The sequence below is a fragment of the Peromyscus eremicus genome, chromosome 3 (assembly GCF_949786415.1).
Source record: "Peromyscus eremicus chromosome 3, PerEre_H2_v1, whole genome shotgun sequence".
NCBI lineage: Eukaryota > Metazoa > Chordata > Mammalia > Rodentia > Cricetidae > Peromyscus > Peromyscus eremicus.
The window spans coordinates 69998379-70248773 of NC_081418.1; the positions used below are offsets into that span (position 1 = coordinate 69998379).

At 44.5% G+C, this 250395-nt stretch overlaps 1 protein-coding gene across 1 annotated transcript; it reads left to right on the top strand.

Moving 5' to 3' along the window:
* The first annotated feature begins 15599 nt into the window (after positions 1-15599).
* Positions 15600-209266, top strand: LOC131906294 (beta-chimaerin-like). The gene is made up of 7 exons (XM_059257045.1): positions 15600-15795; positions 154577-154615; positions 177679-177734; positions 197214-197245; positions 201118-201231; positions 203039-203324; positions 209141-209266. Exons 1-7 carry the CDS (start codon positions 15747-15749, stop codon positions 209264-209266), a joined length of 702 nt encoding a protein of 233 aa, XP_059113028.1. The 5' UTR covers positions 15600-15746.
* Positions 209267-250395: the final 41129 nt, after the last annotated feature.

Sequence of the window (250395 nt, forward strand, 5' to 3'; positions counted from 1 at the left end):
CAGACTGAATGTAAATTGAGACAGTTTTCCCAGAAGGCAATTTAGACATTTTATCAAGGCCTGTCATCATCTTTGTAGCCCCTGTCCTGGGCTCTCCATGCTGTTCTGAGGCCAGAAGTTTGGGTGTGGCCTCCTGTGAACATCATTTGTGTAGACCTGTTCAGGTAAGGCCTGACATTGATTTATTCTGTACACAACAATCAAGCCTATAAATAAGGGTGCATACAGATTTATGTGTAAGGATTTTTTTTATCACAATGTATTTCACAAAAGAAAAACTTAGCATTGTATATTTCATTCAACAGAGGAATAACAAATGATAATTTCATACAATGAAGCTATATCACCATTTAAAAATCATGTTAAGAGATGAATAAGACAAGGAAGTACACAAAAGTGGTTTCATCATTATTTTCAACTTAAAAGAGTAAAAGTTCAGCCAGGTGGTGGTGGCACACGTCTTTAATCCCAACACTGGGGAGGCAGAGCCTGGCGGATCTCTATGAGTTTGAGGCTAGCCTGGTCTACAGAGCGAGATCCAGGACAGGCACCAAAACTACAAAGAGAAACCCTGTCTCAAAAAAAAAAAAAAAAAAAAAGAGTCAAAGTTCACTCGTTAAAAAAGTACCTAATTTGGGAAGATTAAATAGTCAGATAACTTTGATACTATGATAGGGTCCCAATACAGTTTTTTTCCCCATGAATGTTCCTGTTCCAACACAATCTAAACTTTAAAAATCCGAGTGTTCAGCTGCAGATAGCCACAGTGGGGAGAATGACATCATTTGCCAATAGTGATGGCAGTATGGCTGATTTTTTTAAAGTTATCGTTATTGATTTCTAAAATCTAAAATGCCCATAGGAAACTTGAATTACTTTATGAAAAGAACACTTTTAATAATATAAAGACCACCATAAATGCATTTTTCTTACTTATGTCTATTTATTTCAATGCTTTGAATATGAAATTTTTTTAATGGCAACATTCCTTTTGGAAAATGGGAAATGCCATTCATTAATCACCTAGTCTTCTCCCTATTAATAAAGACATGTAAATACATATGCAAATGAACTGAATTTCTATTATGAGGTGGTGACAGGATGCTCCACAATAGAGAATGTAATGACAGAGCTTGAAAAATGAGAGGGCAGAGGAAGGTTAACAGTGGTGTTAGATTTCCAGTCTGAATGCCAGAAAATTCCCACTAAGGTGGTGGGATACTGTCAATCAATAATAAAACAATATCACAAAAAACCTGAAGAAACAAAGCTAGGCCACGGTGTCATGGCAGGATGTAGTGGAAGGGGAATATAGATACAGACTTGAAAATGAAAATGTATAAGGTTGTAACATTCTTTATTCTTTCTCATAAATCTTGTCAGATTATCATGTTCAAGTAGTCAACAAATACAGTCAATAACACCCACTTTTAACCCTAGGGTATTTTTATCCAGTATCATACATCTGGATCAAAACTGAAAACGAGATGAGTTTAGCATTCAGGCATTTTGTCTACACAATTGCGTACACTCACTTGCCTAGAAATACAAATTGAGAAAACTCAGTGTCCCCCAAGACTGGTAACATTCAGTAGACAAAACTTTCATGTCACGAGGGGGTCTGAAGCACTCCGGTTCTTGAATATAACTCTCCCAAGGAGAATTACATTTAAGCTTACAGAAAATTAAATTCACAGGGCAGGGCCGAAGAGGCTATCAGAAAGCATCCCATTGTGTTCATCCTGCTTCTGCCCTACCATGGGGAAAATCGGGGCAGTCTGCTGCCTTTAAATGGCTTGGGAAACCAGAACAAAGATAAGCCGTCGCATTCTATAAACATTTCTGAAATTCTATTATAGGAAAGGTTCCTGGGATAATGAGGAGAGATACAAAAGCTGTGACATGCCATCGCTGCCTCCAGGTTTTTTCAGTGGAGTGAGAGAGCCAGGCAGAAAGACAGCTGCAAAGCATCGCAGGATTTATTAAAATGCTGACCTGATGGTGAACATGGGAAGAGGTTAAGTGACAGTCCCCTAGTAAGGGGCTTCAATCATACTCTAGTAATCCTAGGTAGTGTCGCTCACAACAAGGCTTGGGGACTTGCAGCCTGAGCACCACCCAGTAGCTTGTGGAGAATGCAGGCCCTCATTTATACTCGGACCCCCTGAGTCAGCAGCTGGCGGGGGGGGGGGGCAGCCCAGGAATCAATACTAACAGCTCCCAGGTCATGTTTATAAACTCTAAGTTTGAGAAGAAGCATTGCTCTGAAGCACAGGCACTGGGATATAAGGACATAATCCATTCTGTTGGTCGTGATAAACCTTTAATAACATGCATTTTAAAAATCAATGATTATACATTCTCAATATTGAAAAATTAGAAATGTGGAAGAATACAGAAGGAGAAGAACATTCTCAATGCATTAATATGCTGGCTAGCGATTTCAGAGGCAGACTAGGAGACAGAGGGCAAGAAAATGCATGCAAAGGATATATGTATCTGTGTTGAGGTCTAAATGTGATCTATGCCTATACTCCCCTCAAGTGTGTGTGTGGTGTGTGTGTGTGTGTGTGATAGTTTTTGGTCAGCTTGATGCAAGCTGGGGTTATCTTGGGAGAGGGAACCTCAATCGAGAAAATGCCTCAATCCGATTGGTTTATAGGCAAGTCTGTATGGGTATTTTCTTAATTAACAATCGATGCAGGATGGCCCAGCCTACTGGAGGATGCTGCCACTTCTGAGCAGGTGGTCTTGGGTTTTGTTAAAGGAAAAAAAAAAAGCAAACAGAGTGATCTACGGAAAACAACCTGGTAAGTAGCATTCCTCCCTGGTTTCTGCTTCAGTTCCTGCCTCTAGGTGTGTGCTTGAGTTCCATCCCTCAGTGATACTGAAGTGTAAGACAAATACTACTCCTCAAAATTGCTTTTGGTCATGGTGTTTTATCAGAGCAACGGAAACCAAACTAGGACAAAAGTTGGTACCAGGATCGTGGACCATTGCTGTTACAGGCCTATGCATGTTGTTTGTGGGATCTTGGAGCGTTGGGCTGGGAAAGCCACTGAGTGTTCAGGGCTTAATGAGCTGTTGTGAGAACTTGGAGGCTAATGCTGAGAGCAGTGCAGACAATGGTGGCCTGCCCTGTAAAGTTTCAGAGGGAGTCAAAAAATGTATTGAGGATGACTACCTGAGAATATCAATTAAGAATATGTGGAAATTAAACCATTGTTTTTCTACTACAACTGACACTGGTTAGCTGGAGATGGAGAATGAGTTTTGATTGATAAGAGATCAGTACCGTTGAGGTGAAATCTTCGGTGAAGTATTTCCTCAGCATCAGCACACTGAAACTGCTTTCCATAGTGGGCCAAGGCTCTATCTCAAACTGGAAGTTGAATGTGGTAATGTGTAACAGCTTCACTGGCTTCACTGGTTTGCTGGTTTTGGTGCCATGAAAACTGCAGGACTAAAGGGAAGAGAGAGACTCTCATATTTGGTGCCATGAGAGGCCAGAAGAGGCCACTGATGAAGGTGCAGCCTCAGTCGCAGTGGAGACCCCAGAATATTGGAGGTGCCAGAAACATGTAACAACTGCCAAGGACACCAGGAGGGGTACGGTTGAGCTGGTCTGAGCCTACAAGACAAGCTGGGTGTGCTACAGATGGTAGAGACAGAAAAATGGCACTGCCTGAGCCCTTTGTAGCCCAGAAGCTTGTGAGTGAGTCCAAGGCATTGAACACTGAGCTATTTTCACTGTTGGAGTTTGGTTTTGTTTTCTCTGGTTCTTTTAATGCACTGGTTCTTTTTTCTTGGAGTAAGAAAATATTCAACCTGGTCTTTGTTTGTTTGTTTGTTTGTTTGTTTTAATTTTACAAGAATCCATAAGTTAAGCTACTTTGGATTTTTAAAGGCTGGACTTTTAAAGTACTAGAATTTTTAAATACTGTGGGACTTCAAAGTTACAGTATGTCTTACGTTGTGAATTGCTATTTAACATGAGCTCCTAGGGATAAACAAGAGAGAAAAGATCATGGTTTAACAAGGAGTTATTCATGTGCCAAGTTGATAAGAGGTTAATTGTGCTGGGTAGTTTTTTTTTTTTTTATCAGATTGACACAAATTAGGGGGATCTGGGGAGAGGAAACCTCAATTGATAAAATGCCTCCTACCTGTGGACAAGTCTGTGGGCCTTTTTAAATTATTATTAATGATAGATGTGAGATGACCCAGTTGACTTCTGTGGGCCAGTGCCTTCCCTGGGCAGGTGGTCCTAGGTTGTGTATGAAAGAGGGCTGAGTGAGCCAGTAAGAAGTGCTCTTCCATTGTCTCTGCTTCACTTCCTGATTCTAGGGTTCTTAGTGATGGACTGTGATGTAGAGTTGTAATCCTTTCCTCCGTAAATTTGTTTTGGTCATTATGTTTTATCACAGCAACAGCAACCAAACAGGAAAGAAAGACAGATAAAGAGTAGGGTACATATGTATTATATGTAAGATATCTATGCAGAAAGGGTATGATAGATAGATAGATAGATAGAGATAGATAGATAGATAGATAGATAGATAGATAGATAGAAAGACAGACAGGTATTCATGTGTGTAGGGGGTGAAAGGAGAGATTTACTCTAAGTTATTGGAGATTATGGAGGTGAGGAGGTCCTTCTGTTGTAGACCCCGGTGAGATGAATGTTTGGCTCCAGCTTGAAGGCCAACAGACTACAGTTCCAGGAAGCATTAGTCTGTCCAAATCTGCAGGGGGAAGAGGAGCTGACAGCAACCAGTCTGAAGGTGCTAGGAAGAATTTTCTCTCATTCCTGAAGGAAGGGTAGCATTTTTGTTCTGTTCAGCTTGACCATTAGGGGCCAGACACATTAGGAAGGGTTATTGACTTTACCCAATCTGCTAACTTAAATGTTAGTCTTATCTCAAAACAGACTAATACTTGAGACCAAGGCTGTGGTTGCCCTGGGCCCTGTCAAGTTGACATAAATTAACTATAACACGTGAGTGTTGTGTGACCAAACTTTTCCTGGGGAGACACAACACACATCTGCTCACCCCAATTAGGGATCTCACAACAGAACAGGGTACAGATACCATCAAAGCCCAACTTGGTTTTATTGGGGTTACTTACAAAAGTATGGGTGAGGGGTTACAGGAGCAGAAATGACTGAAAAATAGTGGCCTCACCAGGGCCTGCTCCAGCATGGGTCAGAGATCGCAAACTGGGAAACTTGGAGCACACTGCTCAGCCTACAGGCAGCTCAACAGTTGGAGTCACTTTGGTCTAAAATCTTCCAGGCAACTCAGCCTCTTTCTGCTTCTTCCAGGCAGCTTGGCTTTTCTGAGTCTTTGCAGCTTTTATTGATTACTCCAGGAGGGAAGGAGCTAGTGGATCTGGTCAGTTTCAGGGACTTCCTGAAGCTATTTTTGAGTTGTTTTCCTTCCTGCTTAATCAGCTTCCAAGCCTAGTCCAATGTTTCAGTCTTGGAGGAAACTGTTATACAACAAAGAGTTAAGTACTATAAACATTCTGGTTTACATCACTTGCACCCTTTCCATTTCATCCCTGGGGACTAGCAGGTGACATGGAGGAGGCCAAAATCTTTGGGCCTTTGGAGTCAGCAAACATACTTTCCATCAAAGCTCCACCCTCCCCAACCCTCACCCCTCTACCTCCCACTCCTCCCCCCACTCCCCAACCCCCCCACCCTCGCCACGGTGGCCTGGCTCAGCTGTGATACCACCTCTTTCCATTCAAAGTTTTATTTTCATATATTCAGAACACATCAGAAGTTGAAGGTGTTTTTCCCAAAGCAATTTTTCTAGCTGTGGTGTGAAGCATTTCTCTGGCATAAACATCACCCTTCAACCCCATCTGAGTTGAAAATCCCATTTCTAATCTTCTTTCTGATTGAGAAATGATAGAGTGGATTTGCTGGGAAACATCTGCCTGGATGACAGCTGCCTGACCCAAGGGAGTGGCCCTAAAGTAAGTGCTTATTGTTGATGCTCATTCACCCAGGCATGCATTTTAAAAAATCACAGCATGGACTAAGATCTGAGGAAGAGTTGCCGCTCTGCTGATTGGAAAATTTGTGTTCTAATACCACATTCTATTTTCCTACTCCATGTCTGTGGATGCAGTCATAAGAGAGACCTTGGCAAGAATTTGACACCTTGCCTTTTCTTTTCGGACCAGAGATGGCCAGATCTGGCCGATCACCATGTGCTTCTTTCACAGTATCGTTTGTTTGCTAAGTCCTCTGGTCCTGCCAGCATCTTCAAGCCTTACAGCATAGAGTGGTGAGCTGGGAGCTTTGGCTTCTCTTTTTTTTTTTTTTTTTTTTTTTTGATTTTTGAGACAGTTTCTCTGTGTAGTTTTGGCGCCTGTCCTGGATCTCGCCCTGTAGACCAGGATGGCCTTGAAACTCACAGAGATCCACCTGGCTCTGCCTCCCGAGGTGCTGAGATTAAAGGCGCCACTGCTGCCCAGCTTGGTTTCTCTTTTTAATACTGATCAGTGTGGTCCTCCCATAGAGTCTGCCTTGATGATCCCAGATGTGGTCTTAGCATTGGGATTTTTGAAAGCCCATTGGATGGTTTTGATGAGTCCTGAGTTGCAAACCGTAAACTAAACCAAAGGTCCTTGTTGCCTAACGAGATGTTAATCACCTTACCCCCTTTGATCTTCTTAGAAATGCAGGGTGGAGCCTGCCCAGACTTGATGGATGGAAGTCTGTACAAGAAAGACCCTTAGGAATATTAAGGCTTACATGGTCCTCTCTTATATGATGACCCTCTACCTAGAATTAAATTCAGCTGTGGGGGGTGGGGAATAGGGAAATGTAAGTAAAAATATCTAATTTATTCTATGCCCAAGTCTCCCTCCCATCAAGTGACTAAATTCTACTAAGTGTTCATGGCACCTTGTGGACCAGGAAGTGAATCTCCAATAGGGCAGTTTCCGGTGTCTGCAAATCAGGGTTCCTCACTAGTAAGTGTCCCTCGGATCTTTGAAATCCCTTCATTTTGGTAAATTGCATCTTCATCTCCCCGACTTCATGCCTGTCCCCCTACCTGAGCTCTGTAATATAGAGCATAAATCCCTAGCGCTCAAGGAGCCTAGCCTGCACCTGAGGCTTGTGTTTTAGACAACTCAAAATGACAGTATTGTCCTAGGTTCAGATAAAAAAAGAAATAAATATTTAAAGTACATGAAATATCTTTCAAACCCTTCGTGGCTCACCCCAGTGAAGGCTCAAACAGGAAAATATTTACTCAAGAGCAGAAACTTCAAACAAGCTGGGAAGGGAAGTTCTCTTTGTGTGTTCTGCAGAGGCAGCCAAAGCTGGCTTAAACTGGATAAATGTGACCTTGAGAAATTATTTATATTGTCTCCCTTTTCTCTTTTTTGACCAAGTAAAGTGGGAAGGTATGTATTATCATCCTCTAAGTGAGGGCAGTTGTGCATTTTGATTAAGCCGTCATGGAGCTTTTTGGCCTCGGTTTTTCCTATTGGAAAATGTAGGCAGTGAATCTCATTTTAGCACTGTTACAAGTGTGTGACAATGTGCTGAAGTTCTGAGCAGGCCCCTGGCATACAGTGAATAATAAGTGGGGTTTTATACCACCAGTGATAGGGAACTGAGTTTTTCATAGTGGAGGATGGGTGGGAAAACATCTTACCATTTAGTGGGGTGTTGGGGAGTATGGAGAGAGACGTTGTGGTTTTGAGATTCTGCATATCACTCATAGATACTACCACCCACTGTGGTGGTTTGAAAGAAAATGGCCCCCAAAGGGAGTGTCACTATAAGGAGGTATGGCCTTGTTGGAGCAAGTGTGTCACTGTGGGGTGGGCTTTGAGGTCTCTTTTGCTCAAGCTTCACTCAGTGTGACAGACAGTGGACTTCCGGTTGCCTGCAAGACGTAGGACTCTCAGCTACTGTCTGCCTGCGTGCCACCACCACGCTTCTGCCGTGATGATAATGGGCTGAACCTCTAAAACTATAAGCGAGCCACCCCAATTAAATGTTTTTCCTTTATAAGAGTTACTGTGGTCATGGTGTCTCTTCACAGCAATAAAAACCCTAACTAAGACACCCACTATCTTTTCCAGCAGTTTTTGTCTCTGTCAGGAGCCGCAGTTAAAAAGCACCTGCTGCATGGGTGCCGTTGAGTACAGAGGATGGTGGTCAATCATTTACATAAAAGATGAGGCAGATTATCATCTCCAGTTGGGAATAAGGAGACTGCGAACTGGAAGAGTTAAGTCCCTGTCCAAGGTTATCAGACAAATATAGCTCAATTAGGATCTGAACTCAGATTTATCTCCAAATCTCAGGCCTGGGTTATAGGTCTTACTATCTCCCTACATGGGTGACATTGTGAAGTGGATGAAAATTACTTTTCCCACAAACGATAATCCTCCCAGACTCTTCTGAAAGAGCAAGTGAAGGCCTACCACTCTGGCCTTAAGGCACAAACAATGCCAGAACTCCCTACCAGGCTTCTGTGCATCAGACATAGCTGTTGTTTTATTCAGCTGTCCCGTACTCTGTAAACTGAGGTTCAGAACCAACCCCATTTTAAAGACTGGGAAACCGAGCTTAAGTAACTTGCTCAAATGACAAACTACCACAGGTCTGCCAGACTCCCAGAATACACACTGAGCCTCTCTAGAATCACCTGTTCATGCTTTGTTTTCATATAGTCTAAGACACATGTAGAAGATGTGTTCTTGGCAACAGTACATGGGCCCAGGTAGTCTGCTGGGTTTCTACCAGTATTCACACTCCTTCTTTGGAAACATTATTGTTTCATTGTTGAATCTACTGCTGCCATGGGGCAAGACATGAAAATATTGATTCTGATGTTCTGAGAGTGAGGGCCATGAACACTCATAGGATAACCATCACTTATTGATGAGATGTGTTCTGAGATCTGTGTCACTAGGTGATTCTGTGGCCGAGGGAACATCGCAGCTTGTGCTCTTAATGCTTACTCAATCCAGGTAGTAAGGTTAGTCCCTACGAAATGTCTCTTGATTCCACCACAAGACCCAACAACCACAAGACGTAGAAGGTTGCTGGCTGAATAACAGGGCATCCCATTGACATTAAGCTTTGTATTTTTATGTAAGAACACTCCTGAAATCATGCTAAAACTTACCATATAGCAAATGTACAAAGCAGTAACATGGTCACTGTGGTTGTTGTCAGGAGTAGTGGACAAAATTGCATGTACTGGTCCCACTGGTAGACTTCATCCCAGCAGCATCTTTATGAAAGGTAGCAGGTTGTGATGCATTCTCATAGCAGTTACAGGACCATGATGATAGAGGGTGAGTTGGCTCCATTATAGTCCCTCTGGGATCTCTACCATGTGTGTAGCCTGTGACCAATAGAAATATTGCTATGTGGCATATGTCTTTGTCTATATACTATTTACTTTATCCTCTGGGCCAATAAGCCTAAATTGTGACTGAGAAAATGTCAGTTACCTAGAAAATAGCTTTTGACACTTGATTTTAGAGGTTTTGTTAAAAAATAAAAAAGCCAACTTGCCAGATGAAAGACATTTTTCTTTTCTTTTCTTTTTCTCAAGACAGGGTTTCTCTGTGTAACAGTCCTGGATGTCCTCGAACTGGCTTTGTAGACGAGGCTGGCCTCAGACTCACAGAGATCTGCCTGCCTCTGCCTCTCTGCCTCCCAAGTGCTGGGATTAAAAGTGTACACCACCACCGCCTGGCTTTTTTTCCCTTTTATTATGTGCATTGTTGCTTTGCCTGCATGTATGTCTGTGTAAGGATTCCCGATTCCCTAGAACTGAAATTACTGACAGTTGTGAGCTGCCATGTGGATACTGGGAATTGAACCCAGGTTCTCTGGAAGAACAGCCAGTGCTCTTAACCACTGAGTCATCTCTCCAGCCGAAAGACATTTTTCAACGAGGTGGATGACACCTTTGATTTCTCATAGAGATCACTCCATAGTTTAAACAGATTTCAGTTGATGCACGAGGATCTCAGAAAGCAGTGTCTGGCCTTGTACCATGGGGTCCCAAGGCAAGGATATGGTTTTCCTCATATATTTATTCCATGAGTCTAGTACACACCCTCCACACAGTAAGTGCTTAATAAGCTTTCTGGGTGGATTACATGCAGGAACAAGTAACAGAGAAGGTAACTTTAGAGACAAATTCTGACAGTAAAGGTGAAAATAGCCAGAGGTACTCCTCAGAGGACACACAGACCAAACATTCCGCACTTGGCCCAGAGCAGGCTTGGAGCTTTCTTCACTTGAGTTTCTCTTAGATTTCTCCAGGGACCATGAGGGCAGAAAGTTTTATGATTTTTTTTAAGTGCTGGGGAAACAAAGCCACAATGAGCAGTGTGCCGATGAAGTACTTCTCTGCCTCTCGTGAAAGAGAGGGTAGCCAATGAATACATGTGTGGTTGTGTGTGTCTGTGTGTGTGTTGCTTGCTGGCAAAGTGGTCACACTGGACTCTGGAGGTATCACCTCCACGGCACAGCACCGACTTCCAGGGACATCTGTGCCTGCAGCATGCGGATCTCCACTAGGGGTCTCCAGCAGCTGGCGATTGGCAGAGGCAGTTGGGTTTGCAGGCGGCCTCTCTTTGTCTGCACCCCAGGTGTGGACTCTTTGTTCCCTGGCTGGGATGCTACCTGCCCTGCGAGCCAGCTGGGTGCTCACGGTAGCTTCTGAGGCCACCGAGGGCTGCCAGCATCTGCCGCCAGTTCGCTTCCTGCTGTCTGAGAAGAGCCAGTGTTTTCTAGCAGGGGTAGGTATCTTGTATAGGAAACAGGGCTTGAACTAAAACGGGAAATTGATGTTGATGATGAGGAATTGACGGCAGAGGGACCACTTCTCAGGCCAGAGTAATTTGCCATAAAATATTTAAAGCTGCTTGACGAACAGCTCCACAATTCTCCCGTGCACGCCGACCACTGGATTTATCTTGAAAGTAAGGAATATTTCATTCTGTGTTTAGCGCAGGGAAAGGGAATAACCTTTTTGGAGAAACACACTAAAGGATTGCTGAGGGCAGCTTCACATGCTGGGACATTCACCCTGCGGTATCTTCTGTCTGCCTTCAAACTTCAAAGGAGCGCTAAAATAAAATAACAGATTACAGTAATGTAAGAGCACCCTGTAAACAATAAATTACAGGAGTTGTAACAGTCCCTGCTGATGGAGAGGCAGGGCACAGACTGTAAACATTTACGTCATCAGATGTGGCTCTTTGGCTTTCCCCATCTCAGTTTGCCTTGTTACAGGCTGGGGTGTCTCATAAGCCTTTCTCCTGCCCTTTTGTGGCCCAGAGGTGTTACTCATCACTCAGTGGTCACAGCCATAGGGGCAAAAAAAATCATTCAATTCATTGCTCATGTATTCAGAAGATATCTCTTGATGACCTACTATGGGCACAGCACGGTGAATTACACAAAGGCTGGACAAAACAACATCCGGCTTCCTTTCCTACTCCTTCCAAAAAAGCTTTGAATGACCAGGGGGAGAAAATTGTCCTTACACCCAGCATTACCATTAAGGCAAGGTGGAACTTCCCAGAAGGAGGTGCAGCAGGCTGGGAGCATTCCACAGAAGAGCTGTCTGGGAAGTGAGAAGTTTCTCTGGACAAAGTGCATTCTGGGTGAACTTTCACCACCGCACCATGGGACAGCAGGGAGGACCTGGACAGGGACCAGTGCTGAGAGCTCCAGGGTACACAGGGCACAGTGATAAGAGGTCACAGCTGAGGAGAGGACAGGAAGTAAGGTGAGAAAGGGAAGCAGGAAGTTTTTAAGGTGGGGGGCCTGTTCAGAGGCCTGGGCTCCACACCTGGTAACCTAGGCAGCAGGGGGGGTTGCTTCATGAATTTCTGATTTGGTGGTAAAAATCTATAATAAAATTATAGCTAGGGGCTGTAAGTAAGATAGCTCAGTAGGTAAGGACATTTGTCCCCAAGCCTGAGGACTGGGGTCTGAGTTCAATTCCTGGATCTACATGGTAGAAGGAGAAAACTTGACTCCTGCAACTTGTTCTCATGTGCAAGCATGTAAGTGGACACACACACACACACACATACACACACACACACACACACACGTATACACACACATGCATACACATATAAATACACATGCATGCATATACATATAAACATGCATACACAAATACACACATGCATACACATGTACAGGCATCCATACCAAATCCATATGAATAATGCAGAAGTAGGTGAGTGCTAAGTTAAAGCAACATGGCAATTTTAAATTCTGCGTCAGACCACACTGACAAAGCCTCCTTTTTCTGTGCATCTTTTATCATCTGGAGGGAGATACAGTATCTAAGAAGATTGCACCAGATCACATTAGAATTTAACACATCTCAGATCTTAATGGCATCAATATTCTCATTTCATTGGCAACCAATATTTTGTAATGTCATTCAGAAGTGGATAAAATGCATGAATGAAGATTGTTTCACTGGAGGAAATGTGTCAGAAGGCCCACCAGTGGCTCCTGCACCTACTGACAAAGAGATTGAGCACTTTGCATCGGCACCTGCCTGTGAATTTATGGTATGAAACATCCAGTAGGGAGCCCCAAACCCCTTGGCCTTTGAACTGGAGAAAGCAGATCTTGATCATGAGCAGCTAAGCCTGCTGAGTTTTCTCTGCTGATTAAGCTTCACAGTCCCAAGGAGCCATCAGCTTTCAATGTTAGCCCAGAAACTGGTACTTTATGTTTATCCTTCTGAAGAACAGACTCTGGGCTTACCATCTACCTCCTACCACAAGCGGGGCCTCACTTAAGAATCTCTATCTTCTGCTTTCGTACTGGACAGGGTTACTAGGCAGTGCCTTCACAGTAAAAGCCCCTCCATCCCTTCATCTGTTTGGAGTATAATAACTTGTTCACTGGGTCATACTTTGCTTTCTTAAAAATATTCATTTATTTTATTATTTTACCTATATGAGTGTCTTGTCTGCATGTCTGCATGTGTACCACATGGGTTTCTGGTACCCACAGAGGTCAGAAGAGGGTGTTGGAACACCTAAAACTGGAGTAAAGATGTTTGTGAGCCACCATGTAGGTGCTAGGCTCCGAACCCAGGTCCTCCACAAGAGCAACAGGTGCTCTTAATGCTGAGCCAACTCTCCAGCCCACACACTTTGCTCTTGTTACTAAAGTTCTGTGAAGGCAAATATTATAATCTGCACAAATAGAACCAGACATTCTGTGAGATTTACAATAAAGAATGAAGCCAACACTTAATGCTCCATTTGGGACATAAGATACAGTCCTTGGGCTACAAATGAGGCATTTCCCCAGTAAATAAGCCACCACTGGTTAGCGATCTCCAGGAGAGAAAGCAAACATTGTTCAAACCATTGATTCCATATATCAGGTGAACAACTTACAACCTCTCCTGGAACACAGTCTTTAGGCCTGGTATAATAGGGCTCCAGACCTAGTGTCTTTTTTTTTTAACGCTTAACAACACTCCATATTATCTACCAGTAATAGAAGTGGAGAAACAGCCTGAATCCAAGACATTTGCTGACATCCTAGAACCATAGTTGAAACCCAGATGCTGGCTTTCTCTGAAGCCCAGGTAGCAACGGTCCTGTCGTGTGATGTAGCCATGCCCATCATCTAAAGATCTGGGGGATCTTCATCAACTGCTAGCCCAGTAACTAAATGTTATGTCGTGTCTTGAACTAGGGGCATCCAGGAAGTTCTGTTCTCACAGAGAGGTCAAGGGTATGCTGGGCAGGTGTGTGTCCCTATAGGGCTCCAGATGAAGTCACACCATGGTTGCCGTGCCCACCCAGAGTAGGTGGGAATGGTGCGACTTGGCAGCATCAGGATTCAGTTTACCCAGACAGACCTGTCTTAAGAGTCCTGTAAATGGAGACCATGCAGATGCCACTCAGTGCCACTGAAGAGGCCCTCAGGCTTCAGTCCTTTAGCAAGTTGACTCCTTTTCCTTAAACAAACCAACAAACAAAAACGAGTGGGGACATTTGTTGGGCAGTCACCCTGGGATGGCATCCTGAAGGGGAAATTTAAAATACACTTTAAATCAAGTAGAAAATGTGACATGAGTGCATATTGTTATCACTTAACGTTTATTATTCACTGTACATGAGGCCCTCTGCAGATGTGGAGGCCCCCAGAACCTGGCTGCTGTTTCTGAGTCACTCCTGATAATTTTCAAATGGACTATGTCCTTTTAGTCATGTTTTTGCAAAACCGTGTTGCTCCCAAGGCGAACACTTTCCGTTTTGCTCTGTAATGAGAGTACTTTCATTCCTTTAATGTTTGCTTTTTTCCTTTGATCTAACAATTTCTGTCCAAATTTCACAGTTTTCTGTAGCTTCAGGATTGAAAGAACCGATTACCCTGCTGGGAGCGTGAAAAGGATTTAAAAAAATGTCTGCATGGCATTTCCTCCCAGTGAAATTAATTTAGGTTTAAATACAGGAGGATGGCACACACCTGCTCCAGTCTTTCCCTCACACACCTAGGCAGTTCCTTATCCTGAAAGGACACAGTTGCACCTGCTGAAGAATCTTAGTCTTTTGTGGGGATCCTTTTCAAGGGGCAGAGGACCTCTTTCTTTGTGTAAGTCTGATGCCACCTTTGAAATGTCTCTATTTCTTTGAAGACCAGTCTCAGAAGCCCAATGGACTTTCTGGGCACGGCCCCTGCCAGTGGCTGGGGTACTTAGTGTGGCCAGATTGGCTCCCTAGATGCCTTAGGAGATGCTTCTTTGGCAGGGCAGGGACCTTCGGCTCCTGAGCAACAAAGGATAAATTGGAGGTTGGTGGAAGGGGCACTCCCTAGCCTCAGTGGCATCCTGGCCAGCTTCTGCCCAGCACCTAGTCCTCAGTGACTCCGCCTTCACCTTCTGGATCCCCCACCCCGCGCCCCCCGCTGTGCGGCTGCTCCAGAGCCCAGAGCTTGCTGCGAGTCCCACTACCTTCCTCCTAAGACCCCTCTAGCCCCTTCTAACCCGGGAAGCAGCGCTGTACACTGTTGCTTGGCCCGCCTTGCGTCCCTGGAGGTGTGCCCAGCACCTCGGGGCAAGCTCCCTGTCCGGTCGGTCCCCACCCTGTGGTCCTCAGCCTCCCACTGCTGCTAGGGGCGCAGGAGCTGTCAAGCCGGCGGAGCCGATTCAGCCGGGAGCGCCGGCGTTCCTCTCCTTCCTTTGTGTGCGCGCGCGAGCCGAGTTGGGGCGGAGGGAGAAGGGGGAGGTCGCTGTCTATCTGTCTCCCCCGCCTTTGCCCGGGCCGCTCGAAGTGCGGCGGCGGCGGAGGCGGGATCCCGAGAGCCGGTGCGGGGAGCCGCGGGGCGCCCCAGGTTCCAGTCGCGCGCAGGGAGCGGGCCCGCGGCGGGGAAGGCGGGGACGGTGAGAGCGGCAGTCCCATCCTTCCGCCCCGCCGCCTCGGCCTCGCTGCGCCCCTGCCACCCCGCCGCCCGCAGCGGAGCGCGCCCAGGCGCCGAGAGGGACGGCGAGCACGAATAAATAGCGGCGGCCGCAGCGCGTCATCTGGCGGAGCAGGAAGTGCAGGCAGAGTCCGGAGGCCGGTGCTTCCCGCGCGTCCCCAGGACTTTGCCATGGGCTGGGGGCCGCGCGGGCTGCGAGCGGCCGGCCAAGGGCAGCGGCGACGCCGCCCGCACTGGGACTGAGCGAGCGGAGACGCGCGGCGCCGAGATGGCAGCGTCCAGCAACTCCAGTCTGTCCGGCTCCTCCGTGTCCTCCGGTGAGTTTCAGCGTGCGGTCGCCCATGCACGGATGGAGAGTCTACCTGTGGCCGTCCCGCCTGCTCTAGGAGAGCGGCGCGGGACAAGGACGTCCCGCGGGACACTTGTTAGGGTGGCCCGCATCCTGGTACCCCAGCACCTCCGCTCCTGACCTATGACAGTGCAGCGGTGGGACGCGGTAGCATCCTAGGCGTGCGGACCAGGGGTCTGGGGCTCCCGGAGAGCGAAAGCAGCAAGGCAGCCACGCACTTTCTGCACAGCTGGAGCAGGGACAGGCGGTGTCAGGGAGGTGAGGGCGAAGCGAGCCGCCCGACGTGTCTGCCTTGGTGCCTGCTACCATTGATACCCAGAGCCAAGGCAGAAGGGTGCGAACCCTTGCTCCTTGCAGACTCGGATTTCTTTGTTTGTTTCAGAAATTAGCTCCTTGGAGACACTCGCTTGGGGCATGGGTTTGAGAGAGCAGCCAGGAGAATGTGCCTGCTCTTACTGAAGTGAGATTGTGGAATGGAGGTCGAGCCCAGCCTCTGGGACTCCTGGCATGTTTATAGTGAGTGTGAGAGTGGAGGGTGTGTGTGTGTGTGTGTGTGTGTGTGTGTGTGTGTGTGTGTGAGAGAGAGAGAGAGAGAGAGAGAGAGAGAGAGAGAGAGAGAGAATGAGAATGTGTGTGTGTGTGTGTGGGGGGTGTCTCTAGACACGTTCTTATACTACTCTGTAATTTTACTTTGAGGGCTTCCGATTTTTTCCTGTATTGAATGTGGTTGGGGTGAAAGAAGGGCTTTCAGCTTTTCTATGGTTGATCAGCAGGTCTAATTGAAGAGGGAAAAAAATGATAATGAACGTGAAGGCATAAGAATCAATGGAGGCAGCCCCACTGGTTTCTGAACATGACAGATTTCTAATCAGAATGATGCATTAGGCACAGTTCCACTCCCCTTTTGGTCATTGGAAACTTTAATAAGAAACCCTGAAGGGATGGCTGCTAAGACATTTGGTGTAGTACACGGAATTCTAGGGTCAAGACGGTCTTGAAGTCCTAGTGGGAATGCTCGGTATGTTCATATTGTACGTGCCCTGTTGGGTTCTTTTTATTACTCCACAATTTAAACTCTGAGTGGAGGAGAGATCCAGCACTGGACAGGAAGGCAGGCATGAAAGAAACCACATCTATGGATGTGGAACTAATCAAATCCTGAACACAGGTAGGACTGTGACCAAGGTGCAGTTGTGATGTGACACAAGGTGTTCTCCTGAAAGCTATCCACTATTTTTTGGGGGGAGTAGGGTGGGTGGGTGGGTATCAGGTTTAATTGCAGAGAAATGGCACTTCCTTTAATGATTGCTGACAACCAATAAAAACAGCATTGTTAGGTGTCCCATAGTGTGAGCTGCTGGCGGTAGCGGCCAGTGGGCAGAGCAGTCAGCTCCTATTAAGAACAGCAACAAGTTGACCGCCTGTGGTTTTAATTCTGAGAACTCAGCAAATGCTCCGGCTTATTTTTAGTACCCGCAAACCACTGCTGCTGCGTTTCAATTCATTTTGGTTGACTAACGCTGAATTTAAAATGCCGAGCCCTCGGCTTCCTATTAGCACATGGTTCTCCCTCTCCAAAGACTGCCCACTGGATGAGCTCAGGGGGAGAGGTAGCAAAGGGGCACACTGGGAAAGGACTAAGAGATAGGATCCTTGCAGGATACACGAGAGGCGTGGAGTACAGAGGCTGTGGCCTCTGAAATTTTGCTTCTTGATATAGCTTAAGAGGTCTGATTGAAAAACCCTACCTCAGCCCTGGGAAGACTCTATTGCTCAAAGAAGCCAGGATAAGCTTTAGAGGGTGGTAATCGTTTTGTAGATAGGGGAAGCATGCTTACCCTGGCTTTCTTTCCTGTCTTACGGACTGCTGTTTTTAATCCTGTTGGAAACTGCATGAAATCAGAAATGCAAAGAGTGGACATCAATCTATTTACTACTTCATGCAAATCAGCCTGACCTCTGGGCTTATACACCTTAGTTCACCAATTCAGCAGACACTTTGTCTTGCAAAATATGGAATCATAGTTCTTTTTAAGTACACTTACCATTGTGTGGATAATGAATAATTCAGAGGACACAAGCAATTCACACCTGTGAGAGGTGTTGAGCAGGAAAGAATGGAGCCTGTTTCTCAGAGCAGCTGGGTTCTCTCAGGCAGAGGCCAGAGTCTGAGAAAGTAGGGCACTCTGCGAACCCATTAGTCACCAAGCTGGAGGGCCAACTGTGGGCCAGGCTTGAGCTTCCAGGCTTAGCAAGGGAGATAATTCTAGCTTTCTTTGTAGCTCCAAACATCTGAGGTCATTGTGTTTGAATCCTGGCTCCACTGCTGACCAGTGAGGCATCTTGAGGTGGGTTACTTATTTTTCCTATCCTCAATTTCCTCATTAGGTCAGTATGCTGAGTTTTTGACCCAGGATCTAATGCCTAAGAGTGCTTGATAGAGGCTGAAGGGATGACTCAGTGGTTATGGGCAGTTGCTGTTCTTCTGGAAGACCTGAAAGCTCACAGCAACCTGTAACTCTAGCTCCTGAGGATCTGATGCCCTCTTCTGGACTCCACAGAATACCTACATATGTTGTGTACACACACACACACACACACACACACACACACACACACACACACTCTTTAAGAATAATAATAATAAAAAAGAATGCTTGGTGCAAACAGATTGTCTGCTTTGAGGAATGAAATGAAGGTGCTCAATGGCTCCAACCATAGGTGCTGAAATAAACTCAGATGTTTCTTCCCTCATATGCCAAATTTGACCTTGAGTTTGGGCTCTATCAAAAAAACATTTAGCCGGGCGGTGGTGGCGCACGCCTTTAATCCCAGCACTCGGGAGGCAGAGGCAGGCGGATCTCTGTGAGTTCGAGGCCAGCCTGGGCTACCAAGTGAGTTCCAGGAAAAGGCACAAAGCTACACAGAGAAACCCTGTCTCAAAAAACCAAAAAACCAAAAACAAAAACAAAAAACATTTATTGAGCATATTCCAGGTTTCAGACATAGCTCCAGGCTTGCATTAAAAAGATGACACAAGAATCCTCTTGAGAAGCAGCAGCAGAGATAGCCTGTGTTCTAGAGTGATACAGTACATGCTGCAGAGGACTGTGCAGGGCAAGGGAGTGATTGCTTCAGTCTGGAGTGACCAGTGGAGGTGACACAAGGCTTGGGCATTGACGGATGAGCAGGAGCTTTCCAGAATCCAGGTAGAGAGAAAGGCATTTCAGGAAGATGGAGAACTTGAGTCCAGTCCTGGAGATGGGAAAGTCTGTGACTTTCCTTTGTGTTTCGTGGGGCATTGTCCTTTTCCCTGGTGAGTTGGACACCTCTTGGAGGCTTTGCTGGGATGATCCTGGAGTCCTAGGATGAACTTGGACCTCTGAGCCCTAGAAAGGGAACAGCTGACTTCTGCAGGGTCCCAGTATGGTCTAATCCTGTCTCCAAGGAACGGCTGAGAGGGAATGGAACTTGCTGGTGTTTGCAAGGAGGGAAACTGCAGTGATTTTCTCAGCATAAGCTCAAGGTTCTCCGATTGGAATAATCTCGCTTACTCTTGTTTAACCACAGCAGCCGGCTGGGTGTGTCTTTGTGTCTGTTACCTACTGACACATAATGAATGAAGTTATCAGGTTAACAGTCACTTGAAAATACATGTTCTGAGAACTCTTCAGAATTTTCTTCTGGAGGATTCAGTTATGTGTGAAAGGAATTGGCATGCTTCTGTTTTCATGATGACTACTGATAATTAATTTTCACAATCCCCTAGATTGACAAGAAGGTTTGATGCCTTTTATGATTTTAAACCATCCACAGACACAGAAATCAGTAGCTTTAGGATTTTAATATAGCCTGTGGTACTTGATTATATCCAGAAATAAAGTGGCTGATTTGACAAACAGTTTTCTTAATAATCATGGGTCACATTTGCTTTTATAATTAAAATAAGAACTTTTCACATATTAGTAATGTGATTGCCAAATGGATAATTTCACAATCAAGAAAAAAAAAAAAAGGCAGCCCATGAAATGTATTAAACAAATGAGATATTTTCTAGTAACTGAACAAGTTAGAATATTAAATATTAAAGAGACACCCCCCATAAGAGTTTAACATGTTGAAAACATAAGCACATGATTATTAAAAGGAAGTTGATCATTTTTACAAAAGGAAAGAGGTAAAAATCAGCACAGTGTCCAACCTTAATGGAAATAACATTCTTGCACAGATTGAGGTATTTATTTATTGGATTTTACAGAGCAGTGTTGAAGGCATGGAGGTAGTACTGTTTCTGCTGTCCCTCTGGTGTTGACCATGGAAGCAGTAAGCAGAAATGTTTCTTACTTGTCGTTGGAAGGGAATGCCCACAGACATACACAGTCTTCTATATCCTGCATATATATATATATATATATATATATATATATATATATATATATATATATGCAGGGAAGGCCTGGACTTTGGTATGGCAACCACTAACATATGTGTAGTTAGGAGCTGCATGGATCTAGTGTCCACCAGGGAACTGGGACAGAGGCAGTTATGTGTGGAAGACCTTGCTTTGCTTTCAAATGATAGCTGCTGGGAATTAGAACCATAATCATCTATATTAGCAGGGAATGTTGATTATCTGTTGTATTTTAAACCACATGCATAAAAATCGGAGTTAAAAATCACAATGAAATAATAAAAAGTTGCAAAATGAGAATTAACGCTGAGGGAGAAACCATTCTCTCAGATAAGGCACATCTTCTTTCCTGGCGACATGTTTTCTGTTACATTGCACTTAGTAGCCTTCGCTGCCCACTTGTGGTAACTCAGATGAGCCCAACAGTTCAGTATCTGAGAGATTAATGACAGTCTTCTTAAATATATTTGTTATGTTTTTTTTATCTTAAACCCAAAGGTCACAGTTTGATGGGCTGGTCACCAGCCCTGATCCTACTGGGAGGTAGTGGGACTTTGGGAGACAGGGCCTACTGAGTTGAGGGTATGTCTCTCCCCCCTCTGCCCACCAGGAGATGAACAAATCTCTGCCCATTGTTCCCTGTCATGAAGTTCTGCTCCACAACAGAGCTAAAACCTGACCACAGATGAGGCCTCCAAGACCATGAGCCAAAATCAACCTTGCTGCTTTAGTCTCTCAAGTATTTTGTCACAGCAGTGAAAGGCTGATATGAGGAAGCAGATTTTTGGAATTTGACAGGGGCACTCTGATCTGTGTGTTGTGCTGAGGTGCGAATTCCCCCAGCTAGCCTCGTGAAGTGCGTAGGTGACTGTCCTTTGTTTGATGTTTGAGGCATGGAAACATCAGGCATTTTCCTATTCCAGCCTGCAGATGGTTTAACTGGACAATGTGTACTCTTAGATTCTACAGAAGTGTTGGCCTCTGTGAGGTCCATCTGCTGCTTAGCAGGGTCTCCTGTCCCTACACAGTGGTAACAACAGCAGGACATTTAGTTGGAAAAGATGCACAGTGTTGTGCTGGCATGTTTGTAGAAAGAATTTTCCAGCCAAAGATCAGTATTTCTGCCAAGATATGTATAAAGAAAGAAAAAGTGGTCCTAGCATTAGGTTGGTGAATGATTGATAACATTCATCTATCACTCACTGGTCAGTTGTCTCTGAGGGGTATGTTTGCATTTCCTGGCTTCTAAAATGTTATTTAAGTTTCAGAAAAAGCATTCTGCCTCTTTACTTCCTTCTCTCCTTCTCTTCCTGCCTCTCTTCCTTCCTTCCTTCCTTTTCTTTCTTTGCCCTCGTGCTTGTCATATTTTTGTTTAGAAATATTTTCACAAATCCCACATTTGGTTTACCTTGCTGTCAATGTTGTCTACATCGCTTGGCTTCTTCCTGCCTTTCCTTCCATGGGTTGTGTGGGAGAAAAAGCTGGCCTTCTATATTTCACACGGATTTGAGTCAGAGTGGAGGACACTTGAGCCTCCGTGTATGCCGGTTGATGGAACAGAACGCAATCGTGTGCCTCCAAGTTACTAGCAGGAGTTTATTCAACTTTGCCGTGGCCAGAGGGAGCCAGCCTCTGTTAGGATCGTCCTGGCTCTACAGGCAGTCAGCTCTGCCAGGGATTTCTGCTACTATCCACTAGGGTCTGAAGCTGATGGCTAGGATGGGACCGTTGTCTTGAGATTACTTCTTGCTGGAAGAACTGCCACCAGCTCCATGTACAAATAACCGGCTTTCTTCTTCACAACTAATCCCACAGCATAGTGGGCACTGATGGATGAGTTTAGTCACATGGTGTGACTTAGTTGCAACATTGCCTTGTCTCAACAGGTAGGCCTGTCAGTCACCCAGCCTCACCCCTTTTGCAATATTGTATCAGCACCATAAATTATTAATTTTAAACAAGCAGTGTCTCTAACCTTCCTTTGTCCACTAATAAATACGAGCTCGGCTGAGCAGGTTCAGAGTCCAGCAGAGCTTGGGGGTTGTTCAGCGGAACCTGACCTTTGGTACCTTTGAAAAATCAAGATCCAAAGAACTCAGGACTGTCTGTCCAGTGAAACTCAGCTAGGTCACAGTGTGGCTGACTGTTCCAGAGTCCCAGTTCCCACACACCAACTCTCCATCCTTCCTCTTGACTCAGCCAAAGAGTAGCACCAACCTTAGAGGATTGATTGCAGACTTTTTTCTGTCTGGCTTCATGGAGGGTCTTCTGCTTAGTTATGTGTTACTTCAAAAAAAGAAGACACACAGTGCTTTGTATTTTAAATGGACCTTGCATGTCATGGACACAGCAAGATTTAACTGAGTCTGACGTGCCCCAGGTCTGTATAGCATGCTGCTGTCAACCATAGTGGCCATTAGCCACAGGTGGCTACTTCTATTTACATTTGAAAAAAATTCAGTTCCTCAATATCTGAATGCTCAAAAGCACACATGGCCTGTGGCTACCATATCGGACCACACATATTTCTATCATTGTGGAAAAAAAAGTCCTTTTGGATGACATGGGCATACATAGTTCTAAGACAGGGAACTAAGAAATACAGATGAACAAGCTGAGGACAGAAAATTCCATCACATTTCTATGTTTCTTTGAGTCCCTAGTTTATATTTTCTAGATAATTTTGGTAATTGACTTCTTTTGCTGAACAACCCCCAAGCTCTGCTGAACTCTGAACCTGCTCATCCTAGCTCATGTTTATTAACGGAAAAAGGAGAATTGAATACTGGTTGTTTAAAATTAATAATTTATACTGCTGATATGTTGTAGTTTTTTCCTGACTTTGAGGGGAACTGTGGAGTGATGGCTAAAGGGAAGAGGAACTAAAATGTTTGTGAAACTCCTTTAGTTCCAAGGTTTGATTCGAGTTTCTAAAAAAAAAAAAAAAAGGTGGGGGGAGGTCCTGTTATTTCCTTACTGGTAACTTGATTTCTTTTTTAAATAAATCCACAGTGAGCATTAATTTCAGCCTCCAAGAAAAAAATGCCTATGTGTAGAAAAAGTCTGGGTCTCTCAATTATGTCTCTTCCAAAGAATCATGAAGAAAATGGGAAAATTGTGAATGTGTGGACTGAGGTTACCGACTGCATATCCAAGCCCTGTTATTGGAAGCCTTTTGAGCAGCCTGCCTATCATCAAGCAGCTTTCCTAGAACGGTTCTCCCTGCGCAGCACTTGGACAATGCAAATGAATTGGGTATTTTAACACATCAAGTTAGTTTTTGGACTTTTAAGCTCTTGTAATTTGGGAGAAATGCCTACAAATAAGATACAGGACCATGAGAGTTCCTATGGAAAGGAAGTTTTTCTCCTCAAACTTCTCTTCCCGCCTCCAGGCACAGCAGAAGTGGAGAGGTGGACAGTGTCTTTAAAGGGTCAGTAACTGTCAGAAAGACCAGTGGATTCAGAAACCAACAGCCTGAAGACTGTGGTGTTCATAGCCTGTTCTTCATCGACATGAGTTCAGACCCTAGCTTTGGGGTCGATGATTTACAGAGTCTCTGGGGTGGCAATCTTATGCAATTCTCTTCTCGTTGGAGGACCAGGTCCTTGGTTTCATAGTGCCCATGGGTGACATTTCCAGTGTCATAGTACTGACTGTTTCAAGGAAATGAAACCAAGAGCTTCCTTATGGTTTCAGATAGTGCCATGCTAGCAATGTAAAGTACTTTTCCTTGAAATGCTTTTATGTCTAAAGAATAAACCCAAGAGCCCGTATTGGGATAAGAAGTAAGAAGCAAGAACATGGCTTCAGGAGTCAATCTCTTGCTGCATCTCTCAGCATGCAGGGGTTGCAGATTTACCCATAAGAGTCTCATTCTCAGACCTAGATCTGCTCTGATCAATATGGTGGCCTCATGTGGCTAGGGGTCAATGAATTATGGACAGTCTCTGAATTATTGATGACTAAAAGCATCTTAGGGAGGAAAGGATTTATTTCATTTTACAACTTTCAGGTCACTATCACTGAAGGAAGTCAGGGCAGGAACTTAAGGTGGGAACCTGAAAACAGGAACTGAAGCAGAAGCCATGGAGGAATGCTGCTTCCTGGCTTGCTCAGCCTGCTTTCTTATACAAAGAAGGATCACCTGCCCAGGGTTAGTACCACTGCTAGTGAGCTGGGCCCTCCTACATTAATCATTAACCAAGAAAATGCTTCACAAACTTGCCTTACAAGCCAGTCTTTCTTTTATATTGAAAACATGTTTTATACAATACATTTTTATCATTTTCCCTCCCCCATCCCACCTCCTCCCAACCATCCTACACACTCAACTTTATGTTCTCTCAAAAAAAAAAAAACACCAAGAAACAATAACAACAACAAACCTCCAAAAAATGAAAGTCAAAACAAACAAATAAAAGGCCAGTTCGTGGAAAAGTGCCAGACCAAAGCAGAATAAAACAAAAGAGTCCACAAAAACATCATCCAGTTCATTCTGTGCTGGCGACTACTACTGGGCGTGGGGCCTGCCCTGGAGTGTGATTGATAATCCCAGTGACCCTCCATTGGAGAAAAATGATTTTCCCTCTCCAGTAGTCTCAGTTGCAGACAGCTTCTTGGTTAGGGGTGGGATCCCATGTCTGCTTCCTACTCTCAGTGCTGGGACCCCATCAGGCTTGAACCTGTGCAGGTCCTGTGCATGGTGCCACAGTCTTGTTGTGTCCAGAAAACACTGTTTGGATAGGCCAATCTTATGGAGGTGTTTTCTCAGCTGAGAATTCCTCTTCCCAAATGGCTGTAGCTTGTGTCAAGGTAACATAAAATTGACCAACACAGGTTTAAAGACAGTATAACAGAAACAATTGAAAATTATCTTATTGACCTTTAGAAATTCTGAATATGTGTGGAAAATATTTAAATTAAATAAAATTACTTTAAAATTAAGTTCACTTGATTTTAAAATGTTAGTGTGACTCTTAGTGTATTTAATGTTGCATGTGTGGCTCACAATACCTCTGCAGTAGACAAAACTGGTCTGGGTGGCTCCAGTGAGCAATCTTGCTCTAGCCTTTGCCAAGCACAACCTGCTGATGCACACCTAGTGTTTCTCATGGTATGCTTTCCAGAAAGTGACTCTCTGGCCGTTCAAACAGCTGAACCTGTTTTCTGAGGTTCTGAATTTAGTCCCAGACTTGAATATGTCATTAGTCGTTCTTGAATCTATTCATGGTTTGGAATTGAAGTGCCATATAGAGAACAGGTTGGGACATTACTTAGACTCTTGCATAGAAGGGTTTGCTTTTTGTTTTGTTTTGTTTTAGATTCACTAAAATTCCCCATTTTACATATCTGTATGTTAGATTTGTGTACACCCTTCCTTTCAAAGAAAGTCTTCAGTGCTCAGAAGTTGGAAGAGCACCTGAAGAGACAAGGGGCCCATCTCTCTCTACCTGTGTGCAAAATGTTCCTCTGATAGTCCCTGGGCTGAGGCAACCTGAGGCCAATCTGTATGTGTATACACATGCACACACATACTGCACACACACACACATACACACACACACACACACACACATGCATATATCTGTGTGTCTTTCTATGTCTACACAGAGAGTGGAAGTAGATCAGCTTTCAAACAAAAGTTATTTCTAACCAAATTTATATTGCATATAAGTTAATACCAAAGGAAATGAAAAGTCAAGCCTAGCATTACTTTTAGTAATGAAAAAAATTCACTTGGGATTATGCTAATGATATGTAGATATTAATACACATAATACCAGTGCCTAATATTGATTTAAGTTGCTCATTCAAATTCACTTTATTATAGAAAAATTAGCCACTTTGTTCTCCATGCTTGTCCCTACAGACAGCATTGGGAGCATTAAAGTGTGTTTATTATTTGCTGGTTCTCATATGAAAGAGGGCACTGTAGTGTCTCCCACAGCGTGTGCCCTTTGGCTTGTGAGCTTCGAGTTGGGGCCCCCCTTGGCTTATACCCATTACACTCTCTGCCACCTCCCTCATGATCAGTGTCTAGGGCTGAAGGTACTCTGTGACCAAGGAAGTTCATTTTCTCTGTGACATGACTATGCGCTAGGGTTGAACTTTGACCACCCAAGGGCCCTATGCTGGTTTGCCAAACTAACCTACACACCTCTCTCTCTCACCCCCAGCCCCCCAATATAAAGTCTTCCTCTGAGAAAAAATCAACTGACAAGGGCTTTGCAAACTCTGCTGACATAATTAATGTCAGATTCTGGCTAGGAACAGCCACAGCAGATGCTAGACAGGTAAGCGTGTCCGGCATCATGAGGTTTGAAAGTCACTTGTCCTAAGAGCCTGCTGATGGCTCTTGTTCTATTTAGCCTTGTACTGTGCTGCACTAGCGTAGTGTTTTGTAAAAAGGCACAGCAGCCTTTTGGGGAGGAGATGCCCTGCAGCATCTCCTGTTCATGAATAGCTGAGTGTCAATCTGTCATTCAGAGGTTCCTGGAGACATGTCTGACTCCATCTGGAATTTGAGCTACATTTCTTCCTAGCAATGAATCCAGTCCATTTGAGTGGCTGGCTGTTCTTTCCTCTGCTTCACATCGAACTCTCAGAAACTTGTTTCTATCATCCAGTTGTTGGGGTTTGTAAACAGAGGTGGGTGCATTTGTGCCACACACCTCTGATAAGGCATCACCAGCAGTGGTGAGCTCTGTTAACCTGGGCTGTTGAGTCTATAAAATGGACTGACAAGACTTTGAGGACTGAATCTGTAAATGACTGTGTAGAAGACTTGAAAATTCAGGGGGGGAAAACAATCAAAATCTCTGCTCTCAAGCCATTTACATTCTAGAAGGAGGCTTTGTGAGTGCCCTGCCTGGGTGATAACTCCACTCATGGTCTGCTGTCTGGACACACCTTTTCTTAATACATTGGCCAGCTCTTCCTCAGCAGCCTCGCAACCCCCTGGATTGTAGTAGAACCAAGCCAGCCAGTGCATACCCCCACATTGCCAATGCCATTTAAAATTAGTTTAGACAGTTCTAAGGGCTGCCATTATTTACACTTTCTTACCCAGAGGAGTGGCTCTTTAAGTTAACTACTATGTGCCACGCAGTGCAGATTCTCCTCAAGTTACATGACTTGCATCCAAATAAGCACATTGTAAATGTAAAATATTGTAAGTTGTGAAAGCAGGGGACACATCTAATCTACTGGGGAGCATCGGGGGCTTAGCAGCCCAGCATATTGATTCCATCCTGCGATCACATGGCTGATGAGGGGTTGTGGCTTCTTGCCCACCATTGAAGAAGATCTACCTCACAGGAAAATACCCAAGTTTGATGTGTGGTCTACTGGATGTGCGTTGCTTGTGGACCATCACGCAGGCAAACACGTGTCCCTAGAGAACTGTCTACATATGCAAAAGAATTTTTGCCAGTAGACCTGCATGTTGTGAATCATACAAGACAGTGACCAGGAAGCCACCACGCAACTTAGGAGTGTTCTCTCTCTTCTGTCTTCTCCAGACGTTCCCTCCTTTCTCTGTCTTCTTCCGACCCCTCCTGATTAAGTCCTCGACTCTGAATATTGTTTGTTTTTAAGTGCTAAAGTTGAAGTTTTGAGTGGTACCCACCATACAGGGGACACTCGGTGGCTAGATGTGAGGAAACGTGAATATTTATATGTCAGGCACTCTTGTCAGAGGAGTACCTATGTTGCAGGTGTGTAAAGACTAGCTACCCGTTCACATTGGCTCCTGCTTCGGTGGCTTTCAGAATATTGCTTTTCTTTAAATTCACAGTTTACAAATATAACTCCTAATATACAAAGTAGTTCTTCATATCAATAGACTCCCGACAAAACCAAACTGTCTTTTCTGAACAGGACTTCAGTTCACAAGCTCCCGCAGAAGTGAATAGTGGACACTTAGGAAATGTAAATACAGGTTCAGGAAATGCAAATACAGGGATGCAATTTACATGCTACAAGATGAGCCTGAGAAACGTTGTGGCAAGGGAATGAAGCCGTTCACAGAAGACCCCGGTGTTTGATATCACTGATATGAGACATCCAGGAGAGACAAATCGTAGACTCGGAAGTAGATTCGTTGTTCCTGAGGTTGGGAGGGTTGGAGATGAAAGTGAGCCTCTGCTAACAGGTAGGAGTTGTCTTTTGGGACACTGAAATTATTTAAATTTGACTGTGGTAATAGTTGTGGATATCTATGAATACAGGAGAAGTCATTAAATTTTGCATTTTTTAGCAGATGAATTGTGTGGTATCTGTTAATTGTATCCCATTAAAGCTATTACTTTTTTAAATGCTAAAGTTAATATAATAAATATGAGGGCCAGGCATGGTGGCACGTGCTTTTAATTCCAGTACCTGGGAGTCACAGCCTGGTGCGTCTTTGTGAGTACAAGACCAGCCTAGTCTACAAAGGAGTTCCAGGCCAGCCAGAGAGACACAATGAAAGCGTGCCTCAACAAAACAAAACAACAACAATAAACCCAAACTAAAACAACAGCAACAAAACAAGAAGGCAAAATGTTCACAAGGTAATGAGACCATAGGAAAAAATCCACAGGACAGATCCATTCTGGACAGGATGCTAGTAATCAGGAGGCATTTAAGCCCACCCCGTTGATCACTTACATGTCACACAGTGGGACTCCTTCCTTCCTTCCATCCTTCCTTTCTGCACCTCTCCCATTTCCTCCCTCCCTGTCCCTCCCTCCCTTTCTCTCTCCCTCCCTCCTGTCCTCCCTCCCTTGTGGTCCTGGGATTGGGCTTGGGGCCTCCTATATCCTAGGCATGGACTCTACCACTGAGCAGTATCTCCAGATCTTTTTTTTAACTTTTATTTTGAGATTATGTCTCACTAAGTGGCTCAGACAGACCATGAGCTTGCAATCCTCCTGTCTCACTCTCCTGAACAGCCAAAATTATAAATGACAGGCGAATCCGGGGCCTTATCTCCCCTTTATTTCCACATTCATTTTTATTCTACCAATGGCTCACTCAGCCTCGACTGGACAAATGCCCCCCCCCCACTTCTTCCATTGTCCCCTAACGACAGGGGCATTCCCCCTCCCACGGAAGAATGGGGAGAACAGCAGGTCTTTCCCCAATGTTGGACAAGCAATTAACACGTTTTTCGTCACTAGTTAATTAGATTTTTTTAGCATTCCAAACCCTGGACACAATACCCTCCCAGTAGACTGTGAGTCTTTCAGAGCTGAGTGTCCCCCTGTGCCGTCGGTAGCCTGGTCAGTTATGGTTACTAATACAGCTGTGCATCTGCTGCTGCGCCCTCCGAAGGCTGGCTGTGTAAACATTCCGAAGCATGTCTTCTTGGCTGTGCAGATGTTCCTGAGGACGTCTTCAGCTGCCTCCTTTGTTATTTCTCGTCAAAGGGCCAGCGGCACCCTGTGATCATGTAAGATCACAGTATTACACAAGAAACACTTTCTTGGAAAGACCAAAACCCTGCAGAGGAATAGCTTTCTCGGGTGTTCTGATAGTGTGGACTTTCATCCTGAAAACGTCAAGAAAAATGCGTTTGATCCAATCACATCTGAACTGTGAATCAGCACAAACAGGAGCGTTTCAAGAGCCACACAATGTATACAGCTGGCTCCAGTTAATGAGCATCTTCCAGACACCTGCTGCTCTCCAGCACTGGCTTGCAGAGAAGTTCTCCTCTTTGCCCTTTGTGTGGAGACTGTCAGCTTGACAGAGTGACGGCTCCGGCCTGGAGCCAATGGAGGTGAAGACTAGGGTGGCAGCGACAGCGACCCCGGGACTGGAACATCTTTGTCGGTTCTTTTCTTAATGTCTCAAAGGAGCGTTTTCCTGGTGTCCAGAAGGGAAATGAGAATGGGGTAGAGTGGATCTGGTGTCTGTGTCCTCCCTGGGGTGAAGTCTGGCTCCCCTCTCTGAGTCTCCTAGCACAAGAGCAGTGACAAGTGATGTGCTCTGTGCTGGCCCCTGCAGCTGCTCTGCCTCCTCACCCCATCCGTCCTCCCACTTCCTAATGCCACATGTTGAGTTCTCTCTAACTGAAGAGTCCTGGGACCCACTCCTCACTCACCAGTAAGCTTATCTCAGGAAAACAGCAGCATGTGAGACAGACAAATGCACAGCCCTTCTTCCTGGCCACAATGCAAGAGTCCTGGGGGATAGGGTACTACACCTCCAATATCACACAGTTCTGTGCGCTGTGACCTCTCACCCTGTCTGCTTCTCTCTAATTCTCTCAGATCTTCCTTCCTCACGGATGAGCTTTTTTCTTTAGCTTCACTCTGGTGTCAAGGTGAAAACAGTCTTGGGAATCATCTCTAGATTCTTTTCCCCCACTGGCTCTATGGGAAATTGGAAAACCTTCTCCGTAAGCATTGGTACCTGAAGCAAATGTTCCTTTTCCTCACTGGCTACAGTGTTGGCATATGCTTAGGTGTAAACCCATCATAGGCAAGGAAGTAAGATTCCCATGATGCTCTTTGTCCAGTTGAAACCTTTTTCTGGAATGAGAATGGGCCAGCCTCTTCTGAAGATCCAGACAGAAGAGGGTTCTGTTAAGAAAATGGGAACCAAGATATCTTTGACAGGCATCTCAAAGGATGAAGTTCTAATGACCTCTCAGGGTCAGAGGAGAGAGCAGTTCTAGCCATCTACTCTGTGTGAATGTCACTGCCTGAGAAACTGCTTTGTTCTGGACAGACGTCAGGAGATCTACACCTTTCTCAGAACCACTTTCTCTTGTTAATGCTTTATGGTACATGACTTTGCCCATGGCTCTGGGAAACATAGATGTATTGATGTGAGAAGTGTTCAGACCCTTTACTTCTAATAAAAAAAATGGGACTGTGGGGGTTAAAAGTTTTGATTCTTGACAGACTAGCACCCCTGGGCCTGACATACACTGGAACTGTATTATTAGAACGTCACAGGATAATAGTAGATGAGTCAACTTCTCCCGGTTGCTATGGCAGGGAATTTTTAAGGCTTTCATTTATGAGAAATAGTGATCATTAGCAGCTCTTTGTTTTTTAAAATAGAGATTCTTGCAAAAATTGCCGGGGCTCTCCTGGAAGAGGTGATTGGCATCTAGCTGCAGAAAGGCTTTCAGGTGACTTTTAAAGCAAAGAGACCAGGCAGAGCGCTAGTGGGGAGCCGTCCCTGCTTCTCATTTTTTTAGGGCAGGGCAGGGCGAGTGGAGATCTCTAGGTGGAAAGTCATATGACCTAAGTCTCCACTAGTTTCAGCTCAGCATTTCCTTTTTGTGTGCCCTGGGGCAAATGACAATACCGCTTTGTAACTTTGACGCTCGTCGGTGGAATGATTAGGTCAGGCCAGATCGTCTGAGAAGGTCTTGAAATTTTTATGATTTTCTGACTGCCTATCTCCTCTTGCCAATTTGTGATGCTGTGGTGGCTGCTCAAGGGAGCAATACTGTTTCCGCTTCCAGCTCTGCTGCCCCATGTGCTTTAAACGGCAGTTTCCGTAGGCAGCACCCAGTTGTGAGATAGGAAGGACTGTTGGGTGTGTGTGCTGCATTCACCTTTCAATGTTCAGTACCTCAGAGCTCCATGAGTGTGCTCCAAGACACTGTCATACAAGGCTGTGTGACCCACACCAATAAATGTATTGCACATCACAGTCCGGTGCACATTTACTTGCACAAATGTACAGGTATTCTAGGTGTGAGAGAAACTACTGCTGTGGACCAGAAAGGCAAACGTTCTGGACCTCCTGGAGATGTAAAGACAGAGAGATAGTAAACAGAGGAAATGGCGTAGGATATGCCTGCATCCCTATATAATTATATTATATATAATATATAATTAGAAGGTGGTAACATCCATGGGGGGCAGAAAACAAAAACAGGGGTACATACAGAAGGCAAAAGGCAAGGGCTCTGAATTTTGAAATATGTGGTTGGAGGCGTCTTTTCTGAGAAGGTGACATTTGAAGGTGAGGGAACCATTGTGTAGCTTGTGGCACAAGAGCCATACCAAGCATGGAGCCACAAGCACTGAGGCCCATGGAAGCATGCACCTGAAATGTTGCAGGAATAGAAACAATACCAGTGGTCTGGAGTACAGGGTAATGGGACCAAGCAGGACAGAAACAAAGCATAGCTGGTCCCATTGGGCCTTGCAGGAATTTGGTTTCTACAATGAATGTGACAGTTCTAGAGGGAAGTGCCATACTTGGGCTTAGGCTTTAACAGACTAACACATCATGCAATACACACAAAATACACATGTGTGTATCTACACCCATGAAAATGGTTTTATAGTGCAAAATGTTCTGATTGTATTAGTATTCATTCACTTGAAAGCTAGTTGTTAGCTGCTGGGAAAGGAAGGGTCAGTTTTCCCTAAGAGTGTAGCCGCTTGTAAGTCAACCTACCATCGAGTTGAAGGCCACACACCCAAGAATATTTAGGCAGTCCAAATTGACCTTGATTTGGGGGTAAAGACAAAAAGTCATGGAAGGGAAACTCTGGGAAATGGGGTAGGGATTGGTGATTATGATCAAAACTCATGGTACAGCATTCTTAAGGAACTAATAGAAAAATTAATCCAGGCCTTCCAAGTTGGGGACATAGTCCACAGCAGGGTAGTGGTTAGCACTTTGGAGACATCTTGAATTGGCCTTGAACCCCAACAACATGTAGACCCAGTTTGCTTGCTCAGGATGTGGTATACATGGCATATGGAGACCTCATGATCATATAATCCCAGATTTCAAAGCACTTTTGTTTATATTCAAACTCATTACACTAAATAGCATCATTGTATTAGGTTGCCATTTAAATTTTTATCTTCTCCTACATGTTTGGTGGGCTTTTGTTACTAGTTCATATTTTAAGTAACTTTTTTTTTTTTTTTTTTTTTTTTTTGGTTTTCCGAACTCACAGAGATCCGCCTGGCTCTGCCTCCCGAGTGCTGGGATTAAAGGCGTGCGCCACTACCGCCTGGCTTAAGTAACTTTTTTATTGTGGAGCGTTTTCACATAGTCTAACCTAAAGACAAACACTTAGCTTTAGTGGTGATCACATCCTACCCTGGTTTATTTTGAAACAAAACTCAGGCCTGGCAACATTGCATCTGTAAATATTCAGTTGGTAAGGGCTCCTGCACAGGTGGGAGTGGGGGGTGGGAGGTGAGGAGAGGGGGTAGGGGGGTAAAGGGGGAGGGAGAGGATGCACTATTATTATGATTGTAACTTGTGTGCACACTCACCAAAAGCTTGAACAGTGCTGTCTTTAATTCATCTGTCTGTCATGGGAAACTGGCGACCTTTGTGGAGGGAAGCTGTGGTCATGTTTTCTTCCCTCTGGGTCTAGAGGTAGTGTTTCTCAATGCTTCCTTGAAGAATAAATGCTTTTTCACCTCACCTCCAATTACATTAGTTCACTCCTGTCCGCCTGTGTACTTTCGTTTATGCTCAAATACAGCTTCCTGTCCTATGGCTCTTGAGTAATCGGGAAGGCACTGGTCTTACTCACCTTTATAGTGCCTAGTGGCTTAGCATGTTTCCTGGCCCCCAGATGTCCTCGCATTTTTGTTAAGGCTTTGCTTCCTGTCCTGCGTGGACTTTGGAGGAACCTCTCCCTTGGCCTCCTGGCCTACCACTTCCTTTTGGCCATATGTTGCAACATTAGCTGACGTTTCTAGGAAGCCTCATCTCTCCTAGGATGGGGGAGGCTTTCTCAACTGACATCGCCTGTGACAGGAGCCTCCCACTTCATCTCAGCTTTTACAGAATTCCTCTTTTCTGTTCCACGATCTTCTATGTCCGTCAGTAAGGAGCACTCATATCTGCCCCATTCAGCACAAAGTCCTTGCCGGAGACTGACCTGATAGGCTTAAATTGCTAAAGCCATCGTCACATCTGAGTATGTTTAACAGTTATAAATTCAGAGAGAGAGAGAAATAAATCCTTCTGTGATTGAGTATATGCTCCATGCTAAATTATTATTGACTATCCCTTATTTACTTGATTAAATTTCTCAAACATTTAATCTATAAAATGTATGAGGAAGATGTCAGGGCCTGGATCTTTCTCTCCCCAACTTTTCTTTCCTATTCCTTTTCCCTGGCTCTCTTTCATATATATCGAGAACAGGTTTGGTTCGAGCCTTGCCTGGCTCTAGGGACAAAAAGAAATATGCAGCAGCTAACCTGTAACTCCTTAGAGTGTTTCCAGTTGACTGTCGTTCTCTGAAGGAAGGAACCCTGGGGTTACCAGCTCCCAGCAGAAAGACTATTACAACCATCATAAGCTCTTAAAAATTTTTTTCAATGAGCAAAAGAAAGAATGGATGAAGACATTAACTTTACTGAAAAAGTTCACAGCCCAAAGAGCAAAAGCAGCCCTGCCATACGATACCAAACTCGGGAAATCCTCAGTAGTAGTGACTGCTGATGTTCAGAGTTGGCCCGAGTTTCTGGGGGTCCTGTGTTTTCCACATCCTCTCATTGATGCCAGCAGCTGTTTTACCTAGAGACTCTGACACATGGTGGCACAGTGTGGCCTCAAAACTGAGGATCTACAGGCCGCAAGGAGAAGCTGGCCACTTCCTCCACTTTCCCTAGCAGAGGTACTTATTCTGGTTCGATCGGGTGCTCCCACTTTCTCATTGTCTGGGCTTCTGTAAATGTCACAGTTTGGAGAAGCCTTCCAGATGTCTGGATTAAGGGTCTTGTAAAGCCTGGAACCAGCCTTGTAGTTCCTTACCATAAAGAATGCTTTGTTAAAATCAGCGTGCACCCAAGATTTTTCCTTCCTCTGAGTTGCAACTCAGTGTTTATGTTGTGCCAGGAGACATTTACTTATGATTAAAAATACTTACTGCTGGGCTGGAAAGTTGGCTCAGAGGTTAAGAACACTTGTTGCTCTTGGAGAGGACCCAGAAAGCTCAATTCCCAGCACCCACTTGGTGGCTCACAACCGTCCCAGGGAATCTGACTTATCCTTCCGACCTCAGAGGGCACCAGGCACACGTGTGGTTCACGTATATACATGTAGGCAAAATACTCATACACACAGAATAACAAATAAGCCTAAAAATGCTTGGAAATACTTGTCATGTCATTCCAGGGCAAGGATGTACCTGAGTGTAAAGCTATGTGTTTGGTCTGTGTGTGCATGCATTCATATCTGTGGCATCCAGCAGAGGATTTCATTCCCAGGGGAAATAAAACTTCAAATGACCATAGGCCATGGGGGAAAGTGTTAGGTATTGTCTTTTCTTTTGCTTTTAAATAATCCACTCCTCTTCTTTAAATGATTTACTTTGAATAGGAGTTAGCTGAGAGTGGAAATGGTATTGTTGGACATTTTAATAGTTTATCCACCGTCTTATTATGTAAGCCAACTTTTTTCTTAAATCCTCAGGTGTGGTTATTAACTAAGTCTAAGTAATTCTCTACATGCAATAACTAAATCTCAGAGAGGGAGGTGTTTTGTAGGGTGGAGTTTTCTTCTCCGTCTCTCTAAGACACGTTTTAGCCACTAAAGGAGTCCTTGTAGATTCCCTTAAAATTAAAAAACAAAAAGCCAGAGGAAGAGGAAATTACAATTAATAACCTTAAAATTCCAATTAATCTCTCCAATAGTGATTAATTTCCAGAGACCCGGAGACTCTGTAGAGTATCTGAGTGAAGGAGAGGACAATTAGGGTTGGGGAAATTGGTGGAGGACACAGGGGTGGGTGGAAATCCCACCAGAAACCAGAGCACTGATGAGCTTGGAAACCTGCCAAGAGCCCCCCCCCCCCCCCCCCCCCGGCACATGTCCACTTTTAAACCCACTGGCCATGTCTCCTAAAACTGTCTCCTGTCCCATTGTGGAAATCTTCAGATATGTTATGAAATTGCATTTCTTATTTGCTGCCTCTTCATTTGTTTCTGGCAGTGATTTGTCCCCATCCCGCTCTGGGCCTATAGTATGCCTAGCCTCCCTTCTTCCCTAGCACTGAACATCTCAACAAGCAAGGTTAAGTTCCTGTTGGTTTAAGACAGAAGATGCTTTATATTTCAGAAACCCTAATGTAGTCTAGCACTCATAAAGACTGGCTGATGTATCCAGTTTCCTTCTATAAAGGCAAAATTAATACATTAAAAAATACAAATGGTTAAGAATTGGTTGAACTGAAGGGGAATCACTGTGTTTTATGGAGCTGGCTGTACTCATGAAAATAATCCATCCTGCTGCTTTGAGTCGCAAGCAGTTGAGTACCAGGTTGTGTGTGAAGCCTGAAGTTTTAATTACATAGTAATGAAGTCAGTGTTCAACTTCTGCAGTAGCACGGCTTTGATGTCCTCTGACATAACTGTCCTTATTAGGAGTAAAGGTCTCTGGAGAATGAGGACTAAACATCATGTATAAATAGATGTAGCAGTAAACAGAAGAAATACAAGCAAACTAGCCATTCATGGTCAGCTGTAAACCTTAACTTCCAGAGGATTTGTCCAGCTATACTGACCTAGAAACTGAATAAGCAGTTTGGAAAGTCTGGTTTGTGCATATAATTATTTTTATATCATCTCAGGCTGTGCCTTGCAAAGAGCAAACCACAGTAGTTATCTGACCTGGTGCTTGGCCTTTCTGCCAATACAATAATTGCAGAGGACTCAGCACATTTTTAACTAGCAGTGTGTGCATAGAGCATTCCTTCCCAGATAGCCCTGTCTATCTGGAAACTACTCATGTGCTCTTTAATAGTCCTCCATATAAATGGAAAACAACCCTTAAATTGTGACCTCTGTTAACACCAGTAGACCGGGAAGGCCAAGGAAACACATACCCTTGGCTCTGGTGATGTTTGAAACAGCCCTGGCAGTTGTGATGTATCAGATCTTTTAATTTAAAGTAGAAGCTTAATCTTCCAGATGAAAGGGTCCCAACAATGGTTTTTTATTTGAGTATAAATATTTAGTTGGGAGGTCGATTACAGGATGTGTTTAAGGTCCCAAAGTCCTTTAGGATTACTGTTTTTAACTCTGGCTCTTCCTTTAGACGCTTGGAGCAAATAAGTGATTTCCTTTCGAGTGTGTGCATGCTTCTAAGGGTGTCTAAATAAAAGATGTGGATGTGATAACGTGTTGTCTCAGCACCATCCCCCTGGGCATCAGACTGGAAGGCTAGGGCTTAGGTGAGTGGAGAGGAAGGATCTGAACATGGAGGGGGAGGTCTCTAGGAAAGCAGCTAGGAAGGTAGTTTAGTCAGGGGCAACCTCAATGGCTTAGCATGCTGCTGAGTTGGATTTGTAATCAGAAGCCACTCACTTTGTTTAAAGGATGGATTGCCTGGTAGAGTTCAGATACTAATAAAAGTGAAGTTTCATCTTGCATTTAAAAGACAGGTCAAAGAAAATGGTTTATTGGAATTAATTGTAAACTTTGAAGGACTCTGGATGATTTTAGTTTCATTTGGGATTGTGACATTTCCTCGTCTCATCCCAGGCCCTCACCTTGTAGCTCCTCAGTAACACAGGAGAGCACCTAGCGTACTGAGAAATACCATAGTGAAAACAGTGAGCTTCCGATTCAGTGAGTGACCCTATCTCAACTAAGGTAGAGAATGACAGAAGAAGGCACACAATGGCCTCTGGCCTCTTCATGGGCATGCATACTCACACACTTGTACATATGTATTCAACACACACACACACACACTCCTCACAAAAAAGAAAAGTGTGAATAAAAAATTGAAAATTATGATTAGTTAACTGACCGAATTGACTAATATAGACTAATACACCCAACAACTGTTTCTTTTAAAATGTGCATGAATGGTTTTAAGTGCTTATGGGACATTTAACAAAATTGAATATATTTTGGCCAGAAAGTATGTCTGGGTAAATATCAAAGGATTGGAATCAATATATATCTTCTGACCAGCATAAAATTGAATTAAGGCTAAGTAGTAGAAATATCACTAAGAAATTTCCAAATACTTGGGAAATTTAAAATAACCCACGTTGGAGGCATTTCCATTCAGCAGAAAAGTATTTCAAGATGAGCATCAGGGCTAATGAAAATGCAGCCTTTGCAAACAGTGAGCTGGAACAGCACTTAGAGGGCAATTCACACTTGAAATGTATGCAGTAGCAAAAAAGTAGAAGTTTTCATTGGAATTTCCAACTCAGGAAACCAGAAAATAATCAGCAAATTAAATCCTGAATCATAGTTTGTGAAAACACAATAGCCATGGCCACAGTCCAGAGCTAATAATGATTCGTAGACTCTCCTCTAACACTGAGGCTAATGCTGTTCTGCTGCAGGCCAGGTCATGAGGCAGCTGCACATTAGGGAGCAGGATTGCAAAACCAGACATCAAAGAAGGAGAAAAAGATACACAAATTTAGAATTTGACAAGACCCAGAGAGGTTTCTGGAAAATGTTACTGTGATTGGTAAAGGCTTAGTGCACCAATCAAGGAAAATATAAGAGAAAACACAAGTTAGGGACATCATGGAAAATAAGGGAGTCATTACTACAGGTAATATAGATGTTGAGACAGTACTAAGTGATTATTATTATTTCATATCCATAAACTGGACAACTTAGAGAAAGTGGCTAATTTCTTTAAAAACATCACTTACAAAAATATGCCCAAAGAAAGTATAGATCATAATAATCTATTATCTAGTGTTTACATAAGAAAACAAGTCAATACTTTCTCAGAAATTAAATCCCAAACCCATATTGCTTAGGAATAAATTACTCCAAAATTTTAAGGAAGAAAATTCATTCTGGTCTTACACAAACACTTCTAGAGAACAGTGAAAAGGGAACATTTCTTAACTCATTCTATGAATTAGCTGAAGTTTTTCCTAAGAAAAATTACCACCAAATATATTCCCTGAACCTAAAAGCAAATGTTTAGAGCAAATGGAGTTCAATGATATTAAATTTAGTCATATATTTTTACCAATTGAAAGGATTATAAAAATGATAGTCTCCCCAATGTGATTTATAGCTTTAATGGCAGTTTCATTTCAACCTAAGCCAGTATCTTTTTTTGAAAATTATAAAATTTCTCCAAAATCTAAATGGAAATATGAAGAGCCTTGAATAATGAAGCATTATTAAGAACTTAAAGAGGATTTATACTTCCAGCTATTAAGACTTACTATAAAGCAACCGTCATTATGGTAGTATGTATGGCATTGGCTAAGGGTACATGAATAGGTCAAAGAAAGAGAGTCTAGAAGAAAGTAGTACAGACATGTATATCTAACAAAGTGCCTTGCATAAAGAATATATAGATTCCACAAAAACAATGGGCAAAATACACTCAACTCAATTAAAATTGGGGTGAGAATCAGCAGAATTCTTGAACAGTCCTTTAGAGAATAGAATATCACAGTTGCCAAACAACATACAGAAAGATGCTTGATGTCATTAGTCCTCAAGGAAATGCAGATAATAGCAATGTATGATGTCATTAGTCCTCAAGGAATTGCAGATAATAATGATGTTTGATGTCGTTAGTCTTCAAGGAAATATAGATAATAACAATGTATGATGTCATTAGTCCTCAAGGAAATGCAGATAATAACAATGCATGATGTCATTAGTCTTCAAGGAAATGTAGATAATAACAATGTATGATGTCATTAGTCCTCAAGGAAATGCAGATAATAACAATGCATGATGTCATTAGTCTTCAAGGAAATGTAGATAATAACAATGTATGATGTCATTAGTCCTCAAGGAAATGCAGATAATAACGATGTATGACATCATTAGTCCTCAAAGAAATGCAGATAATAAGTGTATGCTACCTCCTGCTACAATGGCTGAAAGGAAACAGACTGACAGCACTAGGCTCTTCTTCCTCTTGGTGATGCTGGGTGAAGAATTCACCCTATCCTCTCTCTTTTTGGTTGGAGTTCTCTGTGGTCCCAGTCACTCCCCTCCCATTGCTTTAGTCTTGCTTTCTGCCCACAGCCTTCTCAGCCTATCCCAGGCAGCTACAGCCAGTCTCCTTGGGTCTCCATTGAAATTGTTTTCTAATAACTGGTTCTCCCCCCATCCCATTAAGCACAGATTCTATACTAGATCAATTTAACAGGCTACACAATTTTACATACACGAAACCAAGTGGTACATCCTTAAGAATACTTCTGGGACTAGATTCTTTCATTCCATGCTGTTTTTGAAGTTCATTCATCTGTTGTGCCTACCCAAGGCTCCGTGCTGTAGAATATTCCAGCTTCTATGCAATTATCTCTGTTTACCTCTTCATTCTTTGGCTTCTTGGGTTGTTTATAATTTGAGATGATTACTCAAATTGTGCTGCTATTATTATTCTTGTGTGGAATTGCTAGATCGGGGTGTACACATGTTCAACAGAATACTGCCAGAGTTTGATAAAGTAGTTTTATTGAGTTTGTCCATCCTTTCAGCAATATATGAAGGTTTGTCATGTGACATACCTACCCTGTGGTGTCCATGACGTATTTCTTAATGGCTTAAAAGTATGAAAATGTTTTTGTCTTGGCTGTCTTCAAACATGGTGGCAGTAAAATTCAAGCCTTTTTATGTCAATAACTTGGCCTGCTGGCACAGGCCTGTAACCTCGGCTATCCAGGAGGCTTAAAAGGGAGACTGAGAGTGTGGGGCAGCCTCCCTGGGTTACCAGTGAGTTCAAGGCTACCCTAAGTGCCTTAGAGAGACCAAAACACAAAAGAAGGAGGGGTGGCGGAGGGCCGGGAGTTGTAGAAATAGCTCAGTGGTAAATGTGCTTCACGCATTAGGCACTGGGTTCTGTCTCTAGGAACACAGGCAGATGCACGCACGCATGCTTGCAAAATAACAGAAGGAAGTGAGGGAGGAAGAGAAGGAAGGAAGGAAGAAAGAAAAAGAAAGAGAAAGAAAGAAAGAAAGAAAGAAAGAAAGAAAGAAAGAAAGAAAGAAAGAAACAGAGCAAGAAGTTTTTCATCATTGGGGGAAAGTAATTACATTTGGCTAAACTTAAGAACAACAGCATGGCAAGACAGACAGGTTCACATGCTCTTTCATAGTTAAGCCCATTTGAAGGCCACTTACCAAAGCGAAACTATTAGGTGGGATTGTTGCCCACTAACGTAATTTTTCCAATTACAAAACATTATGAAACAATTTATGATTAGTTGACATCACAGTGAACACAGCAAACATAACTGAAATGATATTTGCCTGTGGTCAGAGGCTACTAAAATTGAGCTGAATCTGTAAGTTATGATAGGAAGAACTCAGTGGAGGGTAAATGCGTAGAATATGGAAATCTGAGTTTCACCCCAGCATCTAAAACATGCAGACATAAAACTCGCACATTACAAACAATTTCTACTTTTGTTGAATGCACAAATGGTTTATTTCTAAAGCCCTACATTGTTTAAAAAGAAATCATAGGGCACAAAATAATGTAAGGGCTCATGGGTCGTTTCTCTCTGGCTAACTGCATGACTCTAGTCGGGGGCTTTTGTCTCAGTGGAAAGTATCTGCAAAAATTCGGAAATTATCCCCTCTCTGTTTATAAAAAATGGTATTGTGAAGAACAATTGAAATGACCTGGAACCACTAGCTCATGCAGGAATTAGAGTTCATAAAGTGCTTTCGGTTGTATATTTAGAATGGTCTTAGAGTTGCTAAAGTGCTATTCAGATGTTTTCACATGAGAAAGCACGGGATGATCTTATTGTCATATGCTGTGCTGTGAGCAGAGCCAGTGAGGCGCTTCTAAGTACACTTTCCTCTTCTTGGCTTGAGTAGAAAGGGATGGAGAGAATGATTCATAATGAGCAAAACATGTATCGCCTCCTGGAGATCGAAAATAGAAGGGCAGATTTCCATTCTGGAGAATTTATTTGGGTTTTGGAAATGATTTGAGATGCTGATCCCCTCCATTGGCCATTTCTAGCTTGCTTCAGTTGACACCTCCATTTCAATCACAGCAAGGTTGCAGTGAGTTGCAGGGAATTGCAAAAGCCAGGAATGCCAGCCGGTTTCAAATGCCTTATAGATTAACAGCAGACAAAAGGAGCCTGGTAACTGCCTTCCTGAGTGCCCTCACATGTGTCAAAGATTAGCTAAATTAATCCAGATATTTGTCTAACTCAAGATGGCTGGGGGAACAGGTGGTGTGTGCGTGCATATACTCCAACACCAGGAGGCCGATGCCGGAGGGCCTCCATTTCAAGCCCATCCTGGGCTCCTTGGCAAGACCTTATCTCAAAAGAAATAAATATAAATACATAAGGAGATGTTGCATAAATAATGGCCAAAACATATGTTGCTAAACCTGGATGTGATAAATCAGTGGGGTTGGGGGACGGGGAATGCTAGCTGTCCAGTTGCAAACTTTATTGGGAAGTATTTGGGGCTCATACTTACCTGAGGGTTAGGCAGAGAGAAACAAAATCATACAAAGTGATTAAGTTCCCAGATCAGTCCACTACACTACCTTAAACTACCCCCAACCCTGACTGTCTTGGCAAAACAATTGGGCTCTGTACAACTTCAGTGCTATACTTTTGGACGTCTTCATTTCCTAGCCTAGTTTTCCATGGTGGGTGGAGTGTAGTCCAGTCCAGTAGCAGAGGAAGGCAGGTCAGCCCTGTTGGACATCCAAAGTACAGAGTACAGGCACTGGTCCCTCTTGTGAGCTCTCCCAGATACATAGTGAGACTAATATCGCATCCCTCCCCACCCCCCATCCCCAGTGACTTACTGCCTCACAGGAAGGGGTGGGGCAGTGACTTACTGCCTCACAGGAAGGGGTGGGGCAGTTCTGGTTATTGATAGAGTGTCAGATTCACTGAGCTTGCCTGTTGTTAATACGTTATTCTGAGCCGTGTCCTACAAGCTGTGGGATTAGGTCTTTATTAATAAAACTCTCCAAATGGTGTTTGCCACGTGTCATTCCACTTGAAAAGATAAAGAGGGTGGAATTAAATGAACAAGGAAGATTACTTATCTTATAATTAAGAACATTGTATATAAGGATGAATTTTAAATTTATAGCAGTTTTCTGGGCTGGAGAGGAGCCATATTAAATCACTTTCCTTAAAAAAAGAAAAAAAAAACTCTTTTGAGACATAAATTCTCTGTGAGGGAAAAGCAAAGAACAATAGGCTGTCTTTTCTTGATCAAGTGCCTGTATCATTCCACAGCTTTGAAAATGAAAGGAAATTTAATGTTTTAAAGTTATCTCTCAGAAATCTAGTGTTATGAATGGGGAGAAAAGTGAACTCAAGTATTTGGAATTCGTGGAAACTTCCATGATGTAAGTTTGCTAAGTGAGCCTGGGGATAAACCAGCCCATCAAGGTTGGTGTTGTGAAACTGATGATGAGTCTTTGATTATTTTTTTAGTCAGCTAAAGAGCAGCTCATTGAACGTGATTTTTAAAATAAAAAAATGGGTAATTTCCTGGGAGGAAGGCAATTTCTGTCTGAGACTCTCTTGAACCTCACATAGCTTCGTCTTATTTTTTACAGTGTATAGTGACCTATAACAGGACCTCATGTCTGAGTATTTTAAGGACCTTGTTTACATCCTTATTCTCCTTTTCTTCCTTTTTTTTCAGAATTGTTTTAGGCTATATGGCTCAGATTGGCCACAAGTTCTCGATGTAGCCCAGGCTGGCCTCCAACTCAAATGAGTCAGTTTTTAATTTTCATATTTTTCTGACTAGGAATTGCCTTCCTCACTCCGTAGAGGTGGATGTGATTGATGGCTCAGTTCTCTGGTAAGGCCTAGAGCCTGATGTTTGATATTATATCTCCTTCTCTGGGGAAGTCACTCTTATGGGGCCTGCTTTTCCCTCACTAAGTCCACCTGGGTTTGCAGCTTCTGGGAATGACTTGTGATAGGACCTACCTGCAGGGACAAGGACTGCAAAGGAATGTGACTCCTGTGGAACCATCAGGCATTTGGTCTGGATTTTTCTTGCTGGGTTGTAGCTGGAGTCATCATGGAATCATACATTTGGGACTTGAGATAGACACATCCTCGTGGAAACAGAGCACAGACAGCAAACTGAGTCCTGCTTCTTGTCTGATCCCGAAGCCATTAGTCACTTAAGTTTTACTCATGGTCATTGGGCTACAACAGCTTTTCTTTTCCCCTTTTCATCAAAAATAGTTAGAACCAGGCTTTTGACATGGTTCGCTTGCAACAGAAATAACTCTAAATGACACAAAGACTATCTCTCTTTCTTTGTTTAATACCAACTATTTCACTGATCCAGTTTGCAAACCTTTCATGTACTAGTCCATCATGTATATTGCCATACAAAAGATTTCAAATTAGGCAGAAGGCTTCTGCCCTATGTTACTAAAAAATACATTATCTAGATGTTATTGCTCATAATGCATAGAAAGGATGCCTTAAAACACATACCATATACACGTGCACCACACACATGCACACCATACACCACACACATGCACACCATACACCACACACATGCACAATACACATGTAACACACACACACACACACACACACACCCTTCTGTATCTATGCACCTGCAGAATAAACCAATCATGGAGTTTTAAATATTCAGAAAAAAATTTGCATCTGTCCTTAACATGCACAGACCTTTCCCCATTCTTATTTCCTATGAAACATAGCATAAGAACTATTTGCATAGCATTTACATTGCATTCGCTATCATAAGTAAATTAGGTGATTTAAAGTATCTGAGAAGATACGCACAAATTATATTAAAATAGCATGCCTGTTTGTAAAAGGAACTTGAAAATACAACGACTTCCATATCCACAGGGTGCCCTGGAGCCAGTTGCTCATGGATCCTGCAAGATGACTGCATATGCACATGTACATAGTTATGTGTGTGCATAGGTAATACATGTATTTGTGGGTGTTACATCTTGAAATTGTGTTTCACTCATTCATATTTAAGAAACCAACAGTCTTTTTACTGGATAATGTCAGGAAATCAATACAGGAGGGCAGAGAAGCTGACCGGATCAAAGTCCAAGAGGGTTTGGCTTCAGGCACAGTGATAAAGCGGGGGTTGTTTGTCTGCTCTGACCCAGGTTTCAAGGAGGCCAGTCCACCCACCAGCCCCAGGGCAGGGTGCCAAGCAGTGTGTCTCTGGCACTGCAGCCCCACCTCCTTCCTGGACTCTCGCTTCTCACCCACTCCTCCTCCTGCTCCCACTCTCCTCCGACTTGGCCTCATTCCCCAGCACAGTGACGTGCACACTCCCCTTTTGGCCCATGGACTCCAGGATGGAGTCAATTTCCGGCTTTAACCCCTAGTGCTCCCTGGGATGTGGTTTGCCTGGCTCTGTCCCTCCTCACCTAGTGTGACCATCTGCTGTCCACCAGTTAGCTCCCTGGCCCAGCGTGCTGGAGTGGGGGGAAGATGAAGATGCTTAGGACGAATGTGGTGGCTGGAGAAAAGACCGAGGTGCCATCACCCCACACATCCTTACCTTATCTAAAAATACTTCCTACTGACAGGCAAGATGAGGAAGACAGCAAATGGCATATGCTGCCAAGTACACCAGATTGTAATATTATACATTTGAATTACAAAGTCTGGATATTACAGCCATAAACATATGTAAACATTTTCCTGTTTTGCTAAGAAGAAGAAAAAAAAAACCAGTGATATTATCCAGATGAATTATCATGGTCATTAATTATGTTATCAAACTTTAAATTGACAGAATTCCCCCAACTCCAGTGACATATCCTTCAGCTATGGTAGAGAATGATGGTATTTTTCATTTGGTCTGATTGTTAGCAGGTGCTACTGTTGTGTTCTGTATATTATGATCCTAGAACTGGAAGGAAGCCTTAGATGAGGAATTGGAAACCCTGGCACATAGGCCAAGCCCAACCTGCCACCTTTTGTAAAAACCCCAGCCAGGCCCGTTCATGTGAGCATAGCTGCTTTCTGTTAACACTAGCAGAGTACTAGAACAGTGACATACACCCCCAAAGTCTGAAGCAGTTTCCCAACCCTACAGAAAGTGCTTGTCAGCTTTGCTGGTGAACTCTTACCACTTGTCTGCTTTCTAGAATACTTCTATTTCTGTTGTCTCAGAAAAATGTTTGTCTGTTTAAAAGATATATCTAGGATTGAACATTATATTACCTTACACACACACAGAGAGAGAGAGAGAGAGAGAGAGAGAGAGAGAGAGAGAGAGAGAGAGAGAGAGAGAGTGAGTTTTTTGAGTCAGGGTTTCTCTTAACAGCCCTGGCTCTCCTGGAACTCACAGAGATCCACCTGCCTCTGCCTCCCAAGTGCTGGGATTAAAGGTGTGCGCCACTACACCTGGCTGATCTCTCTCTATTTTTGTAATATAGAATAAACCCAATCTCTCTTCCTTTTAAATTTGAGTTCATTCATGGTCTCAGCTGCTCAATGAAAGCTCTCTGTACATTTAAAACCTACCAAGTGTCTCAGTGTGTGTCCGTTTTCCCCACATGGGAAGAATTTGTCCTTGTTGACTTCTCCGAATCCTGAATTTTAGAAAATGTATAACATTTTATTTTCAAACTTATTATTATTATTATTATTATTATTATTATTATTATTTTGTTTTTTGTTTTTTGTTTTTTGTTTTTCGAGACAGGGTTTCTCTGTGTAGCTTTGCGCCTTTCCTGGATCTCGCTCTGTAGACCAAGCTGGCCTCGAACTCACAAAGATCCACCTGCCTCTGCCTCCCAAGTGCTGGCGTGCGCCACCACTGCCCGGCTATTTTTATTATTTAAAATATATGTATATATGTCTGGGGAGGGGTACATTCACAGAGTGCAGGTGTTCTTGGGGTCCATGAGACAGTCACTGCTCCCCTGGGGCTAGAGTTGAGGCAGGTCTGAGCCACCTAAAGTGTGCTAGGAATGGAACCCAGGTCCTCTGCAAGAGCAGAGGATGCTCTGAACACTAAGTCATCGCTCAGCCCTTTTTAAATATTTTTTTTGTGACTTAACTACAAAGCCTTTTTCATTGCCTATAGTGGCATTTATTTGCTTGATTTTAGCAGTGGATGCTGTAGTTTGTTGATATTGACCAGTGTAAAGTACATGCAGGTGGACAGTCACCAGCTTGCATCTCCAAACATCAAGCTTTGATTCGAGGCCTGTAAATGTTTTTAGTGTACTCATTCTGCAGGGGAGAGTTCTCATTAGGCCCATTTTGCAGATGGGGGACAGCAATGTTGTCTGGTTTATTATTGAAACCAGGAACTGGTAAACCTTTTCTTCCAGCACTGCTCACTGCCAAGTGCACTGTGATGAGCCTGCCAGGAAGGCTGTGATGGCCCAAATAAGACCCATTGTGTGCTGGGCCTGTACTGTGCTCACTCTGGGGAGAAGTGTTCTTCATCGTGTATCTGCTACTTAATTTTAGCTCAGAGTTGATCTCTGTCTCTGTCTCTCTCTCTCTCTCTGTCTCTCTGTCTCTGTCTCTGTCTCTGTCTCTCTCTCTCTCTCTCTCTCTCTCTCACACACACACACACACACACACACACACACGCACACCACTAGTGAGACTTTGGTTCTTGGTGCATTACTTCATTCTTGTCACTGGACACTTCAGCTACAACAACAGGTTATAGGTTCACAAAAGAAGTGAAGGACAGTATGGTTAACTCATTAGAACTCACTACCAGTAGGAGGAAAGGTGTGTGGGTTTGGAGGGGCGTATGTTCAAGGATATCTTCTGTGTATACCGAAGACAGTATTAGCTTTACATTTCCATGTTACTCACGGGCAGCCCATCACTATGGTCTGCACTGTGCTGGTTGTTGCTCCTGATCTCCCAAGTTTCCGAGTCTAACAGGCCATAATTCACTTTGATTTTGGAATCTACACCTCAAGATTGATCTCTTCTTGCTTTTTTCATCATCATTCCTATTAAAATGAATTTTTGAGTCACCAATGAAAATGTTAAGTAAAAGAAACAAAGGAACATACATAAATAGACATTTTGATTCTTGGTAGAGAACAAAGATGGTGCAGCAGCCATGCCGTGTGAATATGAGTGCCGTGCCGCACTCTGGGGTGGATGCTCTCCAGCTTATTTCCCAGCCTGTGCATGCCTCCTTCGGGACTAAATCATACTTCCGGTACTATCACTAGCATGGTGGTTTACGGCCTCCGTGTGTAAGGATGGCATTCTGACATTTTCCTTTCAGTAAAATAGGACGTACCTTGCCTAGTCCATTGTTCTGCTGGTCTGCTCACCTTCATCATACACAGGCATCATTCTACACGGACAGAGCGTCCCACAGAAGCCCTCTTGGTGCCCTCTTGAGGCTACTGCACTTCAGTCTTTATGTTTACTACTAATGATGCTAGAGAAGTCAATAGTCACTTGACGCATACACCACTGGGAACAAAGCACAGATGGTAACACCCCTTGCCCTCACCCCTACCCCAGTGTCTGGATCCTGTGATCCTGCTGATTGTGTGAGGAGCAGAAAGGGCATCTGGACTCTGAGACCCCTGGCTGCAGTTGAGAGAGACCAAGAGACCTCTGGCTGCACTTGAGAGAGGCCAGTGAGGAAATTCATCATCTGATTTGTAAACGGGAATGTAAACTTGGGACGTTTTGGGAGGACGTCATTAGGAGACAATAGATTCAGGAACTTGCTGTCATTGTTATAGTCAGGATTTGAGTGAAACAGGACTTTAAAATAGGAATATCACTTTTCTTACCAGTCTTCCTGTCAATTCTACTGGGAAAAAAATCCTTTTTATTTCCTTAACCTTTTCTCTAGTTTAGTGGCCAGTGGGTACTCTCATCTTATCAGATATCAGATTTCTTTTCATAGCCAAGAAGCCTAACTCCCAGAATCACTGCTCCTTCTGCCTTTAAGAAAAATATTCCCTCCCTCTCTCCCTCCCTCTCTCCCTCCCTCCCTCCCTCCCTCTTTCAGTCTCCCTCTCCCCTTCTCTCTCTTGGAATCACATCCAACAGATGTAATTACCACGTTTAGGAAACAGTCATTCTTACATTTTCTTAAGGTTCATTTCATTCTCATAGCTTCAAAGCTAAAGCTGGTATTTATCTCCACCTCCGAACAGAGGCATCTCTTTTTAGCAGTGATGGGGTCTGATGGAGGCCACCCTTCCCATCTGAGCTGATGGCATATCCTCTCTGTGTGCATTCACATATCTTAAGAGTTGTTGAATGCTCATGAAATGCAGGATGCCATTAAATTTTGTAGGCTTCTTTCAGAACTATTATTTATACTTCCCATGAAAACTTCAGTTATTTTTATGACAGACATTACTTTAAAGGAACAGGGGGGACAATGACTTTTCATTGAATTGTTCTCATGCATCTATAATAGAACCCAGTTTTCTTAACACTTCTTCTTATGACTTAATTTTCTCTAGCCTTTCTTTTAGCTTGAAAGTATACTTTATTTCTACAATTTCTCTACTTTTGTTTATTCAGTTAGTGCATTTCTGGGTATTTATTTTAAAGAAGAAATTAACACAGGTTCAGTGCCCATTTTCCAGGGTTTTGAGTCTCTATGTTTAACCTTATTCTGCCAGCAAAGTAGTCATATGTCCTGCACAGTCTCTGTGCACTGTTCTCTTTTATATAAAATGTCAATAAAATATCATCTTATTCCTAGGGTGAATCCATGGTTAAATGAGTTAGATCATGGGATTTGCTGGGAATTCAGTCTAGACTGTAGAAACTGCTCAACAACCATAGCTATTAGGTGGCTATTACCATTGTCTGCATTGTTGGATTTTGAAGAGTAAGGACTATGTCAAAACAGCTTATCTCCAAAATCCCTATACAATCTCACAACAGAGGTAGGCACTTAAGGAATTTGCTAAGTATTTATAGTAGTCATATAATGGCCCCGAAGATGCCCACATCTAATCTCTGGAGCCTGTGAATATAATGCAATTGGAAGATGGAATGGAGGTTGCTGTCAGTTGACCATGACATGGGGAGACTGACCTACAACTTCTTGGTGAACCCAAGATATCCACAAAAGTCCTTGAAATGTGGACGAGGCAGATAGAAAAGTCTACGGCAGAGAGATTCAAAGTGAAAGGTCATTCATTGCTGACCTTGAAACAGAACCCACACTTAAGGAGTTTGGACAACCCTAGAGGCTGGGGAGGGGAAAATGCTTTCATTTTCATCATTTCTAGAAGGAATGAAGTCCTTCCCAGTATCTTGGGTTTATCCCATAGAGATCCATTTCAAGCTGTGCCCTCCAGAATGGCCACATAATAAATGTGAGTTATATTAAGCAACCAAGCATGTGGTAATTAGTTAGAGCAGCAATAGGAAATTAATAGAGTGACTAGCTGACTGAATTAAAAGATTAATTGTTTGAGATCATGATCTCATAGAAAGATAGGTTTCATTATGTTAACAAATTGTAAGGAGGAGCTACTTCTTAGCACAGTTAGCTCTGTATCTCCCTTCCAGGTTCACTCCTTTACAGTAGCTCACCCTCATCATCATAAAGGTTTTCTAGTATTTAATGAGGCCAACACACCTTACTGAAGCCCTCCATTGACCTCAGGTTTTAACTCTAGATTTGCCTGGGACTTGTCAAAGCTCAGAAAAATTTTCACTTTGAGTATAGGGAGCAACCTCGATTGTCTGAGTAATAGGTGCTCTGAAATAAAAGTGGCCAAAGGCCCTGTGGATGTCCATCAAAGCTACGAGGTAATTTAGAGATTCGAACCCTGTTCAGTCCAGTGAAACTTTAAAGCCTTATTTTCCATGTTTTAGGCTTCCATGGCAATGTCATGTCCCAAGTCATCGTATGACTCTTCTGTCCTCCTGTTGTCAATTGTCAGGGGTGAGGATTCCTCATAACATGGGTAATTTGAAAGCTAAGGTAACGTTAGCAAGACAGTCACCTTTATTGTACCTTATTCCCAGTAAGGCTCCTGGAGCTTCACCAAAACACGGAGAACTAATATTTAATGCAGGAAGAGGTGGGCTATCTAGTGCTGTGATAAAGTCTGGTCCATAGCCAAATACCAGTCCTGGAATGGTAGGGATGAGGGGTACTAATGATGAAGACCTTGAGTTCCTCCTGGTCTTGTGGTACCTAGAGTCTCCCCCTGGTCTTTGTTGAAAAGCAGATGCCCCCTTGAGTCACACATGCAGCAGACACTGGTTATTTCTAGTGTCTGACAGGAAACCGTCAGGCTTGTTTGATATTGCCTGAAGGATAAGCATTTGCTGGAGGAAGAAAGCAGCCCAGACATTCAACAAGAGCCCAAGAGGGAGAAGGAGTTCTGTGAGAAGATAAGAAAGGATGCCAAGAGTGGCATGGGGCTGGTGACTAACACCAGCTGCCATCTTGGCCTTCTCCAGCTCGATCCAGAGTATACCTGTCAAGATCCCTAAAAAGTATACATGACTATGAGTGATCAGTGCAGACTTGCTTAGAAACCCATCCTTATAACTTAATACATATACCAGTGGTGTGGGAGTGCTGGAGTTTTTTTATGGCTCCTTCATGGAGCTCACTGCGGCTGCTTGTGGGTCTGTATCTTTGCTCTTCACCATCACTACATGAGTTGTGATTTTACACAATTTTACTAACTTCCACCTCAGGCACATTCTTACACAGAATTGGCTAATAGACTAGATTTAAAAGCGAGGTGAGAGATATGTGTTTAGTTCTTGATTGGTAATGAATCACCAAAACCCAATGGCTGAACACATCACACATGGGCAATTTTGTAGTTCTGGAAGGTTAGAGTTCTAAAGTGGATCATCATAACTGCAATCCTTTTGGAGGCAGTAGGGAAGGATCTGTTCCTCACATTGTCCAGCTTCTAGAAGCTTCTCATGTTCCTTGGCATCACTATGACCTATGCTTCCCTTTTCTCATCTCCTGTCTTAGATTCTCTTGTCTTCTGCCTGTAAGAACTTGTAATTCCCTTAGACCTGTCCAGACAATTCAGGATAACCTTCCATCTCATGTTCCTTAGTCACACCTGTGTGTCCCCTGTGCCTCCTGGGGTACATATGTAGTGATTCCACGATCAGGATGTGGTCTTCCTTGGAGCCATTATTGTATATATTACAAGGTGCCGGTACCATTCCACACCAGGTAACCACTTTCATCAAGGTCTTAAGCCAAGGCCTCAGTCTCACACTGTTCTGGAGGCAGATAAGTCTTCATCACCCCACGATAGCTTGTTTTCCATTATGATGCGTATAACAGAATATGCTCAATGTGATTAGAATTAGCAATGCCTTATCTCACCCTTGGCTCGGTGGTGAAGGGTGCTGGGAAACAGATTTCTCAGCTCCGGGCCTTGCCTTTGCAGGTCTGTAAATTCCTCATCAGATTCCTGATTGTTTCGGTAACTCATCCTCCCATTGCCTTTTCAAGAGAGCCTCACACTGCATTTTTTTTTCCAGACAAACATGACATGCTTTTCAGTGTGCATCTGTCTAAATCTCTTCTGAACATTTCAACTTTCTGTTCTCATAGTTAAGAGTCATCGTGAAACTTAATCGTTTCCCCAGATGACTTCAAAGGATGGGTGAAAATGATCAAATGGGGAGGAAGTACCTCAGAAACTTTCCTGGGCTCCTTCCCACCCTACAGCTCCTCTCTAGGCCAATGCCAAGAGGAACTCAGGATACAAGGGTGAGCCCTGAGGCAGGAGACATGCTCGGAGCCGGAGGTTGAGCAATCGAGCCAGAGACCACAGGGCCAGCCAAGCAGAGCATCTTAAGCCAGTGGAAGATGCAAAGAGGGGAGGAGCTAGCGGAAGAGAGGTTGAATGACATGCATGGAGTGGGAAAATTCTAGTAACGTCCTCGCTCCACAGTGCTTTTTATATGTGTCTAAGGGGCCAGGGCAAGATCTAACAGATGCCAGTCTGATCGTTCCTGCTACACACCGTCTTGTTACATGGTCATATACACTTACATCACTCCATCGTTTGGATCTCTGCCTCCATTCACTCACACTTGAACATCTACCATAACATGTCTATCATCTTCCAATTTCACGTTTTCAGGCAGCATACTGAATTTTCTTTCTCATGGCAATGATCATAGGGAAACATGATCTTCATATGTGGAAGATACAGAGAAGATGCATTCATCCACATATTTGTTAGTTATCAATGATATGCCAGGTATTCTTCCAGGCACAGAGCAAATGGTAGCTAATGAAGTACAGAAGGGAACATCTTTGAGAAGCCCACACTCAGGCTGGGAGCAACCAACAATAAATGAAAGTAGGTAAAGTTTCAAAAACAAAAACAGGATAAAGGGAGGTTGGAGAGATGGCTCTGCAGTTAAGAGCACTTGGAGTCAGGCTCAATCCCCAGCACCCACATGGTGCTTACAACATCTGTAATTCCAGATCCAGAGGATCTGATACCCACTTCTGACTGCCACAGACACTGCACATACTTGTGCACTTACGTATAGGCAAACACAGAAAATAAATAAATCTTAAGAAATAAAATAAGTAAATTGGAATCTTTAAAATAGGGTAAAGATATATTATGGTTTGAATGTAAAATGTCTTTTGTAGGCCTATGTTTTGATTCCCAGATATGGCACTAACTAAGTCTGTAGAGCCTTTGGGAAGTGAGGCCTGGCTGTCAGACATAGGTCACTAGGAGTGTGCCTTTGAGGCTCTTACCTGGTACCTGCTTCTTGTTGGTTCAGTCTGTGTACACTGAGGCAATTGGCCACCAGCATCTGGTCACATGCCTTCCCAGCCATGATGGAATAAAATTTTTCTGTGATTGTGAGCCAAAGTAAATCTTTCCTCCATTCAGATGTGTGTGTGTCCCATCAATGAGGAAAGCGATGGCTAGAACTGGGGACATAGGACATTGAGCTTGAGGATGATGGATGCAGGCATTCCTGAAATAGGGACTTTTTTTTCATAAAACCTAAGGGAAATGATGGAACTAGTTTGTATATATCAAAGGGAAAGAGGAGCCTAGCTCAGGAGACCCTGAAGTATAAGCACTCCCTAAGTGCTTGAAGATGTCTGGGGTGGGTGAGTATTGGTACAACAGTACACGAAGCTGGCATGTGTGAGCAGAGGATAATTCTGGGGTCAGGGGAGATCTTAGAGGCACCAGCAATGGGTTCTGTCACCAAGTAATGAGAACTCGCTGGAATGTATTAAGCTAATGATGTGACCTGACCTTTTTTTCACAGAAACATCCTGGGGTGGGTGTTGAGAACAGAGGACCTGGCGGAATTAGGGACATCTGCTAGGAGGCTGTGCCAGCAACCCATGAGATAAACATTGGCTCTGACCAGAGAGATGGCAGACTGGCTGGTGAGGAGAGGTTGGGTTTTGAGACCAGTTTGAAAGCAGAGCTAGAGCTGGATTCATTGGCCGTGAGAGTAAGGCAAGGTGGAGTCGAAGGGGCTTCAAAGTTGCTGGAGAGTGATCAGAAGCATCCTTAATTGAGGTCGGAGCTATGGCACAAGGAGCAGATTTGGAGGGCTCCATCAACACCTCATTTTTGAGATGTTCAGTTTGACATACTCATTAGACGTGCCAAGCAGGATCCTGCATACATGGGTCTAGAAATTAGAAGAAAGATCCCGTCTAAGAATCTATATTTACACATACATATGCACACACCAAAAAAGCTATCAACTCTGGCCTCCACTGTAATGTTTCCTAAAAGCATCACTTCTAGGCTTCACTTGGCACTGCCCTGGAACTTTCCAACCTTGGTCTGAGAATCTGTGAGTGTAGCCCAATAGTAGAGCTTGGACTAGCGTGTATGGGTGGCCTGGATTCTACCCTAGCACCGTGAAAGGGGTGAGGGTGGTTTTGACCTCTGAGTCCAGCCAGGGATTCTTCCCTCATTCTGGCCTGTGTCCTTCTGTTTCCATCTCCTCAGACCACAGCTTAGATTCTCTTGCCAGTCCTTGGCTGGAGCTTACGAATCCAACAGCAAAGTCTCAGGGAGGTTCTGCAGTTGAGTGAAGTGGGCACATAGTGAGCTGCAGAACACATTCTATTCCCTCCAAGCACATTTATCCAAAAGGGGCACCCCTCAGTCTTCTCAGAGTCAATCTAGAAAGTGTTTAGTGCTGAATCACCCCATCTTCAAGCAATTGGTAGCTAATCCAAACACTTTTTTTTTTTTTTTAAAGATCATGGGGGCCAAACAAAATAGAGCTGGGCCCGTTTCTCTTCCACAGGCAGCCAGCCTTCCACCACTGATTATGTGTTGGCATGGCAAGCTTGTTGCGCCTGAGGTTTGGCCCCTGGACAACACCTCTTGGATTTTCCATCTTGGTTTCCTCCAGTGCAGATTGAGGGCATGAGCAACTTCCCCATTGAGAGGTTCCTGAAGGACATTGTGCTACGGGCTTGGCTCCCGAAGTCCCTTTCTTTGAAAAGATGAGACTCATACCTCAGGCCCCTAGGAGAGTGGTGTCCTAGGCTCCTTCATCCCCCTCTTCCCATCCCGTCTCACTTCATGGGCAGAGTGAGTATTGATGTCATCTCTTAGATGAGACAGGGAGAGCCAATTGAATCAGCACCTCTTTCATAAACGCCTGCTGGTGAGCAAGATTGCGGAACAGTAGCTGAGCAACAATTTGAGTGTAAAAGCAAGTCTCAGGGAAGGTAGAAGGGCTTTTCCTTATTCATTTTCCTACAATTATGTATTGAGCATCTGCTAGGCACCACTTATTTTACTACAGGCTGTATGTATGGAAAAAGATGAAATGCAGTCCACTCCTCGGAGATTCTCAGCCTTGAAGAGGAGACTGATATGGACAGGAGCAAATGATAGCAGTGTGAAGGGATTTGGGGGGGGGGAAGGAGGGGGTGTCTTTTGATGAACTGGAGATTTAGCTCAGTGATAGAGTGTGTGCTTTGAATGCACAAGGCCCTGGATTGGATCCTCAGCCAACAGAAAGAGCAAAGCCTTTTCTAGTGGTGACAGCTGAGCCGAGGTTTGAAAATGAAGGGATGTTTGCCGTGAGGAAGAGCATGCTGGGAACATGGAGGAGTGGAGGACCTCCTTAGATATTGTAGACGCTTCCCGTGTGAGAGGAGTCCCAGGAAGAAAGGGACCCAGGCAGGAGACTGTCTGAAGGAGCTTGTCCTGGGGAAAGAAAGAGGCCCAATGTCTTCCCAGCTATTACCTGAACTCAGGAGGTATAGGTGGGAAGACCAGAGTTCAAGGCCAGCCTCTGAGCTGCATAACAAGTTCAAGGGACAACATGAGGGACACCAGACTTAGCCTCAGGAAAAAAAAAATTAAAAAGACATAGGATGAATTTACCAATCCTCCAGGCTATGCAGGAAACAGAATCTGAAATTCCCACATTCGGTGCTAATGTTCTTGCCAATATATCCTTTCAATCTCAAATTACATAATTTAAATAAGTCTGAAGTTAATTGCAGTTCATCGTGATTGCAGAGATATTTATAGCACCAAAATACACCTGAGTCAAGCCAGGACCAGTCAGGAGCCATCGGATCTGAACACTGAGTGCCTCTCTTTTTAAAAAGAAAGTGCCTTGTGAAATAGTGCCCTGGATTGTTCTATTGTTAACATGGAGGAGGGAACTTCCTGGGATTTTTTTTTTTCCTTAATTTTTTTTAGTGGTTTCTAAACTGAAAAGGAAACACTGAGTGGCGCTTAATGTTAAGCCTATTGGCTACACCATTATTTTCTTGCCCCACACCCAAGTTCCCCTTCCTTGCCGTCATCCTAAGTGATGTGTTTACTTATTTATGCTCTTCCACTCTCACTTCCCAGCGTGGGACTTCCCCCTCTCCTCTCTGCGGAGTAGAAAGTGTTGGGAAGAGAAGCTGGTATAGAAAGCCATGGTGCTGTGGTCAGCCACCCTTGCTGTCTGGGGACAGAAGTCAGGAGATCAGGAAGGACACAGTGTGTCTCCCAGACAGAGCCACAGAGTGATGCACAAGCTGTTCTGGCAGTGGCTGAATCTTTTCTCTTCCCTGCTGTAAGAATTTCAAAGAATCGCTATGGGTTTGGCTCCCCACGTCCCTTTCTCTGGAAAGATGAGACTCCCATTTCTATAGGAAGACTCCAAGGTGAAGGCACCAGAGCTGTTGACTCCTCTTGGCAGGGACTGTTGAGGTTGGTAAGGGTGGCTCTGGACTGGCTGGGAAAGAATTCTGGGTCTCAGGCTCTGCCACCTGTGACTGCCCACTGTTCGTAAGTACCGAATCTTTGTCTAGACCTCTAAGCCTCTCTCAGTCTGACTTGGCACTATCGTACAGGCCACATTTCCAGATTCCCACATCCTGGGCAGGCCAGGTTACCCACAGGTTCTAGGATGTGCTCCACACGGCCCCACCTTCAGCCAAGTATTCCGAGCGTGCAATGCCTTCTGCGTTCTCCTCTTTTCTGCTTATTAATGTCCTTCCTTCTTTTAGATACAGAGTATCACAGAACTTCTTTTATGGGACCTTTAGGACGTTAGACTTACCACAATTGTTATTCTGTCCCCAGCTAGTTTGTAAAGTCATGGTGGGGAATTTATGTTTCATGCCTCCAATATACTTTTCAGTATATAATCAAGCTAACACAATGCACTAAAAATTACTTTAAAGAGGAAAACAAAAAATGCCAGAACAGTGGGAGAAATATAGTTGCAATGAGGCTGACTTACTTAGGTAAACACATACTTTGTACCTGTTGAATTTGGGCAAAATACAATGTTGTATACTTAAGTGGGGATAAGTAGGCAGGAAATTATCTTCAAGGAGCTTATGGCATGTCAGTAATGATAACAAAAGCAATTGCTGAAAGTTGCATTTATTTTATGTTTATCCTTTACCATATTTTCCCATATACTATATCTTCTTAGAAGAGCTCTTGAGGGCATTATCTCTCCTTACTGATGATAAGGCTTAACACTAAGAGTTTAAGGAACTTGCTTACAGCCACACAACTGGTGTGATGATCCTCGCTTTAGGATTCTGAGGGGCACCCAGAACACCCAGCACAATGAGGCAAGGACTGGCAGCTCACTCAGCTTCCTTCTGTTTTTTCCTATCCACACATTTGCTCGCCCTCCTGGCTGCCTGGCCAGCTCTCCTCACCTCTCTCTCTCAGCTTCTGGAAATACTTCCTGTACTTCAAGCATGAAGTTGTCTCCTTGGAGGCCTTGTTGCTTCCAACTGGGCACCTGATGGAGTGGACCCTTGTACACATACACAACATGAACCTTTTAATGCCAAGGTCAATTCTTCTTCCATTTGGGTGTTTCTCGGGAGAGGTAAAACCATGCAATAAAAAGTGACCAGAGAATTCTGTTTGATTCAACAGATGTTCATGGGGTGCTCGTCAAGGGCCCGTGGTAACAGAAAGTGTAGAACAACTTCACCCTGTTTTATAGAAGAGGCTGTGGTGACGCCCACAGTGAGGTCATCATCTGGGGTTTATGCCATACAGAGAATGACTTCTTATCTGAAACAAGAGATTCCTGGAGGGTTTTGTTTTCTTCTGTTTTGTCCTAGAACTCATCATTGTCCACACAGCTTTGGGGGAGGAGAGCAGGCAGTAGCTTTGAGTGGACAAAATCTCAGAGGAAACTTACTTGTTGGAGTTAGTAGCCAAAATGGGTCTCTGGAGAGGCCTTTTTGCCTTGGTGTTTCCGGAGTGGAGAGTCAAGATCAGACCATGACTGACATTGTTTGTACTCACTGGTTTATTAGTAGGTTGGAGAGTTTGGAGCACGCCAGTGGCCATGGCAGCTGTTTGCTGATGCTGTGGAGTCAATAATAAGTAGGACACAGATGAGGATAAATAGTGGTCCCCGTGTCTGAAGGACCTAAGGGTCCATTCCAGCTTTTGTAGAATACCCTAGCTTAGGCAGACCGTAAACACCAGACATTAGGTCAGGGTCCTGGCAGATTTGGTGTCTGGTGAAAGCTTGTCTTCTCACTCTACCCTCATATGGTAAAAGGGATGAAGGATTTCTCTGGGGTCCTTTTAATGGAGGCATTCATTTCATTTGTGAGGGCTCCACCCTGTGACCTAATCACTTCCCAGGCCATCACTCTGGGGGCAGCAACATAGGACTTGAGCAGGGACAGCAAGCACTCAGTCTCCAGCAGTAAAGTGTCGTGTGTCGTGAGGAAGTTATGTATCAGATGTTGTTAGAGACTAGAGGAAGGGAAGCCCTGGCATGCCAGGAGTGTCCCAGAACGTTGTGTGGAAGTGGTGATATCTTTGCCCCACATGACAGATGAATGATCTTCTGGCAGGCTAAGGGAGAAACAAGCACTCTTGAGGAGAGATCAGTAGGCTCAGAGGTCTGAGCAGACACTAACCTCATCCTTGGTTTAACTGGATTGTGGGGGAGTGCAGGTGAATGGCTCCCTCAGAACCACACATTTCAGACTTTCCTTTTTAAATATTGCCGATACTATTCAATACCACAGCTAGCAAAAGAAGGCAGAATGGGACTTTCTTCCCTCCTGCAAATTGCATATACCCTGCAGAGGCTGCCCCTTCCCTCTTCATCATTTCTAAATGTTGCCTCCCAACCTCCTCCACCAAAGCAAGGGACCACATGTTTTGCCAGCCTTCTACCCATGTCAGACTCCAGGAGGCTCAAGGATGCTGTGGCCCATAGCTGAAGGACCACCCTACACAGAGAGCACCCTGGCTCTGTGCCCGGGCCCAGAAGAGTTGGAGCTTGTCTGATTCACTTCCCTGCAAGATCACCAGCCCCTGGGTTATAGAAAAGAATAGAAACAGATGAAAAAGCTTCGCATGCTCAGTGGTGCATCAAAAGATCTGACCTTCTCTTAGCTAGCTCTGACCTCCATCTTATCACAATCCAAGCCATGGGGACAGGAGCGTGGACACTGTTCTATTGTTTCCTCGCCAGCCTTCCCTTCCCATGGCTTTGCTTTCCACCTAAAAACAAAGCAGAACAAAACAAAAGCCATACAAGGCAAACATCCTCTGTACTCCTTAGCCTCAGGTGGTCAAGGGTTAGAGTTCTCTGTTTTCTAGGGGAGACTTTGTTGTTATAGGAAAGGCATTGTTATATGGGAGCCCTGTGCTCACTGTCTTGGTTAGGCACAGATTAGAGAGCAGATACAGAGTCTGGAAGCTAGCAATGAGGTGGACTGGCAGCTGTGGGTGAGGGTGAGATGGGGCAAGCATTCTGGGGTTGGAGAGAGAGCTTGCCCATAATAGTAAAAAGCAGTCTAATCTTCAGATCTAACTCTCTTGGAGATGGTGAAGGAGGTCTGTCCAGGCTGCTACAGGGCAAGATCAGGGAATCTGGAGAGAAAGATAACAGGCAATGGGCCCAGTCCCTAAAGGTTCCATCAGGAAGAAAGATACTGGCTATTGGACCATAATACTGAGACCTAGACTGGCTAACCTCACAGCCAGACCCGAGTTCATCCTGCTTCCCTACTGACCCAGCCCTTTCGTCTGTCTCCATCTCACTAGCCAGGTCTCTACCAGTATCAGTGGCTTTCATTTCTTCTAATGTTGGGACCTTGGTTTAGGCCCTGCACCTCATGCTGACTTCCTTCATAGACAGGTGACTTCCTATCTGAAGTCTCTCTCCTGGGCTTGCCTTTTTGGACCACTATCAGATAGCCTTCCCTGAAAGATGGTTTCTCTACCACACATCTTCCATGGTTCTCACACTCTTAACCATGTTTTTTTAGGCCTCTAGCATCTCTTGTGCTCTATATCTTTCCTGTAAATTCCTTTCACCAATAGATTCCCACAGCTGGTTCCTTAGAGGATGTATTGGGGAGCTTGTTAAACATTTAATCCTTAGTTCCTCTCTGGGTGGGGGTAAATTGGGAGCCAGACCTTGAATGCATTGAGTTTTAAACTCTGATCATGTGATATAACATATGAATCAGGACTGGAATCCGGGGCTTTGCCATGCTCTTCCAGGTCCTGTTGGGTCCTCTCTCATTACATCTTTCTTTTGTCCAGGCTCCAGATCAGATGTAGTTCCTTCTTCAGGGGAGGATCTAATTCCAGCCCTCAAATGTCTTTGGGGGGAGGGGAATAACTCTGGTGGAGCACTTGCTTAGCATGCTGATGCCCCAAGTTCAATCTCTAGTACTTCAAGAAGGCACAGGTAAAAAAAAAAAAAAAAAAAAAAAAAAAAAAAAAAAAAAAAAAAAAAAAAAAAAAAAAAAAAAAACGAAATTTCTTTAGATAGGACAATAAAAGTATTCCGATGATGTCACATTTAATAATTTATCGGAATGATCTTTATAGTCTTGCCTGTGAAGGAAGGACATGGCTTGTGAATACTTCTGCAGTCCCAACACCTTACTCACTTAACTAAGTTTCACTTGGGCTCAGGATTTTATCACCCACTTGTCTGTTGTAGCTGTTCCCTTCACCACCAGAGAGTCCAGCTGGTCCAGACTGCTGTAACAGCTACAGTGGTAACTCAGTCTGGGGACGACTCCATACCAGGAGTTAGCCATTTAAAACACCTTTGCCGATACATTCTCATTGGAAATATCCTTTTATCTGCATTGCAAAAATGAAATTATATATCCATTACTAAAATGAAGTAGGAGACTTATTGGATCAGAAATGCTTTCTTTTTAATCCTTAAATGAGCACAGGTTTCTCTTTGATAAGTCTGTAAGAGAATTAACATTCCCTCTTATCCTGAAATGTTGAGATAGGAGATTAATCTACTTATGCTTTATCACTGTGTCAGAGGTACCCATCTCGATTAGAGAACACTGGCGGAGAGTTCACCTCAAAACTGTGCAGAGGCAGGAGTCCTGAACTTCTTTACAGTTCATATTCTCCAGTTGTTACTGTGGGGAAGGGTGCCAAAATGGAATAAAAATACTAAAACCCATAAGTATTGGTTATGCGTTTACTATGTAAAATGCTTATACGCACTTGAAATTTAAAGTATTTCCCTCTTATAATATTGCTTTTTAGGATTACAGGGATGATGTGCATCGGTGGCACCTAGCATGCTGAGTACTGAATAAAGGCTAAGTAGTATTTCTAGGGAAACCTGTTTTAAGGGACATATGCACACAACTTTAGAGAGAATGAATGAAGACAATCTAGACTTACCAATAATGAATGGGTAAACAGAGGGTTCATGCTCCCCACACCCTGCTCTAAGATTCAAATGCAGGCGGATCTGTGAATGTTCATTTTCAGTGATGAAAGTGAAGCCAAAATTCCACCTAGTTCTGTATGCATCACAGAAAGAGAATCTGATTACATACCACTCAAGACCATATAAGACTTGATACATGGTGCTTATTTTAAATACTCAAACAACTAAAACCAGGATGAACTATTTAATCAAATAATGAAAAGCTATAGGCTATTGGATAAGCTTTTAAATTTTATATCTACCTGTCACCTTGCGTATTATTAACACGGAAGCAGATCAGACACATCCTCTTAAGCTCTGAACAGTTACAGAAAGGTGGGTGAACAGAGCAGCTGAGGCTGAAGTAAAGGCTTTGCCAGTGCCAAGGTGAAAGACACCCCTCCCCCAGGCTCATGCCCATCCAGAATCTCAGAATGTGATCTTAGTTGGGAAAATGTCTTAGAAGTGTAAGTAGTGAAGATGATATGATGCTGGGTTAGGGTGGGGCCCAGGTCCAGTCTGATTAGTGCCATTCTAAGAAGAGGAAAGGTATGGCCCAACACAGGACAGAAGGCAGAACCGGGGTGTTGCTGCCACTAGCCAGGTGACAGCAATAATAAGTGGGCAACTAATAGAAACAGGATGTGACAGGAATAAAGGTCTCTGTAGAGACTTCAGAGGGAACATGGTGCACCTGATACCTGATGGTAAACTTATAGCTTCCAGAACTTCAAGAGACTAATGTTTCCTTTTTCTGAGGCCACCAACTGTCTGTCATGGCAGCCAAGGAAGCCATTGCAGCAACTGATCAGAGATGAGCTGTCATGTACTGAGCACCATTTCCTAATCTTAATAGTGGGCGTGATCAGCCTACTGCACAAGAGTGCACTCGACTGCATGAGACACTGTAGTCCAAGTGCTGGGAACACACAGAGATGGCTTATGTAGGTAGAAGAAACACTTGTTCGTAAAGGTAACATCCAAAAGTGTAAATGCCATCTGATGAGGAGGCAGTTTTCTGTGATGGAGAAGAAAACACAAAGGCCAGGGAGTGACACATGGCTGCATTACACTCCGTTAGCAGAAGCCAACTCACAGTAGCTTAGTCAAACAAGGATTTGCTGGAGAGATTCCCAGCTGCCTGAGATGTGTCTACAGGCCTGGTGGTAGCCTGTAGCCCCCGGTCCTTCTCTCTTACTTCTCCTCTGTCCTTACTCTCTATGCCTTCATCCTGGTTATCTGAAAGTGGCTGACTTACCTCTACCTCCCCATAGGTTCCTTCCAGTGAAAGAGGAAAGGGGGTACCAGAGAGGCCAACACCAAGAAAGCAAACCTTTCCCAGAATTCCCCAACACATACTCCATGATTCTCTTTAGAAAGATCTGGATCACATGATCAGTGAGTGGCTGGAGAAATGTAGCTTTGAGGTGGGTTTAGGGCTCCTCCACACAAAATAGATATTGTATTTGCAAGGAAGAAAGGCATCATAAGCCTGCCATAAATACTTAGAAGCATCTTCCACGAAAGAGATTTCCAAACTGGTGGTAAATTGGACTAGTGACCCACGTTGCTACCCTCGAGGGATTTACAGCTTGTATTGGAGGCAGATTCTAGACCTAGTTGTGTGGATTTGAATTCCAATTCTAAGCCTTACAGATGTATTCAGTCTGCTAATGGGCAAGTTACTCATCCTTTATCTTAGTTACTTTATTGATAAAATAGGGATGGTAATATCAGTTACTTTGGAAATCACCTGAATTAAATACCTCAAGTGTTAACTATAGTCACTTCTCAGTATCCACAGGGATTTACTTCAGGATACCTTTCCTCTGAATCTGGATGCTCAAATTCCTTATATAAAATTGCATAGTGCTCACATATAGCCAACACACATACATCTTCCATGTACTCCAAATTGCCTCCAGATGACTTGTAAGACCTAGCACAAGTAAATAATTGTCATACCGAATGATTTCAGGAATAATGCCAAGGACAAAATGTTTGTATATCTTTAGTAAAAATGCACATGTTTTTCCAAGAAATTTTTTTTTTTTTTTCTGATATGTGATTGGCTGAGTCCCTGGACATGGAGCCTACAGGCAGCAGGCTGAGTCCTGTTTGGCTCTGATCAGTGCTAAGTGAATGTGGCTGTGTCTTTTCTCCTTTTTGGAAGTTATCTGAAGGCAAGTGTGTGTGACACATTCGTGTGGTAGCTCAGAGCCCTTTAGCAAATCCCAGTTCAGGAAGTGAACCCATGAGACAGAACAGTGCTGGCAGGAACCTAAGACATGTTCAAAATAACAGAGAGTCGCCATTTCTCAAGCAAGACTTCATGTGTTCATGTAAAATAGGGGACAGGGGCACGTTATCCTAGCCTTTCAAGCCTCAAACCCTCTGTCTAGTCTCTCCTGAACTCTGGATCTTTCCAGTTGTTTCCTCTCATCTATAAGGTGCACCAAGGGGGAAATAATGAAGGTAGATGACAAGCATCAGTGTTGATCAGTGTCACTCTCACAGGCAGTAGAAGTCTAAGCAGAAAAGAGTTACATTAGGGGCCTTGAAGAACCAGGACTGTTCAGCAGTGGCTCCCATGATACCACACTCGTGTTCCACATTGGTGTTATTGGAGACTGACCATGGGAACCCCTGTCATGGCCGTGCCAGAGAAATCACACATGCCATCTCTGTAAGAGCCAGTGTTCTCTCACAGTCCTTGACTGACATGCCCTTTAAAAGCTGATGCAGCATGCCTGCTTTTCAGAGCTCAGTTTACTTATCTCTGCAAAGGAGCCTGGGAAATGTAGTTTTAGCCTTCCAGCTTCTGCAGTACAGGCAAATTTGCCTAAAGGACATTCATTCCTGAGGGTGCTTAGCCAGTGAATGGAGCCAGCACAGAAGCCATTCTGAACAACTGTTGAAGTTATTCCCATAAGGCAGCTTGAAGGTCACGGTGAGGTGAGATCACTGGGTGGAGGCACAGGAGGAAGCGGGTTACATACAGCAAGAGCCTACAAGAGCAGACACCCAGGGATGGACAGTGCGGGGAGACAGAAGGAGGGATAGAGGATGGAGAGGGCTAGAAGAAGGGACCCCAGCTGTGCACAGGTAGATTGTGGACAGAGAATATCTGCTTCTGTAGTTTCCTTTTGCTTGGCGGGGGGCCAAGTAGGGTCTTACAGCTCAGTTCCGCCTCATCTGGGGAGGAAAGTTGTCAAAAGAGGGGCTCCTGTGGCTGTTGTTGCAGTGTGCTGCATGCGGTCTCTTCAGCGTTGCCTCCCATCCTGCACTAGGGCTACAGAGCGAGGCAGCGGGGTGGGGGTGGGGGTAGTAATCATGAGACAGGGGAAGGAATGCCTGTCACAGTGAGGAGCCTTCTTCAAACCTCCCAGGCCCACGGAAAAGGCCAAGTAGTCTTCAGAAGAAGAAACTCTTGGATGCCATTTTTCTTTCTCGTCTCTTTCCTCTTGTCTCCCTGTTCAGTGTAAGTCTGTGCCTTATAGACTGGGTGGGACAAAGGAGCCACGAGTTGGAGCAGATCTTGCAGTTGGCTAAGACTGCAAGCTCAGGGGAGTCAAGTTCAGAAGGATCTGCCCACGATCGAACAAGCACCCAGGATTTGTCCCTGTCCCTGCCCTTTCTACATTCTTTTTCTGGAAGCAGCAGTGGAGAATTTGGCGGGTTCACTGACATTTCTTTTTCGCAGGCTGTGCTCATCTTAGCCCTTTGCGCTGGTGTATTTTGGGTAAGGACGCCGTCTCAAATGCGCCCCGTGGCATGCAGAAGCCATTTGCTAGAAACAGATTCCGTTTAATGCCATTAAATGCAGTCAGAACTTGCGGAGCCTCTTACAGGAACTCTCTTCCAAATGTAATCTAATCCAATTTACCCTTCCTTTGGTATTTAGGTTCCCGATAGCCAGAGTAAGAGAGACCTAGATGTTTCTCAGACAGAGCAGTTTGGCTGCAAACAGGTGCCTGTCTCATTCTTGAGTTTTCTTACTTGGCATCTCTATGTGATGATACAGTGAGCTGTCACCTCTGGCTGATAATTGGAGCTATGCAGTGAGGTGCTGTCACGTCATAATCTGGACTTTAATTGCAAGGACGTGTCTCATGTCTGGGATGACTGAATGAGAGGAACCCTGCCTCCCAGCCCCAGAGGTCTTCTTCCTTTATCTGGGAGTCACCAGGTCACGTGATAAGGTGACAGTGCTTCATCCCAGGGGGGCTGCAGCTTGATGACTCATTCTTACTTGTTTTTACTTAACTTTTTGACCGAAAACTATTTTTTAGAAGAGGAACTACATACGACTACTCAAAGGGAAGAAGAAACGCATCTTCTAATTTTTCCACTTGGTAACAATGACAGCATTTTACTTTTCCTTTATGGTTTTGAATGCATGGAGCATAGTATACCCATAGACAACCCACCAAAGTTATGATTTTATCACACACAAAAATGGTAGAAGATGGAGAAGAAATACATGTCTGTACTCTTCCAGAAGCTGAAGGGATTATTTTGAACTCATTTTCACTTTTGATAATGTCTTGTTGTCATATATTCATTTACATGGCACTGCGTTCAGAGGGGCATTTTCATCCTAGTCTGCAGTCTGTTGTGCATCCTACCCTGCAACACCAATTTCTAAAGGTCTTTTAATAAAAAAAAAAAACCCACAGAAAGATAGTGTAGTAAACGTTGAAAGATCAGAGAGACAAAGGAACAAGCCACCTCTTACCTCTAGGACTCCTCAGCTTGAAAAGCTTTCCTCAGCCTAAAGACTTTATTTTAGTTCCTGTCTGCTCATGTCTTGTATACCTTTCTCCACCCAGCCATCACTTCCTGGGATTAAAGGTGTGTGCGCTTCCCAGTACTGGGATTAAAGGCCTGTGTGCTTCCCAGTACTGGGATTAAAGGTGTGTGTGCTTCCCAGTACTGGGATTAAAGGCCTGTGTGCTTCCCAGTACTGGGATTAAAGGCCTGTGTGCTTCCCAGTACTGGGATTAAAGGTGTGTGCCACCACCGCTTGGCTTTGTTTTCTCTCCTAGACTGAGTCAATCTCATGTAGTCCAGGGTGGCTTTGAACTCACAGAGATCCAGACAGATCTCTGCCTCCAGATTGCTAGGAATAAAGGTGTTTGCCAACATTGCCTGGCTTCTATGTTTAATCTAGTGGCTTGTTGTGTCCCTCTGATATTCAGGCAAATTTATTAGGGTACACAATATATCACCACACTACCCCACACTCCTCCACCCCAGCCACCCATTAGTCTCTTTTATTTCCCTGTACAGTTTCTCTTCTACTTTCTCATCATATACACATACATGATTTCATGTATCTGTATAAAATGGAGGATCCCCAAATGAGAGAAAATATATGCTATTTATTTTGCTGAGATTGACATAATTTGTTTGAAATGATAATCTCTGATTGCATCCATTTTCCTGCACATGGCCTGGCTTCATTCTCCTTTATGTTTTAACCCACTGTCTGTGCAGTGGCATCAGGCTGCTCTGGCATGGATGATTTCTTGATGATCATTGGAAGCCTGACCACTTGATCTCCCGAGTAAGAGAACTTGAGCTCTCCAAGCAACAGGCCCAAGGCCTTGGAGGAAGAAGACTCTTGACACCCCTCCCCCAGGTTTCCTGACAAGGTTCTCCAGAAGTCACAGAGCCCCCAATAGAAAGGAGTTTAGCTTCAAAACCCTCCGCTAGAAAAACAAAACTAAGTCAAAACTCATGATGCTTTCTTGGAGTCTAAGCTACAAGCACGGGTCTTCTTTGAGCACCTGGGACAGAGCACGGGTCTCGTTCAGAACCTTTGTCAATGAAGGCAGGAGCTGTCAGCAGATCCTGCCATGAAAAGCCTGCCATGCTTTCCCAGGCTGCTTGGCTGAAACCTGGACCCTTTAGCTATGCTTACTTTGTACTCTTCTTCTTTGACTTGGCTACCAAGAGCAGCCTTACTGAAGACAGGTGCCAGGACTCTCTAAAAGTAGTCCATCCCACACCCACTTCCACTGGTCACCTCCATGTGGCTTGGTCACACATTGGTGTGGTGTGCTAGGTGTCTAAGTCACCACTTCATGGCTTTTGTGTGGTCTCCAGCACAGCGCATATAGGACTGAGCTATATACAAGTCCCAGTCCAGTTCAGTGGTTTGCATTCTTTCATGTCTCAGAGGCAACATTTCTGTCCTCCTGTGCCTCCTACCATTGGTCCTAGCTGTTCTTTATCTGTCACCATCACTTCGTCACTTGCTTACCTCTCTTCCCATAGCCTTGCACCTAAGAGTAGCAAAACTGTAGGACCTGGAGTATTAGAACTGGTGGGACACTTTGGAATACAACCAGGGCATTTTTTTTTTTAACACAGGTAAGTAAGTATAGCTCCAGAAAGGTTAAAGAAATTGCTCTGTCTAAACCAGCTGGCACAGAGTCAGGCCTACTGTCCTTTTCCTTGGGTTCTTGTTACCTGCCTCGTGATGTCCTGCCCCCCATCTCTGTCCTTCAACTTATGTGGACTTTTCTGTACATGTAAGAACTCAAACTTATTTACAGCTCCTATATAATCTCTCTCTTCCTCTCTTTCATCACATATGGATGGTGGCTCTACTATGTGGAATGACTGACTGTACAACTGATTGTCCATACTGTATCTCTTGATATTAAAAGAAATGCTAAGGTGACAGGAAGAAACGATGACTCCCCTGAGGCAAACTAGGGAGTGTGTGTACACTTGTAGCCTGAGTTCTGAAGACAGGGCTTTGCCCATGAAGTTTAAGGTTTCCCACCGTTGGGTTACACTGCATTCGTCAGCTCTGTGTTCAAGAATCAACACAAGATTTTGCTCCAACTTGCTCATCCTTCTTGGCCGGAATACCTGCCTGAGAATCTGGCAGCCTTTCTTGATTACCTAGTTTCTGCCCCACCCCCACCCCCACCCCCCGGGCCTGGTTAAACCCCATTTCTTTCATAAAATCTTCTAAGTTGGTTTCATCACCCAAGATTGTATAGTTGTTTCAAAATCACCCACTTGCTTTCTGTATGACTAATTTGACACAAGTAATAAAATGAGGTGGTTTTTTTTTTTTTTAATAGTCATGAGAATAGTCACACAGAAGGAAAACATTACCATGAGCAAAGCTTCCAGACTGGAAACCAGAACTCTACCTTACTGATGAGTGTATAAACTTACACAACCACCAAAAAGAGTTAATTTGGCATTCTTTAGCAGAGCACAATGCAATTCTACTTCAGTCTTTCTGTCCATACTCAGGAGAGATAACATGTTATGAGGGTATTGCTGAGTCATCACTCTAATTCCAAAAGGTTGGAGACAACAGGGCTCCAGTTCTGGGAAACTCATTGAATGGATGGACTCTGATATAACACAATGGAGTCCTATGCAGTGATTAAAAAAAAAGATAAGGAAAAAAATCTATGTATGAATATGGAGAGATACATAGGACAGAGAGAAAGCAGAGGTTCAGCACTATGTGTGTTGTGTGTTACATTGTGTGTAAAAAAGGCTAGCAAAGAGTGTGTATTCATCATATATTCACTGTATATTCCTGTATAAACACCAGAGGCATACAAAGCATATTTGTGCACTCCTAACACACTTGTACTATTTTCAGAAGGAAACAGTATTAATCAGCAGGTGAGACTTCCAGAGCTGGGTGTGGTGTTATGTACTTCTCATCACAGAGCTTTGGAAGTAGAGCCAGGAGGACCAGAAGTTCAAGGTCTTCCTCCACTGTATAGCCAGTTTGAGGGTAACCTGGGCTACCTGAGACTTTTTTATTTTTTTAAAGGCGAAATTTCTATTTACTATATGTATTAGGGTTCCTTAGAAGATGTGTGTGTGTGTGTGTGTGTGTGTGTGTGTGTGTGTGTGTGTGTGTATGCATATGCATATGGATGACAAAGGGTACAGACCCATCAGGAATGAAGGTATGGGTCACTCCAGGAAAAGAGCCAAGACCTGCCGAGGTGCTTCCTGAGGGTGTATACACACACACACACACACACACACACACACACACACACACACACAGAGTATGTTAAAGGGGGTCTACAGGCTCTGGTTCAGTTAGTCCAACAGTGGACATCTACCAGTGGAAGGTCAACGAACTCAGTGGTTATTCAGTCCATGAAGCTGAGTGTCTCAGCTAGAACCCTGAAGAAGTAGGCTCCAATGCCAGTGAAGGAATGGACTTGCTGGACAGAGTAAGAGCAAAAAGGCAAAGAGAACAAGTGTCCTTCTTCCATGTCCTTCGTATAGGCTGCCCACAGAAGGTGTGGCCCGGACTAAAGGTGTATCTTCCCACTGCGAAAGATCTGGATTAAAGGTGGGTCTTCCCACTTCAAATGATTTAATTAAGAAAAAAAGTCTTCACAAGTGTGCCCAGCATCTTGGGTTTTAGTTAATTCCAGATATAGTCAAGTTGACGGCCGGAATAGCCATCACAGGTCCACCCCTTGTCAATTTCACACACAATTATATCTCCTTATATCATGCTTAATTTCCAAATAAAAACAAAAACCAAGTCATAATTATGCCTAACATGTTATAACTATACCTTGTACAACTGCAAACACACTATACATTTTAGAATAGGTGTCAATGTCCTTAGAGGGACATTCTTTTAGTGTCTCAAACTTAAATACGATAACCACTTACATTCTCCTAACTGATGTTATAGTACATGATAAAGAAATCAAGGAACGAAAACACAGATATCTGCACAAGCACAGTCTTAACAAAATATGACCAAAACATTCATGTTGCTTATAATTATGGATTCTGCAACTGGTCAGATGGCCTTGGCTAGTATTTATAACTACCCTCCTCTATCGCCCATTCTGTATTTCCTCTACCCTCAGCAAGTACCTCAGCAGGTTTTGGCTTTTTTCCTGGAGGAGTGACCCATACCCTCATTCCTGATGGGTCTGTGCCCTTTGTAATCCATCCTCGATTGGGTTATTGTAGTTTCCCATTAACTTTAATCACAGGACATGGTAGCACTAAGGGATGCCCTGAAGGATCTCTTGCACTCCAGAAATAATCTTTACCTCCATTGTGGAGAAGCAATCAATTTTCCCCTTGGTAATCTGAGTCAATCACCCCACCTAATACTGTTATCCCTTTCTTAGCCTGTTGACTTAAGGGCATCAGAAGCCCAAAGTGGCCAGAGGGAAGTCTGAGGTTCCAGTTCAATGGCATATTTGTTGTGGATCATGGCAGGAGCACTCCTTACTCTGGAACCAAAACTTCTAGGTCAGCAGAACTTAAGTTCTCAGGAACAAGAAGCAAAAATTTTCCTAGTGAGTGACTAGGGGCGATAGTGAGTGGGACTATTCCCTTTTCCACCCCTTGATTCCTGGACTTGTAGATCTTGGCTATGGGAGAAAAATGTACCATATGTTGGACATTAATTCAAAGCATATACTGTCTTCTGGAGACCCCTGAATTCTGAAGATTTACATATGGCGTGGTGACTCTAGTTAATGATCCTGTGTTATGCACTTGGGATTTGGGAGCAGTAGATCTAAGTGGCCTCCCTGCCTGCCATATGCAAATGGTAACTGGTGATAGGTGTGATGTGTATTAACTGATTTGTTGTGGCAGTCACTTCACAGTGTATATATGAATCAAATCACTCCACTGTACACCTGGAAGGCACACAGTTTTATTTATCAATTATATCTCAGGAAAGCTAAGTAAAAAACAAATACAACTGAAATATAGATAGAAACTAATGAAAAATGACTACTTGCAGGAGGCAGGAATAGAAAGAAGGCTTTTCTGAGTATATTTTTCTCTTTCTGTTTAGTTTGGGACTTGAGTCATGCAAATGAATTATCTATGTAAAAATAAAAGAGATAGTTCAGAACTCTCGAGCATTCTTTCATCTGTGAAATAGAAGGTGGTGTGATAACTTTGCATTCCCTCCTTGAGCTGTGCTCTGGGATGTTCTTTGGACCAGTGAGTGAGGCAGGTTGGATATGGGAGGAGAAGCCTGGAGAATGGGTGACCTTGAGTGGAGGCAGTGCTAGTCTCCCAACTTCCAGCCATGGACGGGCCTCTGCCAACCAGGATTCCTTTCTGAAGCTGAACCATCAGATAGCTTCCTGATTCGGGGTTCCTTCTGCTGCCTTGCAACTTTAAGAGTTTGGGCTTTGATTTGTGAACTACAGCCTGATTTTCCAGCCTGTTAATTCTGGGTATCCTTCTTGTTTTCCTTGGTCATGTGTCTGATAGTTTCTCCTAATAGCAGAACAAAAGTTCCTTTGTTCACCCTGTGACATTGTGCTTCCCTCTGACAAATATAATTCACAGTGAGTTTTATCTAGAAATAATCTCCTGTTAAAACACTACTTTGTAGTTGTGTTCTCCTGTTAAAACACTACTTTGCAATTGTGTTCTGTGGCCTCCTAACACACCTTGGCTTTTGCTGGCTAGTATGGTTTTCTGTCTGAAGTATGCCTGAGATGGCTTATGTGTTGAAGGTGGGCACTGAGTTCATCATTGGTTCATCATTGGGTCAATCCACTGATTAGTCATGTAGAGTGAGCCATTATGCTGTAGCCTTTCTAGTTGGAGGAAGGTTACTAACAGTGTCTCTTTGAAGAGCCTATCTTGCCCTGGCTCCTCCTCTTCCTCTCCTCTCCCCCTCTTTTCCTCTTGACTGGCCTAAGGGTAAGCAGCTCTGCTCTGCTCCGTTCTCTCCTCCACAAACAACACTTCTGTCTTACCACAGTCCCACAACAATGGGGTCTGAGCAAACATGAACCTCTTTAATCTTGATACCAATCACCCTTTCTTCCTTTAATCATGTATCTCAAATATTTGCCACAGCAACAAAATTCCAGTGAATACATGGAGGAGGAGATGTTAGGACCTGGTGCTTAATGAAGATGTCAGGAATCCATTCATACTCTGTAGTGGTGAAGACTCCCTGCCCTGAGCCCCAAAGGCACTCTTTTGTCAGCCACTGTGGTTGTCCTTCATCCAGTGCTTTCTGGAACTCTCTATCCAGCTGGCTGGCTGTTTACCTTTCCTTGTGTTTTGTATGCTGCCTCATGCTATTCTTCAGTCAACTCTTTTACAGAATGGGGAAGAAAACTGAGACTCAAGACTATGGAAAGTACTAAATAACAGGCCTAGGATGTGGTGATCACAAGGGGGTCTCTGTTTCTTTTTTTCTTTTTCTTTTCTTCTTTTCTTTTTGTTTCTTAAATTGTTTTAAAACTTATTAGGAGATGTTTTGGTTCTCACTTTCTCTCCTGGAAAGCCATGATTTCCTCCCAGTGAGGCTCTGCCTCCGGGTATCACCTCTTACAGACTTCCTGTTTACCACCTGGAGCTCAAACTCCCATTAAGCCACAAGCCTCTCTCCTCTAGTTCACACATATTTTCCTGTGGACCTGTTTACATATATAGTAATCATTTCCTCTTGGAAAAAAAAAATTCCTCAGGACTTAGAAGTTTCTCTTGTCCTTGTGTCCTGGTGAAGTCCTTTGTTTTAACCAGAACTGCAGTTCACTTACTTACTTTAAACCACAAAAATGTTTAGCAGGATACATGTTATAGTTACCCTGAATAAATGGCACTTTTGGCTATACATACGGTTTACCCAGTGACGACCTTTCTAGAGGAAACTGATTTGCAGGTTTGTCATGATTCTTCAGGATTTTGCCCTCCCAGATGGACCTGTTAGGAATCACAGGCACCACCTTTTCAGATGAGATCCTGCAAGAAAGGAATTGAAAGACCTGATGGTGACTGACTTTGTGTAGTTCGTGAATACACTTCTGTGGGAAATCAAATAAAACTGGCCACGTTAGTTCTCTAAGTGCATAGTGTGGCTTGGACAGCATCATGTGCAAGCTCCAAAGTGCTCTACTCAAGAGCCTGTCAGTGTTCTTGAAAGGTGACCTGAACTATAGGCTGGCAATCTTGATTACATATGTCAGGAGTCTAAGAAAATTATCTCATAAAATATTGGATGAAAAGGGCAATGCTGTAAAATATATTATCATACACAATAGTGATTATGAGCTTATATTAGTGAATAATACACTATTTCCTCTTAGGCCCTAAAAGTTTTTATAGCCATTATTCTCATTGAGAAAAATGACACTTGCTTTGTTTTTAGAAGTAATCTCCAGTTAAAACACTACTTTTCAATTGTGTTCTACTTTCCTTCTTACATACTGTGGCTAGTGCTGAGTATTATGGTTTTCCATATGAAATATCCCTCCAAATGTTCATGGGAGCTCACCAGAGATGATCACTCAGACACAGTTTATAGCTAACTGAAAGTCTTTATTCCAGCTGACTGGGACTACACTCAGCTATCTGGGGACCCAACTATAGCCCCAAGCATTTAGAGCAAGGGACCTTTAAAGGCAAAAACCACATCCTGGTGTCTCACTCCACAGATGCAGTGGGAGATTTTGTGCAAGCAAGCAGTTTAACAGAAGCCAAGTTAGCTGAGACATCTTGACCTCATTTTTTTTGGGGGGGGGTGTAATTTTCTGTGGAATTCTCCATCAAGGAGATCAAACTATACTTGAACCTGAAATGGCCTCAGTAAGAATACAAGATGGAGGAAACTTTGTACCATCTTGTCCTGTCAAAAAGGCAAGGCTGTCAGTTGGTGGATCCACTCACTGACAAGACCATGTTCCTGTCTGCTCTAATCTCAGAGCAGTAACTGACCAGCAAAGAACTGTCACTGTTGCTGTAAAACAAACTGAAAATTCAATAAATAAAATAAAAACCATGCTTTGGACCAATCAGAAATTCTAGAAGGACCCAGATGGGAGAAGTTTGTTTTACTCTGTGAAGTCCACACCTTAGCTAGAATCATCTAATCATGCCTACACAGATACTGGCTTCCTCATAGCATGGTAGCCTTGTAATAGTCTTCTCCTGGGAAGAATACAGCATCATATCATAGAAGATTATATGGAACAGGAAACATTATTATGGCCATTTTTTTAGAAAATGTATTTTTTCCCAAAGAGCTTTGGCAAGCCCACATATAATGGAAAAAAAACAAAAAAACAGAAAAGCAGAAGAAAAAAAGTCACAGTGGAAGTGCTACAAAGTCAGGAAATGCTATTGATGGGTAAGCTAAGTGAGCATGGGCAAAGGGAGAGAACAGGAGGACATTTAGAAGAGAAATGATAGAGGTGGAATAGAACCAGGCACCTGGCATGTGGTTAAGGAGAGGTGGTGCTCTGTTTGGGAGTCTGGAAGTCAGTGACGACAGTGTGACTTGAAATCCAGGGAACAGAGTGAACTAAGCCTATGATCAGGTAGGGAGGATGAGACCCGGGAAGCAGGCCCAGCAGCTATCCATCCCCATCCTCAATATCAAACTCCAGATTCACGGGTTCTCGCCCACCACACCCCTCAGTCTCCTGTCACTGGTGCCTCCTTCTGCTTGATTTTCATGCTTCCGTTGGTGCCCTGGTCTACCACCTTTTTGGTCCTCCACCCTTGTGCTGCAGCACAGGCTTCCCACTGCCCATCTTGACTGCTGTTGTCACTTTATGTCCTTGTCCTGTACCCCACAAATGAAGGTGGGTTTCTGGTAGACCTGAGACCATGAGAAGGGAAATATGTTTGTGGTCCTGTGCAGATTGGCAGGGATGTCTGGGAGGTGACCCACAGCTTCATCAGAGTCTCAAGGAATTAGGAAGGGTCAGGATCCCCTGCCCTCTCCATGGTATGTCACAGCTCCAAGCTGTATTTATGCCTGAACACTCACTGAACACACATGAAGATCTTTAGGAAGTCTAAAGAATACTTATGACCAGGGACTGGCCCCAGACTAACAGACTCCAGTCCTGATTATAATGTCTAACACCTTATTTGTTAAAAGTTAATGTAAATGATGTGAACGCAAAGCCAGGGCTTGGGGTCCATCAAATTTTCCATCCAGCTGCACAGAAGAGGTCATCTTCTATATGGAACAGCATTAGTTTTATAATATTTTGGGGTAAAAGATACTTGGAATTAAAGATATGTAGAATAAACTGGGCGGTGGCTGCATACACCTTTAATCCCAGCACTTGGAAGGCAGAGCCAGAACCAGGTGGATCTCTGTGAGTTTGAGGCCAGCCTGGTCTACAGAGTGAGGTCCAGGACAGGCACCAAAACTACACAGAGAAACCCTGTCTTGAAAAAAAATAAGATATGTAGAATATTTTATGTGCTAAGTGCATAGGGTCATTTTTAATACTTTTCAGATAATGCATTAAGTCTACTTTAAGTTAATCGTGATGCAACTTAATGTATGACTAGTACTTTAAACTATTTTCTGTTTGCTGGGCTAGTATAAATTAAATTGTACTATCCTAAAGAGAGTTAAATGTTATCAGAATTGGGTTGCCAATTTATTTATTTATTTACAATTTCTGTGTACAGCCATTTTATTCCTGTCTTTGCTGTCCCAAGGCACTAAAGGATGTGACTTGATTTTATTCATCAAGTAACCAGACTTGTCAGTGCAGGTGACAAAACCTGTTCATGTAAGTCAGTAAAGATAATTGGTTGAATGCAGTTGTTTTCCTTGTGTTGACTTGATTCTACTTCTACCCTTTTCTTCTTTGCCTAGTTGTTTCTTTTGCTTTATTTCTGCAGGGAAACTTCCTTACTCAGAAAGACACTGGGCTTCATTGAGTATAGAGTTTCAGTTTTGCAACATAAAAATGGAGTGGAGGTGGGTTATGGGAGGTGAGTGGTGGGTGGCAGGTGGCCTGGGGTGGTGGCACAATGATGCAACTGTGCTTCATGTCTCTGAACTGTGAACTGAAAAATGGCCAAGACAGGAAAATACATGTTAGGTGTATTTTATCACAATTTAAAACACTAGTGAAAATTAAAGTTAAAAGTACAATTATTTAAAGCTACAAAAACAACTAAATTTGGGGCCAGTGGGATAGCTTGAGAGCAAGGACACTTGCTGACAAGCCTGATGACCTGAATTTAATCTCCAGGATTCATGTGGTGGAGGAGAGAACCAACTCCTGAAAGCTGTTTGCTAGCCTTCACATGTACACCATGGCAAGCATGTCCCCAGACAGATAGATAGGTAGGTAGGTAGATAGATAGGTAGATAGAAAATAGATAGATAGATAGATAGATAGATAGATAGATAGATAGATGTTCTTAAACAGCTCTATTTAGTAGTAATAAAAGTAAACAATTGGCTTTTAAAAAGAGACCTGTTGTTTCTCAGGAAAGTAGTCTAGTTGCTTGGGCACTATATCAGAACTAATCATATGTGTGTGATGAAGTCAAATTAGGAGGGTGGGGCGTAGCTGGTATGGAGATTTTGGACAAACTGTCCCTGATTCAATGGTGAATATATGTTTAGAGTCAGGGGAATATGTGTCAGGGACACACGGCAGACTGACTTTCCATCTGGTCTTTGCTGTTTCAGTTGCACAGTCCATGTCATGACCCTGATTCCCTTCACTCAAAACACTATCTACTCAGCTTCAAGCCTCAGAGGCTCCAAGTTGCCCCCTGACACTTATATAGGGTGTGCATGGTCTCTTGCCACTCTTCCTGCATCTCTGGTTGTTCATCTGATCTTAGACTTGCTGCCCAGTAAGAGTGCAAAGTGTTCACTTGCTGTCCTAGACTTGAACTGGCCAGTGTCACAGAACCTCCTGATGTTCTGGTTTCTTCTGGATTCACTTCTCCTTCCTTAAGACTCCCTGGCATTGAGGACAAAATCTCCCTGAAGCCAAGCAGGCTGTGAACAAAGAAAGGGAGCTTTGAAAATTGCTTAGGAGACCTGAATAGCGTGAGAGACTCCTCCAGCAAAGACATGGGTACTCAATAGAAACCTCGGTGAGACTAGGAATCTGGATGCTAAGTAGCAACTTACATTATGCTTTTTGCTTTGGCTGATGACAATAACAAGATACTCATGAAGACTGTCTTAAAGGACAGAAGTTTGATTACTTCCTTAGTGAAAATCCATCTCAAGAATATTCCATTAGATATCTTTATGCTATATGACATATTGCCCAAATGACTGTTAACATGTATGTCCCCTACAGAATACAGTAGCTATACACTGAGGTGCTTCACAGGAAATTCCCTGAGAAACTGCCGAGCCTTACAAAGCATTCTCTAGATGTCTTGGTCCAGAGCTGGGAAAATTCATTATGTTCTTCTTCCATAACTTCTGCTCCCTCCATCTTACCAAACCCTCCTGCAATGTGTCTGAAGAATGAGCACCCATTAGCTGCTAGGCATTAGGAAGCGTTTGCACCTTCCAGTAGGAATTTGATAAATCACAGACTGACCACACTGTTTATCAGATGGAACAACAGAACAAGAATTTCGGAAATCATACATTTTCTGAGAAAATTCGAAAGCTTTCTTCTTGCTGATTCTCAGTTCAGTGGATAGAAGATGATGTGAAGGCAATTGGATGGGATCTAGCATTTATTGGCCATTTGTGTGCAAAATGCTGAATTTCAAGTTTTAGATGAATTATGTAATGCTTGGGAACCCCCCTTACTGTGACAGACATCACCCCATTTTTTTTTTTTGTTTTTTCGAGACAGGGTGTCTCCGTGTAGTTTTGGTGCCTGCCCTGGATCTCGCTCTGTAGACCAGGCTGGCCTCGAACTCACAGAGATCCACCTGGCTCTGCCTCCTGAGTGCTGGGATTAAAGGTGTGTGCTACCACCGCCCGGCCACATCACCCCATTTTATGCTTGAGGAAACAGAACATTAGAAGGATATACCATTGATCTAAGTCATCTGTCAGAGGAGGGTAAGTTCATTTTGTGTTTCAAGACCACTCATCTTTAAAGGAAGGCTCAGTAGGGTCAGATCTTTCTTCTTGATGTTTTCCTTCCTTGCTTCAGCCCTCTGCTCCAGGGTCACTTGAGACCTCCCTCTTCCTTTGGCATATTCATGAAGTTCCTGATGACTTCCACATCTCTCCCTGGCAGGCATATCATTGAGCACACTGCCCTAAGTCTCCCATTCAAATAGTAGCCAGGCCTAGCCCTGCTTAGCTTCTGAAATAGAACTTACTCCACATTGCCCTGTAGCTCCCCAGGACAACCCAACAACTTCTTCAGTTGGCCAACGTGTGCAAATCCCCCAGAAGTCTAGCAAAGGACACAAAAAGACAATGGCTTTCCTGGAGAGGTAGGAGATGGGGGCAGTCTTGACAGGCATGGGCCAGAGGGCCTTGATGAAGCACTGGTACCTTTTGCATCCCATGGTGTCGTAAACTGGGTTGTCAAGGTGTCTCTGTTCTGAGACGCTGGTGATTTGTGGTGACTAGGTGAAGAGTTTGAAGAGAATCAAGGACATTCTTCACACCGCAGAGTACTCCCAAAGTGCTGGACAAGAACAGACTCCCCTGCCTGTGCCAGGCTCACCGGAGCCTTGTTTTGGCTAGTACCTGATTTGGATGACTCTGCTTAAAGCAGGACAGCCAAATCCCCTTTATACTGATGACAGTAGTCAGACTTTAGTCTCCACTGAGATCCCTGCGCCATGGAAGTTCTTTCTTTTCTAGAGAGAAGGCTAAATATTTTGTATTGAATTCTTTTTCTTTCCTGCACCCATTGTATATTTTCTATGTATGTTACAAGCAAAAATCCAGGTGTTCACACCTTTATTTTCTTTGCTTAGTTCAAACCTTGACACTAAGGATTGGGTAGCAGTTACCCACATTTAGTGTGTGTGTGTCTTACTCAAACTGTCATCCATTTTAGGTAATGGGGGAAAAATAGATTATTGATAGGATATTTGCCATTTTCAGTTTTTTTTTCTTTAAAATATTATGCTACATTAAAAAGCTAACATTGCTCTGGGTTGTCAGTATTAGCTAAAGAGAATTTTAAAAATTACTTATTCCTGTGTGTTTCCCATGTCTTCCTTTGTGTTTTGATGGTAATATTCTCTAGGCAGCATTGAAGCTATTAATAGAGGTGAGAATGCAGGGATGCTTCTGTCCAGATTCCCAAGGAAGGCTTTTCCAGATGTGGGATGCCACAGGGAGTGGATCTGCCTTGGATAATTGACAGCTACCAGCCTGTAATCTTCACTGCTAAACTGGGGCTTGGGTCACAGAAGGCAGCAACAGCTGGGCTGTTGGGAGCCAAGTCCTTGCACATGGCACACTCTGCCCCCCACAGCTACTGGCAGGAGATATATATATCTCCAGGACAGGAGGGGAGCCTGGATTAGCACTGGGCTATCCAGGAAACACCATGATGCACTCAGATGGGCATCATGTTAGTTGGAGATGCACTTTATTCTTCACTTTATTTTTCAGTTCAACAACAGTTCCTAAGATGAGGCAGGACATAATATAGAAGGACTGAGCATGTCAACCAGAGGAAACTGTCCCCTCTCAGGGCCTGTGAATGGCACATACCCTGGCTGAGTTCCATTTTCTTACCCCTACGCTGGGCTGTCTTAGGAGCTTCCTCAGCTTCCTTCCCTTTTATAGATGGGATAGTTATCACCTGCATCATAGACTGCTCCTGGGAATCAAGTGCTTTGTCTCCTGTTAGACCAATTTAAGTGGAACACAGAGGGGCTAAGAAAAAGACCCTGAGATCTATAGCCTCTAGTTCTCCTATTCTGAATCGTGAGCGACCTCTTACATGCCAGATGGATCTGAGTGTGTCGTAGGCATCAATTTATGTATAGTCCTCAAGAGTGCCTTGCTGTCTGGGCAGTATGACCACAGCTTCCATTCACACAGAGAGAACCCAGATTCTGAGTCTAGTGTGCCCTTCCAGAAAGATCCATGTACTTTTCCATAAACTGCCTTCTAAAGGAAGGGGCATTCACCAGAGTTCATGCACCTGCAGCTGCCCCATAGAGGAAGAAGGTAAGGGATCTGGAGGGAGAGGAGGACAGAGTTGTTGGGCAGGGGGAGCAGAATTTGTAACTGCAAGAAAAGTTACAGTTTTTCCCAACAGAAGTGATTTGTGATGTGCATTTGTATTTATAAACCTCATCTAATGTTTTATATGCAGATAATCCTTAAAAGCACTCAGCTAATTAGTTCCTGGGACTTTGAGTTCCTAGTGCATATATTTGGAACTAATGATCGTGATAATCTTTGTAAAAGTTAGGTGAAGCATAAAATGAGAGAATTGCCAGGATTTCAAAACTTTGACAAACAGAACAGAGATGATTCCACTTGAGGTGGGGGTGGCAGAGGTGAGAGGAAGGGGAGGAGGGGGGGTGGGTGTGCAAAATGCCCTCAGAAAACACTTTGCACACAACTTCCCAGCCCACCTTCCTCCTCCTTGCCGCTTTGTCCAGTGTATCTTTATTCCGGCTGTGGTGTTGTCGGCCTGACGTGAACAGCAAGCAGACGAGTTGCTGACAGCAGGGCACTGTCAGCCCCGAGCAGCATGTCTGTCCCGGGTTTGGTAACCACAGGTGATGCTCACAGGAGTTTTCATGGCAGCCTTTCAACCCAGAGCCTTATGGGGGCTCCAAAGAAGAGCAGGCATTCTGCAGTTCGAAATGATCCAGAGCCCTTTTCCATCTCCCCAAAGCTCCAGGGCTCGGTATGTCTTTGCGATCATCTCCTATGGGCTTCTTCAGGTAAACCCTGCCTGGGGATACAAGCTCACCCAGGTGGATGGGGGAAGTCTCAGTTTGGCAGGAAACCAGGTTCTTTCTGAGTCTACAATTCAATCTGAGGTTAAGAAATCACATTTATGAAGGAGAAACAGAGCGATGTCTTTCGCAGAGTCAATTCTCTCATCTCAGATATCATGGATTATTCAGGAATCTATTTCTCTGCTTCCTTTGGTAGCATTTTCATTTGCCATCATATCTTCATGGCCTCTAACAAAGCAGCAAAGCAGAGAAATAAGATAAAAATGGAGCTTGCATTTTGCTCCTGAAAGGTTCCTGGAGGGCAGGGAGGGTCCGTTCTCTGTCCATCTTCACATTTCTCCCAGCAGCCCTTCCCACGGGTGTCTAGGAGGTGCTTCATGCAGGTGCTTGGGTGCAGTAGCTGTTTCATTGTGGATCCAGAGACAGATGGGAGTGGGGATCCAGCTTTGCCCTGCTAGGAGTGCTGCTGAAGCCCCCCGGAACCTGCAGCTTTGCCTGGGGCTTGGTGTCCCTTGTGGTATTTTTCACACACAGAAGGGGACAGACACTTAATCTGTAGCCCGCCATCCACTGATTGATGGTCTGGCAGCTCAAGTCCCGCATCACTGATTCATGGGGCTCCTCAGTCTCAGGAGCCCAAGCTTAGCACTGCTTCCAACTCCTTGGTCCTCCTCTTTCTAGTTATCAACTTACAGAAGCCTTTGTTTGATTGATGGGCCAGCTGGGCTACTCATATATATCTGGATGGTGAGTGATTGACAGTTGAGGCACTGAGGAATGCCATCCTCTGCCTTGCCAGGCAAAATAAACAACTGTGAACCTCCAGGATCAAAGTAACAGGCAGAATAAGGACAATTCAGTAGTAAGGATCTGTGGCAGAGTAGATAGTAAGGCTGCGGGGAGGAGGGCCTGCACCCAGGCCCAAGGCAGTGGTGAGCCTGGAACAGATGGGCAGACACTCCGCTGCTGGCTAGAGAAGGAAGCGTGCGTCCTGTGGGTGACAGAAGTATCAGCTTCCTCCAGGTTAGTATTTCCCAAATCTTGGGGACCCTGATCCTCTTTATTCTCTTCACAACAACTATAGGTCCCAGGATGTAGGTCATGTTGCATAACACTTGCCGTATTACAACTTCAAACTGAGAAGTGTTAAAAAAAATAATCAATTTATTCCAAACAATATGGTGATTACATGTTAACATAAATTATTTTTATTATAAAAATACATTATAAAATAATAAGTGAGAGATGGGTCACAGTTTTACTTCGCTTCGAGGCTCCCTGGAGTCTGGTGTAGTGGGAGATGGTTGGATCTCACATCTGCTTCTATATCCAATCTGTTGCAGAACTTCATTGTTTCTGCAGGAGAGAATGAGAATGAGCAAGCAAACAGTGTCCTAGCATTACTAGGAAAATGTGGTTGTGATTTCTCACACCTCCTGTGGTGATTTCAGGGAGCCCCAGTTTCCCTGTCCATGCTGGCACCGCTTCCCAGGATGCCACCTCCTCCCCTCCACCACATATTTGCCTGTCTCTGGTTGTGACATGTGGCTCTCTTGTATAATGTGACATTTCTGCACCAGCAAAAAGTGGGTATGGTGAGCTGAGCACAGGCTTTCCTGGCTTTTGGCGTTTGCATAGTGTGGATGACTTCCCAATGCACCCCAGACACACAGTAGAAGAAAACAGACAGCAAAGGCCCTGTTGGGCAGTTCAGCTAAGCCCTTGTGCATGGACCAGAAAACAAGATAATCCAGAGTGTGAGACAGTCTCCTCTCCACACTTTCAACATGTGACCTCAGCTCCTAAGTGACCACTTAGCCAAGACAGCCCATGCATTTTTCCTCTTCCTGATTCCACGGTGCTTTATAATAAACAGAGAAATAGCGGCTGCAAGCTCTCTATGGGCTTCTGCTTGTGGGACTCCCGAGCAGCTGAGATGTAAGCGAGCCAGCCAACCCACACAGCCCTTCACCCGGCTCATCTGCTATTTCCTGGGTGCAGAACCATCTCAGTTCACTGGAACTCCTCCCCAACCCCCACAGTGATCCAGACAGTGGCTGAGCTGAAAGCGCATGAACATAAATGGGGAGCGTTGGGTTGTTAAGGGTGGGAATTCTGCACAGCACCAGGCTTTGCTTGCTGGAGAGAATGACAGTGGATACAGCCAGTCAGTCTGTGGCTAATATGCAGATCAAAGAAACGTGATTCACAAAACCAAACAGCAAACAGACCATGTTCGGGTGTTCTAGCATAGGGACGTGGTTTTTAATGTAGTTCAGGAAAAAAAAAATTCAACTTAATCCTCTGTCCTTGGGAAAATGACTTGCATTTGGTGCTGTGGCTCCTCCGGAACTACAGCAGGTAGGGGACATTGAATCTAGGTTTATTTCTAGTCATGTGAGTTTACAGAGGACAGAGTTGGAGATCAGCAGTGTGGAGGAGTGAGGCAGTGGAGGGAAGGGGCACAAAGCAGAGACCACGTGCCTGCAGCCAAGAGCCAGACTGCATGGTCACATCTTGGAGAATTGCCATGGATGTAGGGCATCGTATGCTGGGGCAAGTGAAAAGAGCAATTTAGTGCTGTGTCTGTAGCAACTCATGATTGCATTGGGTTGGAAATAGGGAAAGCATTTTTATTTTCAATTTTTTTTAATTGTTGGTTTTTTGAGGCAGGATCTTTTTGTGTAGCCCAAGCTGGCCTCAGACTCATTCATGATCTTTCTGCCTCAGCTTTCCAAGTACTTAGGATTACAAATATGTGCCACCATGCTTGGCTTTATTGGAAAATAAATGAATATTTATTTCAAACCAAACAACCACATAACCACAAGGAAGTCAAAGTTCTGAGGAACAGTGTTTCTCAACCAGCACTGAACTGACTAATTACTTGCGTCTACTGTCTCACTTCCTGCCACAGCCTTCGGAGGAGGTGCTAGTACTACCCTGCTTGGTTTCCCGCAGCAGGAGGGTATGAGTCACTCAGCATCAGGTGGCTCTTGTGGTCACCCCAGGCAGGCTGTCTGCAGTCTCTGTCCTTCACCAGTGTGATAAGGGACAGTCCTCAGCAGGTCGCAATGCTTTGTCTGCAGATGACCCAGTCAGATGTTTTTCTTTGTAGACAAGATAAGAGATAGGATGTTTTTCATCAGTATTTGGGGAGACTAAGTGGCTGCTGCTCCATGAGTAAATCCTTATCGTTGATCTGAAAAAGCATCCAGCCAAGAACAGATTCTTGCAGTGGGGGAGATAAGATATGAGACTTTAGGAGTCCTTTGTGGCACCAAGGAGAAGGACACGTTAGGAGGGGACAGATATCCAAAAACTTCTGAGGGGGATGGGAAAGAGGTATACAGGAAGTAATTGATGAGGAGAGCTACCAGGTGAGCCAGAACCTCCTCAAGTTCACTGGAGGATCTCCTGCTAGTGTGGAAGGTATATTTCTCCATCCCCATCCAGGAGCATATGTGAGTAGATGGAATTCACTCTTTCTGCGAGGCTGAATATCTCAATATAGGAGCACGAAGTGGGAGTCAGTGGGAACTGTAGAGTCCACATCTCAGTTCTGCCACTTACACGGTGTCAGGAATGAGAATAGCTCCCATTGGCTCACATATTTGCATGCTCAGTTCCTAGGGAGTGGAACTGTTGGAGAACGATCAGAAGGATTAGGAGGTATGGCCTTGTGGAAGGTAGTATGTAGCTAGGGGTGGGCTTTGAGGTGTCAAGAGCCCACACCAAGCCCAGTGTCTCTCTCTCCCTCAGCCTGCTGCTGCAGATCAGGATTCTCAGCTACTGCTCCAGCACCATGCTTATCTAGACAGGATGATCATAGACTAACGCTATGAAACTGGAAGCAAATCTCAATTAGATGGCTTTTTTTTTTTTAAATGAGAGTTGCCTTGTTCATGGTGTCCTTTCAGAGCAATAGAACAGTGACTAAGACACATGCTTACAGTTGTGCTAGGTTCCAGCCTCCAAGTTTTCACTGGATGGTGGTGACATTAACTAAGAAATTGCATGTCAGTGAACGTCCCGTCTATGGAAGCCTCCAGTGAATACAAGCCATTGTTATCACCATGCTAACTAGAGTTACTAACGTGATGCAGTTGTCACCGCTGTGCTGAGGGCTCTTTCCTTTATTGTGGCCTACCCTTGCTGCTATTTCTGATCACTGTGTGATGCTTGCTTCAGGGTCCATGGGGGGAGGGTGGCTGGTGTGGTGTCAAGACTTTTTCTGTAAGTGTAGAATGTCACTGGCTAGGCTACTCATCTTGAGCCTTCTAGAACAAACCTGAAATCTTCATGTGTGCTTGGGTCCCCAGCTGTGACTAGAGCCCTGCTCCTGGCTCAGCTGAGGAAGGTTGTGGGCTTATCATTTCCTGGTTTCCTGGGTCCCTTGACCCTGTCAGACTGCAAAGGAGTTCTGCTTAGTTTTCTAAGCATCCATCTCTACACCAGCCAGGAAACGCTACTGTGTAAGACCTAGGCCTTGTAGGGCAAAGCAGTGACTGTCCTCCCCGCCTGATGCAGGTCAGGAGCTGAGCACTGAGTGAGGAGCCCCATGGATTTTGCAGTACAGCCTTCACAGCTTTCAGATGCTGCTGAAGCATCCAGTGGTTTTCCCAAGGGAGAAGTCATCCAGTATATGACCACAAAGCCCTTCTTGAGTTACCAGAGTACAGGCTTGGCAGACTGATGTCAATTTCACAGTGGCACAGAGGAGGAACAAGGTAGGCAAAAGTGGAAGTCTGTAGGACAAGATCAGCTGCTCCTAGATGTGCCCATGCCTCGGTGTGTGCCCGAAGCAATAAGATTTCCGTGAGTATTCACCAGAAGCTTCCAGAGTTGCCATCAGAATCTAAGCAAGGCTCCAAATCCAAGAACGCTAGCCGATTCAGGGAGAGGTAGGCAGGACTCAGCCGTGAGTGTTGCTTAAACTCTCTTGAACCAGGAGCCTGCCAACCCAGGTTGGCTGTTCTGATCACCATACTACCCAGAACTTTCTCGGCAGCCCATGGAAGCAATGCTCAGCCTCCCACATTGGTGTTTCTAGTCATATGGGGCCTTTGAGAGTTTTTCCTGTCCTCCTGACTGCTCTGTGCTGTGGTGAGCCAGCCCCTCCCCCATCTCCTCCATCCTGATGCTGCTACCAGTTTTTAAGGGTTGTTGTGCACAGGCTACATACAATATTGCCATGCACCATAGATCTTGGCCTTTAATTTTCTTAACAACCCTAGGGAGTGGATGTTTTTATCCCCATTTGCAGATGGAGAAACCAAAGCATAGAGGGTTACATCAATTATTGGCATGTAGCTAATATGGTAGAATGGGGATTGTGGACCTGGCCCATCACATGGCACTGTGCTGTCTGAGTCATAGTGAGAGGAGAGGGAAGCTTAGGTTTGACTTGTCCAGTACTTCTGCCTTACAGCATCAAGCTTCAGCAGAGACTTGTACCCTCGGTTGCACACTGAAATCTCCTGGGCAGCTTTACTTGAGTCTGGGTCCCACCTGGACTGTCTGCTTATCGTTGGTCTGAAGTGCAGCCTGGGCATTTGCTAGGGCAGGGTTGGCCAAGTCCCCTGTAAAGGACACGTAATACATATTTTCAGCTTCAAGGGCCATGTAGCCTCTGCTGAAACTACTCAGCTCTGCTTTGGTAGAGAGAAAGCAGATCATGTTCTAGCAAAACTTTTATAAAACCGTGTGTCTGGAAAACGTTGATCTGAGCCATAGTTTGACAAGGACAGGTGGAATTGGGCTGCCGTTGGCTGTTTGGACCCAGCACCAAGAGATGAGAATGCACCTTGCTGAAACCCTGGTGTCCCTGGTGTCCTAGCAGAACCCTAGGTACCCAAGTCCATCATCCCCTTGCTGCAGGCTCAAAGTTAAGCTTCCAGGGTGGCTTTATTTTGTTTTGGGGTGGGGTGGGGATTGAGGATCCTGGCTCCCTGAGGGTTGGAAATCCTGCATAAGCTGCCGCCTCTTTGGCAGGTGTCCTTTCTGTCCGGCCAGCCCCACAGTGAGTTAAAACTACCCCTCATCCCAGCCTTGACTGCCAGCCAAGTCCTCTGTAATTAGAGGGATTAGCTGGACCACAAGGCTGTCACCTGTTTGATAAGGAGGATGGCCCCTTCAGGAGCACCCCCCACCCCACCCCACCTCACCCCACCCCACCCCCTGCCCCATCCTGGCTGTCCTCCCAGCCTGGATCCTTCTGGAGTCAGTCTCACTGGGAGATCCTGCCCTGTTCAAGGATCTCCTTTCTCTTTTCAGCTGAACTTCCCTGCCTGCCTCGGGCTTGTATCTCGAGGGATAATATTTTCACCCAGGAGATTCTGTATATCCATTTTCTTCTGTGCAATATTAATATAGTGCTTCTGAGATTGTGGGCTGGGATTATTTACAAAGTCAAAAGGACACCCGGGGAAATAACCACGCTGAATTGTCCATGGTGACTGAAATTAGGCTTCAGCCCGCTAAAATACAGAAATCAAAGCATGTTTTCTGTAATTACCTCTTCTCTCACATGTCAGCTTTCTTTAATGGTGGGACACAGGGACACCACAAAAAAATACCACCATGATAAAAACCCTGACTACGGGTGGCACTTAGAGTGTCAGTGTGCATGCGTGACAGTCTTTGTAGGTTATTCTTGAGATAGTGGAGTAAATGTGGACGACAAATGTTTGTTGTTGAGACTCTTGTTCGCTCTGGGCATCAGTGCTGCAGGCTTGGTTCTGCTTCACCAGGGAGGGACAGCGTGTGGACAAACATCTACACAACAGGACCAGCAGCGCTGGAGTAGAGACAGGAACGATGCTCGGAGCACCACAGGGACCGAGATGGCAACTGAGTTTTCAGGGAAACTTCTCATAGAACTAGAGAGTTGAACCTGATTGATCGGTGCTCCCCAGCCAGAAATCAGAAGGAGAGGTACCTCTCGGTAGAGGGACCAGCCTGCCAAAGGTGGGACAAGGGTGTAGCCGTGTTTGTGGAGTGTGTGGCTTCAGTGTAGAGACGTGGAGTCTGGAGAGAAGCTGAGGGGTCTGCAGAGCAGCCCGGTGTTCCCTTGTTTCTGAGCTGCTGGGGCCTGTGGGGGCTGCTGTGGAGGAGAGGAAGGCAGCCTGCTCTCTGCAGCTGGAAGATCGTGATCCGATGGCCCGTGGGACCCGAATCAGGCTGCAGGAGTGGGTAGGCAAGCAAAGCCCCCCATTGGAAGTGTCAGCAAAGGCTGGAGTGGAGGGAAACAGGATCGGATGATCGTACCCAGGGGACAGAATTTGTGGGGTGAAAGAGGTAAGCGGGAGTTCTTTACGTCAACAATACACAGGGTGGTTGGTCGGTGGGGAAATAAATTGCCTCATAGGAGCAGCAGCTGAGTGTCGGAGGGTGAGGAATGTGCAGATGGAGTTAAGCATTAGGGTGTGGGTAACATGGAGCAGGAAATCCGAAGACTGGAGGTGAGGGAAGTGCATGTGCTAGTTCAGTCCATGTGAGAGAATGGGTTGACAGGGATGGGCGGGGGCAACCAAGAAAGCCAAGGAAGGGGGCAGAAAGGGAGGGAGGGAAGGCTGAAGCGGAAACACAGGGAACACCAGCATTTAGTGTGGAGTGGAGGGGACAGCTGAGCAGACAGCCTTCCTGGTGGATTACGCATGTGTGGGTGTGGTACACCTGTTCCCACCCGTGACTGAAGAAGACACCCTCCATGGGCCACAGTATGATTTCAGTGACCCTTGCCATTGCTCCTACCACTCAAGGACACTATTTCATAGGTTTCTCAACTAATTTATCCAATGAACATTCCCCCAGGTGCAGGACGTCCTCCAGGTGCTGGGTGTAGACCCGGCCCTCGGCTCTGTTGCCCATAGCTTAGCAGGGAAGAGAAGCATTAAGCAATCAGCCCGGAAACACAGGTGTTCATAACAACAACCTTTGACTGTGAGTGGGGTAACTGTAAGTCACTGCCCAGCCTTGGCTTCCACTTTATCATTAAAAAGAAAACGGGAGGGGATACAAACTTCCCAACTGTAAGTCAGGCATTCATAGGGCTTATGGTCTGTAACTATGGCTACACTAATGGAATGCTTACCACTGACAGCCTCACATGCTTTTGAGAACTGTATTTTGAATAAGCAGTATATGAGGACACTTGAAAATTCAAAATTCATGACAGTCTTGACATCCAGCACGCAGTCCTCACCCCCAATGCCATCTTCTTGTGTGCCCTTGCATGTATTCTTGTCATGCTGAAAATGGTACTACTTCTGTGCATTTCTTTTTGCCTATTTATTTCCTTTTTTTCTGTTTTTTTTTTTTTTTTTTTTTTTTTTTTTTTTTTTTTTTTTTTTTTTTTTACAAAATGCTAAGGTACCATTAATTATTCTGTACCTTGCTATTTGCCTGAAAAAAGTATTTCCATTGAAGAGTACGAATTTTACTTGCTCGAGGTCTATTTATAGACATTAGGTTGTTTCCAGCTGTCTGCTCTTATAAACAAGGCTGTGTCTTTTCTCACACATGTAAGGGATCTCTAGGATCAGACTCTCAAGTGGAATAGCTACATCAAAGAGAATGCATATGCTTGTAAATTTGATGATTGTGGCCAAAGGTGTCTCCGTAGTGATTTTACCAAGTGACGCTCCGGTGGGCATGCTGACGGCAAAGTGTGTTTAAGACACCTGTGTGGGCTGAGAAGGGTCTGCATGTCTAAGGGTCTTTATCTTTCTTCCCATAAACAGCAAGTCTTCTGTTTCTCCACACTGTGAGAAGTGATAATTCCCTGCCAGGAAAAAACCTGGACGGCTTTATGTAATGTTTACCTGCAAGAGATGTATGCTAGTTGGTTGCATAGACAAGTGAGGGAGCCATGGGTCTTAAAATCCCTTAAAGCACTCACGTCTTTAGAGCTGACACTGTGTCCTTGACTCCTGGGATACAGCTTGTGTTGTGTCTGAGGACACAGAGCTGCAGAGGCCTCAGCGGGCATGGCTGCCTCAGCTGTGAGGGTGACTGGTGATGGGAAGGCCCAGGACTGTCAGCTTCCTCCATAAACAGTGCAGAGACGGCAATGGTGATGAGGCTGTGACAAGACACAACAGGTCAGCATGGAAATGATGACCTCACCTGGTTCTCCACTAGCAATAAAGATGTAACCGATAATGCATGTCGACTTATTTGTCCATACAAGCACTCTGCCGTGGACTGTGTTCCTTGGTGCTCCTGTTCCTGTTTTGAAAACTTGCATCCTAGGATTTAGCAATAGATGCTAAGTAAATGGACCCACAGTGCCCTTCTTACTGAGCTAGTGCCTCAATTATGCCCAACAGCTTTCTCCTGAGACACCTCAAGTCAACTAGAAAAATGTCTACTGTGTACCTATTGTGTGCAGGGCAAAGTGATGAAATGCATGACATTTTAAAATACTACAAAGGTCTGCCACCGGGTTGGCTGTTTTCATTGACTCTGGCAAGCTGCATTGGCTTGTCTTTTCCTCTGCTGGCTGGCCATTCATTACATTCTACATCTGCAAACCGGATTGCAACCCCGGGGACGAATCACTTTGCATGATAGAAGAATCCTTAAAAACTGTGTTTAATAATGCATCGTTACAAAATGAGTAATGTTTTGACTACAGGGGGGAATTTTCCTATTAAGAGGGTGCTAAACTGTGCTAAACAAAAAAACATTGTTTTTTGATTTCTCTGTTTGGTAAAGAATTTTTACCTTATGGAAAAAATAGGTCAAAATCTGATAATGTTAGGAATCTGAAACAATATCATGCATAGCCTTAGCAAATACTTTTGAGAGCCCATGAGTGGTGAGTACTAATAGGAAAACCCACACCATGAGGATCAGGATGGGATGCCTGCTGGCTAAAGGAACAGTGTGAGCCCAGCTTGATGATGGCGGCTGATAACGCCAAATCCCTCAGAGTCCAAATATGAGAGTCCTGAGAGGAGTGACCGAGAAAGCCAGAAGAAATGGCCACATGGAGCAGGGGAGGATGACTGTGGGTGGTAGACACCTGAAGGGCCAGAGGAGATTAAAGCCAAGCGGTGGAAGTGGCCACAGAGAGGAGAGCTGGCCAGTGGAAAGAAACAGAAGCCGCCTCTCCATGGAGGCCTGACCCACTTTCCCTGTTCGTGTCTAGAGCACAGAGGCCTGGGGATGAGCAAACAGCATGGAATTCGGTCGTTTCTTCTGGTGCCATGAGAGCCTGCTCACAAGGCTCACGGCTCTCCTTGGCAGCTTACAGGGTCCTGCTACAAGTGCTCTGTGTCTGTCTCATGGAAACCTGTATCGACCCCTCGAGGAGCCATCCTTTGGGATGTATAGACAAAGTAACTGAGTTTCAGAGAGCAGGAATGACTCACCTGAGACAAAAAGCCTTGAGTGGACAAAGCAGGTGTAAGTAGAAATCTACAACGCACTCGCTATTCCAGCCCCTTGTATAGAATGTACCCTATGGAACCTGCTCTTACCCAGTGTGGAAGGATTGTAAGGGGGATGGGTATTCACTCTCCTGGCTAGGTTACGTGTTACAGCAAGAAGGAAGACTTTTTTTTTCTTTTTTTTTTTTTTTTTTTTTTTTTTTCCCCGAGGCAGGGTTTCTCTGTGTAGTTTTGGTGCCTCTCCTGGATCTCACTCTGTAGACCAGGCTAGCCTTGAACTCACAGAGATCCTCCTGGCTCCCGAGTGCTGGGATTAAAGGCATGCACCACCACCACCGGGCAATTCTTTTTTTTTTCCTTTAAGAATTACAAGTATCACTTGATTTTCCAGTCAAAAGGAAAACTGTCTTGGCAGGGCCTGACCAAATCAGGTGTGTGTCCTTAAAAGAGGGTATAGGCCTCCCTAAAAGAAGAGACTTAAAGTAAGAGATTTTTGTGTTTCTCTTCTTTTGAATAAATGACCATGTTGAGCTCATCTGTAAGAAGGGGACATGTGGTAAGGGCTTGAAAGCGGCCTTTGGGAGATAAGAGTAGACCCTGGCCAATAGCTAGCCGGGAAATGAGGACATTGGTCATCAGCCATGGGAAATGAACTCTGCCAACAGCCATGGGATTTTTGGAAGAGGACTCTGAGCCCCACTGAGAGGCACAATGCAGTTACTACTTGATTTCAGCCCCTGAGAACAGGGTAGGTGCCCAGCTCAAGTACCCTACCTGTCCTCTGAGTCTACAGAGAATCGAATTGGGAAGTAAGTGCTGATGTAAGCCACCATGTTTGTGTGAATTTATTAGGGTGTCAACACAAAGTAAATCTGCACAAAGAGCAGAGCCCCCAGGATTCTGGCTGCAATGATAACCCACTTAACCCCAGAACTCATCCTGGAACATCAGGGTCAAATAGGAACCATCCAGTCCAGTGGCTGCATACCACCTTTCCTTTGGAGGAGAAGCCCTTTGTATGGACAGGCTGGGGCACTGCTCTGCTTGTAGTGGGGAGCAGAGAGGTACTAGGTGGGTGAGTCTGTCTCCCCACCTTCTAGCCAGAAAACATGTCTCCTCTTCACAACTGTTCTGCAACATCTTCCCCAAGATGAGCACCCCAGTGTGCTCTACGGTGTCCTCCTGGTTGACCAACACTTACTCCTGTTTTCTGCAGCTGCCCTTATCCCTTCTCCTCAAGGCACCCTGGGGAAATACAGTTTTCAGATCACTGATGAGATCCAACTCATCTCGTCTCTGCATGTGCCTTTACAGCATCCCAGGCTCTGTTTGAATACACACACACACACACACACACACACACACACACACACACCCGCCCCCCACACACATTCTTTTCTCCCATCTTCAGGCCATTTCTTTAGATGTTCTTTCTTTTCATTAAAATCTGGTCTCCCATAATGCCTGCTGTGGAGCTAAGTCCAGCCATCGGTGATTCATAGAACAAGCAGAGAGCAGAGCTTCTTCTGCAGGACAATTTCTCATGTCTTTAAATATGGCCTCTTGTTCCACAGAAACAATCTATCTTCCATATCTCCAGGCCCTCACAGGACTTTCTAGTCCTTTCTTTCCCACCAAACTTCAGTTTGCCTGTGTGTCTCTTAGAGCAAGGTCAGGAAGCAAGGGTGAACCTCTGGTGTGGTCTGCTTCACATGAACAACAAACCCAGCAGGAGTCACTGTCTGTATATTACATTCTGTTAATGCTGCCTGAGACCACACTCGCTTTTAGACAACCACAGTGCATTGCTGACTCATACCACTCACCGAGGCTACCAGATCTCCTTTCTCACATATGTATGTCCCCACAGTCATGTGCCAAGTGTTTGTTTTAAGCTGAATGCAGGCTTACCACTCATCCCTGTGTGTCTCATCGGAGAGTGGGGGCCTACCGTGTATGATGATGCCACCCAACAATATTGCTCAACCTCCCGGCATTTCGGCTCTCCATTTTATAAGTATGGCACAGCTAGCCTCACTGGAGTCATTGAGAGAACTTTGAAACTGGACAAGGCTGAGGTCAGAGACCTCTTCTTGCACTATAATGATGACCAACTCTCAGTGTTTGATCCTTTAGTTACATATCTTCTAATGGCAATTATCCAGCTTATAAAGGTACCATTAAGCTGTCATGAACTATTTCCTGGAGTTCAGATAAAAGCTGGTGAGTCTCTTTCTGGTCCCTTCCAGATAGGAAGTGATTTAGCCATTTCTTACAAGCGTATTACAGCATCTTCCCCTGGAGAAGCACCCCAATGCTTTCTGGTTCCTCACCTTAGGTGACCAATGTTTGCTCCTATTTCCTTTTCTTTGTGTCATTCCAACTTACTCTTACAGAAGAACATAAAGACTATGGGACCTTATAACATCTATCAATAAGAATGAACCCTGAGATACCTGAAAGACTGAGACGGAGCTTGATTTTAGTCTAGAGGAGAGTCTGTCCTTGATAGTTGGAGAAGGAGAGTTAAATCAAGACAAAATACAAAAGGGAGTATGGAGGCCCCAAAGATGAGGTGTGCATGTGTAGGGGTGGTGAGGGAGATAAAGGAGACTTGCCACCCTCTGAAGAAGGGATAGCAAAGCCTACGATGGTGTACTTGGTGGAGACACACCATGATGGGAGATATAACTGCCCTGATTACTTCATTTCTTTTTTTTTCCATACCTGCCTCCTTCTACACATTTATTACATAAAAGTGAAAATCACCACCAGGCTTCTGTTACTCTATTGACTACTCCCCACTGCTGTGGTAAAACACCATGACCAAGCTAACTTATAAAAGAAAAAGTTCATACAGTCCCAGCATGGTAGAGCCCATAATGGCAGAGACAGCAAGACTGGCGGCATGGCTGTAGAACGAGGAAGTGGCTTGCTCACATCATGGACCACCAGCATGAGGAGTGAGCTGGAAATGGGTGAGCCTTTTAGCTCTCAAAACTGCCCCAGTGATGTATGCCCTTTGGCAGGCCCACACCTCCTAGACTTTCCCAAGCAATGCCACCAACTGGGAACTAAACGTTCCTATGCCCAAGATATGGGGGATACATTTCTCATTCCAACTGCTTATTCTGGCAATTACCTAAAGATTCGGCTTCTCTCAGATCATTTCAAAGGAAGCACTTGAACTGCTGTCCAGTTTAATCTTACAGTGCAGTGGCCATGTGTTACTGTGATCGCTGAGTATTGGGTCTCAGTCTCCCGTAACTGTCACTTCTGTTGGGACAGGCTGTCCTGTTCTTCTGGACTTTGAGGCCCTTTGTTCCTGGTGGAGCACCCTCTATTCTCTGCTCTGAGGTGTGTTAGATCTGTGACATTCAAAGAGAGACTTTTGAGAGCAGGGAGGAACTTGTGGAAACGTAAACTTGGTTTCAACTAGGAAGCCAGACTGCTTGGGTTTGGATTTTTCTGCCCTTTTTTAAAGGGTCCCTCTTGGACAAGTTTGACTCAGTGCCCCTGACTTCTCAGCTGTAAGATGGACTCATTATATACCTTCTGAGAAAACTGTAGGGTGAGTCATGGGAAAGGCAGACAGCAGGACGTAACCTTGGGTGGATGCCACTCAAGTGTCTGTCTTCGTTTGGATTACATGTCCAGCCAATTCCTAAGATGAGACTCACCTGGCTCCCTTCTTTTAGTCCAAAGAGCAATAACTTCTCTTTTGCATTGGGCAGTTTGGGTTGTGGATTTTTGTAACTTAGCACAAAGATTCCAGTTGTTCTAGTTTGCTTTCCATTGTTGTGATAAAAAGAAACTTGGAGAGGACAGAGTTTAATTTAATCTTACAGCTCATAGTTCATCATCTAGGGAAGTTAGAGCAGGAACTCAAGACAGGGATCTGGAGGCATAAACTGAAGCAGAGGTCATGGAGGCATGCTACACCTTGTTTGCTCTGCATGGCTTGCTCAGCTTACTTTCTTAAACAGCCCAGGGCCACTTGCCCAGGAATGGTACTGCCCACATTAGGCTTGGCCCTCATCCATCAATCAAGAAAATGCTCCACACACTTGTCTCTAGGCCAATCTGTTGGTGACGTTTTCTCAGTCAAGGTTTCTCTTCCCAGATGACTGTAGCTTGTGTCAAGTTGACAACAAACAACAAACAAACAAACAAACAAACAAAACTAACCCTCAAACCTATTTGCTGGAGTCCCTGGCATCTTAACTCTTTTGAAATAATATTAAGGTGGAATGACTCAGTTGTTGTAGAATGATGGACATGGTCTTAGAGCAGGCTCATTTCCTCTCCTAATATTTTGGTTATGTTTGTTAGAAATTTACTCTTTAGCATTTCTTTAAAAAAATTTGCATATTGTGAGAACCATCAAGCATTGCAACTGGACTTTTATAACAAGAATGTACTTGTCGTTTATCTCCAACCCATGTGGTGTTTACAAAAACGATGACTTTAGAAATTAATATAAAATATAAACACATACAACTTAAATGCAAATTATCACTCAGTGATACACAGCAAAGGAAATACAGTTGTCTGGTGCTGTGTGTAGAATGCAGAGCAAGCTAGAGGTCCTGGGAGCCATGCCCTGTTAGGCAAGTGTTTGTGGGTTCTAGGTAATGTGTAGCTCCCTGCTTTCCTAGTCTCTAGACCAGACAGAATGACAGCTGAGCTTCCCTCTTTGAGTTTGAGATGTGTAAAAGTTTTCTTGAGCACATGTAATCTGTTCTGCGACTGACATGGTTAGGGGGGAAAAAATCAGAAAAATTGAACTCTTGGCTTATCACACCTACATTTTGGGGTGATCTTAAAGTTTCATCTTTGGTGGCTCAAGGTTACACCTTCTAATATCTTTCCATGAAGATTTTGTCTTTGTCTTTTCTTTTGTCACATATTTCTTCCATCTTAAAATCCCACATGGTCATCTCCCTGCACCTTCGCCACCTTTCACAGGCTCTGGTCGGATTTACTTATCTGACAGGACTCAGAGAGGGACAATAGGGGAGGGAACAGAGCAGGTGACACATGGTAAACTGCAAAAAAATAGCCACAAAGAACTGAGGGGAACTGACCCAGGGAGCTGGGAGGAAGAAGCCACAGTGGTGTGATTCCTTCTGCTTTTAGCATGGAAAGCCAGGCCTGGCATGGAGCAGGCACTCAGTGAGTTTGTTGAGGGAGGGAGGGAGGGAGGGAGGGAGGGAGGGAGGGAGGGAGGATGCAAGAGATGACTAGGTGAGCGTGAGCATTTGGTTGTGTGTGGACACACTTCATCCTGCCAACTGCACTAGCCCGTGGAGGATAGGGGAAGAAAATCACGTAAGGAAACAGGGAAGCCATGCGCCAGCACAGAATGCACAGGCAAGGCCCAGGCAGAGGCACCTGGAAGGCTGAAGGACATCTGGCAGAGCCAGCGCATTGTGGCTAACCTGAACCAGAGCCTTTGTTTTTGAAATCCCTGGTGCTTGCTTTCTCCCTCTCTCTTTCTTTTCTTCCACAGTAAGTACTCATTTCATGCCTTGCTATTTGGCTTTTAGGTTGAACTTAATTAAAAAAGCTGTAGCATCTTTGAGTCCAATTTCCTCTTTTCACATAGCATCTGTCCCTGACAGCTTGTGCGAGGCCTGGCCACTTGTTGAGGCCTAGGCTAGAGGAGGAAGTGACAGGGGAGAGGCAAGGTGGACATAAGCCTCTTGTTGGAAGCTGTGCTCTCTAGTCCTGCATGGGCCAGTCACGTGCTTTGAGGCTTCTCTGTTTAAGCAAGGCAACAGATGTCTCCGAGAGGGGTGCTGGCAGAGTCACAGAGGCCAGCAGGGCTGCGGGCTGGCATGAGTGTTGCAGCAGGAGGGAGCGCACTCAAGCTTTCGCCCTCTGCTCAGCATGGAAAATGGGCCAGAATTAAATACGGGCAAATTCTAGAATTGAACAGAGGGTGAAGGCAAGAGAGCTGCTTGGAAGGCTGGTGTCAGGCAAGCAGGCCTCATGCTTTCTCTATGTAAATAGATGGCACGAAGATGAAAGCCAGTCCATGCTGGGCCTTGCCTATGGATTCAGCTGTGTTTTGTTTTGCAAAGTTCTGTATGTTTTTACCTGGTGTCTTGGTTCTCAGTGTTAGCAAAAAACGGAAACTGAGTGGGGGGCAGGGTTCCCCTCCCTAGGTGGTTAGTCACAATCAAGGCTATAGATAAATTCAACCACCTTGTACCTGATTGTGAGTTTGTGCTAAGAGAGCTCCTGGTGGGGCATACTTAATTTACCTCCCATTGCCCATTTTTTGTCTTATTTTCAAGTACCTTGTTTGAAGTTCAAGGTATTAGAAGTTAGTTCTTTGGGGGATTCATACACGAAAGGAATCTTTGTAGATTGTTTTGTCCTTTTGTTGGGCTGTGTCCCTGGAATTACCTGGCAATTCTTTGAGTTATTTTATGCCCAAGACCCTTTGACCAAACAGATGCTGGATTTGGGTTCTCTTTCTGGGGCTTTCAGCTGACCCCCTGGGGGTCCCTCTCCCCCAGTCCCTAGAGATGTCTTGGCCACATCTAGGGACAAGATGCCCCTGTTGCTTTTGTACATAGGAAAACAGCCTCAGGGTCCCAGCAGGGGAGGTCTCTGGGGCTTGAGGCCCTGCTGCTGGCCCATGTCTTTCCACTTTCTGCTGCCTGAGACAACAGAGCGCCTGACCACTGAGAGGACTGTCACAGATCCGTGGAAGAAGGCCATCTCTGGGCACGCTGTGGCTTAAACTCAAGCACAACCACATGTCTAGAAAGCCAGCAAGGTCAAAAGCACTAAGGGTGCACTTGGCCAGATGGTCTTATTGGAAACTTGTTTGCCCCCATAAACCATGTTTAGCAAATTTTACTGACAGTTTTCCCAATAAGAGAATGTTAAGATGGTATTTGTGGACAAGTTAAAACAAAGAATGATGAGGAGAAAGGACAAGCTACCAGAAAAAAAAAAATCTGCATTTAGAAGACATCTTCTTCACAGACGTACTTGCATATAAAGATATAATTTCTTTTTATTAAACTGTGGTTAGGTTGTTCATATTAATTTGATTTTAAAGTCTGTAATAAGTATCTCTCTACTTTTACATATGACATATTTTTAAATATAAATTTTTAATTTAGTTTTTGAAGTTAAATTATGAATTCATCATTTCCCCCTTTCCATTCCTCCTTCCAATCCTCCCATATCTCCCACCCCCTTCTCCCTCTTAAATTCTTGACTTCCTTTTCTTTAACTGTTATTGCTACATACATATGCATAAATATACCAATGCAACTTGCATAGTTAATTTAATGTTGCTTGTATGTTTATGATTTCAGGGCTAACCACTTGGCATTAGATAACCAATTAGAGGCTCTTCCCTGAGGAAGACTATTTCTCCTTCTCTCAGCATTCCTTAGTTGCCTGTAGTTCTTTGTCTAGGGGTGGAGCCTATGAAGTGTCCCCCTTCCATGTTGGCATGTCTGTGGCTGTTGGACTTGTCGCACAGGAGATGTCCTGGTCCCCCGGCTCTTACAGTCTTTCCACACTCTCTTCCTCAATGTTCTCTGAGCCTTCAGGACAGAAACTGTGTTGTAGATAAGTCCACTGGGGCCGAGCACCCCATGGTCAGGTCAGTTGTTCTCTGCATTTTGACCAGTTGTGATTTTCTGTGATGGTCTCCATCTGTTGCAAAGGGAAGATTCTTTGATGAGCAGTTAGAGCTACACTCATCTGTGGGTGTGAGGATAAGTGTTTAGAATGCATTTAAAACAAACACACATGAGCAGTACCAGGCATGAGAAACCCCCTCCCTTTTGAGTTGTTTGTTGGTCAGGGACATCCTGAAGACTACCCCACCCCCACCCCGACCAAACTTTGGCTATTGCTGTTGCCCTTGGTTACCTCCCAGATGTTAGAGGTAAGTCCCTATTGCTGAAACACTGTGACCTTCAGACACAAGACTCAGGAGCTGAGCTGGATCGGACCCGAAAGCTTGCTCCCTGAGGACAGGGTTTCATAGTACTAGAAGATGCTACATAAGCTTCCAAGGGAAGGTATCAAGCAATAGTCCTACCCAACTCAGATGACTATGAACCACAACAATAACCAGCATGGCAAGATGTACCTGAGGGTGGAATAGCACTCATATGTTGGCAGTAACCAACAACTGTCTAATTGGACTTATGTCCGACTCAACAGGAGGGAGATAATGTTGAGTACTGAAAACCCAGCCAACTTCCCTGAGGCTAATGTGGTCATGGATCTTAGAGGAAAACCTATTACAGACACTTCTGTATTTTTTGATAATTTCATAAGTGAGTACTCTATATTATTTCCACCCTTCTCTCTCCTCCTCCAACTCATCTTGTGCCCCCCATCAGCTCCCCAAATTCATAACCTCTTTTTTTTAGTTATTGTTACAGATATACATATACATATGTGTATATAAATATAGCCTGCCAAGTTCCTTCAGTGTTGCTCATATGTGTATGTGTTTAGGGCTGATCACTTGGGATTGGGTAACCTTTCAAGGACTTGTTCCTGAAGAAAACGGATTCTCCCTCTCTCTCACCAGCCATTGATTACCTGTGGCTCATAATCTAGGGGAAGGGCTTTATGAGATTTCCCCATCCACACTGGCAATATTTGATATAATTTTAATGGATGTATACAACTCAGTTGCACAGATAAAACTTATTTTAATCGTCATGAATTGGTAAATATTTAGATTGATTCTTGTTCTATTTTTTTTCTCCCAATGAACCATACTGAATCTTTGTGTATCTTTTCTTTAGTGTTTAGTAGGAGTTTAATTGTATGGCTCAAATATGCCATTTTCCCCCATAGGATCTGCCTCAAATGCCCTAAGTACAGCAGAGAACACTGAGGCAGCAAACGCTGTGGGTAATGTTTCTCAAACAACCTAAGATACGGCAAGGGGAGGAGTGGGTTTCTGCCTTCTGCTCCTTGGGAAGTTTTGCAGGCTTTACTGACTGCTATGAATTTGAATAGAGGAACTGGACTTCTGATGTATTTTGTTTGTATCATGCTAAAATTTTAGGTATTTAAAGAGTTCTTAAGAACCTATAAAGGATGGCCGGAGAGATGGCTCAGTGGATAAAGCCCTTGACACAAAAGCATGAGGCCCCTGAGTTCAAATCCTCAGGACACACAGAAAAAATTGGATGAAGTTGCACTTGTTAGTAACTCAGCTTCTATGGCAAGATGAGAGGTGGAGGCAGCAGAATTCCTGGAAGCAGCTGAGCATGGTGGCATGTGCCTTTAATCCCAGCACTTGAGAGACAGAGGCAGGTGGATCTCTGTGAGTTCGAGGCCAGCCTGGTCTACAAAGCAAGTTCCAGGACAGCCAGGGCTCTTACACAGAGAAACCCTGTCTCAAAAAACCATTAAAAAAAAAAAAAAAAGAATTCCCAGCCCAGCATAGGCAGCAGCTATGAGAACCTTTCTCAGATAAGGTGGATGGCGAAGACCAGCAGCAGAGGGTGTCCTCTGACATGCATATCTGCGTATTTCTGCTTCATCTATGAGAGCATCCACACATAGGATCTTGGGTAGAAGTGGGGGAGATACCAGCATCACCTCAATACTACAATTGGGCTACAAATGATCAAAGCATTGCATGGTCTTGATACTGAGAGGAGAGTTACTGCAAAGTGCAGGCTAAGAGTATCACACTGGAGAATAGAAAATACCCGGAGACACTTGTATTTCTATCCATTTCTCTCTCTCTCTCTCTCTCTCTCTCTCTCTCTCTCTCTCTCTCTCTCTCTCTCTCTCTCTGTGTGTGTGTGTGTGTGTGTGTGTGTGTGTGTGTGTGATTCCATCTCTTTGCTAAATTCTACTTTAATGTCTTGATTTGTTTTCATTATTTCATTCAACTGTATGTGTCTTTTTATGGTCTTCATTAATTCATATTCTATTTAAGATGTTTGAACGTATTCATAACTGCTACTTTGAAGTCCTTGTCTTATGCTTCAGGTAAGATGCTTTTCTTGGGGACTAATAATATAAGGTCAGGGTTGCTGGCTTCTGGAGAATGTATAGTGTTATGTCTGTGGTTTTGCAATGGGATCTAAACATCTGGAGTCATGATGTTTGAGATATCTTTTGGTATAGATATGTAATCTCATCTTTGTTGGATGGGAATTCCTTTCTTTTCTTGCTCTTACCCAATCTGGAGTCTAGCAAAAGTGTGGTGGCTGTGAGGTCCCTGGTAGAGAGCTGTTTTATAGGTCTGCAAGGAGTCACAAAGGATTAGGGATGGGCAAGAAGGAAAGGTTGAGAGGGAAAGTTTGGAGGAGCTAGGGGGACCCTGGGTCTGTATCATGAGGCTGAGGCCCAAGAGGTAGGAGATGGGCCGGGAGAAGCCCCAGTGGGCAGACTGCAGTAAGACTGAGGGTAAACCTGGAGAGACTGGGATGGAGGACGTGAAGCAGGATGGAGGTCCCCTGCCTGTCCCAGTAGAGAGAGGTCCTGCTGGTCAAGGGAGTCACAGAGAACAGGAGATGGGCTAGAATGAAAGACTGAAAGGGCCCACCAGGAAGAACTCTACCATTTATCAGAAGAGCCCATAATGGCAGTCTCATTTCGAGGGAGGGCAAACACTAATAAATATTGAGAAACGAGAGTTAAAAAGACATCAAGTTAATATTTTACTACCCCTTCTTTGATCTTGGAAAGCTCAAAGTATTTTTTTCCACACTCATTTTGTGATTTATTGATTCCTTCCTGCCAATTGGCTTATTGGAACAGACACAGACGCCTTGCTTTTAACTACAGCTTCCATTTCGATATTGCTTTACAATGCCAACAGAGTTTTATGTATTCCCTGGCATCACTTATTGATACTGCCACCATTCTGGAATAATCTTTGCTAGTTAAAAACTGGATCCTTGTCAATAAAAGCAACTAAAATGTTATTGATTTAGTATTCAAGGCTGCAATAATGACTCTTGGTTTGGTTGTATTGGCTTTGGGGGAAAAGAAACAATACTCCCTCGATCTCAGTGATGTTTTCATACTTATTTGTATTTAAAGTATATTTAGACTCTGATCATTTTCCCATTTCTATTACTACCATGCTAGTCTCAAAAGAGTGAACCATATCTGTCCTAGATGGCAGTGGCCTATTTACCAGATGCTGCCGCCGCCATGCTTTGCCTTCCTTTGATCTGGTCTGAACCCACAAACAAGAGCCAGCTGGTTCGTGTCACAGTGCTTCCTGTCTCTGAGGTGACTTCTGGGTGACTGGCATACCCCTTGTCCCACTTATGCTCATCTGTGGAAAAGATGGAGCTGTTGGAAGAGGATCTTCAAGTTCCCAGTACTCTGCCTTTCCGATCTCAAGGGTGGATGCTCTATCCTAGCTGCCCTTTCCCAGAAGAGGTGACTGTCCCTGTGGACCACTACACCCCCCCACCCTCTTGTCTACTCTGCCCTCTCCCCTTCTCACCCACATCAGTGGTTTTCCAACCCAAACACCAGACAAGCAGACTGTTGTTTCTCTCTTTTGGAAAAACTTAAACAGAAAACGCAAAGAGACCAGACAGCCTTGCTAGACAGCATTCTTTCTTCCAGTGGCCACCCCATTTCTCTGCTGCATTTGCAGAAAGCTCTGCAAGGTCCTTCCTTCCCTTCCTTCCTTGTGTTCAGCCTGTCCAGCTGAGTCACCTCATCTACACCTTCACAAGCCACACCCTTTGTCCTTAGCATTGACGGTGGGGAACCATGCTCCATCCTCACCTTGTCCATCCTCAGTTGCTAATCATGATCGAGTCGTCCACCGGTACATGTGTTGTTCTTCCACATCCACACTATGCTGACTGTCCTCCTGCCTCAGATCTCTGGCCTCCACTGCATCTTTGTCTTACACCTTCTTCTTCTTTCCTTCCTTTACTGAGTTCCAGGCATCCTGAGTACCCATGATCAGTCATGTGAGGAACATGTCAGGGCATTTGCCATTTTCCCGGTCTAGCGTGCTCTCCTCCTCATTATTGGCCTGACTGTCCAACTCTTTGTCCCACAAAATCCTTGTTCAAAAGTCACAGTTCCAACCTTCTGCCTTGCCTTGTGCTGTTTCTCTACAGCTCAACCCACATCACATTATTCTGCAACACAGAGCTGCACGTCAATCTCAGCTTTCCTGTGATCCTCGTCTGGGGATCTAAATATGGCTGTGTTTATGCCAGGCCAGTTCTTTAGAGAAACAACACAGCTGTACATCTCAGCAGTCAAGAAAGACAGCAAAAGCCTGGGGCAGATAAGCCTGTGCTTGGTGTATGTGAGGTCCTAGGTTTTATCTTTGGTACTAGAACAAACAAAACCCTGGGAATCAATGCATCCGTGGTTATTAAAGTTTTTCTACCAACATTTTTACCTAGTAAAATAGACATAGCTCAGTGTCATTTGGCTGCCGAATCTACTTACCCATGTTTGTTAGGAAGACCAAAAAAAAGTGCTTTAATAGCAACTCAAAGAAGTAAGCCCTGGTAAGCAAATTGCTTGCTAATGCAGCCCTGGCCTTGGTAGTGCAGCAGCTCTTGCCAGCAGAATGGATTAGGTAAATTGGCAAAGCGCCTGGAGTCAGCAGGGTCCTGTGGGAGGCTCACTAATGTCTGAGACTTTGGGCTCGGGGTCCCCAAAGAGGGAACATTGGCATGATCTTGGCAGCTGAGCTGGCCGTGAGATGAGCACAATGGGCTAGAAACATCCCAGGTTGGAGCTGAGAAGCTTAAGGCAAAATTAATTCGAAGAGGGGAAGGCCTGCTCACAGGCAATCCTGCCATTTCAGGTGTGTGCTCTTAAACACATACTACAATGTTATATTTCTTTCTAGGAGCTCTCAATAAAGCTGGGGGAATGACTTCCATTTTTTGGATGCTAGGATAAAAAAACAACACCAGAGATCTGGACAGTCCATAGGAGCATGTGCCTGACAGCCTGAGCTGCCTTCTGCCTGAAGGTGTCACCTGCTCCAGGGCTCCGTTTCTTTCTCCTAGCTTCTTTCTTTTAAGAACATCTCCTTTCAGTAGCTTGTATGTATCCCATTAAAAGGCAAGGACAAAAGAGAGAAGTTGATTCCAGTTCATTTAGTAGTCCTAGGAGGCATGACTTCAGCACCTTGGTTAATGAGCTTCCTATGAGTTTCCTCGAAGGGTGCAGGGACTTCCTACAGGCAAACAGAGTCCCGAGACTCTGCCAGCCTGAGTCTGTGCCCACCTGCTTCTCTGACAGTTGCAGAAGGTGCCCTGTGGTGGCCCCTCTGGAGGAAGGAGATGTGTCTATCATAGAGAGCACAGCCGGTGCTGACCCAACATGATCTCTGTCCTGCCTACACCCTGCTTGCTCTACCTGAAGTCTGCTTACCATGTGCAGTAGAGCCACAGAGTAAGACACCCTGCTTTAATGGCTAGAGCTGTCTGGAAGCAGGAGTAAAGGTATGAGTTGGCTAGAAACCATTCTGTGTTCTGGAAACTGTTTCGTATTCGTCCAGCACTTTCAGAAGTTTCTGCTCCCCTGACACAAAACAGCTTCTTGTCAGCTCCATGCTCCAGTGTCAAGTAAGAATGGCAAATGCAGCCTTTATCTGAAGTCTGGGTGATAGACAGTAGATTGTAGGAGCATGGCATATGTTCTCTTTCTCTATTTCTCCCTCTCTCTCTTACACACACATACACACACACACACACACACACACACACACACACTGCGTCATTATTGTTGTGTGTAACTCCAGACTCTGCCTTCTTAGAAGAGTACACAGCCATAGACCAGGGTTCCTGCTGTCGCCTAGCAGCCCATGTGAATCATGTGTCTGCCCAGCTTCTGTAAAGCAGGAGGCTTCAGGAATTGAGCAGAAACACATGTGGTCAATGCTTGGGCTGAAAAGTGACAGCATCTTAAGAGACAAGTGGACCTCTCTCAATGAGAGTCTAGAAGAGCACATGGGAGGGTCAGGAAGACTTAGTAGGTGACGTTTGTAATAGTGGAGGGAGTAGATGAAGCAGCATGGGGATGGGATGCAGGATGGGGACATTTGTAATAGTGGAGGGATTCTCCAAGAGAAAATAGCACCAGGTGAGATATGGAGACAGCAAATCAGAATGAACCCAAGGAGAGTGGATTTATTCAGAAATCTAAGGCTGAGTGCAAACATGATCTGGAAGAAACCCTGGAGTCTGGTAATGGCTGGTCTTACAAGTTAAGCTGAGGAGTATGGACTTTGAAACTGAGTCAATGGTAAATAGTATGTAGGACTAGAGAGGCTGGGAGCAGTGGAGCAAACACCAGTTGTTGGTGTTTTAATTGTAGTTAGGGTGCTTCAGAGAGAATAGAGGGGAGGGGAGGCCAGAGGACTCTGGAAGGAGGAGAGATGGGAGCATCTTCAGTGAAACAGTAGAAGCAAAGGTGACAGTGATGGGCGGGAGTGGGGGGAGAGGGAGAGGGAGGGGGGGAGAGAGAGAGAGGGAGAGGGAGAGAGCTGGGTCCTTCCTGGTGAGTGTCTGCGGCCTCCATCCCTTCCCACTGAGTCATCATCATAAAGACACCCTTTGATATTCTTTGCCAGTTCCAAATAATGCTATTCTTTCTTTTATTTTGCTCAAAATACCAAATATCAGCAAAATACTGGAAGCCAACAAGATGATGTAAGGGATCAAACTAGAGAAACTTAAGGAAAAATGCGTTCATTTTTCACACCTGAGGAGTTTCTTTGTTTTAAGGCACCAAAGCTGGAATATCTGACTTAGTGAAGCAGGTAAATTGGGGTGATGATTTGAATAATAAAGGGGAGCTTTCCCCTAAGTTTCTCTAGCCATTCTTCAAACAGCAAGGGACTATTCCTAGGCTCCATGGGCTACAATGTGATTTATTTGTAGGCATTTGATAAAGCATGGGAATAAACTTATAAGGCATGATATTCCTCAGAGCTTCAGTCACCATGATCAAAACTGAGAGCATTGCTAATTTGCTTACGTGTATAGTAACTAAAACATAAAAATCCCAAGAAGGTGAATTAATGTACATTTGTCTTCTCCTACTTGGAGCTGAGAAATTAAGATGTAATTGTTATTAAACATTTTAGTGGCAAGTTTAAAGTTTGCCAAGTGTTTTGATGGCAGCCAAATATAGTCCTTAAATGCACAGAGCCCAGAAAGCCACTTGTCATTATTCTTCCAAAGCTTGTGACAGGAAAGCTCTCCTAATGGGAGCTTAGACACCCTAGCAACAGCTTCCTTCATGGATTCTTGAAATGAGTGAATTTGATTGTTTTTTATGATTCCAGACAGTTGGAAGCTTTCTTCTATAGAATGCTTTTAAAAAATTACTCTCTGCTCCCCGAAAGCATTAAAAATAGCATTTGGAATGGGTGTGTGAATGCTCCTAGCAACGTTCTCCATGACAGCCAAGGCTGAAAACAACCTCATGGGCCAATGAATGACTGAAACAAAGTGTCAGGTACCTGCAGGTCCGTTTTTCATTTGGGGTCCAAGTGCAGCAGCAGGTAGGAGGGCTGCCACAGAGAAGGTCCCAGGTCTGACCTTTCTCGTACGTTCTAAACCCAAGTTTCTCTCTCTCTCTCTCTCTCTCTCTCTCTCTCTCTCTCTCTCTCTCTCTCTCACACACACACACACACACACACACACACACACACACACACACACACACACACACACTGGAATGTTGTTCAGTATCCAGGGTCTCACTATCTGTCCAGGTGCCAGGGACCTCACTAAATACCTTGAGCTGTCTGTGCCTAGATAGTGTCACCTGTCTCTCAGCCCCAAGACATTCATTGAAATGTTTATTTCCCAAAGTCACCATCATGTTAGCCCATGGTCACGACAGCCAGACAGCTCAAGGCCGGGCTGTCTCTGAATTACTGTCATCATGTAGTGGATGGAAACATGGCAGGTTCCTTAAGCCTGATGACCACCTCTATGTCTCCTTGGCATCCCCTGGTACCTTGCCACCAGCATGTGCTGGCTTTGCAGATTCCACAGCCTGTAGGACTTTCTTTGGGGCCTTTGTCTACGTAACACTGTCCTTCTAACTCTTTAGCCCATGCCTAAGGTTTTGAGACAGAAAGAGCCAAAGCCTTTGTTCCTGGCCATTGTGCTAGACGACTCCTGTTCTCTAGACAGACGATTGCAATAGTTCTAGCTAAAGGCGCAAGCCAGGATCACTGGGTTCAGGAGCAAAACACAAAACCAACACCTAAAATGCCATGGAGTCAGTGTTTCAGAATAGTTCCCTAACTCTAGCGTGTGAAGTCAATGGTTTAGTACAGATTCAGAAAGAGAATAGAAGACCTAAATTAGAGAGGGAACAGAGCCAGCCCAATTTGCATATGACTAAATCTGATCCTTTGGCATTTCCCGGAGATTTCTACGATGTGAGACACAGCTGAGAGTTAAGAATCCAAAACTGACTAGGGGAACACTTTGAAACCACACTGGGAGGAGCTGAGCCTTGTGTAGGGACAGCTTGACATGGACAATGTAAAGTGTGATGGAGTGATTATAACAGCCTTAACTATCTGCCTTGGAAGTATAGTGTCTCACATTTTCCAGTATGGCTGAATGTTCTTCTCTATACCATGTTAGGTAGAACTGTTTTAGGCTAAGGGTTGTAGCTCAGTAGTAAGTACTTGCTTAATGTGCACAGGGCTCTAGGTTTGATTCCTAGAAACATAAGACACACACACACACACACACACACACACACACACACACACACGTAAAATAAGATAAATTAAAATGGAAATACGTTAGCCTCAGTTTTAGACTGAATACCCAAAGCTTTCCCTGTGGATTTCAACATGATGGATGAGACTATAAAGCTGTGGCTCAACACCATCCATAGAATTTTCGAGAGAAGTGCATGTTAGGCTCTAAATCTCACCTTCCCCAGAGAGGGAGGCATGGGACATCCCTGCCTTTCCCCTCAATATAAGGAGATGAGCTGGATTCCTTGGACGGTTTAAATAAGTTTTTCTGCATTTGTGGGACATGGACAACTGGGACCTGGCTCACTGTAGAAAACCCAAGAAGCAAGCTGCTCTGGGATTGCTGACCCTAGGTGTGCCAGGACAGAGGACATGACTATTTCCCATAAGGCACAAATGACCTAGGCTCCAGGGACAAAGCACAGAGTCAGTCTAGATTCTGTGAGGAGAGCTTCCTAGAGGGATGGAAGCTCCAAAGGGAAGGTGGTCCTCCACATCCTGCAGCTAAAGAAGATGCTTTGCAGCCATCAGTCAGCTCTCCTGAGCTACCACAGACAGAAGGGCCTGGTAACTTCCTTGTTTTGGCTTCTCTGGAAGCCCTGCTCCTTACCCAGATCTCCATCCTAGAATAGAGCTGGTTCCAGAGTCCCAGAAGAGACTGAGACTGTCGCTGACCAGACCAGGTATAGCCTTGGAAGAGCCAAGGAGGGGAGAGAATTCTCTAATCCCCAACAGTCAGAGCTTGGAATGAGAGAAGCTGAGCTTCCAATCGGGTTAAATCACACCAGAATATGGCCCAACAAAGCCATGTGAAGGCTGAAGGTTAACTCTCTGGGATGGCACGTTTAGTATGGGAAAGGCTCTGGGTTCTACTCCAGAACCCAAACAAGCAAACAAATAAAAGTAATCTATGAAAACTGCAGGTTTCTCTAAATGTCTTTCAAGTCAGAGAAGAATTAACCTGAAACCAATTGAAAGGGATAAAGTTTCTTTCAGTCCATGATTTCTGCTTATTCAAAAATCATCACACACATACAGGAAAGATTTTGAAAGACATGGAATGTCCATATCCAGCAAATGTTTTTGAGATTGCCAGGCAATCCTTGTCAGGTGTAAGGAATAAAGAATGTCCCTATCCTGGCTATTCACCATCTCTATCCTTCAACCTTAGAATTATTTAGCACCTTGGTTTCCTTGAACCTACTGTGGCAAAGATAAATTTCACTTTTAAAGCTTTCCTGCTTACCTGATTTCTTACAGATCTTGTGAGAGATATGCACTATGATGTCTTTCCAGCATGATGAAGTAGAAAGGCAGGTCAATAGCTGGATAGCTTTTAGAGGCTAGGTAATCAAGGCCATTGTAGAGTTCAGTATTTGGTTTGCATGACACCAAATAAAATCAGATTGTGGAAACCACATCCAGAAAGAATTCTCAGGATTCAAGTTTAGTCTTCTGAACAAGGGCAGACATGTTGAATCTCAGTCTGTCATCCCTTTCCTCTCCTCCAGTCCCCTCCTACTCTTCTTTTTCTTCTCTCCCTCCCCTTTCTCCCACCCCTTCTCCTTGTCTCCCTTCCCTCCACAATCCAAAGCCCTTTAAAACACATACTTACTTGACTCATTTTTGAATATTGGGTTTCTGTATTTCATATCTATTATGTTTACCACTAGATGGACAAAATGAGGAAACAGTATCAGAAAGACACTACAAATACTACTGTGCTGCGATTATCTTTCTGTCTCTTTCTCAGTTAGGTCCCTTCAGGACCTGCTATGGAGCTACTGTGTGAGCCTTCATAAATTTAATCAGTGTTTAGTCAGTTTGGTCAGCATGGTGTCACCCAATAAACCATGAGTCCCTAATCTGGTTGTGTCTTAAGAAGCAGGCATTAAAGATTTGTATTGCTTTATTGGTTTCTTGGGAAGTTGCTGCAAGCTTAAAAATCTGTGGGCAGGGCAAGTGTCTTCTGGGAAGTTTATATTTAGCAGCTCTTGAAAATGAAAGCTTGTGAAGGGGTAGGAGGGTATTTGATTAAGTAACTTCTTTACTAAATGACAAAGGAACTCTATAACGTAAGGGCACAGGAGAGACGCTGATGTAAAGACAAAATCCCTCAGTGCTGACGGGACACAAGATAGATGAGAGTCCACTGAGAAGAGGAGACATGCCAGGAGACCCACATCTCTAAAAGAACAAGGCCATGGGGAAGACACTGAGTGAGCTGTTAACATGGTGCGGGGGGGGGGGGGGGCTGTGATGTGACAAAGGCACCCTCCAACAACAAACATCCAGGGAACAGGCACCAAAGCTGTCTGATTTAGTTTCCCTTCTCTTCCCTTTCCTTTCTCCTCTGTTTCCCTTGCATTTTTCCTTTTGTTATTTTATTCTGTATTATTTAGGGTCTTCAAGATTCATTCATTCACTGGTTTTTTTGAAATAGTCTTTCTGTACAGCCCAAGCTGGCCTCAAACTTGTCAGTCCTCCTGTGTGGATCTCCGGAGGGTTGTGATCACAGGCTTGTGCCACCAAGCCCAGCTCCAGTGTTTTGTTTATCGTGTTAATGTGCATCAGATCACTGAATCTAGGTATGGATGGGGTGTAACTAATAGTCGCCGTCATGGTAGCTTTGTTAGTCCTTTCGAGATGGCACTGGGATGCACTTGGTCAGCTCAGATGGAGATGATCTGAGAGGTGGCCTGCATTCCAGAGAGATGTTCATTTCCTGTCTTCTTGTCATGAACAATTCCCTCCAGAAATGGATGTCTTTGGAACAATCAACCCTGTGCCTCCTATTTGTACTGGTAATGTCCAAGCCTCCTTATTCTTAGGGTTGTTATTTTCTTGCAATAAAATTTTCAAAGGGGCAGTCCCAAACTCCTGTTTGGGAAATAGCAGAAGGGAATAATAGCCAGATCTGTTTAAGTGCTAAGTATTCTGTCCCAGAACTCTAGACTTCAGAGGGTTAAAACATTTGAACTTATGTGGCCCTTCAGGACACAATCCAGTGTGGTTATGGTAGATGTGTATGTTATGTACAAGGATCAGCCATGTCCTGTGTGGCCACTTCATGACCTCTCCATCCCCTTGTCTCTTCTCAGAGTTCTCAGCAGGATCACATGCATTCACCTGGTGAGACACAGAAATGTATGGAGTGTCTACGCCAGGCTCAGAAGTGGGAAAAGCCACTAGTGCCCACGTTCCATGTGCCCATACCTAGATGCAGAGGAGCGAGCAGATGGTCTTCCTGTGGTCCAGGAAAATGAAACAGCTGCGTGAATAACAGCAAGGCTCTCCCCATGGCAGATGCCTCATGTATCACCCTTGCAGAGCCCGCTTGACCTCTGTGATGGTTCCTCATTTATCCTCCACAGTATTTTACAACCACTTACTTGCCTCTGCTGTCTCACTTTAGTTAATTTATTGACCATGTTAGAGAGAGGGACTCATCTGTTTTGCTTACTACTATGTGGACAAACCTGGCAAGCGTATATCCTGAATAGAGCGGATGACCCATTGGTAATAATTAAGGTGTGATGAACAAGTGATTGAATGATCAAAAACAAAACAAAAACAAAAAACGAATGAGTAAAAGATGCACACCAGGGCTGGAGGACAGCTGCCATGCAGCAAAGCCAGAGAACTCAGTCAGAGGTCTTTACCAAGAGCAAGTTTTAGTAAATAACTACAAGGCTGTTTCATTTGTTTGCTTGCTTTTGTTTGAGTTAGAAATAAGACAGTGGGGTTAGGGATCAAAGAGTGTTTGCATTGCTCTGCTCTTTTGCTTTTCCTTTGAATGCTGGCTTCCAGGTGAGCACAGTGGTTGGGTTGATCCACTCTCTTGTTCTGTATGAGTGAGCTGTAGACCTCCCCCATCCTGCTTCTGCACTCACAAAGGCCAAGTGATGGTGTTCGTCACCTTCCATCTAATCTTGTATTCATGATAATGCAGGTGGCAGCGAGCCCTGGCGGAGGATGGAATTTCCTTACTTCTTTTCTGTGTCCATTTGACTGAGCTTGCGCAAGAGATATGCGGCAGTCTAAGACGCCCAACCCTAGGAAATGGCGTGAGAGAACCACAGCTCTAGCACTTTGGAGGAGCTGGTTGCTCTGTGTTTTTATCCATCAGTTCATTAAAAGAAAGATCTCTGCTGGGAGGAGATTCTGACCACCTCTCCTCCTTGTCCCTGGGTAGCGCTCCAAGGAGGGTCCTTGGCTGCATCCATCACCTGCCTGTGGAGATAGGGCTTTATAGCTTCACCAGCCCGGAGCTGGCTCCTGGATGCTTAGTGACTGTGGCTAAGAAGATGCTTGAAGCAGCTGTTCCTTGGATTCCCCACCCAGGCAGGATTTGTCCACCTCACATAGGTGTCTCCAGTCCTGCTCTTCCCCTGGGACAGACACGTAGCACTTTCTAGGAAGGGCCTAAGGAGCTGAGCATGGGGTGATCTTGCAGAGTACATTTCTGTGCTTCTTTCCCTCACTTTGATGCACATTAAAAAAGAAAGCTAAAATTAAGGATGTGTGCAGAGATTTATCAATAGGCATGCTCGGTAGAAGAAAACAAAAGAAACAAATGCTCGCATAAGGGAGTAGATAAAAATAAATTATGACACACTCACAGAGTTGAACACTTCCCATTAAAATTGATCATGTAGAAGAACACTAAACGACGTGTAATTGTGTTCACTTTTAATTTTATAAGCTCAAGCTGTAAAACAGTAGATGCCACATGATCGTACTTTTGAAATAAAAAATGCATAATCAATATACTGGTATAAATACTGGAAAGATAAATATTAAATTGGGGATGATGATTGTGGTGAATAGGGTTGTGAGTCACTTGTATTTTTATGGCCCAGTATTAGTTTTTAACTTTCCTATAATGAATTCATATTTCTTTTGAAAAGGGATATAAAGAGATAAGATGTTATTTTATAAATTAAAGGAGGCTCTTTGTTGGTCTAGGCTGTTTTAACAAAAATATCATCGTCTGGGTGGCTTATAAACAACAGAAATGTCCTGCCCACAGATGTGGAGTGTAGGACATCGACAGCCGAAGGGCTGACAGATTGAGAGGCTGGTAGGACTCATTTCCTGCTCCACAAAAGATTCCATCTTGTCTCGAGTTCCTCCCCCATTCTGCTAGACCAGTGGTTCTCAACCTGTGGGTCGTGACCCCTTTGTCGGGGTCAAATGGCCTTTTCACAGGGGTCTCATATCAGATATCCTGTATATAATATATTACATTACAATTCATATCCGTAGCAAAATTTCAGTTATGAAACAACAATGAAATAAATTTAGGGTCGGGAGGGTCATCACAACACGAGGGACTTTATTAAAGGGTCCGTGTGCCGGGCGGTGGTGGCGCACGCCTTTAATCCCAGCACTCGGGAGGCAGAGCCAGGCGGATCTCTGTGAGTTCGAGGCCAGCCTGGGCTACCAAGTGAGTTCCAGGAAAGGCGCAAAGCTACACAGAGAAACTCTGTCTCGAAAAACCAAAAAATAAAATAAAATAAAATAAAATAAAATAAAATAAAATAAAAAATAAATAAAGGGTCCGTGTGAGGAAAGTTGAGAAGCACTGAGCTAGATCAGCTTGCTTCTCCTTTCATATCATCTACACACATACAACATTGTGGCGTTAGGACCCAGGAATGGTGTTTGTCTTTCTGAGACTGACGTAATTTACTTAATGTGACTGTTGTCCATCACATTCATTTTCATGTAAATGATATGACTTCGTGATTTTCATAGATATATATGAAACTAAATTGGTGTCTCTTACCTTGTCTTCAACTCCAAATAATCAAAGATGTAAGACTTGAAATTGTTAGAACTGATACAGGAAAAGGTGGAGAACAACAGGCACTTTCTGAATAGGACACCAGTCACTCAGGAAATATTGTCAACGGGAAATACTGTCAACAGTTAGCAAATGTCATGAAAGCAAAAGGGCTTTTGGATAAGTGAATGAAATATATTAGATAATGAGAGTGAAAAACTTAATGTGAAGCTCCACAGCTTCCGTTCCAAGTGTCTATGCTAACTATAGAGAAGTTTGTTGAGTTCTATGGACTTTGGATCTGGTTAACTTTGGTGTGTGATTTTTTTATTTATTTGCAATTTTTTTTAAAATAATAAAGTTTATGAAACTAAAAAGAAGTCTATGCACAGCAAAGCAAACAGTCAAGTGAAGACACAGCTATTGTTGGTTGTTTTTTAATGCTCTTTTGCTCTCTGGGGGGGCTGCCACCCAACTCCCAAAAAACTCACAGAGACTTATTTCTACTTATAAATGATTGGCCATAGCTTGGCTTGTTTCTAGCCAGCTTTTCTTAATTTAAAGTATCCTGTCTATCTTTTGCCTTTGGACTTTTACCTTTCTCTATTTCTGTATATCTTTTCTTTCCTTCTTATTCCATGTTTGGCACAGCCAAGCCTTCAACCCATGATACTCTTGTCTTAGTCTCCTCAGTAACTGAGATTCATGACCAGAGGCACCAGGCTAAGCTCACTCTTTATCTTAGAGGTTCTCATAGAAACTTTACACTTCTCCACTCCTTGGCATTTACTTTGTGTCGTGTACTTCATAATTCCTGTATATTAACTCTTTCAGTCTCTGTGATGGCCCTGTATTCTAGTGAATCATGGAGAGAGGCTTATTAATTTGTCTGAGCATTGCAGATAGAAATGGCAGAGTCAGGCTCAAACCCAGGCAGTGTGAATCCAGCCTTGCCTTCATATATGCACTTTCTATCTCTCACCTTCTCATTGCCCTCACCGGTGCATGACAAAAGACAGCAACCATGGAGAGGCAGGATTGGTTCTGGCTCACAGTTTAGGGGAATATAGTCCATCATGTTGAGGAAGTCATGATACAGGCAGTTTTCAGTGGCAATGGGAACATTTCTCTTACTCATATCTCAGCAGATCACAAAGTGAGAAAGAGGAATCATGCATGGCACTCACCTTGTTTCCTCCTTTTCCCTTTTGTTCTGGCTGGGCCCCAAGCTCAGGTGATAGTGCTACCCATATTCTGGGTGTGTCCTCCCTCCTCAAGTAACCCTTTGGAAATGCTTTCAGATCTATACCCGGCCATTGTGTCTCCACAGTGATGCTATGTCCAGTCAAGTTGCCAATGAAGATTACCTATCATACCCTTCCATGTGTCTTTCCCCTCCCACATTCTAGATGGGGGACTGTATCTTACATTTATCTGCATTTCTTTGGCTCCAAGCCCTGAGGCTTGCATATAAAAATCTATGTAAACTTATTGATCAAATGCCTGTGCAACAAGTATTTCTTGAGCATTTGTGGTGGTCTAGCCATTGTTTTAGCATCTGAAATCCCAAGTAGCAAGACAGAGCAAGATTCCTGCCTGCACTGTTGAGGAACAGCTGACCCAGAGTCTAGAGAACGTGTCAAGGGAAGTTGGGTGATGACTCTGGTATCATTTTACTGGCTTCTGTATTCATGTTCTGCTAGATTACAGTAAGCTTCTCTTATTTTAAATTTCAGGTCTAGTTTGAAGCAACTACAGTCCTGAATTCCCACAAACCCCACTTTGTCCCATTAGAACTTGAAGACTGCTTGCATGTAGATGCTCTGTTAGTAGTTTGTTAGGATGGCCTGGTGGAAGTTTTGTTGTTGTTGCTGCTGATGTTGCTTTGAAACAGGATCTTTGTCATGTAGCTCTCGCCAGCCTGGAACTCACTGTGTAGATCAGGCTGGCCTTGAACTCACAGAGCTCTCTGTCTGCCTCTGCCACTTGAGGGCTGGCATCAAAGCTGTGTACCACCACATCTGGCTTGCTTGTTGCTTCTTGATGCTTTGAAATGTAATTCACTCTAAAACACAACCTTCTGCTCATCTTGTTATACTTTTGTTCTTGTATATTTTTCACTCTTTCTTCCTCCGTTCTTCTGTGAGACCTCTGATGGCCTCCTTCCTCCCTCATTCTCTACCTCCCTTTTTCCTGACTTTCCTTTTCCAATACGCATTGCCAGAATATTTTTCAAAACCCATAAAACTCAAGTAATTTTTTCTTTCACCCTGTAGGCAAAATGGTGAAGCGTCAATGTGATGCAAAATTGTTTTACCAAGTACTTTGCATTTAATTTGGGGTCAGAAGAAAGGGAAAGAAACTAGAAACTGGAGTATCCTTGTGGTGTAGATGTTAGTTCAGTTTTATTAATAACAAGCACAGATTCTGAAGAATGAATTATCTAAGGTCACATAGAAATGCACAGTCTTCTACAACATCTGGCTTCCCTCCCCACTCCAGCATGGAACGTGATGAGACTCATTTCTTCTGTTTGAGGGATGCATTTTCCTTGGTTTCCTTTATTAAATGAAATTGAGGTATTAGAAAACTCAGACTGTTTTCAATTAATAGCATTATTTTAAAACAAATGGACTCTCACAGGGACAGAAATAACCTATTATACTTGCAAAATACCTTAAAAAGACACCACAGTTTGTGTTAGGTCTTCATTTTTACCTCCCTACTTTCCAGCCTTCGTGACTTGAAGGCACTGTCCCTTAGATCTTATATTACGTTCTGATGACCACAGAAAGCCTCTGCATCCCTCCGAGGTTCCTCACACCTTGGGCAGTCACTCCCCTCAGATCTCCAGGGCATTGTGTTTTAAGACATTCTTTCTGTGGAACTCTGTTGCACAACACAGTCAGCCTTCATGTTTTACTCAGTCCTCTCAGTTCTTTGGTCGTTTGCAGTCAAATTTCCTGAATCACTGAACACCCACAGGTCACCAATGACCTGCTTACTGCCAAGTTTCCCGCTTGGTTTCCATTCTCCTCAGCCTTCATGAGGTATACAGCCATGTTGGGCTGATGTTCAGGTCCCTCTCCAGGAACATGCTGTCACACAGGGAGGAGGCATGGAGGAGAGAAAATAGCTAGTTTAGAGAAATGTCATCCTTGAGAGTCCACTGCTTGGCTAGGCTGAGAGGCAAGGATGAAGCTTCCTAAGTCCCAAAGCATCTGCTCCTACACTGTCTCTCTGGGCAAAGTCCTTCAGAGAAACTCCTCTTGGTACCTCAGAGCTTGCTTTCTGTCTCCTTTCCTCTCTTGTTCTTCGTTTCACAGCTTCTGTGCCCTTTTTACTAGTAGTGGATCTCACGGTAGTTCATGGAGCATAGTTCACCATGAATTATGTTTATCTTTAGGAACTGTCCCCAGTGCAAGGCCCCTCAGAGTCACAGACTCGGCTCTGTCCAGGGAGTGTCGTCCCCTGTTTGATTATAAAGTCTTTCTGCCCAAGGTGCTCTTCTCATCCTAAACAAAAACAAAAACAAACAAACAAAAAATCCCGTCATGAGCACCCACCAGTGTACATATTAATATTAGATGGGGGCTGTGTGGTTGATATATTGTGCACCCCAATAAACTTATCTGGGGGTCAGAGAACAGAACAGCCATAATATTAAACATAGAGATTAGGCAGTGGTAGCACACACCTTTAATCCTAGCATTCCAGAGGCAGAGATCCGTCTGGCTCTCTGTGAGTTCAAGGCCACACTGGAAACAGCCAGACTTGGTAACAAGAGCCTTTAATCCCAGGAAGTAATGGCAGGAAGCAGAAAGGTATATAAGGCGTGAAAACCAGGAACTAGGCCGGTTAAGCTTTTAGGCGTTTGAGCAGCAGTTCAGCTGAGATCCATTTGGATGAGGACACAGAGGCTTCCAGTCTGAGGAAACAGGATCAGCTGAGGAACTGGCAAGGTGAGGTGGCTGTGGCTTGTTCTGCTTCTCTGATCTTCCAGCATTCACCCCAATACCTGGCATCAGGTTTGTTTTTATTAATAAGAATTTCTAACGATTCGTGCTACAGGGCTGTGTGATTCAGCAATTCCGCTTGTGAGTTTCCACCCCAAAGCATAGAAGACGAGTCCTCAAAAGGCCAGTTGCATGCTCATGTTCATAGCACTGTCCTTCACAGTGCCAAAAGCTGGGATGATGCAAGTGACCACTAGAACGTGTATGGGTGGGAGGAAAATTCGGGCAGTGCATACATAGTAAAATTCCAACTTAAAAAGGAAGAGATTCCAGCACGTGCTACAACATACATGAACTTTGAGGTCATTCTGATAAATACAACAAACCAGTCAAAAAGGACAGCATGGTAGGACTCTATTTACACGTGTGTATTGAGACAGAAAATAGAATGGGGGTTTATGTAGTTGCCTGGCTGGCTAGGAGGTGGATTGCTCTTTGTGATGGGTCTAAGTTTAGTTTTCGGAGATGAACAAAGTGCTAGAGATTGTTCAACAGCATGAATGTACTAAAACTGCAGAACCCCACACTTAAAGTTAGCTATAGTGGTGAAATTTAGGTTGTATGTCTTTATTCACAATTATAAACAATAATATTTTAAATAGTTGACACTAGAAGAGGAATTGGAAAAGATATGTCAAAAATATCAAAAGAATTCAACAAAAAATTAAAGAATTCATGGCCAACAAATAATTCTCATTACTACAAATGATACATGTGTGCCAAGAACCAAAAAGATAATAAAGACTGGCATATGTCCCAATGGGGATGTTGGGATTATATGGATGATAAAATATGTATAAAAGAGCAATTCAGTGAAAATTTCAAGAAGTGGAATTTTTCACAGCTGGGAGGGAAGTGTTCCAGATACTCTCCATTTCAGGTGAGCTTGAGGAGGGCAGGGAGGAATCTGAAGTGAGCTAGAAATAATTGCTTTAATTACTTCTACTTCCACTGATAGGTGGGTAATTAGTACTTCACTGTCCTTTAGGTTTCTTGTGTCTCAGGGACTGTTCCAGCTCCCCTCCCATGAAGTATCCCCTGATTAAATCTACTCCATGCCCTTGTGTGGGAAAAGAAGTGCCAAGTGCCACCAGATTCATTAGAAGGGACCAGTGTGAAAGTGAATGAAGCATGTTCAGCACAAGAATTAAGCTCCCGCTAATCTAGTATTTCATTGTGAAGATACTGCTCAGGCACCTGGATTTTTGTGAGGCTATGATTCTTACAAGATTCCTGGGAAACAAAGCTGTATAATCAGGCATGTTATGTGTAATTTCCTCAGAAACAAAGGGGTAAGATACCTCCCACCATGTGTGGCTCAGGTACAGGGACTCTGTCCTGATCATGAATGCAAAACTTCACCATAGTTATAGCTGGGAGTGAGAATCTGTTAGAATTGCCCGGCCAAGCTGCCTATTTTGATCAGCTCTTTGAACTTTGGCAGATGAGTGCAAAGATCGCAATTTCCCCTGTATGATCCTAGAAAGCAGATTGCTGAATCATAAGAGTCCTGACCTCGGGTTGAAGGTGAAACTCATTCCCACAGGGAGTGACATACAGGCATAGTCTGCAGAATTAAGCTGATAAGAGACGACATTGCAGTAAGAGGTTACGATAATGGGATCACCTTAAATTAAGTTCACTGAATGAATAAAATCAATGTATTATTCTGAGGTTCACCTCAGCCTTGTAAAATGTCTGGCACATCACATGTTCTGGAAAAATGTCAAATAGAGGATATGAGAAAACGAAGTCTCCAACAAAGCTGTGATACATCTAAGGATTACCACATAGGATTCTTTTTCTTTCATTTGACAAATGTCCCTTGACCATTTCCATCTTATTCAACGCTAACCTTGGTGGTAGAGCAGTGAATCAAAGGAAAAAACCCTTTCCTTGAGGATCTTTCCTGCTAATAAAGAACTCAGGTGGCTCTTAGGAGCGGTTCTAAGGACAGGCCCAGCAACGAGGGGCTCTGAAGCCAATTGACAGTGTTAAGATGTGGGTCCATATAAGAACCGAGAGATTTCTAAGAATTGGGAAACAGAAGTGATGGGACTCAGTGGCATTCAGCCCGTGGACAAAGGCCCTTTGTGGGGGCAGGAGGCACAGTGGGTTCCAGGCTTCACTTTGTCACCAATCAGTCTACTCGGCTTCTAAAGTATTTCTTCCTCTGAGCAGGTTGGGCCTCATGAGTTCCAAATCTCAGGACCTTGTGGTCCCCTAGAGCTGCCAGTATAAGCCAGTTACAGCGGACTCTGTATCCTTCGGTGCCAGAACTGTGGGTTCACCCAAGACCTGACAATGATATGTTTTAAACTGTGTCTGAGCTAAGGGTGCAGGGGCCTTTCTCCTTGCCATTAGTCCCGAAACACCGCTGTCTAACCACCATTTACATGCCATTTACATTGTATCTGCTATTGTAAGACATCTGGAGGTGATACGTTTTAAAGGACACATGAGAATATGTGTAGATTATATGCATATTATACTATTTTACATAAGTGACTTGAGCAGCCAAGGATTTTTGTGTCTGTGCAAGATCCCACAACCAATCCCTTGTGGATACGAAAGGATGTCTATTAAATGCATTTTTATGAGCATTCTGGCCATTGAAATTCTAGATACTCTGGATACATAGGAATTTCGTCATACATATTGCATTATAAGAACAGATCTAAGTTGTTTACCAGTTGTAAAACTGGCATACCATTGTAATTGGATTTTTGGTGGTTGTTTTTTCTTCCCTCTGTAATTTCAGGTAAGGCAATTTGATTCTCCTCAGTTGAGCTAAGTATAGGGAGAGGAATTTCTATGAGTTGATTACACTGCATTTTGCTACAATTTCATCGTGAAAAAGCCCAGTTAGGATCACACATTCACCGTGACACCTATTTCCTGACACAGTCCAGCATCACGCAGATTCTTTAGAAATTGTCAGAGGAAATGTAATTATCCAAAATGCTGAGATTATGTGTGTAAATTAGCCTGCCTGCTGCAGACCCGTGGCATCTCTGCACTTCCAGCCCATTTCCAGGGAGAGTGCAGGGCAGCCAGAACTGCCTCCCCTGCCTGGGGTGATTAACACTATGGAACTCATACAAAGAAATACGATTTTTTTTTTTTTGAAACAAAACATTAGAGTCATATTTTTAACTTGCCAAAACACGTAGTTCAGCTTTTGTGGGCAATGCCTCCCTCCAGATAACCGTGGCACGGTCTTCTCTTCAGGGGAGGGGGGAGTCACACAGTCCTGGAACCCTGAAAGCGATTATTTGTTCTACTGATAAAAAGGGTTTTGTTGCCATAGAAGAAGGTGTGAGGCAGCCAGAAACGAGGTTTCTATTTGGTCATTGTATTAGAGTTCTGGGAAAACAGGCTGTTCCTTTGAATTTCTGAACAATCAGAATTTGTTTTAGACTTTTGCACAATCAAGATAAGTAACATCTTGATAAGAAATGCTCAGGCTGGCAGAGCATCCACAGGGTGCTGCACAGATGGCGAGCGGTTACGTTCTATTCAGTTAAGTGGCATCAGGAGGCAGAAGCTGATAGGGAAGGAGATCATTTAAGATGTGTACAAACTCAGCAAATCGAAGTCATTTGGTGCCGTTTTATTAATTTCTCTGGAATTTTGACGAGGTGTTAGGAGATATAATGACTGTAGGAAAGAAATCAACGGATGCAACACATGCAATTGGGGAGGAAGTCTGTGCAGGTGTGGGCACTATGAGGCCACAGTGTGCTCCTCAGGTCCTTGTCACTCCAGTACATGCCATGGGTCAGCAGCAGGACCTCAGCTCCACTGTAAACCTGTAGAATTAGGTCCTGTGATTTAAAAGGTCTCCAGTTCTGTCTCTGTCTCTCTGTCTCTGTCTCTGTCTCTCTCTCTCTCTCTCTCTCTCTCTCTCTCTCTCTCTCTCTCTCTCATTTAAAGCCATTTGGTGTATACTTCTTGGAAGTCCATATTCTTTGTGCACCCAGCGTCTTAAGGGAATCATCAGAAAAGGGCAGGATTTAGGTATCAGTCCATCTTCATTAGAATAATGATGTGGATAGTGTGGATGCTGACTCCCAGGCAAGGACCAGTGAGTGACATCTGCATGTGGAAGTAGACAAAGCTGCAAGGGGATGTCAGCTGGCCCCTTCAACACCATGCAGAAGTGCATGCCACTCCACTTCTGTACTAGCGCACAAGGCTCCTTCGATTCTATTCGATTCTCTGGTTCCTGGCGTAGTGCAGCTGTCTTCCTTTACATCCTGCCGTGGCACATTCATGGAGACACAACTCAGACATAGCAGAGCTGCCAGAAAGGCTGATTTAGATCGGACACCCGATCTGTGTCCTTGGAGGGACTCCCACAGTTTGATACACCTGGGGGACTGCACCCGGTCAGTGTGAGATTGCGTTTCCAGACTACAGATGCTGAGTCTGCCTCCACTTCCAGTTTATTTCCAGCCTTTCTCTGCCTCCCTGGAGTGCCTGGCAGTCTGTCCACATCGCTCTGCCGGGGTGTCTGACAGGGCCCACCTCTCTGCCCTTCATTCTCTCTGGAACTGAGTGGTACCTGGCATGTTTGCCATATCTCACTCTGGGAGGCTGAATAAGCAAGTGCTTTGATGTGAGGCTCCCTCGTGCACCCTCCCCTCCATCACATGACCTCTGCTCACATCCCCATCTTGTGACTCTTCATGAGAGGAGGAAGCCACAGGGGATACTGGGTATTAGGAGGAAACCTTTACACATTTCAGCTCCCGTATCCTCCCTGCCTCCCCAGAGACAGGCCAATAGAGTTCTCCGTTAAACAGGACATCATGGAGGCCTAGGGAACTAACATAATTTGCCCAACATGCCAAAGCCAGAAAGCAACAGAACCAGATTTGGCCAATGTGGAGCTCTTAGCCATTAAGCTAATTGACATCATGAACTTCAGATGCTAGAGACATGTGTCCCAGACCCACCAAATTGTAGCTTCCCTTGTCTGCAGCCTCCATCTCAAGGGAGGAGGCCAACCTGTCACTCCCAGGGCTTTAGACAGTGCTAACCAGCAGCAACAGACCCTGCAGTTCTGCTCAAAGTCACAAGTGCGAAGGTTGCTTCTGGTTGGAAACCCCACAGATTCACAATCATTCATCTCTTTGGCTTTATTATTTAAAAAAAAAAATTCTCCTTATGGAAAGGGAATGGGATAAATATTAAGGAAACCCAAACCCACGGGACCACTTCTGGAGCATAGGACATTTCCTTGCTACCATCTGACAGTGTTGAACTGAGACCCAAGCTGGAAAGTGGCTCTGAGCATGCTCTCACCTGTCAGGAAGCTGCCTCCACACTGTGGGAGGTGTGCGTTCCGTGGACTGCCCTCTCGCTCACTTTCTCTCTGTGTCTCCTGATGCTGCTCTTTCCAGGCACTGTCAGACCTTCCTCTGGCCAGTGGCATCATTTGGCAGCTCCCTCCTTCGGCTGAGCCCCCACCCCGTGCACCCCCATCCCCCACGCTCTTCCCATCCCGTTGCAGAGTTGATTGCACAATCGCTATACTATTCCTTCCGTGTGGATGTGGGGCAGGTGCAGGGAGGTCAGAGGACAATTTGTGGGAGTCAGTTCTCTCCTTCCACCAGGTGGGTCCTGGGGATCGAACACTGGTCATCAGATTTGACAGTAGCCACCTTTACCACCTCAGCCATCACAGAAGCCCCTAAATGGCTTCTCTTAAACTTCATTTAGAACGGGACCTCTAATTCCTCACCATCTCTTCGATAAAAGTCTTGGAAGAAGATATTTACAGATTGTTAGCAGTTCCAAAGTTAAAGTGCCATTGGGGGGAATATATATATATATATATATATATATATATATATATATATATATTATATATATAATATATATATAAGTAAATTTTGGCTTTCTGTGTATTCCACCAATGAACCAGTGAGTGCTCTCTTACTCTACAATCAGGTCTTACAGCAGGAGCCTAACAAGGACTTAAATCGATTTCAGCCACCCTGCATGGGCCTACTTTCCACACACAGGGCAGTGATAATGGAGTGTGGATGGGAAGTGTGTCCCAGGGGCCAGGCACTCAAACATGAACTGATTTATTCCCCACAGCTAGCCTCTGGGGGAGGGTATACTCATGATCTCTGTTTTATAGATAAGGAAAATGGGCACAGAGCAGTCGACCAACTTGTCCAAGGTCTCATAGCTCTTAGGAGGTTCACCTGGGATTTGAATTGAAGGCATCTAAATTTAGAAACTGCTTGTAACCTGCCTTCTAAGCTTCTTGATGTACAGACAAGGAAGTCTTAACACTGATCACATGGATTAGCCAGAGGCTTTTGCCAATCTAATTTAAGGCATACCTTGTTAAATACTTCAGTAGAAACAGAAGGTAGAGTGCTCATAAGCCCTGACTATTTTCTAAAAGCCATTTGGGATCTGTTTTCTATCCCAAGGAATCATCAATCTCTCACATAGTTGGAGAAACTGTGGCAGGGTGAGGCAAAAGTCCTAGAAGCTATCTCTCGCTGGTCAGTCACCAACTGCAAGACTCCTCCCCTGTGGTTTCTGAGAGCTCTGCTTGGCTCCCCAAGTGAGTTCTGCATATTTTGTTCTCCAGTGCTTTGTACCCAGGACAGCATCCTGCAGAAAGATGGGACATGATAACAAACTGGTAGACAACCAGGTTACTGATCCCATACCTCGGGATAGAAGAACTTTGGCCTAGTCTTCTCAAGTTAGCACATGGGCAAAATGAAACTTGCCTCCCTCTCTCCTCCCCACTTAGTGGGAGTATTGGGAAGATTAAAAGCAATAATTGGTGTGAAAACGCCCAAGCTCTGAAGATGAAAGGTCCCTGTGACTCCGCATCTCATTAGCTGGATTTATTGAGATTTCTGCATCATTTAATGGCTAGGAGGAGTTCTCCCGGCTGGCAGCCTCAAGTCCTGGGTATCTACTTCAGAAGCAAAGGATGATTTGCTGCGCATTCAGTCAAATTAACAGCATCCCTATCTGGGACAGCCAGGGATGGCTGTGCCCCACTTTGGACAGCACTGTCTCTCCCTCCTGAGAGGTCCCTGTGTGGGAACGCCCCGCCTTCTGAAGTAGCTGCCGGAGGCTGTTGGCAGAGACTTCCTCATGGGAGCCCTGTGTCCGTTCTTTAGACAGTACAGAACATGTTCACTGGTCTTTCTGCTGTTTGAAGGTGTGCACCATGCTCCTCCGGAGGCATAGCTCACCCACTTCCCTCACCTGGGTCTTATAAGAGTCCTCACCTTGTCCTCCCCACATGGCCCACCTCTTCCTTAAGGCTTTCCAGTGTGCCTGGTCTAGACCACACCACACACTAGTCTAACCAAAGCCCATGGCATTACTCTGCTCACACAGCCTACCCTTCCGTTTTCACCTGTGCCTTGGTCACACTTTAATGCTATCGAATTTGCCTGGATTTTAATTTTCTACGTCCATATCACATGTTCCACCACTAGCTTGAGTCTCTCCCACACTGACAAATAAATAAATAAATAATAATACCACCTTCTTGTCAAAACGTTATGTTTATCTCTGCAAAACTAAAATTGTACTGCATTTTGTGCCAGCCTATTCAGATCTTTTGAATCCACAGCTTCCCATCTACTGTATTATTTACCCCACCCAGCTGATAATACAAGCTTCCAAGTTTTTTTTTTTTTTTTTTTTTTGTTTCAGAAAGGGCAGACAGTTTACTTCCTGCAAACAGAATGAAGTTTTATTCGATCATCTGTACTGGGACCGTTTTGATAAGAATACATCTGCTTTTGATCAAAGATTGCCTGAGATAAGATCAAGAAATAATTCATGGCCTCTGTGACTGCCAATCAGCCAGCTTTTCACTTCTCCACTGGTATTCTTAGCTTCATAATCATGTCCAGAATTCTTTGCTGAAGTCCCTCTTACCTGCTTCATTTTTGCTGATCTTCCACTTTGTGGCTTCTTCCTGGAAAGAAGTGGCTGGTATTCGCCTGTCTTTTGTTGTTCTTAGGAAGGCTGGACTGGCACCTAGACATTACCAGGCTCATTCCCTTGCAATCTGTTCCACTGATCATTCTGCAATCAGTTTGTAGCTCTTAGGGAACTCTCGCCTCTGCTTTAAAACAGTTCTTTGCTCTGGTCCAATTCTTGTGAGTTGAATCCTCCTCATAGGCTCTGCAGCAAGCTGGCCATCCTGCAGGGATGTGTCCTCTGAGCTGGGTATAGCTTGTCTGGGATTTGAGGTTCAGATTCATTTGGAACAGTGGGGTGTCCTTGTCTGTCCAGTTCATCTCACCTTGGGTTCTGTTTCCTTTTTGGTCATCTTTGTTTCCTCCTCTGCTATCCAAACACTGTTGTCCTTGGCAAAGAAGCCTGGAAACAAGAAAGAAATGGTGTCCTCCTTGGAAAGTCCCTCAGCATCCTACCAAGGATGCCAGCTGAATGGGGACTTCCTTGGTGTTCTCCTGGTACCGAACTCTTAAAAAGAAGTCTTAAAATCCTCTTCTACCTTTTGTGTGATCTTTACTAAAATGCTAACAGCTGTCAGAAAGAGAGAGAGAGAGAAAGAGAGAGAGAGAGAGAGAGAGAGAGAGAGAGAGAGAGAGAGAGAGAGAGAGAGAGAGAGAGAGAGAGAGAGCCCAGTGAATAGTTTGCTGGCTGGACTGGAACACTGAAACACATATACCTGCTCATTTTAGGGGAGTGAAGGTTCCATCTTAGATTCTTGTTTACAAGACAGATGTGAGGGAGAGCCTGATAGAAAGAAACTTGGATTGGAAGTTAGACTGCCGGGCTTGTCACTGATACTCACTTCTAAATGGTCTAGCCAGACCTCTGTGCCCTTTTCTGTAAATCAAGACTGGCAGGTCAACTTCAGATGAATTGGGAAGCCCTTTCTACCACTGATTCTGTGCCAGGCCCAGCCGGTCTTCATTCTGCAGTTGGCTCTGGGTTTCATTTGCAAGTAGTGTCACCTTTCTGGACCATACCTTCTTCTACTTCAAGAGAAGAGGAATGGACTGTTCTGCAGGTTTCTAGGCAACCAGTGGCTCTACAAAGGTTAGGAGAAGCAAGATGGAGGCCTAGGGGAGGACATCCATCCTCCCCTTGCCCTTAAATCAGAGCAGATGGAAAAATAGTTGTGAATCTTCTCCATAAGTTTTCATTGAAGATAGGTTTTATTGCTGCCTTGCTGGTCATTAATGGATGACATCTTTGTAAGTGCCCACATGGTCCAACATCATAGATGACTATAATGCCCTCGTCTAATACAAATGTTGATATTAAGTCCTTTGAGGGGGGGTCCTAGATGGACAACAATGACTTGTCCTATCCTGTGTTCTTCATAGAGTTCTAGAATGTGTTCAAGGGATGTAGGACAAGCATGTAGTAATAATAATAATCACTAATGAGCTTATACTCCCTGCCAGGCATTTGGTGCCTTAGTGGGTGACCTCAGCTAACCCTTAATTAAACTCTCCAGGATAAATATGGCATCAGTCCATTTTATAGATGTAAAGAAAGAAGGACCTCAACTTGAGTTGAGTGGTGGCATCTTGACAGATGTCAGAGCCGCCTTGATGGCCTCATTTTCATCTGGTGGGACATGCTGTGACTGAGGGCAGGAGATGTGGCCCTCAGGGTAGTGCACATCTTTAATCCCAGCACTTGGGAGGCAGAGGCAGATGGATCTCTATGAGTTCATGAGTTCGAGGACAGCCCGGTCTACAGAGCGAGTTCCAGGACAGCCAAGGCTACATGGAGAAACTCTGTCTTGAAAAACATAAATCAATAAATCAATAAATCAATAAATCGTTAAATAAATGGAAGGAAGGAAGAGCAAAGGAAGAGCAATAATAGTCTAATGATCCAGCATAGAGGAAGAGAGGGCAAACCTCAGGGTACCTGAGAAAGGCCTTGGTGTGAAGTGGAAGGCCTTTGCAGTTGAGTTCCACAGACCACCACCTTCTCCTGGGAACTTTCCAGAAATGCAATCTCAGGCCCTGCCTGAGACCTGAATGAGAAGAGTGGAGGTGAGGCCAGGAGACTGTTCTAATAAGCTCCCAACTCCAAGGGACCTGACACATGGACTGTTCCAGAGCCAAGGCTGTGAACACCCAGAGTGTCTCATTCTGAAGACTGGGAAATCTCCTGGCTTCCGCACTATGGTAATTCAAGCTCACATCGACCCCGGTATTGAACTCCTGTGTATGTTAAACACAAGGCAGGCTAATATGTCTGTGCGGCCAGAGAGTCTCAGTACCATTCTCTTTCTCTACCTTCCTTAGTCTGTAACCTGAGGGCTGTCACTCAACTCCCTGTCCCCTGCCTGTGTAATGTGGTTGAGGACACCAAGCTCCCATACTGGGACAGCCAGACAGATGTGTAATTAGTGGTTGTGATGCATCTGGAGCCTAGAGCGCTACATAAATACTGCAGGGTAATAACCATTTTATGGCCTTAAATGCTGCCTGCAACCTGACACATTTCGTATTTCTTTCCTGATTGGTAAAGTTTAAAGTTAATTTAATAGTTTGATATTTGTACTTGTTTTTGATTCATTCTGTAGCGTGGTGGTTTTCCTTCTTGTGCTTCCTTTGACTCCCAGAGAAAGTAGGAAAGGGGAAGGTTTGAAAACTCAGGGTCTTCTGGGAGAACAGCCTTCTGAAGCATCACATCACTGTCAGTCTCGGCATCTGCAGAGGGGTTTGGAACAGCAAACTGAGCGGTACCCTCTAGGGCCTGTGGTGATGCTGAGGTCTTTGGAATTCCAATGTCCTGTTTGTCAATCAGTTTTGTTTGAGGTTTGTTTTTTTTTTTAATTTGTTTTTATTTTGAGATGAGGGCTTGCCATGTAACCCTGACTAGCCTTGTAATTATCATAGTTTGGGCTGGCCTCAAAGTCATGGCAATCCTCCTGTTTCAGCCTCCTGAAAGTATTGGGATTGAAGCTGAGGTTTTGCTTCAGGCTGTGAATCTTTAAAACAAGTCCACGATGGGTGGCTTTGTTTCTGTAAGGGCTTTATAACAGGGACCCTCCCTTTCCTCTGCAGAATTTGACAGTTTAAGCCATGGCCGTTCTCCATCCAACTTCAGCAAGCACTTCCTTTTTAAGGCAAGACTCCTGGCCCTGCATGTTCACTCTCTTGAGATTAGGAATACGAGAGTGCATCATGGTTCTTTTTTCTCAGTGTGAAAACGGCCAGAAATCACTCAGATATAAGGGAGGCCCAGCAAAAGCATTTTCTTTAAGAGTGTGACCAGGGCTGGATTTCTGTGGAGAATACAAATAGAGACTGATGAAGATAAATGCATCAAAAAGGCCACTATACCAGCAGTGTGGTATGAAGGAGAAACTTAAATGCTAAATAACCGTAGTTTGTATTTTGTATAACATGACTCTAATATTGGAGCATAATTACTGGGCAGGAAAAAACCTCCATCCTTTTATCATCATTTCCTGGAATTTCAAATTACACACTATCGCTGAATTAAAAAAGAGAAAAGAACAGCAAAATAGAGATTGTCCAGGCTCAGAAGGGCACACTGATTTATACATTAAATCTGAAGGAGGGAGGCTTCTTTCTCCTTGAGGCTTCTCCGGGGGGGGGGGGGGGGGTCACATGCTCACAATCACCTTAAATAACAAGTTTCCATCATTGGGGGAGGGAAAAGAAGTTCATAAAGCTAACAGTTGCTGTCATTTTAGAAGAAACAGTCGAAATTCTTTAGTCAGGGTACTTAGAACAACTCCATGTCACCTGTAAGCCACTGGGGGATTGCAGAGGACCTGGGAAACTGCACCGAACTGAGGAGAGTCCTCTTGTAAGCTGGTCCAGCTTCACAGCTGTCCGGAGTCGCTCATTGCAGACTGAGGAGTGTTTCTTTACAAGTCCAAATAAGTCGAAGTGAGTTGGACAGTAGACTGTACGAGCAAAAGGGGGTGCAGGGGCGGCAGGGGAGACTCTGCCCCATCTCTTCATAGAGACCAAGTCTCTGCCTAGTCCCAGACTGCTCTGCTCGCACAGCTCTGGCAGTTTGCTGAACTCAAACAGTGGTGTGCCTGCTAAATTGCAAGGTCTGACAGCTAGCAGAAGGGAAGAGGGTGGCTCCTCCTCATCTTCCTGACCAGCATTAAGCCTTCAGATAAGGCAAGAAAAATGGCCAGCCATTGGGACAGTGTGCCCTTCATAATAGAACACGGTCCAGCCGGAGATAGTTTCTCATTTTTTTATTACCTATCTTCCTTGAGGTTTTCTTTATCGGGTGTAAATGATTGGTTTGCAGCTTTTCTGAAATTGCTCTAAGAAGATCAATAGAAAATGGCGGGGGAAGAGAGCATAATTTCTCTGCCTTCATTTCTCTGAAAGCCAGCTACTCTCAGTTCATGTTTACTTCCTGCCACATTGGTAATAATTAATGCAGAGTGCACACTTCATCTGCAGGAGCTTATCAAGGAATAAGTGCATTCAATCATTGTTTGGGCGACCATAAAGCATTGTACTATTAGATGTTCGGTCGGCAAGCCTCTGCAATAAAGAAAAAGGGTTGATTGGAGTAGATAATATAGTTTCCTCTTGTTATTTTTTTTTTTTTAAAAAAAAAAACAGGGACTGTTGCTGTTCAGAAAAAAGGATATTTTTCTGGAAGAATCCACTGGCAGTTTCTATGGTTCCTTTTTTTGGAATTTCTAGAGTCACCACTGTCTGCAATAATCACCTCTCACTTTAAGTGTTGATTTTCATACACCATTAGTTTTTTTTTTCTTTTTTAATGCCATAACCAGATAAGACTGTAAATGCCTCAAAAGTAAACATCTTCCAAATTTCTTTATGTCCTAAACCATCAGCTTATGAAGCTGCAAGCAGAGCCTGTGTCGTGGTTTAACTATGTGCTCTAGCCTGTTTCCTACTGACACTGAATTCTGCCTCTGCTTGTTTTAACACCGCAAAGGCACACTGAGATGCATTATGTTTGACAGTCTCTTTTTTGAAGTGGGGCCTGCCCTCATGGCCCAGTGTCATGTAGTAAAGTGCTTCAGTCCTGGCTCATGTGATGTGGCTCGTGTGTCATACAAACCCACAAGGTCCCTTTGAGCCACTGTTACAGGATTGAAAGAGTTCATGCCAGCACTGAGGTTAGACTGGGCAGTTTCTGTGTGTCTCTGTGTGTACTAGAAACCATTATCACTCTGAGAAACTCCCACAACTGGAGACTAAGTGAGACAGTGTCTCCTGTCATGGCTACTTATTTATTCCAGTGAATAAGAATTTGTTCCTGAAGGTGGTCTTTGGAAAACTGGGTTTTGGAATTGAATTTTAGCAGTTGATGTTGAGGAGACAAATTGTGTTCCCAGACACTGCATGTGTTTGAACATTTGTGAGTGCTTATGAAAAACTCAGGAATCATTTAATGTCTCCACCCATGTCATTTACATTTTTGGAAATCCCATAATTGCAATTCTGTGGCCTGTGTAGTACATGAAGAAAAGAAAACTGACCTACGAAACTGTGAGGCCTTGCTCACAGTTCTCTGCCCAGAACCCACCGTGGCAGAGGCCAGGGCTCAAGGTTTATGACGGCTTCTAGAAAGAACAGAGGTACAGACTGAGGTCTCCTGATGTACTTGGAGTCAGGATCAAGTTACTCCAATGAGCAATTGCACACTGTGTAACGAGCATAAACATTTATTCATCTTCTCAATTTAACCCACTCTCATTTAATGGTGGAAGCTGGGAATCTACTTGCTGTTTTGGCTGGTGGGCCTGCAGCTCTCCCTCCAAATGTGGTGATATATTGTGTACCCTAATAAAATCTGCCTGAAGATTAGAGAACAGAACAAGCCACTAGATTAAACATAGAAGCCAGACAGTGGTGGCACACACCTTTAACCCTAGCACTTGGGAGGCAGAGATCCATGTGGATCTCTGTGAGTTCAAAGAGACCTTGGACTATGTAAGATTGACTCCATCTAGGAGAGAAACAGAGCCAGGCAGTGGTGGCACACACCTTTAATCCCAGTATTTGGAAGTCACGTGCCTTTAATCCCAGCATTAGGAAGGTTGAGACAGGAAGTGATATGGTGGGCAGAGAAAGGTATGTAAGGAATGGAACTAAAGCCTTTTCAGCTGAGGAAGCTCATTCGGCTAGAGGCTTATTGCCTGAGGCTCTTTCAGGCTGAGGTGTTGGTGAAGTAAGAGGTGGTGGCTGTGGCTTGCTCTGCTTCTCTGATCTTTCAGCTTTCACCCCAATATCAGGCTCTGGGTTTTTTGTTAATAAGACCTTTTAACATTTGTGTTCCGCCAAGTGGAACAGAGCTGGAGCTGTTAAAAAAAAAAAAAAATGCAGACCATCCACGCTCCTTCTCCTCCCTTTGCGTAGTGTGTTTGACTAGTTTGTAGAAAGTAAGTGAAAACTTTCTGCAAAAGTAAATGAGCACCAATCACTCAGGCTCAGGTGTGGCTTCAGTGTTTTCTATGGTCAAGTGGTGACAGAAGCCACTTGTCAGGGTCCCGCAGGGCACAGAAGACACACTCAGATGCAGTGTTGAAGAGAAGTTGATGAAGGGTCTGATGACAGATGTAGGCAGGTCTAGAGGGCCAAGAGAATCCGAAGCATCCAGGTGTGCTCAACAGTGGGCGGCCATCCCTCCCTCCTGGAGTAGGGAACTGCGTTGGGGTGGGGGGGCTGGGAATGCCTAGAGTCCCTGCAGAATAGCCAAGGCTGGCATTGTGGAGGCCCACTACATTGTAGCACATTGCAGTGAGAGCATTAGCCTAAGCACAGGCATCTCTCCTTCTTGCCTTGCTTCCCACTGGGCAAAGGTAGCTGGAAGCTAGAGATGATGAGGCCAGGCAGTGCAGCTAGTGAGGTCAGTGCAGTGCAGCTAGTAAAGTCAATGCAGTGCAGCTAGTGAGGTCAATGCAGTGTAGCTAGGAGGTCAATGCAGTGCAGCTAGGAGGTCAATGCAGTGCAGCTAGGAGGCCAATGCAGTGCACCTTGGAGGTCAACACTAGCACTGCAAAGACTTCTTTGAGGGAAGAGATCCACTGTGGGAGACTTTACTCTTCTCTTTAAATCTGGGTTTACAACACATTGATTTCTTACAGACTTGACTGGAAGGTGGGATGGATAGGTGACAGACAGCAGAGATATAAAGAATTATGAAATACCCCCCCCCCAAAATAGGAATTTGGGAGAAGGTTTGACATTCACAACCTGAAAATAAAGGCTAATTTTATGCTACAGTTCCCGTTGAGGAGAAAGAAAGAAACAGTGAGTCACAGGGAGTAGTAGTTAGGGACACTCGTAGTGAAATGTGATATGGAGTCCAACCCAAGCTTGGCCCTTAGCAGCCGCCTGTCTGGGGCCATGGCTCTTCAAAGCTCTGCCACTCAGTTTTAGAAGAGGGAGTATTAGATCAGGCTGCTCTGTGGGATTCTTGGGAAGACAAAACGGAAAGATCACTGTGAAGTGTTTGGCCTAGTCACAGTCGGCACTCAGTAACTAGAGTGGCTCACTGCTGACCGGAAGTGCAGAGAATGCCCAGACTCAACTGTGGGCCTGTCTGAAGATGCCCTTTTCCCTGCTTAGGAGTTGGGGAGATGAGATGATTGGCATGTGGTACTTCAGGAGTATTGTTGATGTTGTTGTTGTTATTTGTTTAAGTTAACATGAACTGCAGTAGGCTGAAAAGCACTTTGCTTCCTGTTCTGTTACTATAACAGAATGCCTGAGCCTGGGTGACTTACGAGGAAAAGAGGTTAATTTGGCTCATAGTTCTGGAGGGTGAAAAGTCCAAGTGGATGTCTCTGGCATCTGCTGGGTATTAAGTGGCAGGGCAGCAGTTTCGTACAGAATAGGCAGAAACAGAAGTTTCACTTGGTAAAAACCACTCCCCAGTGCCCTTCCAGTCAGAACTCACTGGAAACAGTTAAGTCATTCACCAGGCTTGGCTTCCAGGGCTCAGTGCTTCCTAGCTGCCCACACTTGGACCATATAGGGTACCAAGCCAAACCATCCCCACACCATAACAAGTGGTCCTCCCTTCCCCCAGCTTACAGATGATGGGGAACTTGCTTCTCTCTCTGATGCTGGGAGCCTTCAGGAGAGGTAGGAGGTCAGGGTCAGAGGAAGTGAAGGAGGAGGATGTGGTGTCGGGGTTCTATCACCTAGGCTGGGGCATACAGAGCATTGTGGGATTCAGTCCCAAAGGTACTTCCGGTGTGAGGCCCACATTCTTCTCGGCCCTCCCACACTGCACACCACACACCAGAAGCACTGTGACCTCAGGCTACACCCACCTGGCTCAGCCTCCCTAGCTGCAGACCTAGGCTGCACTCAAAGGTTTCTCAATGCACTGTTCAGAATCTTTTTCTCAGGAAATGATTACTGGTTGGAGGGATGATCCAGTAAATAGGAACAAAACATGCAGGACAGATCAGGGTGGGGAAAAATGTAGTCCCTGAGAGAAACAGCCAGTAAAGGAACCACAGATGGAGTTACGTCTTTAAGACAGGCTGTCCCATTTGCATAGTCTCAAAAATAAAAATGGGAAGCGGGTCGTGGGAACATAATGACAGCTGTAGATGTGAAGGCTAGTGGCCAGATTCTGCTCTGAGCCCATGAAGTCTTAAGCATACCCTATCTTGCTAGCATGTCCCTGAATATTTTCTTCCCTGGCCTTAAACTTCTTGTAGAGTCTCCAACTGATGTCTGACCCCAGCCCCAACCCACCCATGAGCCAGCATACGCTGTCTTCTGAGGATTTAGGGAAGCCAAGGAAGAGTTGGGGTGAGGTGGATGGATGTGAACTACCAAGAAAGAACAAAATAATAACATCAACAAAGGCACTGTGCTATGGAGTCTGTCTGTCTGTGGGAATTTTTCGCCTGTGTACGTGTATATATGTATGTGGTATGTGTGGAAGTGTGTTTGCATGTGCAGGTGCACTTGTGTGTGCAGTTGTGAATGCATGTGTGTACAGGTGCCTGTGGACACCTAAGGCTGGGGTCCAAAGCCTCTCTCCATTGCTCTCTACTTCATCCTTTGAGGCAGGGGTTCTCAGTTGAACCCAGAGCACAGCGATAGGGATGGTCCATCTCTCCAGCTTGCTATAGGGATTCCCAGCATCCCCCTTCCAAGGGCCAGAATTACATGTGGCCCACTGAGCCTGCCCGAATGTATGTGGGTGCTGAGCATCAGATCTCCAGTCCTCACGCTTATTCAGCAAGAACATCATCCACTGATCCAAAGCCCCAACCCTCTAAGCGTTTTGAAGATGACCTGGTCTCTGGTTCTTGTTGTAGAGAATGGATTAAAACACATCTGAAAGCCCAGTAGTAAATAAATTCGGTTTCAGAGCAACCATTTCACCATGTAAGGTGAGTGTGGATATTTGTGGCAGATGGGCTGTGGTAATCACCAAGCTGGAACGATGAACGTTGGAAACACTCTTCTTTTGGTCCTGTTTAGAGAGAAATGATTCTGGAAAATCCCCATCAGAGTCCACACCTGTTGCATCTGAGTCCTTTAAGTATGAGGAGTGGGGACAAAGGCCCGGAGCAGAGTGGAAAAGTTAATGTAGACGTGTCCCCGTGTGGACAGGAGGCTGTTATTAGATGTATCCACATGTACTGTCTCTGTGTTTTTAAGGTGTCATTGACATCTGGAATGAGTCAGTAAATGCCACAGACAAATTCCCTAAAGCAATGGGCACCTGTAGAATAATGTGAGTTTAATAACCCGAGAACTCTTAGTAACACAAATTGCATTTAGAAAGATGTCTAAAATTCCATAGTAAACATCTCAGAGGTGGTCAAGATCTGAGTGCATCTTCTTTCCAGAACCATCTGTTTAGTGAGGTGGCGTTCACAGGAGTGGAACCATGTGAAGTCACTCTTGTGTTCTCTGTCTCTGGGACCCAGGAGCAAAGCCTATTCCATCAGAATCGATTGCTTTTAAAACAGCTCCTGAAGACTCAAAGGTTGCCTGTGGAAGAGCCATGCCAGCGCTCCATGAAGACGCCTGTCTTGACCTTAACTCTTATTCCTGAATGGGTATAAGTGGTCTGTTGGGACCCAGAAGGGAATGCCTGCTTCCTGCTAAGCAGCCCAAGCACTGGAAGCTTCCAGCTTCCTCAGCAAGCTTAGACCTAGAGATAGAGAACTTGTCCCATGTTATTTAGGAGACCTCGACCTGGTTACGCTAGCTCGTGGCTTTGTGATTTCCTTTTTCACTTGTTAAAGTTTGAAAGTTAGATCCTACCGTACCTTGTGCCTAGACCTGTGGGTGCCAGAGAAGGACACTGAGAGGCCTGCGGAGGGAGGAGACTTCCAGAGCTGGTCTACTGGAGCAGGCATCTTTCAGAACATCAGACTGTGTTTCATCTTCCTCTCACTTCGATAGTGGCCATTCAGTGTGATGAGCAAACAAATGCATACTGAGCATCTAGTGTGGTTTTAGTGTCTGTCTCTGCTTCAGGTGGTGCTAAGGACCCCTGAGCTAGGTAGGGGGACTGAGGATTGGGATATGCCAGCAGCTCCCCTAGGATGGCTTCCATTGGAATTCAAACCTCAATGTCATTGTCTCCTGAAAGCCAGAGGCTACTCTCTGGGAGTGGTCAGCCTGGGGGTTCTGCTGTGAACAAGTTAGCAGTCTGCCTGCTTGCAGAGGCCAGTGGTCTCCCCCTCAAAGGAGAGTTGCTTGAAGGGAAGAATAACATATCATCTATGCATCCCCGGTGCCCATGTTGGGTCTAGGAGCAGGGTGATGAATAATCTGTTAGGTGGTTCACTGGAAATGACCGCAGATCATTTGTCGAAGTGCAGTATGCAAATCTGTTATTGTTCCTTAGGCCAGGGGCGCTGGATGTGGAAGAAGTTACCAGTATGAATAGCCTCAGACAAGAGCTGACTGTAAAGGAAAGGTTTATTTCAGTATTTGGTTTCAGCCAGTAGTGGAAGCATGTGGAACTTTCACACACAGCAGTTAGGAAGACAAATGCCCCACTATGCAAACAGCAAGATGTGGCGGCCACCACATGTGGTACTGCTGTCCCAAACCCTGTGAAGATATACAATACCAAGATAACAGCAGGGGACAGGGAGGGGTCCATTCTTCTTGTCTGCTATGCAGTACAAATACCTTCTCTTTCAGAAATCAAGGGCCACTTGTTGTCTGTCTTCTTAACCCTCTAATTACAGATGTGATGAAGCTGTCACCCACCCTGCCAGGACCGACAGGGAGCCTTCCTTCCTCCCTGCATGCATTTGTGCAAGGACTTCACATCACATTGACACATGCAGTCTCCTCAGGGCCTGGGCTCTTGCGGGTCTCTGATGCTCAGAACACTTCCTGTGCTTGCTGGGTTTTTTTTTTGTTAGTTTGTTTTTTGCTCTGTGGTATGGCTGGGCAGGCATCTGAAGTGTTGCTTTCCTATGTGTTTGTTGTCTTAGAAATATTTCCTTTGTAAGAAGTTATTTTTAAAGCAAATGATAAAGAAACCACAGAGATTGAAACCTAGGAGTAAGGCTAAACCTGAGCTCTAAATCTCAGGAGGCTTTGTGTCTTAGAAACTACCCACCCACCCCACCCCCCACATCTAGGCAACCCACTAGGCCCCTCTGTCTCTCTCCTGATTTGTCTAAATGTAGTAAGAGGTCAAGATTAGTTGGCATATTAAGCAGAATTCTCCAGAAGAGCAAAATCAATAGACATACACACATAATAAACACACACATACACTTTTGTATGCACACATACACACGTGTGTGCATACATATTATCCTCCCTCACAGTGGGACTAGGTAGTTCAACAGTGGTTGTTGACATCACAGAGAGGCAGAGAATATGGTAGTTTTTCAGACCAAGAAGCTGAGCAGCTCACAGTCTCAGCCCAGAGCTTCAGGCCTGGAATTTCCCTGGTGAAAGGGGGAAGAAGCTGGAGTCTGATGGGAGCAATGACCCATAGATATACTCCAGAAGGGAAGAAGGTTTGCACATGTGTGTGGACGCTGCCTTCCTCCAAGTCCTTTCCACCTGCCTATCAGCCTGTTGGGTGGGGTCACTGGCATTGAGGGCGGGTCCCCCAACCCTCTCCTCACTATCTCACCTGCCAATGCTCTTTAGAAGTGCATGCCTTCACCCACCCACCCCCAACACACACACAGAGATGTGTTATTTTACCAGTCCTAAATAGATAGCTCTTAATCCTGTCAACAAGAGCAGCCCTCACAGTTGGTACAGATGCATAGCTACTTAAAAACTTTTCGAGAAATCCAATAACAGATTGAATACTGTTAAGAAAATGGACTTAATTCTCAGGTAAAATGTAATAGGTCAGCCTTTCCAAGATGACCATTGAGTGACATAGGATTGACTGTAACTCTTCAGATGGCTACAAATGAGCTAGCCAACTTTGGGCAAGATATAGTCCCCTTGGGGCCTTGGGTTCTATGCTGAGGAATGGTACAGTGCTGCCCTCCTCATAATGCTTGGGAGAGCTTGTGTGGAATGGATGTGAAGGGCCCAGTCTGAGCAGCAAAATTTTGCAAGGTAAAAGTCATGGTTTTCAGACTCAGAGAGAGCTTAGAGTTAGTACTCAACACCACTGCTTACCACATGCACCTCTCCGTTCTTCAGCTCCCTTGCCTACACAGTGTGATAGAGCCACCATATACAAGCCTGATACGTTAGACAAGGCACTGAGTGTGGAAAACTGATGTCATTATGCAATGACAGGCCATCAGTAGAGAATACAGTGACTAGAGCTGAACTGTATCTGCCTAACCTTTTAGATCATTTTGGAAAGATGGTGTTGTCTTAGATTTTATTTTTCTACAAAGCTTTCTTGGGTTGGAGTTGGAATTCAGTGGTAGAGTGCTTGCCTAGTTAGGTATAAGGTCCTGGATTCCATCGCAAGTGTGCACACAAGCACGCAGGTACACACACACACACACACACACACACACACACACACACAAAGAGAGAGATCTACTGCTCAGTTAGACTACTCAGTTCCTTTGTTCTGAGCTCAATTGTGTTCTAAAATATCCAGCATACCTGAAGTTATCTTAACCAATGATAGCTTTACTCCCCTGCAGGGGCCTCTTAATAAATATATTTAACAGAAACTAATCAATGTGTAAATATAGTTGCAACTGCAAGAATAAGGTGTAATTGTAAATGACCTTGGTAAAAGTTTCCCTCCGCTCTACCTCCTTCCTTCCCATCTTTTTGTTCTTTCATCCTTTCTTTTTCCTTCCCTTTATATCATTAAAAACTAAGGCTCCCACCCTCCCCTGACCTCAGCCACTCACATGTTCTTTGTAACCAGACATAGTCTTAGCTGTTGGGAATTTCTTGGGAAAATTGTTTCACGTATTGCAAACCTCGGGCTGTACAACTAACTCCAGGGAAGTTGCCAAGTCTGACCATCATGGTAGGATTAAAAATAAAATAAAATAAAATAAGAGCAGAGGAGGAAGTACACCTTGCTACCCGGTATATCAAGGCAGATAAGGAAACCGAAGCCCATCTGGGTGGGGCTGAGGGAGTGTAGGCATCTCCAGCACACTGTGGGAGGAGCCAGCACAGGACACCTGCCACTGTCTCCCAGGATCCTGTGGGTTTAGGAACAAGAGCTCAGGGACCCTAACTAGGATTCAGATGTGGAGGAAGAGCCAGTGCTTCTCAGGCTGACAAGTTCCTCAGTTCTGTTGTCAGCCTATGAGATGAACTGTGCTCGGGCAAGCTTGGGTCACAGTGAGTGAGTGGCTGCTGATGCATGCCCCTTCTTGGTATGAATTACGGCAATTATATTATCTACACCAATTTCTGTGAGTGGTCCGTTGTGAAGAATGACTGTGCTAACAGTTACCTGCTGTCAGTGCAGTAGTGAGCCGACAAGCTGGGCCGAGTGTGAGCTGAGTGTGTTGATGGTGAGGCACGGGAAGGAGCCATCCAGGGTACTTGATACCTGATGTGGACACAGACCTGAAGAAGAGCTGGAGTGATTTGGGGAATGAGGAGGAGGGGGAAAAAAGGAGAGACAAAGGAAAATAGGGAGGGAAAGAGAGCACTTTAGTACCATTTCACTTTTTGTTCTAAAACATGGCAGAAAATTGAATAATGTCCTGAATTTTCCTACTTTTGTGCTATTTTCTACAGCATTCCAGCCATGTTGTTTTCTTGCAGCAGACCAGAAGGACCTGCATACTTCACATTAGCTTCTGCATTGCTGAGTCTTCTGGGAGATGAAAGCCATGGGGAGTGGGGGAATCAATAGGCTTGAAAGTGAAGCAGGTCTAGTTTTTAACTCCTTGTCCTGCTACCCAAACAGCCTTGGGAAAATGGCTGGATCTCTTTGAAGTTCATTTTGCTCCTTTCCAGGAGGTAAAAGTATTTACCATTGGGAGCCCCTGTCCAACCGTCCCTGGTTTCACATGATCTGGATTAAGGGGACATGTGAAGGGAGTGATTGGTCTGTCTCATTCATGGATCCATCTTTGAATGGGCAAGTGGGTCTGGATGGATAAGTCAGGACAGTTATAAACATTTACGATAATACATGGAAGGAGCCTCTACCAGAGTCTGAAAGGGCCAGGCACCTGAAAACGTTATGCTGTTGGTGGAAGATTTGTCTTCTGTTCTGTCTTCATCCTCCAGGACCCTTTGACTCTGAATCTAATATGGGTGAAAAACTCTCTTTTTCTGCCAGTGGCAACAGTAGCCGGGACTTTGGAAATGCCTTTATGAGGATTTAGTACATCATGCCCAGGAGCTAGCCTCCTCAGGAGAAGATGAACAAAAACCAAACCAGACAAACGAACAAACAGACAACCCCAAAAATTAAAAAATAAATAAAGAAAAGACCACCACCACCAACAACAAACAAACAAACAACAACAACAATAACAACACAAATACCAAGCAACAACTGGCTAAGAGAATTTCTTTCTCTTCTCCATTCCTACAGCACTGTCGGTATAGTCTTGTCCTGTCCTACCTCGTGTTATGATGACACGTACATGTGGCCAGAGGCTGGATTTAGCAGAGAGGTAGTGCTTGCTGAATGAACAGACGGGTGAATGAATGAATGAATGATGAATGAATGAATGAATGAATGAATGAACTGAAGACGTTCTTTAACTCCAAGCTGATTCCTTGTGTCTGCATTCTGCATCTTGCTTTACTATCTGCACCCATGTCTAGTGCAATATTTTGTGCCAAGTGGGCCATTAAACTCTAGGTAAATATTTGTTAGATGAATAAATGAATGCCCTGAAGGGCCCTGGAGAAAAGCCAGGAAGACATTCCTCTGGTAAAAGGAATTTGTAAAGAGGCAGGCAAGGGCTGGGGTGGGGGTGGGGGGTGGGGGATGGGGGGTGGGGTTGTGGGGAAGAAGGAAAGAGTTCTCCAGGCGTAAGGGAGTGGAGGCAGGGAGGCTACCTCTGAAGACTCAGAAGTAGCAGAAAAAGAAGCATGTAAAGGCAGAGAGAGAAATCCCTCACCAGGCATGTAGCTCTGACCAGGCTGGGAAAGGCCTGTATCTTGTAGGAACAGAGCCCCTAGGTGGGAGGAGGCCCCTGGAGGCAGAGGAGAGCAGGAGTGGTTTGGCAAAGGTAATGGGATCTCAAGGTTCTGGATCTCAAGCCCTCACCCACCCCCCACCCCCCACCCCCGTTGCCACAGCGTGTCTCCATGTGTCAGCCACAGCTCCCACTCATGTGTTTTTATCCACTTCCCCTTCATCTCACCCCACTGTGCGACTTCTACCCCAAGGTCATCCTCCACCACCCCTCCCACACCCTCCTGTTGCTGCTGCACTGGCTCGCTGTCCTGCCTGTCTCATGGAGGGAGCAGCCTCTGACTCCCTCGGCACTTCCCCTTCTGAGTGGCCTTGCCTTGCCACGCAGCCTTCTCTCCGCTCTGGGCTCTGCTGATTCTCTCCCTACACCTTGCACATCCATATTCTTGCCAGGCTCTTCAGAGATCTCCTGTCATGCCCTGTGCTTCAGCGTCTGCAGCGGCCATGTGCTTGTGGGGCTTCCCTTCGGAGGAGCCCGGGCCCAGGCTTCCGTCTGGACTGCAGACCTCTCGGACTTGGACTTGACTGTCCCGTTGCTGCCTCTTTCCAACAGTGAAAAGCAAGGGCCACTCACTGCCATCGGCCTGGCTTGTTTCTCAAATGATTTGCTCGGTCGTATGAAAGGAATCGCTCTCTATCCTGCTACTGAGGCCATAGACCGTTCTCCTTCCTCTACCGGGTCAGCATCGTGTCCTCTTTCTCTGCTTAGGGACAGTTCATCCCAAGGTCTGCTCATTGGCTTCTCAACATCTGCTGCCAAATCCATTTCCATTTCCTCCATCTCCACTGATGTGGCTGGAGCTCAGGTTGTTCACATCACTGACCCAGCTTCCTGATGGATTGATCTCGCTGCCACTCACCTTCCCTTTCCCCCGCCCCTCACCCTCTAACCCAGCTTCACACCCACACTGGAATAATCTTGCTGGCCAACACACTGGCTCCTGCATCGCTCCTGTTTATTCTTCCTTCCCTTCCGTGCCAAGGCAAGAACTTAGCTTCTCCTAACTGTCGATTTCCTGAGCCCTGTTTACTTCTCTGAGTTAGTCTCTAGCCACTCCGGCACACCCCACCCACCACCCACCCCCGAAATACCAGCATCTGCCCTAGCCAGCAGACGGGGCCAGTCCTGCTCTTGTGTCTTGTCTGGCTTCGGCAATACCTTGGTCTGTGAGTCATGGGCCAGTAGACTGTTGGTCCACAAGGCAATCCTTGTGGCTGTTGTGTTCCATGTCTAGGTGGTAGAGCCACCTTTCAAGCAGGTGCAGTGTACTATGGTCCCGGAAGTTATTTATTTTCTTGTCTCTGGGGCATTTAGCCTTTGGTTAAATTATACTCCCCTGTGCCTACTATTGCAGGGCCCTAGGCAGAGCGACTCAAGGTCAGCAGTGACTGGCCAAAACCTGAGAAAGGACAGAATGAGCCAGGCCAGTCCCACCTTCCAAAAGCTGGGAAATGCCACTCTAGTCATGCTTCTTACACATCCTCCTGCCACGTTCCAGCTGTCTCCTCCTTTGTGTCCCACAACAGAGCGGATGACATGAGTTTTTGCCTTTCACTAAGCCAGCACTTGACTGAGTGCCTGCTATATCCTAGTATACAGTAATCGTGGAATTTCAGATAGTACCGTTTGTGGCCGTCAGGAGACAAGGGTGTGGGGGTGCTAGACCCACTGTGAGAATCACCTAACCGGACCACACGTTGTAACTGGCATCCATGTCCCCTAGGAGAAGCATCTTCATCACGCTGTCCAAATGTAGGCTCTGTTCAACCACCCAGTCACCTACCTGAGTAAGACATCTTTGTCTAAAACTCACAGAAGAGACCCAGTAGGCTAAAAGTGACACAGATAGCAAAGAACAAGATAAATGAGGTTTGCTGTTCATCAAGTATATGGGGATAACATGTAAACAAAGACACACACACACACACACACACACACACACACACACACACACACATAATCCCCAAGAGAGAAAAGGCCCCAGGAGGAACTCGAAAGAGTCACAGCCTAGGAAGAGTGTCTAGAGGAACCAGACTCCGGAGAGCTGGCCATGTAGCAGTTAGAAGGCAGACAGCGCATGTGTTAACTTGATGTATCCAAGGACCAAAGGAAAGGCCAATGAGGCTGAGCTGTAAGAGAAAAGAGGGGAGACATATGGGATGAGAAGGAGGAGCTAGAGGCAGTTCATACAGCTTTCTAAGCCCTCTTAACCAAAGCTGGGCTCCTGGTATTTACTCAGTAAACACTTGCTGAATGGAAGACTCTCAGCATGCCTGTATGCAGCATCAGTGGCCCAGGACAGAAGCACCATGTGGCCCCAGTGCCCTCTAGTGACCACAAACTCCAGTTCAGGGCTCTTTGTGACCTCATCACTTTTAGACAATCTCTCCATAATTCATCTTCAGGTCCAGCCTGAGGAGCAAGAAAATTCTGGCAAGGTACAGGGAAATGTCCTATTAACTCTTCTGTAAGTGAAGCTCATTCCATAAAATGGTCTCTGAGACAGACAGAGACCATTACAGAAAACCACAGCCAATGAAATTCAGAGTGATGGAGCTCGGTCCCAGCTGATACATCTGCAAAATAACTCATGAACCTAAGGCTCCGGGAACACTGTGAAAGAGGAGGTGCAAAGATTGGGAGAGCTAGAGCATCAGGTAGTTTGCTGTGAGATTGTGTCTCCTAGGAATGTCAAAAATCTCACCAACATGACTGCCTAAACATGAGCTGAACCAGGACAACAATAGATGTGTAACGTGGATGGGGGGCAAAGCTCATGAGGCTTCAACCCTACTCAAAGAACTGCAGGAAACTAAGGCATGCTGAGAGCGGGAGAAATCGTCTTCCCCAGGGAAGAGCACACTAACTGGTTATTTAATACCAGTGGTCAGCCCTAAAAACATGCATACAAGTAACATTATACCCAGACAGAGCAGCTTATATTTAGGGTATTTATATATATATATATATATATATATATATATATATATATATATATATGTGTAATAACAATTAATAAGCCATGAATTTGAAAGAGAGCAAGGAGGGGTAGGTATGAGGGTTTGGGGAGAGTAAGGGAAAGGGAGAAATTGTGTAATTATATTATAATTGCAAAAAAAACCCAAGAGAAATCTAAAAAACAAAACAAAAACCTGCTGAGCCCCACAGCTGATGCACACCAGGCCTTCATTTCTTCCTCTATACCCAAATCATTTTCAAATGTGTACACGGAAGGTCTCATTTCTCAAGACAATGCAGAGAAACTGTGTGGGTGAGATGTATGAGCAAGAAATCTCTGGGAAGCTCCTCATCCAACCTTTTGCAGCAGTTTGGCTGCTGGGGTCTGAAAAGCCCATGGCTCGGGCTGCACCGTGGCCCTGTGCACATCTCCAGCCTCCGGAAGTGTGGGCAGTCCTGTTGCAGACACACTGCAGCTTACCCAGAAGCAGGACCCCACCCCCGCTGTCATGGTCGCTTCCATTTGGATCCCAACCCATTCTGGGCCCATTCAGCTAATCATGCTACAAATCCTGAGCTGTCATCTCCTTGTGTGGCTGCTCCAGGACTGATTGAAAAACCTGTTTTCACCCAACTTCCCTGGAAAAAGCCCCACTGACTGCAGCCCATTTGCAAATGTGTGCATCAGTAAATCAAAAGCAGCAGCAGAGGGCTAGCGTTTGTGAGAGGCAGAGGGCGAACCTGACCTATCCTTCCCCCATTTCCCAGAAAATCCCCTGATGCAAATGTACAGGCTTATCTGAAATACTCTCAGGGGTAGGTCTCCTCCAACTTCCTTGTTAGGGCATTCTCTGGACCAGTGACTCTTTGACTCCAAAGCCTGGTTGACTCCAAAGCCTGTTTCCATTACTCTTGTCATTCTCCACTGAGCCAAGGGAAGGAAGCTGCCCCTCCTAGATGTTTACAGGGTTCCTCTCCGATTGTCACTTACCCAAGTAGAACATATGCCATCTTTCATTTTTCTACATTAATCAGTCCCCAAATTCCTTTACACTTGCTCCTCGGGTGATTCTATCACGATGGCTTATTCCTGGAGCCGTAAATCCTGCCTTGCATAGCCTTCCAGCTGCAGCCAACAAAGCCCTCAGGTCTTGCGGATTCTCACATCAGGTCACAGCCGTGTTTCTGCAAGAGCTTCCTGGCTTCATCTGCTGATCTGCAAATAGTCTTACCTGTGAATTTATAGTTCAACCTTAGAAGCATCCCAAATTAAGACACAGATTGTCACCAGCCTGTGAGGTGTGGGGAGCTCAGACTGTGGGGTTACAGGGAGCTCAGACTGGGAGGGGGAGTGTGGGGAGCTCAGACTGTGAGGTTATAGAGAGCTCAGACTGTGGGGTGTAGGGAGCCCAGACTGTGGGGTGTAGGGATCTCAGACTAGGAGGGTGTAGGGATCTCAGACTGTGTGTGTGTGTGTAGGGAACCCAGACTGGGAGGGTGTAGGGAGCTAAGACTGTGGGGGTGTAGGGAGCCCAGACTGTGGGGTGTAGGGAGCTCAGACTAGGAGGGTGTAGGGATCTCAGACTGGGGGTGTGTAGGGAGCTCAGCTTTCTTGTACACATCACTGAGGTTTTCAGTCACACAACCTTCCTTTTCTGTAAAATATTTTAACAAAGAGTTTTGAGACAGACACACATAGACTTTCACGCACCAGAGTTCGACCCCTTGAACAATACAACACAGGTTGAGTCAAAACATTGTTTTCATCTGCAAAAGGCTTAGAGAAGCTGGAATGCCTATTGTTGGGAAATTGTGCATTAATAAATAATTTACGCCTTAGGAAACTCATGCACCGAGACCAAGCTTTAGTTAAGTGAAGGAAAAGAAACATAGATGCATGTGAACAGATGTGAAAAAAAAAGTCCACCTATGAGACAGCACCCAGAGCTGCTGGTGTGGTGCTGCACAGCTGCTGTCCCAGCACTTAGGAAGCTGAGGCAAGAGGAGGGATGATTGTGAGAGACAATGCCTTTTAAAAAAGTAAGAAAAATAGAGAAATAACTTTAAAATTCAAAAAGCAAACTGCATTATATGTGTATGTGTATATATATACATATACATATATATATATATATATATATATATGTATATATATACATGGCCATTTTTATAGACTTTTATTGTAACTAGTCACAGAGAAAAAGTTATAAAGACTCACACAAATCTATTAATGGCGCATTTTTCCTGAGGTAGGAGACTTTTAAAATGATACATTTTAAAATGATTGCATTTCCTGTTGTCAGCAGTTAGTGTGCACTACTTCTGAGTTCCCTGAGCTCTCTGTAGAGTTTTAGCGTTGCTGTTCACTTCATGTAGAAAGATGATGTTGTCCCACTCATGCTCTCCAAGAGCCCCACTGTCCCCCAGGCTGCCTCACATACAGAACAGACTTCTCCAGGCTCATTCCAGAATTTGATTTCCCCAAGACCATGATGGCTTTGCCATCTTTTCAAGGCTAAAGTGCTCAGCAGGTATGGCTTCCCAAAGGCCAAGTTCTCCTTGTGCCCTTTGGCCCCTTAACCCTCTCCTCTCCTCTCCTCTCCTCTCCTCTCCTCTCCTCTCCTCTGCTCTCCTCTCCTCTCCTCTCCTCTCCTCTCCTCTCCTCTCCTCTCCTCTCCCCTCCCCTCCCCTCCCCTCCCCCCTCCCCTCCCCTCCCCTCCCCTCCTCTCCTCTCCTCTCCTCTCCTCTCTTCTCCCTTCTTCTCCTCTCCCCTCATCCCTTCTCCCCTTTTCCCTTTCCCTCCCCTCCCTTCCTCTCCCCCTCTTCTCCCCTCTTCCTCATAAATATTATTCATATTCTTTATAGATAATTTCATTTGGTCCTATTACCCATTTTTTTTTATAAGTTTTGGATCATTTTCTAAGCATCTACATTCCCCTCCCACTTTTATCCCTTTTAAGTGAGAGGAGATAGCTGCTTCCCAGCCTGCCTGGAATGGTTGATTCACACTTATATCACAAGAGGTTTTCAAAAGCTGGGCCAGGATAGTAGGCCTGGCTGTGTGTTCCCCTTCTCCTCACCCTCTGCTCTTCCTGAATCAGCACCAAGGCTGTCCGTGGTAAATAACAGCTGTTTCTGTTGGTTTTGTTCTATCAACTTCTTTTCAAGGTGATGCTTTATTTAGGCAATGAGTTAAAAACAAACAACAACAACAAAAAAAACCCTAGCACTCCTCCAAATTTATTTTCCGTTACTTTTCATTTTCATATATACAATATAAATATACAGAGAAAATTACAAGATACAGATAAGCAATAAGAGAAAAGTAGGATTACCTATTCAATACCAGGTATAATGAATGGCCTTTTAGTAATTGTGCTTCTGGGAATATGAATTTATTTATTTGTTTGTTTGTCGCTTGTTTATTCCTGGGGTGATAGCCCAGCTAACAAGCAAAAAGATCTGAGTTTGATCCCTAGATTGCATATTTTTTAAAAAGTCAGGGATAGGGGCGCTGGAGAGATGGGCTCAGAGGTTAAGAGCACTGGCTGCTCTTCCAGGGGTCCTGAGTTCAGTTTCCAGCAACCACATGGTGGCTCACAACCTTCTATAATGAGATCTGGTGTCCTCTTCTGGCGTGCAAGCATACATACAGTCAGGACATTATATAAATAATAAATAAACAAATCTTTAAAAAAAAAAAAGCCAGGGATGAAGACCCACCCTTCCAATCCTGGCTCTGAGGAAGCAGAGACAAGAGGATCCCTGGAGCTCACTGTCCAGTCAGCCTTACCTACTTGGATAGCTCCAGACTAGCTCTAATCCAGGCAGATGTCACCAAAGACTCAAAGATGACCTTTGTCTCCACAGTACATGCATGTGTGTGCTAAAATACGAGGCTAAGGGATGGTAACTTACATCTATAATCTCAGCACTTGGGAGTCTGAGACAGGAAAATTGCTTTGAGTTCTGAGACAGGCTGGGCTACAGACTAGGATGGTATCTAAAAAGGAAAGGAAGATCCTCTCTTGACAATAAACTGATTGCTTTGTAATTTTATGAGTAGCAATGTGGCAGGAATATCTTCCTGTCCTTAAAGATAGTGATAGCATTAAGCATAGAACTTACTTTATAGAAAAGTAAGTTTCATTTTAGTTTATTCTCATAGTTTGTCTCATGTCCACCCTTTACATTTTTTTTGTCTTTCAGAACCTGTGTGTGTGTGTGTGTGTGTGTGTGATGTGTGTGTGTGTGTGTGTGTGTGTGTGTGTGATGTGTGTGTGTGATGTGTGTGTGTGTGTGTGTGTGATGTGTGTGTGTGTGTGTGTGTTGTTGGGGGCAGAGAGCATGTTTGTACTGTGAAAGTCAGAGGATGACCTTTGGTTGGTACTTACTTCCCACTGCGTTGGAGATGGGGTCTCCTGCTGCTCAACCCTTCATAAGCCAGGCTTATGGCCTCAAGTGTCTGGGGATTCTCCCGTCTCAGACTCCTGTCTTGTTACCATATCCAGCTTTATGTGAATTCTAGAAATCTGAACTCCAACCCCCATGCCCCTTTATCCATCTCCCTGGCTCCATTTACTTTTTTATTCTACCCTTTGTGTGTCTTTCTCAGTCTCTTCTCTGACCTCAAACATACTTGTTTTCTCTTTAAAGGTTATTCTTTCATATACATGAACCTTTCCATTGTCCTAATGCTTTATGTTGGGGAGCATTCTTACTCTGATTTGATAAGTTAAAGAGCTGAGACCCAGAAAGATTAGATGATCTGCCTGAGGTCTCACCGTGAGGGACAGAGTAGGGTGTTGACTCTAGATGGTCTCACTCCAGAGGCAGTCCCCTGGACCACAGGGTGCGGAGAGTATGCATAGTTCCAGGAGTACCCTGCCTTGACTCAGTGGGAAGATTTGTACTAATTTTTTTTCTTTCGAGCTTCATAAGAATCAAACTAATAAATCTGCTATATGATAATATCATTTTCTTAACTTCAATATATATATATATATATATATAGGAGGGGCCTGTCTGACGAGAATGAATAATAGATCCAGGTCCTGAAGACCAATGCCCGCTTCTGCTTCTAACTTGTTTTATAACCTTGAGGAAGCCACTTAATAGTTCTGTATCTCCCTTCACCCACTGACCAAGTAATGACCCTAAAGGCCTGCTCCACATTTTAAAGGAAAAGTGGACTAAAGATGTACCTGAGTGGGTAGAGCGCTCGTCTAGCATATTGGAGGCCACAGATTCAGGCCCCAGCACCACATGGACCCAGTGCAGTAGTGAATATCTATAATCCCCGCAGTAGCAGTAGGATCGGAAGTTCAGGGTCATCCATGGCTACATAACAGCTTCATGAGATGCCTGAGAACTTACCTGAGAAAAAAAGAAAAAAGATAAAGTGAAAAGTATCAGCTGATTCAAGAGTGAAGTCCTTCATCAAAGAGAGAAATAGATCATGGAGACACATTGGGAACAATTGGTGCAAATAGCTTTGTTGCTAGTTGAGGTGATGTTGGAGGCAACTAAATATTTGTTATGACTTCTTAAAATTATCATGTGATCTGTCCCATGACCATGGCCACCAAGAAGTGCACTATAGTGGTTTGTGAAACATGTCTCGAAGGCCAAGGTAATTATAGTCGGTTCACTGGAGCATGACAAATAGCCTCTCAATTTGAATTCTTTTATATGAAAGAGGAAACTTCCGTGACAACAGCCCTGGAACTTAATTACAGGCTCCAGGTTTGGGGAAATGGAGACAGTCGAAGGCTGCAGTGGGGAGAGCAAAGACAATGGCTGTGAGCCACCTGGGAAGAGCGGGGACAGGGTGACATCACAGTGACACAGTAATAGCAGCCCGCCACATCAGGGGACTTGATGCCGAGCACAGTTCTCTCCTGGGAGCATCACATAAGCACTCCTAGTGAATCCCCATGACACCCTAATACTCACATAGGAGACAGAAGGATCTGTGTGTTTCATGCCACTCAGCAGGGCTTGTCTGCAGAAGGCAGAGGATAGGTAGATCACATAGATCCTTTAGATAGGGTCTCACTGCTCAGCTCTGCCTGTCCTGGAACTCACTATATAGAGCAGACCACCCTGAAACTCACAAATACCTCCAGCGGCCTCAGCCTCCGGAGTGCTGGGATTATAGGCATACATCACCTCTCCCGGTCTCAAAAGTGTCTTCATGTATTTAACATGTGTTTGTTTGAGGTTTTGGGAGGCATCTGTGCTCACCATTGTCTCACTAATGCTTGTCTGGTTTGTGTCTGAAGGCCTGGTATACGATGGCACCTTTCTAAAGGGCTGGTAGTGCCAAAGTGAGTGAGCCAACGCTCCTGCTTTAATGGAGTTTGACAAATTATGGGGTGAGGCCAGTCATATAAAAAAAAACCCAACAATCAATAAATAATCTCTATGGTAACAGAAGCTATGAAGAAAATCAGCCACATGATATGAGAGGGACTGGGTTAAGGGCAAGTCCCCTAGGAGGTGACATTTGGGCTGAGCCCTACATGATGGAGCAAATGAGTCATGTCAAGACCTATTAGTGAGCAGTTTATGAAGATAGTCCACAGAGCAAAGGCCCACACTCAGCAAGGCTTTATTTGTTCTAAGAACACCGAGGCTGGTGTGGCAGGGCGAGCTGTGGAATGGGGAAATGCGTGAGGTGGACTCAGAGGGGGCAGGCTGCAGGTGGAGCAGGCCTCAGTGAAGTCTGTTCCACACACAGAGGGAAGAGGTTGACGGGTTCTGGACCAGGGGCTGCTGAGTTCCTCAGTTCTGTGGGCAGCTTGCTTCATCTCTGAGCTGTGTTGACAACAGGAGGCAAGTGCAGAGGAAAACTTCACAGAGCTTGCAGGGCAGCCTGTGGGAACGTTCATGGGGCCGTGGTGTCTTAGGAAAAGCCATCCTCGGTTGTTCTGAAGGCGAGACTGACATTCCTAGTGAGGTTGTCTAATTTAAACTGACCTGAGGTAAGAACATCTTAGATCTAAGCCAAGCTCAGGACCATAGCCACACAAGGGGGCTACTTCCTGTACCTCAGAACTTCCCTTCAATCCACAGACAGTAGTGCTGAGGTACTGAACGAGCCTGACCACACCGAGCCTGGAGGTTGTACTTACCTCATAGAATAATCTCACCTGAAATAATAAGAGGTTACAGGTAGACTGCTTTTCTCCCTACCTATAATGTCTTAGGTAGTGTCTCAGGGATTTAATTTCTGTACATGTGTCTGTGGATGTGTTCCTCTGTGTGTGTGTGTGTGTGTGTGTGTGTGTGTGTGTGTGTTCAAGTATGTGTGTACAGTTGCCTGTATTAATTTTTATTTATCATTGAAAACTATTTTTGGAGATGTTCTGCACACCCAAGCATATAAGACCCGGCTTTTCTGGTGAAGAGGCATGGGGTGGATGGTTAAGAATTTTATTGTAAACTCAGCAAGTTGGTTTGTTTGATTTAAAAGGTCTTTTATAAACATTCATGCTAACATTTAACATTGATTTATGGTGCAAATAGGATGAAATGAACCAGCTCTTTGGGCTAATAGCTCATTATTATGAAACATTATTTCTTACTTTGGCACAGGTATTAAGAGTTCATGCCAGCAAGCTGGGGAGATGGCTCAGAGGTTTGGAGTACTGGATACTCTTGCAGAGATCCTGGGTTCAATTCTCAGCATGCACGTGGTGGCTGACAATCACCCATAACAGGGGGTTTGACACCCTCTTCTGACCTCTGTAGGCACCAGTCACACATGTGATGCACATACATACATGCAGGTAAAACATTCATATACATAAAATAATAAATAAATATGACAAATGTTTAAAGAGTTAATGCCAGCACTTGTCTGGTCACAATACAAACTGTCAGTGCACTGTACTCTCATGCACCCCTGTTTCTAAAGGGTACACAATGACGTTTGAGCCCAGGAGGTGTTGAGCCAAAGGAACAAGATAGTCATTGTAAAATAAAACTTTAATCTAAACAAGCATAACTGAGTAGGATTCGGGGGGGGGGGGATTTTTATCACTTTGGAGTTGGTATTGATCAATAAATAGCACATTTGTTTCTCAGGGAGAAAAACTTTCTCAGATGTTAATTCCCTCCAAAATCAGCAAAGTCCTTAGAGAACAGATAGGGGCAGGACAGAGCAGCTGGGGTGGGGGAGTGGGGAGCACACAGCAGGCCTTGTTTACCTAAAGACGCTAAATTAGAAAACTCAGGCTTCCTTCTGAGCCTCCTGTATCCTGGGACAAACTCTCCTCCCCTGGCTGTCTAGGCTGGGGTGGGCTTCCTTGGGCTCACCGCTGTGAGTGCACAGGACACAAACTGTAAGGGAGGAATGGGCTGTCACCCAGGCCAGGAGCTGAGGGAGCAGCCATGGCCTCCTCTTGCCTGTTTCTGAGGGGGATGAAGAACACAACTTGATCCTCTCCTGTAACTCTCTCATCCAACACTAGCATTTGCTGTGAGGCTTCTGGAACTGTGCTAAGCCACACGCTGACATTAATTCAGGGAGCTAATGCAATCCCCATCGCGCCATCAAGGCCTCTGCCGTCAGACCCGGGAGTTCAGGAGTACAGTGGCTTTGGCTGCGCAACTTTCCACATCTAATATTGCATGCTTGCCACTTTGCATCCTGCCCTCAAGTCTTAATAAATGGACTAAAGATCTGCCTGGGAACTGTGAGATAAATTATGTGTTTATTATGCCAAGTTGAGTAAATACATTTTTGAAAGGATCACTAGAGAGTACAATTGAGTTAATTACTTTAAAATCTCTCTCTCTCTCTTTTTTTTTTTTTAAATTTACGGGATCCTGAAAACTGTTAAGCTGTTTATTCTATCACAGTAGTGATCCAAAGTTGTTGTTGTTGTTGGGCCCATCAGTTACCCATGCACGTTCTGCTTCTGTGTCTGGAACTATTCTGTTCATGAGTGGAGAGGCCCCTGGGGTTGGAATGTGAGTCCAGCTGACAGGCTGTCCTTCCTCTAGAGAAGACATGGACTGGCAGGTTGACATGCAGTCTGACGTGATCTCTCTTTTCATTCTAGATGCTGAGGAATACCAGCCTCCGATATGGAAATCATACTGTGAGTACCAACGACAAAAATCTCTGCAAGTCTTTAACCCACCTGCCTTCTTGAAGGATCCTTGCTGGGGTGTAGTGCACATGGGTAGTCCCATAAGCAACCCCCCAGATCCCAAGCTCTTCTTTTCACTGATGAGAGAGATACCTATCAGAGAGGGTGAACTCTGCACTTGTCCCCAACCAGAACCTCTAACAACCGCTGACCTGTGTGATCCATGTTAGGACTGCTCCAGAGGGGAGGGGACCTTCTGACTTTCAGTCTGGGGGCATATTTTCATTTGGGGGGCATTTGGTCAGCAAGGTCGAATGTATTGACTTCCGTGAGTTATGCCCTTTGCTCATCACTCCAGGGCTGTAATAGCATTTGACAGGAACTGTTGAAAAATGAACACACAGTGAAGACTGTCTGGTCACTCAGGGTGACTCTTTAGAAGCATAGATCATGGCTGACCAGCAGCTCCTGTCATGAAAGCAGGCAATGGCCATTATCTCAGACTCTCTTTCTCTCTCCTTGGCATCATGGGTCTCTCCCAGAATTCTGTGAGGAGAAGAAAGGACTGTGGTAAGATGGAGCCCATCATGGCCCAGGCAGGTGTTCCTGCAGACTCGTTGCTCGGTAGCAATCCTAAGTGCTGCTGTCACTACTTTAGTGTCCTTGCTGCTGCTGTCCACTGAGGACCTGCCCTGGGCTCCGAGCTGCTGACTCTCAGACTCTCAGATGGGCACAGATACTGTCATCTCTGCCTCGTCTATAAGGAAACCACAGCTCAAAAAGGGTGGCGGCTTCTCCAAAAGCAGTGGGAGGCATTCAGAAGTAAAGTCCAGGGGCCCAGAGGCAAGCCAGCTCTGAGCCTGCAAGCAAGCATTCAAGACTTCTTTTCTACTTGTTTAAAATCACAAACGGAGCACAGTGATGCACCCCTGTAATCTTAGCACTTTGGAGGTAAAGCCGAATGGACCTCTTTGAGTTCTAGGCCAGTCTTGTCTATACAGTGAGTTCTAGAACGGCAAGGTCTACATAGTAAGACTCTGTCTCAAAAATTAAAGTCTCAGATTTTCTATGTATATGTCTGTCTGCTTACCATTGTAGTCATGTGTCAGATAATGGGACCTCCACCAAAAATGGACTGGGCCTATGACAACATATACTATCAGCATGGGCCATATAGCACATGTGTGTGCCAGGCTGTACCATCTAGTTTGTGTTAAGTATACTCTGATGTTTACACAACCACACATTGCCTAACAAACATTTCTCAGCATGTATTCCTATCATAAAATGATTAGAGGGTATATGGACATTATACATACACACATATGCACATATTTGTTCTGACAATATGGAGGTGCATAAGACTGAACATTCGCGGGCCTTAGGAGATGGCCCAGCCAGCACACTGCTTGTTTCTCAAGCTTGAGAACCTGAATTGAGAACCCAGCTCCCATGTAAAAGTAGGGTTGCCCATGCCTCTAATCCTAGCACCAGAGTGGAGACAGGGGGATTCCCAGGGCCTGCTGGCTAGCCAGTCTAGCCTCATCAGTGAGCTCCAGGTTTACTTAAGAAGCTCTGTCTCAAAAAATAAGCTGTAGAGTGATCAGTGAAGAAACTGATAACCGACCTCTGGTCTCTATATATGCACACACATGTGCGCACACACCATGCACATGAACCATATGTTAATCTGAGAGTAAGAATTTCCCATAATACATAAACCAGCCCCTGCCTCACAGTGCAGTCCACCCCCCCTTCGCCATGTGTGCTTTCTGTCTTTCTGTTATCTTGTAAGACATACGCCGCCATGTTTAAAATTTTAAAAGCGTGCTGGGTACTGAGGTCTTTGTCACTCTGTTTTGTCTAATGGGTCTCATTGCCCTTGGCACTCTTCAGCTTCCTTCTCCTCACAGATATACGGCCCTCATCTTTCCATGCAGGCACATACGTGCAGGGCCACCTCATTCTTTATTACGGGAGTCTGTTCTTCCATCTGTGAAGTTAGGGGCTGTGTGGGTCTCTAAGGGCCCTTCCAGTCTAGGGCTCTGCTTTCCCAGCTTCGATTTTAAAAGGCAGTGCTAATGACTTAGTAATTGGATGTTTTTGTTTGTTTGTTTCCTAATGGAGTGTGAAGTACTCTGACAGTAAATCAACAAAATATCCTTGGGAAGAGATGTGGGGTGTTCCTTGAGTTACTGGGCATCTCACACTGCCTTCCTCACATTAACAATCCAATAAATATTTGTTGGACAAAGGCCACTACTGGGAGCTTTTCTAAAATACATGATATTGGCTCAAATTCATCTCCTTTTTTTCAAAGTAAGCTTAGGTCACCCAATTTATTTCTTAAAAGCACTTTTATATCCTAAGAAAGCTAGGAAGAGCATTGCTAATTACATGTCCACAAAATCAATTTTGCCCTAGATTATTAGGCTGAAATTTTACTTTTGGATCTAGAATCGTAAAATCTGACTTGAAGAAGGCATAGTTTGGGCTATTTAATACAAATTTAGTGGCATATACAAAGTTCTTTATTTTATCAGACTAATAGACACTCGTTATTCAGAGTGAATGAACTTACAAAAATGAAGGGTACATGTCACACAGGACACCAAAGCCACGTTGATCAAAGCCCTACAGAACATCACTAGAGAGGTTCTTGGTGATTGTGGGTCAGGGAATTCTTTGTGGGGGGCGTTGGCGCCCTTGTGGACCACCTCCTGCTTTGTTGTTATCAGGCAACACTGCTCCATCAGACTCCCAGCCTTCTCATCACGAAAGCAACCATCATCCCTTCTGGTATTTCTAGTGATAAATACTAAAACTCAACAATGAAGATAATGTGGCCTACACCCACCTCCAACTTGTAGGCTAGTGAGAAATAAGACAAACCTGTAACATGAAAAAAAAAGATCTTTGCTTTCAGTGGCCATTGTTTACCATTACTTTCACTTATTTGATGTTGTTAAGAAGCATGGAACCCAGTTGTGATGCCATTCCTAACAAAAACTTAGTCTACTCCTGCAGATTGACTTTAAAAAAATTGTTTTTGTCTTATTGCTAATTGTGATGTTCTTGGTTGCAAATTAACAGATTGTTCCAGTCAGTCACATAGACTGACTTTAAAAAGACTGGAGGCCCTGGCTTTGGGTGTGACCCTTTCCACCCCCTGTCTCCCTTTTCGGTCACACTCTTCTGTGGCTGCATTGTAACGCGTTCTTCCTATGTCATTCCCAGACAGACCCTACACCACCAAGGGTATTGGCACTATTTTGGGGAAACAACAGGCAAAGAGACCATCCATTTATTAACCCTTCAAGCAAAGCATCAGAATTCAATTTCAGCCTTCACTGACCTCACTTTCCTATGCCTGACTTCATCTCTGTGGTCAAGGTGTTGGTAACTGCTAACTTTCCTAAGCTGATCAGCATCCACTTCTGAATCAATCCTATAAAAATCATGATAAGAAAATCTGGCGGAGGGGAGAGACATGAACAGGTATTGGGGAGATAACCACAAACACCAGGCTGGGACACTTTCCAGTAAGGGTCTTTAGAAATTGTCTTCTCCGGTGGTGTAGGTATAGTGTTCCTTCATTTACTCATTCACTTAATCAGTGCATATTAAGGCTCTCTCTTAAGTCAGAGAGTGTACTGGGAGCTGTGGGGCCATAAGGATGCCTAAGACCAAGACTTGACTCATGGAACCCCAGTGTCACATGATGGCCCTAAAATCTCTGCTCTTACCACTTCCCTGTGGGATTAGACGACTTTCTGTTTTCTTAAAGACAAACACTATCACTTACTTTGCTATGTCCATGGGATAATCTTAGCTCTCAACATCATACTTCTGTAGCTCAGCTGTTAAGACCAACCCCCAAACCATGGGCAAAGTCCTAGAGAAAGTGTTGGAGCTAAGGGCCTAGAAGAATAACCACTTTTGAATTCACTTAAAATAATAAGGAAACCACATTTGAATGGTAAGCCAGAACTGGGTGAAATGTGGGCCGGGAGCTGACAGGTTCAGATGCCAATCATCAGGAGACTATTCTGAGGTTTTCCTTGGTAAGAGACCAAAAGCAGGCCAGGCAGTAGATGCTGGGGCTGACAGCTCTCCCAGGAGCTTTGCACCAGTGGGGGGTCAGGCACTCGGGACTTGCGCCTCTTTTTCTAAGTAGGAGCTTGGAATCTCGACCCCTGTAGAACTGCCGCAGCCCAACCACCTGACAGGAATACGGCAGTAGTTATTCTTTGATCCTGTTCCAGCCTGTGAGTCATAAAAGTAGCATGTGTGCCATTTGTCAAACCCCTTAGGTCTTGCTTATTTACACAGTTACCTGGCTCCCTGCTTCGGGGCCCCACAGGCCTTGTCTTTGGGTTGCCATGGTGCCATTGGCCAAGCAGTAAATTTTAAGATAACATTTTGTTAGCAAGGCAAAGCCTTCGCATGGTAGCTGGAGGTGAGGTTGGGACCAGGAAGTCACCCCACGGCACCAATAACCTGCTCCCACCTGTGAAGTTTTTTCTGTGAAAAATGATAAGGCATGACAGTGGGCAGAGTGATGGAACTCATCTCTTTTCCACTGGCTAGGCATAGCTCCTGGATCCACAGGCCCCTTTAGAAGGGCGTGGGCTTCAGAGCCTATCCTGGAGGCCCAGTCCTAGGAACTGATGGTCTTTTTCTCATATCACCCACAGAAACCTGTTGACTTATCCCTGTGTTGTTAAGGTGGGTCAAGTTTGTTGCTAAAGAAAAGAATAAAATGCTAGCTTTCTCAATTGTTGGATTTCATGGGAAGCTGGGCATCCCTTTCTCTATCTCCACATTCCTTAGTGACCTCCACCCCTGCCAAACAGGTTGATCAGTGGAAGAATTCTCTCCTGTGCTGGATAGCTCCCCCATCCACCACTTCCCCCCCCCCCCTCACTCCTTGCCCAGGGAAGGCCTGCAATATGCATAGGACATTGCTGTAGAAGCAAATTCTACCATGTCACCTCTCTGCTCATGGAGCCATGGGACCACCTTAAAAGCGGTATGCATTTGGCTTGGGAAATGTGTTTGCAGAGTTAAATTGGGAAGTGACACTTTCAGACTTTGTGATATGTTTCAGTTACCTTAAATGTGCCTTGCAGAATTGTTCCCATGGGTGTCTGTTTTAGCTAACCCTTCAAATGATGGGCAGGCTCTTACTAAAAGCTAAGATAGGAAGCCGCCTCGCTTTTCCTTAGTTCCTGTCAGCACCTGGGGGGACAGATACACGGCCTACATGGTATGCTGGCTTCCCTTCCGTTTTGGCAAACTCCGCTGCTCAGAGAGCATAAGCAAGCCTTGGGGTTCTGCAGCCTTCTGGCTGAGAAGAGGGCCATCAGTTAATGATGTCTGCTGTGAGGGGCCAGGACTGGAGGTGCCTCCGGGACTTAGTGGGCTGCAGAGGCCTGTTCCTCTTCCAAACTATCCCTGGAGCTTCTGTTTCCAGGTGTGTGGGTGCTGATCCTGAATTTCTCTATGCTAAAGTACCTAGTGCCTCAGAGGGTGAGGTTATGAGATGCGGGTTGCTGACGTTAAGCACACTGTCCAGAAGTGTGGCCATTGCCTGCATCCTTCAGTTCCCCCAATGGCGTCTCAGACTCTCTCATTCAGGGTACTCTCCATCTCACTCTGTCATCATGCAGACTTTCACAACCTCTGCTGTGTGTAAACAAAATACTGTCTCCCCACTTCCCTGCTTCCCAGTGGGCCCTGCCTGGTCTCTCTCAGTGAGGCAAAGACGGTGAGTGCCTCCACCCCTGGATGCTCACTACAATCTTCTGGAAAGATTTAGAAGACAGATTTTGAAGGCTCCTTCCAGATTCATGGAGTGGGTATTGCCAGAGATGGAGACTAGGAATCTAAATTTTATGGCAGCTTCCAGTAAATTCTAGTGGGATCAGCCCCACTTGGGACCTTTCCACCAAATATGTTAGAGAGCTGCTGACTTTGGGGCCTGGATATCCAGGCTTTGAAACTTGATTTAGTATTGTTGTCTGTGTGACTTTCGGTGTCTTCAAAGTGAGCAGACATCTCCATGGCTTCATTAGCATGAGTGAATATGTCATGGAGGAAATTTATTCAGGAGAGTCAATGAGAACATGCCAGAAATTCTGACTTATAGCAAGTTCCTAGCAATGACAGTGTCCTTGTTTGCTTTCTGTTGCTGCAATAAACACCATGACCAAAAGCAACTTGAGGAGGAGAAGGTTTATGTGGCTTATCACCGTAGTCCATTATTGAGGGAAGTTGAGATCAGAAACTCAAGGCAGGAACCTGGAGGCAGGAACTGAAGCAGAGACCATGGAGGAATGCTGCTTGCTGACTTGCTCTCTATGGCTCCTCTTGCCTGCTTTCTTATACACCCTAGGACTACCTACCCTGGGGTGGTACCAGTGGACTGGGTTCTCCCACATTAACCATTAGCCAACAATGACTAAGAAATATCTCAAAAAATGTTCAGCATCCCTAGCAATTAAGGAAATACAAATCAAAACAACTTTGAGATTTCATCTTACTCCAGTAAGAACAGCAAAGGTCAACAAATGTGGGGATAGGGAGCCTTCATTTACTCCTGGTGGGACGGCCAACTCATCCAGTCACTCTGGAAATCAGTGTGGAGAATCTTCACAAAGGTAAAAATAAACCTACTATATGACCCAGGTATACCATGCCTTGGCATATGCCAAAAGGACTGGACGTTGTACATCACAGATACTTGCTCAGACATGTTCATTGCTGTTCTATTCATGAGAGCTGGGAAATGGAAACATCCTAAATGTCCTATGATCAATACAACTGATGAGTGGATAATGAAAGTGTAGTGTAGATACACTATAAAACACTATTCAGTGGTAAAGAAAAATGACATCATGAACTTGGCTGGTAAATGGATGGAACTAGAAAAGATCATATTGAGTGATGTAACCCAGACCCAGAAAGACAAGCATTGCATGTTTTCTGTCATCTGAGGCTCCTGATCCCAAATCCTCAGATGTTATTACATAGCCTGGAGTAACTGTAGGAACCAGGAAAATAAAAGGGACCATTGCAGGGTCAGGCTGGGGGACAACAGAGAGTGGAATAGCAGGGTACAAGTGATCTGATCAGGAAAGTGGAAAAAATGGAAGGTTCTAATTAGGGAGAAGGAGGGAGATAAATACAGAAGGAGAAAGAACCATAAAATAAAGGTATCAAAAAAATCCATAAGGAATTATAGTACTAACTATCTACCTAAAAATACATAATATATGTAAGTCTGTGATTAAATATACATAAATAGTTTAAATGAAATTTTCCATCTGGGCTCACAATGTACCACCCAAGAGCCATAGACTAACAACAACTACAACAAAAACACTACTAGGCACGAGAAGCCCTTTGTCAAGTTGTTCAGGGTTGTCCAAGAGACTCGAAAACATTGACTATTGCTATTGCACTTGGTTGCCTCTCAGAGGTAGAAGGTACTCCTTATTGCTGAAGACGCTATCCACTTTGGACACAGGGTACAGAGAGCTCTGAGCTGGAACTGACCTGAAAGCCTCCCTGGGGACTAAATTTTGTGGTACCATAAGGCATGGTGTTATGCAAGCTTCCAGAGGGAAGTAAGCAGCAATCCTACCCAGCTATGATGCCTACAAACCACAATAACAACCAGCATGGCACAATTACCCTCAGGGTACAGTAGTGGTATGCAGAACTTGGTGGTAACCAACAGCTCTTAGTTGTACTTAAGACCCATTCAACAGAGGGAAATCATGCCCGGTGCTGGAAACCTAGCCAGCTACCCAGGGAAGTGATAGATCTTAGAAGAAAAAAACTATACTTTACTACACTTTATTAAACCAGCATAATTCTTGACTACATTCTAAATATCTATCCTTATACCCACAGATAAGTGTAGTCCTCACCCTCATCAAAGAAAGATCTCTTTGTAATAGGAGACCATTACAGAAAACCACAACCAATCAAACTACAGATTTGTGGAGCCCAGTCCTAACTGATACATCTACACCACAACTCCTGTACCTACAGTTCAGGGATTATTATGGAGGAGGGGGTGGAAAGATTATAAGAGCCAGAGAAACAGGGAATTTGCTGTGATATTATGTCTACTAGGAGTGTCAGAAGCGACATCTGTAAAGTCTCACCAATGACTGCCTAAACACAAGCTGAACAAGGACAACAGCAGACAGGCTAACACAGATGGGAGAAAGCTCACACGGCCTCATCCCCACACAAAGAACTGCAGGCAATTAAGAAATGCTGAGAGTGGGAGAGATCGTCTTCCCCAGGGAAGAGCACACCAAATGGCTATCCAATACTAAATGGTCAGCTCTGAAAACATACATACAGGTAACATTATACAGACTGAGCAGGTTGTGTTTAGGAATATCTATGTACACACATACTTGTGTATGTCTATAATAACAGTTAATAAAAAGAGACTGTGAATCTGAAAGAGAACAAAAGAGAAGTATTTGGGAGGGTTTGGAAGGAGGAAAGGGAAAGGAGATATAATTATATTATAATTTTATATATAATTATATTATAATCTCAAAAAGAAATAATTTTTTAAAAGAGAAGAAAGTACCCCCACAGTCTTACCCATGGACCAGTCTGGCAGAGGCATTTTCTCAAATGAGACTCCCTCTTCCTGTTACCCTTTGGTCTGTACCTGCAGCTACCCCTACCTGAGTCCCTCAAGGAGAGACCCATGGTCCTTTATCCTGATGACCCGGGGAAGCTGAATGGCTTCCTCATGTGTCGGTCCTTGAAGCTCTTGTCCCATGTGGATGCTGTGTCTCTGTAGGACTCCCACAGAACCGGAGTCTCTTTGAAGGTACAGCCATTCCTTCATCAAGTTCCCTGTTATTAGTCTGGGGGACACTGCAGCAACCAGAGCCAGGTGGCCTTGTGACTCCACACTGACATCAAGACAGACAGTATGCAAGAACTGAAGATTTGTTTTTTACTTGTTAATGGCATCCATGGTGATCAGTGTCGTGAAGAAACGGAGGAGCAGAGGGGAGCAGAGTGAGGATTGTGTTCTCCACAGGCACAGCTGCCACGGCTTCCCTGAGACACCACGAGAAAGGTAGAGACCTGAGTGAATGCAGCGACTTATGGATATCTTAGGAAAGAGCCAGAGGTGGAGGGTACAGCAAGTGCAAAGGGCCTGAGGTGCAGGAACAACTCACAGGACTTTGAAATCAGAAGGTCACAGTGCAGCTGAGTGTCCTCACACAGATAATTAACCTCTCTGCCTGTCTTTCCTCATCAGAAAAGCAAGGATAGAAACAATACCAGGTTGAGTTTTCTGGGGTTTGTGAAGACACCAAAGTGTTTTCTAGATTCGCCGGCAAGCTCTTAGTAAGCCCTTCTCTTGTCCGTGCCTGCATCCCATCATCCTCTGAGCCTCCACAGAATGCTGACAGTGGTGTCTGGTGGATAGCAGATGCTCACACATTGGCTGATGTGACTTGCAAAGGAGCATTTAGCTCAGACTGCTCTTGTCTTGGGACAGATGCCTGTCCTTAGACTACTCCGTCACAGATGGTGTTCACAAACCCATCCCAAAGTCCCCATAGAACTGTTGGCTTCAGGAAACACTGACAATGGGAAGAGGCCTGAGATGGGAGTTTTTCTGTGGTCCCACTGGAATGTAAACCCCTGTGAGTACAGGAGCAGCCTCTGTAGTTTGCATTATCGTCTCTCACAGCCTCATCCTGCTATGAGCCTGCCAATGAGTAAGTGCCCTGCTGGTGGAAGAGGAACAAAGGGACTCCCTGTGCAACCTCCCTGGGGTCTTGCAGAAGGCAAGAGCCCTGTTTCTCTGTCACTGGCCAGCTTGTCCTCATGTTCCCCGTTCACCAGCAGCCTTCCAGACACTGTCTCTCAGAGCCTTTCTCCTAGTTTTGAATAAGCGATAACTACGCATGGTTCCCAAATCAGGACACTAGAGAGATATTCATGGGGAGCTCTTTATTCTTTATTCTGCTGCTGTCCTCTCTCTCTTTTCATCTTTCAGAGGCAATTGCTTTTCTTACTTCCTTGTTCCTGCCAGAGTTTATTCATACAGACGTAGCAGGAATGAATCTAAACAAACTATTTCTTCTACCCTTCTTACAAATAAATCATTTTTCCTGTATGCATGTGTGTGCTCACTTGCTTGAGCATGTGTGTGTGTGTGTGTGTGTGTGTGTGTGTGTGTTTGTGTGTTTGGATAAAGCAGTCCTCTGCTCTCTGCGGGACATTGATTCCAGGCCTCCTGCAGCTGCTGAAGCTGATGATGTCCTAGTCCTTTCTATAAAATTGTGTGGTTAGTATTTGCACATGATGTACGCACAACCTCCTATAGATACAAGGAGGTTGCCCTAGATGACTTTTAGTGCCAAATACAGTGTGAAATTCCATGTAAACAATAGTTTCCCAATTGTCTGGGGAACACTGATAAGAAAGAGCAGTACATGTTCAGTGCGGGCATAGTTTGTTTTCAAATGTCTTCGGTTTAATTGAATCCACAGGTGAGAATGGCCTGGATACTGGGGGCTGGCTGTGTGTTGTACTCCCCCCCCTTCCCACCTTTTTTGAACCATAATATATAAGCAAAAGACCTGTAAGGTTAAAAAAAGAAAGCTTAGACAAAAGGTTATGAGACCACAGAAAAAATCTTCAAAATGTAACTGAGCTCATTTTGTATTGGCCATATACTGCCTGACATGGGGCCTGCCCCTAAGTGTGATTTGTATATCCAGAGACTCCATTGGAGAAAACTAATTTTTCCTTTGTGAGTGTTTTCAATTGGAGATAGCTTCCAGGTTGGGGATGGGTGCCTGTGTCCACTTTCCCTCTCAGTACTGAGATCTCATCTGCTTGAGACCTGTGCAGCCCTGTGCATACAGCCTCAGTATCTGTGAGTTTAATACGTGCAGCAGTCCGTGGTGTCTGGAAGGCCTTATTTCCTTGGTGTGTCTATCTCTACTGGTTCTTACATACTTTCTGCCTCCTCTTCCACACAGTTCCCTGAACCCTGGGGGACAAGTTTAATGGAGACATCCCATTTACGACTGAGTAATGTCTCTCACTCTCTGCACATTGTCCAGTTGTGGACCTCTGTATTTGTTCCCATCTGCTGCAAGAAGAAGCTTCTCTGATGATGGCTGAACAAAACACTGATCTATGAGTATGGCCGAATGTCATTAGCAGTCATTTTATTGTTATATTCCATAAGCAGAACAGTAATATTTGGTTTATCCTGTAGGTCTCTGGCCTATCAAGTCTCAGGTTTGTGGGAACTTAAACAGTGTTGGGTCTGGGTTCCATTTCATGAACTGGGCTTTAAATCCAATCAGATAGTGATTGGTTACTTCTACAACTTTTGTGACTCTAGTACATCAGCATATCATGCAGATAGATCACTATTGTAGATCCAAGCGTTTGTATGTGGGTTGATGATTACCTTTTTTCCTCTGGTAGCATGCAGAGTACCTTCTAGTACCATTAACGCTAGTTAGTAGGAGTAAAGATTTTAGGTAGGCACTAGCTTTGACTTCTGTGTGTTCAGTGACTTATCTAGGGGTTATCTTTAGCAGTAGGGCCCTATGATCAGTTTGTAGAGAGAAACCAATAATGCTGACAATAGCCTAGGTTGCTTGGGGGATTTTGTGGGGCCACTTTGTTGAAGAACCCAACTAGATGTAAACCATTCCCAACACTGGAGATTTCATTTGGTGGTGAGAGATGTCTAGTTGGGGCTTTGTCTCCCTGTTATTGGTGATTCCATTTAGACTTCTTTCATGTACATGTGTAGGAAGAGTTTTTTGTCTAGACTGCTGGCTCCCAAATAACCACAAGGAGATTTCTTATTAATTATAAAAGTTAGGCCAATAACTTAGGCTTGTTTTTGGCTAGCTCTTATAACTTAACACATTTCTATTCATCTATGTGCTGTCCCAGGGCTCGTTTACATCATTTATGTACTTTTCATGCTGCTTCTTCTGAGTCTGGCTGGTGACTCCTCAGACTCTGCCCTTCTTCTTCTCAGTGTCTTCTTAGTCTGGTTCTCCCACAATCTCTTCCTGCCCAGTCATCTATCGGCCAGTCATCTCTTTATTAACCTATGAGAGAAATACATATTTACAGTGTACAAAGATTGTTCCACAACATATGTATATATTTTAAGAAGCTTCTACAGTAGCAGGTTTACATATGACCCCTCTAATGGTTCTTAGTTTTATCTGTCCCTCCCCATGTTCCCTCCCTTACCCCTTCTTCCCCCCTCCCTCTTTGACCCTCCCAATCCAGTCTTCCCCTACCCTCTCCATCCATAACTATCTATTCTATTTCATCTTCCTAGGGAGATCCTTCTCTTCCCCCTAGTCCCTTACTATATATAAAACCACTGTGCTTATATAGATTGTAGTCTGCTTTTCAAAGAATTAACAGCTAACATCTACATATAAGAGGATACATATCATATTTATCTTTTGGAGTCTGGGTTACCTCACTGAGGATGATTTTTTTAGCTCTATCCATTTACCTGCAAATTTCATTTTTTTAAAGAGTTGGATAATAGTCCAATGTGTAAATGCATCATATTTTCTTTATCAAATCATCTATTTATAGATATCTAGGCTGTTTCCAATTTCTGGCTATTATGAATAGAGCAACAATGAGCATGATTGAGCAAGTGTCCCTGCAGTAGGATGGAGCACCTTTCAATACATGCCCAAAAGTGGTATAGATAGATCTTTAGGTAGATTGGGTCCCAGCTTCCTGAGAAACTGCCACACTCATTTCCATCGTGACTGTACAAGTTTGTACTTCCACCAGCATCGGGTGCAGTCCCCTTATCCCACATCCTCACCAGAATAAGCTGTCATTTGTTTTATTGATCTTGGCCATTTTGACTGATGTAAGATAAAATCTGAAAGTAGTATTGATTTTCATTTCCTTGATGACTAGAGATGTTGAACATTAAGTGTTTTCTCAGCCGTTTGTGCTTCATCTTTTGATAATTCTCTGTTTAAATCTGTACTCATTTTTATTTGGGTTATTTTCTTGATGTTAGTTTTTTTTAGTTCTTTATATATTTTGGATATGAGCTCTATTGAATGTGTAGCTCATAAAAAAATCTTTTCCCATTCTGCAGTCTGCCACGTTGTCTGAATAATTTTGTCCTTTGCCATACTGAAGCTTTTCAGCTTCATGAAGTCCCATTTATTATTTTTTGTTGTTGTTGTTCTTAGTGGTGGTGCTAATGGTGTCCTGTTCAGAAAGTTGTTTCCTGTGCCAGTGAGTTCAATATTATTCCCCACTTTTTTTTTTTCTATCAGATTCACTGTATCTGGCCTTCTGGTTGAGGTCTTTGATCCATTTGGACTTGAATTTTGTGTAGAGTGATAAACATGGATCTATTTACATTCTCCTGCATGCAGCCATACAGTTTGACCAGCACAACTTGTTAAAGATGCTGTCTGTTTTTGTTTCAGTGAGTATTTATGGATTCTTTATAAAAAATCAGATGTCCATAGGTCTGCATATTTATTTATAGGTCTTTAATTTTATTCCATTGATCAACATGTCTGCTTTTGTGCCAATTCCATGCTGGTTTTATTACTACAGTGTTGTAGTACAGTTTGAGATTGGGAATGGTGGTACATCCAGCAGTTCTTTTATTATTCGGGTTTTGTGTGTGTGTGTGTGTGTGTGTGTGTGTGTGTGTGTGTGTGTGTGTGTTTCCGTATGATGCTGAAAATTGTCTTTTCAAGTTCTGTGAGGAATTGTGTTGGAATTTTGATGGGGATTGCATTTGAATCTGTAGATTGCTTTTGGTAGGTCTGTTTTCATCATATCTATCCTACTGGTCCATGAGCATGGAAAATACTTCCATCCTCTGATATCTTTTCAATTTCTTTCTTCAATGTCTTAATATTTTTTTCTTATATAAGTCTTTCACTTGCTTGGTTAGAGTTACCCTAAGATGTATTTTTTTTTTTTTTTTTGGTTTTTCGAGACAGGGTTTCTCTGTGTAGCTTTGCGCCTTTTCCTGGAACTCACTTGGTAGCCCAGGCTGGCCTCGAACTCACAGAGATCCACCTGGCTCTGCCTCCTGAGTGCTGGGATTAAAGGCGTGCGCCACCACCACCCGGCAAGATGTATTTTTGGAAGCTATTGTGAAAGGTGCTGTTTCCCTGATTTCTTTCTCAGTCCAGTTGTCATTTGTATATAGGAAGGCTACTGGTTTCTGTAGGTTTTGTTTTTATATCTTGCTACTGTGCTGAAAATATTTATCAGCTGTGGGGGTTTCCTGGTGGAGTTCTTAGGGTTCTTTATGTATATAGTCATATCATCTACAAATAAAGATGCTTTGACATCTTCCTTTCTGATTTGTATCCACATTTGTCTCCTTCACTTGCTTTACTGCTCTAGATAAAACTTCAAGTACTTTATTGCTGGTGACCATGGCAGAGGAGCAGCAGGTGGTAACTGAGCTTCAGGAATTCATGTCACCATAATGCAAGGCACTGATGGGCAAATCTCGAATAGGCAAGGCCCTGAGGGCTTCAGCTCCAGAATGTCTCTCGCTCCTACTGTGCCTTTACATGTTAGCTGCTGCCGTTTTTCTCTGGTATCTGGCATGGTGTGAATGGGTGGGGTGGGGATCCCCACTGCCTTTAATGTAGTGTGATTATTTCATGGAAATATCCTGTTCTACTGGGCATTTTTACTTGTGGATTATTATGAAGATGATTTCCTCTTAAGCTGTACTGTTTAGTTGAAGTAATGATTTTATGCAATAATAGTGCTAGCTTAAATAAAATTTTGATGAGTAAGGGTTTTAAATAGATATATAAGGGATTATGATAGAAGTTAGTTTAGTGGGAAACAATATAGGTAAAGGCAGGATATAGTGTTGCCACTGCCCCTGGTAAAGCAGGGGCTGCAGAGGATAGAAAATAAGAACAAGAAAGTGTCAGGCACCTAGGACTTATGAGTTTCTCTTAAGTAGCTGTATAGTCTGTGGCTTGGGTTAATGATTAGGGAAAACAACTGTGTCCCAGAAGTTAGGCTAGCTCAAGTTCTTTCAATCTTAATGTTGGGAGATGTGTTCACAGGTTTTGATGAGCATCATAGCTAAAACAAAGCTTTAAATAATGACTTAAGGTTAGGTTAAGATTTTTTTTGTTAATGGTTTTGAGGTAGAAAGTCTTGGGGAACAATTTAAGGTTCTAAAAAAGCACACTTTTAATAGTCGAGTAACGGACTCATTGAGATCAGGGAATAAAAACAGTGATAGCCTGGCTATTGCTGACTGATGCACCTTTCTTGCTAGCATGGGTTGGTGATTAAGGGTGATGATTAATTCCTTGTGCCCATTTCTGCCTTCAGCTTCCTGATATAAAAAACTGTTGATGAGGGGGTATACACCCTGAGGATTTAAAGTAGAGCTGACTGTTTTTCATATATAAAAGTTTAGATTTGTGATTCTTTTAAGATTTTTTTATAAGATTGTCTTTTGAGATAAATAATAAAATTGCAATATAATTGCAAAATGTAGCCTGCCAGTAAAAGAACTGGCTGAGAAAAACACCTTACTTGCTTACACTTTGTTAATCTATAACAAGTTGTTTGTACATGAATTTATGTGTGTTCTTGGGGATAATTTGTTTTTTTGAAAATATGCTGTTTTTTACTTGTATTCAAATCATTCACTTAAAGAGTAGAATGTAACCACATTGTAATTTTTGTACTGCTTGAAAGATTTTGCTGAGATATATAAGCTGTAAGGAAAAAAATTAAGAATACACAGAAGGGATACATCTGGATAGAGGTAAGAAAAGAAATAAAGGAGGTGAGAGAGAGATGATAGACTGTAAAGGTGTGTGTGTGTGTGTGTGTGTGTGTGTGTGTGTGTGTGTGTGTGTGTCCCTTTTTTTGCTGGCCCCAGAGAGTTAAGTTTTATACCCTCTGAGAAAAGTCCAACTGAGTAACTAGTCCGCCGATTCCGTGGCTCCTCCTCAATTCCAGAGCTGCTGGAGGCTGGTCCTCACAGCAGCGCTGTGTTGAATGGGTATGGAGAGAATGGACAAACGTGTTCCTGATTTTAGTGGAAATGCTTTGAGTTTCTCTCCATTTAGGTTGATGTTGACTGTAAGCTTGCTGTAAACTGCCTTTATTATATTGAAATATGTTCCTTATATTTCTAATCTCTCCAAGACTTTTTTTTTTTTTTTTTTTTTTTGAGACAGGGTTTCTTTGTGTAGCTTTGCTCCTTTCCTGGAACTCGCTTTGGAGACCAGGCTGGCCTCGAACTCACAGAGATCCGCCTGCCTCTGCCTCCCAAGTGCTGGGATTAAAGGCGTGAGCCACCACTGCCTGGCTCTCCAAGACTTTTATCATGAAGGAATGTTGGGTTTTATCATAGGCTTCTTCTGCATCTAATAATATGGTCATGTGGTTTTTATGGTGGGATACATTTAATAACTTATGTATGTTGAACCATCCCTACATCTCTGGGATGAATCCTACTTGTCCTAGTTTGGGTTATTATTGCTATGATAAAATACCATGACCAAAAGCAATTTGGGGAGAAAAGGTTGCATTTGGCTTATGTTTCCACATCCATAGTCCATCACTGAATAAAATCAGGGCAGGAACTTAGACAGGGTAGGAACCTGGAGGCAGGAGCTGATGCAGGGGCCATGGAGGGGTGCTGCTTACTAGTTTGCTCCCCATGGTTTGCTTAGCTCATTTTCTTATAGAACCCAGGACCACCAGCCCAGGAGAGGCCTCACCCACAATAGGCTGGGTCTCTCCCATCAATCACTAATTTAGAAAATGCTTTACAGGCTTGTCTGTAGCCCAATCTTATGGAGGCATTCTCTCAATTGGGGTTCCCTCCTCTCAGGTGACTCTAGCCTGAATTAAGTTGTCATAAAATTAGGCAACATACTACTTGATCATGGTAGATCATCTTTTGATATGTTCTTAAATTTAGTTTGAGAATGTTTTATTGAAAATTTTTACATCTGTGGTAAAGGAAATTGGTCTGTAATTTTTTTTGTTGTATCTTTATGTGGTTTGGGTGTCAGGATAATTGTGGTCTCATAGAGTTACACAATGTTCCTTCTATTTCTATTTTACGGAATAATTTAAAGAGTATTGACATTACTTTTGGTTTGAAAGTCTGGTAGAATTTTATACTAAATCTACCTGGCCCGAAGCTTTTTGGTTGGGAGACTTTTAATTACTGCTCCTATTTTACTAGGGGATATAGGTCTGTGCAAATGGTTCATCTGATCTTGATTTAACTTTAGTAGGTAGTGTTTACCAAGAAATTTACCATTAGATTTTTCTAATTTGGTGAAGTACAGATGTTTGAAGTATGTCCTCAGGATTCTCTAGATGTCCTTATATCCCTCTTTAATTTTTTTAAATTATATCTTTCTTTAATTTTATTAATTTGGATCCTCTTTGTCCAGATTTTGGTTGATTTGGCTAAGGGTTTATCAATATTACTGATTTTTCTTAAAGAACCAACTCTGTTTCATTGATTCTTTGTATTATCTTTTATTTGTTTGCTTCTATTTAATTAATTTCAGCCCTGAGTTTGTTTATTTCTTGTTGTCTACTTTTTTGTGTGTGATTTCTTCTTTTTGTTCTGGAACCTTCAGAGATATGCCATTAAGGGCCAAAATGTTTTATAAGCACTTAGTGCCATGAACTTTCATTGTGTCCCGTAAGTTTGAATATGTTGTGTTTTCATTGTCATTCAATTATGAAGTTTTTAATTATCTTCCCAATTTTTATCTTAACCCATTTTTCATTCAGTAGTGAGTTGTTCAGTTCTATGAGTTTTTAAGTTTTCTGTTGCTGTTGAGATCCAACTCAAATCCATGGTGATCTGGCAGGATGCAGGATGTTTTTTCAATTTTCTTGTGTGTGTTCAGATTTTCTTTGTGTCCGAGTATTGTGGCCATTTTGGAGAGAGTTCCATGAGGTGTTGAGAAGAAGTAGTATTTTTTTGTGTTTGTGTAAAGTGTTCTGTAAATATTTGCTAGGTCTGTGCAATTAATGACATCATTTACCTGCAATATTTCTCTATTTAGTTTTTGTCTGGATGACCTATTGGCAAGAGCGGGGTACTGAAGTCACCCACTATCACTGTGTGAGGGCCAGTATTTAATTTTAGCCATAGAAGTATTTCTTTTAAGAATCTGGGTGCTCTTGTATTTCATACATAATGTTTAGAACAACAATATCCTCTTGGTGAATTTTTTCTTTGATGAGTATATAGTAGCCTTCCCTATCTCTTCTGATTAGTTTTTGTTTGAGTCTGTATTGTCAGATGTTAAAATGACTATGACAGCTGGATTCTCAGGTCCATTTGCTTGCAATATCTTTTTCCATACTTTTATCCTGAGGTGATATCTATGCTCTATGGTAAGGTGTGTTTCTTAGATGTAGCAGAAGGATGGATCCTGTTTTTGAATCCAATCTGTTAGTCCATGACTTTTACTTGGAGAACTGAGACCATGGATGTTGAGAGTTATGTGTGCTGATTGCATTGTTTGTTAATTCCCATTATTTTGGTGTTATGGTGTGGGAGTTTTCCTTCTCTTTTGATTGGGGTTATTTATTCCTTGTGTTTTCTTGGATGTGATTAACCTCTTCTGGTTGAAGTTTCCTTCTAGTGCCTTATATAGAGCTGGATTTTTAGATAGATGCTGCTTAAAATCAGCTTTATTGTGAAATGTTTTTCTTTCTTCATCTATTGTGATTGAAGTTGTTGTTGTGTATGGTAGTCTGGCCTGCATCTGTGGTCTCTTCAAGTTTGTAGAACATCTGTCCAACCCCCTCTGGCTTTTAGAGTCTCCACTGAGAAGTCAGGTATTACTCTAATGGGTCTGTCTTTATATGTTACTTGGTCTTTTCCCTTGAAGCTTTTACTATTATTTCTTTGTTCTGTACATTTAGTAATTTGATAATTATGTGTCATGGGGAATTTCTTTTCTGGACCAGTCGTTTGGTTTTCTGTATACTTCTTGTACCTTTATAGGTACCTCATTCTTTAAGTTAGGGAAATTTTCTTCTATGATTTTGTTGAAAATATTTTCTATGCCTTTGATAAGGTTTTTTTCTCCTTCCTCCATTCCTATGATTTATGGATTTGCTCTTTTTATAGGGTCTGAGATTTCCTTGATATTTTGTGCTTGAATTTTTTTAGATGTAACATTTTCTTCGACTGAGGTAAACATTTCTTTTCTCTGGTCTTCAATGCCTGAGCTTCTCTCTTCCATGACTTGTAATCTCTTGGTGAGGTTTATCTCTGAGTTTTTTGATTGACTCCCTGAATTTTTCTTTCTCAGTTTTGCCTCGGTTTGGCTTTTCTTTAGTGATTCTATTTCTACTTTCACGTACTGAACTGCTTTCATCATTTTATTCCACTGTGTATTGGCTGTGGGTTGCCTGACAGGAAGTGCTTCTGAGAACCTGCCAGTTGTGGCCATTGGGAGTCCCTGATAGAATGTGTTTCCGGGGCAGGGGGACTGAGGGCTAACACAGAGGACTGGGGATGGGCTAATAAGGGGGTGCTGAAAGGGTCCATAGGAAGGATGAAAGCTGGGTCTGACATGAGGTTCCCTGAAGTCCACAGGGAATGGAGTCAGGGAGAGAGGACAGGCCCTTGCAAGTGGTCTCTGTGTACTGTGTGTGTGTGTGTGTGTGTGTGTGGTGTGTTTTCATCTTGCTTTTTTTTTTTTTTTTTTTTTTTAGTTTTTCAAGACAGGGTTTCTCTGTGTAGCTTTGCGCCTCTCCTGGAACTCACTTGGTAGTCCAGGCTGGCCTTGAACTCACAGAGATCCGCCTGGCTCTGCCTCCCGAGTGCTGGGATTAAAGGCGTGCGCCACCACCGCCCGGCTAACCTTGCTTTTTTAACTGAATAGAACATCAAAACACTAATCCGTATTGGGGCCAGAGATCTCCACAGTCCTCACTGAAGGAGCCAGGTTTCCACAATGAGGTGCACCAGAGCTCAGACAACAATTCCCTCCCAGTGTTAGAAGAGCTTGTATCTTGCCAGCTCTACAATTGCTGTCCTGTTTCATACAAATATTTCTCTTTTCTGGGTTTCTCACAAAATATGACAGGCTTCTCACAGATGGGTATGATTTGATTTGATTTACGGGCACAGCACCTCAATAAATATTTGAGATAAAAGACAAAAGTAAACATAGTCACTTTTCTCATGTCAGGACTCGGGAGACTCAGGAAGAGAGACAATCCTCTTCAAAACTCTCCCCAGTTACTACAGTGATTTTCTAGTGGGACAAGCCATGCGAAGGAAGGACCAAGCATTATAAGGGCACAGAATAGCCGATGTCTTCAATGTGCTGTTAGGGAGTTAGAAAAGATGGCTGCACACAGTTGATATTTGAACTGAAGTCATGATTATGACGAGCAGAGAACTGGAGATACAGAGGGAAGATGGGGGATAGCATGGGGTAAGGTGCTGTGTGTACAAAGGTCCTGAGGTCATTGAAGGGAACACTGTGTGTCTGGAAAAAGATAGGAAACAACTTGGTTAAGAAACGGGTATGGTGTGTGGTGAGGTGAGCACATGTGGGGCCTTGCACCAGACCAGACACTCAGCTCTTGAAGGTGAAGCCCTGGGAGCCAGTCAGCAGGCCTCTAGGATGTTGGGTGTATGAGCTGGTACTTCAGGGAGGGTTCTGAGTAGAGATGGAGCCTTGAAAATGTAAGTCATGCATGAAGTGTTGGATGTGGGCAGTGTCTGAGGGATGGAGAGGGAGAATGGGACCTGCAGAAGGTCTAAAATCAGCCTCAGGTACCCCTCTCCCCGTGGTCAATGAGGAAGAAGAGGAAGAGGAGGCAGCACGAGGCCTGCAAACCACAAACCCCAATATGAGGAAAGATGAGAGGGTGGTCCCTCAGAAGCCAAGGAAAAGGGAGGTACTGACCAAGTAGTCCACAGATTGACAGCGGCATGTACTCACAGCTCCTCATTCCCCCAGGCCTCCTTTCCGTACACTGCTTCATCAGGACCTGCAGGCTCTTCCTTCAAATAAGAGTCAGTTGCTGGGAGGCCATCTTTTTAGCTGTCTTTCTTGGTGTCTTTCTGAGCCAAGAAGTTATGCTGAGCTCTGCTGTCTTTCCATACATGGGTGCGTTTTTTCCTTGGGTGGCTTATGCACATGGGCAGCTTACTCTTGGAAATATAGCAGATTCTAACACTGGGAAGGGGTACCTAGTTTGCTCTATGCTAGGACTGTGGAATCCACATTTAATTGGGTAAGAAAACATCCATGTTGAGCTGAAGGCACTAGGGAGCTGTAATTATAGATGAAGTCCCATAGTTTTCATGCCTATATCCACACTCTGGCTGCCTCTCCTTTAAGATTCTTCTGTTTTATTTTTAGGACCAAGATTAAATCAGAAATTTGTACTTGTATTATTGTGTTTCCTTAAAATACCTTATAGAATTTAGATTTTACCTTTTTATAGACTTACTCTGTCTAAAATTAGTTCTTTCCCTCTTCAACATTCCGCATGTAAGATTAACTTGGTTTGTTTCCAGCCTCTATTTTCATGGCACTAGAGTCTGAAAGAATTGGCATAGGGTAGCCGTTCCCTTGAAGAGAATAATCAGGGCTGAGGTTCAGCTCAGTGGTAGAGTGCTCGCCTAGACAGGGAGGAAGGGATGGAGAGGGTGACTCAGAGCAGTCCAGCAGAAGAAAGCCCCCTTCTTATAGTCTGGAACCCCCCAGGTAATTGTCTGGTGAGCTGTGTTGTATACAGTCACCTGTTTTATGCACGCCTGTGTCTGGTTTGCACTCTAGTGCTGTGGTCAAAATACCACAAACAAAAGCAACCTGAGGAGAAAAGTGCTTCTCTGCCTCCCATGTCCTGATCACAATTGATTATTGAAGGGAAGTCGGGGGCAGGAACCTGGAGGAGGGACTGATGCAGAAGCCATGGAGGAGTGCTGCTTACTGGCTTGTTCATCATGACTTGCTCAGACTGTTTTCTTATACAGTCTGAGGACCACCAGCCCAAAGGTGGCACCACCCGTAGTGGACTGGGCCCTCCCGTATCAGTCATTAATCAAGAAAATGCCCCCCACAGACTTGCTCCTAAATCAATCTTATGGCGGTGTTTTCTCAGTTTAAATTCCTCCTCCCTGATGACCCTGGTTTGTGAGTAGACAAAAATTTAACCAGGACACACACCTGCTAAGTAGGTTTAGATACTTATTTCTTAAGATGTAAGAGCAACCAGGAAAGAGAAATGGCAGCAGATGGGAAGTGGTGAGTTGAATGAGAATCCATGGTGAGAGGTAGGGCAAAGGTGGAGGGGTGTGTGTGTATGTGTGTGTGTGTGTGTGTGTGTGTGTGTGTGTGTGTGTGTGTGTGTATGTGTGGCCGGGGGTGGGGACAGGGGAGGACAGAGAGAGACAGAGACATAGAGAGACACAGACACAGAGAGACTTGGTATTTCCTTCACTCACAGAATCCCATGTCTTTGTACATACCTATAATATTTCAGAAAATGACAGTCCCCAATGCCAGCTCTTCCCTAGCTATATCAGGAGCCATCAGCATTTAAATTCATGGAACCTGTTATATCATCCTACACCCAGGTTCTCACAAGCAGAATTTCATCTCTGAAATAATCAAAAGCATTTTACCTGCATTTAGCCTCCCAAGAAAGCCATAGACTGAACAACGCCAGCAACAATTATGAAGCTAAATTGGCTTTATAAGAGCAAAAAAAAATCAATTTTGCTGGTTTGCATTCAGTAACTCATTTCCATATAAATGAGCTGACTTCTGACTTCGCCCAGTCTGAAGAATGTGTCTGTACTCTGTTATTGTTGTTGTTGTTTTAGTTTTATGGTTGCTGCTGTTGTTTTCTATCTGTGGTCCTGAGGATGAACCTGGCTGGGAATATGGGAAGGTGTGTGGCTTATGCAGTGCGGTTTCCTAATTATAATCATCTTTTTCTTTTTTCCCTTTTGGCAGTGTATCAGCTGCAGCAAGAGGCGCCTCGTCCCAAGAGGATCATTTGTCCCCGGGAGGTCGGTACTCAGCTCTTCCCAGTACACCTTGTTAAGTGTGATGAATTGGCAGCGTAGTGCCGCTGATGCTGGAGGGACTTCGCGTTTCCTGGGGGGTGATTTCTATTAACGTTTGGCACAGTGTCACCAAATTGAATATCTTCATAACTATGTCTTGAAATTCCATGTTATCTCAATACCTGGTTTTTACAAACTGAGAATCAAATGTCTCACATTTGTAACAAATGAAGAGACAAACTAAGCTCTTTGTAAATACCACAAAATGTGTAATATGGTTGTCTGTATCAGAGTTGCTCTGACTCTTTTAAGAATTTTTTATTAACGTGTATTAATTAAATATAATTATGAGTTCCATTGTGACATTTTATACATGTATATAATGTGTTCACTCCCATATCCCCTCTTGTCCCCATCCCACTGATCTCCTTCCTTTTCCCAACTAGCCCCACCCCCATCATGTGTGTGTGTGTGTGTGTGTGTGTGTGTGTGTGTGTGTGTGTGTGTGTCCCGGTTAGTTTCATTAGGGTTGGTTACAGAAGCATGGGCACCATGTGGAAAGCTGTAATACAGGGCTGAAGAAGATGACTCTAGCTCTTTTAGGAACCGTTAATGATGCAGATCCTGAGGTCTTATGCAGGTAATCAGAGATGCTATGAGACCAAGGGTCCCAACAGTCATATCACACCCAGAAGATGTTTCAACACTCCACCCCTTGTCCCTGCTCTTATGTTCTTCCCACCCTCTCTTCAGCAATGTTACCTGAGCTTTAGAGGGGTGATGCAGATGTCCCGTTTATGGCTTGGCATTCAACGATCGCTTAAGTTTAACAATCTGACCTATTAGGAGCCCCTGCAGTTAATGCTCCCCCTACTTAAAAAAAAAAAAGCCTCTCTAGCCAAAGATGACAACAGCAGTTGTTTAGAAAGCAATTTGACAGTTACAACATGTCCATTTAGCAAAGCAAAAGCTGTGGCTTTCCCTTCTAGGGCTTCTGACCTCTCCATCTGTGACATGTGACCAGGTATAGAAGGTCATGTTTGGACCTTTTAATATGCTCAGTTATGAAATGTTTCCAGAAAACACAGTACAAAACTGATAAATACGTGGCTATTTCCAGTATCCGTAGTTAGCAAATCATTATCATATTTACTTGAAATTTTTTATTAAGGAATGTTTTTATTCATTTTACATACCAACCACAGATCCCCCTCTCTTCCCTCCTCCCGCCCCTCCAACCCATGCCACCATTCCTTCCTTCAACAAGGTATGGCCTCCCACGGGTAGTCAGCAGCTGCTTACTTGAATTTTTTAAAATAATAAAGCTATTTGTGGGAAGGAAATATGTTTCAACCCTGGAAACAGCTTTCAGAATATATTCATTTATAAAACTCCCACCAAGCTCACAGGAGTTTCCGTTGCCCTCGTTCATGAATCAGCTTGTTCATCACTTGGGGTACCAGCGAGATTGGAAGAGCAAGATCAAGGTTCTGTTTTCTATTTACATCCCGACCAGTTTGTATGTAGCCCACCTAGCACCCTTCAAACCAAAGGCTCATGGGTACTGGTTTCTGCTGCTGTTGCTTTAGTTAAATATAGAACAGCAGCATGCTTTTCAAGCTCTCTGTGGGCCCTGGCAAGGTGAGGAGCCCCCATCCCAGCACTCCTGAGACTCGTCAAGGAACATCAGGGATTTCTCGGTGGGTTTTGAAGCTGTTTCAAAGACTTTGGTACAAGCACCATGGCTACCTCATCCCCCTTCCACAGTTACCTTGTCACAAGTTAACCAGTTTTCTACATACAATTTTACTTCCATGGAAGGGGGCTGAAATTCATCAAGGAATCGTGATTTTAATAGAGACTAGACTTTCTCATCCCGGGAATGTCACTAGAGAGAAGATCGGATGATTATGAGAAAAGTCTAAGATGACTTCCAGTTCGCTTGGTAGCCTGATCTTGTCACCGGCTCCTCAGTGTGTCACCCTTAAGTCAGGAACACTCACATAAGAGAAAGGATAATTTGCTTTAAGTGAAGCAAGAATTATGAAATGGGCTACTGAAATTCACCCACTGCTGCTTTTCATCTAGTGTCTCTTCATGAAGGAATTACGTGTAGGATGCAGTTTTGAGATGTCTGAGGAAAAAATACAATTCGGGTGGGACTGGGGAGATGGCTGTTGGGAGTGTTTGCCTTGTAAGTGTGCAGACCCGTGTTCAATCCTCAGAACACAGCTGAAAGAAGCTAGGCATGGAGAGCCATGTGCTTCTAACCCCAGCACTGGGGAGACAGAAATGAGCAAATGCCTGGCACTCCCTGACCAGCCAGCCCACCTAGACTGCTTGGCAAGTTCCAGAACATTGAAAGACCTTCTCTCAAAGAAAGGTAGATACATCTTGAATAACAACACTGCAATTGCCCTCTGGACCACACATACATGTCTACATATGTGCATACATGCATGTAGCAATGTACAGGAACACACATACACACATACACTCTTGCATACAATCAAATACAATCAAAATAAAATTTGGAATGCAACTAAGAATTTAAATATAATTAAGAACTGCGCTGGAGGCAGTAACAGAGCCTCGCTAGCAAAGCTGAGCACCAACACCAGTGCCTGAAACCAGAAAGGGCAATGAGTGGTCAGTGTTCACTGTCAGCAGATGTGTATGGAGCACTGTGTGTCCAGGTGTGGGAACTGTGAACTATAGCAAAAAACTTGGCTATTGGCATTTTGAGGAGTATCTTAATAAAGGAGAACAAAATGATAACTTAAGAGTGTGTGTGTGTGTGTGTGTGTGTGTGTGTGTGTGTGTGTGTGTGTGTGTTTAAGGCTTTAACTGAGATAGAGATAGAAAGAGAGAGAATCAAAATTGTAGCAACCATGCCAACTTTCCTTTGGGTAAAGGCAATAGGTATATTCTCATGTCATGGAACCTCTTCCTGGATTTCAAGTGATGCTCTTCAGACCTGCAGGGAGCTGAGGGTCCACCATGCAGTCCTCATCACCAGCTGCGTACAGGGATACAATGTATATGTGCTTTTAAGCCTTCCCCTGCATTTTAAACCATGCTTCTCATCTCTCCACTGTGACTAATTTTGCTCAAGTAGATGATTGCTGGCTGGTGTTTGATCCACAGGTAGCTGGGCCCTAGAACTTCCATATCCCATGGCAGCCACGAAACCAGTGTGGAGTGAGTGCCCATCAACTCCATTTCCCCAGCAGGCTGCCTGTGGCCAGCCAGTGAGGCAGGCGTCAGGTGATGAAGGATAGACTTTTTTAGGAGAACAGGTGCAGTTCTTAAAGGTAACAATAGGCCCATCCTTGGTCCACTTTGTCCTCCAGTGTTATATTAACTGTGAGTATTTTCTGTCCAAACCCTGGGCCTCCCAGGACCTAGCCTCTTAGGATTGGAGGCCCAACTTCCTTTGGGATGCTCCTGCTAAAGACATTGTTTAATTAAACATCACTTTGCCTTGTTATGTATGCACCTGCCTCCTTGGGGATCCTACCTAATGAAGACAGACTATCTTCTCAGTGGACTGTATGGGCAGAGAGTGAAGCTCCTGTAACATGTTCACTAACTCATAAGGCTTTTTGTTTGAACAGTGAATACTGACTTCTGATGTACATGTTTTTCTGGTTCAACTCTCCACACCGCTATGCTTCTTCATCTTCAGCCCAGCCCCTCCGCCCTGGTCCTAGCTGGATGGCTCCACATCCTTATAGTCTCTGTCCCCTCTCTCACTGATTACACCTCCCCAGGCTATGCATCTCTCAGAATAGGAACCTCAGCTTCCCTGGAGCCATACACACGGACATGAATGCAAAATGAAGTCCAAAGTGACACAGATAGGAGACCCTGGGACTCCAGGATCGATCTCAGGTCAGCCTGACTTGATAACCAGTTGCGAGCCACAGGACCCCTGGCCTGATGGGGTCCACTGAGCTGCTAGGTGAGAGGAGGGCAGGGCTGACTCCACAGGCAAGATCAGAAGAGCTAGCCAAGCCAGGAATGGGGGAGCTCAGCTGCAGAGTCACATGTGGACTTTTCCTGACTTTTTGCTCCGCCAATCACATGCCATCTGTCTCAGAACAAACAAATGTGGCAAACATCTAGTGTGGCGCCTGACACCTAACAGGTACTCAGTTAATGTGCAAGAGCCAAGGCAGGTTCACCTATGGAGAGCAGGTTTGAGACAGTCACTGGGGACAGTCAGGGTGATGACAGCAGTCTCTGAATGTGAGGGCGAAGTGGCAGTGATAAGGAACACAGCTCGATGCCCAGGATGAAGATTCTGAGGATGAGAGATAGAGGGTACCAGAGCTGAACAATGGTGTCAATTATGCCAGCAAGAGTCGGCCATGGAAATAACGGTCTGTTGCTTTCTGAAGATTCATCATTGTAAATTAATACTGGAGTGAGATGCCACAGCACCTGGCATTCTATAGGCATTTCCAGAACACCCCTTGCCAAGAGATTCAAAACATTGTCTAGGAAACAAAAGTCTCACTTGCTCTTTCCATGAATTAATCAGTCACTTCATAAGCATTTATTATTAATTACCAAGTGTATGCTTGGGTGGTCTGGCAGGAACCGTGCAGAAAATTTACTCCAAAATTTGTTTCTCTAACTGAGACCTCTCCCTAGGGCTTCCAAGACCTCTACCCATCTGTCTGCTTGGCTTCTGCAGGTGTGTGGCACCCAGGTCATTGAAAGCCTTGCTTTCGGAAAGGACCAGGCCTACTTCATTTAGAAACATAGCTCCAGAAATCCTGGCTTTCCACTCCCCACCCTCAGCCCTTTCTCCTGCAGTCTTTTAGCACTTACAGAGAGTTCTCTGATGCATCCCAGGATCTCTGCTTGTCTGCGTCTCAGATTCAGTGTTACTTAGTACTGGGCCATCCATGAACCCTGTGAGAATAAGCTCCTCCAAGCCCGGGCCTACCACCCTATTTGCTCTGTCTCTACTACAGTGAGCCTTTCTTGTCCACGAACGATACATTTCAAGACATCTAGTAGATGTCCAGAAGAGTGATGGGTGCTGACCCCTACATATAGTCTACTTACCTACAATACAGTTTAATTTATATGTTAGACATAGTAAATGATTAACAACAATATATGGTAACACAAGTTACTTTAAGCTTCTGAACTGTTTATTTCTGAAATTTTCCACTTAACATTTTTAGACCATGGTTGACTAAAGCCCACACACAAAAAAAAAGACAAGGAAAAAAAAACAGATAAGAGGGGAATAACCTGTTTAATATGCCTCCTGAAATGCTTTCTTAACGTATGTAATCATCACGTGTCTCTCTGTAGAACGGATGGGTGCTCCAGAGATCCCCACCTTTTCTGTCCATCCCTGGCATTGGGAACAGCCAAACAACAGAGGGTGGTCCAGTAAACACAGAGGAACGTCCTGCAGAGGGGGCAGAGATCGGTAATGTAAGGAATTCCAAATCCTCAGAGGATTGCTAACAGCATGTCAGGTACCCAGTGCTGTTACCAGGGTGGTGAGTTGGGCTTTTGGCGATGGAGATGCTTACTTAAACCCAGACTGATACTGTTTCCTAGAATGGTCCAGGTTTCTTTCTGCTCTTATCCAAAAGGCCAAAATGTCAAGATTTTTTTGCCTGGCTAATTTAAAGTCAGATTTCACTGTCACTGCCCTTAGGACACCCCACATAAGCAGAAATGTTTCTGTGACAGAAATGCCACAGTCTCCTTTGTCCACTTTGATGCTTGCCTCGAGAATCGAGGATTACAAAAGGCAATTCCAAAAGGGAAATAAAAAGGCAGGCTACCATTTCAAACCATTCTCTGTTCTATACGGCTTCGTTTCTGCTCGCTTGCCATACAATAATCTGTTTGGGAAAATTATTCTTTTAACGTAAAAGTCAATTGTAGAGCTGAGGCTCCCTGCACTTGTGACCAGAACCGGCCTTTCTTTGGACTATCAGAGGTTGCATGGGACAGAGGCACAGGAGACATCGGCCCTTCCTAGATGGCAGTCATTCCTTACTGCCCTGTTTCACCTGCCAGGGGATCGAATGCTTTTTAAACATCATTTAAATGTCCCGTCCCTCTTCAGGGACATTTCCTGTTCATTCTGGAGATTCTGTACAGCCTGTTTCATCCTTTCCCTTTTATTTGTAAAACTGTCCTTTGAATCAGCCCACAGAATCATTCTTCCTCATGCATTTTAAGGTTTTAGTAGTTGCACCTCAGCTTCTCTGTCCTGGGCTTTAGGCCTTGGTCTTGTCTCAAGAGTGCCCGGGAGATGTGAACAAGTCGTAAGGATTGGCCAAATGTTTCTCAACGAACTCAATCCATTTGACATCACAGATTTAAGTAACTCAAAGCGGTTTTCTGTTATCCCATCATCCTCCTGCTCTCCATGTTAATCATTGAAAATAAATATTTTAAAACAAAGTGCATTCTGGGAGGCTGCAACACTCTACAGACACAGATACCCAGAGCTGGGACAGCTCTAAAATCGTGCCATTGATCCTACAAGCCAGGAACAAAAATCAATCCCGTTGCTCTTTAATTGGCTTTATGTGTAGTGATCAGAAGGCAATTGCTTCCCTGGTAGAAGCATTTCCATTCCTTTCATCCTGGGCTTTCTGCGCTGGTCTCTTTCTTCCCTCTTACTATTGACACAACTAAGAATAAAGGGCTTTTCCCATCAGCTTTCCTCCTCGTCTTTCATCTAACTCACTAACACAGTCAGCCTCCTTTCTTCATGTTAGTCTGTTCTTAGTCAGACTTGCTTTGCTCTTGGACTGACTATAGTCTGGCAGAGGAATTGACATATGAGCTCTTTTCCTCTTAAAGATGAAGATTTTAATATGTGTTTCCCTGTCTTTTCCCTTTCCTTTACTTTCCTGAGACCCTGTGCCTGTTAGAACTCACTATATAGTGCAAATGACTTGAGCAAACAATTTCTGTTCGTCATTCTCAGGCCACCACCTCCTGAATCACGGAATTACAGACAGATGCCACCATGCTCCTTCTGTGCATTGTTGGGTATCAAACCCACAGTTCCATGCATGCTAGGCAAGAACTCTACCAACTGACCAGGCATGGCTATACATGCCTCTAAATACCAGCACTTGAGAGGTAGAGTCAGGCAGATCTCTGTGAGTTCCAGGCCAGGGGGCTACATAGCGAGACCCTGCCTCAAAACAACAACAACAAAAAAAAGAACACTGCCAACTAAGCTGTCTGTAGCCCCTTGTGTTTATTTTTAAACAGAAAGTTCTTAATAAAAAATAATTTGATCTTTCCAAATGCATATCCCTCCCCTCCAAACAAGAAGAATTCACTCTCTTTGGAATACTTTGAACTTCTTCTAAGCTAATACAGACCCTCGGTTGCATGTGGGAGCCGCACAGTCATTTTAAGGTGAACTCACAAAGGGCAGGCCTGAGTTCTGGAGGCCCAGCTGCTGTACGGTTCTGAAACTCAGAGCTAAGGGACACAGAGGTAGAAACAGGCTGGAGAGCCAGCAGGGAGCAGAGCAGCAGTATGCCCACACTGGAGTTGAGTTAAAAGTGGGCTGAGGAAAACGGAGGGGCACTCACACAGCAGCTCATAACAGGCAAAGTTTCTTGAAGATTCTTTAACATCACATGTGGTTTCTGTTTCCTAACCTCGAACTGGGATATGTGTATGCCGCTCTTCTACAATCACACTAGCATGGTGCATTTCACTGTTCAGGAAAAAGAAAGAACAACTGAACTATCATATACCACAGCATGTGTCTGCCACCTTTCCCTAGCCTGGGGCATCATGACCCATCCCCTCCCATCCCCCTCTCAATGAGGCGAGGCAGGAGTGACGTGCTGAGTGTACAGTGACGTGCTATACAAAACCTCTGCTCTTTGGAAAGCCCACTTCAGGCTGCCTCTGCGGTTTGAATGTCCCCTCCAGCTGTAACGATGCTGACAAGTGGGGCTTCTGAGCAGAAGCTGGGTCACAGGTCACCACCATGGCAAATGGATTAATGCCTTTGTGGAGGTAGCGGGTTAGTTACCACATACGTGGATAAAGTATACAAACAGAAGTCAAATGAGCCACACCCTCAACACAGAGAGAGAGAGAGAGAGAGAGAGAGAGAGAGAGAGAGAGAGAGAGAGAGAGAGAGAGAGAGAGAGAGGAGAGAGAAGCTCCTACATCAGCCCAGGCTGTAGCTTAGAGATGCGAGGGGCCTGTGGGGAGGAGTCAAGAGCAGTAAGAATAGAACACTGCTGGGGATTTGAAGCCTGAATTTTGCTCTCCTGGTTAAACTGACAGAGAAGTCATGCTGACTAAGGCAGGTTGCACTTTTGCCCTGAAGAGCCATATCTCCTAGGGGAATGTGGTCTAGCTAACCAAGCGTCTTAATGCTTGAAAACCAATTTCAAATCTTGACTCTATTTTCCATCAGAAAAATGTGGATGGTGCAATTTTAGTCAGTCCCAACTTTAATGTGATGACCCTACACATCACCTGATTGTTGGTTTATAGTCGGTCTTCTGGTGCTGGGGAAGGCACTTCCTGTGCCCTGAGCCCTGGTCCAGTAGCTTCTTCTCTCCTGTCCCTTGAGGCACTCCCATGAGGACAGACAGCACAGGAGAGGTGAGACCACATTCCTACCAGACAGTTCCCATCCAGGGCAGTGTCTCTCAAAGTGTGCTTCTAGGGCCAGGTGAGGGCATCACCTGGGAACCCACCAGAAATGCGTATTGTCTGTTCCAGCCTGGACCTGCTGAATCAGAGGCTGGAGATGGAGGCCAGCCACCTATCTCAAGTGTGAGGACCAGGGCTCTCAGGGCTGTTCTGGCTTTGTTCTGCTTCCTGTCCACACCTTCCCTACGTCCTGAGGACACAGGAATCAAAATAATTTGGCCTGCTGATCTGGTGGACCATCTCTGTGCTAGCTTTCTCCTGGATCTCAAAGTAGACATCCAGGCATCCCATGGCCCTCTTTGTTTCTTCTCCGTATCCTTCCTCCTAGATGCTATTCCCACCCTTTAAAAGTGTCTTGCCTTTCTTCTTTGCTAGGTCTAGCTTTCCCAAACTCTCTCATATTTCAGAGATCAACTACAAACCCTTGTATGGATATGGTCTGTGGTCAGTGCCTGACTTAGCCCTCTACCTGTTCTGGCATTATACCACTGATGCTATTTTCTATTAAAGTTAACAGAATTATTCAAGTCCACACCTAACGATTCACAGTCATGTTTATTCGTATTTTAAGTATTCTGTTATGAACCCCACCTCTTTCAGGATAGTTCACATATTTTCTTTATCAGTGACTATGCATAAAACATCCTTGCAAGATCTCTTTCTGCTTTGAGAAAACCTTTGCCTTAATAAAAATAATAAATTCCTATGACTCTGCCAGGAATACCGTGACTAGCATTTCTACCTCCCAAAATCCTAACTCCTTCAGTTAGTGCTTAATGAGCAGCTCCTAATCTGGGATTTACGTGACTGTTTTGCTAATAAAAGCCAGTGCATAAGTGATGCTCTCAGACTTGCACCCTGGCCTTAGCTCCACTTCTCTGTTGTCTCCAGCATAATGTTGGCTGAGCCATTGGTAAGCAGTTTCCTCGGGCTGTGCCCTTTCACAATCTCAGTCTTGCTTGACATCAGATCTAAATACACCCTATCTCCAGGTCCTGTTGGACAGAGCAGCAAGCTGCACTTTAGAGATGGTATCTCTTCCTTCCTTCTTATTTACATAGCCTCTGTCATCTCCCTGTCTCCTGTGGAAGGAAATTAAATAGCCTAGGAAAAGCCTCACAAAGGCATATTGGTTGGCATCCAGCACCTTGTGTCCTGTTAGGTAATTACACATCGATTGTGTGATGAATTGTTCCAGTGTCTCCCTGGCCATTTCTACCAGGCATTTAATTACACTCCCTGGGTATCCTGTTGCTCGGCTGTGGTCCTCGAGGTTCCATAGGTTCTCAAGAACAGGCTGACTGTTATGTCTTCAATACTTCCCCATTTAAGGATGCATAAAAGGCTCATTGGTGTTCCTATACTCTCCCTTGATTACATATATAATCCAGCCACTTTCTGCCTTAGTTCATAGTGATTTAAGTTGACTCAGCATATCTTGCTTAAAAATTAAAGATGTCTTCCACTCAATGCAGCAAATGGAGAGGCCTGCACACAAATAGAGGACTTGGCCCACCATTAGCTAGAAAGGCCTAGGAAGCATAGAATGAACCAAGTCCTTGAGACAGAGACTATACAGTTCTCAAAGCCTGTCTAACCCCTGCCAAGAGAACTTTGCTGACCACTAATGGTACAGTAACATTAACATTAACTTTGAAGAATGAGTTGGTACACATGAAGCAGTTAGATTAGAGACAGACCTGGCAGCTGTACACAGGAAGTACCGGGGTTCATTCTTGCCCACTCCCAAACATGGTGAAGCTAGAAGGAAACTTCAGCCTGTAGCTGAGGAAGGACTTTGCCCCCAGCCATTTGGAGGAACAGCCTGCCCTTCGTGTTTAGCACATGCGCATTGTCAGAAAGGCCAAGACAGCAGGAAGCAGGCATCCAGTCCCCTTCTCCCTCACCTGCTGGTGGCAGCCTGCTAGCAGAAGTGACCAGTGCTGCTCAGTGGGGCCTGAAAGGCTGGGTGGAGTTGTCATTTGTAACTCTTCCTGGACATGTAAACTGTACTGGCTTTAATTTCAGGAACAAAGCTGGTGTCACCTCCTATCAAAAGTTTAGGAGCCATTGAAGCTGACTAATGATTTGTGTTTTAATGTTTGGAGAGAAGAGTGCGAAGTCCTCCACTTTGAAATACATAGTTTTAAAAGTTGGATTGATGGGCAATAAAGGATGAACAAATAGATATGCTTCAAAATGCTGTGGAATGTCAGTGAAGTGTACATAGGTCTGCTGTGAATCCCTTTGAACCTTTCATATATTCAACCAAATGTATGAAGATTTTCACACAAAAGCATCAAGAAAGCCGAGACAATTTGTGCAAGCAGAGAAGACTGAGAACTGAAGCTATTCTCTGGGGTGCTGGGCCCTGACAGACAAGAGACAGGGCTCAGTGTAAAAGCTGCTGAAAGTGCACAGGCCATGCTCAGGAGTCCGTACTGTGGAATTCAGAATGATCAGAAGTCAGGACAAGCATAAGAAAGTGCTCTCACTATTTTATTTATTACTCTTCTGGGGAGTTCTTGGGGGAAAGCCTACTTTAGAAGCAGTGTATTGGATGTTTTGGATTTTTATTTTTTGTTTTTTGAAATAACAGAACAAGCTTCTGGATTTTAGAGAATCATTGTGATATAGAAAAATGAGTGCCAGACCTGAAATTGGGGCTGGGCTTCAGTCTTGGCTTTATTGGGCTATTCGAGTAAACTGGTACCCACTCTGAGCTGCAGCTTCCTGCCCTATGAGAAAGATGCAAAGGCACACAGCCCACCAGCCTGGTGCAAGAACGTATGTAAAAGCACTCTAGAGGCATGAAGAACTCACAGGAACGTGAATTCTCAGGGAGCAGTATTATCTCCAAGGGAAAGACTTGATCTGAGAGAGAGACAGAGACAGAGAGAAACAAAGAGATAGACACACAGAAAGAAAGCGATGCAGATAAAGAGACAGAGCTGTCTTAAAATATAAACCACAAATGTGCATACAGAACATAATAGATAGTGAGTTTATCGTCAGAATTGAATTTTCATTGGGCAGGGGTTGCAGGGACTTGCCTAAACACCCTCCAGAATAGACTGTTTCTGCAAAAGAGATTAACACTTACTGAACAAATCTTTCATTTCCACTGCGGCCTAAGCTCCATCAGTCCTCCTTTCTCTTTCTTTGTGCATGCATTAAGCTTTGAAGGAAAGAATTCGCTGAGAGGAGAGAGGACTTAGGCAACTGTGTTCACCGACCTGCCCTTAACTCCCCCAAAGTCAGCGGGCAGCATCTCTCCTGTAGCTCCAGCTCCTCGGGCTTGGGAGGAACGTGGGGAATTTAATGCAGCTCAGAGGAATGAGGGAGATGAACTGAGGGCTGGAGTGGAGCTTTTTAGAAGGGCTAAGAGAACAAGGGTTATTTAGTGTGAGGAAGAACGTGCAATCGGAGGCCAAGATAGTGTTTAATGATCAATCCTTGTTCTCTGGAGAGGAGTCTGGGTTCTCATTTCCACTGGAGGCCCAAGCGAGGCAAGAGGCATAAACTGAAGCAAAAAGATGCAGGGTCAGATGTATTTTGCCCATGATGGAAATCCTGGATTGTATTTCTCTTTACAAGGTTTCTTATTTTAAAACACGACACCTGCTTGTAGGAAGTATCAGAAGAAATGGAAATGCTGGCAAGGTAACTCCATTTAAACCACACACACACATAGACACACACACACACACACACACACACACACACACGCATATACACACATATATATACACAAACACACACGCACACACATACACATGCACACACATACACATACATGTATATACACACACACATACACACACATACATACACACACAGAGTCTATTTTTAAGTAAGCTTATAAAATAATACTTCCCTATGACTTTTTCAAACATTCTTAGTGTTATATATCTTTCCTTCCCACTCATCCTATACAACCCCTCTCCCCTGTTAGTCCCTCCATTTTCTCCCTTTCATAGCTCCTGTGCCCTCCCATCCTCCTCCCTAGAGCTACACACACACACACACACACACACACACACACACCCCGCCCCACCCCTGCCTCACCCCCGCCCCACGATCCCTTTTTACTTTTTTGGCCTCTGCAGTTATTTCACGTTAGATATTCGAACCTGAAGATTCAGAGCTGGGGCCACAGATGAGGAAGAAGGAGGCGTTTGTCTCTGGGGGGGTTGAGTACAGTGTTTACAGTGAGGTAGAGGAGATGCTGCTTTTCAGTGGAGAGGTCCAAGGAGAACCAACTAGCTTCTGTGGGTTTCCCCTCCAGCAATGAGGAAGCTGTGAAGGCTTTGAAGCAACATGAGGAGTGTCTTTTTCTGACTCACTCTAAAACATAGATCTGGGGACAAGGACAGTTCAGACAGGGCCGCCAGTGAAAATACTATTTTGATGGACCAGGAGAACAGATTCACGATGGTGGACATAGAAAGAGACAACTGGAATAGCATCTAAGAGGAATGCACCACAGGATGAGAGAGGGTGCACTCTTTATGACAGTGCCCAGGAGCCCTGAGCAAAGTCATTCACAGAGATGCTGTGTCGCGAGCAGACTTTCTATACCAGCCACTCTAACAGGGCTGGAATGGACAGTACTGGAGATTTTGACAATGTATGTATGTGTGTGTGTGTGTGTGTGTGTGTGTGTGTGTGTGTGTGTATGTGTGTGTGTAGGGGTGTCAATCCAAAGATTCCAGCGGAATCAATGTTTTCTGTTGTTGCATTTTCTTCTGTGCTTTGGAAATTGCCATTCCTCTCCATGTAGATTATCAGCATCTGGTTAGTATGTCACCCTCATGCCTTTTCATGACCTTCAAGTAACGTAGCCTTACAAGCCTTCCTCTGCTCATATGGGATGATAGCCTCTGCCTGGCCTACTTGTTGGGAGAACCAACTTGTCTGTCTGTACTAAAGGAACCTGTGCAGTATGTCTCCTCCTCTGCCTCTCCCAGCCCTGCTCTTAGGGATGCTCTGGATCAGGGGTCAGTAGGCCTGAAAAGAAGATCAAAACCAGCAGCACAGGCCCAATGTTCAAGGGAGGACACAGTGTATGGGTGCAAGTCTGGGTGTAATCACTGGTCCTTTTCAAATGTGCCCATAAGAAATCTGGACATCACATCTTCCCCCATTGTGATTCGTGTTCTGTGGCTGCCTATCTAGTGAGATCTAGGAAATCTTCACTTCATTGAAGTCCATCCTAGACAAATAATTAAACAGCCTCTCGCATCCAGTATGTATGTGCAGCACATATATGTAGTGCTCATGGAGTCGAGAAGAGGGCCTCAGATCCCCTAGAACCAGAGCTATAATCCACCATGTGGGTGGGAACAAATGCAGATCTCCTGCAAGAACAGCTGATGCTCTTAACCACTGGACCATTTCTTCAGCCCCGGACAGTGGATTGTTATTACACGTTCTGTTGAAGAAAGGAGAGAGTCATCTCTCAGGGCTCAGTCACAGGTTCAGAGGGCTTAAAGTAATGCCCCGAGGAGAAGGCGGCTTTGGGTTCTAGAAAGAAGTGGGGATTTGGATGTGCTCAGTTTTCACTCTATACCATGCACTTTGAATTATAAGAATGAAAATTCCTGGGCTTTTATTTTATTTCCTTTTCAACAGAGACCTTTGGTTTCTAATTAGAAAGGCATTAACCATCTTTAATTTTTGTGGATGGAATTGCCCCAGTATGACCAGTTCTAATCTCCCATCAAAGGCCCTTTCTCCCACATTTGATGTGTATCTCAGAACCCAGCAGTCTGGCTACCTCATTCAAGAGGTTCCTAAATTAGGTTTTAAAAATTATTTCTGTTAAGTATAAAGTTAACATATACCAGCTGCTGAGGGATTATAAAAGCTTGTGTTTTTTTTTTTCTTTTCCAATAATTGGAAACCTTGTTTACAGAAGACTCAACGATCTGCTTTAAATGTCTTTGTGTTGAATATAAAAGAATGTGTGTTTATCTAAGCAACAATAATCTGACTATAAAGAAACTCATTTAAGGCTTACACCTCCTGTCTCTCAGGGCTGCTGTCACCAGAATGTTCTTCCAGGCTTTGCAAATTGCTGAAAAGTCTTCCTTAAAATTAGCAAAATAAGTTGGGGGATAAACCCAGTAGTTTGGGAAGAAATGTAATTCTGAACCACAGGGAAAGGATGCAGGACTCAGATATCAGGACACTGAGGCAAATTTATTGGAGTTTCTGTTGACTAACTGGTTGATAGAACTCAGATCACTAGGAAGAGGTTTTAAGATATTCATCCCCAGCAAAGAGAAACCCAGAGTCTACCAGATGAGCAAATTAGTGAAAGTGAGGAATATCAGGAGCCAACCAAGGCCTTAACATTTTTTAATCTTTGCTGGAACAGGAGAGAAGTCCTGAGGTCGGGAAGGTCATGCAGAGGCTGGTACTAGCTCTGAGTCCTCACTTACCTCCTTGTGGTAAAGAGAACTTAATGAAATAACGCATAGAAAACACAGAGTCTGTAGCAACACTCAGCAATGTAAGACCATCGCCTGGACTGCTCCAAGTCTCATGGTTTATATAGGCAATGCCTCATCTGATCTCTGAAGATGTCATATTAATGTAGCATGTCTTAACAGTACCAATATTATTAAAGATTGAAGAAAATGGGATGCAAAGAAGTCTAATAACCTCTCCAGGGTTGTGCAGCAGGTAGATTCACAGTGAGGAAAGACTGCATCCATTTTCTTCCCCTCATTCTGTTGACTTCTGCTGAGCACAGAGCTCTTTACTCTATGAATACTGACTACCTGCTACAATGGCTCACTTAGCCATCCTCTTTCCTCAATTCACAGCCTACTTTACAAGTTCTCAGATGCCTGGCACGTTCTAAGATCCTAAGACTTTTGTGACTCCTCTTTGAAGTGCAGATTCAAGCTCCATGGTGAAGGCAAGGTTCTGGTCCTGATGACTTGGTGACAGTCTTGTCCATGATACTTTGAGTAGGAGGGTGCCAGCCTGTGGAAAGTGGCTTCTTCCAGAGCTTTGTGTTGCCCTGATTGGCCTAAGTTTAAACATAGAGGACAATCTCCTTCTTTTCCCCTAAGGAACTGTAGTTAGTGTTTAATAAGCTTGGGCACACCCAAGGGCACTGCCAACTCTGTTCCAGTTAGGGGTAACATCCATATCTTTGACAACAGCATTTCATTGTTTATTTTTATTATAGTATGTGCTCAGTGGAGAAGGGTAATGACATCCCTATTCTGTTCAGCTCTATATCTCACAGAGACATACGTATGCATTACTCTCCTGAGTGTGTTAAACAACTAGAAAATTTATCCTACAATGTTTCATATTATATAAAAAATCTCGCTACAGTGTTCAATTGTTATTTAGGAGAATTTTAGCAACATTTAGAAATTTGATCTTTTAGGGTGCTTTAGCAAAAAATTGTCAATTTTTGCCACCTGAGTAGAGTGTAGGCTCTCCATGCCTAACTCATTCTGTAGGACTGTATGAGGCTCAGATGCATACTGTCTCTACCCTGTGCCAGACATACAGAGGGTCCTGAGAATGGGATGAAGACGAGGAAAGACATGACTGCTACTTCAGAAAATGCTCAGAAAGCTGGGTACCATGGCACATGATGTGTGGCCAGCACTTGGGGGGCTGAGATAAGTAGAATTCTTAAATTTGAGGAGTTCTGCCTGGGCAGCATGGAAGGGTTCCCTCTCAAGAAGAAAACAAAATAAAACAAAACCCCTCCAGGCTCAGTGAGAGACTCTCTCTCAAATAATTAGGCAGAGAATGATAGAGACAGACACCCAGTGTCTTCCTCTGGCATCTGTATGTTCCTGTAAGCATAAGCACATGACATGCACATACTGTGTGCATATAAACACATACACACCTGAGAGGGAGAGTCTGGCCTCCATGTGTTCCTATGGACATGCACACATGACATCCACACACACTGTAAACACACACATGAGAGAGAGAGAAAGAGAGGGGGGGGAATATCATGGCTAGGGGAGCTGTGTCTGGGGAGAGAGCTTATTGGGTTGCACTAGGCCACAGCGTAGAGGTTAGCAGTCTCACTGGACAAGAACCTGTCCCTCTCAGTCTTGATACCGAGCTGACAATGTTTTGTTCATATCCAAGGATCTACTGTCATCCAGCTTGAAAAACTGTTGAGGCTCTGTGTCTTTCCCAGGGTCCTTTAACTAAAGAGTAAGTGCTGGGCTGGTTTAAGGCTCGCTGGAGTGTGTATTCTGCTGAGACCTCTGCCAGCAAAGAGTTTAGAAATAGAAAAAAGATGGTCTTTAACCCCAGCTGTTTTCTCTATCATGAACAATTATAAATATATATATATATAATATATTATGTAATATATATAATAGCATGTTATGATATATAAATATATACATATATTTATATATTTGCAAGAGCTACAGAAAGGACCAAGGAAAGGAAATTGGATCAGCTTGTTCTCAGAACAGCTTTACAGTGGGATCTGTGGTCATGGGGCCCAGTACCTCCTTGCTTCCTCTCTCTTGCCTATGTAAAGCCCCCAAATGAAAAGAATATAAGAACACCAGCATGCCTACCTAAATTCAAATTCAGAAAAGGCGGAGTAAGAGTTTTACCATACTTCTCTGGCAACATTTGGAGCCTCTTCTCTGGCTCCATTCCATGTGCACAGTGTTCTTTGTGACTTGTGTCCCTGGTTTATGTTCTAGTGGTTTCTCACATAAGGAACTTGTCCCTCACTTGGATCCAAGTCTCCTCTGGGAAAGATCTTATTTGGGGGGACTTTAAGATTTCCCTATTTGGTAGTCTGTGTCAGATTTTTTTTTCCTTGTGACCCCCACGTGTCCTGAGCACAGAACCCCAGGAACTCTTCATAGCTACGTCCTCCATGTATCTGCTCAGCAGCCATCACTATTGAACAATGACAAGGCTAAGCCCTAAACCTAATACATGTGCTGTGTATTTTCTTAAGTGATGGGTGAACTGAAAGCGATTGTTTTCTTATTTAAAATCAGTTAGATTCAACAGTTATTGACCTCTTACCTACAGCCCAGGAGTTAGGAGTTAGCTTTATGTACCATGCTGTCCACATGAGAAGATTGATTAGTTACTCATCTCCTGAGGGAGAAATGAGGATAGGGAGATGGAATAGGGCTAAAAGCTGCACTCAGATTTCACACCTTGTATTACAGATTAGCCAAAAAGATGGGAGTGAAAACTTTCCCTTCTAGAAAATGAACCATTTCTAATTTTGGAATATTAGATCTCCAGGAATGGAAAGAGATTTTGGCATCATGAGTTGCCTATATCCATTAGCTTTTCTAGATCTCGAATGCACACTGATGTGGCAATTGAATACCAGTAGTATCAAATAAGAACTTCAAAAGTCAACAGAATGATAGCAGTGACAATGTTCAGCTCATGTTTTAAAAGTTACTGATGTGTAAAGTTACAAAAGAACATAGCATTTATAGAAAAGACACCTGCTAAGAGGGGGCCTCTTCACACACTCTGAGCTTTGGTTGATTATATCATTCAGACATTTCTTCACAAAAACATGTAGCAGTCTTCACACCTCGAAGATCAAGAGTTACAGCAGCCTTTTGATTGAGTACCTTTCAGGTGTGAAATGCACAGAAGAGAGAGCACATGTTTAGAAGTGTCTAGATGATTAGCTGTGTGCAAGCTAGATTTGTTTTAGGTAGATTGTGAGGTGGTCTTCAGAGCCCTGGATCCCCCTTCTGAAATTTCCTCGTGGCCTATAATATCCTATGGCCCTTTATCCTTTGGGGTAGAGAGGAGATGGAAATACACCAGGAACCTGTCTGGTACCTGGAAATCCAACCATTGTGCCTATCTGTGATCCTTGTTGGGAGAACAGTGTATTTGGCTATAGACAGAGCTGACTATAGACAGACAGAAAAATCTGCCAGGCTCATATCCTACACCCGTCAACAGACACATATTTGCTTCCAAATGTTCAACCATCAATAAAACTTCTAGCTTCACGTGGTTCAACTGAAGTGTCCCAAGTGGAGTGAATTTGGAGTGTCCCAAGAATTAAAGCAGGACCAAGAGCCAAATGTGAAAATCTGTGCTCGTCTCTTACCAAGCCAATACTGTGAGCATCAGAAAGCAATGTTCTTATGTGACAGATGACATGTGTGATCATATAGGATGTAGTCATCTCAATCTTTCCCTCCAAGTGCTGTGCCTCTGGTATCAAGTGAATTGTGACCCATTACTAGGTATTTGTTGAAAAATAAAGAAGAATGCTAGAAATACCAATTTTATTGGAGAAGAAACCAAATGATATTTGTTTTATTTTTTTTAATCCAGGTGCAAACCCTTGTTTATTTATAAGTACAAAACAAAACAATTAAATGAAGATTGAAATAAATGCTTAAGTTTTATTCATGCTAGAAGTATCTGTCTTGTTTTTAGGATGAATTTAAAATATCTTTTAAAATCCTTTACTCTTAAAATAAGCAACACATTGTTTCCTTTGGGGGGGAAACTGTTATTTATTATTTTGAAAATTCTTTATTGTATTCATTTGGTTTGGGTGGGAAATGAGCCTAATGAATATAAAAATGTAATAATTCTGCATTGTTCCTATCCATAAAGATGTGTTGATTAATTCCAAAGTTTCATGGATCTCTGATTTAGTGAATGAATCTATAATAAAATTAGAACCAGGACACTAGCTGTTTATCTGAATCACATTTTTATCTGGCTGATTTGAATTCAAATGCATTGTTAACATTTTTCTTTTTTTTAATATAGGTGGAAAACAGACCAAAATATTATGGAAGAGAGTACGTATTATACTATTCTGTGTTTTAATAATTTAATAAGTAGTCACTTCATATGTCATTCAAATATTAACTATTAAATATTCCCTAACGTGGTCTTCATCACATGTCCATTGTGTAAGAGTGTAGTAAAAAGAATAAACGCAATCAGACAGCTTTGTGTTGAATTTTCCTTCCCATACTTGGTGTCTGGTTTCCACTAAGATACAGAACCAGCTTCCAGGTGCTTGGCCAGTGCTTGAAATGGAAGGCTCGCCATCAGCTCACCATCAGCATTTCATTTCACTGTCTACCCTGATGCAACACAAACACTTTGGTGCCAGAGACCATTCACTACAGTTGAATTCCTGATTGTCAGGAACCTCATAGCACAGTGGTCAGGAAAAGCATCCTGTTTCCCTTCAGTGTCTTTCTCTGGACTTGGATGGATCAGCCAGATTGCCTTAGGTCCACTGTTACTCCCGTCCCACCCCAGCCACATTCTCCTTTACCTCCAGCTCTAGCCTTGTTCGACTTCCTCAGGAATTGAGCACAGGGCAAACACCATGACTAGTAAGGTCATTTGCAGTCGGAGACTGTGAAGTGTAGAATGCTGTAGAGAGTGAGAGCTGTGGGATGGTCTGGGCAGGGGGAGGTACGTAAGTCACCTCTCTTCCTAAGGTCAAACCTGCGGTATGATGAGGCAAAACTGCTTTCAAGTCCACCTCCTGGACTCTCTTGGCCAATGCAAGACCTCCCCCCCATCCTCATACCCAGAAGAGCCTCAGCTTCATGATTAATGGACCGTTTGGTCATCCTAGCACAGAGCTCCTTCACAGTGGACACAGCTGCATCCTGGCCCCTTTCTTATCAGACTCTGAGCCTCTAGCCAGCCAGCTCCTTTCAAGATCCCACCCAGGAATGCAGGCCTCCCCTCTCACCTACCCCCACCTCTGACAGCTAGACTATGCTGCCTCCTGATTGTGACTGTCCATCTGATTTGGGGGTTACTTGCAAACTGCACAATTATTTTTTAAAAGAGATAGCAAACAGGAAAAGCTGCCAATACAGTTTTGTCCCTGAATCTAGTGGGTGCATTATTTATTAAACGTTTTCTTTTTTACACAAAAGTTTTGATTGAATAATCTTTTCTATTTCATCTTCCAACCTGCCAAATCCTGTAAGCAAAGGAGACAGGAAAACAAGGAAGTGTTTTCTTAATCACAAAGGAATATTTTATATTAGAGGAGAATTAATATAAAACTTGCAAGGCTCTGCTCCTCTTGTTTTTTTTTTTTTTAAAAATAAGTTCTCTTTCCCATCTACTCAAAAAGCCATGCACATGTCCCTTAGGAAGCATATCTGTGTACTGCTCATGCAGGAAGCCCCAGGATGGGTGACAGCGGGTGTCTCTGTGGAAGCAGAATATTTGTTTCTGTATAGTTTAAACTTTCATATCGTTTGTACCTGTACTGTCAACATTTCAATTCTGGATGCTCCCACTGTGAACTACCACTTTCTTTTTTTTTAATTCTAATTTTTAAGAGTGTGTGATTTGTCTGTATAATGTCTGTGTATCAAGTGTATGCTTGATGTCTGCACAGGCCAGAAGAGGGCATCGGGTGCCCTGGAACTGGAGTTAGAGAAGGTTGTGAGCTGCCATGTGGGTGCTGGGTCCTGTGGAAAAGCAACAAGTGCTCTTAACTGTGGAACCATCTCCCAGCCCCTACCATTTGCATTTTTGGTACTTAATACCTAGTAACCCTGGGAAAGTAAAACACAGAAAAATAGATGGTGGGGAGCACCCACAACTTTCCCCACCCCATGAAAGAGAACCATTGTTACCTTTTTACCTTTGTCTGGATATTCTGACTTTTTAAACCGTGTATAAATCACAGACTGTTTTCAGCCACACAGAACTGCAGCTTCCTTCTTTTAGACAATTGAACTTGATTCTTCACACACACACACACACACACACACACACACACACACACACACATGTCCCTCTGGCCATCACTTCAATTTCTGGTTCAAGAAAGCCAGTACTTAGCTGCTCACCTACTTTCAGACTGCAGCACCCCCAGCCCTCCTGCCCCTCTCCTACAGGAGTAAGCAGGATAGGGTGCAGGTCCCTGTACCCTCTTTAGTGAGCACCTTACCCCATCACCCCACTTCTGCCCTATGGCAGCACATCCTGGCATGTCCTAGACACTCTATCCTCAGACCTCCTCTGGAACCAGCTTGGGTCCTTTCTTACTGATAAGAATCTTTCCTGTGCCCGCTGTTCTTCCCATCCCATGTCCTGTCCCTATGTCACCTCCCCGACACTGGCCAGGCTGCACTCAGGGCTCTCCATCAAGGCCATTGCCAGCCCTCCCTGCCAGGGCCACTCTTACGTCTCAGCACTCATCCCACGTTCTCCAGAAGCACTGTTGTAAGCACTGGTTCCTGAGATGGAAAACCAGAGCGTGGCAGAGCATATGGCATCTTTCCCTACAAGCTACCTTGGCCTTGACCTAAGAGCTGGGTTTTTAATACAGGACCATTGATGCTCCTGGCATCTTTCCTCCCCTAGGACCAGAATATCAACTGGAAGAGCCTGGTATTGAAAAAAAAAAGGAATATAGAAAAAGAGAATTAGGAACAGAGAGAAAGGCACACTCTTCCATACACACACACACATACACACACACACACACACACACACACACACACACACACACATCTCCGTCACGTTTGCACTCCAGCCTAACCTTTGTATTGTTGGTGGGAGGAGAAAAATACAAAGGTTACTTTTTTTATGCTCAGGAAATTCTTTATATATATGATTATTCCCCAGAGTTTTCTTACCGCTAGGTAATTCTAGAAAGAGGTATTTATACCTGTCCTAAGAGTTTAGAGTGCCTGGGCACACAGAGGACAGAACTGCTCGTGATGACAGAAAAAGAGAAAAAAAAAAAGTTGAGCATGGTGGTGCCCTCGGGAGAAGGCAGAGGCAGGCAGATCCCTGTGGGTTCAAGGCCAGCCTGGTCTACATAGTGAGTTCCAGGACAGCTGGGGCTACGTAATAGACAGAGTGTCTCAAAAATAAACAAACCAAAACAACCCAAAGAATTGGTGGTGATGGCTGTGAGCCTTAATCCTTACTTAAAGGTAGAGGGACAAATGGATCCTCCCAGCCACGTGCCTTCCACCTCCCCAGTCTCTGTCCAAGCTCTAGGCCTCAGAAAACCGCCTTCAGAGAGCCAACGCAGTCTTTGACAAGCCAGAAGTCCCCTCAGTGTGCCACATATTCTGTGTGTGTGTGTTCATTTTGTAATGGAGAGAAAGAAGACAAACATTATCACTAAGACAGAAAAGTAGGTTCTTTTTGCAAACACTCACCTAAACAATTTACTCTCGAATGTAAAAGATTGGAAGAACATGGCTCCTAGGCAGCCCTTCTTTCCAGAGAATGAGCCTCTGACATTAACGATGCCCAGCACCAGAAGCAAGCAGGTTGCCAATCAATACGTGCTCATTTTCAATCAGGATAATCCATGGTTCTCTGTGTTTGAGCTGAAAGTTAAATTGGTAATTGCTCTTTTGTTATTCCCCACAGTATGAAAAGAGCTATAACCCAGCTCTCACTTCCATTTTCATTTTCAGCCCAAGAGCCAAGACAGTAGCAGAAAGCCAGATGGGCTGTGTGTTTTCCTGTGTTTGCAACTCTTGGGGGGAATGCAGGGGATAGTTCCAAGAGGGTCTTTAAGGTGTGACGTAGGCACACCCTCCTCATTCCATGGGAGACAGTAGGTGCCTAGGGACTTAGTAACCATCACTTTTAGCCTAGTTCCCATAGTACCTACCTTGTACATGGTCTGTTCAGAGCAATGACTGCCCTGTCCCTCCAGGTTTCATGGGATCATCTCCCGGGAGCAGGCGGATGAACTTCTTGGAGGTGTAGAGGGTGCCTACATCCTTCGAGAAAGCCAGCGGCAGCCAGGATGTTACACATTAGCACTAAGGTGAGCGGCGTTCCACTCACTCTTTGTGAAAGTGGTTTTGATGATGTTCCAATTTTTAAAAATTATAAGATGCTCCAGGGACAGACAGAACTGGCTGGGATGGTGAAACAATAGAGACAGATACACAGAAAAGCTGACAGCAGGTGGACTGTGCTATCTGGTGGGGGAACTATAGCACCCCAGAAAAGCAGCACATGTAAAATATAGTATTGACTAGGGAGATGGGGTTATTGCATACAGTTGTGCAAGGAGGTACAGTAATGGCATACAGCTGACTAAGGAGGCAGGGTTAGTTTGTCTCAGTAGGAGCTGTCTCTGTATCGGAGCAGTCTTCAGGCTGTAAATATCCAGGGAGAGAAAGCTATGGCGGACATTTTCTGGGCACAATGTCAATATTCAAGCTCAAGACCCAAGGAAGGCTTTGCTATTGTATTGCCCTTTGAGCCTGCCCAGGACTAGAGGGTATTTTGCCATTTCCCCAATGAGTGTGAGGCTATGGGGTCCTTGACATGGCTGTGCCCATGTCAACAACATACATTCACTCAGGACTTCACCCTACCACAGTGGAATGCACATAATGTAAAACTGGCCATCTCTATCAGTTTAAGTGCACAGTACAGTGGCACCAGACACACCAGCTCTGCTTCACAGCCACTGTGGCCGTCCACCTCCAGAACCTGCCACTCATCCCAGACACTCAGTTTCCACAGTCAGCCTGGCTTGGGTTACTTTGCATTCCACTGTCTCCAAACACCAGCTGCAGGCTAGGGGTCAAGGGTCTGTTTACCTGGCTACAGACGTGCAGATTGTCAGCACGACTGCTTCACAGACATGCAGCCCTCCGTCCGTGAGTCCTTGATCCCAAACACACCATGATGACTCTGTTATGCATGCCAGCAAGCCAATAAGGCTGGCTTCTCCCAAGCTTGGCCAACACCACACATGCTGAGACACTGCGGGTGTCACTTGTGTATGTTAGGCTGTTCACTCCTCACACAGTCCTCTGGGGACTCTTGGAAGTGGACTAGAGCTTCCTCCATAGAAAGAATGGATGGGATGCAATGGAAATCCTTCGCAGGCAGGCCCATGAAGGGTGTGTGTTTAATCCACAGTCTCCATAGTGTAACCTCATAAAGAAGCTTTGCAAGTTGCAACTGGAGATATCCAGAGCATGTCTTAAGTGACTCAATGAGGAGGGAGTATTTCAAAAGCTCCCCAGAACTCTGGGTAGGCAGAGTTTTCCTATCTCCTGGCACTCCATAGTAGGCACAGCAGTCATGCAGGTGAGACTGGGGGATGCCAGTATTAGTGGTACACTCAGCACCAAGCTGATGTTTCTCTTCTGCTGCACTAACGGGGGTGGTAGAGATGGGGTATCAGTCAAAGATATGACAATAAGGGACATCATAGAGCTGTGACAGTGATATCCCTTGCATAGGTAATTATAATTTCCCACTGAAGAAGTTTCTATGTGACATATTTGTAAATCAAGGTTTTGATTTACAAATGGAATAACACAATGTCCTGAGTGACTTACAGGATGGGATATTCCCAAGGGTGTACCTGAGGTTAGATCCTATCTGCTTCATTCCAGGCACATAGGCTCCAGCAGGGAGCTCCAGCTCTTTATGACTCGGTTGCTTCTACTGTGAAGTCTGGATAGTAATAGCACCCATCTCCAAGGATCTCTGAGATAATTAGATGCAGGCACCCGCTCCAGGCCTGCCATGTGGGATATGCTGGAAGCTACAGTTGCTTTCCCAGCGCTTGTCTTACCTGCTGTGTTCCTTTGTTTTCTGGTGGGCAGGTTTGGGAACCAGACCTTAAACTACCGGCTCTTCCACGATGGGAAGCACTTTGTGGGTGAGAAGAGGTTCGAATCCATTCATGACCTGGTGACAGATGGCTTGATCACGCTCTACATAGAGACCAAGGCTGCTGAGTACATTGCAAAAATGACCACAAATCCCATCTATGAACACATTGGATATGCCACTCTCCTCAGAGAAAAAGTCTCCAGAAGGCTGAGCAGGTCTAAAAACGAATCAAGGAAAGCGAGTGTCACCAATGAGGAACACACCCCAGTAGAGAAGGTGAGTAGCCTATGGCATGGCTATCTAGTTCCACTTTGTGCTGAATGAGACGGGTTATGATAGATGCAGTTTGCCAAAATGTTGGAGGAGATTCTTCCCTATTTTAGAACTGGGGTGCCAGAAGAATGCTAGAATCTTCCAGGTCAACCCCTTCTTGAGCTACATGTGAGAAACTCAAGACCCACAGATGTCCTATGATTTGCCCTATGGTCAGAATCGGGACTTAGACAAATAGTCATTTGTTGGTTTGTTTTGGATGGAAAGAAAGAAAATACTCCATTATTGTTGAATGCCAAACAGTGGCTGAAACCTGTTTTAAATGGCCACTTGAAGCCTGCTGGCTGTCTCCGGCTACAAAGCAGGTCAAATGTGTGGTATTTGTTGGTCTGTCCTAGGAATATGTGCGCAAACATGGACAGGAGGCTAGTCACCTTTTGAAGGTGGGCTAACCTAGATGAAGAGTTCTAACAGACATGGAAACCTTGATCATAACGACCACAGTCTCTGGGAGGCTTAGTCAGGCTGACCTCTCCACACCCCCCAGGAAAGTACACCACCCCTCACTGCTATCAGAAAACTCCTGAGTTGGGTGAATGTGCAGCTGGGTGTGTTGTGGTGGTAGCAGGATATGGTAAAGGGGACACCATTTTCCTCTCCAGTAACCTGCTGCTTCTTTGAAAGGTACCACCACAGCTGCCCAGCAGACTTGGTGGGGGGGTGCCCCTACGGGGACCATCTGCTTTACCTGGTCATATCTACTTCCCACTGAGATTGACAGCCCACTACACCACCAGCACTCACCATGGCTGAGCCAAACCCAGGTTTTGGAGAGGACTTGGGCTAGATCAGAGAGGGATACAGAGGGATCGCTGCTCGTTTGGGTGGCTGCTAATCCTTAATTAAGCTCAAGTGGGCCCCTGATCCCAGGACTGGTGGAAACCAACAGAGGCTTAGGTTGAATGGAAAAAGGACTAGGCCTCAGAGATGGAGACCCACCGAGCTCTGGGGTGGCTGGAGAGAGCAGCCAGTCTGTTGGCAGCAAGAGTTGATACTAATTGATTTGCTAACTGGGTCTCAGAGCAAAGGAGGGTCTTCCTCAGCCTCACATCAGTTGAGCAGCTGGCCCCTGAAAACATCATTTGCCATTTTCTTTTTATAACTCTGTCTCCCCAACACCTGTGTATTCTTTCACAAATAATTGATTTGGGAAATTTGGGGACTGCTGACTGTTTACATTTTAGGAGAGTAGAAGAGGGAGGCATGGAGAGGGAGAGGGAGGGAGGGAAGTGGAGGAAGGGAGAGAAGGAGAGCGAGGGGGGAGGGAAGGAGAGACCCAATTTTCAGAGTTTGTTCTGGTCCAGATGAAAGCAAATTCTTAGTCTATAAAATCTGATCAAAAGCAATTTAAAATAGAAAATCTGGAAGCCGACCTTCTCAGCCATGTTAAATCAGAAGATGAATTGTAAAGTAAGTCTCTGAAGTGGTGTTTGTGTTTCTGAATCAGAGAGCGGTGTCACTAAAAACTCAGTCTGTTACAGAAAGCAGGCCCCCAATGGAAACCAGTAAGGAAGTTCCAGCGACAGAAGCTATATTTCTGGGGGCTATTTTTAGCAGGAACCTGGGGTGACAGGATGTCCCCCTGTCTTAGTTAGGATTTCTATTACTGCTAGAAAACACCATGTCCAAGCAGCAAGTTGGGAAGGAAAGGGTATATTTGCTTTACACTTTCATACCACTGTTTATCATCAAAGGAAGTCAGGACAGGAACTCAACCAGGGCAGACACCTGGAGGCAGGAGCTGATGCAGAAGCCATTGTGGGGGGTGCTGCTCACTGGCTTGCTCAGCCTTCTTTCTTATAGAACCCAGGACCACCTGCCCAGGGATGGCACCACCCATCATGGGCTGGACCCTCCCATATCAATCACTAATTAAGAAAATGCCTTACAGCTAGATCTTATGGAGGCATTTTCTCAATCAAGGTTTCCTCGTCTCAGATGACTATAGCTTATGTCAAGTTGACATAAATCTAGCCAGCACACTTCCCCCTAGACAGTAGGGCCTAGAGAAGTAAGTAATCTAATTAATAATCACATTGAGTGAGGCAGCCAGTAGCCCTATTATTTGGGGAGGTGGGAGGTGAGTAAGAAAAGAAAGGGGATGTTGAAGGAAGAAGTCCATATTCAGTAAGAGATTTGATGGACAGTTGTCAAGGGTGAGGATTTTCATGGACACTAATGATGTGCTTGGTTTTCTTGGGGAATAGTCTGGACACTAGGTCTGGACACTTACTGCTGGCCACTCATTTTGTTAGTAGCTTGTGAACTAACTTGAGAAGAGTCTAGCCATTTCTCTGTGACCTGTATTGACAAGTATGATTAGGAAAAGCCTCAGTCTGGCTAGAGATCCTGTTGCCCTTCAGGGCAGGGCAGGGGCCTGTTGCCATGGAGGCAGGGGCTGGAGAAGAGCTCGTGGGAACTTGAGTGGATTGACTGAGAGGAGCCCGAGGTACTTGTCTGCTTCGGTTAATGGTGTGCCTTAAAGGTTTTAAGGAATGGGATGCATTGACTTCCCAGCCTCACTCAAATCCAGCATGTCCATTCCACAGTGCTCAAATAGTGTGCCTTAAAGGTTTTAATGAGTGGGATGCATTGACTTCCCAGCCTCGCTCAAATCCAGCATGTCCATTCCACAGTGCTCAAATGGTGTGCCTTAAAGGTTTTAAGGAGTGGGGTGCATTGACTTCCCAGCCTCGCTCAAATCTAGCATGTCCGTTCCACAGTGCTCAAATGTTGCTCACCCATTTGTTTCATTGATTATTTCCAAGTAAATCTAGAAAAGACGATGCTGTTGGCAGATCCAAGAACATTAACAGGGCTAATTGGAAAAAAAGATATAGTACCTCCTCCATCAGATTTGAAGTGGTGTCTAGATTTACTTCCTGTCCAGGTTGTTAGCAATAACCCGACTTTAGTAACTGTAGAAGAGGTGGAGGGATGGGGAGCTCGCAGAAGGAATAAAGCTGTAAGGGTTCAGCCCCTACTAATAGGTAAACATCACGATTCTTTATCTAATTGGCTTTTAAAACGTGGTATATTTTGGGTCCCCCCCCCATTGCATGTATTTAATTAAAATGGTCAGTCTAGTACAATCACTTATATGAAATATATTTTAGAATTTATATCACATGTAGATTATCTACTGGTCTTCAGAAAAATGGTGTGATAGGCAGTCTCTGAATAACGCTGGGATTCAACACCCAGATTGCACAGACGTGAAACCATTTCCCATTTTAGACTCAGCAGCTTTGCCAGATTCCCAGGCAGGATCCTCTATGCCTATCTTCATCCAGCCGTACAGTGGCAGGATGAAGAGGTGATCCCAGGCTTCCCCGTCCCACGTTCAGAGCGTTTTAAATCTGCTGAGCCGCTGGACCACATCGTGTCCCTGTTGCCTTTATTGTTCTAAGTAACCCCTTGGATTGGGACACCACCCTGTCGGTGGATGCTAGAAATCGCTCAGTCTTTACATGGCCTGATTTGGAAAATGCATTACTGTTTCTAGCTCTAAGAACCAGCCTTTCTCACCAAATGCGTCCCACTGAATCAAATAAACAGCCTGGCAAGCACGTGTGTATTAATGGGGTATAGACTGATGTTGTAAACTGCACCTGTATTTGATGTGGAAAAATAGTATGTACCCATTAAAGCACTTTTGATAATATACAGGTTGAATATCCTCTGCCCAAGATATTTGGGAACCAGGGATTTTTCAGATTAGGGATAGAGTTGTAGCAGGAATCTTAAAAGTTCTTATTAATAAAACCAAACCTGAGGCCAGTTATTGGGGTGAATGCTGGTAGATCAGATGCAGAACAAGCCACAGCTGTCTCACCTTGCCAGTTCCTCAGCTGATCCTGTTTCCTCAGACTGGAGGCCTCTGAGACCTCATCCAGAATGAATCTCAGTTGAACTGTGTTGCTCGAAAGCCTGAAAGCTTAACCAGCCAAATGCTTAACCAGCCAAATGCTTAACCAGGCAAATGCCTTTAGTTTCTGGTCCTCACACCTTATATACCTTTCTGCTTTCTACCACCACTCCCTGGGATTAAAGGCTTGCTTTCTAGGATTAAAGGCGTGAGTCACCATGCTTAGCTGTATCCTTGAACACATGGATTTCTGCCTCTGGAATGCTAGGATTAAAGGTGTGAGTGCCACCATTTTCTAGCCTTTGTATCTAGTGGCTGTCTGTTCTCTGACCCCAGATAAATTTATTAGGGTACACAATATTTTGTGGAACACAATACCACCACATAGAGTAGCAGTTTTTCATCTCTAATCCAAAAGCCTGGGACAAAGCACTCCGGAATTTGAGGTCTTGGATACAGGGTGTGGAGCCCGGGTTGTATCTTATTCATTCCTTCGCTGTTGTGGGGGTGCTTGGCTCCACCTGGATCACGCTCATTCCTCCCATTGTCCCTTTCACGCGAGTCAGCACTAGGCCTGTTTGTTCAGTTCACTGCTCATAGAGGATGGTCAGCCCCAGTTATGTCTTGTTCATTCATTTCACTGTTTCTAGTGGTGGGAAATGTCAGCCCACGACCTTCCTGAATCCCATGGCAGCTCCTCCTTGTAAATCAGCATGGCCTGCAGCCCCAGGACAAGATGAGGAGGGCTGATGCAGAAAAGGAAAGCACAACTTGTGATGTTAATGTTCCGCTTCTGTAAATTAGGAAAACACTGATTCTTTTTTTACGTGTTTATATCTTGTCAAATCATAAAGGTAAAAGAACAGACTTCGTTGATTGTTGGAGGGGAAGCAGATGCCTGAAAGAGTGTGGTGGTGGGAGTGGGGGGAAGAGATGTTTCCTTTCCTTGCTCCTGTTTGAAGCTCTTTGACCTTTGAACCATGACATGCACAGTATCCGTTCAAAGACTGAAACAAGAATAAAAAGCTTACCGTGTCTTAGGTACAGGGCACATTAAAGCCAAGGAAAGCGCTTTCTGCCCGGCTGCTGCATGTGCTGCAGAGCAGAGCTGATCCAGTTCCCTGCCTCCCCCATCCCCCTCCCCCTGCTTCCTAGTGCTCACAGGACCCCTCCTCTCCCACCCCATCCCTCCAGATGGTTCACACAGGATCTGTGCTCTCAGGACTTCTTGACGATTTGGAACTGGAAGAGGGTCATGGCAGCACCAGGCAGAAATGGCCACAGAATGGGGAAGAACTCCCAGGAGATGGGGATGGGTTTGCCCTTGACTTCCTGGTGCTCCCACCACATCCCCAGAGGCTCCCCAGCCCCCTGCCCACTTCCATCCCCTTTCTCTGCCCACACTGCCTTCCTGTAGCTCGATGGTTCTCAACCTTCCTAATGCTGTGACCCTTTAATACAGTTCCTCATGTTGTGGTGACCTGAACCATATGATTATTTTCTTTGTTAATTCATAACTGTTATTTTGCTGCCATTATGAATTGTAATGTAAATATGTGATATGCAGGATATCTGATAATGTGACCTCCAAGGGGGACACGACCCACAGGTTGAGAACTACTACTCTAGCTGCTCTAGGGCCAGTGCCCCAATCACTCTTTTATCCCTGCCACTGGCAACAAAGCCTCTTAGGTTTCCACTCTCCTACCAGAAGGCCCAGGCCAGTAGCCCTTTCTTCTGCCTCCCTAGGAAACCTGTCTTCACTGAGGACCTGCTTCTGAGGGCAAGGCTCTGTTCTCCCTGCCGACACCTTGTTTGAGAAACTGTCTCCTTTCTGGCTGCCCACCCACATTCTAGGTGATTCTTTGACTGTAGTTTCTCTGTGATCCAGCTGCCCATCCAGCTGCATTGTCCCTGGCCTGAGGGCAATTACCAGGCTGAGGAAGGTTTGCTCAGCTCTGAGGAGCGGCAGAAGCCTGTAGAGCAGATGGGGTCCATCCAGAATGTTTTCCTCTGAATCCCAAGGTCCCACAGAATGGCTGGTGCCTCCTGGACACTGCTCAACAATGCAGGACAAAGTTCAAACACCTCATCAGGACTCTGGCTACCAGTGTGAGCCTAGACTCCCAGCAAAGATTCAAGATCTCTAGCGGCACCCGAGGGAGAAGGCAGGGAAGGTCAGGTCAGAGAAAGTAAAACAGGTGAAGAGAGAGCCTGAAAGGAATGGGCATCGCTGAGTCCGTATTTGGTGTTCCGTGTTTTTTAAAGAGCCATGCTGGTTCTTGGAGGAACTGGGCAGAGACACTAATCTACCATCTCCTGGCCTCTGGAGACTGAGAGGCACGGGGAGAGATCCAGCCTCTCCCACTCCAAACTGCACTTGCTGATGAGTACATATCTCCACAGAAAGACAGGGATGCTCGGGGGACTGGCTAGCTGATTTTCCAGAGAGAAACCTGGAGCCATAGTGTGGCCTGGTGTGGAAGGCAGGTTGGAGGAGGTGATGAGGATTCAAGGGGTAATGGAAACGCCCATCATGCTTTGCAGTCTGGTGCTACCCTCCCACTGGCCTCCCTCTCTGCCCCACATCACCTTCCTTTCTTTGTTCCCTCAGCCTGAAATGCTGCCCCCCTTCTGTGATCTTCAGGCTTTCTTGAGGCCCAGCATAGTTACCTCTCTCTTTGTTATATCTGCTAGGATTCACCTCATGCCTCAGAACCACCCCAGAGACTGGCACATAGTCTTTATGTGGACTTAGTCCACTGTATCCTAGGTAACTGTTACATCAGTGGTTCTCAAGTTGTGGCCCTGAATACCAACACTGTGGGCCTCCTGAGAGGTTAGTCAGATATGCGGCCTATGGTCAGAACCACGGGATCAGGTCTTTATGGAGGCTCTGACCTCTTTATGGGGCCCCAGATGGATCCACACAGGAAGCATTGGGGGAACCTGTGGTGTAGAGGTCTCTTGACATCCACGTGAAAGCTTCTATTTCAGTGAGTTCTGGTTCTAAATCCCAGCACATCTCAGAGCACTCACTTGCCAACACTTGTTGAATGAAGCAGGAGCAGATAGCTGAAGTGTAACAAACTGAGCTGAATTCACAATGAGGATCAGTGCATCTCAGATTCACCCAGAGCCAGGTCAGGGGCTCCCGGCCCTTCCCTGGATAACCTCTTTCCTCCAGGAGTTGCAATCTGGCTCTGAGCATCCTGCAGTAACAGCAGAAGCCAGAGCCCAAGGAGAAGGGATCCGGCACCTGAGCAAACCCCTTGCTTTACAGACCAGGAGACTGAGCCACAAAGCAGAGTACTTCCCAGACCTCTAGAAGACTTAGACAGAAAGTGATGTCTTCATCCACCCTCTGCTTAGACTCCCCATAGTTAAGCTCTCTGAAGTCTGTCCATTATACCACTAGGCTCCTGTCTGAATCAGCCAGAACTGGAAAGTGAATTCATAACACACTCTGTGGCCCCAGCAGGACTCCTGCAAGAAACAGGGGGCCGGAAGCCCCAAGAGAGTTTAACTGGGAGACTTTCCCTTGGGTTATCAGTCAAGAGTGGGTCACCACCTCATGCTCAAGGGTCCGGGAGTGGCAGGAGAGATAGGGAGGGTTCATGAGAGCTGGAGTGAGAACTCCCCCCAGAGGTTGGCAGCCCAAATCACAGCCTCATTCCCAGCCCCCAATTCCTCTCCTCCTACCACCTGACCTGCCCGTACTTCCCATTGGCCAAACCCAGCCAAAGTTCTGGGGCAGACACAGGAACAGGGCTGCAGCTTCCAGGGGCCAGCCTCCTGACAGGTGCAGGCAGGAGAGAGGTGTGAGAGGGGGTGTGGTGGAGAAGAGTGTGGGGAGAGGTCAGCCCCGAGCACGGTTTTCATCCCCTTTGTTAGCATGGTTTTTGTGGCATTCTGCATAAAGCTAACTGGCTTCAGAAGCCCAACATGCCTTAGTGTGTGATGATGCCACAGCCTCTCTCTTGGGTGGGCTCTCACTGGGTGCTGTGGTGGGAGTCTTCATCCTGGGGTGCGCAGTTCTTTGTGTCTTCATCAGACTTCAGCAGGATATTGACCAGTGACCTTCACCAAACTGAGGTGCAGCATTCCTTTGCAGAGAGTGGATGGGGGGAAAGAGAGAGAGGTGGGGGGGCGGAGACTGAACCATGGACATCATGGAGGAGGTGAAAGAGAGAACTTGGATTACAGGGTCCGGAAAAACTGTGCATTCTCTCCTCAGGAGGTGCTTTGGAAATGACATGTAACTGACATATGTAGGCTCTTCTCGGGAATCAGGGATAAATGAAGATGAGCAGAGCCTAGCTAGTAAAAATGACAGGTACAGTAATGGCTGTGGGCATCCATCTTCCTGTCATGCACACACAGCCATAAAAACAGAACAGGAGCACTGCATGAACGGATCTGAACTAGCTCCATGTTCTCAGGAAGCCAGGATTTACGGGCTCTTATTTCATGCCAGAGTCTAACCATGTGGATTTATCAGGGGTCTGAGCAACAGCTGACTTAGTTGGGTGGGGGAGGTGCCGAGGGGGAGCCCTCACTTCATGCCGATGAGACTTACTCTGGGAAGAAAAACAAACAACAACACACGTGTTCAGTCCTCGTAACCTATCGAATCAAAGGCTGGTGGGGTTTGAGTATCTGTTATTTTAGCACTTCCCAGTGATGCTGAAGCTGTTTCCAGGTGGGGACCCTGGGTCACGAGAGGGAAGGTGAGTCCGGGCACACAAGATGTACATTCTTCCTGGCCTCGCTGCTTTTCTGCTTCGGAGGCTTTTGTGTCCTTACTTAGATCCTGGCCTTCCTTCCTAGCCCTTCATACGTGCACTGTGGCTTTCATGGAGGTACATTGAAGACAGAAGCCCCACGGCTTGGGGAGACCACCTAAGTTAAATCAGCACACACCCCTTAGGGCCAGCTGGTGGAGACAAGGCAGACAGCACTGTGGCTCTCACCCTCGTCTGCACACTGGAATTTACTGAGGAGTTTCAAAACAGTTATCAAACATGCTTGGATCTCACCCTCAGAAATCCACATTTGTGAGAGTCAGTAGTTCGTTGGTAGAGTGTTGGCCTAGCATGTGCAAGGTCCCAGGTTTGATTCCCAGCACTGCCAAAAGTTAAGAAAAGAAAGAACAGAAAAACTAAGAAATCTAGATTTAGCTGCTTGGTAAAAGGCCCAGGTGTCCAAATTTAGTTCATGCCTCCTACACTGGCATCCAAAAGTGTGTCTTGATGCCAATTTCACACTCTGTGTTCTTGGGCTTGGAGCTCTGCAGGAGCAAAAGGGAAGTCGGCTGTGTGAGTGTGTGTGTGTGTGTGTGTGTGTGTGTGTGTGTGTGTGTGTGTGTGTGAGTGTGAGTGTGTGTGTGTGAGTGTGTGTGTGTGTGTGTGTGTGTGTGTGTGTGTGTGTTGGCCAAACACTCCTTTCCATCCTATCTAAAATAAATAAATGATAGATATAGATAGACAGATAGATAGACAGACAGACAGACAGATAGATGGAGATGATAGCTCTAGCTTCCTCGGCCCAGGGTTGGCTATTTTCTGTGCAACACTGCCATCTTGTGGTGACCAAAAGGAGCATTGTACATTTAACATACTCCAGGCAACTTCAAAGGCCCAAATTTAGCAGATGTGGGAGTAATGAGCATGAACGAATTTTCAGCAGGGAACTCGTTGAATCATCCTCATTTCTTTGGGTTTTATGGGGCGGACTTGGCTGTAAAATAGTTGGGGTGTGTTTTGCAATGTGTGCTCACTTGCTGCAAAAGCTGGCCTGCCACCCTGGGCTGCCCTAAGGGATCTAACTAGCTCAATTTGGGGCCAGAATTTCTTGGCCTCAGGGCCCTCTAAGATCCTTTAAATGTACAGAACATTCAAAAGAGCTCTAATTTATTTGCCTGTATCTTACTGATATTTACTATATTAGACGTGGCATTTAAAATGTTCACTCATCTTTATAGACAAAGCAGTGGGAACATCTTGCCATTGAGTATACATGGTGTATTTTATGAACTATAACCCAGATTTCAAAAATAACAGAGGAGTCCTAATTTTTGGCATTGCTTTGATATGTGTGTAAATCTCATGGTCTGCCTTAGTGGGAGGCAGCTGGATTCACACATCTGCTCCTGTGTTCCATCTGTGATGATGAACTGTTTTGTTTGACACATAGAAGCAAGCCCTGGGCTTACAGACATCCATTGCAAAGAGAGAGAATGTTTAGACAGATTTTGTATACAAGTGTAGGTTTTAAATATATACATATGAGCAAAATTTAACAAGTGGAAGTTTCTTAAGGATTAGTTATAATATCAACTACTTGAAAGAAAATTGGTTTGGCATCACAGACTCTCTGCAATAACCTTGGGCCCCCCCCCAACCCTGGTGGGCCCACTAAGAACTTCTGTTCAGAGCACCCTGATGACCCAAGAACCTGATTCAGGGAGGCATGCACCTGTGTGTCTCCAGGGGCTACTGTACCACCTTCATGGCCTTTGAGTGAGGAGGGAAATGGCGCCATCACCTGGGCTGCTGCCTAAATTGAGTCTGTACAGTGATGGAGTAACATTGTTTCCATCCAGTCTCCCAAAGGCTTTGCCCTCTGTGAGCACAGAGCCCCTTCCAATGGGTCTGGACAGGGGTCAGCCACAGAACTGAGTCCTGGTGATTCTGATATACACCAATGTCCCTTTCTGTCCACATGGGGTTGGCTTCAGGAGCCAACACTCCAGAGATGCTCAAGTCCTTTGTGTTATGTGGGTACTGTTTGTATATGAACTACACACCTCTTCCCAAGTACTATGAAGCATCTCTATGTTACTTATGACAGTGAATACACGTGGACAGTATATATCTCCCGATTATAATGTATCACTTAGGGAACTGTAAGAAGAAGAACTTGATAGATGTTCAGAATAGATCTTCCCCAAGTATTTCCAGGCCTCGGTTGGTTGACTTCACCGATGGGGAAACTGCAGAAATGGAGGCTGACTTCATAGCCAATGAAGATCTACCAACCTGGCTGGGCCTTTCCCTTCTCTTAGGATAAAGTGGTGGAAAAGCTACCTCTGGCAGGCCCGGCCAATGGGAGCTACTAAGAGATCACACCACACAATAGATCTAATGCAAGAGGTTTATTGGGGGAAGGGGGAGAGAGCGAGAGGCCATCTCAGAGTGGGGACATGAGATAGACAAACAGAGAGACCGAGAGAAAGAGAGAACAAAGACAGAGCGATCTGGAGTAGCTAGGGCCTTTAAGGGGGCGTGTGTCACCATGCAGGTTGTTGGGGGTGCCAAATTTACAATACCTCCTCTCTGTACAAATGGGAAACTGAGGCTCAAAGCTTCAGGTGACATGGAAGGTGGTGCATAGGCACTGTCTTGTTTCTTTGGCCTAGCACTGCTGTGGCCCTCTTCTGTTCATGTACAGTGTCTGTCTGCACACCTGGTCCTCTACCCCCATTCCCACAGTGAATAGCTGTCGTTTTCTGCCCAGAACCTGCTCACCACCTTCTGGAAATGGTTCCCAGTACTTCCCTCCCACTCTCAGTTTATAGATGTGATCTTCGAAGGGGATTGTGGCTCAAGGCTAATGGGAGTATTCTATTTCCCTGCCCACTGATTGGTTCAAGGGTAGGCATGTGATGCAGTCCAGTCACAGCCAGTGGAATACCAGAGTTTCAGAAAGCCCTTTCATCCTTCCCTCTAGCTGGCTGGACTCGGCAGGAAACAATGTCCTTGGCCCAAGCCTTCAGATTCCCTGTAGCTCCCTGAATGGAACCCACAGAGAAAGAGGTTGAGTCTTTAGGAGGGACCTGAGCCTGCGGCAAACGTGTGTGCAGCCTGCTGCACTCTCCAGGGTATCAGCTGTCAGTTACCTCCTGCTTCAGCTCGTGAGCAGAGTCTTGGAATGTTTGTATTAAAGTTGAGTTGCCCCTGTTTTCAAAACTGGAGCTGTGACTCAACCACCTGGCAGCCTCTCCATCTGTCCAGCATTCCTGGCTTGCTTAGCAGTGATCTTCAGGAGAAAGCGAAGGTATTCAGATGCATCAAGTAACCCACACTATCCTTCTTATAATGGTGATTTGGGGGTGGGAACTGAGGACCAAGGACATCTAGTGTTGATTTTAATGGGCAGGAACACAGAACACTGATTACAAATGGACTTGGGAAGTGACCCCAACTGCTGTCAGTGAACAGCCTCTCCTTTACCTCCTGTCTCTAATGAGGTATGTCTGCACACCTCTTGCTAATTGAATGCATTCTATAAAATGGAGGCAATATGCTAAGAGACTTGGCAAACCATCAGTGAACTAGGTGCTCATGAGATTTCGGGGGGGGGGGGCGGAGAATTTTGTAACAAATGGAAACAAAAAATTGAGCCCTCTCCAGCAGATGCCCCTGCAGATATGAGCCCTCTGCCTGACCCTGTCAGCAGAGATGGTGGCAGCTGGAAGCCCAGCCCCTGTGGGAAGAAAGAGACCCCATCCACAGTTCTTTATGAACTCATTGTTTGACCCGTATGAATTTGGGGGGACTTTTTTCTCATCAAGTCCGGGGAAAGGGGAAGACTTTTGTTTTCTGGTAGTGGAATGAGACAGACCTGGCCATGTTTTAGGGTGCTTGTGAGGTTGCCTCTGAAGCAGGCTGCAGGACGTCTGTACTAATTTCTCAGTACCAGTGTCCCTGGCCGGGTCCCATGATGATAGATTCTTCATGTCCTCACTGCTTTTTCATCTCCTTATACATAACCAACTTGGAAGTTTCCAGAGAGTTAATATTTCACCTTGTTCTGAGTCCCCACTTCTGAACCTTGTGAAGTCCGGCCTCTGTAAGAATCACTGAAGCCTTACACACCCAACTTTTATTATTCTCCTGTGGCTTTGTGACTGCAGAAATTGTCATTGTCATGTTCAGCAAACATTAGTCAATGCTCAAGCTAAAAGCCAGAAATAAGAGGGAATTAGGAGCCGTGTGTGGCCAGCACACCCACCCACGTGTGTCAGGATAAAGGCAGTAACATTTTTGTACAATGTATATAAACTTTATATTAAATAATCCAAGCTATAAGAGGTTTCTGTTAAGTTCAATCTGGAATGACCTGAGGATTTACGATTATCCCTGCCCCTCACCTTCAAGTGTGCCATGGCTTTTAATCCATTATCAACTGTGCAGTATCTCACTCGGGCTCCCAACAACCGTGATGTTTGTGGCTCCTCATCTCTGCCAGTGAAGAGACACGAAAATGGAGTCTGTGGAGTCAGGGTGATTTGCCCAGAGCCAGCTAGCTACTAATGTGCAGGTCAAGTGACTCTTAGTTCCTCATGGTGGGCATTGGGTGCATCCAGCTTCCAAATAGCTCTCTTCCCTTGCAGCATGCAGACCGAGGAAACATATTTTCACTGTGCTTGATGTCAAAGCGTCTAAGACAAATGCTATACTGGGAATTATGTTCCTCCTCAAGTGTCAGCATTCACTGTCTGTGTGGCATGAGTCTAACATCCACTCCTGACTCATTTGTTCCTGTAAAGAAGTAGACAGGGCTGCGAAGATCCCTTAAGGAGAGACATATTCACTGTAGAAAAACGAAAGAGATTCTCTGTGAACATTTTCAGCCCTGAGCTTTGTGGGTTTTGAAAGAATTTGAAAATGTTGCAAAGAGCTGATCCTCTCACCAAGTCCCAAGTGACAAGAACGGGATGCCTGTCCAGCCCCAGTATCCATCTCTCTTCTTCAGTTATGATGAGATACACTAAAAATGAGGGGAAATTGGACATTAGGCAGTAATGTCCAACCCGCTTCTCCCTGGTGGAGCTTTGAATCACCTGCTGAGTTCTGGGTTTGTAACAGATAACCATGGAATGTTCTCACCACTGGCTCCTCCCTCTTAGATTCCAAGGAAAAGAAGAAACACTAGTATTTCTGTGGGAGTCTGTGGGAGACCAGCTCTGACCTGCTCCCACCTTTCAGAAGGGTTCTTGGGTGGAGGAGAGAGGAATGAGGAAATATTAGGTAGAGAGAGAGACCTAGACGACAAGGAGAAAGACAGGACACAGGATAGCTTCCGGAGGGCCCTAGATCAATACCCAGCCACCCTAGACATTTATTTAAAAGGGGTTTTTATAATATGCCAAGGGGAGAGGCAAAAGACCTCCCCCTTGCAAAATCAAAGCACACGGTACAGCCAAGTGTAGACCCTTCCAAACACCTGGTAACCACGCCCGTGGTCAAATTATCCAATTATGCAGCCCTGCTGGGTAAAGCAAGCTCAGATTCTCTGACCTTGACCAAGGCCTTAGGAGAAAGCCTCTATGGACCCCCACATATTTCTTGGTGTATACCATGTGCCAGGCTTTGTAGAGGCTATCTTTAGTTGGTCATTCAGTCAATCGTCAGAATGCCTCTGATGGGGAGTCACTGGGGTAGCTGTAGTGAGCAAGTGACTGGCAGGTGTGTGGAGAACCAACCACTCAGGCCATCCCAACATGTTTTCCCTGAAAGTGACTGGAAGTATGGCATGCAAGGCCTTCGTTGACCAGGATGCTGTTGCTGGATGTGCATATTGTCTCCTCATCCTCATCTACAGTACTTCCTCTCTCCCACAGTGTCCAAGAGGCCATCACAGCTGATTGATTAAAGTGCTGTGAGCCCAGCAGTAGACTGAATGCGTCCCACCTCTTACACAACATCTCCCGGCTCCTTGGCCCTCAGCCCCTGCTTACCTGGGAGCCCCTGAACACTACACAGGCCAAGTCCTGACACCTCCTTCCTTGAAGTCATCCCTTACCCTAAAGGCTTCCTTCCCTGGGCCTTCCTTAAGCTGCCTCCTTGGATCTGAGGTAAAACTCTGGCTGCACTGACCACAGTACACCAGAGGGTTTGTGAATTCATCCATCCACATGTAACTATACCAAATCAGTAAAATAGTTAACTCCTGGGCACCTAACCCATGTCAAACACGGCTCTACTCCATGTTGACCAATATATCGCCAAGGGATAGGCCATACACCCAAGCCAAGAAGCCTATGGGTTTTGTAGAAGAATCTATTAAAAAAAAAAAAAAAAAGAAAGAAAGAAAGAAAAAGAAGTATTCTTCCTGCCTGAGCTTACTGAGAAACAATGTGGCGTGAATGTGGCCACCCAGTCAATACATGGGTATCTGACAGAGAATGAAGCCCAGAGAGGGGCAGAACCAGCAGACAAGGAATAGGCTAGACCAGCCAGCACACATCTTAAGAGGCCCTCCTTCTGCGTTGTCTATACACTTCCCTTTAGTTTTCTTTCTGGTGCTAATTAGGTGGACTTTCTGTTGCTTGATACAAAGGAGTCCCAGCGAGGTCCTAAGGGATGTAGAGCATGCCTGGCATGAAAGACCTTCCAGAGAAGGCAGTGGATCAAACAGTTCTGGTGGGAGGGCTAGAGAAGGGAAAGGTTCTGGGCAGACATGAGGGGAGACCACTGAAAGTGCCAGGGCCACATACAGCAGGTGTGAACTTGCCCTGTGTACATGAAAGTGTGGCGGGCTGTCAGAGACGTTAACTGTAGGAAGATGAATTGAAGACAGCATGGGGTAGACTTGCAGTGGACAGAAAGAGGACATAGTGAGAACAGCTATGAAGATACCAAGGTCTCTGCATGTTGTGCTTCCCAAGCCAATTGCCATTGAAGACTTCTAAATGACGACACCTCCACCAAAGCTAGTTATCATTTTCTGTTTTCAAGTGATGATACCATACCATAGTAGTCTTCCAGATTTCCCCAACCTAAGTTTGGTTAGCTGTTTTTTTAAGTTTGACTCAGTTCAAATGAGAGTTTGGAAAAACCAAAAGCCCCTCATCCACTTCCTTTGGTTGACCTGGGTTCCATGGAACTGCCTCAACAGAAAGGGGCTACCTGTCCCAGGTCAGGCCTCTGCACTCGAGGCCACGGCTGCTTGTGTCCCTTGAACGTGCAGTTCCAGTGAGTGCTTGTTAAATCAGCTGGTGTCTGTGTCCTTCCACTTCCCACTCAGAAAGGAGGGAATCCGACACACGCCTTTCTTAGAAGAGCTTCAGACTTCTGAAGTTACCTTTGAATTTGGTAATAAAGTAAAAATACTCATTGACCGAGACTTCACAGATTAGCCATTAATAGTTCTGAAGAAGTCACCTTGTAATTAAATAGTTGAAAGAATACTAAAACTAAAAGGGGTTGAGGCGGCGTCCCGAGACTCGAGGAAGTACACACCAACAGCGTATACTGAGGTCAGCAGGTTGACCTGAGTCTTTACAGATTGCAACCACACCGTGGTGTGCAAGATGGCACCAAGGAGGAATAGCCTGGCCCTCCTGGGGTGTCCCTGGGCCTCCTCTCTTTCTCGTCACCACTGGTGTCCCCTGCAGGTTGTTCAACCACTCTGGGTCAAGGGCTGTGACTTACTGATATCTTGAGGACACACTGCAGGCCATGGACTGTGTACTACAGGGACTTAGTGTCTGGAAGGAGCAGGGTGGTGGAGGAGGCCGGGGGGAAGAGGGTAGATTTTGTGCTGCTGGTACCTGACATTTAGGGCAACATTGCCAGATCCAGGATTCACAGATGGACTCGACTTGGCCACAGCTTACACAGCTCCAGTTAAAGAGGTGGGTGGTGGTGAAGAGCAGAGAAGGGGCATTTAGTCAGTGTGGTACACAGGAAAGAGATGCAGATAAATGGGCTACAGTGACCCCAAGTTTGTATTCAGGCCACTGGCATGAACTTTAGATTTAAATAGAGGAAGAATTTTTCTTTGAGACAGGGACATCTCATTAATTAGTCTCAGCCAAAGTAAGGTCTGGTTGATTGTTACCTCGAGTCTGGTTCCAAGAAGTCACTGTCACTGGCCTCACTCTGGGGAATCCTGTGATTATTGATAGAATATGATTATTAATACAAAATCATTATTTCTGCATGAGGATGTGGGCCTCACCATTAGAGAGAAGTTTAGTGGTAAGAATGGAGCTGAATGGCAGAGTGTTTGCCTCACATGCGCATACTTGAGTTCCTAGGTTCAATTCCCTGGACCCTGCCCCCATAAAAGAAGGAAGGGAGGGAGAACGAGAGAGGGAGGGGACGGGGAGGAGGGGAGGGAAGAGGAGGGGAGGGGAGGGAAGGGGAGGGGAGGGAAGGGGAGGGGAGGGAGCCTTTGGGTACTGGTTTATCCTCAGAAGCTTTGCTATTTCTGGAATCCCAGCGTACCTCAGGTTTAAGACAATGTTTCTTATCTTTGTGCCTTCAGCCTTAAAGGCCTCGAAAGGGGCCAGGTGTCCCCAGGTCTTCCATGGACACTCTTTGAGTGATAACATGCTGGTGGTACAGAGTCTAGCTGGAGTCTGACCCAAAGTAAAGGAGATGCAGGAAATGAAGATGAAGCCACCAAGCTTCCCTCCTGCCTTTAGTTACCCTGGGGGCCAAGTGAGGAGCCAGATGCTTTACAACAAAGACAATTAAAAATAAAACCGTGAGGACTTTAATGCAGCGGGGATGGGCCCTACATCTTTCTGGTATTTTCAGTAGGAGTCAATGTGAGTTCTTTTCTGTTGCACAATGAGCCTCGTTCTGACCGTCACTAAAGGTTGACAAAGCCAGGCAAGCTGTCTGGGGACCCACTTCATAGTTTGTCCTGCCAGGGCTGCTCAGATCTCTACTGCACCCAAGGGGAGCATCCCCAGATTGCCAGCCAACCCCACCATTCTGCCTTTGTGCTATTCTGCTGCTGCTGAGAAACATCACCAGAGTGTGCTCCATAAGAGGAGGTCAAGGAAACATCACCAGAGTGTGCTCCATAAGAGGAGGTCAAGGAAACATCACTAGAGTGTGCTCCATAAGAGGAAGTCAAGGCAAAGCTGCTTAAAGATTTGTTCAGAGAGGAAGTTTAGTCTCCTGGTTAGAAAGCTGCTGCATAAGCTCCTGCCACACCAACCTCATATAAGAGAAGTGACAAGGAATGAAAACTCCTCAGTAATTACACTAAGTCCAGCTTTATCACCTCTTCTCCAAAGTGGACCGAGTTGTGAGTAGGTTCATTCATGCTTAGAGAAGTTCATTCATGCTGTTTGAGGGGGGAGAAGGGCACAGATGTGTGTGAACTGGTGGTTCTCAACCTGTGGGTCGCAACCCCATTGGGGGGTGCATATTGGATATTTATATTATGACTCACAGCAGTAGCAAAATTACACTGTTATGAAGTAGACAATATGTATACAGCCAAAGGAGATACCTTCAGGCTTGTGAACAGGGCAGCTCACACCAGAAAGTGCTGGCCAGTGGCTTATAGGTGAATAATGTCCATCCTCGCCATGGCCGTATTAGAAAGAAGACAGCTCTCTGAGCCTCATCCACCATTCCAGTCTTTCACTCAGAGAACACTGGAGGATTTCAGCGAGCAGTTGTCAGACCTGCAGAGCCTCCAGGGAAGGTCTGCTGGCTGTTCACAGGGGTCCCGCATGTAAATGTGAGTTTTTATACCTGCATACGAAAATAAGAATTCCTAAGATTATAGCAGGATGTGTAGTGAGTCCTTTGAAACACATACTCAATTTTGTCCACATCAACAAATGTATTAATTCTTGTAACCTTCCCAAGTGAGGGATATAGAGTAGTTTGCCTTTGAGGTTGTTTGTTAAGTTTATTTCAAGTATGGTTTTTCATCACTCCTATGCTGCTATTGACCCATTAGAAGATGATGGTGTGAACATGAAGGTTGGGAGCAGTGTGGCTGAGGTGTAAACTGAGAGCCACACTAGACAGGTGCCACTCTACTCCTTCCATCTATCGGGCTGGGTAAATTGTTTAACCCCTCTCAGCCTGAGCATCCCCCCGCATCCATCCATAACTATCTATTCTATCTCCCCTTCCTGGGGAGATCCATTCCTCCCTTCTAGTCCCTTACTCTACACCTAACCTCTGTGGCTATCTGAACTATAGCTTGCCTGTCAATGACTTAACAGTGAATATCCACATATAAGTGAGTACATACCACATTGTCTTTCAGGGTCTTTGTTACCTCATTCAGGATGGTGTTTTCTAGCTCCCTCCATTTACCTAAGAATTTCAGGATTTTTTTAGTGACTGAGTAATATTGCATTGTAAAACTGTACCCCATTTTCTTTATCCATTCCTCCATTGACAGACATCTAGGTTGTTTCCAGTTTCTGCCTATTATGAGTAGAGCAGCAATGAACATGGATGAGCAATTGTCTCTGTAACACATTGAAGCACCTTTAGGGTAAATGGCCAACAACGGTGTAGCTGGATTGTGAGGTAGATTTTCCCAGCTTTCTGAGGAGCTGTCACACTGATTTTTCCGTGGTGACTGTACAAGTTCGCACTCTCATCAGCAATGGATTAATGGGGTTGGGGATTTAGCTCAGTGGTAGAGCACTTGCCTAGCAAGCGCAAAGCCCTGGGTTCGGTCCTCAGCTCTGGAAAAAAAAAAAAAAGCAATAGATTAATATTCCTCTTACTCTGCAACCTGACCAGCATGAGATGTCATTTGTTTGATTTTGGCCATCTTGACTAATGTAAGATAAAAATCTCAAAGAAGTTTTGATTTGCATTTCCCTGGTGACTGAGGATGTTGAGTATTTCTTTTCAATGTTTCTTAGCATTTGAATTTCCTCTTTTGAGAGTTGTCTGTTTATATCTGCACCCCATTTTTAATTTGGGTTGTTTTTGTGATGTCTAGTTTTATATATATATATATAAAATTTGGTTATTAGCCTTCTATCAGACATGTAGTTGGTAAAAATCTTTTCCTGTTCTGTAGTCTGTTGGTTTGTCTGAATGATGCTTTGCCTTACAGAAGCTTTTCGGTTTCATGAACTCCCATTTATTAAAGGCTGTTTTAGTGCATGGGCTCTCGGTTTCCTGTTCAGAAAGTTATTGCTTGTGCCAGTGAGTTCAAGATTATTCCCCACATTCTCTTCTGTCAGATTCAGTGTATCTGGCCTTATGTTGAGGTCTTTGATCCATTTGGAGTTGGGTTTTATGCAAGGTGGTAAGTATAGTTCTATTTGTTTCTTCTACATGCAGCCATCAGGTTTGACCAGCATGGCTTGTTGAGTATGCTATCTTTTTTCTAGTGTGTATTCCTAGCCTCTTTATAAACAATCAGGTGTCTATAGGTGTGTGGACTTATTTCTGGGTCTTTAATTTTACTCCATTGATTGATATGTCTGCTTTGATGACAATACCATGCTGGTTTTATTACTATAGCTCTGTAGTACCATTTGAGACTGGGGGTGGTGAGACCTTCAGTGGTTCTTTTATTATTCAGGAATGTTTAGCTATCCTGATTTTTTGTTTGTTTCTATTTCCATATGAAGGTGAAAATTGTCCTTTCAAGTTCTGCGAAGAATTGAGTTGGAATTTTGATGGGGAATTCATTGAATCTGTAGATTGCTTTGGGTAGAATGACTATTTTTACAATACTAATCCTACCGACCCATGAGCATGGGAGATCTTTCCAACTTCTGATATCTTCAATTTCTTTCTTCCATGTCTTAAAGTTTTTACCCTACAAGTTATTCACTTGCTTGGTTGGAGTTACCCTAAGATACTTTATATTTCTTGAGGCTATTGTGAAAGGTGTTGTTTCCTTGATTTCTTTCTCAGTCTGTTTGTCATTTGTTTATAAGAAGGCTACTAATCTTTGTGTGTTATTTTTGTATCCTGCTACTTTGTTCAACAGCGATAGGAGATTACCAGTGGAATTTTTAGGGTCACTTACATACACTATTTTTATCATCTACAGATAAAGACAGTTTGACTTCTTTGCTTCGTATTTGTATTCCCTTGATCTCCTTCAGTTGTCTTAGACCTCCAGTTAAAACTTCAAGTACTATTTTGAACAGATGTGGAGAGAGTGGACAGCCTTGTCTTGTTTCTGATTTTGGTAGAACTGCTTTGAGTTTCTCACCATTTATGTTGATGTTGACTATGGGCTTGCTGTAAATAGTTTTTCTAATGTTGAGATATGTCCCTTGTATCCCTAATCTCTTCAGGAGTTTATCATAAAGGGGTGTTGGATTTTATTAAAGGCCTTTTCTGTATCTAATGAGATGATTATGTGGTTTTTGTCTTTCAGTCTGTTTATGTAGTGGATTACATTTATCGATTTACATATGTTGAACCACCTCTGCATGTTTAGGAGTGAAGCCTAGTTGATCATGTTGGGTGAGCTTTTTGGTGTATTCTTGTATTCATTTTGCAAGTATTTTATTGAGAATTTTTGCATCCATGTTCATAAGGAAAATGGGTCTGTAATTCTCTTTTTTTATTGGGTCTTTATGTGGTTTGACTATCAGGGTAACTGTGAAGGCCAATTTTTTAATGTCTCATAGCCAACCTTGCTGTCTGGTTCTTGCTATAATCTGACTGACTCTACATTGCCAGAAAGATAAGGCTCAGCCAAGACTCTTCTTTATGGATTTAGGAACACATCCTAAGAGGCGCAGACCATTCTGCATCACTGCTGTCTCTAAAAGGACTTTTCACTTAGGAAAAACAAAACCAAACTAGTGAACTGCTTGCTTTACACATAGAAACCCTTTAAAAGTCACATAATCTTCCTGGGAGATGTCAATGCCATCATCAATGGTCCACTGAAGTTACATGTCGCAAGCTCAGTAGGTTTCTCCTGCAGGGATTCCTGATAGGCATATGTAAGCCACCGTCTCTGAAGGGGCTGCTGTGAGTGGTTCCTGTGTTATTTGCCCATGGACCCCTTTCAATGTTAACCTGTGTCCCAAAGAAGTGGAACCAACACAGTTCAAATCAGAGGAAAGGTTTCCACACTGAGGGTCCATTTCACAGCTTGGAATGCTGGGGCACCTTCCTCACATTTACATTGTTAATTCCCCTTTCTGCTTTGAGCTGCATGTTCTCAGCCATGTTCCTGACTTTGGCCCATCTGCACAATGCCTCCACTGTCCACATTGGATATGAGCTGCTGTAGAGAAGAGCTCACTTTCCTGGCTTTGAATTCTCAGAGTCATAGAACTGTAGCTGCCAATGTGGGGAGAAGCAAATGACACTGGCATCTGCTTGGTTCTTGATGCCCACTGACCCATGATAGTCATGCTCTGTAAAGTGGTCATGACAATCACCCATGTTGTAATGTGCTGCCCAGCAGTTGCTCTGTGCAAAGTCCATGATTGACATGGGTGTGGAAGCTCAGATCCTCCCCCAATTTGTCATGACTTTGAAGACAAGCCTGCTCAGCACCTCTTGGGGCTAGAGCCTTTGCTGAATGCCATTGCCTATTCCTCTTAGCCAATCTTGTTTCCAGGGCCCTCTGCTAGCCTGAGTCTGTATCCCAGAGGACCCGACCTGTAAAAATTTCATAGTGACTGTGAAATCCCAGACTAAAACTGGAAAAGAGCCTCTCTGTTGTTTTTTGTTGAAGCCAGTTTCCTTCTGAAGCTGGCAGTCTGTCTGTCCTCAGGTTCATTTGAGTGTCCCCTCCACCCTCTTCTCCCTGGAGTTCTAGCTTCTTTGCTTGGGGCCTTTGCAGGATCATTGGAAGTTGTCTTAGTTCCATCAACACCTTGCCACACTTGCATCCTGTCCATTCTCTGTGCCGTGCCCATGCCCATCCTAACTTCATCCTTGGCTCAGCTGCCAGGTCTCCCTAGCCAGCCTCCTCTCAGTGCCACATCCCTGCCACTCACAGCTTCAGGGAGCCACTCTGATGTCTCCCGCCACTGCAGAGCTGCGTGGGGACAATAGGAGACTGCTCAATGTCCCATCATTGAAACTGTTTGGGCAAAAAGTCCACCCTAGCTTTACGGTTCCTTTTAATTAGCACTGAAGATTCCATGTGCTTTGAGCACAAAGCCAACAATCTGATGCTGTGCAGAATGCCTTAAAGAAAGAGCAATTTCATTTTCCTGTGTCCCAGGGTGAAAAAAGCCATCACGTGTACTCTCCTTCTGCAGAAATCAGTTTGAGTTAGCTCCATGCAGACATCCACATTTTATCACATGTTGAGTGAGAACCTTCCCTCACGAGGGCTTGTTTAAAATACAGTGGTTTACAGAGCAAGGCCTGGACATCAGAGAATTTAAAACCACCATTTCTAGAATGTTCTTGGGAGGAGTTGGGTCACTTTCAAACCCAATGAATTCCAGCAGTGAGTGACGTCAGCCTTGAGCACCTCCAGGAAGGGCCCATAGTGTTGTGAGACACATCTTCAGTTATTCTTCTCTGCAAGAGATTGTCACACCTGTGCCTCTATACAGGTAGCAAATGGACTTGTTGGGATCCATACCTATCTTGGGCTGAAAGGTATGTTTGACTAGTTTGCACATTGCCTTTAGAAGTATTTTAATTGTGGCAATTTTTATAAACTTTTATTTCTAGTTTCTCTTAAGAAGTCAGTATCTGGAAGGCCACAGTCCATACAGAACCAAATCTCAAAGTATCTACTACTCTATCCCATAAAACACACCCACCTCTGCCCTTACATGGGCAGGTGCTTTACATCCCCATCCACCTCTGCCCTCAGATGGGCAGGAGCTTTGCAATCCCACCCTCCTCTGCCTTCTGGTGGGCAGGCTACTTGCACTCCCACCCTCCTCTGCCTTGTGGTGGGCAGGGTCCTTACAATCCCACCCTCCTCTGCCTTGTGGTGGGCAGGGTCCTTGCAGTCCCACAGTTTCCTCAGCGCTATCCTCCCTAACCCACTTCCCTCCCCAACCCATGTCCTCACAAGCCATTGATAGAGGATTTTGTTTTTCTTTTTAACCATGTAGGGAAATTATTCATACTTAGGTTTGTTTTCCATTAATTAGTGTGAGTGGGGACATAGGATTTTTGCTTAAACAAGTGCCTTAGAACAGTAACCATCCCTCTAGATTTTTCCCTCTTCTGGCTCATATGGATAGATAACAGATCACTATAAACTTAGCTGATTTAAACACTCTGTTCTATTTGCACCCTTCCCACATGGGCCCCTCCACCATCCAGCTGATCAGAGCAGCAGCAGCCTTTTCTGACTTCTGCTGCCAGCCAGAGAAAACCTGCTTAGGAAGGGCTGTGATTACCCACCTGGGTAATCCCCCCATCTTATAGGCCACTGATTGGTACCTTTAATGACATCCGAAGAACGCCTTTGATCATAGACCATAACTACATAACAGGATATCATATAGCATAATCAAAGGACTAGCTCCAGGGGCAGAGGTCATGGTAAGAATCTAGAATGCTGCCGTCTTAACCTCTGGCTGTTCTGCCACCTCTCTACACAGCCTTTGATAGCATCCCTCGACCCGTTTCTTCCTTGCCAGCTCCTGTCTCTTCTGGAGAATCCAAAAGCTGTTATCATCCATCCTTCTGTTTGAAACAAGCAGGGTGTTCGTTCATGTAAGTGTGTGTTTTCTATTCAGACCTCATCTCGCTGTCAGTACAGGAGCTGGCGAGGTCTGTTGGCCCATACCCCACAGGTATCACAAGTACCCTGTTTGGAGTTTTCCAAGAACAATCGTGTTTAGCTGCACACATTCAGAAACTCTTCACATAGAACAGGAGCCCACTCTTTCTCCAGGGGATTTAGAAGCTGACACAGACGTATCTAAGGCAGCTACACAGTTAAAAGATGGAACAGGGGAGCAGCTGCCCATCTTTCCAGAGTTCATGACAAGCGGCAAAACATCTGCATGCTGTCCTGATCCCACTGGGAACCAGCAGTAAGAGGTGGCTAGGGAGGAGCTTTTGTGGGGTTTGGCTCTCTGTTCACTGTTTGGATTGGATTTTTCTTTGATACCTTTATACAACTACATAAAATCTACTTTGTAAGCAGAGAAGTTGATGACCTTTGGCAAGCTTACCTCACTGGACAGACATCTTACTTTGGGAACACACACAGATACTCACACACACACACATGTGTAGACATACACAAACAATATACATGCACAAACATATACATGCACAATGCACAAACATACACTCACACAACATATATATATGTATATACATATATACATACATACATGCATACATACATACAGGTTCACATGGAGAGAGAGTCTCTCAGAATTCAAGGATGTATGAATGATGGTGGGGGTGGGGGGACACTGACACTTTAGGAGGAGCATGTAAGTGAATGCTGGCTTACATTTAGAATTGTAAGGAACAACTTCAATTTTTAAATTCATTATGGCTAGATTAGTTTTAGGTGTTTGTACAATGTGCACTGGTAAATTTATACCTAGCACTATGCTATGCTTTCCTGCCAACATGAGGGAGGGAGCTTGGACAACTGGCATGACCTGGAAGATTTGTGGCTGTGTCTCTGCACTTGGGTGTGGTTTGCATTATAAGGACTTAAGGATGTTAGTATTTCAGGGTTCTTAGCTTTAAGAATTCACTTCAACTATGCTTAAAAAGTAATAGGCTTGACATAGGATGTGTAAGTTAATATTCTCTTGATGTTTAAAGATAGAAATTATTAAGAGTCTAGTGAGAGGGTTTAAAATGCCAAGACACTTAGAGTCTCTTGAATAGAAAGGTCAAATTGGAATTGAGAGGAGCTTGGGGCCAGAGGCTTGATAGTGGACTGAAGATCCTTCTCATCGCCCAGCCTTCCGCCTTGTCTTGGTCCACGAGTGTCCACAGAGATCATTGTCCCATTGCAGTTATCGCATAATAATTTCCATAGTGTAAGGCAAAGGAGGTATCTTAGAGTTTCTAATGCTGTAAAGATACACCATCGTAAATGGAGGTTTCTCTATCCTCCCCCGTCCCACAGCCACTTCTAAATAATCACTCAAAGCCTTAATATTAATTACAAAATGTTTGGCCTATTAGCTCAGGCTTATTACTAACTAGCTCTTACACTTAAATTAACCCATAATTGCCAGGTGATGATGGTGCACGCCTTTAATCCCAGTACTCGGGAGGCCAAGGCAGGTGGATATCTGTGAGTTTGAAGCTAGCCTGGGCTACAGAGTGAGTTCCAGGAAAGGCACAAAGCTACACAGGGAAACCTTGTCTCAAAAAACCAATCCTCCCACCAAAAAAAATTAACCCATAATTGTTATCTATGTTTAGCCACATGGCTTGGTACCTTTTTTCATCTTGCTCCCTTTGCATCTGGCTGGTGACTCCTGACTCCACCCTTCCTCTGGCCAAGCATTTATAAGTAATATTAAGCCTCTGAATGGTTATTTAGGAATTGGCAGGCAGGAGAGAACAATTCATTTACACATTGTGACCACAGCAACTCTTAAAAAAGGAGAACATTTAATTGTAGTGGCTCACTTACAGTTTCAGAGGTTCAGTCCATCATCATCATGGCAGGGAACACGGTGGAGTGCAGGCAGACATGGAGCTGGCTACATCTTGATCAGAAGACAACAGGAAGTGAACTGAAGCACTGGGCGTAGCTTGGGCATATATGAGACCTCAAAGCCCTCCCCCACCGTGACACACTTCCTCTAACAGGGCCATACCCACTCCAACAAAGCCACACCTCCTAGTAGTTCCACTCCCTATGAGCTTATGGGGCCAATTACATTTAAACTACCACAGGAGGTGATAGTGGGAAGAACCTTCTCCATCTGTCCCTTCTCAAGCAAAAATCTCAACACTAGCCTTTGCTTCCTCCCTCACCAGCCAGCACAACACCCTATGCCTGCCTACAGAGCAGTCATTGACAAATGGGAACCAGGAGGAAGAAAACTGGTTTACAGCAGGCTAGATCTGGGCACGTTAATTGCTGCTTAAACCAAGCTGGAGCCTCCCTGACAAGTAAAAAGGGGAAATGGCTGTGGGTAGCATCTTCTTCCCTGGAAGGGGAAGTGCACCTGGTGTATGGTTCAGAACAGCTCCCAGAGCACAGCTTAGTACAGCTGCTCATTCAAGCCTTCCCCATGGGGGAGGTTGCCCATGTAGGCAGGATAAAATGTCTCATGTCCCCTGACTTTTCCAGCTTCTTGCAGCAAATCGAGAGGCCTACCATCACATCCTATCTCAAACACAATCTCGGTTCACTCATTAGAATCCCTAATGCTGAGTAATGCCAGGAAATGTGACCCTGGCTACAGTGAAACCTCTCCTTCTACAGCCTCTGCCACCTGACATGGGGCTGCAATCACTTCTTCCTTCTTTCTTCCCTCCTGTGTTCAGACCTCAACACCCATGGTTAGGGGTGCACAGCCGGGTGAGATCTCAGTGACTGGGGGTTATGCTAAGGAGGATTCACACATGTGGCTCATGGTAGACACACTGGGGGTGCTTGGGAGGCAGCCCCACGGGACACTCTAACTGGCTGTTTGTAACCATAGCAATAACCCTGGTGTGAGAATGAGTAGGGTGGCAGGTGGTTATGATTTCAACAAGCTAACTGTCAGGAAGTGGGATTATCCATTTGGGACAATTAGGGAGAAGAGACACAGAACTACCTGAGCAATGGAGATTGGTCTGGGGACCACTTCTCTTCAGCATCTCTGCTTCCAGTTATCACTTTGCAAGGAACTCTTTTTAACCCTAACCCTCCCAATCACCAATGTCTTGCTTAGGGTTCCTACTGCTGTAATAAACAGCACGACCAAAAGCAGCCTGGGGAGGAAAAGGTTGATTTCAGCTTACAACTCATCCCTGAGGGGAGTCAGGGCAGGAGCTCTAGGCAGGAACTGATGCAGAGGCCATGGAGGACTACTGCTCACTGGCTTGCTCCCTACGGCTTGCTCAGTCTGCTTTCTTATACAAGCCAGGACCGCCTGCCCAGGGGTGGTACCGCCTACAGTGGGCTGGGCCCTCGCACATCAGTCATTAATCAAGATAACACCCCTGCAGGCTTGCCTATAGGCTAGTCTTGTTAATGCCATTTCACAATTGAGGTTCCCTCTTTTCAGATGACTCTAGTTTGTGTCAGGCTGACAAAAACTAACCCTGATGCCAGATTTGAATAGCTCCTGAGATGGTTCTGCTTTGTGACCCACTAACTGGTCTGCAGCTGAAGCTGGCCTACTTTTTCTCTGAGTTTGATGGACATTTTTTGTTTAGCTGATAGAGCCCTCCCTTCCTTCTCACAGGCCCACAGCTAGAGCATCCCACCCTGAGACTGCTCAGGCAGTAGTTGTCAAATGCCATCTATTCCTGTGGAATTGAAGGGTTTTTGAGATTAGCCAGGTGAAATACCTAACTTAGAAATCTGCGCTTCACTTGCCTCTGAATTCACAGGTACAGTAGACCTCATTCCTCAAGAGATGGCTGCCTCCTGCTTTTGCCTTTCTCTGGAAAGGTAAAATTGTTTGAAGTTTAATCAAAAGAACTGAGGCATAATGATGGCCCAATGCTCTACCCAAAATGCAAAAAAGGTTAGCAAGAATTTTCCTAAGCTTCCCGTAGATCCAAACATGCATGGATGAATTCTTCCTGCTCTTCAACTGAAGAGCCTCCCTGAGGGAATAGGACATAAGGGAGCGTAAGAATAATGGAACAAATGCTTGCTGAAAGGAGCCAAGGTTATTAGTAAATGCATATGGAAATGTGGTAGGTTTGACTGGACCTGTCAGTCATCCAGACTAACATTTATTAATTTTAAACTGAAGAGCTGAAGATAACAAATATGAAACCATTCAATGGTAGTTGCTGAAAGAGTTTGGGCTCACTTTGCATCATGGGTAGTCCCAGTTTATCTCCTGTTGTTTAATTCATAGTCAAGAGCATTTTGAGCAGCTAGCCCTGGCCTTTGAGGATATAATGATGGTTTTCTTTTGAGCTATATTTTTGCTACAACCAACAGAAGGAAAGGGTTTGTGTGGAACCAGAGTTGACAGGTAGGAGGCTGTGATGCTGACAATCCTCTGTTGGCTGACAGCTCTGTCACTCCTGGAGTATAAAAGAGAATCCAGGAAATGCTCTGCAGAAAGAAGGGCAGCTCTTGCATATATAGCCTTTTCACCACAGCAAGCAGCTCCCTCGGCAGGGGGAGTTTCAAGGGGGATATTTCATCTTTTCACCGTTTAAGTCAACAAATAGTTATCATCTATCTGCACTGATTGTTGTGGATGGAGGTGGGGTTTTTTTAACTACACTTTGGCAAAAAGTGGTGTGTTGCTTGGATCCTAACAGGCTCCTGAGGGGGTGAGAAGGCACAGCATCAAAGACTCAGACACCGGGAATCGGTTGAAAGCAAATAACAAACTCATTTATTCAATAACAGGGAAGGCCTTATATACCCTCTTCCCAGCACCCAATCTGTGTGGTCATCCTTCATTGACTGGGCACGATCAGGAACTCTGACATCACATTGACTGTTGCTAGGCCTTCAGGTAGATTCTGTACAGTCAGGAACTCTGACAGCTCCTGTTGCTAGGCCCTCAGGCAGACTCCAGGTTGGCTCTTAAGGAATACGTTATGTGCATGCCTTGGCTATTGGTCTGAGCCAATTTCCTCGACCCTATGGGCCTGTGCTACTACAGTGGTGTCCATACAGGTCAAACTGAGGGTCATCTTTGTCTTGTTCTCCATTGGGATAAGATCTAGAAAGCTAGGAAGGACCTATGAAGTGTCAAGGAAAGTCTTGTGTATGAAGTAACTTTGTAAAGTTGTGTGACGCTGGGCTGAAGTCAGCAGAAAATGGAGTAGGGAAGTTGGACATTAAGGATCTTTTCTTTGTCCTGACCATAACTGATCATTTGCATCAAAGATGATTACTATATGCAAGCTTTGTACAGTAAAGTGAGGAAGCATCCTGGACAACCCCAGATGTAGACCTGCCTAATTTCAAAGGAACTTACAGTTTCCTGTGGACCACAACACCCACAGAGATGAGTAGGGCAGTGGCCTCGTATGCATAGCAACTATAACTCATCAACAATGACCCTCACTCTTTCCTGCCTTCTGTCTTAGAACTTTAGATTCTTTCTCTGGCGAAACTGAAAAGCAGATGATGTGGCTGAGCTCCGCACAGAACAGGAAAACCTAGACAGCTTATGCTTCCTCATGCTGCCTCGCCCTCTGCCAAGTGCTAGTACCTGATTGCTTAGAGAGAACTGTCTCTTCCTCTCCTAGCAGCTAACAATTGCCAGCATCACCAAGGCCAGGTGTGGGACCAACCCCCCCTCTCCATCCTGCAGTTTGGTCTTGCTTGGACTTTCACAGGTCTCGGATGTGATGTCACAAGTTCTGTGAGTTCATATATACAGATGCCCTGTTATGTCCAGAAGATAATATTTCCTTATAGTCATCCACCACATTTTCCTCCCCCTCTTCTTCAGTGATCCCTGTGCTTTAGGAGAGGGGAGAGGTACATATCTTTCATTTAGGACTAAGAATTTTTCAGTCTCTTATTTTCTGTTCCTTGTCCAGTTATGAGTCTCTGTGTTAAGCATCATCTACTGCAAATGAAAGCTTCATAGATGAAGGTTGAGAGATGCACTGATCTACAAATATAACAATAAGTCAGTAGGAGTTGGTCTAATACTATGTCCATTCAGCAACATAAACAGTAGATTCTCTCTAGGGCATACGACCTGTCTAGCTATAGGTTCTTAGCATGAGATTGGTATCAGGTATGGGTTTTAACTTGTGAAGCAAAGCTTAAATCTAATCAGCAAGTGATTGGTTACTCCCATGGTGTCTGTGCCACTATTACACCAGTGGGCCTGTCTTTCCGGGACAGTCGTTGTTATTCAAAAGGTTTACAGCTGGGTAAGACTGATGATTCCTTTCCTCCTATAGTAGCTTTTGAAGGTAAGATGCTCAAAGGATGTACTTTACAGGTAAGTCCAAAGATTATGTAAACCATAAAAATTAAGTAAGAACAGCCAGGCAGTGGTGGCCCACGCCTTTAATCCCAGAACTCAGGAGGCAGAGCTAGGTGGATCTCTGTGAGTTCAAGGCCAGCCTGGCCTACAGAGCAAGATCCAGGACAGGGACCAAAACTACACAGAGAAACCCTGTCTCGAAAAACCAAAAATAAATAAATAAATACATACATACATACATAAAGAACTGGTTTCTTATATCTCTTATCTTAAATAAATCCCCTTTGTGGTGAAAGTAAAGTCAGTTTATGAGGTGCATGGTTCACATTTATAGATGTGAGAAGAATATGGATAGAGCATAGCTCAAAGGTATCATGTATGAGTCAGCGTGGTGCATTAGCTTCCTGAGAAAGGGGTGTGGCTCTAAGGCAGGCCTCAGTCTTCATAGCACTTTTATTTTGTCAGTTGTGTCAACATTCTCCACTCTCAGCTGCTGAGAAATGCAGAATAGATCCTGGGGAGAGGAACCTTTTTGTTCCCATGTTCTCTCAATTTTCTGTTTTCTCTGCCTTGGGCTCATTTTCAAGGTTTGTGCCTGGTAACACATTCTGCCCCAAACAATCCCAAGTTGCTTTGTATTTTAGCTAAATTTTGTTTTCAAGTACTTGCTCCTTATAAAAACTAATAATAAAATAATGAAGTTTGCCCTTTAATCCTATTGTTACAAAATGTAGATGCCCATTGAACATCAAGTGGGTGATGCAGAAAATTAAGAAGGATGATGTTAAAGGCTATCTTCTTCCAATAGCTACTACATACAAATATATGCTTGGTGTATGTATATCATTTGAATTAAAAATTATAGATATTTTTATTGTCTTCTATTCCTAAAAAGTAATCTGAATACTGTGTCTTCATTGCATGCCAATTAGAAAATGTAGATTTGAAGAACACTTGATAGCCACCCCTGTAGGCAGAGTTTCTCTGTGTCCCAGCAGCTGCACCCACATAACCAGACTAAGACTTATTATTAATTATAAATGATAGACCAATAGATCAAGCTTGTTACTAGCTAACTCTTACATTTTAAATTAACACATATTTTTTATCTACGCTCTGCTACATGGCTTAATACCTTTTCTCAATACGAGAAGTTCATCTTCTCTCCATGTCTCCTCTCAATTCTGAGAGACTCCTCCTCTTCTTTGAGCTCTCTCTTTTTTTTTTTTCTGCAAGTCCTTCCTAACCTCTGCCTGTCCAGCTATTGGCCAGTCAGCTTCTTTATTAACCCAATCACAGTGACACATACTCACACAGTGTAAAGGGATGGTCCACATACACCTAATCTGACATGGCGAGGATAACCACAGTACATATCTGCCCAGAAATGAATGACACTGAAAGTCTATTTAAAAAAAAAATCACAACACATTTCTCCAACTACAGCATTCAGCATAGTTTCTCTCCTGGGTGAGTTAAGGAAAAAAATGCCTTCAGTAGTTCACCAATGAGAATGAAGCCCTTGAGATATAGTCTAAAAACAAATGGAGTAAAATGAAAGGGACATTATTATCAAGATAAAGTTGCATCTATATTGTGTGCTCTCCCTCCCCTCCTCCGTGTCTCTCTCTCTCTCTCTCTCTCTCTCTCTCTCTCTCTCTCTCTCTCTCTCTCTCTCTCTCTCTCTCATAGCCTGGAGCAGACACAGCAAAATGTAAGAGCTTCAAGTGCCACATCAGCAACAGCACTAAGGCGATCTGGAACCCAGGTGTCTGGCATTCAGTTGTGGGTTGATTGCTGTTGATTGCTGGGAGGAGGAGGGGTGCTTTAGTGGAGTTGTCCTTTCTGTCTCCTCTCACCCTTATCCCTTAATTTCCAGGGAAATTGGTATGCACAGAGATTCCACAGTGGAAGACTCATGGGGATTGGTGGAACAGTGATGGTGTATAATAGAGATAATAGCAAGCCAAAAAGGAACAGCCAGAGGGCAACTTCCACAAAAGCAGGGAGTGAGGTCCTCAGTGAACATAGCCCATAGCAAGGGTAGTCTGTAAACATAGCCCACAGCAGCCCTCAGTACCCAGAAGCAGCTGGAGAGCCGTTTGGATTTCTTACTGAATCAATGCCGTATAGATTTCATGACATTTATTCCATTTTACTAGAATCTTAAAAGTGAGATTTAAACACTCAGCCAGCATTGGTAAAGGGAATTTTAAACACAGAGTTTTGTGTGTTATCTGACAACTTGAAGGCTGTTTTCTCAGTAATTTCTTAGAACCATTTTCTAAATAAAGTCATTTTCATAAAACCGTTTTTGGTGGCTGCTTAGTAATCTGTTGGATGAATGCACCTAGTTGGTTCAGCTCCTCATTTCACTTGGATTCAGTTTAAACTGATCATTCCATACATTTAAAGACACTCATTCTCTCATATTACAAACAGCTCCTCAGTAAGCATCCTTGTAGTCAGATCTTTGAAAATGTGTTTAACAGTTTCCCTATGTTAAGTTTGCGTACCTAGTTTAGACTTCTATAGTTATATTAAGATGGAAAACTAATATGAGCAGATTCTTTATGTGTTTTTGAAACCTGTTTTGCCATTCAGATCATGTGTTTTGATCTGGTTTTTCTTGTCTTTTCAAAAAATATTCTTCCATACATCATGACTCTTTGGGTCACCATTTTAATTGGCCGTCGCTAGTTGATGAAACAGGTTTTCCGTTGAGAGGAATCAGTAACAGTCAGTTGTCCAATGTGGAAACAATGACTTAAACTATTAGAAATACCCCACTGACTGGAGCCCTAATACGTAGGAGAGTGGCCAACAGTGTTTCTTCAAAGAAAATGTTGAAAGGAGTTTAACAAGACTTTCTTTTCCCTGACTTGGCCACAGAGGTAGGAAATTGCATGGTCTAGCCTCTGTATGTATAGGGTATGTACATATACATTGTGCTATCTGGTTACACAACACTGGGGATGGGATTTGAGGTGAGATCTATTTATAGTGGGATTATGTATGGGGAGACTGAGGCTCAGGTAGATTAATTAGCTTTTTCAAGCTCTGCCTAGGAAAGAAAGGACCTGGGGATTGAAGTAAGCTTGAAGTCTAATGTTAAGCCATGTGCTAATGACAAAATCCCACTTTGTTCGGGTCATATTTCAAAGAAAGCAAGATTCTTAATATAGTTAGAAACACAAATCTTTATGAAACTGAGCACAGTTCCAACCCTGAATAATAAGATTACCCATTGTAACATGCTCTAGAGGCTTATTCTCCCCATCAGTTACTCCATGGAAGGGGCTTTGTCTGCACTGAATTGGAAATATAATATACACCAACACCATGCTTGAAGACAAAGTTTCAGATAATGCAGAAGTTTAAACAACTGAGTTCAGAGTCAATGATAAAAGTAGAGGTAAAGGAAATCAATGAAAATAACGTTTTAGAGGATTTGAGTTGGCCCAAGGTTGTCACAGCTGCACAGTGTCATAGCAGAGTTGCTAAGAGAGGACCTGAGAGTAGCAGATGTGCACTGTGAAGAAGAGGTCAGCTGTTCCCACTGTGCAGGATGTCCTTCCGGGCTCAACACTGACAACAAGCCCATGCATCTAGGGCCAACTGATATCTTTATAAGAGTGCTGACAACATTTAATGGGAACCAAATAGTCTCTTCAGCAAATGATGCTGGGACAACTGGATGTTCCATACAGAGGAATGAAGTTGAACTACCATGCACTGTATATAGAAATTAATCCAAAATGGATCAACAGCTTAAATGTAAGAATTAAAATCTTGAAGGAAAACATAGAAGAAATATAAATAAATGTTAATTATCTCCTGTCTGGTGGTGGATTCCTAAATATGACACCAAGATATGAACAACAACTCAAAACTAGATAAACCATGCATCCTCAGAATTTAAGGTTTTGTGCATCCAAGGACATTATCCATGAGAAAGGATGACATGGAGGATGAAATAAAACACTTGCAAATCAGATTTCTGATAAAAGTCTTAATATCTAGAAGATACAAAATGTTCTAACACCTCAAAAAAAACCACACATGAAATTCCATTTTTAAAATGAGAAGGCTCCTGAAAAGGTATCTTTTGAAAGAATATGTACAAATAGACATATGAAATTATATCAGTTTCCATTAGTCATTAAGAAAAGGCAACCAGAGCCATGATGAGTGGCACATCCGACAGGATGGCTGTTGCTATAGCAAGTCACAACTGACAACTTGACACAGCCTAGTATCACTGGGGAAAGAGTTTCAACTGAGGAATTATCTGGACCAGGTTAGCCTGAGGGCACATCTATGAGGGTTGTCTTGATTGTTAATTGGTACAGGAAGACCTGGAACTATGGGAGGTACCATTTCCTAAGCAGAGGGGCCTGAAATATATAGGACAAGAGAAAGTTAGAGGAAAGCCAGCAAACTGGACCTGCTTGTTTATTCTCTCTACTCTTTTTTTTTTTTTTTTTTTTTTTTTTTTTTTGGTTTTTTTGAGACAGGGTTTCTCTGTGTAGCTTTGCGCCTTTCCTGGAACTCACTTGGTAGCCCAGGCTGGCCTCGAACTCACAGAGATCCACCTGGCTCTGCCTCCCGAGTGCTGGGATTAAGGCGTGCGCCACCACCGCCCGGCTTATTCTCTGTACTCTTAACTGTGGATGCAATGCCTTAAATTCCTGCCTTAACTTCTCCACAAAAATGGACCGAGCCTGAAATTGTAAGCTAAGTAAGTCCTTTCTTCCCTAAGTTGCTTTTGATCCATCCTCATATTTGTAACATCAACAGAAATGAAACTAGAGAAGTTGTGATTCTTTTAAAAAATATGTAAGTTTTAGTGAAGCTGTGGCCGTTGGAGTCCTCATATGCTGCTGGTGGAAACCTTGAGTAGAATGGTCTCTGTGGAAAGCAGTCTAGCGGCTCTAGACTTAAGTCTAGAGGCAAATTACCCCGTGACCTAGCAACCCTGCACATAAGTATATACCCCCAAAGAATTGAAAACAGGTGTGTAACCCATTGCCCCACACAGATGTCTACAATAGTCCTGTTCACAATAGCCCAAAGGACTTAAATATCTACCAACAGATGAATGGCTAAACAAACATCAGTATACACATGCATGGAATACTGCTCCTGAACACAGAAGAAGGTTCAAATAGACACTACGCTGTAGGTGCACCTTGAAGGGGTGTACACTTTACAACTGCTAACTTGATGCCCCGTGAGTTTTGTCTCAAGTAAATAAATAAAGGAAAGACAGACTTCAGAAGCTAAAGAAGGCACCTTGCATGTCACTCCCCATCCTGACAAATCCTCATGACTCAAAAGGGCCCGGCTCAGGTTTCAACCACCTATGAAGTTATATTGGTATGTGTGGGAGGGAGGGTGGGGATGAGCCATCCAAATAGGATTATAGGCTGTGCAGGCCCAACTGCAACCTGATCTGGGCACTCTGGACACAGGATGTTTATCGCAAATGTGGCTTGGCTGTCTGTCATGGCTGCCTCCACTTAGCAATGTTGCAAAGCTCATTTATTTAGCTCCGTGCTGTATAAATAACAACTGAATATAAAGTTATAAACAGCAGAATTGTCAGTAACTAAACTATCCCTCTCTGAGGTCTCAGATAATCTCTCTATGATAGCTCTTACCTACACCCAGCTTCCAGTGTGCAGACGGTGGGCTTCTGCCTCAGAATTGGTCTCTTGTCCCCTCTGTGAGAATGGCATAAGCTTGTATTGTCCCATGTCCACCTGAAAATAACCATACACTGTTTCCTAGTTGCTCCTAGAATCATCGGCATTGTCACTGATAATGCATACACACCAAGTCCCTTTAAAACAGCAGTATAGGGCCTGAAGAGATAGCTTGCCAGTTAAGAACACTTGCTGCTCTTACAGAGAGGACTGAGCTCTGATTTCCAGCACCCACATGGTGGTTCACAGCCATCTGTAACTCCAGTTCTAGGGACTCCAACACCCTTTTCTGACCTCCATGGACACCAGGCATGCACGTGATGCACAGACATACATGCAGGTGAAACACCCCTATGCATAAAACAAAAATAAAAGTCCCTTAAAAGAGCAGTATAAATTTTCAGCTCTGTCTGTGTGCCTTGTCACCTAAGATTTTTCCTGATGATTCCCTCTAGTTAAGCCCTGTCATGTTCAGTTTTCATTGAATTCCTAGCAGAAATAGAGCTGTGGCTAGTACAGGTCATCTAGTCTAATTTTTTGGAGGATTTTATATATTGAGTATACAATATTGTATTGTATTTTGTATATTGAATATATTGTAAATTGAGTATAATTTTGATCATGCACCCTAGCATATGTGCACATGGCTACTGTGCTGACCACTAGAGCATGGGCAATCTACCAGGGGTGGGGGTGGGGTTGTTCCTGGAGAAAACTGAGTCTTCCTCCTTCATCAGCCATCAGCTGCCTGTTGCTTCTCCGTGAGAGGTGGGGCCTTGTGAACTCTCCTTTATCCATGCTGGAGTGTTGACCAGTATGATCTTGTGCAGGCAACCATTGCCACTGAATGTTTCATCAGCGTAACATCCTTTTCATGTCTAGAAGTCCCTATTTGTCAGCAGATTTGCTGGTCCTCTGGCTCTTACAATCTTTCTGACCCCTTTTTCTAAGTGTCTCCTGAGCCTCGGGTATAGCTCTGCAGTGAATGGTGGTTACAAGAGGCTCAGTGACTGTGGAGAGTCCATCCCCAAGTGGGGCATTGTTGTTGGTTGTTTTTTTACTCTTTACTCTTTGGGGGGCCCACCACCCAGCTCTCAAATAAACACACAGAGGCTTATTATTACTTATGAATGCCCGGCCTTAACTTTATTCCATCTACCTTTTGCCTCTGGGCTTTTACCTTTCTCTGTTTCTGTATATCTTTTTTTTCCTTCTTCCTTTCCTGATTTTTTTGTGTAGCTGGGTGGCTGGCCCCTGGTGTCTTCTCTCCTTCTCTCGCTCTGCTCTTTGATTGCCCCTTCCCAGATTTCTCCTCCTATTTATTCTCTCTGCCTGCCAACCCTGCTTATCCTTTCTCCTGCCTCACTATTGGCTGTTCAGTCCTTTATTAGACCAATCAGGTGTTTTAGACAGGCAAAGTAACACAGCTTCACAGAGTTAAACAAATGCAACATAAAAGAATACAACACATCTTTGCATCATTAAACAAATGTTCCACAGCATAAACAAATGTAACATACCTTAAAATAATATTCTACAGCAGGGCATCTTGTCTACTTCAGTGTGTAAGTTTGGGCATACTGAAACAGACAAACATAAATATATGATCATACACATATGTATATGCATGTGTGGGTGAACAATGTAGAGCCACAGCCTACCTATACCAGGCACACACAATAGTCTTTATTGTGGAGTAAGGAAGGCCTGACCACAAAATCAGAATCTGTATCTACAGTTCAGCTAACCTCTGGTTGAAAACAACCAGAAACAGAATTTCATCTGTTTTGAACATAAATAGACTTTTTCTGTAAACAGTACAGTATAACAACTATTGGTATAGTTTGCATGAGTTAAGTATTCTGAGTACCCCGGAAGAAAATGAAGGTGTAAGAGGCACATGCCATATACTGCTATGTTTTCTTTAATGGACTTGAGTGTCCTTGGACTGTGGGGTGAGATGTCCTGGAACCAACTCTTTATAGATACTAGGATGGACTGTCTCAATTCATTTAAAAAGTAATTCCTTGCCTGTTTGTCATCCATGGGTTTCTGTAACTCGGCCTCATTTTATCCTTATTCTAGGGCCCATGCTGAAGTAACAACCCTTATTTGAGATGTACTAGCCTGAGGGTGGAGGGAGACAGGGGAGATATAGCAGAGCCATACAAAGGCTCTTAACCCCAACTCTGTGGTGGCTGAGGTCTCTTCCATTCCCATTTCATTGTCCAAAGCAAGTCTCATGCCCATTAGAGAAGTAGAACCTCCCTTGTAGGGAGGCAGGAACTCTCATTTCCAGATAAGGCTCCCCTCATCTTGTTTCTACGAAGATGACTGACTACCCATGGGTTATACTTAGCTATCAAAGTTCCAGGCTTCCAACACTTCAGAAGTATAAAGGAAAACCATCGCCATTAATGAATTTTATTTATTCTATTGAGGAAAGTCATATATTCATTGAAACATGACTCCTTGAAGCTCCATTTGAAGTTCCTAAGTATTTCACTTGGGGCATGTGGCAGTGGTTTAAGAAATCCAATGTGTGTATTTTACTTTCACTTGACGAATATTTTGAAGGCAAATAGCAAGGCTTCTGTCATCTGGAGGGCACGCATTTGTCTGCCTGTGAGCACAAGTTAGTAAGTCTGCTCACAGCAACAGGTAACCTGAGCCAGGAGAGAGGGCAGCTCAGCAGGAAGTGAGTGGGAGACTTTACAGAACACTGTGGCCAGGAAAACCATGGCCTCCCCAAGATATCAGACACTAATCCCCGAACCTAGAAGAGTGAGTTCCATCAGGAAAGGGGCCTTGTAAATGTGATCACATTAAGGATTGAATTTTTTAATTAATTTTTTTATGATTTTTTAAATTATGCATGTGTTCCTGTGTGTATGTGCACATGAATGCAGGTGCCCACCAGGGCCAGGCACATCACAGCCCCATGGAGCTGGAGTTACAGTAGCTGTGAGCCACCTGACATGGGTGCTGGGAACCGAACTCGGGTCCATGAAAGAGCAGTGCATGCTCTCAACAGCTGACCCGTCTCTCCAGTCCCCACATTAAGGATTTTAAGGGGAAGAGATTGTCCAATGGCCATCAAATGCCACCATAAAGGTCTTCCTAAGAGTGACACAGTGACAAGCCCAGAAGAGACGGCCATGTAAACCAGAAGCACAGAGAGAATTGAGAGTGTGGGAGGGGTGCCAACAAGATCCAAGGAGAGCAGGCGACCAGGAGAATCTGCTCCTAGAGCCTCTGCTGCAGTGGTTCTCAGCCTGTGGGTCGTGACCCTTGGGGCTGTGTATCAGATATTGACATTATGATTCACAACAGTAGCAAAATTACATTATGAAGTAGCAATGAGATACTTTTATGTTTGGGGGGGTCACCATAGTGTGAAGAACTGTATTAAAGGGTCCCCTATTGGTGAAATTATTAAGGCCACTCCACGTAGTTAAAAGGAGATTTATTTAATGGCGTAACTTACAAATGAAGGGATAGGTAGGTTGAGGGTTCTGGGAAAGACACAGCAGTAGTCCGGCGATGTTCTCTGGAGAACTCTCCTCCATCCACCTCTAGCATCCGGGCTCCCAGCATCAAGAGAGCACAGCACATCCAAATCTCAGGTCTTTAGGGCCCTCCCTTGGCCCCACCTTGTGGGCGTGATAGTTACCAAAGCCTCAGTGGGGGTTGGAACTTCCAGACCAAAGCTGGAATGGCTACCCACCACAGTCCCTGCACTGGAAGGTTGAGAACCACTGCTCTAGAGGGCGTTGTAGCCTTTGATTTCAGCAAGAGAAATTAATCTGATTTCTGTTCTTCATAATTACATGAGAACAAATGCTCTTTGAAGCTACCAAGTTTGTTAGCTGTTCCAGTACCCACAGAAAATTCGCACAGCAGTATCCATCAAATGAATCGTATGGGCATCATTCAGTATTTTGTTTGCACCATAATGAATGAGAAAAAAAGAAGCAACAGCAACTTCCCCTAACTGCTTGTTCACCCACATAGCCAGAGACAACTGGGAAACAGCGCGGGTGAGTGAGCCACAAGTGTGAGAGCCTGGTGGAGGGAGAGCCCACCACGGCATGGCGAGAAACTGGAGAGGAATGATGTCCTGGAAGCCTTAGACAGCTAGGTGGAGGCACAGAGCCCACCCTGCTCAATTCCCTGTTTTGTGTGTGCCTGACATACAATGTTGGCTGAAGCAGAACTGACGGTGAGATCAGGGTCTACCCAGACCACATCTGCATCCACCAGTGGGTTCCATTTTAAAGTCCACTGGGTTTCCTTAGGCTGACGTGTAAGCACATGGGATTCCTCTAACAAGACTGGAGCTGTTTTCTCACTGGTGTTGACACCTTGTACTTCCTACAATTTTGTCCTTCCTCACACACCCTGGCATGCCTCCCAACTCCTCTGTGTCTTGAAATCTCAGTGGAGAAGGCTTCCATGTGTGGGGATGTGAGAGAAATGACAGAAATATCCAAATATTACCACTGTATAAAAGGTTCAAACATGCTCTGGGAACTTGGTGATAAAGCAGTTAATTTTATCAGTGATGAGGGTTCGGGGACAGTTCAAAGGGGAGGTGACATTTGACCTGTATTATTAAGGAAAAGGAAGTTTCACTGGGCAGAGTAAAGACAAGACATGCCAGGTAGCAAGCCTGGGAGCAGAGATGGGGGACTTCAGGTGTGGCGATTGGAAGGAAGTGTGAGGAATAGTGTGGAGCAGGGTAGGGAGGTGTACACAGTGCTAGTCGCTGTTTTATAGTCAAGGAACTTCACCCTCCCAGAACAGCTAGAATACAGGCTGGGGGGCGGGGGGGGGTAATAGAAATGAAGTGCAAGTGTGGTTTGAGATCTTGGGGATGTTGAGTGAGTGGGGATTGCTGTATAGTAGGCTGAAGGAGTTTCCTATCACGTTTTAGCCAGTGAACGCACAGTCATCAGCATCTCAGTAAGGGTGGGCTAGGTTAGGTCACAGAAAAAGAAGTCCTAATGTTAGGCTCTGACAGCACCCAACAGTTCATTTCTTATCCATGCTTCATGCCGTGTCATCATGGGATGACAGTGGTCTTTGCCCAGGATTGTCTTCTTCCTATGGCCTGTCCTCAAAGTGACACCCAACTAACTCTACCTTATTTGCTTAGCCCAAGCAAGTCACGTGGTCAGACTAACTCTAACAGTACAGAGAAGTAACAGTGGCTGTATGACTATGTGCACTTCTTAAAACTCACAGAACTGTAAAGCAGTGAGTATCAGCAGCTCTCAGCTTCACATCCACGATCCAATGTCTTCTTGGTAGGTTTCAAACTTACGAAAGTCATCTCAACCGCCATTTGAAACGTTCTTGGTTCCTTTAAAGACACCACAGTCTGGTGTGCTGCTGGATGGAACTGAAGTGCTGTCTTGTGGGGCAGCCGGAGGGAGACCTGGTGTACAGCCTTTGCCTCTTCCCATTGTGTGGATTTCCTACCTGAGTGTCCCTCATCTAGCTGGAGTGAGATGAGTCCAGCAGGTAAAGACATTGGCCACCACGCCTCATGGCCGGAATCCACGGTAGAAGGAGAGAACCAGTTCTCAAAAGCTCACCTCTCACCTCCACACGTGCACCCCTACATTCCACGGCATGGTTTTGGAGGTCAGAGGATAGCTTGCAGGAGTAGATTCTCTCCTTCCACCACGTGAATTAGATGTTCACACATAGGTTGTCAGGCTTGGCAGCAAGCACCTTGCCCCACTGAGCCATCTTGCCAGCCCCCCAAAACTCCTGGTAGTTTAATGGTGGAACAATTCATTTTTACAAAATAAATATTCGCTTATCAAATTTGTATATACAGTTAAGATTTAATAATCATAGAAACATTACTATAGTGCTAATACTATAGCTTGAAAAAAAATCATCCCATAGAATTAGAGATTATGAGTTGAAGAGATGGCTCAGCAGTTAAGAGTACTTCCTGCTCTTTCAGAGGAATCGCATTTAGTCCCAGCACCCACATGGTAAGTCACAATTGTCCATAACTCCCGTTCCAGGGTATCTGAGGCCCTCTTCTGGCCTCCATGGGTACTGCATGTGTATGGTGCACACATACATGCAGGCAAAACACCCATACACATAAGATATAAATAAATAAATACGTTTTTAAATTATAGAAGTTATCCATGACCTCAGAAGCTATTTAGTCACATCACAGTTGTGGACACCCAGAAGGGTAAAGTTGTGCCCCACATCACATCTCCTCTGTCCCTACATGGCCAGATGGGAACTTGAAGCTTTCTCTTCCGGCCTATCTCCTGCCTGTATGGTTTTCCCGACATTGGGACAGTGTGGGGTTCCAGTTTTCTGGCTGGGAACCCTGGTTCCTGGTCTACTTTTAGATGTCCATGCGTCAACATTGTTTTTCAAAGGTCAAAACACCCAGGTGGGTAGAAGGGCGAGCACAAAGAGGGGCCAGGGACATGGGATGGTGTGGACAAGAATCAACAAAAATTAGTTTTGTTTGAAAATGCCAGAATGAAACTTAATATTGTATATGCTGCTATTTTTTTAATACCTAAAAAATGTCCAGCTGAGCCATGCCTGTGGCCAGCAAGTGACAGGGTGGGGTTGGGGCAAGGTATCAGATGCTGTTGGACAGTTCTTGGATCCAAACGATGCCTTTTACTCAGGAGGGAAGTGAGGACAAGGACACCACACCTTGTCTTGTCTGAGAACAGTTCAGCCCAAGCCCACGTGAGCCTGCTCTCCTGGTTCCCGGCTTTGTGGTGCTCGGTCCCAGTTCAACCCCTCCCCACCCCCCCCCACCCCCCCCCACCCCCACCCCCCCACCCACCCCCACCCCCGTTACAAACACCACCACAGCTGTGTCCTCAGACCCACCTACGAAGCATTTTCAAATCACAAACTTTGAGGGGTCTGAGAAGAGTGTTTGGGAGAAGGAGCCCGCTCTGCAGGTCTGAGGTAGAGAGGAAGCTGTAAGGACTGGGGTGTTTCCCCATGGTAGAGCGCTTGCCTAGCTCACAAGGCCCTGGGTCCAGTCCCTGATACTGCAAACACAGGAAATGGTAATAACAAATCTCAAGATGGCTATTTCACTGAGAACCCTGTCTTCTCCTCAAACACATCCAGAGTTTGTGGGGTTGTCCACTTTAAATGCTTTGTCTTTCTCTCCGTCTGGCACATGTTTGCCCTTCACAAGGCCTGTCAAATTCTTTTGAAGATTTCTTCCGGCCTTGACCTTGACATACCTCCATATCTGCCTCTCTGAACTTATTGACTTCCACCACGTTCCCAGAACACTTTGGACCTACCCCTCCCAAGTTCCAGAGCACAAATTGTTTCATGATTACTTACTCAACTGTCTATTTTCACTCCTGCAAATATTTGCTTCTTGAAGTGAAGTCTCCTGAATGTTAGTCGTCTTCAGCTGCCCGTGCCCAGCATAATGCCTGGTTTAAGGGGAGGGAATCTGATAGGCGGGGAAGTCTCTAGAAAAACTGTATCTCCCCTGAGCCCATGGCTGCCTGCAGTTACCAAATGATGGACAAACACCCAGGTAACAAATCTCAGGCATACTGTGCCTGAACATTACCGTGGACTATTTAACCTGCAGGTTTCTGTCCCCTCCCCCACCTTCTTTTTGGATTTCTAGGTCAGCCGTGGGTCCCAAAAATCTGGGTTTCCACAAGCCCTCCGGGTGAAGCTCCAACTGTGCAGGAACCTTCAGAGGTCTTTGTCCAATGGTTAGGAATGCCTCTGGTTGGCGCCTACAGGGAAATTAGAACGGAGCCCCAGGCTGCTCCCCAGGCAGCCTGTAGAGGGTGCTGTGCAGCCTGTTTCTCCACTGGGAATAGAAAGATCCCAGAAACATCACCCTACCTCTCCCCAGTCCACAATCCAGGTCCGTGCCTCCTTCACCCAGGCCACAGCACACCGAAGCATGGTGGCACACCTTCTTTTTGTTTTCCCAGGATATTTAAGAATCACTGGACTCTATTGTGGCGTGGTCACACAGAGTCCTTGTTTCAGCGCTAACGGTGGCTGGTGCTTCCGGGGTGCAAGGTGTGACATTTGGGCTCCCAAACGTCTGGCAAAGGGGTGACCAGGCCAGGGCCACTCTTAGAGCAGGTCTCTGCTGACCTAGGGCCCCCTCTACACTGCCCACAGCTTTGAATCAAGTCATATACCCCCCCCCTACACACACACACACACACACACACACACACACACACACACACACACACACACACCCCTTCCCTGGAAGCTGCCACATGCACAGCAGAGAGTTCCGTGTGTCTTCCAGGCAACAAAATTGTCCTTGGAAAGGGCCCCCTTTCTCCCTGTCGCTATCTCGACCTCACATTCCCCAACCCCTCCCTCATCCATCCTCACCCCCCCCCCACACACACACACACATATACACCACCTTCTCTGCAAGCCTCCCTCCAACAATCTGGCACGAGCTGGGCGCTCCTCATCACACTCACACGTGGAGGTCTGCTTGCTTCGCAGAAGAGGCTCATTCCCTTCCTGTTCATTAAGTCACTGTAATTATACCCACATGGGCCTAATTGGTTTTAATTGCACTCTGAGGTTGCTCTAGGTTACAGCGGTGAAGTCTCTGGCCTTGGCAAACTCTCTCCCTGTATTCATTCACCGTTTAAATGAGTACCAAGAAGGAAACAGGAGAGATCATGAGGAAACCTGAGCCTTTGAAGTGCCTGGCCATCCTGATCCTGCAGTGCTGGGTTCAAATTCAGTGCAAGGAAAGTCAGTGGAGTCCCTGAGAAGCCATCCTGCTGTGGAAGGGGCTGGCTGTAACAGCATGGTGTTTGCCTGTGGTGTGGTAGCCTCTGTTATTTGCATCTATTTTCAAACTACACACACCGATCTACCTGAAATTTACAAATAAACCATAGCAATAGCATAATTTCAATTACTCATGCTGTCAAAGACAATTTTCGCATATTATTGTCATGGATCTCTTGTCAACTTTTAAAGTCCATGCCTGGGGTGTTAAATGCTATCAAGTATGCATGACTGATTTGCATTCCTCCTTCATGGCGCACACACACACACACACACACACACACACACACACACACACACATACACACACGGAAATATAGGTCCAGTCACAGGCTATGACTGTGTGTACTGTACAGTTGAAGCATCATGGATATCTGGTTAGTTTTCAGGTGGTAAAGATCCTAGAACTAATGGGCTGTACTGATGCTATTTGAATGTCTCAACCAGTGGTTCTTGACCTGTGGATGGCGCCCCCTCTAGGGGTCATATATCAGCTATCCTGTGTATCAGATATTTACATTACAGTTCAGAACTGTAGCAAAAGTATAGTTATGAAGCCGCAATGAAATAATTTTATGGTGAGGGGGGGTCACTACAACATGAGGAACTATATTAATGGGTCACGGCATTAGGAAGGTTGAGAACAACAGGTCTAAACATGAGGCAAGTGACATAACTAGATAATTGTCCCCCAAGGGAATGCCACAGTGGCTTTCAGACACATGCCACTCATCAACCAGATGAGTGGGTCTCATGTCAGCTGTCAGCCTCTGTCCCCTGGAGCTCCGGTGTAATATATGGTTATCTGTCTCCACTCCTTCCTTTTCAAGGATACCTGGAGTCCCAGTGCAGCAGTTAGACCTTGCCAGATAGCAGACACACAGGGTCATAGCTAAGCCCTCATTTTGGAAGTAATGAAAGAGGAACCAATCCCATCAGATTGCCTAGCAGAGATGACAGCAGTTGAGGATAGGTGCACGTGGAAGAAGCAGAAGACGTCAATCATCAGATCAAAGTGCTTATGCAATGTCCCTGGCTGAATTCTCAGTGCCCTCCAGCCACTGAGCTGTGTGAAAGCCGGTGCTTCTAGAATGGAAGATGCTCGGGGCCGAGATAAGGCAGGAGGAGACTCTGGCTCCCTCTGCCCATCTCTTCGGCAAAGCTCTGTTCGCATTGATCCAACCCTGTGACAAATATCAGAATTCAGGGACGGACAGATGTGGTGCCCAGGGGATGAAATTCAACCAGTGCTGGCCGCTGGGGCCTTGAGCTTGACGGTGATTGCTTCACAAAGAAGTCTCTGGTACTTCTGAATTAAATTACACTGGACCAGGAGGAGCCAGTTCCTAGTGCCCTTTTATGTCAGCTCAGGCAGTCTCAGGGAGCTCATGCTGCCACATACCCCTGTACCTTGCCAGGAGCCCCAGGAGTCAGGAGTTAGTCTCTTCTGAGGCTTACAAAGGTTCGGGTGCCGACAGATTTATTTATTTATTAACTGACTGGTTGCTGTTCTAATCGTTCCACTCCAATGCCTTTTTCAAGGTGTGTGAGACTTCTCCCTGCTCTGTTTTTATCTTGTTCATTCCCATGAGCCACTGATACTCTTTCATCCCTCCTTTTCCTTTGCTGGTTTCCTATATATCTGGAGTTTTCTTTTTCCATAAAAAAGTGAGCACAGCCCTGGAGAAATCAGTGAGGCCGTAACCCCTAGTCCTTTGAAGTTTCCACAGCTCACTTTTCCTGCAGGTAAGACCTCTGGAAGACAAAGACAGAGGCCCCAATTGTCCCCAGACACAGGACAACATCTGGCAGATGGTACCATAGGGAAGAGAAAAAATGCCAGTCTGAAGTCAGTCAGCA

Excerpts from the sequence above, each read along its gene's own strand:
- LOC131906294 (XM_059257045.1), top strand. The coding sequence starts at position 15,747 with ATGGCAGCGTCCAGCAACTCCAGTCTGTCCGGCTCCTCCGTGTCCTCC. Across the intron at positions 177,735-197,213 it reads GGATCATTTGTCCCCGGGAG|GTGGAAAACAGACCAAAATA; the intron begins GTCGGTACTCAG and ends TTTTTAATATAG. Across the intron at positions 201,232-203,038 it reads TGTTACACATTAGCACTAAG|GTTTGGGAACCAGACCTTAA; the intron begins GTGAGCGGCGTT and ends TCTGGTGGGCAG.